Source organism: Solanum lycopersicum, chromosome 4 (genome assembly GCF_036512215.1).
Source record: "Solanum lycopersicum chromosome 4, SLM_r2.1".
Classification (NCBI taxonomy): domain Eukaryota; kingdom Viridiplantae; phylum Streptophyta; class Magnoliopsida; order Solanales; family Solanaceae; genus Solanum; species Solanum lycopersicum.
The window spans coordinates 2,649,542-2,898,334 of record NC_090803.1 but is presented as its reverse complement, the minus strand read 5'-3'; the positions used below and the strand labels follow the sequence as shown (position 1 = coordinate 2,898,334).

Here is a 248,793-nt window from a genome sequence, read left to right as displayed (position 1 = left end):
AAAACTTGGCTTTTTATAGGGTTTTGGTTTGAGGGGCCTAAATATAATATTTTGGGCGGCAAAAGGCATAACTTAGTTTCACGTGGAACTTTTATTCTCAAATACGAATCATGTATCAGATGTTTCGATTTCGAATCATAAAAATAAAGTATTTTTTGTAGTAGAGAATGTATCACTCCCGAAAAAGAACATCATAACACGTCTAAAAACAAACATTGAACATGTATCATCGACTGAAAGAAATTTATTGATAAACAAATAAATTAATATGTAGATAAATTCTTTCGAGCTATTGTGGGGAGTATATCTTCTGTACAAAAAGTGAAAGAATACTCTAAAGTGATATATTTCGACCCCAAAGATAACTTCTGATATCGAAATCAGTACGTACTTATATATATAAAAAGATACATGAAAAAAAAATAGAGAAAAGAACATGAAATGAAAAGTTCATTCGAATATTATATCATTACCACTCTGCATTGATTCATTGTATCTACATTATATAATGTCTGATTCATATTCTAACCTTACTTTAAAATTTCGATCACAATAATAACTCTTAATAATAAAAAAAACATATTCCAATTTCTAAATATACAAATAAATATGTAGTTAAGAAGGAATTAACCTACTTGATTCTTGTGAGGAACATCTTGTCATGTTCTTTTAGGAATATATTCCAATAGAATAATAAGCAATTAAAAAAATATCATTTATGAGTAGAGCTAAAAGAGAACTTTATGGACTTTTTTTTGTATAATAATTTTAATAATTAGTAGTTAAATAATCTACTAATAGAGTAATATTTAATTAAGATTAGAGACAAAATAATACATATAGTCAAATGTCAAAATTGAGGCCTTAATTATATTATTTTGGGCGGCAAAAGGCATGAAGTTATACATGATTTCATTTAGGTCCCCTATTTTTTTCATATAGGAATAATAAGGATTTTAAAATAATAATAATAATAATAAAAATTATTATTTCAATTAATATATTCAACACTTTAATAGTTCTTTTATTCCATATCATTGAGTTAGGTGCCTATTGTTTATGAGGAATTTGGTATATTTCTTTATTAATTGTCCGCTCTCACGAGAAAAAGTTTAAATATGTCGTCAAACTTTGAGAAAAGATTTATATATATCATCCATTAAAAATTAGCTCATCTGTGTCATTTTCGTTTGAGAAAAGATTCCTCCGTGCCATTATTTATTGAGAAAGAGGACAAATACACCCCCGAACTACCGTAAATAGTATGCAAATACCCTGTCATAATTTTTGGACATTGGTGCTGGTACCGTCAAAAAATTAGAGCATATATAACCTTTACACCAACGGATATACACGTGTCATAATTTTATCCACCGATCGAATATTTTTTAAATATCGCATGGACATATAAGACTGTGTCACGTGTCCTTATTTAGTAGTGAAAGACATATATGGTCTAGTTTTTTTACGATAGGGGCACCAATGTCCCTAAAGTATGATGAAGGACATCTGCATACCATTTACGATAGCTCAGGGGTATATTTGTCATTTTCCCCTTATTTATTAACTAAAAAAGGCACTCTATGATTTTTACTTTTATTTTTAAATAAAGAAAATGATTTTCCTAATAAAAGTCGAAAAACAAGTTCTACAAGTAGTATTTCACATTGATTGTGTCTTCCGCACCTTTCAATACATTTTATCTTCACACCCATCCTCGTAGCCCCTATCTCCACCACCCTATTACCATCCTAAATTTCCATAGTATTTATCTAGATTATATATAAAATAATATTTTTTGTTTACATACTAAACACAAAAACATAAGCTCAAAAATCCACTTATTTTTTTCTGAAAAACTTTTCCTTCGTACCAAACGCACCCTTAATTAAATATCTCATATCCGTACCTTAGGAATGAAAATACTCATCGTACTAAAAAGAAAACTCTTTCTTATCCAACGCAAATCCAAATTAGTCAAGATTCTAGAACGAATACTGGACACCGAGTAAGAAAGTAAAAATAAAAATATGTATATGGCTTACATTTGGATGAACTCTAGATATAGACTTGCAGAATGAAACCTTCCTATTAGTAACATTGACAGTGAAAATTCATGTAACTGCTGAACTTGTTTCGGACTAAGGTGTAGTTGTTATTTTATCGACTCTAAATTTTAGATCCACCACGCGCCAACTTATTTCTCTTTAGAAAATAAAAAGAAATGAAAACAAAAAAGGCAAAAAAAGACCAAGTTAACAACCTACAACTCCAATAACTTTTTTGATTAATACATCAGAATATGCAGATTTGCTATACCTGATCATTAAACTTTTACAAATTGTACTCTTAACATTACAGTGGTTTAAAAAAAATATGAATGTCAAAGTATTGGTAAGCCTGTGCACTGATTCTTGATTCTTTCAGGAACTTCACGCAATGTCAACAAGGGAATCCGGAGAAAGGGAAAGGGGGAGAGACGAATTAAGTTTCAACGCGTTAGAGGAGAGATGGTAAGCATTTATAGAACATCATGCTTTAAAAAATGAAGATGGAAGCTTGTAGAGCTACCAGTTAAAAGCACCTGTCCCATTTCACTCACTCTTAGTAAGCAGGATAAATAACTCCTCATCTTTGATTGCACCCATCTCCATAGCCCTGTCCAGGGCGCTGAGTCCACCATAATCCTTGATTGATGCACGAGCACCTCTGAACACATACAAAGAAGAGAACATAAGAGACTCGGAAAATATAAGAGTATGATGTTTCGTATACAAAGCATAACATGAATTCCTTTGAAGTTGGAAGCCGCGAGTATTTTCAGTAACAAAAGAGAGCTAGTAGAGAATGTAAAATCAGAAACTTGGATGAAAACTAAGCAATGGATGTTATTTCACAGCTACTGACTGATGCCCACAAGAAATCTTGAAGCAGTCCTGCCACGAGAGAGTTCACCAATAGCAGCTGAATCATGTTTCGCCAACCAACCAATTGTAGTTAGTTGTGAAGAGAAAGAAGTTACTATTGGATGAGATCATAGGCTGACTGTTGAGGAATTGTTCCAGAGGCTACTATCGGATGTATCAAGGGATGAAAAATCCTGGTTGTGATGTAAAGTAACTATTGGGATGATATCACCAATTGAAAGAGCTAAAGGGACTTGTAAATATTAACAATCTATCTTTGATATCTTTGCCTACAAATTAACATATGCATGTAGGACTCCAATTTGGTTTGCTGAAGTGGAGTGCTCAGACCTTGAAGCCTCAAGTACACGGTACACGGTAAACTGGAAAATCTGATACCATGAAGTAATCCTTCTCTTCGGCATAAACTGAGCTTTATCACTGAAAGACAAGGGTAGATGGCAATCTAACAACCAGAATTTTGCCTAACCTAACCTTCAGAAATAATGGTATCCATCCTTATACCAAAGCAAAGCAATATTCATTATTTATGGCCAGAAAGTTATATACATATAATTATAACCTAAAACTTCCATGCTTATTAGCAGTAAGTATCCTATCACCTGCATCTGTTGTTTTATCACTCACACGTATCCTAGAAAAGAACTAAAGATCTAAATGCAGAGATAATGTAAGCAAATTAAATACTGGGAGAACCTTTTTTTTCATGACCCTGGTGATACTTGCAACCGTCCATCAGCAACAGGTACTAGGTAACTCTATCCATCAAGGCTAGGACAGATGGGAAGAAATCACATAGTGTTTTTTTTTGTCTCTGTTGGGATTTAAATTTGAGAACTCATGGTTCTCAACCATTTCATTGACTTCTAGGCCACATTCTTGGGTGCTTAAATACTGAGATAACTAATATGTTGATGAGCGGTCAGATCATTAAATTGCCTACAAATCATGCTGCATAAAATTGATTCTGAATTAAATATATCACCTTCTAAGCAAAAATTTAGCCAAGTGGTGTCTTCCATTGCCGATGCAATGTTGTAGAGGAGTCCTTCCATGAAAATCACGCCTATTTATATCAGAACCAAATTGCAGAAGAAGTTCAAGCATCACCGGAGTTTCCCCATTGCAGGCTAGATGTAACAAAGAACAGCCTTGAAGGCAAAGCTTGATTCCCTGACAGGCTGCTGGGTTTTGATGTTTCTTTTGGGAATCCTGAAGGCCTAGTTTTGAATCATTTTCATGAATTTCATGGTACATTGTGGCACCCTCGACCTCATCATAGATAGTGTTGATTATATTCACATCTGACACTACAATAATTTGGTACACGTCCTTCACCTTATTACTCCTAACTGCTTCCCAAATGAGGGTGGCACGATTGCTGTAAGGTGCAAAAGCTTCTTTATTCACAACCTGCTTTTCAACATACTGGATAACATGAAGGAAGTTAATATCGCATATATCGCACGAGCTTTACATGTATTCTCAATTCATAGAAACTTCCTCACAGCAACTTAAACCCAAACTTCTTTAAATAGTTCTTTCACATTAAGTGGGAAGACACACTGTTTCTCCATTGGACCTCCACTATTAATGAAACAACAGACAAATGATCATGAGATTCTCTTTGTAGAATTCCATTGAAAAACAAGAAGACCGAGTTGATGGATGAACAAGCTTAGCACAACGGATAAAATGTATAACATGGAGAAGGAAAGCCCTTAAAACATGCAAGAAAGTATACCTTTGCCAAAATATACTTCTCCTTTTCATGAAAGGCATCTTTGGGGCTTGGCTTGGAAGCAGATTGAATAGCATCAACATTTGTTAATCTGAATAAATTAATCATTCAACATGAGCTAACACCAACATAGATTATAAAAATGTTTGAGCTAAATGCATGTTATATCATCATGGCACATGGGAACATTATCTATCCAACAATGTGCACTGAATAGGTAGTCCGACCCAGATAGAATGTCAATTGTAATGGAAAAATAGATTGTATATTGACTAGTTCAATTGAAGAATGAATAGTAGTGTGGACATAATCCCCGGAACTGTATAGTTGGAATTTTGTGATCTTTGATATTTCTCAACATTTCGTCTTTTCTTGGCTGGGGGAGGACCTTTCACATTAAATTTGAACCCAAATATCAATAAACACACAGAATCTATAGAAATTCCAACCCATGCAAGATGACTTTCTTGTATATATTATCAACGAAGGGTACATACTCGTCATTTGGAAGTTGAAGCAGCTCCTCCCACACCGAATTACAATAAGAATTACCCAATGTGCGGAATAGATCCAAGATGGTAGGCTCCCAAACCCTGACATCTAACGTTATGGACCTTACCTGCAAATGATAAGTATCTCAAACATCAATCAACTCAACAGGCCCATAGATCGTTCATTTTGTTACTTTCTGGGGTCAGCAACTGAAAACAAGTTATACTTCAAAATACATTTCAGAAAAGATCCAATAGCTACTAACCTTGTAGTACATTGTCATGAAAGTAGTGCAAATACTCATATTCTCAAATATAAATGCATGTGGACCAGTACAAAGTTGAACAAACACCGTGAACTAAATGGAATTACTGTTTTTTTTTTTTTGAATAAGGCAGATGTTTTGAAGACAAGGGGAACAAAGAAATTTCAACATGGATAAAGATGTACCTTTGAAATATGAACACCTAGGTTCCGATGAATGCCCGAGCACTCTATACAAATTAGGATTCCAAGATTTAGAGAAGCCCAATCAGGTTCTGAAGCACCACATTCAGCACACTTGTCATTTCCAGGAACTTCTCTGAGAATCTTAGAAACAGAATCAGGCTGATTGACTCTTACGGAAGCTAGGGCTTTTTCATCATTAACAGCCCCTTGAACATTCAAAGAAGCAGCATAGGTGTTTTTGCTACCATCAATGTCATTTTTACTAGCATCAAACTGCAAAGACAAGATGATGCTCAAGATGACTTAGAAAATCATTTTCTACAGAAAACTAGATTTCAAGTTTCAACCTTCTGTAGATGAGAATTCAGAAGGGACGCAATCACTCCGGTGATTTTATTCATCCAGTCAACTCGTTCAGCTTCACTTTCAGCCTGCCAGTGGAAAATAAACGGAAATCATTACATATGGTGGATCAGCCCTTGCTAAAGTGTCATCGAATCTGGTAACACATTAGTCCAACTGCAAAAGAGTTTGTTCTTTCTGCTGAAGAAAATAAGAAGCCAATTGTGACTATTGTTCAGCACATTGATTGCTAACAAAATGTCAAAGCACAAAACTAGATAAACACACAGTTGCCAGAAACTTTTATTTGCAAGATGAAGTCTAAAATAAAACATACAGTGCATAAGCTTAGAAATGACAAACTGTAACAGCTTGAGCAAAAGAGAAGTAGCCAAATAAAACAATTACAATATATCAAGTCAACACTTCTTGATACTAGCTTATTACGTCATTTCTTCCTTGCATTAATCAGATATGGATCCAATGCATCAAAGTAATAGTATACCAAGAAATTCAAACTTCTATTGTAGACAGGAAAAGAAAATCACACTAAAACAGTTCAAAACATTAGGTAACTCTTAAATCTTTCTTCTTTGAGATGTTCTTCCCTTCTAGAGTTGATATATCAATTTAAGCATTGAATACAGAGATCAACTATTCTATAATTTACCTGCAACGTATAGGATTTTAATGGCGAAATAATTCTGAAGCAAAGCCTCAGGTCTGTGTCCTCTGCATCCAGTTTTATTGTAGAAGTATGAAGATCAACAGTACGACAGCCTAAATTCTCCTCTCCAGCAGATGACGACCTGTACTTTGTCCGAAATCTGCCAAATACACTACTATGGTTATCAACACCAGAAGGGTGAGATGATGGGGAGCCCTGGCAATAAGATAAAAAATAAATGGCGTAAGCAAATGAGTGTTCTGGAAACACTTTCATCCCTAAAATACTGTAAGTAAAATCCATCAGAGTTGAGAAAACCATACTTTTTACACTAAATAGAAGTGCTTTCCAAAGTGCTCGGAAGTACCATAAAGTACTTCTAGTTTGTAGAACTTTGTGTCAATTTCCTTTCAAAAGTTCAAGTTTAGAGCTGTACAGTAGTACGTTACAGTTTTGAATAGAGAGGTTACTACTGAACAAAAGAATCAGGTGCCAGATTTTTCAAATACCATTTTTCCAAAAGAAAACTTTCCCCTGCTATGATGCTATGTCGGTGAAATCGAACAATAGTCTCTTGAGTGAGCTGGCAAAGGATGCCTTTCGAAGGGAGAAATGAGCACAATGTTCACCTATTATAGATGGTCATGTGGCATGCCAATGAAACCCATCTATATCAGCAAATATAGACATACTTCATTTGTTCTTTATAATCAAAGTAAATTCATGTTGACTTGCCAGTTGTTCACAAACATTAGCTTTTGAAATACATAATATAGTTGGCAACAGTCAGAAGTTCATGTAGAAGTAAACCTACTCATGAAGATGTCTGAGAAAGTCGAAGAGTCAGCAACTTCATATGCCTGCCCTTCAGATTTTTCTCCCATATCACTCCAAATTTTCCACCAAATGATTATACTTTACAAATCTACTTTATTATACTAATCATTACACTTGAGATGATTTAATCAAACTTAACTTTCATGTAAATAGACAAGAAATTAAATTTAAACAAACAGGGATTGATTCACACTTGGTGTCTGCGGAAAACTTTGAAAAAAGAAGTCTGAAGCAAAATAGAGGCATGACAATGACTAATACAGGAAGGTGAAAATAATTAACAATACCATCTGTGCACCCTTGATCCTGTAATAGTACAAATTGCCAAGACTGTCAAGTACAAAGAACCGCCTCTTCCAATCTGCCCTCAAACTAGAAGACCTTTTCAAAAGATATCCCTGCTTAATTGTTTGGACCTGAAAGAATGTTCAAAAAACATCCATACTTTAACATCTAGCATCTGGAAAAAATTTTTCTAGGAAATGAGGAGATATTTCAGGTGTTCCTATATTTAAACAAGTGCTATATCTATTGTTTTTTTTGAAACTGTAACATTGTATTTCACATAGTACTTAGGTAGTACTGAAAAACCATATTTACAAAAGCAGAAAGTAAGAACAATCTATCCAAAAAACTGAACCAAATCTAAATGGATCCTAAAACATCTATGATTGACTCAGTTTCATTGGAGTAGACATTTGTACACCAAAAGCAGACAAATATATCTATTGTAGAGATCTCAACCCCAAAGACAGACAGATAGCAGACAGAAAAATCATTGTTATATTACTTTTTTTTTAACATGGTAACTTTGTTATATTACTTACCGCTCCTTCTGCACTGGACTGCATAATTGCTTCTATATTTTTGTCTGAATTCATACCAACACCATTTGAGGCTATAGAACTAGTTGAAGTACCAAGGTTACTAGATCCCCGCAAATGATTCAGCTCAGCTTGTGTCCTAAACTCTTGGATTCTTTTGGCAAGTTTATCTTGTTCTATGCTGGCCTGTTCTTTCGACTGCTGGGCATATGTCAAAACCTGATTTATGGAGACAACATTAGCACCAAAAATATTCAAAAAGAAGAAAGATATCAAACAAAAACTCAAATTTCTAATCAATGTCATTAATCAAGCAGCTGCAAAAATCAACCATTTAGTATTATTGAATTGTTGTTGTGCCTACATTATTACATTGAGACCAAATTTATAGACCCTAGAATACAATCCTTTACCAAGCAGGGTACTATTTAGTATTCCTATTTTAATAGGATTGTATAAACATATTCCTATTCTAATAGGATTGTATAAACATACTCCTATTCTAATAGGATTGTATAAACCTATTCCTATTTTAATAGGATTGTATAAATCTATCCATATTCTAACAGTGACTAAGGCTGGCAACGGACCGGCTACGGGCCACCGGACTGGTATTTCCCGGTCCAGTGGTCCCAAACTCGGTCCATTGTCAGCCTTTCAGAGCTCTTTTTCCTTTGCTCAACATTACAGTATTCCATTTCACCAGGTAATTACCCTTGCCTTCTTTGCCCCCTTGCCACAGGATGTTTCTTGTAAGTCTGTCCAGCTTTTTGACAACTTTTGAAGGAATTGACAAAAAAAGACATAACATAAGTAGAGGGGGAGGGGGATCCAAGACAGTATTAATCAGAATCACTCTATCCCCGAGTGAGATATCGTGCTTTCCACCTAGCCAACTTCTTTTCTGCTTTCTCCGGGATCCCATCCCATATCTCCAGTGTTTTCTGTTTGCTCCCTGAGCGCATACCCAAGTATGTGGTTGGTGATCCATCAATTTTGCACCCCAAGATATTTGCCAGTCTTAGAATCTGATGTACATCTTTGACAGGAATCAGTCTGTTTTTCTCCCCAGTTGACCTTTAGGCCTGATACTGCTTCAAAAAGAATCAAGATCAATCTGATATAGTTCATTTGTTTTGCCTCTGGTTCACACATGATAAAGTATCATCTGCATATAATAGGTACTAATATCTTTTCCACCCCATCCCCTAGTTTTGTCTCCTATATGAAAGCCTCTGATCCATCTATGTTGTGTAGCTATTCTCATCATACTATCAAAACCTTCCATTGCTAGAAGGTTCCCTTGTCTCAGTCCTCTTTCTGAAGGAAAATAACCAACTGGTTCTCCATTTAATAGGACTGAGAATCTCACTATTTTGATGCACAATTCTATCCATTTCAACTTACTGCCAAAGTTCATTTGTTTCAAAATGTTTAGTAAGAAGGACCAGTTAAGATTTCTGGATGTCCAACTTGCATAGTAGATCTGCAGTGCCATCTTCAATAGATACATTCACTGGCTATCAAAGCAGCATCCATTATTTGACTCTTGCTTATGAAGGCCATCTGATTATTATCAACCAATTTGCTCACCACCTTCTTAAGCCTTCCTGCCAGTAGCTTAGCAATGATCCTGTACACACCTCCTGTAAGACTGATTGGCCTATAATCCTTCAGCTCTGAGGCTCCAACCTTTTTAGGGATTAGAGGTATATAGTTGCATTGGTACTCTTTCCAAAGTTCTGATTTGAGTGGAAATGTCTCCCTTCAGAACCTCCAAAAAGTCTGAAGGAAGATCATTGGAAAGCCATCTGGACCAGGTGGCTTCTCCATAGCACACATTCTAATACTTTCCTATATTTCATCCTCTTCAAAAGGTCTTTGTAGCCAGGTCTGTTGTTCCTCAGAAATCACAGTAACATCCAGTATATTAAGATCAGGCCTCCATTGTTCAGACTCTTTGTATAAGTTCCTGTAAAAATTCTGAGATGCCTCTTTGATCAAGACAGGATACTTCACCGTGACTCTTTCCACATGAAGTTGTTCCATAGAGTTGAACCTCCTGTGTGAAGTTGCAATTCTATGGAAGAACTTTGTGTTTTTGACTTTTGTCACCATGTTTCAACCATGGTATCCTGGACCTTTCTTTCCAAGCTATCTCCTCATTCTTGGCTACCTCATCAAATTTATCTTTTGAAGAACTTCAGCATCAGTGAGAACTCTGTGTTCCTATGTGCTTTCCCAGATTGCTATATGGTTCAAAATGCCTTCGTTTCTCTGTTTCTGGTTACCTTTGTTATCCCTGCTCCACTCTTTCAGTTTAGCCTTTAGCTAGTATGAAGTCTGCTCTTCCTTCAACACTGAAAGAATTCCACCACTTTACTCTGTCTTTGAACCCTCCACTTCCAGCCACCACGATTCAAATTTGAAGTCGGATTTCTTCCATTCCTGATCCCCACATGTCAAAGCAATAGGATTGTGATCTGAAGTTTAACTTTATAGCACATCTTCTTGATCTGAGAGCCCCCCCCCCCCCCCCCCCCCACACAACCCAAGCAATGTAGGAACCTATCAATCCCTCCTACAAGTATCTGATTCCCCAAATAAAGGAGGATCAATCAGCTCCAATTGCACCACTAAGTCTCATACAGTTTGGTCTTTCTGAGGGAAATCTGATGACATTAAAGTCATCTACACTATCCATGGCCCAGCATACCTGCTTTTAATGGCTAACAATTTCTCCCACAGTGTCTTCCTGATTCTTTATTACAATCTGCATAGACTGCATAATGTGCCACCTGAAATCCTCATTTACCCCTGTGAACTTCCAAGTAATACTTTGATCACCAACCTCCACCATTTCTCCTGTCCACACGCTTTCATCCCAGAGGACTACAATTCCCCCACTGCTCCTATTGCCTCTTTAAGAAATTCTCCCATCCATCTGTTATCCCATATACTCTGTAGCCTGTATTACTCCATCAATTGGCCATTCTAGTTTTTTTTTTTGAAATTAAGTGGCCCTTCTAGTTTTGTTTCAACTAGAATACACATATTGACATCCCAAGATATAGTAATTTCCTGACAATGCTCCTCTAACCACCCCCATGTATCCCCCTCACATTCCATGATATTAATTTCACTTTCATTGATACGTTAAGGCTAGTTAAGGCTAGAATTAATTTCATGATAATGAGGCAGAGTATACTAATAGTAAGCAAGCACAAAACCAAGAACCGCTAAGAGCTATGAGTGAGCTACTTTATGCAAACATCAATCTCCTTAAATGTAATTCACACACATTCCAACCAGGAACCAGAGGAACAATGAAGAATCCTCAAGAAACAAGTAAATAGTAAACAAGAATAAATCGCAGCATGAGAGGACCAGTAGTCGGTCTGTCATAATCCATATTCCATACAAAGAGTGTGTTTGTTCATGAAGCCATTGGAGAGTATGAAGATACTTTTGTGGAATTGTCTAAGTGATTGATTCATCTCAACGGAGCTCTATTTATACATATACAAGAAGCATCTTTGCATTAACCAACTAACTACTTTCTAACAACTAATCATGCCAGCTGGACTAATTAAACTACACTTTAATCCATTCAACTCAGTTAACTAACTAATCAGCATAGCCTAACTGTATTTTCAACTAGCTGATTTTGTACAAATCTATCTTCAACTAAATTTCAATACTGTCAAACCCAAAATGAATCAATGGCAGCATGATGGTACTACCTCGTTCCAGTAAGTAGCTAGTCAATCACGATATAAGGAAAAAATAACTCATATGATGGGTACCTGATGGATGAACGGCTCCATCTGGCTCAATAAGTCATGACCCTACATTCAACAAGTATTAAAATTTGTTAGTTTAATGACAGAAACATAACTGCATCAAAAAGAAGATAAAGAACATCATACCAGCTTGAAGTATCTCAGATGTGCATCCATAATAGCACTAAAGGATTCTAAGAACTCGTACTTCTTTTTGGCATCAACATTTGTGATAGCATTTACCTGAAATCCTTGAGGCGACAAGGCTATAAATTAGAATCTTGAGGCAAGAATGCTTGCTGTGTAGAAAAGATTCTTGTATCCATTATACATACAAGATTGAAACGGCTTCTCTCAAAAGTGGACTTTGAGTTATGAAGCTCCTGTCACAGAAAAAGCTGTAAAACTCCAATTCCCAGTTTTGACTCCTAATTACTTCAAATGTTTTCCTTGACAGATAAGCACTAATATAAAACAGAGGGATACAGAAGGCTGGACATACTTCATAAAAACCTGAATAGGACATTGTTAGCATCAAAACAGAACGAGATATAAGTGAAACCTTCAACATTAATTCATCACAATTTGTTCCCTGGACTTGGGAGCAACGTCTATTTATGTAAAAGCTCTGAGATATGCTTCGGGAAAAAGCCTCTACCAATAAGGTGGCCTCGGCGAGCTTCACCCGAAGATGTATCAACATTCTTTCTTTTGTGAAGGTCATTTTACAACAACCAGAAAACACACACACGCAAAAGAAGAGGGGAAGATGTGTTTACCAAAAGCATGAGGCTGAGTTTCTTCTTCTTTTTTTTTTTAAGTAGAGCATGAGCTTGAGTTATTTATACTTTCGCTAATATAATATCCTACCTATAAAATAATTGGTAGCAATATGGATGATGCTCTTCACGTATAGCATGCCAGAATGAGTTTCTCATCCTGTCCCTACACAATCTCGATAAAATAAAAAAATGGTACTACTATGGAAGATGTGGTTGGACAAAGGTATTTATCTGTGATATGTTCATGAGGATGAATTCTCTTACAAGTTCCTCCCAAAGCAACACCTTTCACCTCATTTTTTTTCCTCAAGGAAAACAAGCATGTAAATGATTCCTCAGAGGGATCCTATAAGAAAAGACCTAAAGCAGACCAAAATTTTGAGATTCTTTAGGACATAATTTTATTTGAACACATAACAATCAGGATACCAATCACTTTTGGTTGGTAATTTTTGCAACATTTATCAGTTTGTGTTAGGTTACACCTCATCAAGTTAGGCAGATAGAGAGATACACATAAGAGGATGAACAATCCACAAAGATAACCTTTTTCAGAGAAAGGGCTTACTTCTTCAAGTTCAGTAACAACTTCATCCCGTGCATTCTTCTTCAGAGAAGAAAACCTTTCACGTGCCTGGCAGTTTAGCAACTCAGGAGTGAAATTAATAACAAAAAGAACTGGAAGTGTTATCTTCCAAATGAACAGAATTTTGCACATAAAGTCTGCTTAGCATTTAAAAAAGCAGCTTTAAACTTGTTTCTATTGAAACATCTCCATTACCTGGTCATAAGTGGATGCAGCTTTATCAAACCTGCGACGGGATTCCTGCAAAATTAGCGACGAGTCATCAGACACATGACATTAAAGTACCAACCCTTGTATGTCAAAATCCACTAAAAGGCACCCATTTGACAGAATTACAGCCAAGTTAGGCTGGCACCAAGTACAGTGGATTGGTGTTCTGTAGCCATGTTTTGTTGTAGGTTCTCTACAATTTGGTATTCAACTTGTATATTGGGGTATTCCATTGTTTATAAAATTGCTTACCTTATCAAAAAAAATTAAACAGCTACCTAATTCTATTAACGCAAACATAGAGAGAGCTTAATCTAGATTTCCACAACAATATTGAAATAATGCCAAATTTGATCACCTTTACATCCCGCAAATCATCAGACAAAAACTGGCACACACGATCCACCAGCACATGTTCTACCTGCAAAAGGAATAACTTGCCTTACTTTTTCAAAGAACTATATCAGAATAAACATTGATATAAAATGGAGCGACATAATCAGACAAGCTTAGCACATCCAACTACAGAAGGTACCGAACAATTTCGTTTTGCGATCCCAGCGAAAGCTCCTAATGGCTTGTTCAAAAATTGCAAGGCCAAGTTTTCTACTTAGGTGTCTCCACTTCGACGGCATTTAAGTGAAACAAAATTAATGAACATCTCAGAAGTATCTATTTGGTTAGTTAACAAGTTTGTGATTATACAAGAACTTAATCGTGTATAAGATTGGTGTAACTAAAACAACAGAAGATTGGTGTTTGATGATAATGATTGTGGTTCCACTTAGCGCAAAGTTGCTATGCCCATGTAGCTCAAGAGAACGATTTACAGAACTATGGTATTCCACCATATGCATGCTGGTACAGTTTTCCACTACCTTTGTTGTCTTTTGCTCACTCCCCTTCTGATCCAGCGGCTTAGTAAGTTTGCAGTGTGTTCTAGCATTGTCCAATTCTCCCTAGTCACAGAAATGAAGAGTGCCCAAATTTGGGATGTTACCTTTCAGTGAAGGAATATGTGAGTGTTAGTTTCAGTTGCCTCCATGCTTAGATGCATCTAGATGCTATTTGGATTTCCTCTTCTTAAGTGCTTCATGAGTTAGACATGCTTTTCTCACTACAAACCATGAAAAATATTTCACCTTTGTTGGTGCCACGCTTTTCCATGTAGCTTTCCAGGGGCCTTTTTATTTGAACTGGTAACTGTAGCTTTCCAGGGGCCTTTGTAACTTCTTTTTTCACCATGTCTTTTTTGAGGAACAACTTCTTTTTCACCATGTTCTATGATAATGGCCAGTTATTCCCCCAGTCCCTAACAATTCCTCATGAATCTAATATTCCAGCTATTAGTAGATTTGCACTGAGCTATGGTTGCTTCAGGATATGAGACAAAGTTGTATAGACCTGGTAATTCCTCAAGGGTATACGACTCTACGTCTCAGCCATGCATCCTACCAGAATCTTATCTACTATGACCCACCTTGAATTGTTTTCAGTATGTAACTCATCCCAGCGATGACTTATCTACATTCATGATCTCACTCCATGAGTTGTTGACACAGGTTTCGTGCACCGAAAATAACTATAATGGAGGTATTGAAGTAAAAAAAACAGAACAGTGTGCCATACACAGCAATATGCTTTTATAGAAGAGTACAGATTTTCTTACAAAAGGCTCACTATAGTGATTTAGAATACATCCACTTACTTGGGAACGGATAAGTTCCTTGTATGTAGCAAGCTCACGCAATGCAGAGATAAACTTCATTATGATTGGACCTGACATATGGATGCATTTAAGAGTGATACATAATCTTATTGTTTGATAGAAGTAATTATAAGCTTCACAATCTAAGCACGGAGACAACATTAGCATATTACATTGGGCAACCATACTTTGGAAATATCAATGGAGTAAATAACAGCCATATCAACTCCATCAAGTGACACCAGAACTACAGCTTGAAATTTCACATCAGCATGCATATTTTGCAAATAGAACTACAACTTCATCGATTTATGATATTTTTTAACAAGGCTTCATGGAATTATTTTATTGATCAAGTTGAAGTTTTCATTGATAATAACAAGGTCAACATGACCATATACAAGAGGTATACCAGAAAAGGAGAAACCTACAAAATATGGTCCTCACCAAAAGCCACACCATCCTCTATACAAACAGGAACTACATGGGTGCACCAAAGGAAAATAAGGGATTGGAGTCTACTCCTCAATTAAGCAAAGTTCTCTCCACCCCTTCAAAAGATCTACTATTTTGCTCTTTCCAAATGACCCACATTAAAGCGAAACTTAGTAAGACAAACAAGCAATGGGGGATTTATTAGAATGAACTATCACTGCATAGTGGGTTCGGGCTAGACCACATATTTTCTTCGTTAACACTTGATGTACTTTGATGTTATGTAGCCCCATGAATTAGCCCAAGAAGTTTAGAATTGGCTTATAAATTATTTCTTAAGCGTAGTCGCTCTTAATTTGACAAGTTATATGTATGCACATGTAACATGTGTATGGAATATACCAATTGAAGATTTGGAATTGTGATATATTAAGGAATTACTATAATGACATGTCACAATGGTTTAAGTTTGGACTTTAGGCAACAAACTATATGGACTTTGATGACGAATTGAGCAAACAAAAGAAGTTTAATGTGATGAATGACTGGGGTCTTGAATAGCCTATTAAGAAGACTTGGTTTGGTGTCTAGAATGCAGCATTGGTGCACTTTCCTGATGACAATATGCATTTGGTGATATTTTATATGAAGTACATTTATAAATCCAGGCCCCGAAGAAGGTGGTACAGGCGACAGCTTATTGGGTCTTTAAAATGTGGTATATAGTGAATTTTAAGAAATAACCAAACTGATCCTACACTCTGAAGTGGGTTGCCAGATTTGGAGATTTAAAGTGAGGAATGAGTATAATAAAGTGAAGCAAAACCCATGTAGTAATGTCAATGAATGATGAGAAAGGATTCCACAAAAGCAATTGATTTGGCTCTTTACACTATATGAAAGAAGAGAACCTAGAGATTTTCTTACTAATGTAGAATCCTGAATCACCAATAGTTCACTATTAGCTCTTTCGTACCTATGTGTTCTCTTTGACTACTATATTAGATATGGAGATCAATATCTAAGATTTTAAATGAAGCATTTTTGTTTAGATGATGATATTACGACAGAAAATGGATTTATTTGAAGGATTTGAACTTAGAAATACATGGATTGAGCCCTAAAACCTCAAATTAGTAACTTGAGCATTTGATCCACTTCAAGGACTTCGATGGAGAACTAATAATATATTTGGATTTAGAAAGTTATGGTAATCTGAAAATATATCTGGTCCATCAATTTGATCGCACAATGGATGACTTTGACTTTTGTCCAAGACTCAATTTGGAGAGATGAATCAAATGGATATATTTTATGTTGATAGGAGGCATTTAACGGAGTTCAGCACGATAATGAGTTGGGAAGCTGTGTGGTTAGCTTGTAATTAAGGTAAGAGAAGACCTTAACCCCTGATTGCTCATTTCCCTTAACTAACATGTCAAATAGTTTGACCTTGCATAATATGATTGGAAAAGATGTTTTTACCACTCCATGACATACCAACAAGCAGTCTACAGAAATACAAGTCATGCAAACCTCATCCAATCATCTATATGACTTGGCACGTCTTGAACACTTCCATCCCATACCACACCCATAAAGAGGGAAAACAAAAAATAAACCAGTGAGAGGGAAAAAGAGAAACAAATATGTGCTTCTCAAAGACATCTTATGGAGATTTTTAACAACGTGAAAGGTTTTACAATGTTGCCTTCTCAAAAACATCCATATAAGAGCACTAGCTGACAACTATCAGGCTGCTTTTCAACGTTACCTTCTCAACAACATCCATATAAGAGCACTAGCTGACAACTTTCAGGCTTTAACTATCTAGCCTGACCTCAATATTGACTCAGCATCTCCCTAGAAGACCGAGATGTTATCCATTAAGCAATTAAGAAAGCTGTGAATTCCTTTAGGGAACATACCACCTTAGAGAAGAATAACATTTATATGAGAATTCCAAACTTAATGCCACTTTTGGGGTGTCTAAGTTTTGTTTGATAGAAATACAATTGTTACCTTCCTCAAAAAGAAAAAATTAAAAAAAATCCAAACTTAGTGTGATCTTCGAGGTGATCATTTATATGAGAATTCCAAAATCAAGCATTAACATTGAAGAGAATAAAAGAAAAACACCTTCAACAAAATAAACAGCAGGCATGATGCACCTATTGACAATTGCAAATAAAATTAGCAAAAATGAGAACCTTGTAATAGTTTGAATGAGTAAAGCCAACTAACCTCCAAGGGACACACTGAGAGGGTCGTCCAGACCACCACCAAATGCCTCTAATGATTCGGCAAACATGATGTCTCCATTCTGTGTTTCTCCAAGAACTTCCCTGAAATAACTAAGCATCAAGAATAGCATCTACCTAAACAAATAAATGCAGATGAAGAAACCAGAACTTTCAAACAAAACAAGAGAATGATATATTCTGCAGAACGACAAAATTGCCAACGCATAGAAAGGGGAAGAACGTATCACGTGTCAGTGAGAGAGAAAGATGAATGATCATTGACTACAAACTTACAGCTTTTAGAGAATGAAAGACAAATTCTTTAGTATTAAAACAAAATGGACCTATAGAGAACAGAATGTACCCAAGGGTGTGGCCTCGTAGTCAATGAAGTGAGTTAAGATCCATGAGGTCAGCTTCAAACCCCAACAAAGACCAAACAAAAAAAAATACTAGGTGTTTCTTCCCGACCGTTCTTGGTGGGAGGTGGCAGGGCTATCTTGAATTAGTCAAGGTGCACGCAAATTGGTCCGACATTACAGTTATAAAAAAAAAGAGCAAAATTCATATAGCAAACTACATTAATTTTGATTGAAATGTAGTTAAATGCACTAAAGATTCCACCTTTTTAAGTCATTAGAGGTAATTACAGTAAAGATAAGCTATTACACCAAATAAAATGATAAAATTGAGTACTCACATATACTTCTTACATCCTTTATACAGCTTTTGACATCGATCTCTAAGGTCATCTGTAGTCTGTTCAAGACCCCTCACCTACAAAGCAACAAATTTTAATTTCAAAAACAAAAATTGATACAAAATTCCTCAAACATCAAAACCCAGAAAGCAATTTTTCAAAAAGATTCAAAAAAACATAAAAATGAAAAGGGGATCAAAAGAAAAGTTACTTGTTTCTGAAACATAGGAGAATCCTCCAGCTTAATAAACGCAGCCATTGACATAATTTCTCTTTCGTTTTTTTCCTCAATTTTTTTTCTCTCTATGATTCTTACTATACTTTCCCAAATGAAGAAGAAGAAAAAAACTTTGAATCAGATCTTCATAGTGGCAAATAGGTAGAGCCACTCTGTATATTCTTCATTCTTGAGGGTAAATTCTGTATATATGAGCTGTTGGAGGGACCATGTTTTATTACACAATTGTTGAGTCGTAACTATTTTATTTGGTTCGAAACTCATTTTCCAAACGATAGGTGGTTATAATATTTTATTACGATCTATCGTTATTATGTTAGTATAAAAAGTTTTAGATGAGTTTTAAATTTCACGTGATGATAGGATAGCTCAGGGAGTGATTTCAGATTTAAAACAGGTCACATAAATACTTGTGCGTCTCTCGTAGGCAAATACATTATTTATCAAATTTCTATTTGAATATTTAGTAATCGAATAAAAATATTATTCTAAAACTATTAATATATTATAATTTAATAATTAGTGATTATATAACAACATTATTTTAAAAATATTAATATATTATAATTTAATGAAGGAGTAAGATATAATTAGTGTGAAATATTAATTGTGACTAGGGGACTAGAAGTTGTTATTGGTCAATTTAATTCGATTTTCTGTACTATTAATTTGATATATAAATACATTTTATTGATAATTACACAGGAAGGAAATTGAAAAATATATGATATTTGTTTCCCCTACTTTTGGAATCTTTTAAGAAACTTTTTTTTAAAAAAAAATTATTATACTAATTTCAATTTAAATTTAAAATTATTTAAAATTACGATTCTAATATAAAGTATTAAAGTATAGCTGAAGTTATTTCTTTTATTATAATATAAAAAATAAATTTAGATAATTATGTGAGAAAAATTTCACTCTTAAAAAATAGAAAATAAAAAGATACTCATAAGTTATTTTATGTCTCACATATTGATCCATCGTTATCGCCAAAAAAATTTCCAAAAAAAGACTAATTCATTTCGAATATTTAAAAATATATTCAGATTTTTTTTTAGATTTAAATTTAAATTAAAGTAAAATCTGGATTTAATGTGAATACTGCCACATGTTCTGTTGCTCAATTTTTCCACACATTGTAGTATCCTTGACTATTAAATACTGAGTAATAAATACCACTAAACTCAAAAGCAATTAAAAATAATTAACCTTGTATCGTCTCGTGGTTAATAGAATAGTTGAAAATTATGTCTTAAATTTTAGTAGATAAAAGAAAATTATTTTTTTTTTGTTTTATTTTATATGAGTTACTTTGACTCGATATAGTATTTAAGAAAGAACTGAAAACTTTTGAAACTTGTAATCTAAAATAAGTGATAAATATAGAAATATATTATACTTTTTTTGATTGAAAAATAAAAATAAGTCATATTAACTGGGACATAAAGAATAATTATTTCTTTCGATTTGACCAAGTCATGTTTCTTTCTCGTGTTGTCACTCAACTAATGATTATTTATCTAAAAAAATAACATTTCTCATTAATTCAAATTTTCTTCAATAATGAAACTAATGATAAATACTCTACTAGTTAAGTGACAATCTGATAGACATATTTATTTGGTGTCGAGAGATAACATGTATTTCGTAGAATTAATCCAAGTATTAAATAGATAAATTATCTGTACATATGTGAAGGGAGTAAATACTCGAAATTAATCAATTAACAGATAATAGGTTCCCGTAAAATTAATAGAAGCATTATATATTTACACGTGTTACTCCTTAATCGTTCAGTGGAGCTATAGTTCTTTTTTTTTAATCTTTCATCTGTTGTTCAGGGTGAATCACTCCCGTCAGTGTACCACAACCCATGTTGGTACTGGAGCTATAGTTATATGAACACAAATCGGTATATTTAATTTAATTACTAGTCTAATCTCAGTGATTAATAAAGAACTTACATAAGACAGCACCAGGCATGACTTAACACTAAGCCAACGTTCAGACCTTGTTTTTCCAAGTTAAAATAAGTCTGAGGAAAATTAATCGGTTAAGAACTATCGTGTTTTTAAAATAAGGGTGCGAAAATAAAGATGTTGAGATGGATATGTGAACAAAAGAAGAGGGATTACATGAGGAATTAAGACATACGTGACAAGGGTAGGAGTGACCTCGATGTGAAGAGGTCATAGTGAGGAGGTGCGAGAGGTTGGTGATGGTAGGTTCGAGGAGTGGTAAATGTAGGTTAAAAAAGAATTAGGAAGAAGTGATTAGACAAAATATGATGCATATTCAACTCAACCGGGACATAATCCTAAAAACGAGGATCTAAAGATCGTGAATTAGGGTAGAAGGGTAATAGTTAATCGAGCATGTCTCGTTGTCTTGCGGGGTGGGCTTAGGATAGTTTGACGCCTCATATTTCTCCCTTAGTATCAGCAGTATTAGCAATATGAATAAGATTTGCATACACTATATCCTCTACGAACCTCTCCTTGTTGGACTACATTGAATATGTATAGTAATCAAAAGATACATGGAATTGAAGCTCTTGACACTCCAACTGAGAAATTTTCGGGACCAGTGTTTTGAAACTCGACAAATAATTAATTCATTGCTTTGTCCTTTTCTACTTAAATATCATATGGCTTGCTTACTTCTAAAGCAAATCAGATATAAGACTTTTTATTCCGTTATCCAAAATACAATGCCCCAAGTCAAGAAAGTGGCAATCATATTTCTGTCTAGGGCAAGGTTTGAACGATTGTTGTACTCCTAATCCACACATCACGTGATACACTCTTACCACTAGACCAAAGACTAAGAATCTTGGATGTAAAACATGAAGTTGGATACAAACAAGAAACTATGTTAACAAAGTGTTGGAACCTCAATTACAATTACATCTCTCACAAAACATGATGACAACTTTTGAATCATGAATGTATCATAAACTAGTGAATGTCAATCCAAGTGGTATAAAAGCAAATTTCCTACATACAAACAGCTAAACCTAGAAAAAGCAAGAAAAGTAGAAAGTCCTTGAGACTTTACAAGAACTGAATCAACAAATCCCTGAGAACTCAGATACATCGACGAATGCTTAACTTACGAAGTAACTTCTGCCTTTCAAAAGAATCAGGACACGTTATTTGGGGCTTCCACAAGTATAGTACAAACTCATATGCTCAAATGTTCATCTCTTGGCAAGCTTTGTACAGTATCTGACCATCTTCCTGGTGAATGGTCACTGCTATTGGAGGACCCTTGAGCTTCTGCTCTAGCATCCCGGATCATCCTCAAAACATCCTTCATTGTGGGTCGATTCTCGGGTACAAGTGAAACACAAGCCATAGCTACGTTTAAGAGAGCACCGAGTTTCTCCTCCGAGGCTTCATTACTAGAAACAGGTTCATCACCTGATTCAGTTTCTTCTTCTCGGACAGATCTCACCCACCTTGGTATGTCTGATCCGTGCTCTTGAACAAGATCTTGAAATGGCGTCTTTCCCGTGAGGAGCTCCAATAGGAGGACGCCAAAGCTATAGACATCGGCCTGATGGGTAAGTGGCCTTCGAATGTCACGACACTCAGGAGCTCTATAGAAGAGGGAAGAAGCACCTGATTCCTCAGGAGAATCTAGATTCCTAAATGGCATGAGGCCATAATCTGTAAGACACGACTCAAAATCGGCCCCCAAGAGTACATTTGATGATTTCAAGTTTCCATGAGTCAGACCAGGGTTCTGATGGATATGAAGCAATCCAGTTGCCACATCCTCTGCAATTTTGAGACAGGAAGTCCAGTGAAGAGGCTTTGAACCACTATTAGCCCTTGTCCCTGAAAAAGTTGGCAAACCGTAACAATATAACTTAGTTATCATCTGGAATATTATTTGAATAACAAAACATATTGGCTGTTCAGATACATGAAAATAAGAGAGTCCCAGCTAACTTTGAATATGTTGTCTTCAAATATTCGATTGGCACCCCCACGTATTAAATATCAGATGTGGTCTTACAATGACTAGTAACAAGATAAAACCGCATGAAAGGTAACACACTATTTAAGGCGGTACTTGCATACCGAGTATACAATTGCTAGATGCATAAAGCACCTTCCATCCGAACTGCTTTGAATTGTTTTTCCTCGAACCGAAGGTCTATTGAAACTACCTCTTTACCTCCAAGGTAGGGGTAACGTCTGCATATACTCTACCCCTGCCCAAACCCCACTTTTTGTGATTACACTGGCTATGTTGTTGCAATAGAGCCTTCCACGTTGTGTTCATTTCAGAAAAAAAGACTTAGGTGTGCCTTTAGCTCTGCCATAGGTGATTTAGTGCCTGAAATGGTCTAATGGCCTAACAAAGCAACTCACTTTCAATGCCTTTCACTGCATCATCACAACTTCACTTAGAAGAAAAGATTAGCATGCAGACTACCTTATTCTTGATTATTACCCAACTTGCTATACCACACGTAGGGATCTTGGTGTTCAACATGTCGATTGACAATAGTTTATATGATATTTAACTTTTTTTTCTTGTCAGTGGTGTATTGTATTCTAGTTTCCCTAAATAGAAGAAAAGTAACTATCATATTGAACACACTGGAATACAACGTAGGTGCAACTTCAGTTTACTAGGAAAATCAACTTTAGAACATCTCAAACAATATCACAAGATATAATGTGGAGAGAATTGAGCAGATGTTAAAAGCTAAATAGTGCAGGCAATTATGAAACTTTATAAACAGTGATGGAACTTCTAATCGCTAGTGACTAGTGTCAGAATCTGCATACACACCACCCTCCACAGACCCTACTTGTGGGACTACACTGGATACGTTATTCTTCTTCTTCTTGGATCAGAAGGAAAATGTTGATTTTTTCAGGTATCTTTGGAAGCTCACTGGTCAATTTAACAATTAACACGTTACCGTAAAAGTCCTGAAATCAGCAGAAGGCAAAGAAGCTCTTACATAAGCAAATTTGAACAATATGCAGGGTCATTTTATTTGTATTGTTCAGAACTGATCCACCTTATAGTAAAGTTATCACTGAAAACTATGGTTTTGTCTTTCTAATTTCAAAGTGTATGCCTTATCTCCATATATGGTGGACAGCTGTTTTTGCTTTATGCAATACAAGGCCAAAATATGCAAGTGTAGCGGTGACATCATTGTTTTGATTCCTAATTTGAGTTTCCTCCTCCCAGAGGGCCATCTTTTTCACAATCCAACAACAACAAAGTGAAATTCCACAAGTGGGATCTAGAGAGGGTAGAGTATACGCGACCTTACCTCGTTGAGATAGAAAGGTTGTTTCCGATGGACCCTAGGCTCTTATGCAGCTAAACCAAGTAGTTATGAAATGGAAAATGACATTGAAGAAAATATGGCAAATAATAAGGAAAGCACAAAGCATTCATAAAAGGAACAATAACAACAACAAAATAGTGCAATAACCAAAACACAATAAACATTTTTTTTCACAATCCATTTGAAATATCATCCTTTGTAAGATTCCAAAAGGCCAATATATAACTATACTCCCCTTTGTTCTTTATCCTCTTTTGGTATAAATAAAATGACATCCATAGTCGTAGAGAACAAGATGAGAAGAGTTCTCTTACTTGATTATTGATTAATTATTAACTTAATTATTAAACAAAACAATATTTTTCTATAATCTTCACATCAGTATACCAAAGCAAGTTTGGAACTTCTTTTACATACTTGTCCTACTTGGCCAGCTAACTCAATTCTTTGTTGGCTCCTACAAGCTTCCTTTGTTGGCCCTCTCTTCCCCACCATCACCAAACAGAACCCACAGGAGAGACCAGAAAGTGATACACTACCAAACCAATTATATGGAAATTATTCAAAAATAACAATAAAAACAAAAAAACAAAATAAGGGGGGGGACAGAATACTGAAGAAGATAAAGAAACATATTAAAAAGCATAAACAATTCAAGGAAAATGTGCAAAGTACACAAATATAAACACAAAAAAATAGGAAAATAAAGTGACACTAAAGTCCTCCAATGCTCCCCCACAAAACAGCCGAGCATAAAGAGGAAACAAATTTGAATTCAAAATAAGAAAATGACTCATCAAAGGAGCCGAATCTTCGAGAGATTGATTTATAAACTAGTTATCTCATGAAAAAGAATTTGTCCCCACTTGGTATTTGCACAAAACTAAACTAGTTTAACCCCAAGAGAGGATAAACTATTCAATCATTAATTTAGTAAAAAAAAAAACAGATGTAATGCATCTATTGAATCGATGCATATACTAGACGTAAATAAGTTACCTCCCCTTATCTTATTACATATACCACTCAGGTGCTAGTTCATCCCGCCAAATCTACCCCTTTTTAACTACCTTTCACTATTCATGAGCTCAACTACACCTGTTTTTTCCTCCTTTCACTACTCAAGAGAGTTCAGTACGTAAAAACGGATAAAAGCAAAATATACTATAAATAAATAAATGAATGATGGAATACGTACCATGAACGAGGGAGAAGAGGCTGCCATTAGGGAAATAATCATAAACAAGCAAACGTTCTTCCTTAGCTTGAAAATATGCTCGGAGTGGGACCAAGTTAGGATGTCTTAGCCTACCAATAATCTCCACATGCCTCCGGAATTCCTCTAACCTCGGGAACCTCGAATCCCTCAACCGCTTCACCGTCACAATGTAGCCAGATTCCATCACAGCTTTATACGTACTTCCTATTATACCCCTCCCTAATGTCTCGGCTGATGCTTTCAACAAATCCTCTAAGGTGTAATTCATTTGTTGATCACCTGGTCCACAAAACACCAATGTCCCTAGTCCTCCACTTCCTTGATCCCATGAAAATGCCCCATCTTTTCCACCATTATTACCATCCCTGCCGCCGCCACCACCGCCATTGCCACCGCGACTAGTCCCCTCTTCTTCCCCTCCCTCACCTCCACCGGCTTCAACTCCTTTACTCTTTCCATCTTGATTATTTCTTCTTCGTTTTCGAACACATGCTATAAAAATTGCCATCAAAACGCAGAGGATCAAAATTCCGGCGACCACCGGGACAATGATGATGATAAGTTTTTTGCTTTTTTTATGATGAGATACATTTTCAGGAATGATGGGATACGATGGACTAGTTGAAGGACAGTTATTATTTAATTGTACCCCACACAATTTGACATTTCCGGTGAAAGATGATTCATTGAACCGAGATAACGCCAGAGTATTTGGGATTTCACCGGAAAGTTGATTGTTTGACACATTAAAGAACCTCAAACTGAGCTGATTCAACGGTGGGATTTTTCCAGTGAAGTGATTGTCTTCTAGATAAAGAACATACAGCCGGGATAAATTTGTTAACGACGGAGGAATATCACCAGACAGTTTGTTTCCAGCGAGAACCACAACTTTGATACGGTGGAGGAGGGTAATGGTAGCCGGAAACTCACCAGAAAAGTTGTTGTTGTTGAGGAAAAGGGATTTCAGATTGGAAAGTCCGGCAAGGCTTGGGATTTGGCCAGAAATGAAGTTTGCTTTGAAGCTTAAAACTCGTAATTGATCTAGTTGATTGAGAGCATCTTGGTCCAATAAACCACTCAAATTGAGATTTTCAACAACAAGCTTAGTAACTCTACCTTTCATGCATTCTTTAACACCTTGCCATTGGCAAAAATCAGTTCCTTTTTTCCAATCAAGAAAATTTGAGGGGTCTATTGTGGATTTCAATGCTAAAAGTGCTTCAGCATCATCTGATCTTACAAGAGGGAAAACTATGGAAAATATTGAGAAAATGAAAAACAAGAATTTGTGACTAGAACAGTACCTTAAGAACAAAACTGGGTTCTTGATTTCCATTGAAATTGACATTTCCATGGTGAGATGAATGAGCATTTAAGTTGTTCAACTCTAGAGGAAAAAGGGGTTCTTGATTTTCATTGAACTTGACAATTTTGAGCACTAAAATGCTCAATACAGAGCTAGAAATGGAGTCTTGACACTAAAATACTCAACTTACAAGATAAAAATGGAGTCTTGACACTAAAGGGATCTACTGCAGAGCTAAAAATGGAGTCTCAACACTAAAGGGATCTAACGCGGAGCTAAAAATGGAGTCTTGAGACTAAAGGGGTCTTAGCAAAAATGGATTCTTGATTTAGTTGGGTGTCACCATGGATGGATGGGGAAGAACAAGCAAATCCAAAGTGCAGAGCTAAAAATGGAGTTTTGAGACTAAAGGGGTCTGCAAAAATGGATTCTTGATTTGGTTGGTTGTCACCATTGATGAATGGGAAACTAGAAAGTTCAAAATACAGAGCTAAAAATGGAGTCTTGACACAAAAGGGATCTACAAGAGAGCAAAAAATGGATTCTTGATTTGGTTGGGTGTCATTAAACTACAAAGTTCAAAATGCAGAATTAAAAATGTAGTCTTTACACTAAAGGGATCTACTAAAAAAACTAGAAAAAATGGATTTTTGATTTGGTTGGGGTGTCACCATTGATGAATGGAAACAAGAAAGTTCATTAAAAATGGAGTTTTTTTTATTACTCTTTGGATTTTCATATGACAAAAGTAGAGTCTTTACTTATTTGATGATTAAATCTTGAAATGTAAAAGATCCAAAAGACATTTTCCTTTCTGTCTATAAAGGTTTTAACAAGATCACTATCAACACAAGAATCTTCAGATCTACCAATTAGTGTCATTATCATCAATTGACAAAACAAAAACTTTGACCACAAAAAGCTATAAAATCAACAACAACTCCAAAACAAACTCAATTTATTGAACTTCCTCATCACCATCACTACCCTTTTTTTCACTCTTCACTACTACTTTCACTTTTCATAAAACCCCAAAACCCAAAAATTACAAACAAAAAAAAAATACCATATAATAAAATAAAGAATTTCAAAAGTTGGGGTTTTGGTTTCTTGAATTTTTTTTTCCCCCTAAACATCACATGACAGACCTCAGAGATTGCAGAGACACCCAAAAATGCTTCTAAAAAACAATGATTTGTGTGTCTAATAAAATACACATTTTTTTTTCTTTTGCTGAATTTTAAAAAGAAAAACACATTGGATAACTAAAAACATTTACTTGGTGACATTGGATCTAATACCCACCACCAACCAAAACAATTCTAAAAACAAAAAACAAAATTTTTAGTTTATTTTTTCTATTTTTTTCTTGAAATTTGGTCTGCAAAACCATGTTATGTTAACTTTGTCATCAGTCTTTTATAAAGAGGAGAAAAAATGTCTTTTTTTTTTGTTTTTTTTTGTGAGATAAAAATGGGGTCTCTCTCAAGAAATAGGTGAAAAAATTGAAGTCTATGGAAGATTGTAATTAATGCATTCATGTTTGTGATAAATACATGGGACAATTTATTTTTTCACAAAAAAGTTTCTATTTTTTTTATTTTTTGACATTCACCTTACTAGTAACGTTTATTAGGATAGTGATAAAGTCAGAATAATCGTTTTTAGTTTATCGAGGATACAATTCTATACGGAGGTTTTATACTATAGAAGAATATTAGTGAATAATTGAGTATGGTGTGGTTTTCTTTAGTATTACACGTTGTTTTTCTTGATTGTGATTATTGTATTATTTATTGTTGTATTGTTACTTTATAAGTGTATTTTTTGAGATGTTTTATTTAAGTCGAAGGATTATTGAAAATATTCGTTTTGTTTTTACGAGGTAGACTTCATTTGTGGGATTATAATAGATATGCTATTGTTGTTGTTGATATAAATGACTTAACAAATATAAATATTTTAATTTTAATCGTGCGGTCGAATGTGTATTTTCTGTCAAAGTTTTAAAGTTTTAATTATGTTTATAAGAATTTAAGTTTATAAGTTTTGAATCATAATTTTATTATAAAATTAGTGTTAAATTGTTATATTATTAACTGCTTTGGTGATGTTACTCGATGATCTTTGAGAAATAACTTCTTTATTTCTATGAAGTAAGAATGAGATTATATATAATTTATCTTCGCTAGATTTTGCTTATGAGATCACATAATAAATATGTTAAATAAGTATGTTTTTTAATTATACTATAAATATAAGGTATGAGACAAACTAACTGATTTTTTACCAAATTTGAATTTTCTATTATTATATCTCTTACTAAACTTGATTGTTACTAAATATTTAGTATTTATGCACCATAAACTCACATTAATTAGATGAATAAAGTTAAAAAGATATTGAAGACCATAATTACTAGTATTAGATTTATATGGCAAAGTATTTTAAGATAGAAATGATACAAATACTTAAAACATAAAAAGATCAAGAGATGTCATTAAAAAATAAATAATGTAACAAAAAATTTAATATGATAAGAAGATACTAATGATAGCAAATATTTGCTGTAAAATTAATTTTTTTTTTCACTAATTCACATCCACATTGGATAAATTTGTTAACGAACATGTATTAATTGTATCAAAAATATAAATTATGAAACTAATTTATATTCATATCGAATTAGTTCGTTAACGAAAACAAACTACTTATATCAAATATGAATTATGAAATTAATTGACTTAAAAAGAAAATAAATGAAAAAAACATTTTAATATGACCTAACAATTTCATTTAATGCATGGTAATAATTATTCACTCCATTTATTTTTATTTCTTTTAAGAGACAAACAAATGTTCCAAACACTATGACCATGCAAAACCAGCTGTCATATACAACTAGTTATTATTTTAATTTTAATTTTATATTTATAAGTTATTATAAAAATAAGTTAACATGTTTATACATTGAGAAAAATAAACAAGTCTTAATTAATTTCCGATCACTTAAATTTAAAGATAATATTTTAATAATTAAACACATACTAAGTTAATAGTCGTACTGGATATAACATCAGAAAGTATTTTATTTTTACTATAAAATATTTTGAAGTAAATAAAATTTAATTAAATTCTAATATAAATATCAAATCTTGAACGAAAAAAATAGTAACTGACATAGCATTAATGAAATATGTTTGTTTGGTGTGAAAAAATAAAATGAACAAATTAGAAGAGTCATAGTAACAATTTTCATTAAATGTAAAAATGTCAAGTAGCATGGTGTATATAAACAGTATATAATAACTCAATTCCATAAATATACTTTTTATGACAAAACAAATGCTCCAACATTATGACCATGCAAAACCAGCTATGTCATTTAATAAATTATTAATAAATATCTTCTTAATTATCGATCTGGTGGTGAAGTGAAAAATATTTTTTTATTCTTAATTCGAGATTTCGAGTTCGAGCACTACTGGATATGTAATGAGCTTTGTTGGAGAGCACTTTATCTTTTAATGTGAAACTTTTCAATGCGAATCAGACTCTAATATAGCCATCAGATATCGAACGAGAAATAATAAGTAAAAAAGTACTCTTTATGTGAGGGCCCCTAACTAATTGTTAATACACACTAGGTGAAAGTCTCATTTAAAAATAAAAAGTTTATAACAAAAAAAAAATTATACTCAAATTTCGAGTAAAAAAAACTGATTTAATTAAGATGAAAGGTTTTGCTATTTGCTCCACCACAATTTTTATTGATCGTATGAAATTATTTGACTTAACATTTAAAAAATGCCTTTCTTTTTTCGTTGAAAAATAAAATGACCTAACAATTTTCATTTTAATGTATACTAACGTAAAAAAGCATGGTATAATAATTCAATCACATTTACTTCGTATGACATTAAAAAGCTCCAAACATTTTACAATTTATGACCATACAAAACCAGCTATGTCATTTAATAAATTAATACATACTATTTTTATTTCAACTTTTATAACAAGGTAGAGTGAGTGATAAATTTATGTGGTCCAATATTTTTGCAGTATTTTTTTTCATTTCATGAATTCATTCTAGTTATATATATGATGCAAAAATAAAATAATTTAAAGCTGTAAAAGGCATCAACTATGAAACTGTTGTGGCATTAATTGAATTGAATTGGAAACTTTTCTTCAAACTTCAGAGTAACTAATTTGGAGATTTAATTGGGGAAAATGCACAAGTACCCTCTCAACTTGTGTCCGAAATTCCAGAGACACACTTATACTATACTAAGGTCCTATTACCCCCCTCTGACTTATTTTATAAGTAATTTTCTACCCCTTTTAGCTTACGTGACACTAGTTTGGAAAAAAAGTCAACTATCGTTGGGCCCACAAGAAAGTGCCACGTAGGCTAAAAAGAGGTAAAAAATTATTAATAAAATAAGTTCGGGGGTGCAATAGGACCTTAGTATAGTATAAATGTGTCTCTGGAATTTCGGGCATAGGTTGAGGGGGTACTTGGGCATTATCCCATTTGATCGATTTAGTAGTTATGAATTATGAAGTACTGGTGACATGATGTGTGATAGGAATGATTTTGAATATTTTCGCGCTTAATCAGAGGTCGATTATAATTTGAGTTTCTAAGAATGAAAAAAATATTGTTGAAAACTTATTCAGAGAAATGAACCCTGCAGTACACGATTTTAGATTTAGTTTAATTCTAATATAAATATCGAACATCAGAATGCCTTTTTAAAAAAAAAAAAAAAGTACTAAGGACGTAATATGTACTACTACTAACTACCAAATAATAATTTATAAATTTAGGTTTTATTAGAAGACACGAAAAGGAAAAGGAAATGAAGTTAATTGATAGGGATAATTTAACAAACCTTCCATGAGAATTTGCCTAGATTTTGTTGGCAACTTTATGTAGTTTCAAGGATTTTTCACCAAGTGGTGTGTTATTTAGTTGAAATTATCATCAAACGTTTAACGAAATACATTTTAATCATCAGTTGTCTGCTTTTATTATTTTAGATAGAAAAAGTGATGAACAATTGATAGTTGAGGTGTAGTTCGATTAACATTTGGTGATAATTAAAATTCAAAAAACCGACATATTTTACCCCAACTCACTCTCACTTTGTGAAATTACACTGGATATATTGGACCTTCCGCGTTCTCTTCATTCCAAAAAAAAAAATTGATCTTTTGATCCCACTATAAAATAAAGGTAGGGTTTTCACTTTCACAACCCAGCTCATTGAAGTTCAGTTTATAGCTACACATACTATTGACACATTCACATGTTTCAAAAAGTTATAACACCCAAAATAGTATAATGATATGTTTAAGATCATGTCCCAAAAGTTCACATTTAAATATTAGATTTTGTGTCAAGTCAAACTATGACGATCAAAATTCTGTTTACAGCCTGGGTGAATCAATGAGAAATTCTTCTGATAACAGACAAATCCAGAAGTCAACTCTTCAACAAAGCTTTACATGTATGATCGATGTATATGGATTGAACTGGGGTTAAAACCTTCCTCCATGCAGTTCCCGGAACCTCCACCACGATAAATTCTGGTATTACAGAAGTCGGAGTTGAAGTAAGCATCGCCTTTGGGAGCTCATCGTGGAAGCTTTATGATTACCAGTAAATGATAAGCTTCTATAACGGAAGCTCATTATAGAAGCTTATCTAGTTTAGCTTCCAAATTCTGCATTGAGACCATCTTGACAAGGTCTTGTCTATCCTCAGGTGTATATTCTTTTTTCAGAAGGGATAGCACTTGAATGTGTGCTTCCAATATATTAGTCCTGCACAAATATGAAAACGGATTTAGAGTTTCAGAATCGTTTAAATGATAAAAGAAGTACAAAGTACAGAACTTGTAACAATACAAAGCATGACCTTAACACACAGAAATTAAATGTGTGGTGTTTGTATATTTCCTTAATAATTACGTCATTCTTGTAGGAAGCTATTGTCACAAGTTACAGTTTTTGGCACGCCACCTATGCATAGGCTGTAGCTTATTGTGACCATAAATACATCATGTAAAGGAAACCGGGACAAAAAGTTCAACAAGTTGTCCCTCATAATGAATAAGATTATGCTGGGAATGGACAAAAAAAAGTAGAACTATTGTTTCCTCATGTCTGAACAGAATGAATTGATCCATCTAATTTCGTTAACTTAAACCCACAAAAGGACACATATAGACACAAAGTATTGTTAGAATTTAATGTACTTACTGTCCTACGTGGATAAGGATGGTAATGTCTATAAATGGGGCCTGATTGTATTAATGTGGTTTACATAATTCAATAGTATTTTCCCATGGCTTGACTTATGGTATCAAAGCAATGATGAGACGCATCCAGGAAAGAGAACTAAGTCAGACAGGTCACCTTGTTTTAATTTCCAGCTACTGTTAGGGCTGAATTTGTCATCAAAAAGCCAACACTGCTCCGAGGTTCAGAAAACTAAAGCAAACACACACCCAGCAAGTCCCTCCGGCATCTGACCCTTCATAGACACCCATGTGCCGGCAACAACAAGGTCTACGGTGGTGCATCTGCTCCACACACTAGCGCACTTCTCCAACGTGTTTTGAGTCATTCTTTTTCTACAGTCTTACCACAGTTATTCAGGTGTTTGGCATGACTTGTAGTGAAGCTGATCACTCTCAATCAGTGTATTTATTTGGTGGTTTATGTTAACATATTGCTATTGCAGTATTACTGGCAACGATCAGGATGATATCACTAGTCTGAAGCAACATCTCTTTCAGCACTTTCAAACTAAGGATTTAGGAAGATGGAAGTATATTCTAAGTATTGAGGCCGCTCTTGTCTAGATCAAGTATAGTTATATCACAACAGAAGTATGCTTTAGATAAATTCTGAGTAAAATTATGTGTTGGAAAAGTAAGAACCTAAGTGTGGTTACTCGATCTAGTTTGGATGGATGACACAATTCCTCAGAGAATTACAATTTAAAGAATCAATAAGATGGAACCTGTGTGATAGTCAAACTGCCTTTAGTGTTGTGCCAAATCCGATTTTCCATTGGAGAACTAAACACATTTAGATTGAACGTCACTTCATCAGAGAAAAAAAATACTCTCAGGCTAAGTTGCACAGACTCTTCACATTCGGTGTCATACCCATGTCGACACGACATGGGTGTGGGATCTGTACCGGATAGGATCAACCTATTTTGGATACTTTCACCAAAATAGATAGAGAAATTTGAAATAGATACAATAATTTCTGAAATCGAAACAAAAGATAGGGTGAAATAATAATTTAGGTTTTTTTTTTATCACTAAAAAATATTTGGATTAAAAAGTTTGCAACCACAAGGTGCTTTAGAGATATTTTCAGGTCAATATCATTGTTGAAAGTGAAATGAACTCAAGAAGTCTATAATGGTTAGTAGATGATTAGTAAGTCATGTTACACCTAAAAAATAGTAAGGAGATGCATTTGTACTAAATAATATTTACATATTCTAACTTGCTCTCAAAAGTTAGTGTATTGCTCTTCCAAATAGTCCACCATAATTTAGACATATTTTCATAACTCTACTTAAAGATATTTGAATTATTTTTAGCATAATCATAAAATTTAAATCATGTAAGGAACCGATCTCTAGATCCACACCCATAACAGACACCCACAACCGAGTCCGAACAACTTAGCTGTTGGGAGATATTGTTACAAATTTTGTGACATCAAATAATTAGCTTGCACGTACTTTCGCCTAGTCCCTCATTAATCCTCGTATTAGTTAAATTTGTAAGAAGCTCAGTATATATTGTCTTACTGTAAAAGGATTGTAATCTATGGGCTCATTGTAATAATGTGGTTTACACAATTCAATAATATGTTCCTATGCCTTTACTTCTCACAAGTATAAAGATTTAAAATGTAAACAAATTAAACAGGTTTTACTACGATATAACTGCACAGAAGATCTTACTTAATGGGTTTGAAAAGTATTGCACGTGTCGATGAGTTCTGCAGATAGAGCCTCATTTTTACCAATACCCTAGGCAAATCTTCATCTATTGCTGTGTTGACCTGTGCCAAATATGAATCAGCATGTAGGTCAAAAGAGAGGGAAAAACAGATTGAATAACAAATGATCAGCAGGCATGATGTTTGTCGACCAGTAAATTGATTGGTTTGATTATTTTGGTTCATTCAGCAATTTGTGTAAAACAAAATCAGTCTTGCACAAAGGTTTTTTCTTTATTTCAACAAAAGATAAGCTTATCTATCTGTTTACCTTCTGAAGAAGCTCGGCAATCTTTTCTGGTGAAGCAAAAGCATGATCCTTGAGTGGCTTTGCAATCCCAGACTCCAGTTTTTGATTTTGACTACTAGATAATGCAACTTTAACAGCCGTAACCTATAAGACATTCAATACCTAACAGTTAAAACCTTCAAAAAGAAGATTCATAAGGAAATGAACAAATCTACAAGGTCATAAAAACATTAGATTTCAACTCTAACACTTAAGCTCACGATGCATTCAGACCTTGATACAAGTCCTATTACTGCTTCCCATGTCCATCAGTAATACGTCTCAGGTCAAATACCAATGTTAATGACTCAATAGAGACAGTGCGGGTCAAAGCACTTATGGTTTTTGTAAAAAAGAGGGTCACATATTGAAAATCAGCAAAAAGGCTATGATAGTAGCCATATTTCCAGATTCTCAAAAAAGCAACAGTATGTCCTATTTCATTTTTCAAGGATTTTATGATGTCTACTAAGGAATCAGCATCATTTAATTACATAATTGATGGTATTTGTAGCTAGTTACCTGAATTATAGATAACAGGTGGTATTGTAGCTAGTTACCTAAATTATAGATTTCATGTTGGTGTGTCTTTGTGTTATACATGATATAGTGATGACTATGTAAAATTTCAAAGGGGTTAGCTCAAAGGTTGAGGGGCTTGTGTCTTACATTATAAGTTTGAGCCCTAACCCAAGTGAACTAAGTCCAGTATTTAAGTGGGAAAGGGTAGAGCGCGGTTCCATCATCCTTGAATTTTAAAGGTTGTGTTGGATGTAGCAGGCACAAGGAGAAGTAGAAGTAGCCTGAAAAAGCATAGGATAGGAGTGATTAGAGAGGACATAGCGCAGCTCTAGATTACTGAGGACATGGCCATAGATAGGAGGGTGTGGAGGTCGTGTATTAGGGCAGAAGGTTGGTAGGTAGTGGAGTGTTGCCTTGCTTTCGAGAGTTCAGGCTAGTGGTGTTTGTCGTGGTACTAGCCCTATTCTTGTTAGTTCTAGTTTTTGATATCTATCTTCATCTGTTTATTATGTTGCGGCTACTGCACTACTCAGTGGCTGTTCATATTTTTTTCTGTAGGCTTTGCACTGCTTCTCCTATTAGTTGTTATGTTTTTGTCAGAGTCTTCTTCTTCTTTAATCCTAAAATTGCTACACTTGAGTCGAGGGTCTATCGGAAACAGCCTCTCTACCTCGACTACGTACACTCTACCCTCCCAGACCCCACTTGTGGGATTCATTGGGTATGCTGTTGTTGTTTCAGTTTGTCCAATATTTTGCAGCTCTTGAGTTTTTAACCATCTCGTTGGAGTACCAAATTTCTATAAAATAAAGGAGACAGGTAAAGAGCTACTTCCCAAAAATTCTCCTTAGACCCCTCCCACAGACCATAACCACCTCCTCGAAATCCCCACTGCATCCCATCCCATTTCCAGTATATCTAAACTGAGATGCTAACATAAACTCACTATTCTTATCCTCCACAATCTCTAATTTCCTGTCATTCCTCCAACATTCTACCTACCCCCTTAACACCGCACACTTCTCACAATACTATCTGACACCTCCATTTCAGTTTCTAAAGGGGGGGTAGATTTACCCCCATTTTCTTATGCCTATCTTGATGATGACCCTTTTGTTCAGGTCATCATCCCTCTCATATTTCAATTATTTATCCTAATATCCATAGATCACATCTTTTTAGTTCCTCCTATCTTCATTTCCTACCCCTCCTTTTCCTTTTCCCTCTCCCTATTCTTCCTTCCATACACCACAATGTTTCCTTCCACTCTGTCAACACCTAATTCCTCTTGAAAATGTTGAAAGATTGCTCCTACAAATAAAGAAAACAACAAAAGATGAAAATGGAAAACAGAACTAACCTTTGTCACAAAAGAAAGCAATGGTTCCACAACTAACTTAGTCACTGACATAATGAACTCCTCACAAGTAGTTTTCAGGCTTTTCTCCAATTCCTGCATTCAAAGAAGCTTTTTACAAATTGAACTTCAAAAATCTTGTATTCATCATTCATACCCTGCCCAACTTTTTCCAATGATGAGGGTTGAAAAAGTCGCATCTTTCAATGTTAATGTCGATACCCTTGTTTCAAAGAAGGAAGAGGGCAAGCCGAATGTAAAATAAGAAAGGAAGGATAACAAATCGTCAAGCATAACTGGACAAAGAGGCGAACGTAAGCCTGTTTTACCACTCTTCTACGCATACCTAACTTTGAAACTACAACAATATACCTAGTGTAGTCCCACAAAGTGAGGTGTGAGGAGGGTAGACTATATGCAAACCTTAATTCTACCTCAGATGTGAGGTAGAGAGGCAGTTTCCAATAAACCCTCAACACAAGACAAAAACAGTTTAGAGAAAACGTAATGGAAACATACGAGAGACAATATACGGTAACAAAAACAACTGAAAGAAGCAGAACAGTACTTCCATAAAATAATATTATAATCAAACTACACGAAACAATAGATAGTAAAAGAAAATAACGAACAAGAAACTAAAAGAGTAGTACTACAACTACTGATAAGGGCAACAAGACAACACACTCCTACCTACCAGTATGGATGTACTCCGTCATACTAACTTTCTACCCCAATCCGTGTCCTCGATACCTTCCTATCTAAGGTCATGTCTTCGGTAAGATGCAACTGCACCATATCATGTCTGATCGCTTTTCACAATACTTGTTCGGTCTACCCACTATCTCTCACGAATCGATTCATACCCAACCTCTCGCACCTTCACAATGGGGTATCCACACATCTCCTCATCACATGTCCTAACCATCTCAACCTTGCTTCCGACATCTTGTCTTCCAACAAAGTCACTCTCACCTTGTCTTGAATATCCTCATTTTTAATCTCATCTAACCTAGTATACCTGCACATCCATTGCGACATCCTCATCTCCGACACTTTGATCTTCTGAATGTGAGAATTCTTGACTGGCCACTACTCTACCCCATAGATGATACAACATAGTTGGTCTAACTCTAACCACCACTCTATAGATTTTGCCTTTAACTTTAGGTGGCACTTTTTTTTCACAAAAGACTTCAGATGTGAGCCTCTATTTCGTCCATCCAACACCAATATGGTGAGTGACATCCTCGCTGATCTCTCAAATCCCCAAGATAATAGACCCAAGATACTTGAAACTACCTCTCTTTTGGATGACATGTCAATTAAGCATCACTTCTCCGTCGGAATCATGTGTCACATCACTGAACTTGGACTCCAAGTGTTCAGTCTTGGCTTACTTAACCATAATTCTTTAGACTCTGGACGTATCCAAACCTCCAACTTAATAACTATGATGACAAAAGAAAAGGAAGGGGCATCCGAATTATTAGCCCATAGAACTATGGTGAAGAAAATAAAACTCTGTACAGAACAATTGGGATAGAATACCAGTTCAAAGCCAATTTTAAGATCTTTGTATGATCTTGAGAATGCATAAATTGCAATGGATGCATCCAGGAATTTCACAAATAATGTTAATGGAATTCTGATTTGGCATAAGTTGAGATAATTTATTTGATTTATCAAAAAAAAAAGATTATAGAGCTAATGAATAACTAAGAAAATTGACAGGAAAAGAACAATAAAAACAAAGTTATAATATATAAATGTGCTCTTTACTTGGCCTTAGTTGATATCTATGTCGTCTTTGAGTGTGCACAAGTAAGCACTTAAAGTTGTATACAGTTGAATAAGTAGACACACACGTCTTACGAATGAAGTCAAAAAAATTTAAACCGGGATTGCATGTTAAACACTATAAATGATGTCTTAGGGATCCTTTGTGGTTCGGGTTACTCTAAAGGTATGATGAATCAAGTATAGGTACATGTCTCGGGTGGTTGTTAAGTCAGGATGTTGACGGAGAGTTTTGCTTATGCATTAGTTTGCACGGTTTTGTCATCTGATAAAGGGGATTTCAATCAAGGTGGTTTAGTAGGGGTTTTGCAGGTGCTTTACTAAATTGGTCAAGGGATAGGGTGTTGGCATGAGAGCTTGAGGGAGAGTAGTAGAACGGTTAACAGAGTTAGTAGTGGACTAGGATTCAGGAATGGAAATAGTAGAGGAATTCTGGTGTTGGTCGAATGAGTGGTTTGGAAAGTCTATCTAATAGAAGTGTTAGGTAATGATCTGATATGAGGGGGGAAAGGGCTTAGATGGTAGATTTGGCAGCGGAAGGAGGTGCGTGACTTGGGATAGAGCGTATGAGTTCCAGGGTAGCATTGCTTGGTAGCAAAGGTGATGATTGAAGGGTCGGGGTCCTAATTATATCTCCAAGTTTCATGGTTCTTTGATTATTTGCATGATATTATGTGGGATTCAGATTGACTGATGATGCCTACTAGTATGTGTTGTATGAACTGATACTACTCTTGCTATGTCACTTGGCATAGTCTGGTTGCAGGTTTCAGTGAAGTTTCATCGGAGAAGACGATAATGATCTCTGACAGCTTCCACTTTTCTTTCCTTATGGTGGGAGTTGTTTCTTATTTCTTTCATAATTTGTACTCTTTAGAAGCCCTTGTAAATGTTTAGACTAGTTCCTTGGGTGGGCTCAATTTAATTCTGGACAAAGATACTTGTTTTTTAACTAAGTTTGAGCACTGCCATATTTAAATAAGGTGTTTAGCCTATAATTGTTCACTTCCCGCATTTCATGTTTCAGTTTTGGGGTAAGGGTTCTCCTATCTAGGTGTTAGAGTAAGTGCCTGCACGGCCCTGTGGGTTGAGTCGTGACAACGAGGAAGCACAAATTTTCTAAGCATGTGGCCAATAACAATCTAGCAATTTAAAAAGGACTTAAATCAAGGGTTCTCAGACATCATTAATCATTATCAGCATGAATCAGTCAGGTAATGCTAAACAAAGATCAACACAGCTCTTAGTGTACAATGTATTGCCACTCACTGTTCAGAGCTTGAAAAAACATGCTTCCTAGATGTCTTTTTTTTTTCTTTTTAATTTGGATGGTGATGAACTATGGTATTCGACATTAGTATGCTATTCAATGCCCTCCAGTTGTTTACCAATCTATGGTATCACTAAGCAAAGAACTGTGGAACAGATTGCAGAACAAAAAAGTGAAATGAACAATTCTTTATACTGAAATTCACCTATGTGAAATAACCTTTTGAGCAAAACTGCTCCCAAGTATGGATAAACCAGGAGTGTGATGCAGGTTAATGGTCCGTAAGAGAGTTATCATATTATGACGACTGTTAATAATAACAAGTTTGAATTCAGGTGTAGAGTGATTAATTAAGTGATAATTGTTTTTGACATTACAATTAAGTGATTATCGTTCATACAGAAGAGTCAACCAAAATGCATGTAGATTTAATCTTTTTTTAATTAGACGAGAACGTTTAATAAAAATAACGACAATCCTTTGATAAAAATAGCTACTCAAGTAAAAACTACTGTAAAATAAGTGGATCAGGTACCTTCTTGGCGTCAATTTGACTTTCCAAAACTCGTGGAGATAAAGTTCTAGCTAATGAAGTTGATCTCGACCAGTCAAAGATTGATGCCTGACCCCTTAGAATCCGCCTCAGATGCTCCTGAAAATTTATAAAAGTAACTCTTACAATCTAACAGTCAATCAAACATTGTATAGCTAAGAAATTGGACACATGTAGCATGAGATTTGAAGGCTTAAACTGATGGTCCATTCCACTACAGAATAGGAGCTGCTCAATGGCTCTGAGATGTGATTAGATAATCATTTGATTATAACCGAGAATCCTCGAGGATCAGTTACGCACAGTTTCAAAGCTCAGATTTGAAGGCTTAAACTGATGGTCCGTTTCACTATAAAATGATAGAATTATTCTTTTTGAGAAGGTAAATCATTTTGTTAACAAACGGGGGTAGTAGCCCGTATACAAGCCGTATATCAAAAGAAGAGAGCCTAGATCAAAATATGGTTCTCAACATAAGAGATTCAATCCTCTATGCAAATAGGGACCTCGAAAGTACACCAAAAGAGAAACTAGAGACAAAACGCTACTCTGCAATTATACGAGTCTTGCTCCACTCCTTTGCATGCCCTCCTATTTCTCCCTTTCCAAATGACCCACATGATTGCTAAACGGGCAACACTGTATGCCCTAAAGTTTCTCTTCCCCCTCTTATGAGTCCAGCTTTGTAAAGCATCCTTCATTGTGCCCGACATCTAACTTTGTCATGCCTCCTTCACTATGCCTGACATCACCCATTGCATCCTAAACAAGTTGACGGCCACCCTCCATGACCGATTAGACACATTGTTTTTCTCATGCACACTTACCCATAACGCACCAACTAACAAAGGTGATCCTCCTCAAATTTGCCGCTTTTAAGACCGCACCCCTTCCCACCAACCATACAAAGAAACACACCTTCCTCGAAGCTCTAGGAATCTAAATAGAGTCGTGGGGTAAGTATCTTCCCCTCTCACTAGTAAGTCTTATAACAAGAGCTAACAAAGAATAACCCATCTCCATTCTTTCACTAGTAAACTCTGCCTTTATAACAAACCAAAAATATATCCAAAAAGAGCTTCTTCTCCAAGTGTGATAATGAAATTATTAAAGAAATATACATCTGCAGCAGAAAAGTGGTGGACAACGAAAAAATGAATACCAGCATAAATGGCAGATACTCAATACTCACCAGCAAATGTGAAAAATCAAGTTCCTTATGCGTGACTGAAAATTCTATGTCGAATGGGGCAATCTGGAAGGCATCTTAAGTTAGAATCCAGCAGCTATGACAATAACTAGGAATTTCATAAGCAGGTAAGAGAAACCTGCCTGCTCCCTCAGGATGAGTAGATGCTTTATTAGGAAAAGTTGTGCATCCATTGATGACGATCTTTTGCCAATAAGTTTGCTAGCTTTCTGAAGGAATTAGAAGTTCAGCAATAACAAACAGCATATTGAACAAAAAAATATGAATAATACAAGATTACAAATTTTAACAGCATAATCAGCAGAACAGAATACATGAACTCCAATAAAGAAGAAAACTTACTTGAATGGATAACGAGCAAAACTCTACAGCTTCCTGAGAAAAAAAAAAAAAAGAAAATAAGGATCCAGTAACATCTGGCTACAATTAAAAGGGACACTAATAGAAACCAACTGCTTACCTGAGCCAATCCAGTAAAAACAGCTGTTTCTAGAGAACAGTACAGTTTTGATAGACATGATATGGTTTTCTCCAGTGGAGGATACCAAGTTCCGGAAACATCTTGATTTAGTTCAGTCTGTACCAAATTTAAAATAAGGAATCAGAGAATATGGTGCAAAGTAGCAAAAGAAAAAAAACTGATACATAGAATATGGTGCAAAAATGCAGAAATCATGTTTGACAGCAAAGAGGCAGGAAAAGTATCAGCAAAAAAACAAATTCAAGTTAAATAAATCAGCAATAGTTAACTTATCTTCTTCTAAAACAATTTTATCGATATACACCAAGTCTTAGTGAAAGTTGCTAAAGCAGCACATTTGACCTATTGAAAATAAAATAACCAATTAAAAGCTCTATAGTCTATACTACCACAAATCCTAGAACTCTTTCTTAAAAGAAAAAAGAATTTTAATATACAAATTCCACCAGACCTCTAAATTTCCAATTTTTACACCTTCAACTTTAATATAGCTTGCTTTGTAGTTCGAACTGTACAATAAATGTCATCCAACTAGAATCACAGGTCAAGAAGAGTCAGTTCACACCATTAAGCAAGATATTGATTAACAGAACCTTCATAAGAGAATGCAAACTTCTCCATTAAAAAAGTACAAAGATCCAAAAAAAAGATAAAGATAAAAGCCATCCTAGATCTTACTTCCTCTAAAGATATATGTAGAATTCAACTGAATACACGTCACAGGACAAGGAGTTTGGCACTTACAGATGGTGAATCCAGTTCTGCTGAAACAGATTGCTCCAACTTTTTAGGGTAATCCAGATCCTCCTCTGAAGGAAGGTAATTTGCAATCTGAAAACAAAGCAGGGAAAGAATGCAGACCAAATTATTTGTAGACCACTGGTTACATCTGAGGAAGTTCAAGCATACAGAAACCAAACATACATGTGCACTTTACTCCAGTCACCCCAACTTATATGGTCTAATTTCCTTTTCTTATCAATCCCAACTTATCATATTCCCTAATAGACGACATTTTTCATCTCCATACAAATCCATTGGAACTCCTACCAACAACTAGTAAGCCTCACTCGGAACTAGTTGGGACCAGCTATACGAATCATCCTGACCATGTTTCCCATTTAAACACATCTCAAGTGAAGTTATACAACATTGAAGCTCATACCACTTTGCATTATTAATCCAAACAAATGATGCACAAAGAAGAAAGGGAAGTATGGCAGGAAGGAGAAAAGATTAGCTCGGGAACCGAATGAACATTGAACAAATATCAAATCAACAATGCCAAAAATAAGGTGAACACGAAAGCATTTCCTCATAATGATGGATAGGCCTATATTTTTCCATGAACTTGTAAATAAGTAGACAGAGTTGTAACTTGGAAGGCCTTTGGCTGGAATTTTCTCTCTTTCGGGGCTTTGGGTTTGCAAAAAAGAGAAAAACTATAATGAACAACCTTTTATGATTTCTATTTTTCCTTAGTATGTCCAACACTAAGTGAAACCAGGTAATCAGAAAGGGATGAAGTACATACTAGGTTTAAATTCCAAAAGGTTACTCCACATCACATAAATTGGTATAATTCACTCAAGAGCCTCTTGGATATGTCCAATTGTCAGAAGTCTGCCGCAAAGCATATTCCTTCCACTGTGCAAGGGTCAACTTTCGAGTACATTGTCATGATAAGCCAATCATAGGAAAGAATTGAAACGATAAGTGTTTCAAAATCCAATGAAAAATCCTTCATTTTCACTAATGGGCTATTCTGTTTGGAAGGTACTACATATCACAGCAATGGAAGATAGTACAGCTACGAGAACAATAAAGAGAAAAAGTTTAAGATATTGAACAACAGTATATAGTATATACCATGAGATGCTACCTGCTTATGTTTGGTATAAATGAACATTCCATTTTTAACCAAAATCTATGCAACAGAAAAGAAGTCCTAATTTATCCTGTAACTAATTTTGGCACTATTCATCTATCCATGAGAATGCTAATTAACTGGTAAAGTCAAAGAAAGCGGAAAGGAAAATTAACGAGATTAAAGTGAGTGGCACAATAATATGCGCAAAGTTTCGCATAATATTATCTCATGTCTGAGTAACAGATAAGCCGCCAAACAGCATTTAATTGAAATGCCCGAGCAATACTTGGGATGTTACCTCATCACGGATATAGGTGCGAGCACGAAAAGTTAATCGCTCATGTACATCTGCTAGAATTCTGTCCAGCGTTGGACGTAGCCCAGCCAATGATTCCCCCCGTCTGCTCAATTGTTCTCCTAGAACTTCAACTTTAAGGATATCAACCAGTTCACAAAGAACATCCAGATTTGTTTCGTGAATAAGTTTAGGACGCAATGTATCATAGAGGAAAGTACACCTGCAGTTGGTAGGGAGGTAATTGTAACCTTAATGATCAAGTTACTTATCATCAAAAAAACAAAGTTCAAGTTCCAGCAGCTTCAGGGGCACATAGATAATACTTCCTCCGTCCCATTTTATGCAACACACTTTCCTTTTTAGTCTATCCAAAAAAGAATGACACCTCTTCCTTTTTGATAACTATTCAACTTTAAACTTACATTTCTATGCTTAATGATATGTTTTATAGTCACATAAATGTCTATGACCTGTTAGACCACAAGTTTCAAAAGTCTTTCTTTCTTTTTTAAACTCTGTCACCTAAAATGGACGGAAGGAGTATAACATGTCAACGCTTCATTAAACTGCTGTAACTGGACCAAATGAGAGATGGGTCAGGTGCATGTGGATTTAGATGCTATGCACAGAATATTCATATCATGTTATGCAGAGATAAATGATAACAAGGAAATGTAATTGTGCTGGGACATAAGTTCAAAATATGACTTCTCATGGACAACATAAATAATCTTATTTACAAACAAAGGATGCAAGTAAAAATATAGCTTGAGAATGCAGGAGGCAGAGAATATCTGAATGCATATCTCCAATAAAAAGAATGGAGCAAAGAGAAGAGTACTATCAAGTGAACTGGATAACATGTTCCCCTACCTTTTTATATATAAAAGGTACACGTTCCACTACTGATTAAACTTACCGACATCGAAAATCTGCCATTAGATTAACTATCAGTAACCATAGCTCACTCTATTGATGCTTTTAGAAACTGAACTCACTTCATTGATATTATCTGATCACATTAACTTGACAAGAAAAACTATAAAAATGATGAAGCTTATACTCCAGGTCAAATTTTGATGGGTAAAAGCGTAAGGCTTTCTGTCTCTCTGCTCAACAATCAGGAAGGACATACATGTAAGTTAAAACACCCAGAGAAGGAAAAAAGAAAACTTATGAACAAAACGAAAGATACAGGTGCAATGGACATCTAGTTTTATGTATCAACAATGGGGAAATGAGTGGAAACCCCAGATAGTGAGAGGAGTCAGCAAAGAGATAATTCACAAAGAAGCACATAACATGTAGTAATTGACAACAATTAGGTTTCCTTAGGCCTCATTTGTCTGCACTTAATGATGGTCTTAATCCTAACCATTCACATCTCAGTCATTAAGTCCGATTATTTTTAGATCTGAATTATTCAAATCTTAAATGCATTTGTTTTTTTCATGTTACAACCACTTAACGAGTCTGAATAGATCTAAATTACTAAAATCAAGTCTTAGTATCATTAAGATATCTTTTTAGAAAATTCTACAAATATGGTAGTTCAACAATTTCATCCATTCACGTTCCCGGCTTACCGCCCAAAATTATCAACTACCGCCATCCTTACCCACAACCACCACCACTGCCAATACTGCCACTTCTTATTATTTTTTTAATACGTCTCTAGTGGTCTACTTCTACTACGAGTGGAAGATTTAGCTTGGCCCCTACATTGTACATCAAAAATATTGTACAAAAAAAGAGGGGGACATGAACCTTACCTCTTTATAACAAATCAGGTATGTTAAAACAGCTTTCAAGGATCCATGAAATGTATTTAGATGCTAGATCACCAACTATCATCACCGCCACTAGCCACATTTACAATTATCAGCACCAACCACCATTACCACAACAAACACTAATCACTACCGACAATCACCACTATATATAGTCAAACCACCGTAATCATTCAACACCACCAATAGTTATCACTATTATCCACTGCAAACTATTAGCTGCCACTACCACCACCCACCACTACTACCACCGACCATCAACACTAGCTACTACTCACAACTACCACCGAGAACCATCACCGCCACCACCATTTAGAACTTAATATTCAGATGTGTATTCAAATTCAAACATCTTAATCTTCATGAAAGCAAATAAGACCAGACTTCTGATTCTACTTTTCCGGGCATAGAAGACTGCTTTCCCACCTGACCGAGAAATCCCAAGGGCCAACTGGCACACGATTTGAAACTTAATGGATAATGAGCCAACTCCTTACCCTTCACTTAAATAATTTTTCTTCCGCCTTTTTCAAAAAGTAACGGTTTACCCACCTTTGATGTTAAAGCTTATACTTTTGTTTTGGAGAATAAGTTAAGGTGTATACTCGAAGGACCTTGTTTGCCTTGAAGTAGCTATAAGTTTCACATGTAACCTCCACATTTGTGACTCGAAGTCCAAAATTTAAGGTCAAAAAAGTAGTTGAAGCTTCGCAGGAGCAAATTTTGACCAGACCAACTTGATATATAAATATAGCACATATTCATAACTGATGGTCGGAGCAAGGTGCAAATCCAGACCAGAGCGGCTTTTTCAAAGGAATAGATAGGCATAGATCCCACAGGATGGCTTCAAATTCCAAACCAGGAACTAATCTTGTGCTAGCCCTAAAATCTAAATTGACAATCACTAAGCTATTGGGCCGCCTCATAGTCCACACAGATTTTTATTAGCACTCGAATAATGTCTGAAAACGATTGCACCAACTTACCACTGATAGCAACTCTTGCACGGCACAAGCTACCAAAATGACAGTCTTACAGGCACCAAAAAAAATTGCAATTTTGGCTCCTTATTTACAAGGTGCATGAAAAACAATACAGATAATCCAAACCTCCACACCCCCACCCCTACCCACCCTAGCGAACCAAGACAAGGAAAAGGGAAAAGAAGAAAATTAGAAAAGAAAAAACGGGAAAGGAAATATGCAAGAAGCAAAATGGTTCAAATGCAGAAACAACCCCACAAGAGAAGTAAGGCAACTCACAGAGGATCTACAAGAGGAGTCAAACTCGAAATGTCCTCTGAAGATGATGGGAAGAAGTGATTGAAAAGTTGATGCTCTAGCTGACACACCTGCATTTACGGTGTCAAAGGTAAATTATGGAGAGATATATATCACAATTTTACACTAATATGCCTTTAGCAAGACTTTTTTAGAAGCAACCTCCTATATATATTTGGCAATAGTGATTCATAGAAAAACATATAGATATGATTCCTTCCTCAAAGAAACCAAGGCTGCCATAACTTTAGCTCATTTATCCTAGACCCAGTTAAGAGGAAATATTCATCTACACTAAGATGAGCTAACTATTAAAAGAAAACGTAAGACGTGACTCACTTTCTTACAACTAGTTACTTTGATTTTTTTGAGGATGAGATAATTGCTCTAAATTCATCCTATTAAATAAAAAGAAAAATGAATGTGGATTGTTCATATGACTATCAAGACTGGGAGGTCAACGTTGAATTGTGTCTTTTCATCTTCTTCTTCTGATACCCCCATCAACACTAAAAAAAACCACCACCATCACCATAGAAAGAACAGTCATCAAAGATTTGTAAGGCAAGATGTAACAATCATACTGCTCTCTAGTACAAAATATTGTAAAAAGTACTGAAGCCATTTAAATGTACCTGCATTAAATATGCACATCCAGATCTAGTTAAAGACGACAGTGCTTCTTTCCTGGAAAATTCAGAGATCCGCTGTTGCACTATACCTCTTATCTGAATTAAATGAAACAGAAGGAGTACTAATTAAAATGGCAAACAAGGAGAAGAAAAAATATAACCAAGAAAAAAGCCGTAATATATATATATATATAGATAGATAGATAGATAGATAGATAGAGAGAGAGAGAGAGAGAGAGAACTAAATGGAGCAGCTTATACTCACCAAGGAAAGGCGCTGTTCACAATAGAGTTTGTGGCATTCTTCAAGAAGTTGAATATACTCTTTTCTAGGTGTTCTACTTTCAATTTCCTCCAAGATAGGCTTAAGCTGCAGGTAACTAAGATCATTAAGTTCATGGATTACACGTTAAAGCTAGTCCTATTTTTATTTTATTTTTTGAGATTAGAAATACTCATTCTGATACAACGAAGTAATAGAGTTTCTATAAACTAAAACGCAAGGAGATGTTCCAATATTACCTCATTTGCTGCAGCCTTGAAGCGTACATATATTATAGATGACTCTATACCCTCGGCAAAAGATGTTTTGCTACCACCACTGCTTCGTATTGCAGCCTGGACCTGATGAAATAGGTACATTTATCTCAGAAGATACAACCATTCATCTGCAAGTCAAAGATTGTGGTGCATATAGCAGTGAAGCATAAAGCAGATTTACCTGAGAAGAAGTACTTCTAAGAACGGAAAGAACATGAGAGCGAATCATTCCCAGAGCTCGAGACTGGTTACAGGAGGACATAGAAAAAACAGATAGAGAGAAAGAACGGGCAACGGGATTAGAATTCTTACGTCCAAGAATGTCATTAAACCATGCCAACTGTATAAAGAAATGTGATTTCATATATGATAGTGTATTACATAATGTTGATGTCAGTTCTTAAGTACCTGAAGTTGTCGAAACTTGACCAAATAAATGCTGCACTCTGCATATTGTGGGTTACTCTCAACATATCTTCAGTAACGCAGAGGAGAAACACAATGGTTATTTGTGCTCTTATGCAAAGATTTACAAGCTTAATTCAACAGGACTTAAATCTTGATAAAAGAACAAATCCCTACAAGAAACCTGTGACTCTAGACATGTCCACATTGTAAACTTTACAAATAACCAAAGAGAAGTATGGATTTTACATCATTGCAGTGGTTCTAATATTCATAAGATTTCATTGCAGTAATATGAAATGAAATGTCACTTACGATATGCATTCATCAAGTCTTTTAAGCAATGGTAGAAAATTTGTACTACCAACACTCATGCTAGGAGAATAAAAAGTGGTTGCAACCTGCAAACAGGAGTGCAAGACAACCATGAGGGACTAAATAAAAAAAACAGAAAACTGGGTATTTTGACATTTAGAGAAGTTCAATAAGAAGAGTAGGACTTGAATGGAAATTTAGCACAAGATAAATCAAGTTGATGCAATGCCCCAATTAATTGTAATTAAACAAAAAGGCATTTGAAGATTTTAGGCTGATGGGCATAACTAAACCAAGAATATCAACAGTGGAGAGTGAAAAACATATTCCTCTATAGGGAATTTAAAACAGGAACTCTCATTTTCAATCTCACAATTAAAAGAGTTTTCCTTTAGAAACCAACAAGCACATAAATAGGACAAATAAGAGTTGACTAAAAGACGAGATTAAAAATTACCTTAAATAAATAACTTGCTAAGCAAGACACGTCAAAATAATCCAAAAGCACTAGATTAGAGAAGACGAGAAAGAATAGCTTTGGACGACTCATTTGTAACACGAGGAAGAAAACGATCTAAATCAAAGCTTAATTTACAAAGAATAAAGCTCTGCCCTCCGTTGTGTGGGTGTGGAAAAAATCTAATTAAGAAACATATATCTCTTGAGGCATAAAGCTCTCACTTCTTAAAGCTGTTTTCCATAGTTCAAAGTTCAAACTCTCAGTTAGGTATATTTCCTCACCAATGTATCAAAGCATAATATATATAGATAGCATTAACTCTCTGCACCCAAAATATAGTTGATGCAGGCCATTCGTATCCCCCTAATCCTAAACCTAACCCTAATCAGAAAAATGATACCCAAATTAAGGGTAGGAAAATGAGGATATGACAGAAAAAGCTAATGTTGGAGACTGTTGAACCATACGCAATTCAGCATAGGCATAGATAGACTACTGTGGAAACTAGTGCAAAAGGAATTGAATAAAAATGGAATATTATCAACATAAATGGTAGTCGGACGTTACATTCTCCAATTCATCAAAGTAATTGAGCTTTTTGTGAAGTGATTCTGCAAACTCAATTAATTTCTGCTTCTCCAAAAGCTGCAAATAAACAAGAAATACACAAGAAGATTATTCAAATGCTGCTCCCTGTTGTTAATTATTACCTCTTTATATGTTCATTAATATAAGAGACTGAAAGGGAACTTCCTAGTTTCAAATACCACCCACTGGACATCATAAATATGCAATATCGACATGAATTGTACCTAGATAATGCTTTAAGCCAAACAGCCACTTCAGATAGAAGAAAAAATAAGTAAACGCAAAATGAAGAAATGCATTTACTTGGTACTAGGTGGCAATTAAAGATATTTGGCAACTATCCATCCATATTGTAGATTGGCAATGATGACTTTCAACATCATAAAGCAAGGCAAACTATGTCCATCAAAAAATTGAACTCCATTAGCTACAAGCGTATCCTCTTATCATACAATTAATGTTAATCTGCTCCTTTGTTCCTCTAAATTTTATACAGAATGAAAGAGAAAAGCACAATCTATAGCTAAAGTTACCCCACATGCTAAGAGAAATGGGTTGACACACCAGTCTATCACACGCATCATGAAGGGTTCTAGTCTTTGTTGCCACTGTTTGGTGCTGCAACTGCAGCTCATTGAATAAGTCAAGTGTTTCATCCACCTGCAATGGAGCCAGTTTTAAGGGTAAGGGCATGTCACTCGAAAGTAAGCATAGATAGATGAACAGCAACAACAAAAAGGCTTAAGAGAAGAGTATATGAGCATTGTTTTTCCTCTCAGAATACCTGGTGAAGTATACTATCGCAGGTCTGAATCTGCTCTGTTAAGGTGTTGACATAATGCTGATATTTTTCTTCAGTCTACGCACAGAAAGAAAGCATATGTAATATTTTTTTATCAGCAAGTGTAAAAGAGGAAGCATGTGAGTCGTAACTTTTGGAAGAAACAGAAAACATATAAACAAGCTAAGACCAACCTCTGATTTCATGGCTGCTTCAAGATCTGCAAACCACTTGTAGAACTGCATCAACAAAACAGCACAAAGGGGAAGAGGAAACGCATATCAAGTTCAAGCAGCATTACAGAAAAGGAAGCATATTCAGTATTCAAGCGTATACAAGAATGCAACACAAATATTGCCATGGAAACGAATTTGGAAAACTAAAGCTTCTTATTAAGTGGATTGCTTCTGCTGGACAGTGACATGTACTAATCGAGCAATTCCGATGGTGATTAACTCCAACTACACTGCCCAATAGCCTGACAGTTATGACTGTAACTTTTAACATTTTGGAGTAAAGAGAATCATGCAAATTGCCAAGATCCGTGAAGAAATTTGACTTTACTGAACAGGAAAAGGCGTCGGAAATGGAAAGAGACACATGGAAAACCATACCTTCATTGTGTGACTAGCTAGGGGGCTTTACTATGAAGAGAAGAAGATGAAGGCACGGGATATAGCTCCATTAGCCCTTGTGGTTCTTTGGAAGGAGAGAGTAGGTCTTTTGAAAGGGGTGGATAATGATTCCGTAAGGTTGAGAAATCATCTCCTATAGTTAAATTTTGTGCACCCACAAGGTTCTTGTGTGTATAAATTGTTGAATGATGTCTTTGACAGAGAACTTTTGTTTGGTGACAAGGTATATATTTCATAATGATTGGACAATCTCTTTACCTAGAATAAAACGAAAGGAGAAAAGAAAATAACTTCTAGGGCCATCTCTATCATTTCACATGCATGCAAATTAAGAATCTAAAACAAACTCCATGGAATGGAAGGCCTACTATAGTTCAAATATGGAGGGAGTTCTAGAACAAATTGCTTTGAATGTCTTTCTGATATATAGACACAAATACTGTTCTACTCAAGCAGGTAGGGTCCAGGCCATAAACAGCCACTATGGTCATCATCCCTGAACACATTCCATGCAATTTTGCTATTCCTACCCCAGAAGACATTGACTATCATTTCTCACTAAATGTGAGTTCTAGTCATTCTTTGCCCAGCATAAGGCGTTTCCTCTTTAGTTAATGACAATCATCAGAACCAAAATGAGAGGCATATTATCTAGTAAGCCAAAACAATGGATGGGGCTTCTTAACAAGCAATTATCAGGCCTTCTGTTCAACTCATCAATTTAGCAGTTACCTTATCATAAAAAATATTCATTGGTTTAGCAGTTATGTGTGGCTGATGAGTCACTGAGTACAAGACACTACAACTTTATAGTCTTACACAAATATATCTCTATATTTTAGCATTGGTTGCAAGATGTTATTAGTTTTGATTCCTTGCCAACATTTAGCTGACCATGTAACCTTTTTGATAAGGGAATAAATCATCCATGATCCCTTATTTGAAATATGGAATATTAAGATCTGCAACCTGGAAATGTAAAAAATAAAGGATGTGCCAACTAAACATTGTTTTTTTTTTTCAGGTAATATTTTTTCATTCATAATCATGGGCAAATTGGCCATATACCAGGGCTATTCCAAACAGTAAAGCATCTACAACAAGATATAATTGTCTACAAACTCCACCCAATCATTTATACAAGGTACTCTCTGCGTGCACCAAAAGGAAGTAAGGGAACAGAGACTGCCCCTCAAATGGGAGAAACTCGACTCCACTCGCAAAAGTAACTCACCTGATTTGTATTCACAAGGACTGCTTCAATGGCCCCTGAATCCTCCATAGAATTGAGTTTTGTTGAGACAGAGAAACTGTTATCGTGTCCAGAAACTTGATCCTGGAAATTGAAATAAAAACAAGTAATTTGAGTTTGAGATAGATGTATTCTGAAACCAACCAAGAAGGAATAATTCACCAAATTGGACGGAAAAGGTCTCTCAGCAACTGCATGGGAAAGTGCTTGAATGGCTGCTTGTTGTTGCTCTGTTAACGGAGCATTCTGTAAGAAGAAAACTAGCTCAAGTCGTTGAAGATATAAACATCAAGATAGCCACTAATGCGGATTTAGTTAATCTAAAGGAATAACTTTCAATAGACCTGAAATAGACACATGTACATACATACAAACAATTCTTTCTATCAATACAAACAATATACTTTGACATGTTGAGGGCCAACAAACGCAAAAAATAAAAGATCAAATCCATGATGGAGGTGAGTACTGATAAGGTGATTTTCCAATAGTAATTGCAAGAACAAGCTAAAACTAAAAGTGTCAGTAGATAAGAAAACAGCTAGTTAGCCAACGAGGAAAAAGAGAAGCAATGTCACATTACAATGAGAATAAAACATGAAAAGATAGTTTAATTGAGAATATGCTACACAATTACAAGCTGCTAAATCCTTTCATCGAAACGAGGCAACAAACAAACAAACACAGGCTTGAAATTAAATGAGAGAACTTCATCACATCACACAAAGAAACAATTTTGACACCCTTTTCTTTCTCTTTTTTTTTATTTTTTTGGTCAGTGAAAATTTCATGAAACTCAGTACCAATACATTTGCTGGAAAGGATTCTCTTAATCTGCAACGAATCCAACAAGTCCAGCAATACATCAAACCAAATATTGTGATTTTCTTTTTCAAACAGCACTTCACTATATTCATTAATTTACGCAGCGATGAGTGCAATGCAGTCATCAAACATAACTTTTGTTATGCATTCAGACAGATCTAGTAAATCTGGAGAAAATGTGATCACTGTAAAAAATGGGAAAAAGGAAAACAGAGGATGAACCTGTTCCCAAGTAGAAGCAAAATTGTAGCCTTTGGAAATAGCTGCCGACTTTGGAACGCCGGGCCTTGTTGCCGTCGCCGTCGCCGTCGCCGTCGCCATGGGTTTATAATACTGTCTTCTTCCACTACCACAACTGTTTCTGGTTTTGGGAAACCAAAATGAGGAGAAAAATAAAAAAATATAAAAAAGAAAATAATGACATGTAATATTTTAATTTTTTTTTCATTACTTTTTGCGATAGAAAAAAGGATCAAAAATACCTCTTAACTTTAGTTTATTATTTAATTTTATCTTCGCTATTAAAAAAAGTTAAATTTATCCCTCTCAGTTAGGGCCCGTTTGGATGGGCTTAATAAAAGCAGCTTTAAAAAAATACTTTTGAAAGTGCTGAAACTTATTTTTAAAATAAGCAGTTATGCGTTTGGATAAAAGTGCTGAAGTTGCTATGTCAAACGTGAAAGGGTAAAAATGGAAGAAAGAGATATTAGGGTTATGTAGTTTTTTGGAGATTGTATAAAAATATTAAGGGCAAAAAGATAATAATGTGGTCAACTTAAAACAGCTTATAAGCTAAAAAAAAAAACACCTCTACCCCAACTTTTAACTTTTGGCTTAAAATAAGTTTTTTTTAACTTAAAATAAGTTATTTTGAGTATTGCCAAACAGTTAAATAAGTCAAAAACCAGCTTTTAAGCTGAGCCAAACAGGCTCTTAAAATTACCCCTCGGATAATTGGAGTCAAATTTGGGGATTACGTTAAATGAAGGGTAATTATGGTGAAATTAGTAACGGGAGGGGTAAATTTAACTTTATTTTAACGAGTAGGGCTAAATTTAACTTTATTTTAACGGCAAGGGCAAAGTTAAACAATAAACCAAAGTTGAAGGGTATTTTTTACCCTTTTTCCAAAAAAAATATTGATGGACTTTTTTTTTTAAAAAAAAAAGGATCTGATATACTCCTCAACAAGTGACTCACATATAACTTTTTCCTCTAACAGAAATAAAAAAAATAATATAACTTTTTATTATTTTTTTCTAAAAAATATAATTTCATATGAGTAAATTTAATTCTCTTTAAACATATTTTTTTGACTTTTTTTTTGTTTCAATGACTAATTTAGAATTATTATTTTGATAATCAAATTTATTTATGTTTCACTAATATTGTTGTAAAACTTATTGTAGATGGACCAAATTTTTTCTTCGAATACAGAAATCAAATAACAATATAGACAAAAAAAAGCAGTTTAAATTTTTTTTCTTTAAACTAAGGAATTAAAGAAAAAAATAAATTAAGAATAAGAAACTCAAATAATTATAATAAAAGAAGTCAAAAAAATAATTTATGTATGAAAAAAATTAAAATATACCTTGAACTTTGATAGAAGAATCATATATACTCCTAAATAATATTTTTAAAAATTAAAAGTAATAAATATAAACTTAAAACTATTTTTTTTAACTTCCGTTAAATGAAGGATATATGTGAGCCATTTTGTAACGGCAGAGATATATGTGAGCCGTTTGTATAACGGTAAGGGCATATATGATCCACTTTCGTAACGAAGGGTATATTAGCTCCAAATGACAAAGTTAAGGGGGTATATCAGACCGTTTTTCCAAAAAAAATTATATATATACTGACTTTAGAAATTTCGTCAATACTCAGTACCAATAAATTGAAAATAGGGAAAGGAATCTGTAATATTAGAAAATTATGTTAAAAAATACAAATCACAATAATAAACAACTATAAAACCATATTATATATTATTCCATCTCTTTATTTTTATATATCATCCTTACTACTAATATAAATAATTAATCCATCATACTTCTTATGTCATTTCATAAAATCAATACATAAATTACAATATTCATTCTATTTTTATCTTTGTGAGTTATTAGCTTTGATAAACTAAGTAAATAACTCATATTTATTGATCAAATTAATTACTCAAAATAAATTAATTCATATTCATTAAATAAAAAGTTAACGTCAAAAAATCAAATAGAAGTAGAATGATAAACTTACTTAATTTCTTATTGCGGCATGAAATAAAAAATAATGACATATAAATTGAAACGAGAGTATATATTTATGTTTTTCTTATATACAAAGGCACAATTGAAACACAAATAATTTATTTGAATATAAGTACTAAAGATTTACAATGAAAAAATATATATATATTTATCAGTACGAGGATAATATGATTTTTTTTTCTTTTATATAATTCAAATTCAAAATCGTTGAATGCAATGAAATAATAAATGCAAAATTAAATATATTTTTTTTCATGTTTTTTGATAAATAATATTATATTATATACTAACTTTAAATATGTGCCATTTAAAGATGCACCAGAAAATAATTTTCAATTGCACATAAAAGTGTTGAACTCTTAAAATTTTTATAGACCTTAAAAAAAAAAAAAAGAAGTTGCTATTTCAAATCACGTTTCATATTTCAAAGATTTATCAACAAATATATATATATATATGTGTGAGAGAGAGAGATATATATTTATTTGAGCATTTCAAAATTGCAATCATAAAGATAGTTAATAAAAACTTATAAAAATTGTTTCTTTAAATCATAAATAGTTAATAAAAACTTATAAAAATAGTTTCTTTAAATCATAAACTCTTATTATTTTTATGTATTATAATTAATTTTCAATTATATTTTGTATTTGTGATCTAGTAATTAGCAAAGTAGTTGAAAACTCTAGTGTCTCAAGTTCAATACAAAAAAAATAAAACGAACAAAATTACTTGATATCTATTGGCTGTTGTGATGGAAACGAGAGGTGACATATATCCCATGAAATTAGTCGAGCTTGAGATATTGCGATGAAAACTAAAGTATTTGACCCCTGTGATGTGAATTGAAAGATTATCTTGTAAAATTAATCAAAATATACGAAAACACATCTCACGATCATAAAATTATTAATTTAACCCTACTGTTACCTATCTAAGTATCATTATAATTAGTCCCCCCCACCCCCACCCCACCTAAAAAAAGCCCTATGCACTAATGGAGTTATTATACCTAAGTAAAAGAGAAGAAGGCAAAAGTAGCCATCTTCACGTCTCCTTAATTAATTATACAAAAACCTTTTGGACTTACAGAAGAGAAAGAAGAAGAAAACAATCTACAATTGCACACGAAACTTAACCGTAATTCCCCCTTTCATTCTCCACGCAACCCCCAATTCTTCCACCTTATCACGGCGGTGACCGGTGACCGGTGACCGGAGGCAGTTCTTCATCAGAAGTATCTCGTCGTTTATTGCCTCATCCTTTTTGGGGTTGATTTCATCGTTTATGTGGGGCTGACGGAAAGTTATAGTTTTTATATTCAATTCAATCGTAAGGAGAAAAAACCTAGAAAAAATTGAGGTTTTTAGTGTAAGCCCATATTTTATTTAGCTTTGGTGGGGAGGTTTATGTGGTTATTGTGCGTTTTTGGATATTGGTGGAGGTAGGGAAAGGTGGTCCGGACACTAAAATTATCAAAGGGAACACAAAAAGATCACCTTTTTTCCAACTGGGTTTATTTTGAATTGTTGAAAATCTGAGCAAGCTGGTCTGAGCATCACCATCGAAAGAAAATTCAGTTTCCTCAACTGGGTTTCTTGGAATTGCTTAGAATTGTTTCAACAAATTGTTTATTTTATTGGTATATTGAGAATATCAGCTGGGCATTGGTGGAAACAGTGAATTATTAAGTTCAGGTAAATTGTATTGTTCTCTTGTAATATCTATCTTGTGTTGTGAATTGTTTCGGTTCGGATTCAGGACAATGCATGCTTAGTGTGGATGTAATTTTCAATTCTAGGGTAAATTGTCTTACTTTGAATATGTATATGTGACCTCTTAATAATGGGTCAGGGGTATTTTGTAGAGTGTCATGAAGAATATGAAGATAATCCGGAATGGTAATTAGAAAGTTATATCTTTTGGAATATTTTGTTAACCAGTAAGATATCAATAAACGACCATCTTCATTCCAATTTAGTTGGAATTGGTTGTATGAATCATTCAATTTTCTTTAGAGACTGATTGACTGCTGTAACGATTAGCTGCATTGTCTGTTTTTGGGAAAACCTTGCTCACATACATGATCATGTTAAGTACACAATAGAAGTAACCAAAGAGAAAGCAGGACAATTGATGCTCCATATCACACTCCATTTAAAACCGGCATCAACCAGTGCATATCAGTGTGTAAATGTTGATAAATTTGTACTTCCCCCTCACAGATTTCTTTTCCCCCTAAAGTTTGCAATGATCAATCTTTCCTGGTAGAGTTTTATTTCCATGAACATTTAAGAGAGAACTTTTAGTGTTGCCTTCGTCTTCCTTAACCTCGTCATCCTCGTTTTTTCTACAGATCACCTTCCGTGCTACTAAGATCTTCCAACTTGCCCTTTCAACTACTCCCCTTGTAGCTTCTCCTCCTCTAACAATGTCCCTGCTAGCTCGTTTTTCACTTGAATCAGATAAGCTTATTTTTCTGATAGGTGGTTCCAATTCATGGAAGTCGTCATGTATCTTTGTGATATTTGTTTCTACTCTTTTGATACTTCCTAACTCAACTCCTCAACTCCTCCTTTAGTGTCTTCAATTTGTTTGGCCGTTTTTTTTTATTGCTTTTTTTATAATTGGATAATTGTCCCACTATGGTTTCTTCATCCTTAAGGTCCTCATGTTGTGGTTATTTACTCAAATTAAAACGTGTTGGACTGCTATCATATTTCTCTGCAATTGAGCATTATCGGTTCATGATCAGATACCTGCCCCACCATGGTTTTGGCTAATACATCAGCTCACTTCCAATTCAGCATATGAGGCCCCTTTATTACCATCTATTTGGTCATTTGGATTCCATACCCTGCATGAATTTTTTTGTTTCATGGACAAAATACTTCAATTAGTTTCCCTACCTTGCATTACCCCCTCCCCCCTCCCCCCGTTCCCAATGATTGTGCAAGCATTCATGCTTCTTTTACTCCCACCTCCTCATGTTCCTAGTTCCCAGTATTTGGGTCTGTCTGCACTCTGCAGTTTTAGTTCTTTCTCGTTGATTCACTCCTCTAAAGATTCAATGCCCCCTCCTCAAACCCCAAACGCCAATCAACACGCCAACCCCCATTGATGTTTTCCCTTGAAAGTATCAGGAGGAAGGTAACCTTAATGACTTATTCCTCTTTTATTGAGAGGAGACATGCAACTCAATATGTAAAAACCCGAGATCCATGAACCAGCTCCAATCTGCTGAAAACTTTTGAAAATGTGTCAAAATTACTAAAATGTGCTTAGGTACTTGTGCGTGTAAAAGGTCCATCAGCTTAGAACTGGAAGTTTGACTTGCAAGTGTATTTCCTTAACTAAGTTCTTGCAAAATATTGAATCTGCCGTTCTCATGAGTTATGACCTTTGTTTTCATGCTCTGTTGGGTTAATGCTTTGAGTTTCTCTGGTAACTGAGTCATGCAGAACTAGGATAGACATAGTGCTCAAGGCTTAAGTAGAAATTTTGCTTCCCTTTGGTTTTTCAATATTTGGTACTTGGCTGGAGCTCTGTGGGACTCTCACATAATATAATGTTGGTATTTCCAATCAGAGGTGGTAAGTGATATGAAGAAAAAAGAAAACTTTAGATAAAACAATTATTGATGGTTTGTTATGCATCGGAGATCAATTTTACCACTTACAAACAACAATATACCCAGACACGTAGTATAATCCCACAAGGTAGGGGTAGGGGTAGGGGTATACTTATTTATACTTTGAAGACAACCTGAAGAATGACTTGGTGTTTTCTCTTTTTTCTTTTCAGTGCTATATTTTAATTACTTGGTCCATGGGGAGTTGTCAGGGGGTGTTTGCATATCGTCAGCGTACATGAATGATGTTCAGTGGACAAAAAGGCGCTAATGGCCTTAACATATTCAAATGGAGAAGGCACGGCGAATCATCACTGAGAACAGGATTGCTTGATGATGTGCATCCTGAAATCGAACTGTCGGACTATCGCAGAGCACCAAGTCCAGGTAGTGAAAGCCCATCTGGACTTCTTAATGGTGAGAGTGTTAGTGTCGAACCAATTTCTGATCTGGACTTGTTCTTCGAGAGGCTCTACAACTATTATTGCGAGAAAGGATTGTGGTGCATTATTATAAAGTGGATATTTGAGCTTCTGAGCCTAGCTTTCACCATATTCTTCTCTGGATTTTTTCTTTTATATGTTGATTGGAATGGGCTCCGCAACGCCAAATGTGGAATGGATGCTGTGGAATCTGGAATTAAGCCTTGTGATCTGGCCAATGAAGCTCTTCATCTGCACCCATTGAAACCTCTTACGCTCTTTAAAGGCACTGTGTTGGGTTACCTGGGGATATTTTCTGTCTACTGGATATTTTGCTTCTTAAGGTTTTTCGCACAGCTAAGAGAAACCCTGGCAATCCGTCAGTTCTACTGCAGAAGGTGTGCTGAATATCTTTAAAGATTTTCTGAAACTCAACTTTTCTGGAATATCAGTCATTTCTTTTTCTTGCTTAGTTATGATTAGTGGAAACCCAAGATGTTGACTGATTGTTGTCTTTTCTGTGTTGCTTGTTATTAGCTCATCGCCAATATCTCCTTTGTCATTCCTCTACCTAATCACAATGGTGTCACATTTCTGTGCAGTCTACATGTGACAGACAAGGAGATACAGACCATTCCATGGGCATCCATTCTTGAAAGGGTCGTTCAGTTACAAGAATTGCAACAACTTTGTGTAGTTAAGAATCTTTCTATTCATGATGTGGTTATGCGATTAATGCGGAAGGAAAATTATTTGATAGGAATGCTTAACAAAGGGCTCCTTTCTTTTCCTATTTCTCACTGGGTACCTGGTGCTGGTCCAACTATCAGTTGTGGCCCCAATGATGTGCGTAGTCGTCTAATACTGCCAAAGACCCTTGAATGGACCTTAAATTGGTGCATACTGCAGAGCATGTTTGACAGGTAAATGAATACCCTATGTTGAAGTGAAATGTCTATGCGGTGCTTAGTAATTTAAGTAATGGAAGTTCTTATTCCTATATATCTTTGCTAATTTGTTCTCCACTTTACTAATGATCTGGTGTTTTGTTTCTGCAGAAACTTTTGTATACGCAGGGACTTCATTTCTGATCCTAAAACATTAAAGAAAAGGCTTATGATTGTTGGAGTTCTAATGCTTCTCTTATCTCCATTTCTTGTTATATTCATGCTGGTGTATCTCTTCTTGAGGCATGCCGAACAGTTCTACAACCATCCAAGTACGGCATCGTCTCGAAGATGGTCAAATCTTTCCAAGTGGATGTTTAGGGAATTCAACGAGGTATCATTTCTCTGGTATGAACTTGATAGGTTGAAAAACATGGAAGTTGTTATTTATGGATCTCTTTGGTCCCTAATTATTTTGGGAGGGGGAGGGAAAAGTTGTTTAGTGTACCACGTTCTTCTCTCATGCTTTCAGGTACTTGTGTGGGTACTAAATGGTAATGTCACTATGACTCATCAAGCTTGTAGCCTTTCAGCCGTACATTGCCTCTATATTTTCCATAGTCCGTCTATTGCATGATACACGTTTTATAACATATTCATGTAACAGATTTTTCAGCTAAATGAAATGGGTTGAGCTGAATGACTCTGACAGATTCATACAGCCAACCCTTCTAGTTTGGGTTTGAGGCGCAATTTTGACTGGTTTTGTGTGTATATATCGTGAGCTAACATTCTAGTGAGAATGTGAGTTTATGGTTTTTTCAATCTCTTTTTTCTCCACAAATCAGTAGGTACTTCCTATTTTCATTCTCAAGTGTTCGGCTTTTGCTTCTATACTTATGTGCATCTTCTTTATATTCAGGTTGACCATTTGTTTAAGCATCGCATCAACAGCAGTGCCGTACATGCTTCTGATTATCTAAAGCAGTTTCCATCGCCTATTTTATCTATCGTCGCAAAGTTCATTTCTTTTGTTTCCGGTGGATTTGCTGCTGTTCTTATTATCATTGCATTTCTAGAAGAATCTCTGCTGGAAGGCCATGTAAAATACTTAAACTTCCACAACCAGCAAATGCTTATTTGCAAAGCTGTTCTTTTTTCTTTTATAGCAATCTGGTACTGCATCTTATATTTTGCTTCAAATCTTGCAGATATTTGGTCGCAACTTATTCTGGTATGCTGCTGTATTTGGAACTATAACAGCTATAAGCCGGGCTGCAATAACAGATGAGCTTCTTGTCCTTGACCCACAGGGAGCAATGTCACTTGTTGTCCAACATACACACTTTATGCCAAAGAGATGGCGAGGGAAAGAAAATACTGAGGCCATACGAACAGAGTTTGAAACTTTATTCCAGGTGCTTTTTTGCCGTGTGGTTTCTTATAAGCAAATAAATGTGAAAACAGACACTTCGTTGAAGTAACTGAAGTCTTGGTTTATGGATTTCCTATTTTCATTTAGAGCATATTATTAGTTTTTCCAGGAAAGTCATTTATAATTTATATAAAATTAAACTAATAAAATACCACAGTTGATTCGTTAAACAATTAATTGTAGAGCTAAATGTAATATTTTGCTTCAATAGAGTGTAATCATATAGAATGAATTCAGACAAGGCAGACCATCATCAATTCATTCATGAGCTCTTTTGTGTGAATTCAAAGTTACCTATTTCAGAAAAAAACAAGGCAGACCATTGTCATGATTTTTTCTTCATTCCACTTTTTTGGCAGTTTATCCTTCTTATTTCTTTTTATGTTTCTTTGATTGAGGGTGGGTTACTTTTTATTTATTAGATTCGAAGTTTGACTCTGCTGCATAGCCTTCTATATTTTAACTTCCTTCTTAATTTTTTTGTAATTTATCACAAAGTTTTGTTCGTAATGTAGCTCCAGCTGTAGGCTTTTTCAATACCTTTACTGTATTCTTCTCCGGAATTTTATTTTTTTATTTTTTAGAGAAGAATTTCCTAGATATATAGCCAGGTTATGCAAGAGCTTTACTGTTGACGGATATATTGTGTAGTATTTCATTACCTTATGCGCACCCAAAGGGTAGCGGCTGCGGGTTTCCCTTGTCATCAAAAAAGATTGTGTGGTATTTCATTTTACCATGAGATTGTTATGGACTTCTTCTTATGCAAGAGAGAAAGGTTCAAGTATCTTGGGTCCATAATTCAAGGAGACAGGTCGATCAACGATGATGTCGCACATCGTAGTGGAGAGGGATGGGTGGAGTAGAGACTTGCCTCTGGGTACTGTGCGATAAAAATGTGTCATCAAGGCTTACAGTAAGTTCTACATAGTGGTTGTTAGACCAACACTAATTGTATTAGGTAGAGTTCCAACTAGTCAAGAATGCCCACGGTCAGAAGATGAAGGTAGCGGAGATGAGGATGCTCACATGGATGTGTGGGTATATTAGGAGAGATATGCTTAAGAACAAAGATATATGGGACAAGGTGGGAGTGACCTCCGTGGCTGACCAAATGAGGAAAGTGAGGCTGAGATTATTCATACATGTGAAGAGGAAGATTGAGGATGCGTCAGTGAGGAGGCGTGTGAGGTTGGTTGAAGGCTTGTAGCATGAGTTAGGATAGGTAGAGGTAGGCCAAAAGAATTGGGGGACGTGATTAGCCTGGACATGACACAATTTCAATTGACTAAGGACTTGACCTTAGATAGAAAGGTCAAGGATTAAGGTAGAAGGTTAGTAGGTAGTTGAATTCTGTTTTACTTCTAGTAGTATGTTTTAGGTATCACGTAGTTCCTTTTTTCTCCAAAGTGTATTAATGTATGTTCTGCACTTGTTTTTCACATTGCTATTTTGCTGTCTCCTTTCTTACTTACTTTTCCTACGTTGGTTACATTTCTTTTGAGCTGAGGGTTTGTCGGAAACAACCTCTCTACCCCGCAGAGGTTGAGGTGAGGTCTGCACACATCTTACTCTCCCTAGACCCCAATTGTTGTTGCTGTTGCTTTATGCAAGTGTCTCACTGTCAATGGCTAAATGGGGTAGTACTTCATTTTACGGTAAGATTGTTATTGACTTCTTATTAACTCATCCTGCAGTATACTGGAATGATGTTACTTGAGGAGATGACCTCAATTTTTCTTACACCATATCTGCTGCTATTTGTTGTCCCAAAGGTGATCTTTATTTTTAAGGATAATTTCCTCATCTACCTAGCTTGAGTTAATGGTCGCTGACATTTGGATGTTTTTTGTAACAGAAGGTAGATGATATTTTGCGCTTCATTGCGGACTTCACTGTTCACGTTGAGGGTGTTGGTCATGTGTGCAGGTTAGTAATTATATCAGCTTTGCTTGGATCTTCACATGTTGGTAGCTCCTATCGACAGAGCTCCCACATTTCAATCTTCAAGCACTGATTTATGTCTCTCTGGGCAGCTTCAGCGTGTTTGATTTTCAGAATCATGGCAATCGCAAATATGGATCACCATTTAATTCTTCCCGCTTGCAAAGAAGTTCTCAAGGGAAAATGGAGAAATCATTCCTAAGGTTGGTCTTATAATTACTTGAGGCTGTTTTGAATTATTGTTGATTTAAGAGCTTTCAAATAACAGTACATGTCAAATGGTTTCAGCTTTCAAACTAGCTATCCTTCCTGGCAACCTGATGATCATGGAAAACAGTTCATATCAACACTTAAAACGTTTAGAGAGCAAAAGCTGCAGTTGCATGAAATAGGACCTGCATATCGACCTTCAGAGCTACAGCACTGGAATCCCGACTTTAGAGGCTTAAGCAATCGAAACAATTTGTTCTCCAGGGAAATGCCTCTCAACAACTTGGGAGCTGGATTTGGCTCAATGTGGTTAATAGATGGTGGACAGAGGAATTATCCTTACATTCTTGATTGGTATTATACCTCGCATCCTCACAATACGAGTAGTGATTCAAGAGGCATTGAATCCAGGCCTCTTCATACTGATAACAACGAACACCTTAAAGATCCTTGGATGCCACCTCATTTTGTGCAAAGCAAGGATATAGTTGAAGACAACTGGGGTCACTTATTTGAGGACCGAGCACAAAGTCATCTCGAAGCCACCACATCAGCTCCTGTTTTGAGAGAGAGCATCCTACATCAGGATGATTCAAGTAGCATGGCACAATCTATGAGGAGCCAGTGGTGGACTAGAAGTCGACCACAAGTCACAAATCCTCAGACGAGCTTCCTTGAACCTCCGAATTTCAACAGCAATCCTCATGATTATTATGAGAATTTCTCTGACAGAAGTCGACCACAAGTCACAAATCCTCAGACAAGCTTCCTTGAACCTCCGAATTTCAACAGCAATCCTCATGATTATTATGATAATTTCTCTGACAGAAGTCTAGATGAGCAAGAGCAAGAGCACGAGCACAAGCACGTTGACCTGAGGAATTCTAATAGGCTGGCCAATACCTTCTTCATGGACGATTCGGTTGGAGACTTCAACCTTCCTTTTGATGATATTTACAGAAGGCCCTCAGGAAACCCCACAAGAAAATTAGATCCTTCAGATCTTGTTTGATTTCAATCTCTTAACAACACTAGGAAATGTTATGAATTCTGGGTCTCAAAGTTGTTTTCTTTCAAGAAAATTGTTCATATTTTACATTCTTTATTGTGCATAGTTGATTGTGAGGTTAGATTTCTGGGAAAAGGCTCAGTTTTTTTTCTAGAAATTGATTGGATTTTGAATGTCATCATTGATCCTTTTAAAAATGTAAGCACCACTAGAGCTGCTGCTAACAATGGAAGACATTCTATGTACATAATGCAATTTAGCTAGTATTTCCTTTTATTTGATCCTTTGGCATTTGGTTATTACTACTAGCTTTGGATACGTGTGTTACACGTGTATATCGTGAGAAATAATACAAGTGTATGAATAATATGTTTGAGTTATTTTTCTTTCTTTCGATGTAATCAAATGTATACGATATGAACTTTTATGTCTGTATTTATAGTGTTGTATAGAGACGGGCAAAAGGTAGAGCCATAAGACATGTCATTAAAGTACAACATAAATGATAAAGAGTAGTAGGGAATAATATTTACATATAAAATGATATATAATGTCAAAAATTTATTAATTATTATTAGCAAAATTTCATATATTGATATACCATGATAAGAAAAATATACAATACAAAGTATAATATACGGGATAAACTTGTCTATGTGCAATTTCTTGCAAATCAAACAAGAGATAGATCACATTAAACAATCACCCTAGATCAGACGTAGAAGATCCCTCACTTCCTTTTAAAATATCATATTCGCTACATCAACTGAGCCGACTGAGAAAGTATATGATCATATTCGACTTTTAATTTCGTTTATGAGAAAATTCTGTTATATCAACACAATCGCCTTTACGGATGTAATATATAAATGTTAGGACTCTAAATAATAAAACTTTTTAAATGTAAAAAAAAATATTTTTTTTTTATTTCTTTCAATTTTCAAATGGGCCTTTTGACACAAATATGGCCCAAACTAAAAAATGACTGGTCAACCACCTTTACAAGCCGTGTAAGAAAGTTGAAGTCAAAAAGCCTCAAGTACTGCGTCGGCTCCGACCCATGTGTTACTTATTTGCATTTTTATTTTATTTGAAAAAAATATTTTATTTTTATGTTAAAAAGAGATTATTTTTTATAGATTCTTAAATTAAATATATTAATTTTATTTTTTTATTTTGACTATTTCACATAAAGTTAAATAAAAGAGAACAATTGAATAATATACTCTATTTGATAACTCGAATTAATAATTTTATAATTAAAAATGAAGGAGAGTGTTAACTATTTGAGTATCGTCATCTTACTCTGATTACTAAGAGAATTTTGAAAAATAAAAAGTAGTTTATAATTTTGAACTTTTATATTAATAAAATTTCGTTAAAAGAGTTTGAGTAAATATCGTCACAATCTATTAAATTTGCCCCAATATATTCATTCCGATTCAAAGTGTTTGACTTGATAGTGTTTTTAGGGGAAAAAATGGAAGTAAGTGATGACATAATAATGATAATGGTACATCTTCGATTTTATTTAGTCGTCCACTTTGGAAATGACACACATATTAAGATAATAATAATTAGTACAATAAAATTACAATTTTACCCTTATTAATTATGATTTCAAAAAGGATAAATTAAAATTTAATTTTTTTAAAAAAAATTAAATGAGAATATAATACAAAAAGTTTATTATTTTTTTTAATTTGTCAAAATTAATAACTAAATAAAAATAGCTAAAAATAAATAAATAAATAAGTAAGTAGACACAAGTGGTTCAAGTGCCAAATTAATTGTGTGCCTATGGTCAACAGACCAATTTCCCAAGCAAATAAAACAACAAACACGTTACTAAAAAAGAATTCTTTATATCGCAAGTAATTATTAAATTATTATAAAGTTATTATAAAATATTTATAAAGTTTTAAATATAAGTTAAAAATTAATAAAATTTACGATAAATTTTGAATCAAATATACAACTGTTGATGTTATAAAAGACTTTATTTTTAGTGTGAGTTATATAAACTCTTTAATCTCTTCTTCTTCTCTCAATTTTGCTCGTCTCACTTCTTTCTCTCTCAAATTTTGCTGAGTTCTATACAAATGTATACGTATAATATATAATTATTTTATCAATATATATATAAAATTTATCTCTCTGCCCGTTTGTCTCTTTCCTCCCTCTCCCAATCTCGCTTGCCTCTCTCCTCTCTCTCTCGCTTGTTTTTATATAAATACATATGTATAAATATAATTTTCTAACCAATATACATATGAAATTCATCTCTGTGCCCTCTCTCGCTCGCCTCTCTCCCTCTTCCATTTTCGCTTGCATCTCTCTTTCTCTCAATCTTGCTTGTATTTTACACAAATACATATATATAATATACAATTATCTAATGAATATACATATGAAATTCATCTCTTTGTCCTCTCTCGCTCGCCTCTCTTCTCCCTCTCCCAATCTCGCTTGGGTCTCTCCTCTCTCACCCTGTTTCGCCTGTCATATATACAAATACATATGTATGATATATAATTATTTAACCAATATACATATACAATTCATCTCTCTCCCACTTTTTGCCTCTTCTCTCTTGTCTCTATAACATGTAATTACGAATTGTGATTTTCTCTTTCCAAAATTGCTGCAAAATTTTTGCGGCCTTTAAACTTTCTCTGTGATTCTCTGTAATCATATAAGGATCAAATTCTTGATTCCATGTTTCTACCTTCCTTTTAGCCTTTTTCACTTTCTCTCTCTATCTTTGTTTCTCTCTCTAACACACACACACAGAGATAGTCTTGTCTACATGCATCCATCTGTGCTGAAAAAACTGGGAATTTCATAGCTTGTAATGTTGTTTTCGGTTCTCTTTGAAAAAGATAAAGCTTTGAGCGAATTGGGTTTTGGGTTTGGATTCATGTTTATTGGTAGTTCATTGTATACTTCAAGTTCAACAACTGTTAATTATAGCTCAAAAGGCATCTGGGTTTTTGATATTAATGGTTTTTGAATCAGTTTCTGCTATTACCCCTGATTTCCGTAAAGTATTTTGGGTATACCCATCTCCTTGTCCATGTAAAAGTAATGGCAGTTCGTCGGTGACGAGGAGGAGGAGTAGGGGGAAATTGGGTTTGGATTCGAGTGTTAGGTATAGGATTCGTGCGAAATGGGTAATTCGAGCTTGTGTGAATGGTGGAGACCACCATAGTTTTGACATGCAGATTAGGGATAGTGCTAGAAGAGGAGCTAGAAATATTGTAATTAAGAGATTTGCTGATGAATTGGATGCTTATGGAAGAGTCTCTGAGGAATTAGAAGCTTCTAGATGTTCTAGTAACAATTTTGCTAGTTTTCAAGAAGACCCTATTGTAGATAAGCTAAGGACTCAATTGGGGGTGATGCATCCATTACCTTCTCCTCCAATAAATCGAAATATTTTCGGTCTTTTTGCATTGTTTTTCTTTGTTGGTGTTGTTTTTGATAAGGTTTGGGCATCTAGAAAGAGTAATGCTAAGCCAAACAATGGAGGAAACTCCGGGATATGGTCACAGGTCCCACCAAACCTTTCTTCATTGTTGGAGAAGGATTTGCAAAGGAAAGAGTCAGTGGAGTGGGTAAACATGGTGTTAGGGAAGTTGTGGAAGGTCTATAGACCTGGGATTGAGAATTGGATCATTGGTTTGCTTCAGCCTGTCATTGATAATCTCAAAAAGCCTGATTATGTGCAGAGAGTTGAGATAAAGCAATTCTCACTGGGGGATGAGCCTCTTTCTGTTAGGAGTGTGGAGCGGAAAACTTCTCGTCGAGTCAATGATTTGCAGTGAGTAACACTTCTTGCCATTATCCCACACTACCCCTCTTAAGTGAAAAAAGAAAATTTTTGAAGTTCAAAATAGAAAAGCTCTTGTTTTTTATGTTCTTGGTTGAAATTGTTTGAGTTGGTATATTCTCCTTAGCCCATATTTCTTAATTGAACTGAGGTCCAGAATCAAAAAGGAAATATACAATCACATTTTAGAGAAGAACTCTTTGTGCAAATTTCTTGGTAAAGCAGTCGAGCTCATATTTTCTCCTTAGCTCATTATTTCAGTTGTTGTCTAGAATAGAAGGAAAATATACGTTCAACATTTGATTTGGAGTAAAGTATTTTCTCTTGATATAGAGATAGTGTTTTTGCCTTGTGGGGAACAATTAGACTAGTTCCTTGAGACTGATCAAGACAGTAAAACAGATTAAGCTAGTTCATTGATTTGAGGCACTTAAGCTGAGGGTCTGTTGAAAATAATCTCACTACATCTAGAGGTAGTGGCCTGGTCTCAGTACACTCTATCCTCCCCGGACCTCAGCATGTTGTTGTTGTTGTTATGTGAAAGTTCATTGTTTCATGGAATGTATCAACTGATTTGTGCATTGTTTGATTCTTTCTAGATATCAGATAGGTCTTCGATACACTGGTGGTGCTCGCATGCTGTTAATGCTGTCACTAAAGTTTGGAGTCATCCCCATTTCTGTGCCAGTCGGTGTTCGGAACTTTGACATTGATGGTGAACTTTGGGTCAAATTACGTTTAATACAAACAGAGCCTTGGATTGGAGCTGTTTCTTGGGCTTTTGTCTCCCTTCCCAAGATAAAACTTGACTTGTCACCGTTCCGTTTGTTCAACCTAATGGGTATGTGAATTTCGACTTGGGACTTTTACCTACGAGATGAATCATGTGTCAGAATCTTGCATGCTATAAGTTTTATATAGGCAAAATACCAAATACATGAGAAGTAAATTATAGTCATATTAGTATGTTACTTGAAGCCCAATATTTCTTAATGAGTCTCTTAGTCCCCTCAAATATTCATATGCTAGTAGAAAATACAGAGAATTTCTTGTGCTTTTTTGTTGTGATTTTTCTGAATTTTATTTGAAAGATAATGGACTAAGATGAGCGTAAAAGAACAGCGAATTCATATAACTTGCTTGGGATTGAGTCGTAATAGTTGTTGAGTGCCCAGCTGATTCACACACTAAACACTGTTTTAAAGTTGCTTTCTTTTGATAAGAGACTGTTTCGAAGCTGATTTATTCATGATTTATATATCTGTTTACACCCAACTGTTGTGTTCAATTTGTTTCTTCTGGAAGAAAATAGCTTTTGATTCCGTTGAGTGCTCAATTCTTAGAAAAGAGTAGGAGCCCATTTGGATTGGCTTATAAAAAGTAACTTTCAAGTCAAAAATAAAAAGTCAAACTTAAATAACTTTTAAGTCGATATTACTAATCCAATGCAGAAAGTAAAAGAAAACTGCATTAATACTATGTATCTTTGGTGTAAAGAAGAGGGTATAGATGAGGTAGAACAGCCAGTAGACTTCTCAGATTATCTGTAATTATGATTACTTGCACTGTAATTTTTTTGATGGTTGTCAGCATACTGAGGAATACAACTTTACCTTTCTAAAAAAAAATAAAAATTTTAAGTCGAAAATAAAAAGTAGGGGGAAGCCTACTTTTGGTTTTTAACTTATTTTAAGTCATTTCTAACTTATTTTCATTTATTTTTAACCTTGCCAAAAACTTCCGAACTTATTTTAAGTTATTTTTATATTTGTACATTTCCTTAAGTCAGAAACTGATTTAAAAGTAGATTTGCCCAACTTTTAAGCCAATGCAAACACCCTGTTAATCATGGGTCGTCAAATTTTGATCACTGGAACATATTCTGTAAGACAGTGGAATGACTCCATAGAGTTTATTCTTTTCAAGAATGAACTTCATGGAGTTTATTCTTATCGGGTACTTCAATGTAATTTTAGGAACCTAATTCAAGTCGTTAGCAACTATTTGGCGTACTGTGAAGACTACGAAACATATTTGCTTTCTTCTTTATCTTGTTTTCTTTGCTGCTCTGTGTAATCCTCTTTGTGGTATCAGCTTCCAAGACTAGCATTCTTCTGCCATTAAACCTAATTTTAGGATTAGTTAATACCCCGCTTTTTCTAGTTGAGTTGCTGTGTAGTGAGATCTTTCCAGTGCATAGTTATCAATTATTTATTACTACTGATGCTGAGTTGTCATCATTTCAATGACTGCTGTTTGTTTTCTATTTACACTTTTTAAAATGGGATAGTGATACCTAAAGTTAAACGAATAAACTAGATGAGTAATATTATTGATGTGCCCATTATGAGGATCTTGACATGTTTCTTTTCTTTTTCTTGCATGTATTGGGGAAACACCAGCAATTCCTGTTCTATCAATGTAAGTACTATTTTATCCATTATCTGCTGTTCTTATTACCTATGTGCTTTCCACTTCTGTTTGTTATCCCCCATCGTTGGTATATCCAATTTCTTGTGCTGTTTAATTAGCATCTCATTGAAGAGTCCCTTTTCTTGTTTTTTCCTTTGGGTGATGGGTGGGTTGGGGGGTGAAGTGTGACTGATCACTGAATAATGCTTTACCAGGCCACTTACACTCCTAGCTTATGCAGTCAAATATCCTTTTTCTGTTTTAAAGCCCCTTTTGCTTTTCAGTAGATATGGTCATGGTATTGTCATCAATCATGAATGATTTTTCTTGAGAATCTTCCTTATTCACCTTATTCTGGATTTCTGAAGTTGCTTCTAGTTAGGCACCTCGTGTTATGTATTCCGAGGATGTTCACTCTCTCTCTATCTCTGCCCATTTTCTTCCCTAATTTTGGGAAATCTCTTGTCTTGTGTCAAGTCTCTTATTTTCAGCTCAAGTTAGTTTCATTTACATGCTCTACAATAATGGCTGCATTTGGTGTTTTAGCACATATCATCTTTAAAGTTAATTCCAGGCCTAGATCTTTCTAGCATCATATTAATTCTGAATTTCTTGCCTGATGCGTTTTCGATTTGCAGTACTCTATGGAACTATTTCATTTTTCCACTGCAGTGGTGGGTTTGAGTTCTTATATCTTCTACGGATATTTCAGGTTTTTGAAGAAGCTTCTTACTGAGGATTTACCTCGTCTCTTTGTCCGTCCAAAAAAAATTGTGTTGGATTTTCAGAAAGGGAAAACAGTCGGGCCTATTCCAAGTGATCGTAAGTCTGGTCAGAGCGAACAACCTAAGGCTGGGGAAATGCAAGAAGGAAATAAGGACTATGCTGGAGAACTATCAGTGACTCTTGTTGATGCAAGGAATCTCTCTTATATCATCTATGGTATGAATATGTTCATCTTTCATCAGTGGCATCAATCTTTTTCTTAGGTCTGATATTTTGCTTTTTAGTAACACTAGAAACTTGGCATCAATCTTTTTCTTAGGTCCGATATTTGCCTTTTAGTAACACTAGAGACTTGTCATGCACTATGAACTATTAAATGAGTTCGTCTCTTCATATTATTTAAAAGTTAAAACTATTCTGTAGCATATTCTAGTTTGTGAAAGAAAAAGGTCAGAGGTATTTATTTACTTGAAAATCAGTTGAAGCTTCAAAAGAATGTGTTTTCCATTGCATGAGCAACTACTTTTAAGTGAATATAAAATCCACATATATTGGTCCAGTAATCACTGTGAACCAGTTAAAATATAATAATTACTGGATGAAATCACTGGGGCAGCCCGGTGCACAAAGCGTCCTCCATTAATATATTCAGTGAAGGGACGCACCCTAAGATTACCGAATCAAAATCACAGATATAGGAAAACCGTACCAAATGAAATCACATTATAAAGGAGGAAATGCGAAGACTTTCGACTATGCTTTCTAACAAATACAACGACGACAACAACCTACCCAGTGTAAAACCAGAAGTGGGGTCTGGGGAGAGTAATATGTACACACACCTCCCCCTGCGTTTGTAGGGTAGAGAGGTTGTTTCAGATGGACACTCGGCTCAAAAGCGAAGTTATTCGGAGAAGGGGTGCCAGAAAAAATTACAGCAAAATATCAAGGTACAAAGTAAAATGAAGCAACAGAATAAAGAAAACACATTGAAGAATAAGAGATTACACGAATTACTAAATACACATTAAAGATGTTTAGATCAGGTTATCACATCAAACTGTAATTGGGAAAAGAAAACTTTTTGGCACAAGGATCTTGTTTTTTCTTTTTAGTTTGTGTGTGTCGTAAATGTCATAGTTAATAAAAGCTAAAAGGGAAGAAATAAGTTGCCTATGAAAAAAAATGTAAAGCAAAAACGAGGATGGGTCCAAAAGTTTCTGCTGCTACACCTCCAGTTCATGTATACATTATACGGTATGTTTAGTTCGCATGATTCTCCTGTTAAGCTGCAAGTTCAATTTTTAGATGGAAGTTTTTCGCCTTCATTACTCAGTTTTATGAATGATAGATACTAGTGCTTTTCTGTACATGTAATGTCCTCTTATGTTTCCCATGTCTGTCTTTTTTAAATTTCCCTGTCCTCTATTGTTCAGGAAAAACTGATCCATATGTTAATCTAAGACTTGGAGATCAAGTAATACGCAGCAAAAGAAACAGTCAAACTACTGTTATTGGACCTCCTGGAGAGCCTATATGGAATCAGGTGATTTAAATATAAATCTGTTGGCCTGATATGCCGGTATGATTTATTTGTGACGGCTTGCTATATCTCTTACTGTAACTTATACATCGTTCGTAATGTTTCTTTGCCCTTTGGCAGGATTTTCACATGTTTGTCACAAACCCCAGGGGACAGAAGCTATATATAGAAGCAAAGGATTCCCTTGGTTTTACAGATTTGACTATTGGCTCAGGGGAGGTAAATCCTCCTGTACATGCAAATATTATCTATTGTCATTGTTTTTTAGAGGCGATCTGTCTTATTTGTTGGTTTTATAATGTGTCTTTACACAAAAAGGGAAATGCAAATGAACAAAGGCCTTGTTCAGTGCACAAAATACTCCCAACTAGTGCAAATGTGGTAGAGACTGGTATACTGTAACCAGTGGCATAAGTATCATTTTTCGTTAGCGATGTCACCTTTTAATATTAGAAACAATAAATAAACATTGTAACACCATATTAAAAAAAAAAGGAAAAAAATATAAATAAAACCCAATTCACGTATAGTACTACACCTTTTTCTAAGAATAAAATAAAATAAATATTACGTATTCCTTTTTCTCAATGAGTTTTCTTTTTTTGAGATGTATTAAGAAAAAACCTCATTAAAAATAATAGTACTAAATATTTTTCTATCTAAAGCACCAAATGATCACTAAACAATGTTATTCATTGATTTCATAAATCAATGAAAAAAAACAGAAAAAATGAGGCTAAGTGTGAACGCCCAACCTAAGTTGTGGAATTCCAGCACTAAACCAATTGAACTAAGCTCAACTTTTGTTTAAGAAGTGTCACCTTAGTTATATATCCTTTCTATCTGCTTTTTCCTTTTCACTTTTCACTATATTTTTTATTTTTTTACGACAAAAGCAGTGTAAGTGACACATCTTGGGCCTTCCTCTAATCTGCCCCTGACTGTATGGTATCCGATCACCTGCATTTCTGCAGTGAGGCTGTTTCCATGCCTTGAACCAGCGACCTACAGGTCACAAAGAGCAACTCTACCGTCGAGGCATGGCTCAGCCTCTAATGATGCAAATGAATTTAGTATTGTATTTTGGAAACATGAAATAGGATGCTTTTGTCGTTTTAATTTTTTTTTCTATGTGACATTATTTATTAATGATCATCAAGGTGATATTTGCATAGCTTGTATAATGGGATTTGTATAAAAAGGTATCCTGCTAATGACTACTACATCTAGGTTGATCTGGTATCTCTCGAAGATACTGTACCGACAGACAAAATTGTGATCCTCCGAGGTTGGGGACTACTGGGACCAAGGCCTGTAGGAGAGATTTTACTGCGACTGACTTATAAAGCTTACGTCGAAGATGAGGAGGACGAAAGAATTGAAGCAAGATCCAAGTATTTGGATGCTTCAGATGATGAATCATCTGACTTCGATGATCGAGATACTGCTGTGTATGAGCAGCGTGGAGAGAGTGTGTCAAGTGGAACAGATAAAGAATCATTTATGGATTTATTAGCAGCATTAATTGTCAGCGAGGAATTCCAAGGGATCGTGGCATCTGAAACAGGCAATACTAAATCTGTAGATGATTTTCAAACTAGAGAGCCAACCTCAAGACAACGTACTCCTGCTAAATCTGTTCAACAAACTTCTGATATTGTTCCTGAAAACTTAGGAGGTAAAGTACATTGAATTGATCTATAATAGTTCATATCCCAGTTTGTTTTTCCCAGGAAATGCATAGAGTTCCTCCCATTTCTTGCATGTCTAATTAACATATTTTGTTTGCAGAATCACCCCTGTTTTGGCTAGCGATTGTTACAAGTATCTCAGTTCTAATTGCTCTCAACGTCAGTGGTTCTAGCATTTTCAATCCATGAATAAGGAAACAAAATAAGATTGATAGCTCCTGGTAAATAGTACAATATAGAGTTCCTGCTGGAGTTTTTCTGTCAAACTACATATAGTTGTCACCACTCTGAGATTGACCGAATGGAAACCTTATTACAGTCCTTACCTTCTGCTGGTCTTCCATTCGAGGTGCGTTGTTCCTCTGGTTCTATACCTTAGCTCACTTTTCCACATGCATTTGTCATTGAAACTCATTTTTCTACTTCTTGCTGTCTACCTTCGTCAGTCTTTTGGCTAAGATCAACTTAAGTTTAAACCTTAAGTGCATGGCTGTAATTCTTCAAATATGCAGACATTCTTTGTTCTTTTTTGGATTTTCCTCTCTTCATAAGCATTGTTTTTATGACCCAATATCAAGGAGAAGAAAATAAATGTTTAAACTTAAGGAAGGAAACGTTAACACATGAGTGACCCTTTATCCCCAAATTAGATATGAGGGAGAAGGGAGCTAGTCCACATTATATTCTGATCAACTCTACCTAGACTAGAAAATGTAGCCTAATATACCGAGTAAAGAAACCAACGAATCAAATGTCAATTTCATCTTGAAACACAAAAACAAAGTAAAACAGGACCTTTTTGTTTCTTTTTGAGGTTTTCCTGCTGTATTATCTTCTGAGTACGTTTCATATTCTATTGGTAATGGTGATAGCAGAAAACAACAGTAGTATTAATGGCAATTATAAGCCGACTATTTGATCTAATTTCCGAGTGAAAGCTAGCAACATATTTCCAGTTTCCTTGTATAAATTAGCAGATTTCCATTGTTTGTTTAGTGTTTCAATTGCCAACTCCTTGAAGAATATGATATGACCTGACAATTGGTGGATAACAGAGTCTGGTCTGAATGATGATATCAACATATCAGATCCGCGGAGGTTTTCTCTAGGGAAATAAGGATTTTAACATAAAGGAATTAGTGGTTATTTCATTTTAGCATCGCGCACTTCATATTTGTCATCTTAAAGTGGTGATTCTGTAATTCCTTGAGCACTGTACTAAAATTTGCTTTTCTCTTGTTTGTTGGCAGGCTGGGCAACTGCTTCCTCCATTATCTGTAAACTATTGTACACTCTTTAACATTTTAACCAGATCAACAACTCAAACCCTGCCCCCCTCCCCTACCCCCAGAACCCCAATAGCAAATGATAGGAATCCCCAGACACAAAAAAGAGAAGAGAACAACAAAAACTATGTTACAATGATATATATATATTGGGGGCAGATTTTGGCCATCCTTGTTCTCTTGATATTTGTTACATCCCGTGGATTCTAAGTCCTTCTCTCTGTGTGTGTATGTGAGCACGCGTGTATGTTTGATATTCAATCGCGAGGGTGTACTAAGCCGTTGAAACTAGTGAAATAAACCTTTCTTTTTCTTCATTGTTGAAGTGGCAAGTGAGAGGGCACTGGTATTACTAAAAGACTATAGATTATTTCTACATCCCCTTGTTACATTATATACTTGTGAAAGTTCTGGAACCTAAGTTCATATTTTCGTATCATGATATGATACAAGTTATGCTGCATAATTCCTATAGAATTTTATGCTGATCATGGTTAAATTTCAGTAGAGAACCACAAGTAATGTACACTACATAACTTAACACCTGATAACTTATTTTTCATGAAACTTGAAGGCAACAATTATCTTAACTTATGCCTGAATGAAATTAGATCATAAATATGGAATAATACATGCTATAAAACTTTGCTTTGTAATCAAATTTTATAGGAGCTTAGGAGGAAAAGGGAAACAGAGAGAAATAACTACTCATATGGTGAAATGTGAATTTGGTACAATTTATCAAGAACAATATCTCCATCTCTTTGTACACGTATTTTTCCTGAATTTTATTCGTAGAAATACATAGGATTGTACATTTGAGTTTGATACGAAGGAAAATATGTTCTAAAAAATAAGTGAATTTTTTATATATTTACTTGTGTTTGATAAATAAATAAAAAATTATCATTCCAAAAACACTTATATAATCTAGGCAAAACAGAAGGGATTGAGGGTGGTGAAGTGGGGTTTTGGGGTGCATGTGAATGGAAAAAGGAAACACTATAACATTTATTTCATCATAATATTTATTTTAAAGTAATAACTGGCTTTTAGAATATAATATATAATGTACTTCTGACTGAAAACTACTTTCCACATAATTCTATATCTTAGAAACACTACCATAACATGTTACTTCCTCATGTCCATAGTCCTACCTTGACACTATTTTTCTTTTTAGTTGGTAAAAAAAGAATGTCATCTTTTCTGTAGTTTGAAACAATTTTACTACAAAATTAATGTTTTGTTATTAGTGAAATAATTTAATGTCCATACCAATGGTCAAGTAGTGTTTTAGACTACACAGTTTGAAAGTTTTTTCTTTCTATTTTAAACTTCGTGTCAAGTTAAATAACGTCAGATAAATTGAAACGGAAAGAATAACATCTACGCTTCATTTATTTTTAATGTACACTAAGACGTTTGGATCTCAATGATTAAGATATTGCCTCTACAACTGAACACTGATGTTCTCTTTAGATCTTAATAGCAACTGATTACAACTATTTATTTTTCCACATTGCGTAATTTATTTAATTCGTACATACAATAAATCTACAATTCAATTTAAAAAGTAATTGAATATTAGCAAATGTAAATATGATAAAATAAAATTATTAGCATTTGATTAAAACATAATAAAACTACTCTAGTAATTACGAGATCATTTATAGTTGTAGTGATTAACATTGACGATAGTAATAGTCGTGATGATGGAGATAGTTGGTCTCATCGTGATTAACGTAATGGTAAGAGTTGATAGTGATGGTTATGATTGTGCTGATAAAATTGATTAATATTGGTAGTTGACAATATCAATAATGGTGGGCGAAGAATGTGTTGTAGTTGACGATACATTTGAGATAGAGGTAGTGATAGCGATTACGTTTTTAGTGGATATATAAATAATAATAAGTAGTGTCAATATTGCACAATCACATAGGGGTAGAGTATTTTGAATATCTCATTTTTTGCTTGTTTAAGAGGAACATGAGTAGGAACTTCACAAGACACTCATTTCTAGTGGCTGTACACATGTAGTAGACATTTTCTGTTTGCAAAACAGAAGCAATATATATTAGCTACTTGTAACTCTTATCATCTTTAATATGTATATCATATTATATATTATAAATATAAGAGAAACATCCACAGAACCAAAATCCAGTTTGAGAACTCATGGAGTAGAAGGGAGCAAAATAATTTTTACTTTTTAACAAAAAGGCTAGTTCTACCTCCCTCCCCACTGCAAGCTAGCTCAAGTTAAATAAGGAAAGCTATATTACATCTGCCATCAAATGATGAACTTCCTATGGCAGAATGAAATCAAAGAATCACCTATGCGCCACGTTCAGGCGGAGCTCGTTGGCATTCTATACTACCACGGAATGGTTGTCAAGAGCAGCTAGGTTCTATAACCATCATTATAGATGCAATCCAGAGCTGTGCCACTGAAGGAATCATTAGAGTGATGATAAACCAGACCTGATCAATTTCTTGTCCCATGGGAGAGGCATATTTTTATGGATTGAATAAGCACTGTTTGCATGAAGCAGATTTTGTGTGTTCAATGATTCCGCGCTTCCATAGTCCTACCTCCAATAACACTTTAGCACCATGCCTTTGAAGTATGTACAATATCTTCAACCAGAACCGCCTGCAACTTCTGCTGTACGCTGCCTCATCATCTCCATGACAGCAGCTCTCCGCCGAGAATCAGCCTGCTGCTGCATCCTCCGCAAATGTTCTTTCAAATCTCTGTATAAAGGGTAAAAAGATAGCAAACTTTACATCGAGAGTTGAAATTCAAAAGTAAGAACAGCAAATGCAATAGGTGCAGAACATGAATCACTACAAGTCCGGAGTGGTGGCATCGTTGCAAGAGATGTAGAAATAAGGATAGATTCCTCAAGAATCGATTTAGGTAAGACCTCAGAGATAACTTGTCCCAAGTAAGTTTCTCATCTGAGATATCATAAAAATGACATTTTTCATTAATGTATAAAGTTGCAAGCCTCTTCTTAAACTGAACATGTCTGGGAATGGAATAACAAAGGGGATTCAACTTGTGGAATTCATAGATGGTCTGGGAATGGAATAACCAAGGGGATTCAACTTGTGGAATCCATAGATCACCCCAAGAGAATACATAATTGAGTGTCAACCTTCTCCTATTGTGGTTGGGCATTTATCTACCTCACTGGTCTTCTTGGTTAAGTAATCTTGAATACCTTGACCCTTGCACTACAACTCATCCGAGGAAGCCCAAGTTAAATAGTTTGAACATGCCATTAAGAAATCTGAAGTAATCATAACACTTCAATTTCCAAATCCCATATTTTTGGAACTAGAAGTATCGAATCTAAGAGACATGATTGGATTGAAGAGAGTACTAAGCAAATAATACAAAGTATTATTGGGAAGGTTGTTGCCCGAAACTGCACAGAAAAGGGGCAGGTCTGTAAATCTGGTTGTCCGAACTGCTTGAGAAAAGATGGGTTTAGGTCGAAATCACCAAGCTCACCCCAAGAATCAGAAGCTAAAGTTGGCGGAGAATTCATGACGTGCTCAGTACGTGGATCAGACGCGCCGCTGGAAACTGTTGTTGCCAGGGCCAGAGAGCATGAGGTGTCAGGTGTTGGAGAAGCTAACTAGGCTTTGCCGTCGGAGCTTCAAAGCATCGCAGTAGTAGTAGTATTTTTCGCAAGTTAGTAAATGGCATTAATGCGGACAACCACTTGGGTCACCATAAAATTTTGGTGACTGATTTTCTTTCTAGGAAGAGGCTGGTATTTTTGCACAACTATATTCTCTCACCAAGGCTCTGCTACCATGTGAGAAGTAAAGGCACGAGACATTATTAAGATGTGTATCTATATTACAGTTATTCATAATAATCCTTTTCCATGTGAAACTATACATCAATATTCTAACAAATCACAGATATCTAAGGAAGCATTAGCCAACAAACCTGCATCGGGGAACATGACATTCAGATACCTTGCATGCACGAGCATGCAATTGAAGGAGATACCACATCTTCTTACAGAGAACACAACCTCCAGAAACTCGTATTTTACACTGTATACCATGGCGGAAAAGCCCCTTAACTTTGCGACAGTTCACATATGGACAATGAGGAAAGCGACACTGAGAAGCATGCACCAGGAGCTCAAGCATCTTCTTTAGCTGTAGAGTTGAGGGGAGAAATCATGTCAGATCTCACATCTAGTTTATTTTTTCAAGAAAATGAAAGGAAATATAATCGAGTAAAAAGAATTTACATTTATATGTAAACAGAACCATCTATACCACTGATGATAACTGCAAGGTATCATTAGCATACAGAACAACATCTAATACTTTTCTATTTCATATGAATTTAAAAATGTTCAATCAAGAAACTTTCAAGGAGATTTTGGAAAAATCTCTGGAAAAAGTAGGCTTTTGCAAAAGATAACATCCTTGGATAGCTCTAATCTTCCAAAAAAAAAAAGGTTATTCAAGAGACAGACCTGTTTTGACAATTTGCGAACTCGCAAATTTACGTCACAAGCAAGACCTTGTATTCGTGCTATTCAGGATTTTAAAGGAAATGAATGAAACAATTATCATTACTCAAAGAAAAGGTCAATGAATAGAAGTTGTCAAATATAACTTAGAAGGGATTGAATTCCTTATATGATTATTGGGAATTCACAACGTAGGAGCCAGCTTTTGGGTTTAATAAGACCCAAGATCCATTTCTTATCATATCGAATAAAATTATACTTACTTATCAAAAGAGCTACTTGGAGAATTGAACAATTAGTCTCTTTTGGCCTATTTTGTGGAAATAGAATAATATTACATAATATCAAGATATACATAAGAATACAAGATCACTTTTATTTTTACATTATTACAACTCTTAATGAAAGAAGTTCAATCCCTTTTGATCACATAATTAAAATAATTTGACAGGTTATGCTCATCATTCATCAAGCAACATCACTACAATGTTCTTACTTTTGATACTATCTTGGTGTGTCATCTATGAAAGGAATATTTATTCGTCCAGTAAAAATCTTTTCTGGAGAATGGTCATAGGAATTTTTCTTAGAAAAAAAAGGTGTAGCATTAGAAGCTGCAGTGGACTAGGACTAACATATCGTGATTCAAATAGGATGAAAAAACTCCCAAAGAACACAGTGAGGTAGGTGCAAGGGATCTACAACTGACCCAATAGTTGTAATAGAGGACTTCAAAGACTAAACGTAGGAAGCAGGCACAAAACCACAAATTACATTAAGGGCCAAGGAGAATGCACCTGTGAAACTCGTAGTTGCCTAGCTTCTTTATTCTGTGCATCACGGTCAGCCAAGGACGGATGCTTAGTCAACTTATGAGGATGATCAATTCCACCATCTTTCTGGTAACAAGCGTTGCAAACATCATAATCTGCGCAAACTTCACATCGCCAACCTTGACCAGCTTCTATATCAAGGTAACAAATGTTGCAAGTTGTCACGAATGCTGGTGCTGTGGGATTATGAAGGTGGTAAAGGACCATCATCGAGGAATGTTTAGCGCGCCTAAGGGTATCATATTGGTAATGATTTCCCTGACAAAGGCTCAAAAATGCCTGTCTTGTATCAAAAAACTCACTCTCGAGAATTTCATCTTCATCCTTGGTGTCATGAAGTACCTCCTTGATTTTACACTGGAAAATTTCATTGAAATCTCTTAATCATGGAAACACAATACAAGTTCCAAGTTTGGGGGTGGGGTGGGGGGTGGGTGGGGGAGAGAAATAGTTACTTGATAAAGTGTGTGCTTGTCCTTTTGATTAATAGGATGTCTTTCTCTATCTTCAAGTTTTTGCTCAATTTCATAACACCTGAAACAGTAACAATAAAGACCAAATGTTACAAGGAAAAACACTAGGGAATAAGAAACTCACTCAAATGGTATCTCTTACGAATATTTTCATACACCAAAAAGAGTATAACAAAAAACAAAGCAACTGCATCCTTTCTGTTCTTTCTTTGGGATCCTAAAAATTCCCCAGGTTAATTTATTAATCAATGTGCCATCTCTCTAATAGCTATATGAAAAAAAACACAATATAAAGACTCGGAAACCATATGAACTAAACCTACCACGGACATGGTGCAGCAAAATACTAAGCTTCTTCGAATAACATACTTTTTATGGGACAAATCGGTATATTGGGTCTTTATAGATGGTCTGTTGGAAAAGATTTTATTCTATATTCTCTATCTTCTCATTATCAAAATTTTCCACTTCAATCAGTAAATATTTTAATTATACACTATCTTTCACCAAAAGGGGAAAAGAAAGGTTGTTGAGAGAGGGGCAACGGATAGTGTATCAACACCACAACAGAATATTGGTCCGTGAAGTTCTGCTAGCTAGACAGCAGTCCACCCTCACCCCAACGCTATCAAGGGGGGTTCTTTGTTTCTCTGCCAAGAAAGGGATTGTTGAGAAGGGGATCTATTCAATTCCTTCAACGGATCTGCTAAAATATATTTTCTGTGTCATTCAGTTTGAATCCCTAAATGGGCAATCAGTTCAATACAATACAATCGGTTGGCTTCTAGATTGCAAAAGACAACATGCTCAAAAAGAGGCAAATGACACTACAACCACCAAATAAAAACACATATTCTAACTCATATGTCCTGGTGAAACACACCAATGTTGAGAAAGTGGAGGTGTTTCATTTAACGAGGACTTGTACTGCAAAGAGTAGGAGTCCAAGCCTCATTAACGAGAAGACATATAAGCAATGCGAATGCCTAAAGAGGAATGACCAAATGACAGGCAAAGCTAGTTGCTTCAAAAAATTTAATTCCTGTCTTTGTTTATACTTCCTTTCCTGCTTTGAACGTTGTACTGTGTCTTTTCTAGCCTCGTATACCTTTCTTCATGTGAACACTCTGGTTGCATTTGAGATCTCATAAAAGAAATGAATTCATAAACAAACAGTTGGAGTTGCTGGTACTAGCTCTCATATATATCCCTTTTAAGGACTTGGCATTAAACTAAGACTTATATTTTTATTTTTTTTGGGAGAATGATAACTTTATAACTAAGACTTATATTCATTCTTCATGAGTGGAGGAAAAACAAAAACTGTTCATTTTCAACAGATGAGAGTTTTTACCGATCCACATAAAATGTTGCAACAAAGCATGATTTTATATCAACCAGAAAATTTTTACAACTCTAAGCATATATAGAGATGAGATCCATACTTGTCACAAAGCTGAAAATTCTCGCATTGCTTGCACTCCCAACGATTTCCAGAAACCATTAGACCGCAACAATGGGTACATGCATGCTGTAAATGAACCATAATAAAATCCTCCTTCATTGGAGAAATCGTTTCACCGAGCTGTGACAAGTTTAAAAAGAAAATGTACAGAGTTAAAAGTGTAGATTAATGGAGACAGGCAGTAGGATCATCAGCTTCTGTAAAGAGGAATGGAAAATAAAACAAAACAGAAAAAGAACATTACACACTAAGATAACAAACGAGTGCAACAATTTTTTTTCAAATAATAGTGTCCAATGCCAACTTTTGCCCACACTCGACTATTCTATCGAGTGTCAGCTACCTCACACCAGTACAGGTTTGAGTAACTCTAGGCATAGATGCAGATAGGAAGAAATCATCTAGCTTTTTGTCACTGCTAGGGTTTGAATCCTGGTCTCCCATGGTTTATAGTCACTGCATTAATGGCTAAACCTTTGAGTGAAAATAAGGAGTGCAAAGTTCAGTCAGAGCACAATACTAAATCAAAGTTAAATTTCTCGGAAGTTGCAAGCCTAACTCCCATATTAACAGCAAATCAATCAACCAACTAGCCAATATATAGGAACTAGAAGGACAATGAGTAGACAGAGATGTTTAGCAATCAAAATTACTTTTTGCATTAGAAGCAGATCCTTAGATGTATTCCCAGAAAGATCAAATTGACCAGATGCTTTCAGAGCTCTTTTTGTTATGGTCTTCCTTGTAGTTCCTTTTTTAGGCTGCTTTCTCCCATCCTCTTCCTGCTGAAGTTGATAAATCATATCCTCTGCAGCACCAGGCCAATAATCACCATCAAAATAAGGCAGACGAGCTGCAGTTACTTTAGCTTTACATTCGCCCGTGGATGTGAAGAAATGGTTGTATAAATTAGTGAGCTCGACAACTATATTTTGCTCCTTAGCTTTTCTCAACATTGATAAATACCTGGAATATGTAAACAGTAGTGTAATTAATCACAAATATGAGAAAATACACCTACATACAGCAGTAGGTAATCTATATAAAAACATTATTAAGCTCACCACTCTCTTAGTTTGTCAGATTTTGGGGTCTTCTGAATTTCGGGATGGCAATATAATATATAATCTTCACCCTTAAGTGGAGGACAAGCCCATATATAACAACTTGTGAAACCACGCTTTTTGCAATATTCTAGATATCCAATCTGTGTGGAAACATATATATATACATACATATATGTTATATTAATATACAAACCAATAGAAAATATCTAGAATCAGCAATTGGAAGATGGGAAAAGAGATTACCAAAATTTCATGGTACACAAATGTGCGGAGAGCCTCCCCAGTTACAGTTTTTATCTCTGGCCTGAAATATTTAACAGAATCTAGATACGAGAGATAAACCCGGCGATGATTTGGCTGTGCGCATTCAGATCCAAATTCTTGAACATACATGCCAAAGAGGCACACCTCCACACCTTCAATTCTCTGAAATAACAATAACACCTGAAGAAAGCAACTTTTCAGTCCATATTCGATAACTCAAATAATTATTGCCAAATTGCAAGTGGAACATAAAAGACAAGACTACTATCTGAAGATAATGCCACGATATAAACATACTGAGACATAAGAATGTCTGGACATTACCGTTTGGCATCTCATTAATCAGTAAATAGTCGTATTTCAGAAACAAGCTTCGAAATTTGGCCTCCTATGCTCAAATAATGATCCATACTTTCTAGGATATCGAAAGTCCCCCCAAAGAACACCTTCTTCATGATGGAAACGGAGCAAATTAAAAAAATTGAAGGCTATTCAAGATCAGGAGGGAATTTTGAGACGATATTTCAGGTCATGGCCGATGAAACAAATTAATATGTACGACCATGTAGCCATCACTTTTGCCTGTGAAACATCTTTCTCTAATGGCACACCAGCCCTGTTCTCTATATATAGAATGGAAAAGGGTCAAACATACCCATGAACTATTGAAAATAGACCACTTTTACCCTTTGTTAAGTTTTGGGGTCAATTTAACCCCTGCAGTCTATTTTGGGCACCAGATCTGCCCTAATGTCTAACAGCCAAAACATCCCTCTCTTTTAGAGGTCATTGGATCGCCACAAAAGGGTTTTGTGGCGAAAAGTCATCATAAAATTTAGTTTTTTTTTCTGAAATCATTTCGCTAGCGTTTTGCCATAGATTTCCAAATTTTTTTGGCAAAGGAATGTTTACAGTGTCTTCTTGCTACAGAGATCTCAAAGGAGAAGTCAATCTAGAAAAACCTTGGCCTTGGAAGCAAATCTGGAATTATAATGCTCCTTTCAAGGTAACCTGTTCACTTGAGTTGTGAGCAAAGAAGCTTATGCTTATCTTACTAATGACAATCTACAAAAAAGACCTCTAGCTCAATGCAGTAAATGCCTCCTATATGGATTGCACTGCAAACTTACCACCCAACTGTGACAGATCTTTTCAGAATATTACTGATCAGCATTGGGTCATGCCTAGTTCAACAAGTGAGTTGCTGAGATTATGGAACAGAAATGGACAAAGGAAGAACAAGCATAGGCATAGAATCAAGGGCCTAGCATCATTTGGTGAACTATTTTATTTGGACAGAGGAACAGTGGATTTATGTGTATTTTATTCTGCTGATTCTATCGTTAACATGAAGTTTAAATATGTATTTATTTGTTTCGCTCATGGTGTAGATTGGAACATGTGAACAATGTTGAATCAGTTATGCAGGTGAAACAATCCCTAAAGACTAGGAAATTAAATAAAAACAGGCATGGTTTGCTGTTTTTTCTTCTGTAAATAGTGTACCGGCTGCTACAGCACATCCAATGTTGCTTATTTTCTTTAAAATCATCTTACCTTTTCAAAATAAAAGTTATCGAGATACTCCTGCAACTAATTCTCAGTATCATAGTGCCAGATAAAGATATGTGACATTCATTCAAATCATTAAACCTGAATTGACATTCATGAACCTGATTCAGTTCTACTTGAAGTACCTTTGATTTATACGGGAACTCCAGCGGATAGTTCTCTTCCTGAAATATCTCAAGAAACCGTGGTTTCACTTCTAACTTTTTGTCCACTGATGACACAATTCTTACAACAAGTCCTTCTGCTCCAGGAACCTGCGAACGAATATAAGTAGGAGCAAAATTAGGAAGGCACAAGTGAACTTGTTAACACCACTGCCAAAAACTAAATGCAGAAATAGAAGTTAGAAAAGCTAAAGATGATACTTTATCCCAATGAGAAAGAAGAAAGAAGCATTGATAGAGAAAGGCTGACAACAGTTGACTTATTCACTAATAATAGCTCAAACTCCATGATGAGCTACAGAGAGATGCAAATTCACTTACAAAATCTCCGACACTTGTAGCTGCAGATCAGCACCCTAGAACTTTAATTTCTAGTTCTCCCTCTAGAAGACTGGCCCTAATCAACTGGACTATAACAACAATACAGGTTAAAGTAACAAAAGCATCATCCACAGAAAGAACCAGACCTTGATTGTGGAAGTTTGGGCCTGTTAATTTTTATACAACACAACTACCCTCCATGGTTGAAATTGAGAGGTTTTAACTGTGTGTTATGTGATAAGGCTGCTTTCCAAAGTGAAAGGTAAGTTCTATCAAACAGTTATAAGCATAGTAATGTTATACGGATTGAATGTTAAATTGTTAAATTCAACACATCCACAAAAACTGTATTCCAAATACTAAGATGGATGTATGACCATACAAGATTATAAAAAGACTAAAAGTGATCACATTCGTTAGAAAGCGTAGGAAGTACTTATTAACACCTAGGATGAAATGAGACGGTCACTTGAGATAATTTGGCAAAGGCATCAACCTTCAAATGCACCAATCAGTAAGTCAGAAACTGTGGTGGGTGAAGGTGTATAGGAGGACAACTGACAAGCTAGACCTTAAGTCACATGGAAAAGTGGTCTCAAAGGGCCTCCAATTCCTTGGGAACCACGCAAACTTTGTTAAGGATAGAGCATAATGGAACAAAAAGATCTATATAAATGATATCAATTAGCTGGGTATGTGTTTTAACCATGTAAGTATGTGTACTTTCGATCCTATGCTTTCTAGGAGTCATTTTTTTTTATAAAGTGATAAATTATACTGGGGTTTTCCCCCAATTTCTAATAAAATTATTTACCTAATCAAAAAATAAAGTGAACTGGAGGTTAATTTAAATGGACAAACATGGCGGTCGGAATTCACATAATCAACCCCAACTTGTTTGGAACTGAGTGCAGTAGTAGTTGATGTTGTTGTTTATTTATCAGAGGAATTAAGTCTCAATGCATTAATCATTTTATACTGCAAAACGTTAACAAGTCAAGCCAATTGACTTACCTCATCATAACCTTTTCCTTCACGCTTTGCTCTTTTTTCCCGTTCCTCCCTCAAACTATTAGCTAATCGTTTCTCAATGTGATCGCTGAGAGTTGTTTGAGGCAGATCTTTTGCTACAAGAACAGCGCTTTGTGGTAAGGGTTTGCGTTCACCTCTTTCAACTTCTGCTATGTAGCAATTGGGACAGGTATACTCAGCTTGCCCACCATCATTCCTTCTACCATTAAATAAAGCACAAATCTGATGTTGCCAAGCTTCACATTTATCACATTGCACCCACTGCACAAAGCAGTAACCACTTATGTAACGGGGACCAATAAAAATTAAAACTAAAAGAAAAGAAACATGTTATTGACAAAAAGCATCGACCATACAAGTTTCCAAACCCCCATTTCCACAGTAAACTACTGAGGAAAAACTGTGTTGTGCACAGGTCCAATATTTGTTCACAAACTTACTTTTTTATTTTTTTTATTTTATTTGAAACTGGAAATATTGTATTCCTCAGCATTAAGGGCTATGCTGGCCACCTCCAAAAGAGTTAGTTACATAGAAAAAAAAAAGGAAGGGCTACTTACAAAGCTCCTATGAAATACACTAGTTGAATTTCTTCTTCTATGTTCATTTCTTTACACCAAAAACCCAAAATGATAATTACTTTGCACTTAATCTTCTCTATAGTGCATTCTTTCCCTACAAAAATTCTCTGATTTCTCTCCTTCCAAATGCTCCACCAGATACAAGCAGGTACTGTTCTCCACTTACTTTTTTAAGTGGCTTTAGTTAAATGCTTTTAAATTTTCTATCTAAAATAAGCTATATATATGTTACATGTATAAATCTGTGGTAGTAAATCATCATATTTAGTGTAAAATGAATACCGATGAAAATTACTGATATTGGTAAATTTTAAGAGGTGTTGATTAAATAATTTGAAATTTTTGCTCTAAAATAAAATTATATTAATATATATATGTGTGTGTGTGTGTGTGTGCGCGCGCGTGTGTGCGTGTGTGGTAGTAAATCATCTCATTCTTTTTTCTCGAAAACCTAAAGTGAAGGAAGCCATTGGGATGTCCTTAATTCAAGTATTTTCCTTCATCGACCGTCAATTTTTAACTCGAAGTAGTTACAAAATTTAATTAAATATCAATAACATTCAAAATAATAAAACAATAACTACAGGACATGAATTTAAAACTAAAGGGTGTAGCTAAAGTAGGTCCCGCAATTTTGGAAAAGTTGTACATATTTAAAATTAACTAAAAAAAAGGTGTTCTTTTTGCTTCTTCCAAAAATATCCTTGTTGAGTAGGCATTCAACGGACTGATGTCTTCTTCAGCCTCAACTCTCTCTTATATAAAAAGAAAATAAGATACTATATTTGTCAAATAAAATGCAAAGAGTTTAGAAAGATACCCATTCTTCAGTCTCCTCATCATTCCTCTTTTTCTCCATCCTCGCCTTTGGAACGCTGGTTCCATCAACAACGATGGTGTCTCCACGGGCCTCATTATAACATGGAATGCAAAAGTAGTGTCGTGTATCACCGGCTCCAATGGTATAATACATCGCATTACGTTTAATACGAGCACCACATGGAGTACAATATATGGGTGGGGGTTCAAAATTTAGCTTCTCAACTGCACATAACTGACAAGAATTTTCACTCATAGAATGCTCCATTGCTTGATTTTTTTCTGCTTTTGCTTTGCTCTGTCAAGCAGAACAGAACAAAAAGGAACAAGTTTACTCATACAGATTAGAAATAGAACCAAACATCAAAATGAAGACCATATATAGCAACAAATCAGCCGCTTGTCCAACTACATGCACTGAAGATCAACAGAAAAAGAAATGAGCGGTAAACAGTTTTATTGAGTCTACACGGCATGGTAGAAGGATTACATGAAAGAAGTTAAAATAGTACATTTCCTATAAATAGCATAGCACTTCATTATCATCAGCAACTCTTAGTTAAGCCTTATAGTACTTGACATTTGACAACTACTAAGGCCTGACAGATCTTATTAGCCACTTACTGACTTAAAAGATAAGTAGACACATAACTACCCGAATTACCCATTGTTCTTCTTCCAATTTCAGCTAGAGAAAAACAAACTATTATTTTAAAATATGCATATTTATAACAGCGGTGTTATGGGGGAGCTTGCCTGGCACCTGCTCCTCGACTAACCTACCGGGCACCTGCTATCTCCAACCAGTACAGGTACCACATAACTTTGTCAGGCTGAGAGAGAAATAAAGAAAGGACTTTTTTGCTTCTGCTAGGATTTGAACCCTGGTCTTCCATGGTCTATTCCAGATTCATGACCACTAGGCAACACCCTTGAGTGCTTTCAACAAATTATGAATGATCTGACCAACAGTTAGGACAGCAACGGCACGCTCTTGACATTGGAAGAATCATTTCAAATCAAAGAAATATAAATCTCACTTCACAGTATGCCTCATACCTTTAAAATACTTGGTCAAGTTGTAGATATGCTAAAAGAACAAAGAATTTCTGAAAACATGTTCTCTATTTAATCCTTTAAGCAACTCAGACCACTTCTTCATAGTGAAGGTTACCGACCATCCGTATTTTTAACTAACTGGTTATCAAGTTCTTATCTAGTAAAAGAAAAGAAAGTAAATCACGCTTTTAAATGACATTCTTGAACAAACAAACTACACAATTCCAAATGTAGCGTGACCAAAATATATTTGACTGACCTGGCCTATCCATTGTCTCAGACCTTTAATGTGTTCCCGGACCTGCTCTGGGGTAAAAAGTTCCATCATCGACACCCCTTTTATTTTAGGCTTCCCAGATTTGGATCCGCTTGTACTTTCAGAGGGCACTGACGTATTTTCCTGTTTAGGCAGATCTATGTCCTTCTCAGTATTAACATTTTCCTCCTTCACAAGACAACCTGGAGTACTTGATGCAAGAGAATCACTAGCAGGCCTTTGGGTGTATTTATCATCCAAATTATTCTTTGCTATATCAGTACTACCAGGACCAACTTGCACAGCATTTGCAAAAGCTTCCATCTTTACTTCAGTGACTTCAGACTTCATTACCACAGCATCATTCTGTTCAACAAACTGAGTATCTTGCAAAACATTAGACTCACAGGCCGAAACTGGCACAAAATTTTCAATTTCCAAGATATGAGGTTGAGAAGATGGCTCTATCTTCATGCGTTTAAGAGAAGGCTGCAAATCTTCTGGAGTTTTAACTGCCATTGGACTCAGGTTGCCAGCCAACTTAGAAGCAGTTTCAACAGCATCATAGGTTCTACAAATACCGTTGAGGGAATTTGTCATATCAGAAATATAGCCAGGACGACCAAACACTTTATGTTGTGTCTGCATAAATTTCTTGACTGGAATGCAAACGGGACAGTTTACATTCTTGCACTGCCTATAATGATTAATTAAAACCTTTGTTTCAGGGCACCGAAGATACCGGCAATCAAATTTACTGCATCTTTCCATATGCCTCAATAGTTTTTGTGCATGTATGCAATTGGTTTCAGGGCATTTTCCTTCAGGTGCAGAACATCGACGCGCATGAATCAAAAACAACAGCCACCTCTGCTGATTAACATACTGCCTTTCACGAGGAACATTACCAGATCTGCGCATGGCACTGCTCGAATTATTGGTTTCAACTATTCTATTAGCAACAGATTGACTGGCCAAAGATCCCCCAGTAGATAAATTATTGGGCTGAGCTTCCTCTTGCGTGGAAGTTCTCTGACGCAATTCTTCTTGAGCATTCGGTTCAAAGAAGCTACCTGGTATCTGAGACCCATCTTGAGATTTCGGATACCGTTCACCCTGCAATACTGCACCTGCATACACGCTGTTAGACGGATGGCTTAAACCAAGAATCAGCAATAAGCTGGTTTGGATGTAACATTGTTGCATTGGATCTGAAAATGAGAAAGTAATGAACAGATGGGTGCTGGCTAAATTAGAGAAGCAATTAATTACCTTTAGATTGCTCTCCAACAGTTTTCTGTTGAAACTGATTTTGCAGGGCTTCATCATGATTTTCAGGCTCCAATTTTACTTGAGTATCAGGATTAGATGGCAGCTGACCTCCAACAGCACTGCTACTTAACACAAGTTGTTGCTGCTGACTTTGTAGCTTCTGTTGGGATAAATGTTGTGCAAACTTATGTTGATGCTGAAATTGTTGAGGCTGATGAGAAGATAAATGGGCATCGCCTAGATAATACTGGGACTGTAAGTTCATCTTCTCCAATTGAACTACAGGTTGAACCTTTGCATTTGGCATCTGCTGAGAGGCAGCCAAGTTCGACGTATTGCTCATCAAAGGTGAGTTAGTTTTTGACATGGACTGCAAGGCTACAGCACTCAAGCTCTGACTACTGATGACTGTGCCTGCAGAAGACACAGGAGTATACAAGTTTCAGACACTTAAGTTTCAGTTTACTAATACCATATTTATTTACCTGTTATCAGAACAATGAAATACTTCTACAATTATCAAAATATGGGAAGTTGCATATTGCAGGATAGCTTAAAGGTATGTGTTGGGATGAGGAGTCACCTTGCATTTCTGGTCGCTGATGTTCATCAAAATGTTGAGGTAGCGACTTTGGGGAGTCTACATGCATGGTAGCGGATGTATAACCCTCAGAGGTTCCAGGACCATTCAAATGCTGCAAACTGTTCCCAGTCATTCCAAGCCCCTCATTCAGAGGCGCAGTTGACTGTCCATAGGACCTATTCTGCAATTCTGACCTGATTCCACCACCCATATGGCTGCCAAGTGTATGCAGTATACAGCTATTTTGACCAGAAACATTTTGCTTTTGTTGTGGTGTCTGTGACACGGTTACGGAATCAACCCCAGAAAAGGCAGCACCACCATTAGATGATTCCAAATTGATGTGAGATTGAGCACTGGTATTATTATTGGACTTATCACTATTACTAAACCCAGGAGTGGGAATCATTTGGCTTGTTATTCTTTGTCCACCCATGGATGGTACCAGGTTGTTCCCACCAGAATTGATTGAGAAATTGGATGTAGACTGCTGATATCCATTTGCCAAGGGGCCTGAAAGGATGAGTTCTGTTAAACCAGAGTGAAGTAAATATCTTATTATTTGGAAAGAAAGAATGCCTAAAAGTAATATCATCAGCATAAATAAAGGAAACACCATGCATACTGCCAGAGGGGAAATTGGTTGTCCGCACGAAGTTTCCAGAGTTAACTGCAGAGGATGTAAGAGTACTTCCGGCAGTCACAGAACTGTCGACAGATGATGTCCCAACAAGGGATGCATTCAAACTTCGGGGCATGCCTGGAGTTGGTATCATTGTACCAATGGAGGCAGATGAATTTATGTGGGAGAATTGTTGGCTATGATTATTCCGAGGAAGGCGTTTAATCACAGAAAGTAATCGGTTCTCCAGAGTCGATAGATCCATATACTCCTCCTAAAGGCATGAAAAGGATGAAGCATCATTCACAAAATGAATATAAATGACTTCTCATGATAGCACAATTTTTTTACGTCGTACTAAATAATAAACAAAAATGGAACAGCAGTAAACCTTCGTCGAAGCACTCTTAAACAAGCTTTCCTCCAGGCGTTTAACTAGATCCACAATCCTCTGATGTTGCGCCTCCTGGATTTGCTGCTGCTGCTGGTGCCGCCGAATGAGATACTCATAACTGGACAACAGAAAAGTTGTAAGGTTTGCATCAGTTATCATCAGTTAACTCGGCAGCAATGCGGAAGAATCATTTCCATGAAAAAGAGATATAACAAATAATTGGGAAGTTTGGAAGAAGAATCATGAACAATGCAAAAACAAGAGTATCTTTTTGGACCACTTGAACAGAGAGTACATTATAGAAAACCTGAAAATAATGAACCAATAAGCTTATCAAACAACGTAATTGAAGTTGTCAAAAGCACCCAAGAATCTCTATACGTTCACACACCATATCCCTGTGGATTTATAAAGCGTTCATTCTCATGTGCGGGACAATTTTAAGTTCATAAAATACCATGCCGGCCAATTATTACTTGCTAGAAATACATTTTCAGATGGTTTGCAAAAGAAATAGAGGGATCAAAGGTATGTGTTCCGCATTACCAGAAGATTTCATCCACCAGGTTGGCTTACCCCACAATAAGTAAGGTCAATATTGATTTACTTCTTAAGCTCTTAAGGGGTTATAACCTCCCAAAATCAATCAGTGTTTGGTAATAAAAGAGCAGATTACAAACCCCACCACAAGATTTTGCAATAGCTAAACACCTCAAACTACTCTCTTTCATCATATTCTATTGTTGTGTCTAAATATCAAATACGTACTCTAGTACTTTGAAGTTGAAGTCCTTTAAAATTCCTAACTAAAAATACTTTTATAAGCTTTCCCAATCAAAACAGAACAATAGCTTGTTGAAGCAGCTTTCAAGAGAGTCGGTACTTTACATGAGCTAGAGAATGGCAAGGGACCCAGCAAACGAAATTTTAACAGTCTGTTTTGCCTCCCTAAAAATCAATATTAGCAGAAGACCTGGATTTTCATATAATTGTACTGGAGTAACTTAAAGAACAAAATATGTGTGTCCAACCTCCGATTTTCACATATGACCTCCACCAACAATTCTTTCAGCATTGAAGTAGACTTAGTTATCAAAGAAAAAATGTGTTAAAATAATGCAAACAAGTTGGTCATTAGTAGCTCTTCACCTCAGCCTGAGTCTACACCATCCAACTCCACATCCCTCCCTAATAGGATTAAGGAAGAAATAAATTGGCTTAAGAAAATCCTAATGGACACCTAGATATATAAGATATATTTCTTTTTATTTAGAAGAAAAAATGATGTTTTCCTTTGTTGATCAAGTCCAAAAAAAATTACACCAGTTCAAAAAAAAATATCTTCCTTCGTTGATTTTAAGATCAAAAGAAAAAATACAAGAAATACAATATCTTACATCCTTCGTGAAATAGTTCTGCGAACTTTCACAAGCTCAAACTCCATATTGGGTATAGTACGATGAACACTTGGACTTTGCATCTGCATAGGAGAAGGATTTCCATTCTGCTGGGGTAGCCCAGGCAAAGAAGTACCACTTTGATTTGGAACCTGCGCTGAAATCTGCCCCGACATTTGTTGAAAATTCATTTTTTTCTTGTATCTTTCTGGATAAGGTATACTTCATAAGTGGACTATCAGTAACCATTCAAATGATTGAGAATCCCACACATCATTAGCTTTTCAAACAAATTCGAGAATGTTGTAAAACCTACAGTTGAAATTACACCAAAGATTTAAAAGGGAGTCTGTTTAATTTATCACATTATCCTTCTAAAAAAAATTTATCACATTATCTAAATGATTCCAGGAGAAATTGCAATCTGAAAGAGGAAATTCGCAAAAACAGTAGCTACAACATAATGCAACTGATAAGCAAAAAAATAGTAACAAAAACCAATTCTCGTTTATCTGAACAACAGGGTAAGGACAGGAACAACAATACATTCCCAGAGACCAGGACGTCAACTAACTTCATCAATAAACAAACAGACACTACACATAATTCAAAAGAGCGACAACATTGCATAAATTGAACAAGAACAAAAAAAATACCAATTAATACTACACTTGACTCCGAATAAAAGACAGTGAGTGATCATGTTGCCCATTCGGGAGCTGGAAAAGAGATATACAGGAGATGTAACCAAATTAAATTTAGATCACTGTGTATGACATGGATATAAAATAAAATATATTATTATGCCAAAACACAGTCCAAGGAACTGATTGAACAACGATTACATTAACCATAATTGATGATCATTTACATTCACCAAATCCAACAAGTAAGATGGTATAATCACTTAATCGGCCAGGTGTATACTCAAGCAAGAGGCCCCTAAGGAAATCTCTAAAGCTGAACTTCAGTAAAGCCCAAACATTGGTGCAGAAGCTTGATCAAGCCCCAATCTCACCTCAAGTTTCAAGCTGGACACAACTGTTCAACTAATTTAAACAACTCAGCAAATGTGAGATTCCAAAGTACAGTCCTTCCAAAAACCAGGTAAACTACGAATATTGTGGCAAGTCAACAGCTAGAGTAGAAATAGTCAATGATCAATCATGATCATGACCTTACAACAATAATATACCAAAGAAAAACAGGGAAATTCTTGAGCCAGAGGAGAAAAAGGTACAAGCAAAAACAAGCTCAGCTAATTAAAACTAGGATAACCAAAAATAATTACCAGACTTAATACATGAACTTATAATAACAACAACAACAACGTACTCACTGTAATCACCCAAGTGATCCAAGTGGGTCTGAGCAGAGTAGTGTTGCAGGCAAACCTTACCCCTAAATAAACTAAACAACACAACAAAAACATAGCTTTCTTAATCAATGAGGACATACAAATCCCTAATTAATTTTTTTAAAAAAATCAATTTTGAACATAGGAAGAAAAAGAAACTGAACAAAGCTTCATCCAAACACCTATATAAAACATTCCAATACATTTTAAATTCCAAAAAATCCTGCAAAAATTACTGGAATTCCCCTAATTTCAGTAACGATAGAAATTGCAGAAGTTGTGAAAAATCAACGAAAATTCAAGTAGATTTTTGGGGGACGAAGATAGGGTTAACCGTCGAACCTTCGAGATCAAGTGGGTGGATGATAGAGCTACGCCGGCGGTGGCGGCGACGGTGATTATTACGGCGACGGTGAGAGACAGCGAGACGATATACAGAACAAAGAGGGACTTTACGGGGATGGCGAAAAGTTGAGGTTTGGAAGACTATTGGGGGTAGATTGTAATTTTATTTGTATGTCTCATTGGTTGAATTTTTAGTATTAATAATTATTTTTGGGATATATATGTTTAAGAAAAATTACCAAAAAAAATCATATTTTATAGGATACTATTTGAATATGAAAATTAAAATAAATTATAAAAAAATGTACATTTAGTTATAACTTATTTTAACAAAATCTATTATTTCAAGTATATATTTGATGACCTAAGTTATAATTTAGTATGTCACTATAAAATTACTATTTTTGTATCTGTCGAGTCATATGTTCGATTTTGATACCTGAAAGAAAAATTATCTTGCCTCTATTCGGGAGCAAGTATTCTAAAGATACCGCTATAAAACAATTCATAGGAAGTAGAGCTAGAAAACGACATTCAAATACCACGAGACTTTGTCGAGTCACGTGATCGACTTCTTTATAGGAAATGACGCCCAAATAATACGTACACTCACATCGTCACTTAACTAAAAATCAACCTCTTATAGATCAAAGACATGTGTCTAAAGCAAAACCCTCCTTGTTCGAGCATTTCCCTAATGATTTGAAAGTAGTATTCAAGTTGTTCATTTCATATTATCAACCTCTAATAGCTAGCATATTCCTAACATGAGTTCTATATTGTGTCAAATTCATGTCCTCACTCGAGGTCTATTATATGTTTATCTTACACTTGGCTTCGAGTGTCTATTGTTCGTGTTAATCTTTGTAACATGTCTGCCTATGACAGTAAAGTGTACATATACGTTATTCTTATCTCACTAAGATAAAGAGGTTATTGAAAGACCTTTGTTGAAAGACCATGGTTCAAGTAGCACGTAACAAAACAGGACAGAGGGACTAAGTCATAGCACTTAATATGGAAAGCATAACAAAACATAACATCAAGAGCAAAATAATGATTTAGAATTCAGACCAATCTCTTGAGTGTTAACATTAAAGATAAAGGCAATTTTCAGCATTTAATGAAGGGGAAAAAACCCTCATGAACAATTTACAATAAGGATATAGTAATAGTTAGGAACTTCTATGGAACTCTACGTAAAAACTATGTAGACTTGATATGAGCAGTTCGAGCAGCAGCTCTCTGCAATGCCTTCAACTTATTAGCCTCCATCCGAGCTCTTTGTTCTTCCGAGATGTTAATAACCCCAGAACTTTTTGCGACATTATCTGGAGCCTGATTTACTGTATCTTTCTCTGCAGAAGATGCATCAGCAGCAACAATATTGTGATTGGATGGTTGAGATGGCTCCTGGGAAATACACAAAATGATATGGTTAAAACGTAAAATATCTGCTGCAGTAGTCAAGAAAAGGATGCCAGCAAGTAATAATAGGTTGTAACTGATGTTTGTGTCAAATCTTACCAGTGTGGCATACGCAACTAAAAGTTACACAAGGATAGTAGTCACTAGCCAAATAGGTGAGATCCATTCATCAAGCAAGTTCTCTGTATATGAGAGTATGATTGGAAGTTCTTTGATAGTTTTCGGTTTCTTAAATAATTAATTCAAACACAATAAGTGTATCAAAAATGTTTCTGAAATAGCAATCATCCTAACAAACTTCTCCGAGAAATACGTCCAAGAAGTTATCTCCTCAAGCTTCAACAAGTTAAAAACTTCAAATTCGAGGAGCACTCCCTTGGATACACCCTGAAGAGCAAGTGATTTCCTGGTTTCTGTGAATCAAGCTTGATATTTTCCTTAAGCTAGCTAGAGGAATAACCATAATCTACTCTCTGGTGTTCAGATAGCTTGAGATGGGTATACACAAGAAATCATTACAATGAATTGATTGAATCCCCTATTGTTGCACTACCCCCTTTGACGACCTATATGACAATTCCTCTGATGGCACATGGAGAGGCTAACTAGGGCGGGTAAATTGTTCTAAGGGCTGGGTTGATTTTGGTCTCAGCATATGCAACTTGCATTCCAGGTCTATTCAGGAAGCACACATTGTACCAACTGCATATAATTTCATAACAAGGGAACAAGGAAAATAAATAGACAAGGAAAGGGTTAGTTTATCAGAGCAGGGGTGATTCAATATAAAGGGCTGCTGCATCTAATTTTGGGTGTTACGATGGAAATTTTATCCCATAGAGTTCCAAGGGCATTGATATAGTCCTGGAAGAAAAATCTGACCTCATTAAGTTGGCATAACTTTCAAAGCATAAGTGTACGCTCTCCAATGTGTAGTTCAAATTGTGTTAACTTGGAGTAGATGTAGCACAAGCACATCAAATGCACATTGTCAACTGTTTCATTCTCTCAAAATATTTCAAGAACATTATGTTTTTATTTCCTTTTGGGGGGGATGACAGATAATAAATTGGTGATCCAAACACAAGGTGACAACTTTGCAAGTAGTTGTGACCTAAGCAATGCAGTTAACAAAATGTAAGAAAGCATAATAGTAGTTGTGACCTAAGCAATGCAGTTAACAAAATGTAAGAAAGCATAATAGTACCATTGCATGCTTTGTAGTAGGGAACAATGAACAGTAATTAGATGTAAAAATTGGGGTTAAATATGCCAGAAAAAGTAAACACTTCAATTTTATTTTTGAAAGTAAGACAAACACTGACATAAATATGTTGGAAGTTCCATTATGGTTACCTCAATTGCCTTCTCCCACATATCATTAAGCATGATTTCTTGATCATCTTTAGGATTTGCATTTTGCATTGAATCTTCTGGATAATCAGTTGGTTCTGAGTCCTTGAATTCTGCATACAAATACAGCAGAGAAGCAATTTCTGATTTCAAATCCAAGCATTCATAAGTAGAAGAGCAAATTTTGTTTACGGATGACACATCATGATTTCTCCTTTGCTATTCACAGAATCAATAAAAAGTGCACTTGAAAGTCAACATCATGATGGCAAATGACTACCAGCATATAGGCATGTCACATTCTGTAGAAAAAATATTACTTAGTTTTGAAGACAAAAATACGTATCTTCTCGAACTCTACATGATCAATGACAGTACTTGTTCATCAAAATAGTTCTTCAATGATTAAAACTATGTTGCTCAAACCCTCCAAAAATCTTGTTGCACCTGGGTCGGTTCCTTCAAAAATGCAATACTTTTGGAGGATCCGACACGCATCCATGACGTTTTTGAAGAGTACGAGCAACATAGGTTTTAAGAGAAGGGGCTAATATATGTGCTCATTAGACGTTGAATTTTAAAAACAAGAATCCCAAGCTGGTTTTAAAACTGTATAACCTAAATAACAATTTGTTAGTGATATTTAACAAGACAGCTCTTGATTATTAAGTTCAACTTTTAGCCTAAATGTTTCAATCCCAAATAGTATGCAATCTTACATAATTAACTTATCATAGACACATTTCATGAAAGACAACTGACAGTACAAGTCTGTAGGATTTTTAATAGGCCTTTACCCCAAGAAAACAATAAAGAAGAGGAATCATGTAGTGTAATAGATGAGGATTAATACATAGAACTACTACAATTGAAACTTAAGAGAGTTAAAGTAAAATGAAGCATTCTGCAATAAAAGAATTAGAATTCACATTTGATATATGTTAATTTAATGTCTTAAAATTACCAGACAGCTACATTTCTTTTTTCTGATTTAAGCGGGTAGCCATTTAGACAATATTTAGAATTTGGATGAAGTTGACAAAGAGTATTCGGAAGTTGAAGTTGGAAAAGAATACTTTGAAGTTGAGGTTGTGTTTGGACATAACTTGACTTGGATAATGTTTGTATAAGTTGAAAGTTTGTGAATAGAAACCATTATTTCACTTGAAATACTCCTTAAACCATTATTATAGTTAAAGTAATCTAAACTACTGAAATTGTCGTACTTTCTAACTTTATATATGCATTGTGATACAAAAGCAAAGAGTGATGGAAAAAATTCAATGGAAGTTCAGCATTTTATCAGTAATTTGTTAGTCGTTGGTAGTCATATATTGCTTCTTTTCAAACGAAAAGTAATTTGAGATTAGAAATAAGAATACTTAAAGAATAGGAACTGATGGAGATGTACCCTGTTGATTTATTTCTTGTTCTTGTTCTTGTCCTTGTGGCTCATACAGCTTTGCAGGATCCACCCCATCAGCAACCCTGTCTCGGAGTCCTCTCATGCATAACTGTTTTCAAAGAAAAAGAAACCCTAGTAAGCTTGATAAGTAAAATATTAAACCTTTCATATTTGTTTTATGTGTTCAGCAAAGGTCACACAATTCACAATATTGCAATCATCATATATTGGGGAAGATGACTTGTTGCAGGAAATGGACAGAGATATATCTGGTTAAAAGTTAGCTATGAAATCTGTGTTGATTGAATATAAAGCTCATGTAACAGGCTTTCCACAACAGAATGCCTAGGTTCAGTTCTTATGCCAATCAAATTGTGAAGAAATTCTAAAGGATGATTTTGCACTTAACACTCATAAACATATGTGAAGTTGTGACCCCTATTTATCCTGCTTTTATCTTGCATAGTGTCTAAAGGGTTATAATGTTCTATTTTTCTTACAGGCTGTAGGATGCAGCTGAATGATCTGCTAAGCAAGATATACCCCAAAATGGCATGACTGTGTCTCAAGGAGGCCTTGCTAGGATAACATGAGACCAGAACATCGGAGGACTTTTAAGTGATGAAGTGATTTTTTCAGGGATTGAAGGATGGTATTGCACATTATCAAATTATTACTTCAAAAATGCTGTTGATATATCACTTGTCATGGTCTTATACCAAAACAGATAGTATATGGCACAAGAAGCCACTAATGCAAAGGAGATGAACACCACATAAAGTGCCATGATAACAAACTTACCACTATTAAGCATGTAAAGAGAGTTGACAAGCAGGAAAAAATGAGTCTTACCAGACGGCCTTGTGGATCAAATGTACTATAATGAGATCTTTTGTAGATTATACCAAAGAGATTCAAGTTAAGAAATTGAAGTTTGTATATGCAAAAAACTACAACAGAATAGCAGTTATTTTTAGGGTTGTCCACCTAAAACAGTAATTACCTCTTATTCTTACATGACAGAGAAGATGCAGATGATTAAGTAAGATATTGTCAAATTTACTAAATACAGATACATTCTACTTCTCAAGACATCATGAAAGTATAGCAAAATAGATCTAGCATCTCGTTGACTTAGGGTTAAAGATCATCGTCGGTATTTTATTTTTAAGACTGGCTATTTCATTTAGACATGTTTAAAGGGTCTCCATTCTCCAACAGCCTTCTCCCTGTATTCCACTTAATCATGCTGGAATTTAGCTCTAGTGATAGCCTCTCTCCACTACCCAGAGAAAAAAGAAGTTTGCGGATGCATTGGCAACACTGGCCTCCATGCGAAATAATATATTTTTAAATTGAAAGATAGCACACATTTCATGACAAGTATATCTAACACAATTGGAATATCAAAGCTGGGGAAGTGAAACCAGTTACCTTGACTCTCTTTGAGCCACCAAGCTTTTCCACCTTATGTATGAACTGATCAAATGAGTAATAAGGAAGCAAACCCGCATGCCATTCAGCATATAAGCCAAGTAGGTGACCCAAATCAGCAACCTGCACCCCGGTAAGCTTGCATTATAAACAAATCACTCTGATGCTGGAGTACCACTAGTATAAGTACCTAATAAGCTTCCAAAATTGTTCATTTTAAAGCAAGAGTACAACTAAAAGAACTGTGTACCCTTAACCAAAATGATGGACTGAAGCATTATAACAAACACCATCTTCATGCAAACAATCAAACCTGCCATCTTAAAAGAGGCACAAGATGAATGATTGTGTACTTGTCTTTCCAACTTACAAGTAATACTGAGAAAATAAATTTACTTACTGCCACGAAATGTTTCAAGGAAAATAGAATTAATACTATATTGGTTGTCCCTTGGTTAATGAGAGGAAAAAAAGTGGCTTACTACAATGACATTGTCAAAAACATCACTAGTAGAATTAGAGGTTGGCACTCTATAAACTTTTATCACGTGATAGTAGAGCAATCTTTATCAGATATGTCCTCTTAGCTCTACCTTTTCATCTTCTCAGTGTTGTTGACCCTCCAAAATTGACTTTGGAATTTATTGAAAAAACTTTAGCTGGGTTCTTTTGGTCTGGCCAAGAAACTGGTAGCAAGCACCATTGGATTGAAGACATTTGCATTGCTATTAAATTTGAACAGTGGTGGAAGCTCAGAAACTCTAAATCTCTTTGAAGTGATTTCATGAAAACAAAAAACTGGAATAATCAACATCCTCTTGATGTCCAATGGATGAAAGGTAACTCTCTATAATGGAAATATCTTTGTGGGGTCAAACACAATATTGAGAAATTTATTTATTGGAAACAAGGGAAAGGGTATGTGTCCTTCTGGTTTGATAATTGGTCTAGCTTGGACCCTCTTACATCATCTGCTCCCTAATGATAGTGAACAAAGTCAAATAAAGCTCAATTCGGTGTTTAAGAATGGAGTTTGGCACTGGGATGCTCTGCAATATCAACTGTCCACAGAATATAAGAATAGGATCAGCAGCTTGAGTATCAATCTGAACAGCAACAAGGATGATCTTGCTATCTGGACTGGAATCTCTACCAGGATATCTAGCACCAGTTCAGCCTGCTAAGATAACTTGGAATGTTTTTGCATGACCTATGGCAATTGGACACAGACACAACTCTCTTAAAATTCTATTGCTCATGACCTATGGGAATTGGACACAGACACAACTCTCTTAAAATTTTATTGCTCAACTGGTGGAACTTGAAGACTAAAAATCCCATTGCAGCCTTTATAACTAAAGCTTATAATTTGTTGGGAACTACGGAGAGCAACGTGCAACAACAAATTTGAGGTGAAAGGCATTCAATTTACAGAACCAAAACTAACACTGTTTGTACAATGTTGCAGGTTACACAAAAGAAATTTGGTAAAGCAAGGATAGGTGAAAACTGGAATAGCCTATGTTAGGTGTTTGATGCAGATATCCACGAAAGAACTACTATCATGGTCAAATGGCTCATCCTCCTGAGATATCTATAAAGCTTAAAAGTGATGGAAGTTGCATTATGGAAGATGTGGCAGTGGAGGAATAATCAGAGACAGCCAAGGCACCATTATTTTTGCTTACTCAATGAACTTGGGTCAAGGAACTAGTGACATGGCTGCAGCGCAAGCTTTACTCTGTGAATTCAAATGATTGTGTTAACAGAGGCTACAACAGAGGATGGGCGAAAACAGACTCTCTAATACTCACCAAATGCATCAAGAGATAATGGCACTCTGATAAAAGACTTGCAGAAGTTAGTTGAAGAACATGGATTCACTATCAGTCATAAAAAAAGGAATATCATCTACTTGCAGTTTGACTACACAAATGCAAAATAAATACAACAAAAAGGAACAAAATCAAAGGAAGAGCATATACATACAGCAAACAAAATTTGTACTTCATTAAATCAAAAGATCTAGTCTCAGAGACAGCGGATGCAGTAACTTATTTAAAAGTACAAAGTACCTCATGACCGCGACCACGATATTTGAAACCACGAGGAAAATGACGGAGAACGTATCCAAGTCCTTTATCAGAGAGAAGGATCTCCGGTGTTAGCTTAGGCATTGACCTCGGGACTTTCTTAGGCTTAGAAGCAGAAGATCCGGCAACGTCACTGGCACCCCCACCGGCAACAGAACTGTCGCCGGCGTCGGATACGGTCTTTGAAGCATACTTCGTCGTATTAGGATTAGATTTGTCTGAACTGCTTGGATTGGACGGACAATCTCTTGACCAGTGACCTGGACGACCGCACTTGTAGCAACCTGTAGGCGCTGAACTGCCGTTACCGCCACCGCCGGATTTCTCCATTTTCTGGGTTTTTGCTCCCTCTCGTCGAGATTTAGAAGGTTTTTCTGTTGTTTGGCGGGAAATAATGGAGGGAAACTTTGAGATAAAGTTTTATTTTATTTTTCTGTAAAAAAAAATATATAATATGAATTAACTATTTTTAGATTAATAAAAAAAATATCAAGATTATATGAGTAAGAAGTAATTGAGAAAAATACTAAATTTATTTGTTTATTGACTAAAAAAAACTAAATTAGTAATAAATATATATTCTTTTAATTGTGTTTTGCAAATGAAAACTAAACTTATATCTAAAATATGAATTTATTTTTAAAAAAAAAACATGTTAAGACTAATATAATAGAAAATTACGCAGTTTAGCAAACTTATACCAGTTAATTAGTCGTCATAGCATTAATTTATTGTAATTACCACTCGGAACTAACATTAACCATTAATTACGTGAACTAATTTCGAGTTTGTATAATTAGTCACGTTTGTATAATTCGCAACTAACAAATTTTCGTTTGATTTGTATTTGTATATGACGATGATTTCCTTTGATTTTTCAATTTTATCACCTTATACATTCAAAATATTTTTAGTATAACTTTTTAAAATTTGTATAAACGAATAGTTTTTTGAATGTTGTGTATTATAATTTATATAATGTAATTTGTAAAATATTATTGTATAATTGTTCAAAGTTCATTTGTTTATGTTTCTATCAATTCATTATTTCCAATTTTAATATATTTGTATAAATCATGTTTCGTATTATTCAATTATACAAACACATACATATATATACCAATTACACATATACAATTATCTAATCACTATACATGTACAATTCATTTATCTCCCATTCTTTGCCCTCTCTCGCTCGCGTCTCTGCTTCCTCTCCCAATCTCGCCATTCTCCTCCCTATAACTTGTAGCTACGAATTGTAATTAGCAAACTATAACTATGGTGCGTAATTAAGCTATTTTTAGACGACTATATGTGAAAGTTTCTTATAAAAAAAATATCAAAATTAAGCGCAAATTATATGATACACTATCTCTATAGGATATACATTCTCTGTATCATAAAGCTTTTTATACCCCTCTCGAAGAACATATCAACATACTTATGAGGTCATCTCAAGAATTTTTAAAAAAATGACAACTTTTTCACCATCAGTGATACGAAATTAATGTTCATTTCTTATCATGATATCAGAGTCAGACTCATTAAACTGTTGGTTTATTAGGAGTCTAAAATAATCAAATATATATAACACCATAATGCCACAACCAAAACAAAACTGGAAAAACACATCCTGTCATATGATATTTAAATGTAAGACAACTCCAGCTTTAATTTATAAAATAGAATAGAGCTAAACTTTTAATGAGAAAAAACAATGATAATGTTCCCAGGAAGTCTTGTTACCTTAACAAAACAATAAAAATCCAAATACTATTTTGGTGCAGGTAGACAACAATGGACCAATCATCTCACCTTAACTAGAAAATGTAAGTTCCAAAAACTACGATGTCTAGTAACAATCACTGGCAGAGCTGTTCTACTGCAGTAACAATCTGGGGAGGTTGGACAACGGTCCAGTTCTCTAACGTCCCAGCATATGGCGTTGGCACATCCTGTGAGGACAGACATATGATTGGGGCATCGAGATAGTCATGGAAGTTCTCGGTTATAGCAGCTGTCAAGCTGGCACCAATACCTCCTGTACGCATACATTCCTCGACAATGAGGACGCGATGAGTCTTCTTCACTGAATTCCCGATGGTGTGAAGGTCAAACGGTTTCAGTGACCTGATATCAATGACCTCGGGATCATAACCCTTGTTCACGAGTGTCTTAGCAGCTTGCATGACATGATACCTCATCCTGGAATAAGTTAGAATGGTAACATGCTCACCAGGGCGTACCATCTCTGCTTCTTCAAGATTCAACACATACTCTTCGTCTGGAATTCTCTCCTTGAGGTTGTAGAGCAAAACATGCTCAAAAAGAATCACAGGGTTATCACTTCTGATAGCAGCCTTCATCAAGCCCTTGGCGTTGTAGGGGGTTGAACAGGCAACCATTTGGATTCCAGGAATTGACTGGAAATATGACTCAAGGCGTTGAGAGTGCTCCGCTCCAAGCTGTCGACCAACTCCACCAGGACCTCGGATGACGACTGGTATCTTAAACTGGCCACCAGATGTGTAGTGGAGCATACCGCAGTTGTTAGATATTTGATTAAAGGCTAGAAGAAGAAATCCCATGTTCATTCCCTCAATAACTGGACGCAAACCGGTCATTGCAGCTCCAATGCCCATACCAGTGAAAGAGTTCTCAGCAATGGGAGTGTCAAGAACCCTGAGATCACCATATTTTGGGGCAAGGCCTTTAGTCACCTTGTACGAACCTCCATAATGACCGACATCTTCACCCATTACACAAACAGCGGGATCCCTGTCCATTTCTTCTTCAAGACCTTCACGGAGGGCCTCAAAGAGCAATAGTTCATGCCTAAATATGCACATTCAAACACCTAAGTGATGCGATCCAGTAACAAGAAATCCAGATAAATTAACAATCAGGTAAACAAGCAATTGGGCAGTAATTGATATGGTTCCCACAACAATAGACAATTTTAAAAAAGAGAGAGAGAGAGAGAGAGAGAAGAGAAAACAGTGCATATCCAACCAAACAACAGAGACCTATTCAATAATATATGTTTAATGATTAGGCAAGCACCATTACAGAATAAATTTAGAACCACGGACATAATCTATCCCCAATAATTAGGAATAACCCATCAAGGAAGCACCAGCTAACCCAAATATATCCATAGATACTGTTGGTTATGAGTCTTATGACCACCATCAAACTTCACGAGCTCTTCAGTCCTTAAGTAACAGAAACACCTCGAATCCCACAGCATGAATCTTATGCATTAGGAAGAGAATGAATAAGAGCCTCTTTACTAGCTTTTGGTAGCCCTAATATTTCATGTAATTAGAACCTTAGAACCCAAGAAAGCAGAAAACAAAATCAAAGTCTCAGAGAGCTTGAAGTAGGAAAGGAAGCCAAATTTCCTATAAAGGATGTAACCTTACTCTTGAACAACTCCTATATAGAAAGCTTGACAAGAGTACAAGGACATCAAAAGAACGACAAGATGACAATCTTCACAGGGATCTCTGATGTTAAAGTATAAGATTGCTTAAACAGCTATAGTGAAAATTTAGATCATGACTTTCTCAGAGGAGCAAGTGCAAGGAAAAGAATCGACAACAATAAGTGCATCCACTTCGGATAACATCTCCTCTGTTATACACTTGAGGGATATTAACTAACATTATAGATTTACAAATACAAACCTTTGCTGCAACTCGGTGTTTTCCATAAAACTGAATTTTAGTTCTCACCCCAACTATCACATGTTTGTGTTATATTAACAGCCAAGATTCAAAGGTAAATCTCTGATTTCTTTGTAAGGTTTAAAATTAAACTAGGGTTGACAAACATTATTAGTAAGGGCCCCAGTGAATCAATATAAAGTTGAAGAGAATTTGTCTATCAATAACAAAGATAAGAGCTCTGTTGTTTCTCTTTGGGATCGTATTATGGTACTCCTCTCTTCTTTTTGTTTGTGAGTCACATGACAAGTTCCAATCAGAAAGCAGTAAAATGGAGTGCAGGGTAGGCTGCATTCTGAGAATTCAATACAGTTATGTGTGCCTCTTTGGCAGATCTTTGGCGTATATGAAATTAAATAATGACACAATCTAAGATTTCATCAGTTCCTTACAAGCTAGAAATACAAATTGATCTTTGTAATTGTTGTATAGTTTCAGGAACATCTTAGGTTTATTTTTTCTTTTCGATATTCAATCTCTTAGAGATGGAAATAACTTCAACAAAATACTTCAAAAAATTTCACGGCAAATAAAAACCTTGTAAATTTGGAGCAAATAGTAGATGAAAAAACGGAAGTACCACAAGAAAAAAAGAGAGATAGACACGACTAATACCCTTATAACTCTTTTCTTAAAAGTCCATGGGAGACTTTCTTGGCTGAAAAAGAAGATTCACTTAAAAGTATGCTTTTCCTATCTGTGTATGCCTGCTTTTTGTTGGAAACAGAGGTTGAGCTTTTATTCATCATGTAGCCCTTCCTTTATTTTTTAAATTACCCCCCCCCCCGCACCGTACTAATCCAAATACAAAAAATCATATCATTCCCACCATCATTCTCCTTACTTTGTCTCCACTATCACAATGCAGAACAAAGAGGAAAATTAGACATGTTCATTGCAGGATGAACTAACATCATCTGAAGCAAAACAGCAAAACAGAGGTTGAGCTTTTATTCATCATGTAGCCCTTCCTTTATTTTTTAAATTACCCCCCTCCCCCCCCCCCCCGCACCGTACTAATCCAAATACAAAAAATCATATCATTCCCACCATCACTCCTTACTTTGTCTCCGCTATCACAATGCAGAACAAAGAGGAAAATTAGACATGTTCATTGCAGGATGAACTAACATCATCTGAAGCAAAACAGCAAATGCTATTATTTTTTCTATTCCCTTCAAGAACACCGTCAAGATTATCAGCTTCCACTAAATCTTTTCAAGCCAAGAGAACTACACCTTGGACATGAAGTTTCACAAAACAAGTGATGATTAGAGACCTAGAAGACAAACATTACGAGAGACAAATGAAGTGGCAACTACAAGAAAGCAATTTGAACTGTAGAGATATGTATGCATTGTATGTGTGTACAACTCAGAAGAGAAGTAAATATACCCTGGCTTTGATGAAGTAGAAGCTGCAGCAGTATCTTCTTTAGTCTGTAAAAGAATTAAAGAGACATTTTGCAATAAGTTTGCACATGTTTGGAGTGATCATCATAAATGATTAAAGTGTGTGGTTCATGGTATATAAAATATTCAGCCACAAAACACCAAATCTCAAAGTCTAAAACAATAACATTTACTCAATTTGTTTTTGCTATGTACTTCACTTTTTTGAAAAGTCCGTTTAAAAAAGAATGGATCTTTCCTACTTTTTAGCAACTCTTTAATTTAACTTTCCGTAAGACCAAAAAGATTAAAAGACATTTTGATAGATTCTACATATCTTTAATTTAAGGACACAATATTCAAAAGTATTTTTAGTTTTTAATACTACGTGCAGGTTAAAACCAGACAAACAAATTGAAATCGATGATGTACCAGTTTCTGCACATTTCTGCCAGTATATGATTATATGCATACATAAATACACAATCTTAAATAGGGAGTAAAAGAATACTAACAGCAACAGCATTAGTAATTAATTGTTCAGCTCTTCCTCCACGTCCATTCAAACCATAGCTCAAACCCCCATCAGATCTAACCACAAAAGTCCTTCCTTTCCTCTCTGCACCAACTACACAAACAACATGCATCAAAATCAAACCATAAAATTCCATCAAATGATTGAAATTATGACTAAATGAAATACACAAAAATCTTTACCACAGATCAAAAACAACCCAAAAGACACAAAGATCAGATAAACCAAGAATAAAAAAATAACACAAATTTAAGCAATTCTAACAGAACCCCATTTCAAATACTAGCTAAAGATTCAAACTTTACAACAAACCTGACAAAGATCTGCGAGAATTGGAGAAAAATGTCTTCTTGGTGTCCAAAGAACTGGCTGAGGTTAGTGCAGTAGCAGCACCAATTCCTTGTATAATAGCAGCCATCTAGAAAACCCCACGAAGAAAAATGGATTCTTGATTCAAATAAATGAAGAGAAAATGCAGTATAATAATGAGGGAGATGAAGAATCAAATATATATGCACACAAAATAGGTGAAAAGTTGGTTTGTTATAATAAAGAAAAAACGAATTCGGGCGGAGAGAACAAAGTGCAGATGGTGTTTGACAAGAACTAAGTGAACACCCCCACCCCACCCCACCCCCAAAAATATTTAAGGCCCAAAAAAAATCTATTTAGTATAGTATATAATAGGGCAACTTTCACATATAGCAAACAAAAAATTCATATTTGTATGATATAACAAACTTTGCATAATTGCGCTCCATAGCAAACATAAAACTGTATAATTTGCTATACATATATAATTGTATAATTCGCTGGCCTAAATTGTATATTTCGCTGCAATTGTATAATTTGTTTTGCATACAGTTGAATCGAATTAAAATGTATCTATATTGCATAATTATAAGTGTATAGCAAGAAGATATATGTTTTTCTCGCTTTATACAAAAACAGAAGCACAATGTATACACTTTTGTTGTATAAAGCTAAAGAAAATTGTATTTCACTGCAATTGTATAATTCGTTGGTCTTTTCCTATGCAATATTTGAAGTAAAATGTTTGTAAATTGTATAATTAAGTGTATAACACGAAGATATACATTTTTGCATATGTATATATAATTTTCTCTCGCTTTATACAAAACAAAAACATAATTATGCACTTCTGTGTATAAAGCGAGAGAGGCGAGCGAGATTTTTGGGAGAGAGACGCTGGCAAATTTTAGCTAATGTTTGCTATGGAGCACAGTTAAATCAAACCCTAGCTATTCCATTTAATTTAGGTTATTAGTTTGTTATTATATACAATTTTCCCTATATAATATATATTAATTAAAAAAAATCAAATCTTTTAACATTTTTTTTGACAGAAAATTGGTAGAGAGAGGAGTGAGTAAGTTGATATGAAATTAAATCATATATTTGTATTCTCATAATTTGTATTTATTTTTTCTATATGTAAAATTAAATTGTGTTTCTCACTAGTATATTTTCTAATTTCAATTCAAAAAATTTAAATAGTAAGTTATTTTTATGTCATATTTGATTGATTCATATTTTAGAAGGTGAATCTTTTTGTATTTGGTTCTTTTTAATCAAAAAATTTCTAAGGTAAATATTGCAATATTTAAAACTTATATGTGATCACTCCTTTACAATTTGGACTTAAAATTCTATTATTATTTTTTTACATTAGAGAGTTTAATATTTTGATTTTAGACGTAGTGTGTGTTTTCTTTTTTCTTTTTAGCTTGATCTTTGCTTGTATTTCTTTACTGTCTGTTTGTGTAAAGTGAGAATGTACTCGACATATTTGTTAAAATCATAATTCATTCGGTCCAATGAGAGTTAGGGGTAATGTGATATCTCCAAAATATACGATTTTGTTTTTCTTGTATGATTCATTGTCTATTTAATTTTATAATTGATGTATTCATTTTATTTTATATGTTGTCCTTGAATGTTTATGATGATTGGGCTAGAATTGCCTTTTATGTGATACCTCAAAATTAGGTCTAAAAAAAATTACTAAAATACCTGAAGCAGTCAATCATACGACAGGCTTCACAGACCATGATATGGACCTCGATCCATCGACCTGCCTGCGGTGATGAGTTGAGATCACTCGTGCCCTATCACCAGACTACGAGATCCTTTAAGGCTGTGGTCTTGATGACTGGCCGTGGGGGTGCCCGTGTAGAATAGGCAGTAGCCCCCTTCTTAGGCAACCTTAGACCCTCTCACCTAAGTCAGGACCACAAGGGCCTTCACGGTCTGTGGTCCTGATGACGGGTCATGGTGGCGTATGTGAAGACCATCTAGTAGACCAGGTCTCAAGACTTCATCCCAAGTGAGGATTATGTGGACCTTCACGATCTGTGGTCCCTCACATGGACCGTGGTAGGGCTCGTGAAGAAGAATCCTAGAACTAGTAGCCATTGACCACAAACCACGACCCACTTCACTGTCTGTGGTCCCTTTCATGGTCCATGAAAGTGATTATGGTCGGTCCTGCCTGCAGTTTAAGTCTTGGGTCTTTTGGTCTTTTTCTTTTCATTAAACCCATAAATTACGTCGTTTTAACCTTAAATTATATGGTTTTGATTAGTTTTATCCTAGAAACATAACCAGAACTTAACTAAGTCAGATCTTTCATATAAAACTTGGAAAATCAGAGCTTGAAAGAAATAAAAGGTCGAGCAACCCTAACTCAAGAATGCAACAAGTTTTCATCAGTTTCAGCCTCGAAATTGAAAGACTTCTTCGTGGAATTCGTCATCAGGCATGTGGGATTTCACTAGTGGGTTCCTTTCGCCCATTAGGTCCCTAATATTCAGTAGATTCGAGATTCCCAACTATTATCTAGACCTAGGGTTTTTAGAACCTCAGTAGATTTTCATGAATTAGTTATTTAAATGTTCCAAATCAGATTATCATGTTATTACTTGGTTTCTTGCGTGAATTTCAGATCCTTAGCTATGTTGTTCTTTAGTTCTTGAATCAAGACATACTTGCTAGGGCAGGTATTTCAGTCATTTAGATATACATTCCTCAATTTTTGAATATATCGTTATCAGTATAATAATGTTGCATTCTCAGTTGCATGTCAGTTTTGATCTATCATGTATATTATAAAATTTCAGTCTTAATCTGTTAAACATTTAATCTATTTGGAGTAGCATAATATCAATCTGGACTAGGGTCAGTCACCCATATAGTCCAGAACTACGAGCCACGTAAGTTGTAAGTCCCCTTTACATGCATCAGTTTAGTGATCACGCCAACATGCCTTTGTACCTTTGGTCGGGTATATGGGGCATATACATCGGATTTCATATTAAGCTCACGTGATTTTATTGTCGGTTATTAGTAGGCTCTATTACATTGCCACATTTTTGGTATAATCAGTATATGACCTCAGTATGTTATCATTTGGTCATTGCATTTAGTTAGCATTAACATTCAATATTTATATCATGTTCAGATTATACTTCTGCTTTAATGCTTGTTCAATTACATGTTTATTTCAGCTCTACTCTATCTTGCTTGCTCAGAACCTTTCAAGTAGTGAAGCATACTTTACAGTATATCTTCTCGTGATGTAGGTTCAGGTTCTCATCAGTCAAATCACGCTTAGATTGATTTCTGATCTCCAGTTCAGCAGCATCAGTAGTGAGTCCTTCGAGGGCAATAGTCACAATACATTTAAGTTTTTAGTGGTCTTTTAGTTTCAGTTTTTGCTAGACTTAACTTGGCATGTCTTGACACTTCTAGTCAGTTTAGAAGCTTATTTCAGACATAGTATAGTTCCAGTTTAGTATTTGAGTTCAGTTTGATTTATTCAGCTTAGTATATGGGTATTCCCCGTCATTCAGATTGACTTCAAGTTTTAAGCTTTCGCACCAATTTATTATTTCTAGTATGCTTATGATTATGTTAGCAGAGTTAGCTTGAAGTTACTTGTGATCTTAGGTGTTGTGTCCGCGTCTCAAAATAGCTCGGAGTGTGGCATTTTTTATTTGGCTCTCGACAATACGTTAATTTAAAGCCATCATCCACAATCGAAATGGACGGTTTAACCAGAGTTATCCTTATACTTATGATGTGTTGTTGTTGTGCACGGTAGAAAGATTGGGCTAGAGTTATTCCCTATAGTTTCAAATTTTTTTGTCGTGTATTGTAGTAGTATATTGGTTTGCATATCATCATTTTATCTTCTTTTTAAGTGACTTACATCTTTTCTACATTTTATATATTATTTCTCCTTGACATATCGTATATTTGTTTACATTAGATACATGTATTGCTTTTCACTAGCCTTAGGTACAAACTGGAGAACAAATCTAGACTTTACTTAATTTTTATAATTAAACTTGTTTTCTGCACATATAGAGCAGATTCACTTAGTTGACAAGTGATTCGTCTAACATTACGTATAATTAAAGTGATTCATGTTTTAGATCCGTGAAAGCCACATGCTTATCTATTTTCTCTATTTCTCCAAGTTTGGGGTGGGGTGGGGGTGGGTGGGGGTGGAGGGGGTGCACACCCGACATCAATTTATATGTAATAATTTTTTGTTTATATACTCCTTAAGTAATTATATGTTTTGACTATTAATTAAGTGTATAATTAAAAAATAAAAATTGATATTTTTTGAATAATTAAAAAATTAAATATAACAAAAATATAGTTAAGAGAACATTTTGATCTACTCCTATTATTAAAAGACTATTTATAACTTTTTTCCTAAAAGAATTAGGGGTGGGCATTTGGTAATTCGGTTCGGTTTCGATTTTTTTTTCAATTTTTTTCGGTTTTTGATTCTTGTACAATGTGTACCGAACATCGAACCGAAATAATTCGGTTCAGTTCGATTTTTATTATTTTGGTTCAGTTTTTATTATTTCGGTTTGGTTTTGTTATTTCAGTTTTTTTAATGGGCCTGCTTAGTTGGGCTTTTAAGAATTTACAAATTTTTTTTAATTTTTCAGCTTAACGGGCTAAAAATAGTTACATCAAAAAGTGTTTTTCGCTTTTTAATTTTTTATTTTAAATTATAATATTTATTATTTAACATTAATAATTAATATAATATAAATATATATTATAATATAATATATTTCGGTAAATCGAAATACCGAATAACACAAAATTACATACTGAAAACCACCAAAATATCAAAAAATACAAAAACATATACCGAATACCGAATCAAAATATCAAAAAATTCGATTCGATATGGTATTTCGATTTTCCGATGTTTATGCGCAGCCTAAAAAGAATCAAGTAAAATAATTTAAAAGAAATTAAATTTTAAATCATAGAAATGTTCAATAATAAATGGGGATAAAAAGTATAATATTTACACATTAATTCATAATAAGGAGGGGTTAACATCGTTGTGCCTTATTCATAAGTTTCGCCCGCCGTCGCCGTCACCGCCGCGCCGTCACCGCCGTCTCCATCACTGTATCGTCGAGCCGTTTTGCTGCAACACTTAGTATCAGGTAATTTCTCTCTCTTCTGTGCCTCCTTTTGCCTTGTTGCATCTGCTGCCGAAAATCATTCCTTATGTATATATCAAGCAATCAATTCTAAGTAGTCATAGCATGTAAATGAACTGGGTTGAGCAGTTTCAGGTTCAATTTCCGGCATAGACAGAATATTTCTTCTATCTGTTTTAGCATTTGTGCATAACCTGTTACCATTTGCTGGTGGGAGGGAGGTTACTCGGGCGATAGATATTTCGTGGAATTAGTCGAGGTTGCACATAACCTGGACTGGATGCCACAATTATCAAAGTAATAATAATCTAAGAAGTAAATAGTAATACATCTTAACCAGGTCCAAGGAGACAGACTAGGTTAAAGAGTTGAATGATTCAAACACTTGAGGGGTTATTTGATTGGTGGGAGGTGACAGATATCCTGTGGAATTAGTTGAGGTGAGTGCAAATTGGCTCCGCACAACGATAATCAGGACAAAAAGTCCAAGAAGTAATAATAATACATCTTTACAAGGTCCCAAGGAGATGAACTAGAGGTTGAAGAGTTGAAGTATTCAGACACTTAAGGGGTCATTTGGTTTGTGAACAGTTTGTGTGATTACAATGTGGGGATTAAAATGATTAAATAATAACAAGATTATTTAGCGGGTTTACTTTTAGCGGTAGATCTTTGGTTCATTGGACTGAAAAATATGATTTATTTTGAAACTTAACTGAAAATGTGATTTACCGGGTATAATTTGAATCATGTTTTTGGTTTTACGAACTTTGTTTTCAATTTTAGTCTTGGGTTCTTGAATAACTTTGGAAAAAGAGTTTTGGAGGAGGACATACGTCACTTTCTTGTTTTATCTCCAGGATTATTAATCATGGTATTGTTGTCTATATTGATTGTGGCAAAAGAATAACACTTGTTTAAATAATCATGGGATTACTTATAATGGAATAAGATGTCCTACATTTATCCAAAATTGTAATCTCTTATCCTTGTAACAAAGTACCAAACACCTATGTTAATTTTTCCAATTGCCTACTACGTATTGGTTGTGCAATTGAGTTGTAAAAGATGTCAAGTGGATGTGCGAGCAAGTTGGCCCAGCTAATACTTGTATTTAGAAGAAAAGAAAATGATCTAATGGGACCATGGTAGACTGGTGGCTACAGATGAAATGGACCTGAATGGAATGGAATTTATAAATCCAACTATTTCGGAATCTAGGTGTAGGTGATTGATGTTATTCAATAATCCAACTTAACCAAATGACTTTTGACCCCAATTCCGATACAGTTGCTAAAGCCATCTACAAAAACTTTATCTGTCTTTCTATCTCTATTGCTCTCTTAATCACACATAAAGTTGTTTTGGAAATTGTCAGGTATGGGAGCTGACGAGGTTACAGTGGAGCAGACTCCTTCTGGAACAACGTCTGAATCTATTGAAGCCTTGCTTGAGGTACCTCAAGTTAGCATATGTGTTTGTTTTATGTTGACCATGATATAACCGTAGTCTTGATTTACAGAATGAGTGAAAATAACTTAATCACTGCAGTAGATATAGAAGTCGGCCTAACTTTGAACTTCTATGAATATTAATTTTAAGTAAATAAAATTTTACATTCAATTTGCACCCAAGTGGCATAGGCTTTTTGCTTGACTTAATGCTCTTGATCTCTCAATCATTTGTTCTCTATTAACAGGCTGCCAGATATGATGATTTGGATGATGTCATGAGCTTAGCATCTTCTGGTGTTTCTCTTGATTCAAAGGATTCCGAGGGACGAACAGGTTTAAGTTTTTGAAATGACTTATTTTATGATTTGGTAGCTACCCTATCTGAGAATATCATACCTCTATACTTCTCATATACCTTAGTTGATCATTTGATGGCTAGTCAAGCAGAGAATATCAATAATCTCAATTAAAAACTTGAGCAGTTAGAGAGAACATTTTGAATTGCCTATATATATTATGTCTCAACAAGCTCTCATGTGTTGGCGTGGTTCCTTCTCATGGGCCAAACACATGAAAAGAGAAATTAAATTTTTTGATTTTTGGGTGTTGGTGAGATTTTAACTCATGATCTTTGCCTGCTCTCATATTGTGTTGAAGCGGGAGATCATCTTATTTAAAAGCTTTAGCGGGATTGTTTAGAGACTGATAGGTTTGGCAGAACATGATGAGTTACTTTACGAATAAGGTAGGAAAATTAGAGAAGGTAATTTTCCCCAGTAGACCTGGAATCTATCACGGTATTGGAAATCAACTTGGCAATTTCTTCATTTTTTGTTTTTGTTGGAAGAAAGTTGTTCTACAATTTGGAAAAACTTTTGGGTTGACATTTGAGCAACAACAACATACCCAGTGGGTTGACATTTGAGCACAAGTCAATATTTCGTGAAGGTGTAATTTTTTACTACGGAAGTTCAACTTCTAAGTTTTATGCTTTGTAGAATTGCCAAACAATTTCTAAAAAATATAGGTTACCTTTATAACTGGAGGCAACACATAGTACATGTTTTCAGGTGACGTAGTCCGGCTTTCGGCAATGTTATCTTTATATAAACAAAAGGTGCAATCGGGTTTCTTCATTCAGGAATTGGTTTTAAGTATATTAGAGCCCTTATATTCAAGATTGAACAGTGTCTGGACTACATTTTACCAAGGTTGTTTTATCATGATATTATAGTCAGACCATCCGATTCTTGGTTATTTGATGTTGGACGCCCTTGTAATATTGTGCACGCACCAGAGGTGCAGTCCTCATTTTTTCAAGATAGTAGTATCTTCAATAATCAATAGCACTATGTTACAACAACAAAACAAAACTGAGAAGTCACATCCTATTTATGGTCATCTAATGGAAAAAGTTAAGCAAGACAGAGAATTGCAAACTAACATTATCCAAGTGGGACTTCCCTCAAATTATTTCATCAATATAGAACACCAAACCAAGATTAAGAGTTGTGATTTTCTTGTTTCATGAAGATAAGAAATGGAAAGGGGTTTGGGTATGGGTTATGAGCTTTAAGAGTTACTTTTATCCTATATAAGCTAAATCAATCTTTTTTATTTTGAGAATTAATTCACTTTTTAATCTTATAAAGCCAAAACACTCTCTTTTTGATCATCTGGTCATACACGTGGAGAATCATCTTAAAACATACATTTGGAAGTAGCAAAAACTTCATATTTCTTTTTTATATTGGTAGAACTGTACTGAAAGTGAGAAACCATGAAATTAGTTGTTCAACTCTCAAAATTTCACTGAATACGACACCTCATGATTTAGTCTTCATTGATGCGCCTTTAGTATATTTTAAACTTATTTTTTACAATTGAGAAATCCCTGAGGGCCAATGGCACATGGTTAGAAATTTGGTGGCTGATGGGTCTGCTCCTCAACTCTTCTCCACTTAATTACCGGGGTTTTGTATGCTACATGGTTCAGACCCATGACATGCCTAACCGACACAACACATGCTACACTCTTACCACTATACCGAAGCCTCTGGTGTGGGGTGGGGGATTAAAGTTATTTCTGAAGTCAAATATTTAGTAGTGTTATATAATTCTTAAATTACATGTATATAAAATGTGAATTTCAGAAGGTTATTACACAAAAACTTCCAGTAATTTCACAAATTTAATGGACATCTTTCCATTTTGTTTTTCCCCCAAAGTTATGGACTTCCTCATAAGGATAACCTGTTTCCCTCTGCAATCAATGGCAACATAGTCACGATGGTGCAGCAGCTGGAGTGCCTACTTGCGAGATCAAGTTTTTTCGATTGTAGTAAACCAGAAAGACCAATGACCAGCTGGTTTAGCAAGTTCTGAGTTCTGACCACAGGTTGATCCCGTCGTTCAAAATTTGAATTTTGAGACCCCACCCTTTTGATTGTCTACATTCTGATGCCAAGTCTGATATAGGCAAGCCAACTGTTATAAACTGAGTACCTTTTATGTTGATTGAGTTTAGTTAATTCGGAATAACAGTGGTATTCAGACAAGCTTGTGTATATCTCGGTTATCCCACGGGGTACCTGCTACCTTCCACCAGCACCAAAACGTTCTGCCTACGAAGGCTTAGGCATATGTGAAGAAATCACGTAGTATTTTTTTATTTTTGCGGTTATCCTTAGTTTTCTTCCACTTCATTACGCGTTAGGCCACATCTTAGATTTTGGTATATTTGAATATCTACCGTAGCTGAGGTTCTAATTCTTTAACTACATACAAATTAAGAAATATTTTATTAGTAGTATGAAGAATTTTATGTGGTCAGTTGATTATCTGCCATACCTTGAAGTCCTAAGTTTTGAATTATATATTCTGCCCGAACTAGTAAATTTCTAATATGAGATGTAGTCCTTATAAAAAAGAATAGGCTCCTAATATGACATGATGAAGTAACTACTTGCTTTGACTATTTAATTTTTGCAGCACTTCATATGGCTTCAGCAAATGGGCATTGTGGCATTGTAGAGTATCTTATTCGTAATGGAGCGGTGAGTGGACTGCCCCAGTTATTTGCATTATTACATATCTGAACATATCTACTGGTTTACATACTTTTGATATGATCTAACAGTCTCTTTAATGAATAATCGTTATTATCCGTCTTGCTGAAGTAAACGGTGTTGTACACTTGAGTGCATTTCATCATTGGGCAAAAGATTTTATTTTTTTTTTGTAAAATTTGAGTCGGACATTTGAGGACTACCTGACTATCAATATATGTTCTAAGTGGTGGATCTTTGACTTCTCTATCCTTTCATATGTTTAGCTACACATTGAGTGGTGAAACATGATTAATCTAGTTCTTGGTAACAGGATGTTAATGCTTCCAATGTGGAGAAAAATACACCTCTTCATTGGGCTTGTCTAAATGGACATATCGAGGTAAATTTTGCATTACTCTTGGATTTTAAGTCCCTAGCATCCCTTAATTTATATGATGGCTTTTCAGGTAGTGAAGACCTTAATCCTTGCTGGTGCAACTGTCTCAGCCTTAAATAGGTAATGTATTTTTAACTTGTATAGATTTGCAGATCATCTATATAATAATAATAATAACCAAAAAAAGGCAAGTCGGTGTATTGAAGCTCCTGCTTTGCATGGGGTTATGGTAAAGGGCTGGACGGCAGGGGTCTATTGTAAGGCTGTGTACAATAGACCCTTGTGGTCTGCCTTTCATCGGATCTTGCACATCGCGGGAGCTTTAGTGCATCAATTTTTTTTAAAAAAATTATTATTTATTAGATTTGCAGATCAAGTATATTTTTGCTTCTTCTGCTTGTGCTTCTTCACTGAATTTTGTTTTGCTGTTTTAGCCATGAGAGGACTCCAATCGACGAGGTCGTGTGTAGGGGTAAAATGAACGTCATCGATGCGATCAACGAGGCGGTAGCACAACTTGAACTCACTGGCACAACGGTATCATAAGAAGTCGAAATTTTACTTGTACATTTTTCATGTGAGGATGCAAAAATCTTGCTGGTGGTCATTGTGTACAATGTTTTCTAGCCTCTCTTTCAAGTATTATGTAAGGTTTGAACTTCTAGTGCTCTCTCATATCATATATTTGGTGACTAAGTTGACAATGGCAAATGATGCATACTCCATTATGTTAGTGTCAATTTCCTTGACCAATTTATCAAGTCAGTTCTACAAGGACAGCTTTTCTTTAATCAGTTTCGAAAGTTGAGAGATTCCGAGATGTTTGGATTTTCCATGGACATGCTGAAGAAAAATGCTTAACAGTTTCATTTTGGTCAAGAGGAACGATAAATCTCTTTATGATAAACATATTCATTTTGCAAGTTTGTTATTACTGGTAATTCCTGCAAAGGAAAGGACTAATGACGTATACAATACTTGAATTCTCGATGTAGATGCTACATATGTTCTCATCCTCATTTGGTCATCTATGGTGTCATTTGGACAATACTAGTGATTTCAGTGGGGAATAGAATATGATGATAGAGAAAGAGTAATCTTTTTACTTTCTTTTCTAATTTTTCTGTGTTGTGAGAAAACAACCTGATCAGTTCTAGCCCCTCTGTGAAACAGAATCCAAAGGACCTATAAAAAACTTGAATGTACTCATATTTATCATCGAAAATATGATAAATTAGTCTATTTTTCCCCATCTGTCCTAGCCATAGTGGATAGAGTTACTTGATACTTGCACTTGAGAAAGGTAGCAAGGTATAATGTGTGTGCAAGCTAATCCGTATACCATGGTTACCCGAAAAAAACAAACAGAAATATGACTTATCAACAAACCATTTTGGAAGCAAAAGCAGTAGGATATATGGAAGGCCATTCAAAAAAAAAAAAAATAACTATCCAGTATATGGATGCAGGATTTACAGTATTCTTGTTTCTCAGATACTTGTGGGTTGACTTTAAAAGTTACTTTACATATCAAGAAATTACATAGAATTGTACAAAAACAACAAAATACCTAGTGTAATCCCACAAAATGGGGTCTGAGAAGGGTAGAGTATACGTAGACCTTACCCCTACCTTGGAGGTGGAGAGGTTGTTTCAGATAAACCCTCGACAAGAGTTCTACTTGCTATTATCCTCCTTGATGGTGACAATGGTATATATTGTCCAAAGCTTGATGAGATTGCAATTCTTTTCATTCTTTTCAACAAGTAATTGTACAGTTGGTGAAAAGAGTGAATATCTCTGTTAGTTCTTGTGCCAACACAATGAAGTTTTCTCACTGTCAAATCACTTTGGTATCTACAAAGTGAAAAAAAAAATGAACTCATGTTGCACCAAAGCTTTCTTGCAGCCATTTTGCTTGAATTTGCAGTCCTGCATCTCTCAAAGAATTCAAAGCTGACTTTTGAAGTCTTCCATCCAACTTAGTCCCTTCTCTCTTCATATTCTGAAGAAGACTAATCAACTCATCAACTCTATTCATCTTTGAGAAAACACCAACCATAATCCCAGCCATTGCCCTATCGAGTCTTCCACCGTTTAGTGTAAATTCTTGATAGTATATCAAACACTTGTCAAACTCCCTTGCTTTGCTATATGCACTTATAATGCTTGTGTAACTTACTCTATCTGGAAAAATCTTCCTTCTCTTCATTTCCTTCCATATTTTTTCGACTTGTCTCAAGTTTAGAACTTTTCCATGAATGTCTAAAAGAGCATTGTACACCCAGACATTTGGTTGACAGCCTCTTTCTTTCATTATCGCGACAAGTTTCATTGCATCTTTTGGCCTTCCTGTTTTGCCATACATTGCAATCATGCTGGAATAAGCAACAACACATTTGTCAAAACCCTTTTGTTCCATTTCAGAAAATACCATTTCTGCATTAGAATACAATCCAAGCCTACAATACAAGTTTAGTACTGAGGCATATGTCACTTGACCTGGTTCACAGCCCTGTGAAGTAAGGTCTTCATACACTTGAACAGCAGACCTTAGACCTCTTTTTCTTGAAAATCCATTCACAATTGCACAGAATATGCAGTCAGAGACTCGAATTTTCACCCGAGTCATCGTTGCAACAACATCAAGTGTCTTCTCCATACACCCCTCTTCAATATACATCAGCACCAGTTTCAAGAACAGTGCTGGATCCCTCAGCATTTTCTTCCCTTCAGCTTCTTCTAAAAGCTCCTCAGCCATTTTCACATCACGAATGCTCGCGAATCCACATATAACTATGGAGTAAAATGAATGATCCTCTTGAATCCCCTTCTTAGTCATGTCTCTAAAGTACTCCAAAGCCTCATAAGCGCGACCAGATTTCCCTAACGACTCACAAAGACACTTGTAAACTTGAACATACTGAGGTGTTGTTGACTCCACTCTCTTGCTCTCAAATTCTTCGAAAAACGACACAACTTTATCAGAATTCCCCATTTTAGAATGTGCTTCCATGATACTGCAATAACATCCAGGGTCTAATACAAGCCTTGCAGATTTCATTTTCTCATACAACACAACAGTACTGCTATACATATGCAACTTGTTATAACCTCTCATAGCAGAATCAAAAGCCAAAACAGAGATTTCTTGATCAACTACTATAAACAATTCAAGAAAACTATTTACAATCTTGAACTTTCTTGATTTCATACAACTACTTATCAATCTACAACATGTAGAACTATCAGGCAACACTTTCAAAGTTCTCAAGTCTTTAGACAATGAAAAAACTGAACCCCATTTGCTTGAATTCACTAAATACCTGATTAGAAGCTTCAGTGTTGATTTCTCAGGTCTAAAATCCTTTTCCCCCTTTGCTTTCTCATAGTAATCATATCCAATTTCTTGAGTTTGAGTATCTTTAAGTAAACTGCAAATTACACCATTCAAATCTTTAGAATCTGGCAGACTAGTAGTACCATTTGTTGTACTACTAAAATCTTGAATTTGTTCCAAGTCTAATAATTCTATAACTTGAGAACTCTTGGAAGGTGTTTTTTGGCTTTTTTTTTCATCTAAAACAGGAGAAGAACAACTACTAGAGGACTTTGCAACTAGAGTTGTTGTTGAGTTCAAGAAAATGTTTGAAAGAAAAGGCAAAGTTTTACAAGAATAGCAAAATTTTGGTTTCAAGATTCTGTTTTTACAGTTAATACAAGGAGGAAATGACCAATCTGAAGAAGTGGCAATAGCCATTGATAAAGAAGAAAAATGAGAAATGAGTTGAAGTTTTTGTGTATTTTGCATTATTATTACAAATTATGTATGTAGTTTAAGATGTGGGGGAAATTGTAAAAACATTATCAGTTCAAGATTCTGCCATGCATGTGGCTTGTATTGACCACTTATCGTTTGACAGGTGTGTGGTAATGGACTTTAGACTTATCAATGTGGATTTCAGCCACATAGTTTTATTTTGTCTTGAGAAAAATTGAAAATCAAGTAAAGTGGAGGAGCACTTGAGATGATCAAAGTATAGTCAAATTAAATTTTATATAAAAGAAAAAATAACAATATCATTTGTTGAGAGTTCTTTTTTTTTAAAAAAAAACTTTATATATAGTAGATTTTATTGTTTGAAAGAATATAAATATAATATCATACACAAAAAATTAAAAAAAGAGTTCACCATCATAATACAATTTTGTTATAAAAAAAAAAAACTCTTTAAAAGAAGTGCTACATATATACATGTCATTTGAGTTTTAACAAATGAAAAAAGGTCAAAGTTGAACTATTCGAAATAGCTTGAATATACCTTTGAATTATATTTCGGCTCAAATATACCCTTCCCCTCAAATTGTAGGGTCAAAAATACTCTTCTCATTAACAAGATTCTGTTAAACGCCACTTGGATTCCATGTGGATACCACATGGCATGTCACATAAGCCAATAGAGTTCCACTCATGCCACGTAGAAAATAAACTTATCCTTAATTTTCTCCAATTTTCTCTATTTCCCTTAGAATTTAAAAATGATTTCACCGGAGAATATAGAATCCCTTTCCCTTAGAACTTATGTATTTTGTTAAATCGTTCTAAGGAAATGGAAATGAGAAAAAAGGGTTCTATATTCTTCATTGAAATCGTTTCTAAATTCTATGTTCTAAGGATATTGTTCGCTCTGGGACTAGGCCGTCACGATTTTAAAGCGCGTAACTAGTTGGTGAGACATGCTTACGTAAATACTCAACATCTCTCATGTGTATTGCCGATGTGAGACTTCTAATCTTAAGGTGAGGCGTCACACGAAGATGAGACAAACAAATATGTGAGATGTTGTCTATGATGGATCCTAGGAGATGTAGAGATAAGTATCGGTGAGAGATGATTAGGCACGAAATGACACATATGCAACTTATCGAGGAAAAAAATCTTACATATAAGTATACGAAAATTGAAAATGATAGTAAAAAGTTAATAGGTAATTAATCATTGTCTAATTTTTCTTATTAGTATTATTGTCATTATTCTCCTATTATCTTATTTTTCAATCTAATTATTATCTTATGTTTTATTTGCCTCAGTTATCGCTTATTATACTATTCGTTGTTACTATTAACTTATCATACTATTCGTTGTTACTATTATTTCGATATGATTTTTTTTACTATTATAATTTTTTTCATTATATTTATATATTTCACTTCAGTTAAAAATCATATATAAATATAAAAGAAAATATTAAGCCCGCCTAGGTGGCACCATCACAAATTAGAATTCCCTTTTAAATTTATTTATTTCCAAAACTAGTCTTCCCCTTTAAAGAAAAATTGTGACTTTCATGAAGAGTTGCAATTTTAATGAAGATATGTGACTTTTATGAAATGTTGTGACTTTTATGAAAAGTTGTGAATTTTATGAATAGTTACGGCTGCTATGAAGAGTTGCAACTTTTATGAAGAGTTGCAACTTTTATATCAAAAGTTGTAACTTTTCTGAAAAGTTGTGACTTTTATGAAGAGTTGCGACTTTTATGAAAATTGTGACTTTTACGAGAGGTTGTGACCTTTCCAAATGGTTGCAATTTTTCCAAAAAGTTGTGACCTTTCCGATAAGGCACAATAAATATTTATTGACACTACCCTCTCTTATTTATAAATAGAGGGATTTGATGCCACTATAATTTGAAGATTTTTTCCATTGGATAGTTGAATTCAATTACATTGATTAAGCTTCTTATGAAGTTTGTTTCAGTCCTAGAAGTTTTCATCCTCCTATTTCATGGAGCTTAATCTTTACTATCAGTCGTAGTGATTCATGTAAGTCTTACAACTCTTTTTGCTATTGTGGTGACATTTTTCTTTTAACTTTGTTAAAAGTTACATAGAAGATGATTGAAAATTGATCTTTTCTTTTGTCCCTTTCTATAGGTTTCTTCGTATAAAAAAAGAAAATTGATTACGATTGCAATGTAATATTACTTCTCTTGCACCTTTAATTCCACAACTCATAACGTTGTTGAAATGGTTGAATTTATTACATTTGGTTTTTTAGTAAACAAAACTTTTATTTCTGCCACTATTGTAGTTTTTATTTTTTGCTATAGAGGAATCAATTTGAAATACATTAATTAAACTTGTAATGAACCTTTTTCATTCCTCATTTTCCATGAAACTTAATCAATTACTGTAGGTCATATTACCGAATAATCATATGTAAGTTTAATAAAATGTTCAATCCCGTGCGAAGCATGGGTAATTTACCTAGTTTATAATATTAGTATATAACTTTACCAAAGATAGAACCCCACCCCCCACCCCCCGCACCCCGCTAATACTCAATACATTGACCTGCCGGCTTTGGTTCGGATACTGACAAGGAAAACGTCGGAATTTAGGTTCGGAAACTGCTTCGAAGACCAGATTCAGCCTCGGCTTTTTGTGGAGGTTAGTACAACCGTAATTCGAAATTAATGTTCAAATTCACCTCCGGCACCGGCACCGGGACGGCGGTGGAGGTAGCTGGCTCAGTTACTCATTATTTATCCGTTCAATTTCACGCAAATTCTGTTACTGAATGCTTTGATTTCGTTAGGGGGAGCTATAATAGTTGCTTGTAGAGTGGTGAGTTTGATAGGGAAGATGGGAACTAGGGTTCCGGTTCAGCACTACGATATGAGGTCGGCGGCGGATTCTTATATAGAGACTTCGTTGCATGATCTCAATGCGGAGGGTATTGGTGGTGGAGGTGCTGGTGGTGATGATGTTGATCGTGGAGGAGGTGATGTTACTGAGGATAGCATGGATAATGGCGAAGAGTCAACAGCTGTTGTGAGTGAACCCTTTTGATTTTCAATTTCCAGAAAATAATTTACACATAAGACATTGCTGTATCTAGGCACATCAACTCGCCTTCATTGTGTCGGTTAGTTGAACACTTCAACTTACAAAATGATCATTTACACACTTCCAAAATTTATTTGCCAGCTCAGTAAAGGGTGTCCACGAGATATCGTGGGGATGATGAGTTGTAGTGTTTAGTTGCTAGTTGAGATCAAATTGAGCTATCTAGATGCGCACTCTCAAAGTTGAAATGCTTAGTTGCTAGATTGCGGCCAAGTTTGATTGTTGTGTTCGTTTATAATGCCAAAAATTTATCATTTGTCATGTTAGTGTTTGGTATCCATGAGACATAATGAGGACAAGTTGGAGTGTTTAGTTACTAGTTGAGATCAAGTTGAGGTGTCTACATGTGCATTCTCAAGCTTGAAGTGCTTACTTGCCAGCTGAGATTAAGTTTGAGCGTCTATTTATGCATTATGCCAAATTCTCTACAACTAATACAGTCTTCCAGCTTGCTATTCTTCTATTTGGTGAGGCTCAGCGTATCTTGTTATACCAATTATACCTTTCTGGTTTATTAATTTGACAAACAACAATAACAACTATGACCCAACCCTAAGCTAGTTAGCATTGACGGTGTGAATCCTCACTTTGCACATGTCTGTTAGAACCATTATTATCTGATATTCAGTAATTTACTGCTGTCCATTTTCCACTGGCTTACAGATATATAGCAAGATTAATGGCACCTAGTGATGATTGGATCTGAAATAAGCATGCCTGACATGATTTAACCTTAATCCCAACTAATTGTTACACATGCATGGATCTTTTTCTTCCATTGTTCCCAGTTTTCCTTAAGTCGGCATGGATTCTTGATATTTTAGGTCTTTCGAGGTAAGTTCATTCCATGTGATTTTATGGCCGTCCTTTTGTTTTTAATGGCATTGACGTTCTGTTTTGTTGTGCCAAACTGGGGAACTTGTTTAGGGAGTAAGCAAAGCTTCTCTGCTAGTTAGACAACTTTTTTTCTGATGTTAGAAACTGGCGTTTTGACTGTGAAGCCTACACCAGTGAGTGTAATGTGCTCAAATTATTCATGAACTCTGAATGAATTGGTACTTTTTCAGGATTGCCTTCATGAGACCTTCAGAAACTCATTACCACTTCATGGTATAGTGGTGGAGGAAGATCGTACTAGCATTGAAAATAGTGGATCTTCAACGGGTTCCTACAATATTGTTACTATTGATGGTAACTGGAAATTTCATTTTATACTTGATCTTAAATGTATTAAAGCAACTAGATGACCTTTATTTTTAGATTTGTTAATGCTATTTTTCATGGACCAGATATTTCGCCAATTGAAACGGCAAGGACAAGATTTTTAGACATTATTGTTGATCATTTCATAAGGCCACATGTAGTTGATGTAGTAGATTCAGAGGCAGACTTTGCTGCTCAATCTTCACAAGATAAAATGAGCAAGCGGAAGTCGAGAGAAATCCATTATGAAGGTGATGCTACATATGTTTTGCCCTTGATGTACGTGGCTAACATGTATGAAACATTGGTTAATGAAGTGAATGTAAGGCTCTCTTCTTTGAATGGAATGCGTGAAAAAACCATCGGTGTGGCCCTTGAAGCAGCTGGTGGTTTATACAGAAAGCTTGCGAAAAAGTTTCCTAGGAAAGGTATGACATATAAGGCTCCAAAATTTCATTTCGACTCTTGCAAGTCATTCGTGGTCTTCTTTCATTTAATCTATCTTGCTGTAATGTATATGATTTTTCATTGGGATCGGGAAGAGGAAGACTAATTTTATTGTTGTATGTGTCAGCTTCAAATTTTATGCTAGTGTATGCTTACGTTGTTGCTTTTCTAAATCTTGCTTCCCTTCATCCATGTGAAGATGGAGAGGATAGAAAGGTTAAAAAAAAGATGAATAGGAGAGGAAATCAGAAGTAGATTCTTTTTATCTATGTAGAAACTTGAAGCTGTGAAGAATCTTGGATCACCGGAAGCATCTAGTTTAGCCCATCAACTTTTAGTTTATGCATTTACTCATTGTTTTCCCCTTTTTTTAGCTGCATATATATCATTATTCCCTGACAAGGATGAAATAAAGAAAATGTTGTTTCCTGTAATTGTCTTCTCCTTTTTATTTTTATTTTTTGAAATTAGTAATGTTGTATTCCTCAACATCAAGGATATGCTGAACTGCATGATTCCTGTTATTGGCCTTCCATTTTCACGGTTAGCTTCTTACTTTGCTGATATTAATATACAGGACCTTGCATATTTAAAAGGCGGGAGTTGGCTACTTCTTTTGAAACAAGGGCAAGGTTTCCTGAATTAGTGATACAAGAGGAGAAGCGTGTCCGGTTTGTCGTGGTTAATGGTTTGGCCATTGTGGAAAAACCAACTAGCTTATGTATTGATGATGCAGAATGGTATGTCAAACTCTCCATCTTAAATATTGAGGTTTGATTTATTTTTATTTACCTAGAATTCTGTCCCTCTCTATATCTCGGTCTCAGTTAAGCATCATATATCACTGTGGGAGAGCAATTTTTATTGGTTGAAGTGCGGATATTGGAGCAGCTTCTTTTGCTAGTACTTCTGTTGGCATGAGATAATGGATGCATTTTTCTACATTCCACATTGACTTGCTGTGTGTTTGAAAACCACCGTGTAGCCTAGTAATTACAAAGACCTGTTTGTTTGTCATTTAGGTAATTGTGGCAAAATTCCTAGCATCATGTCTGGTTGCACAAGTGTAATTACATAGTAAGATATTTTTGAAATTTTCATTGACAGTTTATTATCAAAAAATTAATGATTTTTTTCTCAGATGAACAGGTAAACAAATTTTATTTTAATGTGTGAGAAATGTGCATCTAAGTATATTAGATGCTACTCCCTTAGTTCCAGTTTATATGATTCTTGTTTTTAGTATGTCCCAAGAAGAATGACATCTTTGTCTTTTTGAAAATTATTTGATCTTAGTATCCCCATTTTACCCCTAATGAATTGACTTATTGGGACCCTCACCACCACTCATTTAGACTGAAAAGACATCTGGAGCTTTCACCACCACTCACTGAATAGTATACTTCTGGTACTTCGCAGTGTTGTCAAAGGTGCGCGTTAAGCCCTGAAACGAGGCTGAAAACGCGTTCTTTGTTTTGTGTCGCTTAATGTGCGCTTCAGTGTCGTCATCAAGGCTCTAGGACATATTTTTCCTTGTGAATGAACATTTCTTAAAGAGGCGCTAAATCATTGATATTTCACTTTATTGTAAAAATAGTCAATTTCTTTGTCTATATACTTGTTATTCATGCTTGTATTATTCCATTTTGTGCCTTTTCTCAATAAAGCCCACACTTTATTTGCGGTTTGTGCTTAAATCCCTCATGAACCTTGGAGCTTTTTAGCGCTTTCGCTTTTGATAACACTGGACTTCTTAGATATATGTTGCTTCACTTAGATGTCATAAGTCTTCTTTAATTCTTTGAACTCTATGCCCAATAAAACACTGTCACATAAAATGAGACGGATGAAGTATATTTTTTAGTAAGTAGTTAAAGAGCACATATTTCTTTGAACATTGTATTATATAATTATGGATTGGTAGGTATTAAAAAGGCATATTGTCCTATACATTTTAAATATAACAACTCATAAATAAATGTAATACCACGAGTCCACAACTAAGAAAAACAAAGCAAAGTAGAGAGAAAAGGAAGGAGCAAAATATGAGAAATTGCAAAGTTACCTAGAAGCACCATAAGCAGCGAATATGGAACATTGGAAAATGAAAAGAAAAGAAATAGAAGAAAAAGAGTTTAAAGGAATAGTATTATTGAAAAATAAAAGTAAAATAAACTTTGAATAATTACCTTGTAAATATACCATACAATAACCAACAATCTCTCTTCTCCCCCAAGTATTGGAGAGTGTAATTGTTTCTCCCTCAATTACACCCAATCCTATGCTAACACTCCAAAAAATTTTGTAACACACCCAATTACACCTGTTTGTGGTCAAATGATATCCAGTCAGGCCTGTGGCTGGATTTATCTCTACCGAGTAGCGACTGGCCGGGGCCGTTAACATGATCATAGGGAACTCCGATTCTAAGGTTGCTTTCTGAACAGGTACTTAATTGTGGACCTTGAAGACAATAAGGGAATAAGATATAATCTAGAAGTTAATCATCTTTAATCAGACTTTGTTATCTTCCTTTTTGTCAGTTAAGGACACTTTTATCCTTGCACTGTGTATTCTTCATTGTCTTAAAACAAAATTACAGCTTCTTGTAAAACAAAGAAAAATGGTTCCAGTCAGTATCTTAATTCATAAAATATCAGCATTTCTTATTGATCCATACTCCTGTTTATTTAGGTTCAGAAGAATGACTGGCCGAAATGAAGTCACTGTATCCCCCAGAGACTACAAATTCTATGCTCCAAGACACAAGTATAGACGTGCGTCAAACTCAATTTCCAACATCACTGGTTTTTCAGTAAGTTTTAATGATGTTTTAGTCGTCATATGTAATTATGCATCTTTTTTCCAATTCATTTGTTTGGAAAATTGATTAGTATTTTTTTCTGCTCATGTCTATCAGGCATTCACCAGCACGGACAACGCGTCTTCATTAGCTGCAGGTCAAAGCTACCGCTCTGTTAGTGAAGTAAGTATTTTCTCTTTTTCAACGTCTTAATTGTTCTTTGTTCATCTGATAAACTAGAACAAGCATACAACAGTTTACTATATATATCAGAGAATAGTTAAGGAGAAACAGCAAAAGGACCTTGCTGGAAATAGCAACCAGAAATTTATAGCCATCTAAGATGCATCACATTATCTGTGCGCATTCCATTAATACTTTTGGAAATTTATGAATCAATCTGTTCAATCAGTTATTGGACAAGGAGATTTACTTAGACATTCTGCGATAAGTATTAGTAGTGAGTTACTTTCGGCAATTTATGAAAAACCTTAACGGCTTTCTGTATTGCTTATTTTGTTCTCTAAATTGCCATAAGCTTCTGATAAAAATAAGCAAATAACTCACCAAGAAACTTTGTACTGTTTCTAAGCATCCTTCACCTGGATAGTTTAACATCCTTTTCCTAGAAACTACATAGAATTAGCAGTAGTAGTTTTCTGCGCTGAAACATGTTTAGTCATCTTAGACCTAACAGGTTGAAGGACTACCAATCTTGTCCGTCTAGGTTCAAATGGACTAGACTCAATAGGAAAGCCAACTTCCTGTTAAGGTTTATAGAGGACTTGAGAAGTTAACCCCGGTGGATAAATTGGCTACAAATTTTTCTCGTCGGAACTTGGGAATGCTTTTGCAGTAGTTATGGCTTATGAGGTACTTGATACTAAAACAGATTTTAGTGCATACTAAAGTGTTTTTTTTGCCTGTTGGGCTTAATGCTGCACGAGATGTTTCTTCGGATGTTTTGATCTATCTTTACGACAATGCAGATGTTTATACAGCTGTATTTGTTGACTCATAATCATTTTGTTCAACTATGTTTCTGCGACAGGATAGTCAGCAGACTACCTCCAAGCAGCAAATGCAACCTCTGGTCCATCAGGCTCAATTTCATCCCCTTCAGCAGAGTCACCACCAGCACCATATCAACCAAAGTCAACATATAGCTCATTTCTCTCACAATCAACAATGTGGCCCTCAGTCTCACTTGCCCGAAGTTGTTCATGCTCAGCAGTCGCTAACCAATTCTCCACACATGGCTTGCTTACAACAATTAGGCCATGTAGGAGGACGCATGCATATAATGGTGAGAGATCTTTTTATGTTTACATTTTCCAAGATTATTTTTTCTAAAGATACTGACTTCACAGGACATTGATAATGTAGCCTACAAGTCCTGCGAAGTTCTGCGATGAATGTGGTACTCCCTACTTGAGAGAAACCTCCAAGTTCTGCTCAGAATGTGGTACAAAAAGGTTAGGAATATGATGTATAAAACTCATCAAGTCTCCCAATGTGAACTGTACATTACTTTGTAAATACGTAATCCATCTGTCCCAATTTAAGTGTCTTACTTTCCCTTTTGATCTATATTTTAAGGCAAAAGTTTTCTTATTTACACAAAGCCCCCACTCTTCGTCCTCCCTGTCGTCAAACAATGTGGAGAGAGATGTTCTCTAGATGAAACTTTGAAATTAGTATTTGCATGGATAGTGGTTACTTGTAATGCATTCTTTTTGGGTTTTCCCATCCCACCGGTGTTCTAAGCCTGCATTGGAGCGCGCACTGCAGGACCATTCAGGGGTCTTGTTATGCATTCTTATTCCTTTTAAGATGAGACATAGATATAAATTTTTCATTTTTTTAATTAAACAAATTAACCTTGGTTTGTGATTTTGAAGCACTTAAAAGATTACTCCAAATTAGTCAAACATAGCAATTATGGTTGTGCATACAGTTGCACCATAATTCTCTTGAATATAACATTTTGTTGAAAAAATGAGGCATCTCAAAAGGGAATGTTCTTTGTGAATTGTACAACAATAATATATCTACTGTAGTTTTACTTAGTCGGAGTATATCAAGAATAGAGTATACACAAAGATAAGGTAAAATAATTATTTTCGAAAAATATTCGATTCAGGATATAAAACAGAAAAAAAAAGTCGGATAGTAAAAATTACAAACAAAATAATATACTAAAAGTCAACATATAACAACTATTTCTAATAGTATCTGATTGGTTAGAGAAATAAAATGCTCATTTGATGGATCTTTAATGTGGTTTATATTTTTATTTCTCAAAATAGACAAATTGAGCAAAATTAAATGAGTCTTGTTACAAAATTCTAACCAATTGCACTAGTGTTTCCCTTTTTAGGCTCTGATTCAAAGGTAAAAGAATCTCGTTCATTTTTATCTGTCACATTTTGCTTCGATATATCATTAAAAAATAATTAATAATATAACTATTCCCTATTAAAATTATGTATTAGAAAATAATTTTGGAAAATAAGTATTTAATGTCAAGGGTTAAACAAAAGAAAAAAATTTATTCTTTTTTGATATATCAAAAGTGATGAATAAAAAAAAAATTATTTATAAAATAAGTGACGAGTAAAAACGAACAAATCAGTAACTTTGAAAGGTGAATATGATTAAGAGGAAATAAAAAGTTGACTATTTTTTACAGTCCTAAAATGAAAATGATTTAAAAAGGGGATATAAATTTCTATTACTCTTTTTTGACAAAAATAATGGTGCTATAACATTTGAACAGCCAAATAATTTTTTCTTTAATTATATAAATTTTTATATACTTTTTAGTACTTTGAATAGAACGAATGTATAGTGGTGATGTATTGCAATTATCAAATTTCTTTCTTCAATTTTTATCGAAGTGTAATCAAAGATTAAAAAATTTACTTTGATTGACATGAACAAATTTTAAAGCGATCTTTGAATTTTAAACATACATTGAACAATAAATATAATTATATTATCATCTTTAACAATATTAAAAGAATATTAATAATTATACTTTAACATCATTTTAAAAGAAAATATTACAAGTTCTCTATTGATAACATATTATAAAATAATAATAATTTTAAAAAAAAGACAATTATTGTTCTTCAATAAAACATATAAATTCTAAATGCAATATAAGTCAATTGACGTGAATCGTCATGATCATCACAATTTTTTTGTTTTTAACGCCTCCTAATTTCCAGGAATTAGTCACTTCAATAGCCTTCGATGGTTATACGGATATCTAAAGGACGAACGAGATGGATGTTTGTTGTCCCAACCATTCTTTTAGTCCCAAGTCCGCTAAGAAAAGGACTGACTTAGAACAAAGTTTTCGTGTTGTTGATTCCTAGGTGTAGCGCTTCTTCCCCTATGCTGCCTATTAGCGCTAGTAGAGTAGGATTGACCCGTAATACAGAAAGTCATATTGCACATAGATGTCATGTATTACCATATGTAGTTCGCTTAAACTACTTATAAATTATCTACTTGATCGTAAATATCACTGGAAAATCGCAAACATACACATTTTGATGTATTCATAAAAATTCAAGAAACCAACAACGATTGTGATTGAGTGGTAAGTAATCATTCATCCTTGATCCGAGTTTGAGTTTCCCTTAGTACATAGTTATCCTTGTTAGGAATCGCGTTACCCTTCTCTAAATGTCTAACTTTCTGGCACGAATCAATAATAAAATTCATTTAAATTTCCTAAAATTCTCATTTTACAAAAATAGGATTATTATTTTTTCAATAAAATAAATGCTCAAAACACCCCAAAATAATACAAAATAAAATAAAAAGCCCCTCTTCACCAAAAGCCTCATCTCTTTCTCCTTCTCTCTCTCTCCAAGCACCTTGTTTTCTCAATAGCTTCCACCCCACCCCCACCCCCACCCCCACCCCACCCCACCCCCTAGGGTACTTCTCTCTACAAAAGCTAACCTGAATCAATTATAGCTCAAATTTGCTCATAATTGTATCATTCTTGTATATGCTTGAAAACCCTAGATCCACTCTCAAAAGTTTCTTCTAGGATCTGTTTGTTAGGGTTAACAACAATCATGGTGGGTCCTACACCGCCGCAGAAGCTGCAAATTCAGCCGCCACCTTCTTCTACGCCGGCGGTGGCGCCTTCAGCTGAAGAAGAAGCTCTCAAGAGAAACACTGATTGTGTCTACTTTCTAGCTTCTCCTCTTACATGCAAGAAGGTTCAACTCTATTTCATTTTCTTTTTTGGGTTTAATTTGATTTGTAAATGATTATCAATTCGTTGAGATTATGATTGTAGTGCTCCTTATAGTGTGAGATTTAGAGATTAATTGGGATTAAGATTTGATTTTTATTAGTTTGTGTAGAGGTTTGTATGTTAATTAGCAAGATTTAGAGGATTTCTTGGTTTTTGGGATCCAATATTTAATCTTTTAAGAGATGGGCAGTGGAATTGATATAAAAGGTTTGGTATAGCTGATCTTAACTAGTTTGGGATTGAGATGTAGTTGTACTTTTGTAGTTGTTGATTTGATTTGAAAAGATTGTTGTATGGATGAATTAGTTGAAGATCTGTGTTTAAATGGGTGGCCATTTTTTGCTTTCTAATCCAAGGTGATTTCTTTGTGTTTTTTGGAACTTGATCTACTTATGTTTTTAGCTATGGGTGAACACTAGTGATATGGAAGCTGGGGTTTTTCATTTGGTGATTGGATAGCGTCTGTCCGATGCTTGATTCTGAATTTCTTGTTCCTTTTTTGTTGCTTGTGTTATCAGATTAAAGGAAGTATCTTTTTTTTTGTCGGATTGTAAATGAATTACTCGCGATTGTCTATGTGAGAAGCCATTGCCCTATCTAGAAGTTTTAACTTATCTAGAAGTCTTCAAGTTACAGCATGTTGTTGTTTGTTGCCCCTGTGTTTTTGTCGTTCTTGGGAACGGTTAGGTTCTTGCTATTTTTTGTTTTGATACATCCACTCTTGTAGCTTGTTGATTTGTTTTTTTGATTTGAAATGTGTATCAAGATTTTATTTTTTTGACTTATATGATGATTTTGTGATACATACTGGACTGAGAGTAATCTCGGAGCAAGTATAAAGTCAGTTACTAGGATGTGGAGAATAAGTGTGCAGCTGAATGACTGTCCGTGTATAATTATTAGCAATTACATTAGTCGTTTTTGCATCTGAATTGTCGTTTGCTTTGGTCGGATCATGTGAGACAGTAATATGGCAGTAACTGAATTTATTTGTCTTTTGTAAGCAAAGAGGAAATGACAAATGTTACAAAACCAGTTGGCATCATGCTTTTACGTTATCAATTTCTCTGTGTGTGAATGAATACAAACGTGATTGGCTTCGTCGTAATAGGGATAATGTTCTAGATGATTCAATCCTCGTCTTTGTTCTATAGTATTTACCGACGCTCTAGTTATTTTTATTTTGTCCACAGGGAAGCGAGTGTGAGTACCGTCATAGTGACGTTGCTCGGCTTAATCCTCGAGACTGCTATTACTGGTTGAACGGAAGCTGCTTAAACCCAAAATGCGCATTCCGGCATCCTGTGAGTCATTCTTCACTAACATACTACACAATCTTATCATCTATGTGCTATAGTACCAAGGGTTCCTTGTCGTGATGTGAACTTACTTATTTTCTTTTACTAGCGAACCAGGAGTGCTCTGTGTCTGTAAACTAATTATTGACATGATAGTTAATAATCTTCTACTTTTGCAGCCTCTTGATGGACTTTTGGGAGCTCAAGTTACAACTCCTAAAGGATCTTCTGCACCACCAGTGGCATCTGTTGCACCTACGCCGAATGTTCCATATGGTTCTAGCAAGCAAGGTGTACCATGTATTTTCTTCCAGCAAGGGTTTTGTTTAAAAGGTGATAGGTGTCCATTCTTCCATGCACCATTGTTTGGGTCTAACAAAGCTCCTCCACATCCTGTATCTACTGCATCTGCATCTACTGAGAAAACCAATTTTAAGGCATTTGGTGGGCTTGAAAAGTGTGTGCAAGAGAAAACATTTTTTCAAACAAATATTTGGAAGTCTGGTGAATTATCTGTACAAGCACAACCAGTTGAGAAACTGAAAACTCCTTTGCCCAAGAATAATGCTGTCTTTAATGGGAATGTGCTGCCATCCACTCCTGTCATTGATGTTGCGCATAACAGGCACAAACCAAAAAGTGTGCCGCCTCCAAATGGGAATCCTGTCGGTAGATCCAACAGAGTGCAACAGTCTGCTAGGTTTGATGATCACAGTAACTTTCAGAACAAAGATGATGAGATTTCAAGGGAGCTTTCACCTGGTTTTGATGTTCTTGTGGATGATGAGCTCAGAGGTACTGATTTTTATCATGGTGAAGGTCGATATGGCAGAAATGGGGGAAGGAATGAATATGATATTGTTCGCTCTGCTGATTATACTTCAGTTGCAGATGTGGACCAAGATATGTACCATGATGGCTATGGGCACGACTCTCACGACAGGCTTCCGGGTCGATCTGGTAGGGTGCAGCATAGAACTTCTTCTGAGAGAGTACAAGGGGAATCCGCCCATCTTGAAAGGAGACGCTATGGTAGAGCTCACAGCCCTGAAGATGTTCGAGAGTCTGATCTGAGGCATCGTTTATCAAAGCATAACAGAGTTAATGGTTTGAGGTCAGTCATTAGTCAGGACTATGCAAGTGAAAAGCATGTTGAGGATCGAGGCTACCGAAGTTCCAGGAGGGATCGACCCTATGTACCTTCACATGATAGTTCCCTTGCTAGTCGTCTTCGAGGAAGAATAAAGCTACCAAGTAGATCACCCTCTCCAACTAATGGGACAGACATGCGGCTGGATAGGGCTAGGGACCGTGGCAGGTTATCTTCAGAAAGGCCACAGCTTTTCTCTCAACAGGGAAGGCTTCGCGATAGAATTAAGGGAAGAGTGCAAGAGGATCTCAATGATTCTGGAAGAAATAACAGTGGTCCACGTATAAGAAGAGATGTAAGCGAGAATGATTCAAATTTTTCTGGTCCAAGAAGTCTTGCTGAACTTAAAGGTCGGAAAACTGCTGAGACCAATGAACAAAATATTGACGAGCAACAGGCCCTAGGGAAGCGTAAGTTCCAAAAGCGTGATGACTATCAGCAAACAGGAGGAGATAATATATCATTTGATGGACCAATGCCTCTGCAAGAGATCTTGAAGAGAAAAAGAAACAGTAAAACAGGCATGACATCTGATAAGAGTGAAGATCATCAACATGAAAGAAACGACCACGCTCTGCCAGTGGTGACGTCCTCCATCTCCAGGAACAATACTGACTTTGAGCAAAAGGAAGAGTCTGATCCTCCATCTGGTGTATTAGCTGATCATAAATCTCCTGCTCACCATGTTGCAAATGAACTTGAAGCTGAAGAAGGGATGATTATGGAAGAAGCAGACGATCAAGACCCTGAAGCTGAAGGTCATGATCAAAGAGATGGAGACTATGATTATGAGCAGGTTGATGGTGAAGATTACAATTTAGACGAAGGTGAGAATATTGACGCTGGTGAAGAATACCTGGATGAGGATGATGATGAAGATGAATTTGCTAAGAAGATGGGTGTTGTTTTCTCATAAATGATGGGATACATCACTCGCTCTAGGCTATTTTAGGTTGGCTCGGAATGAGCAAATTCAACTGCTCTACTGATTTTTATCCTTTAGAAGTAGAGAAAACACTCTTTTTCTTCGTTGTATTTATACTCGGAGACTGGCTGGAAAATTTTCCACCGGTTTGTGGCATTTGGCAGATCTATAGTTTTGCCAAAGATGGTGTTGACTGTAACATTAGAGGGTTAATAAGAAACACGTTTGCTAGTGTATTTTTTCTATAGATTTACAACTTCTTCTCCATATATACCTGAGTTGGAAGTTTAAAAGTTTTGTAATTTTCAGAGTTTCTTACTTTTCATGCATGATGAGAGTGCTTTTAGGTTAAAAAGGGAAGTACTAGACTCATACTATGGGATCTAGGTTTCAGACCCCTTCAGACTATGAGAATGTGTGACCCTTCAGACTATGAGAATGTGTGACGTTGGATTGGAGTTTGATGAAGCAATTGGTCGGACTTTGAAAATGTTAGACAACTAGATTGAAGTTTGATGAAACATTGTTCGGATCTTGAGAATGTGTGACCTAGGTTCCAAACCCCTTCAGACCATGAAAATGTGTGACGTTGGATTGGAGTTTGATGAAGCAATTGGTCGGACTTTGAAAATGTTAGACAACTAGATTGAAGTTTGATGAAACATTGTTCGGATCTTGAGAATGTGTGACCTAGGTTCCAGGCCCCTTCAGACTATGAAAATGTGTGACGTTGGGTTGGAGTTTGATGAAGCAATTGGTCGGACTTTGAAAATGTTAGACAACTAGATTGAAGTTTGATGAAACATTGTTCGGATCATGAGAATGTGTGACCTAGGTTCCAGACCCCTTCAGACTATGAAAATGTGTGACGTTGGACTGGAGTTTGATGAAGCAATTGGTCGGACTTTGAAAATGTGTGACAACTAGATTGAAGTTTGATGAAACATTGTTCGGATCTTGAGAATGTGTGTGTGACGTTAGATTGAAGTTTGATGAAGCAATTGATCGAGATTTGAAAATGTGTGATGCTGGATTATAGTTTGATGAAACAATTGATTGGAATTTGAGAATGTGTGATGTTGCATTGTAGTTTGATGAACCAATTGATCGGTCTATGAGAACGTGTGACGCTAAATTGTAGTTTGATGAAACAATTGGTCGGATCATATGAGTGACGCTGGATTGGAGATTGATGAAGCAATTGGTTCCTCCTGAATAATGAAATAATTTGTATATATTTTTAAATTTCACTTATAAAACATCACTACTTAACTATAATGCTCGGAATATAACTTGTCTCCATATGTTTTGATCACATCACTATTCAATTTGATAAAGACACTGCAAATTAATAAATATTTTTTTTGGATATAACTATAGTATATGTCAATCTAAAAAACATAAAATAGCATTAATTATTAATCACAATTCACAATTAAAGGACAAAAACATATCAACTCTAACTAACCATTGATTAAACAATAAAACTTTTAAGGAAAAGACAAGTGTCAACTTGATTTTGATACAAACATCAATTATACATAAGCTTTAACTTTCTAGATTCATCAATATTAAATCAATAGAATTATGTTATATCACCCAAATTCAATTCTTCATATATAAATATATAATTAATATATCTCCTTAAAGGTCTACATCTTTATTTGTAAAGGAGAATTTATTGGTATTCGTATAAAATTATTTTAACCTGAATTATTATGAACAATTATCCGTATAGAAAAAACACATTATATTCATGCAATTTAATCCCAATAAATGTTTTTCCGAATAAATCTTACGTCACATAAAATTAAATTAGTGAATTTTGAAAATATAATCAGCTATCAAATAAATTTTTATTTTTAAAATAAACAAAAAATTAAAAACACATCTCTCAATAAAAGGTCGTGAATTCACGCTTTAGATATGAAAACAATCTTTATAAAAAATATTATTTTATCCGATATAAATCATAAATAATTAAATTTTAATATATGAATATCGAACATCGAGAAATCGAATAAAAAGCGCATCTCCTATCCATTATTCACCCCACGTGTAATCTGTCGGATAACAACTGTGCATATTCATTACTTTTAGCAAATTTGCTGTATAAATTAATTAATAAAAAAACTTGTACATTTCGGACGAAAATACCCTCATTAATCTATTTTAAGCATTGTACAACATTTTTCTTCATAATAGTCAAAAAGAATAAATCCTAGAACGTTCAGGGAACGCCGCTGTGTTTCTCTCCTTTCTCGCCGGCCGTTTTAGGCTCAATAATTTTCTGATCAAACAAAAAATTCTCTAAAATTTCATTTATTTCGTATTTTTTGGTGTGTCTAATTTCGGATCTCCGGCGATGGGTCGGGTTGAAACAGCGGTGGACCCGTCGTCGACGGCTGCGGTGGCGGCGTACCGTTTACATGAGGCAATAAGCTGGTGGGATGAAGTGAATGAATCTCCTATTTGGCAAGACCGTATTTTCTATGTCCTTGCGATCTTATACGGCGTCGTTTCTGCTGTTGCTCTTGTAATTTATCCCTTTTTTGATTTAACTGTGATGAATTTTGAATGAATAGTTGATAATTTATGTAGCTGAGCTGTATTGGTTGCTTGTTTACTGGAATTGGATGTTGATATTTGGTAAACTTTTGCTTATGCTATATGTGTTTAGAGATATATGAAAATTTTGGGTATTTGTTGATTGTTAGCTTTTTCTCTATTTGGGTGTAATACAATTTGGGTTTTTCCCTAATTTGTGTTAACTGAGGTGGGGTCTTTTGGAAACAGCCTCTTTAAAACCGACTTATGGGACTTAACTGAGTATATTGTTGTTGTTGAATTTCGGGATTTTTAATCTGTTGAATGAATAGTTTAACTGAGGGTTCTGTGAGTTTTATTGGAAGTGAGCAATGTTAGGTAGGGTTATGTTATGTAGGATGTATTTAGCAAGAAAGAATGAAACTTGAGATGGATATGCTTTTGCTTTTGGTCTGTAAATCTTCTTGTTGCACCTTCTTGGTGTTTTTATCAATAATTTCCATTTCTCAAAAAAGACTCATACTTGAGATTGCAAAGTTTGCGTGCATCATGTGTGGGTAGTGGGGGGTTAAAGTTGTTGGTAGAACCTTAAAGAGAATTACATGCTTTATTTACATGGCAATTGAATCATTTGGCAAGATCATAAAGAGCATGCTGCGAGTAGGAAGGAATTGACAATTGGTAACCTAAATAAATATAGAATACATGTAATCCCATAGAAGGATTCTTTTTATGAATTGTTGATTTAAATATTCATTTTAAATCAGTCATATTTTGCTTAGACCAATAAATGACCGAGGTTATCGTGGACAATCATCCAAAGGATTTAAAAAGCCCGTGTTTTTCTGAAAAGAATCTAAACACATCAAATAGCAATCTTTGTACTTTCATGTTGGGGGTCAGGTTCGAGATAGGATCATACTAATCATTTAATTACACTTCAAATTGGTTAGCTACATGAATATTCTGTATCCTTTGGAGGATTTATCAGTCTAATGTTATCCTCACCCTTTATTTGGACTTGGAACTGGCTATGCTTTGCAAAGCTCTCATGGGCAGAGGTAGGAAGGTAACTTAAGGTGAACTGGGTAATTCGCAAGTTGATATTGATGTTCATTGATGTTTTTAGTTTACCATGACAGATATCTGCATATATTATACATCTGTTGTAATAGAAATCGGTGTAGAGTTGCTCTTCCTAGTTGCCTGTAAATTGGCCTCATGTATGCTAAAAAAAGGGCCTACACTATGCATTTATTCACTTTTAGTTTGAAATTGGAAACAGATATAGGTTTGTTTTATCGTTTATCTGTGTCCTTGGTTGATTTTGGATAATAATCTGAATTTACTTGTCTATAATTCTTCTTCCTTATAAAATAGCCATTTTGATATGTGTTCTAAAGCAGATATAGTCTGTGATATCAATTCTTTAGTGTATTTATGTTTCTGCAGAGTTGTTTTTAACTTTGTCAATTTGCAGGTGCAATTAATCCGGATTCAGATGAGAGTTCCCGAGTATGGATGGACCACTCAGAAAGTCTTCCATTTCCTCAATTTCTTGGTGAATGGGGGTTGGTATCTTCTTTTGTGATTATTTTTGTTGGAAAACATCCGCATGGAAATATTATGTGGTGTTTTTCAAATTGTAGTCTGGTATTACTAGGGGAAAAATGAAAAATTTCCTTTACAATTCACTTTGCTTCGACCTGTTAGGTTTATATTGTATTGAAGTTGTGTCTTTGTCCTTTGGTAGTTCGCTCTCTGGTTTTTGTATTTCGTCGGGATGTTCAGAAGTTGAACCCTGAGGTCAGCCGCTGACATTGGTTATATGTCTTTTTGCCATTTTTATCTTGGTCTCGTTCATCTTGTAACCGTACATTTAATGCTTTGGTAGATTATCCAACACATCTTGCTTGATATGCCAAGTCTTGCATTCTTCACAACTTTTGCGCTTCTAGTATTGTTCTGGGCTGAGATATACTATCAGGTTTGTGTGTGCTCACAACTGAATGTCTTGCAGTTTGTGTCAATTCTCAAGCTTGATATATCTGTTTTTCCGGTTGCAGGCACGTGCTGTATCTACTGATGCTCTTAGGCCTAGTTTCTTCACAATCAATGGAGTTGTTTATGCTATTCAGGTAAATACTTAGACCTTGTGCTACACTTTCTTCTGAAAAACTTGGTGCTTTCGAGTTAAATTAACTCTTTATATATTGAAATGGTGTAAACCAAAAATTATTTTGCCAGATTGAATTTGACAAGACTAGTCTTACAAACAATAATTGTCGTTTCATGTTCTCAATATTTCTCAAGTTCAACAGAGGCCTTTTTTTTTGACTTTTTGGTTGCATTTATTTGTTTTATGTTAAAAAAATGTTACTTTACTTTGCGATATTTATTTCTCAACTTCACATCGGCTTAATTTAAAATCCCAAAGTGGAAATGAGAGGACCGAATGACTACTGAAAACTACTATGTTTTGATAGATTCTCTCCATCTAGAACACGTGTGATTCACCATCTTCTTCTTTTTCTGGATGCCCCTACAGAGAAGTATACCAAAAAGTAGGAAACCTGTACCAGAAAAGCTGCTTTTCTACTAACAACACCCACTCTTCTATGCTTGTAGGAATCTCATTCAAAAACTATAGGGATATGAGACTCATATCTATACCATCAAAAACTCTCCTATTTATTCCTTTCCATATGGTCCACATAAGTGCAATTTGTTAAATTAATTTATTGGCTGCTCACAGGTGGTCAAATTAGTGTGAACCGGGGTGAAGGAGTTGGTGGAATTCGATGAATGCCTTCGGCAAAATCATTTTGTAGCTATTATATTAATCATAAATCATTATAATAGGTTCTGAATCTTATTAGTTATATGACCAGCATTCAGCTTGGCTTGAACTACTATCCACCCAATACAAGCTCAACAAGTCTATTCATGTTGCTCTTGGATAGGTCACACATGTCCGACCCTTAACCCGCCCATCAACCCCAAGTGTACCTGTCCAAAGTAAAAAGAATGAAGCACTAGTGCTAGTAACAATACTTCAAGTTCACCAGTATGATATAGGAACTTACTTCACATTTAGAAATGCATGAAAAGAGTATCATTAAATTTGATTCACAATGACTGTCTGTCTGTGGTTTCTTTCGTGAATGTTTCTCACCAAAGTTCTAATACTATGTGAGAACTAAAGGCACGGAAGTTATGATTAAGATGCGTGTCTACATTATTATACTGAGCCCTTTGTTTTGATTTTATTTTGATAGTATATAATAACCCTTTTCTTATGTAGGACACTATAATTTAGTATTCTAACAATAATGATACTGATATTATTTAAAAAATACTAGGTTTTTACTTGGATATAAATCTATGGTTAGTTGAAGTACTCCTGGAAAAACAATAGGTTCAAAATCAACGCACTAGCAAGAGAACATATTCCTAACTAGAAGATATCAACTATATAAATCTGTCTTTCATTTTGTCCTGAATTGTAGGTCTTTATAACTTCCTTCTATGTAATTTTAGGTGTACCTCCCCTTGCCTTCATTCACCATAGTTTCACACCCATGGATCGGTGTATTTGTAGGTCAATGCAGAACATGAGCAGATCATCTCAAGCAACCTTTCTCATTTTTATCTTCGATTATGTGCACCTTTGGGTGAATGTGCGTGTTTTTAAATCTTATAGGACCGCACTTCCATTCTAGTATTCGTATCTCTACAACACTCATCTTTTGATATGTGGGGCTTTAGCGGTCCAACATTTACTACCATATAATGTAGCCGGTCTAACCGTAGATAAAACAGTATATGAGAAAATGATAATTCTTTTCATGGTTATATATGCTTTGTGGATGTTCGTTCTTGATTTATTCTCTTTCTTATTGAATTGTTCAGATTATTTTATGGCTGATAATATGGTGGAAGCCTGTTCCAGTACTCGTCATCTTATCGAAGGCATTCTTTGCAGGTCTGTGTCTTATGGTTAACTTATTTTAGATATATTCTCTATTGCATGGATATGTTGCAACTGCACTGACACATTTTCTTTTGTACTTGCATTTTTTTGCAGGTGTATCTCTATTTGCAGCCTTGGGGTTTCTTCTTTATGGAGGAAGGTAAGATCTAATTTCTCTTACCAGGGATTGAGTCTGACCTCTAAAGGTGTTTGTTGGTGTAACCACACATCTTAGAAGCACAAGAACAAGCAACATTCATATGCCGTATATTTGTTTCTGTCCTTTGTTCTATACAGAGCCTTAAAACCTCTTTTACGAAAGCCTTAACCACTTTCATTTTCGTAAATGTCTGTTAGTTATGCAGTGTAATTGTTGTGTACTTTGCCCAAAATTTTCTTTTGGAAGCAATGATCTATATACCCAGATGCAAATCCATATATTTTAACCTTTCTGTCCTTTCTGAGATTAATTTAGCTGAGTCTCTGGGATCACCCTTTTCTGAACTTACGTATTTCCTATAATAAGCTGCATCCAAGGTAGTAGATATTGTTCAACCTCTGGTTTTCATCTATAGCAGTCCAAATTGCTATGCTTTACACCCTGTTTGTTGCCTTCCTGTTGTTGCCCAACATTTGACTATTTTCATGGTCACCATACTTGTATTCGACACATTGTGATTGATAACTTTGTTGAAGCACAGGACTGTGAGCTCCTTTTTCTTAACTTGCTCATTTCTCAGCCAAAAATCATAACATCTTAGCTGCAATTTTGGGCTCTCAGCGACAAAAATAAGCACTTGTAGTGATTTGCCCCTATGAATACATGAGACTCACTGCATGATAGAACTTCAATGTACTGGTATACAAGGATATAGTGACATTTTAGCTGCTATAATCGTCTAAAATTTTTACTTCGCTTATTCATCTACGAGATTTGTGCTAACAAAATCTCCTGCATTGTAATTTTGAGATGTGTTGTGTGTAACCTAATTTGGTCCTGATTAATATTGATATGAGTTCACTCTTTGCATGCTATGGGAAGTAGGTTCTACATGTTTGTTTAGTTTGTCCCTTCGCCTTCGGTTCATACACACTTCAATATAGTATGTGGATAAGTCATGTGCTCTTGCAGGCTTTTCCTTATGTTACGGCGTTTCCCTGTAGAATCAAGGGGGAGACAGAAGAAACTTCAGGAAGTATGTCACTCACTATGTAACTTTCATTATTAAATTGCTGTTCTTCTTGTTTTTATGTCATTTAACTCTACCTGAATATTTTGGGATCTGCAGGTTGGTTATGTGACAACAATATGTTTTTCATGCTTCCTGATTAGATGCATTATGGTAAGACCACATTTCTTGTTAATAAACTATTCTCAACTGAATTAGGACCATACCACAAAAAGCCTAAGGAGTCCATCCACATTGTGATGTGTGATTGACCTCTGTGGGGTTCTTCCTATATGGTATTTTTATATTGCAAGTATTGTTGTAAATTAGTCTTAGTTTATACTTCTAGGATTTCAACTGAAGTTTTAATAAGGTAATGAAACTTTGTTCTATCCATCTTACTCTTATTTCTCTTATTGTTTGCATCGCAGATGTGTTTCAATGCATTTGATAAAGCTGCGGATCTTGATGTTTTATATCATCCAATGTTAAATTTTGTATACTATCTGGTATGTTCTAACAACACTGAACCTTTAGTGTTAACTTGCTTTGTCTCGCGCATTATTCTTTATGTTCCAGTGAAGAGGATCAACATTTGCAGTTAGTAAGTGTAAGGGACAACCTCCAAATCATAGTTTAATTGGATAAACGATTTGATTTGCCAGCTTGTCGCATGCTACACCCTGTTTTCATATGTCAAAACTTCTTCCCCAGGTCCTTTTTACCTAAGTAATTCCTTTGTCAGGAGCTGAGAGGTTCTTGTTTAGTCGATGGTATTTTGGTTTGCGAATCTCCAATTAAAAGCATTGTGGTCATATTGTTTCTGCTCGTGTCTTCATCAATGTTGTGTTTTTTGCTTTCGTTGAACCAAGGGTCTATCAGAAACGACCTCTCTGCCTGCCAAGGTTGGGGTAAGGTCTATCTGTACTCTATCCTTCCGAAACCCCACTTGAGACTATATTGGGCATGTTGTTTTTATCGCATCTTGGTGAAACAATGGATGTAGGAGGGTTGAGAGTGTGTATTGAATTCAAAGTCATATTTATATAACTCGTGTCCTACCTTAGGTGCATTTTGATGGGCATTTGACTCGATGAGTGTTCGAAATTTGGACTTACATTTTTAAGTGCTTAAAAAGAAGTTTATATGTTTTGAGGATGACCAGACTCTGTCAACTCTTTGCAGTTGGTAGAGATTCTACCTTCTTCACTTGTCCTTTTCATTTTGAGGAAGTTGCCTCCAAAGCGAGGGATCACGCAGTACCACCCTATTCGCTGATACAACAGCGTGCATCGGATGATGAAATCAAGCGCTGGGATCAGGTTATCAGATGAGTTGGCTTTTACGATACTCGTCCTACCCATATAGTGAGATACTGTACATGGAGCATGGTTCATCAGGACTCTGGAAAAATAGTTTGTTCTCTGCAGATATTAGTTGTGTCTGTAATTTGTTTGTAGTCTTGATACAAGAGTTGTGGAAGAAGTTGTGTTATTTCTAGTGTAATTATCTTCATATTTGTATGTTTGAGATTTCAATTGATTATTCTTTTCCCCCATATGTTTTTTGTCTATCGGAAACAATCTCTCTTACTTCTGAGATAGGGTTAATTTCTAGGTACAATCTATCCTCTCCAGGCTCCACTTTGTAGGACTACGTTGGGTATATTGTTGTTGTATTATTTTCCCGTGTTTCAGGGTGTACTCGTTAGGAACACTCATAGGTTTTTCTTGGTTATACAATCAGACAATCGATTTGTCTATCTTGGATCGGATTCTACGCGATTCGGTATATTATTTGGTGCATTTATTAAAAATAGACATTTCATTGTATTTATCGGATTTATAAAATCGAATGAGTAATATATTTACCTTCTACCCGTAGTATTATATAATTATATAAAATAGTAATCGTTGAATTTAGAGTTTAAAATAGGAAAAATTACATGAATAAATATATTTTTAAAAATAATTATTGATTTTAGCGATATTTTTTGTTTATTATCATTTATAGCAATACTGTGATAAATTTGTAGTATGCATTAAAAGTGAATTATGTATGTAATATATTTGAATTATAATTGTTTTTGAAATATATTATGTTTGTTTGGTAAAAAATTATCACATAATATTAAAAATATATTCAAATGTGTGATAAATGTTTATCCCTCATTAGAAATTGTATTATATTTGAATAATAAATTTATCTTTGTAAAAGTAGTCAAGTGGGAAAAAAAAAATGTTATTGCTATAAATGATAAATATTTTTTTTATTATAGTATATTTATGTTTAAAATAATAAGATTAGATTAATACAGTAGAATATATTATACCTTTAGTCTTAAGAGGCTTGAGATGCTGCAGAAAAGGAATTGAGTAACTCCTATTCAGTTTATATTACACAATTTTTTTTAATCGATTCAAAAAAAATGATACATTTCGTTGTTTTGATAATATTTATTGGCATTATCGATATTTTAGTTATGTTGGGTCTCACTTATTTGATAAAAGGTCTATGAACGTATAAGGTTATTTTTGAAACATTGCATATCTTTTCGTATTTCTTAATTTTTTTGTCAATTAAATTATGTCATATAAATTGGGAGGGAACAAAGTTATTTAAACCAGATCAGTGGTGACCATCACAAGAATACTGGTACTTTTTTGAGATTTTCTCAATGCATAGTATGATTTAGCATATGACAAAACGATCAGAGAAAACAGTGATCGCTTAAAATGAAACGTTGAACTTACTTCTTAGTACCAAACCAAACTTTCTAGAGTTGATTTGTTTGTTCCGACTTCCAAGGGGATGAAAGTATGAAAAAGGACACGAGAGAATATATATTCAAATGTGAGAGTTTGTGTGTGTATAAATATATCGTAAACAATCTCTCTGCCTTGTCAAGATCCCCCCTCGATTTTGATCGTTTCTACATCTGGTTTTTTTTTTTGAATAATTTGACCTTGTTCTGTTACAGGTGGGGCGGATTGGTATTCAGCTGCTTCATACAGTTGGGGCTGGTCATCGTTTATGCGATGTTGTGAATTGAATGATCGCTTTCTTATTGAAGACTGTTGCATTCTTGAAGCTGAGGTTTCTGTTGTTGCTGTCGTTAATTGTTTAACTTAAAAATCTTTGTATCTAGACTTCAATACGCCCCTGTGAGACTATATTGGGTATGTTGATTGGCTTTAAAGCATCTTGGTGGAACAAGAGTTGTGTTATTATCTTTCATATTTGTATGTTTCAGATTTCAATTGATTATTCTTTCCCCCCATCTCTTTTTTCCTTGAGTCGGAAGGTCTTTTGAAAACAATCTCTCTACCTCTGAGGTAGCGGTGGTGTCTTATGTACACTCTACCCTCCCCAACCCGCACTTTGTAGGACTACGTTGGGTACATTGGTTTTGACTGGGAAACAGGGGTTTCACAAGAAGAAAAGCCAGTTTGTGTGCAATCGCGCAGGACAGGCTAGACGGGGTCAGTGATATTTCTCACAAGGCAGACGGGCATGCAGCACTTATGCACGAGCTAGAGATGATCGCGCAGTGCATGAGACAGTCACAGTCCCAAAAGTAGGGATTGTGACAGTAGAACTTTTGGATTGTGACTGCGCGATCACCTCAAAGTATTAAGTGCTGTGGCTGAACTCATAGTATAGGTTGCACAGCTTAAATAAGTTAACAAATCAATAATTAATGGGCACCAGTAAAAATGATCAAAGTTTAAAGATCTCAATTCAGTGTGGTCAAAGGAAACAGAAAGACGTTTCAAGCGAACTTAAAGAACATAGTTAAAGTGCTAATACAAAGATTTTTAAGTTAAACAATTAACGACACCAACGACAGAAACCTCAGCTTCCAGAACGCAACAGTCTTCAATAAGAAAGCGATCATTCAATTCACAACATCGCATAAACGATGACCAGCCCCAACTGTATGAAGCAGCTGAATACCAATTCGCCCCACCTGTAACAGAACAATGTTGAATTATTCAAAAAACAAATCAACTATTTTGTATGATCATCATTTTTTTCATGCTATAGAGTTGTGATAGATGAAAACGTTTTCTTTCGTATCAAACATTCAGTTCAACGCAGGAAATTTAAGGAACAAGAGTAAGTACCACTCCTCTTGTGATGTTCACCACCATTCTGGTTTTTGAGAGAAATGCTAAATTTTGCCTTGACTCTTTTTTGGCGATTGAATCCTTTAGCATCAACTGATTCAAGATAGACGGAGATGTTCTTACCATTTTCTCGGTTGTCACCTGTAGGATATAACAAAAGTTTCCTGCATATTCCAAACACATCAAGTACTCGTAAAGTTACAGTGTTTAAAGTAAGTTCAAGAGAAAAGAAATAACAACATATACCATTTATAACCATCACGAATAAACTGTTCAGAATAGTATACTTTTCTCTTCAATTTTGAAAACTCAGTAATCTTCCATTCGTGCTTATAAGGCTCGGTGCCATTCAATAAGGACATACATTCACCTATTCCCTGCTTCTTCACGACATATATGTCAACTCCAACGACACATTTGTCATCAACAACGTAACCATTAGTGGGATCTTTTAATGTTTCATGAGAGATACATTTCGAAAAGCCCCATACAGTCTTGATATTGTGAAAACGTCTCTCCATTCCTGCATCAAATAAGAATTTAGTAGTCCTAGACACAAAAATGAAGAGGCAAATAATATCAATAGAGTGAAAGAAAAAGAGTACATATATATATATATATATATACCTTTCATTACATTATAATTGTCATGAATTTGATCGAATATCACGAAGCTAAACGAGACATTCACCTCCCAAACAGCACTTTTCTCAATAATACCCAAGTATACAGATATATGACCTGCTCCATCTCCGTCTCCATCAGGATAAATCATCATTTTCCTATCACATGTTCGTGAAATCAATTTTAACTTTCTTTTCATACTCGTAGAGATACAGAGGTTGTTAGCCTTGCCTCAAATAACGGAGAAAGGCATACCTAACGTAACATATCATATTTAGCAGAATAATGCGATAAACAAAGCAGAGGTTATAGAAATAATCTAAGAACAAAGAACTAAGAGAACAAAACGAATACTATCTGTCTATAGTCATGTCCTCAGTGAAGCTGTGTCATATCATAGGTCCTGTCTAATCACCTCTCTTTAGTACTTCTTCGACCTAACTCTACCCCGTCTTTTAAAAGCAAAAATAAAGACAACGAAATGAAATTTAAAGTCTAGTAAATAATAATGAGATAAGTATTATACCAATTGAAGCCACCGGATTCGAACACATTTGATTCATACTTTGAAGTACCATTTTGTGAGAGCAATGAAAATGATTCAATCTTCCACAAGTAACGTGTTGGTAATGAATTTGTAATATTTTCCATGTTTACTTCTAAAGAAAAAAAAAACGAGATTTAGCGACGGATAAATTTTGTAGCTAAATAACACAATATATAGCAAAATATGTGATACATACCTACCATATTCTTTGTTGCTGATTAACTTTTATCGTATCAATAAACGGTTGATAATTACTTCAACCTTATGGCTATATATATATAAAAAAAAATGAAATAATTCATTACTATTATATGAAATAATAACCAAATGGACTCCTCCTTTTCTTAGCTTTCCTAGTCAATTAAGAGGTCTTCAATTGTTTTTATCTCAATATTTATCTATTCATACGATTATATAAGTATATTTAGCGATAATAAATATGCGTTAGAGTTTTATCATGATTTTTTTTAATCTTACGTGAGTTTTATTTTACTATAAGTATTTTAACTTTTCGTGAAAGGAAAAGTTATAGACCCTCTTGTTATACTAGAGGAACATAATAACATCTACAATTGAGTGATTCGTTTAGAGAGTTTTGTTTATGGATATATTTTCTCACAATATTTTTTAATTTTTTTTAAACAGTTAACATTTGTATATGATGTCACTACAACAAAAACAAATTTTAGCGGCAATAAATAAACATATTAGTGAAGAGTGTTTAAGTATTTACATAATGTTCTAACTGTCTAATAAAAAGGATTAGGCAATATTCTCATATCTAATCATATCGTATTTAAATACTTCTGTAACTACACTATCTACCCCACTATGCAAGTTGTTTAAGTATTTACCCCTACCTCATAGACAGTTCAAAAACAAGAACACTGAGATAGAACAACACATAGAAAATAATGGAGAAAGCATTACAAAGCATAATAATTACTCCCCGCATTTCAAAACGAATGACCTGGTTTGACTTGACACAGAGTTTAAAAGTATAAAAAGAATTTTGCATCTTGTGATCCTAAATTTAAGGTTAGGTTAAATATACAAAATTGTCCTTCGATCCTGTGACCTTAAATAAGAATATAAAGAAGAATTTTGCATCTTCTGGTCCTAAATTAAAGTTAGGTTAAATGTACAAAATTATCCTTTGATACTGTGACCTTAAACATGCCACATGAAAAACCGAAATTAAAATGTTACCCCAAAAAAAATAATTCTTTTTTAAACAGACTAAAAGGAAAGTATATAATTTCATACTAAACAGTAAAATTCCATACTAATCTCATTTAGCTATAAATTAGTGACAAATTACTAGAAAATTCAATTAGCAACGGATTCACTAGGGATTTTTCTTATCATAAGATTATGTACTCATTGAAATTATGTCATGTCATGTCTAATCAGGCATAATTCTACACCGTCATTAAAAGCAACTAGCAAAAACATACACACATAAAAAAATGAAACTGAAAGTTTAGTCAATTTTTTTTTTTTTTGAAGTTAATGATGAGATAAATACCAATTGAAGCCACCAGATTTGAACTCATTTGATTTGAACTCATTTGATTCAATCTTCAACAAGTAACGTGTTGGTAATGAATTTGTAATATTTTCCATGCTTACTTCTGAAATGGAAATTTAAAAAAAGTTAACATTTGAATATTATGTATACACAACTTTAAAAAATAACAGAATTTAGCGACAGATAAATTTTGTAGTTAATTACTATACCTCCCATGCCTCTAATCAATCACTCACAAATGAACTGTTTAATACTTGGATTATAATTACTTATGGCTATACATATATAAATCAAATGGACTCTTCATTTCTAAGCATTTAAAGGTGATTAATTAAGTGGTATTCATTTTGCTTTTATTCCCAAGGGTTAGAGGTCTCTTCACTTGCACCTTTAATTAATTTTTCCATCATCTCAAGACTCATAAACATAGATAAGATTGTATATATTGTGTATATTTTGAATATTTAAATCATAATAAAAGGTAGAGATAACTGATAAGATATGTGTATATACTATTTTTTTCATTTTATTTGACTATATTGTGTATGTTATTATTGTAATTAAGTGGAAATTATTTTCCATTTTGGCTTTAATGCATGGCCAATCCTTTAAATATATCAAAATGTTTTATTTAGACATTGAACTAAATAATCATATTCTAATCAAACATCAACTATTAATAATGTGTTTCTAATTAAACACTTTGTTAAAAAAAAATATTAAGTAATATTAATGTGTTTTTTATTTAACCATATAAAATATGACATCTCTTTTAATTATTACAATCTCAAATATAATATTAAAAAAAGAAGAAGATGTGTTTGTGACTTATTGATGCGGATTGAAGTGCATTTTATTATAGTTTGGGATTAATACAAGTAAGAAAGGGACCCTTTTGGCTACGACAATGGATATAGACTATAGATCGAATGGACCACTTAAAATAGATCAAATTAAAGGCAGTAAACATTTCGTAATCATTCATTCTCTTTACATGAAAATAGTAGTAGAAAATATCGTAGGTAAAGACTTCCATGTATTGCATTCATTCATCGGGTAAAATTTAGAATAGTAGGAAGAGGCTAAAAGAAACATTTTGAGGCCCACTAGCCATTCAACACGGCTAATGAGTTTAGATCGAACCAAGATCAGGTCTAACTGAATCAGGCCTGACCAGCAGATTGAGTAAAATCTCATCCCAAATATTCATAGTGTTTTTTATTAATTGTAATCATAATAAAGGAACGTCTCACAACAAAGCTTTGTATATTTCTACCCAATATCAGAATTAAGGTAGTCACCTAAACTTTGGTTGATTCAGGTTCTGGTTTGAACATTTGTAGCACGCTAACAAGATTGGAAGTGGATAGTTCGAATATTTTTTTTTATATAAATTCATTAAATATGTTATATAAATTTATCATATTTGGCTAGACAAAAGATTTAGAAAACTTTTTCGCTATATATTATAATAAATTATTTAACAAAAAAATATCTATTACAATGAATCATACATATACATTGTACTTTATGTATAATGAATTTATGTTTTTATATATAAATTCATTAAATATGATACATAATTTAGTAAGTTACAATGATTTTGATGTATTCAATGTACTTATGTAATAAATTTAATTTTTTACGTCAATTTAATAAAGGGATAATTGTATAGAATAACAAACTTATAATGTAAACTAAATACAGTAGCTATCGTTTGATTTATTTGTATTTCTTAGCAAACTGTTTGTCGGTATCACTCGCCTCTCTCGCTTTATATAATAGAATTGTATAAATTGTGTCTCTGTTTGTATAAAACGAGAGGAAATTGTATATACACATGCAAATACATATATCTTCTTCCTATACACTTATTACAAAATATTTCTTTGTCCAAATCTCTTTGGTCTTTCTCTCTTTCTCGTTTTATACAAATTCAGATTGTATATAATTTCTCTCTTTCTCGTTTTATACAAATTCAGATTGTATATAATTTCTCTCTTTCTCATTTTATATAATTCGATTCAACTGTATATTCCCTGTCCAAGTCTCTTTTGTCTTTCTCTCTTATATTCAAATTGTATATAATTTCTCTATTTCTCATTTTATACAATTCAATTCAATTGTATACAAATTTGAAGAGAAACCAACGAATTATACAATTGCTTCTTTGTATATATGTATAGAGAAATAAGCATAGCTTTCAATTTTATATGTATAGCGAATTATACATATATATGTTTGCTATGGAGCGCAATTGTACAAATTTTATTATAGTATACAAATTTGAATTTTGTGTTTGTTATATGTGAAAGTTGCCGAACAATAAATAAGATACATAAATTAGTAAGATATAATGATTTAATATAACGATTTGATATTATCAAATTAGCTTTTATTGAATCTCAGAACACTCTTTAAATTAATAACTACTACTTTATCAAATAAATAATATGTCTATAAAATAATATTTTTCTGCTTCAAATATTCATCTCCGTATATAACTACTATAATAATAGAAAATCATTATCAAAGAGAAAGTATATAGAGAAGTGTTGGGCACTATATAATAATAGAACATTATTAGCGATGAGATATTATTTTACTATTATAATACGATACATTATGAAAATATCGATATCCACCGTCGAAACAAAATGTTAGATATCTCCCAAATGAAGGATAATAAATAGAAATAAATCTTCATATACATTTCCGCCTAAAATTAAGTCCACTCTCTACTCTCACATATACAAAAGCACAAAATTTCTACAAAAATTTCATTTTCTAATGGCGGAATCCAAATTGGAATTGAAATCTCCACCAAACCCTAACTCCTTAATTGTATCAGCACAGCCTTCATCTCCACCGGAATCACCGCCGGTGACTAGCGGTGGTGGATTTGTTCCAGCGGCATGGTTCCGGCAACGGCCGAAGCTAAGAGTGACGACGGAGTTTGACAGCGATAGCTCTGTATTCTTCCACAGAATTTCATGCAAAGTGCTGGATAGTTTGGCGAAGTTGAAGTTTTCATTTCAGAATAATGGGAAGGGTGAGATATCGGATCCTCAATTGGCGTTAACTTCGAAGTATTTGTCACTTCATTATGATATTGAAGAGAAGAATGCTCTGGTCAATGCTTCGTTTGATGTGGCTCCTGGTTTGCAGTTTAAGGCTGTTCATGAAGTGAAGGTGTGAAATTTATACTGTTTTATGTAACACTTTTTTTTTTGTGGGTACTGACTGAGTATTGGTGTTTGTGTTTTGATTATGGAGTTTTGAATTCTATGCTGCTTGACCTTTATTTGGTTTCTAATTTTATGTGAAAATAGAATACAACAACATACTCCGTATAATCCAACAAGTGGTGTTTGGGAGGGTAGTGTGTACACGGACCTCACCTTACCACAATCTAAGTTATGATTTCTATAGCTGAACATTGTTAAGAAATGCTATCACCGACCCTGCGTGAATGAGGGATGTTTAGTGCATTGGGCTTCCCTTTTGCGTTATAAATCCTAATCAAAGAGTACATTGCTTGGCTCACCATATTTAAATATATTGATGCTTCTTAATTGGCTTCTGGTTTGCATTTCAATACTGCATTTTTTGTGAAGGTGTGAACTTTACTTCTTTGTGTAACATTTGTTCTGCTACTGTAGGGGTGTTTATATTTGGATATGGTGATTTTTTATTCAGTACAGGTTGATCGCTAATTCTATGCTGTCTCTGTTCCAATTTCCAAATGAATGATGGTGTTCCGGTATCGGCAGATTTATGTGTGTGTATATATATCCACATGTGGTGTTTCATTCTTCCATATATATAACCTCCATTTATGTAGATATCATCTATACTCAAAGTTTATACTACCTAGTTCTATGTTAATTTAGATATCCCTTCCCAATATTTTGAGTAAGATACAATAAAACGGCTCTATTTCAGGTTAATACAATATCCATTGTTCAATATTTTTTACATTTTAAGATACATAGTTGAAAGTTATCTATGATGTAATGTAAGTCATAATTTATGATGATTATATTTAGGAAATGTTTAAAAAAAAGTGAAGTAAAAGAAAGCACGACACGTTAAACAGTATTAGTGTCATATAAATGGGTCCCCAAGGGTTAGCTCACTTGACAGGTTGAGGGACTTGTGTCTTAGGTCACAAGCTCAAGCCTATGCGTTCAAGCCTTGTGTCAAGCGAACTAAGTCGAGTATATAGTCGAGAAGGGTAGAGGGGACGCCCCATCATCCCGAGTTTAGAATGCTACAGTTGGCCCTAAAGGTTGGTACCAGATTTATTTCTCGTTTATTAAAAAAAAAAGGATAAATGGAGTACATATGTTTTGGCTTATCGATTTGTGTTTGAGTGTGAGGGAGGAGACTAGTCCAAAATCCCCCACTTGCACTGTCTCGGGCTATTCCCATTTCCCATCTGGTGCAAGTTTTAAACAGTATAGAAACTCTGTATCTTGATTATCTTATTTTCATGTGCAATGCCACATAGAAAATTTAGGAAGATGTGGATGAAACGAACTAGGGTGGAAGGTGAGTGGGCAGGAGTGCATCTATACGAGTAAGTAGGAGTGTATTGGCTTGTTGCCCTTACTATCTGTTGTTTTGTGTAGTTTGATTTTAGGATTATTGGTATAGGACTCTTCTGCTACTGTTTGTTGTTTTTGTTATTTTCTATTGTCTCTTGTACTTCCATTACATCTTTTTCTAAAATTGTTTTGTCTTGAGCCGAGAGTCTATTGGTATCAGCCTCTCTACCTCATCTCTGAGGTAGGGGTAAGGTCTGTGTGCACTCTAGCCTCTCAGATCCCACTATGTGAGATTACACTGGGTATGTTGTTGTTGTTATAACCTGAACTCCTAATCCAGTCAAACACCATCATACAAAATGGGGTGGAGGAAGTCGACAATACAGAGTCTGGATAACTTGGCATTTATAAAGATGCACATGCTTTCTTTCCCTATCTTTTATGTGCCATCCTGTTGTGACCTAACTTGTGCTGAAGTTATTGGCAAGTTTATTCCCAATCGATGTTACAGGATCATTATTAAACTCTAGTTTTCTAGAAATACATGTGACACTTTGACTCGCTTATGTGTTGCTTCAGTCTCCGGATTACTATCTAGTATGTGATATGATTGTTTCTGTTTTCATGCTTTATGAGCACAATACCACTTATCGCTCACACTTTTTTTGGTCATACTAGTCGCAACAAGGAGAACTGGCAATGGTAGCTGATCTGGCAGGTCCAGCTTACAAGTTTGAGTTGTCTTCTGCTGTTCCGGCAATTGGCAAGGTATGACTTTATCTCTATGTACAGTATTCGATTCGGATTCGAGGTTATCTTTGAGAAAAATTACTGTTGAAGATATTATCAACATTCTGTAGGTTGATTATATTGACTATGGTTCCTGGTTTAACTTTGAGAAGATTACAGGGAATGTAATACTGAGGTTACAGTACTTGCGGCTTCTAAGCTTGGGTCTAAACATATGGATTGGCACTTCATTACTGATAGATATAGCATTGTATACTGTTGCGCAGCTGTGCTACACAATAAAATCTTACCTTTCTGTTGGGACAGTGATGAGAAAGCTTAGATTTTCAGAATGTTATTAGTATCTTATGTTTGACGAAGACTGGCATCTGAGTTTTGGCTCTATCTGTGCTTTATTTAACATTTTTGTCTCATTCATTCGATAAAAATCCTGCTGCAGCCAAGAGCAACCATCAGATTTCCTCTAGGTGAAGTTTCACTAGAAGAGAAAGAGGAGGAGGAGGAGGAGCAAGCAAAGAGAATACTATCAGTGAATGGAATCCTTAAAGGCCAGATCCTGAATGGAGTTTGTACTGCAAAATACAAGGATGAAGCTTTGGATCTGAGATACTGCTTTAAGGTAGTTTCTTTTTCACTACTTGTTCATTTTGTTTTTGCCCAACTTTAATTGGATTGCAGATGTCCAGTCCTTTATGCTTTTCTTGAGTTCTTTCTTGGCTGTTAAGCAGTTGGTCACTGTTTTATATCATTTGGTATTTAGTTGTACACCAGATGAAATGCTCTCTCTCTCTCTCTCTTAGATACAGACAAGGTGGTCTATTACTCTTGAAAGGAGAGCACATGAAGCATATTTCTTAGGCTGAACATGTGAAGTGACACAAATTTAGTGAACCAACATGTGACAATACTAAATTTGCATTATGTTTTAGTGTTTTATGAAGGATTTTTTTCATATTTCACTTTAATGTAACTGCCCCTTTTAATATTTAGTAACTTAAAAGAAAAAGAAACTAAAAAACAGAAATAGATAATAGGTGAAAAGAGAATTATAACATATATCCAGAGTGACAAAATCATCTTTTGGATTCTCATAGCTGTTTATCTGTTTTTCCCCTCTCTTTATCGACAACCTGTGGTAGAAGTTGATGGTGTCTGAAATAACAATACTTGTTGCTGAAACTTATGCTGTAAATCATATTAAATGTTTTTTTTAGTTATGCATTTTTCTGAGACTTTTTCCTTTTCATTCTCTTTGAATAGGTTATAGGTCTGCATATTCATTTTGATTCGATTGAACCCCTCAGTTCTTCTGTCTCCGTTTATCTAAAATGCACACCAAAAATGATTATCTTAAAGTCCTGCAGCATCTGATTCCATATTTATATGGTTTGGAAGTTTCTCTCTACATTTGAATCTCTATTTGGAGTTGACCATTCCTATGTTTCAGGATGAGCAAATGACATTTATTCCTAGCATTTCCTTGCCTTCAAATGCAATGTCATTTGCCTTCAAGCGTCGATTCGGTCCTTCAGACAAGTTGAGGTGATGTCTCCACTCTATATCTTCATTTGACCTTAATGTTTGTTTGGTATATAATATATTATGATTTTCCTATGCATATGCATATCATATCTAACATTAGTACCTTTTGTTTACTTACAAACAAAATGTACTATATATCAGATGTCACTGTTTGATTAGAAACTGATATAGTGAGATTATGCTTCTGGAGTTTGGATAATGAACCTTTATTTTCCTGAATATACCATAAGGGTGGGAACTGCTTTTATACCACCTGATTCATGCAACGTCGTATAGACATAATAATACATTTTTTCTTTATATGGAAATATAGCTCCAAGTTTTGAAGTTCCTCGCATGATTACGACTGCAGATTGTTGAATATATCAGTTCCTTTATGAAATTCATGGATATACTACATTTACAATCGATTTCCATAGTCTTGTATTCATGAACTTGATTATTTTAACTGCCAATCTATTGATATATTTTTTTGGGGGTCAGCTACTGGTATAATTTGGACACAAACTACTGGAGCACCGTCTATAAACACAATATTGGAAAAGACTACAAGTTTAAAGCTGGTTATGATTCGGAAGTGCGACTTGGGTGGGCATCTCTTTGGGTAAGTTCTTTTGGCAACCCTTTCACAAATGGGAACAAACTGAGATTTAATTGCTATGCTGCTTTAATTTGCCTTAGTAGTTATCCAGTTTCAAAAAAAAAAATCAGTTCCAAAATTTGTCTTAGTAGTCTTCAAGTTCATTGACAGCGCTTTAAAAAAGTACATTGATAGCTTTGACATGTTCCTTTCATTACTTCAACTTAGTTTTTTCTTTAACAATTGAAGTTTTACTTGCCATTTTTAGTATGTTTTTGTTCTTAATGTCTAGAAGGCGACTAGCCTGAACACTGATAATAATTAAAGGTAGAAACAATAAAAAAGGAAGGTCTCTTTCTCTCGATGCAAACAAAGTGGGTGCTGCCACTCAATTAACGGTATTACGGCTTAGGTTATAATTATGCTAATTTTAACTGCCACGATATTCTTAACAACTTAGTAATTTTTCATTATACGCATGGCTTAGAAAGAGTATGAAAAAATGGATTTTTCCATATGGATGGCTGGAGGATACTTTCCAGCAGAGTAAATGTGAGAACTACATGAAGATGCTGATATTCAACATTTTTGCTTCATTTGTTTGTTAATGATATGGAGATCACACTCTCATATGTTAAAAGGTTTTCTACTTTTTGTCTCATGTGATTATTTTTGGTTTCATCTTGTTGTGCGACCTGATAACCCATTCGCTCTATTGTCTTTTTCACTTATTCTGGCTGCTGCACAGTTGTCACGATACTGAATAATTTAGCTTATGATCAAGATCCTGATATGGTTTCATCCATTTGACATATTGATCCTGATGACATGAAATAAAGAAAAAGAGACATCATTCAAATTTCAATCATACGCACTCCTTATAGAGTGAGCAATTAGGGCAATGCCCAATTTCGTATTCTTTCAAATTTGTTATGCATGCAATAATTAGATAAATAAGCATCTGTATACTATAAGGGGTTGTTTGGTTGGAGACATGTTATCCTATGATAATTGGGTTAGCTATCCCGGGATAACATGTCTCCAACCAAACAACCCCTTATAGTATACAGATGCTTATTTATCTAATTATTGCATGCATAACAAATTTGAAAGAATACGAAATTGGGCATTGCCCTAATTGCTCACTCTATAAGGAGTGCGTATGATTGAAATTTGAATGATGTATCATTTTCTTTGAAATTGTAGTCTATAGCATGGATTTTCATATCATGTTCTTCTGTTTGTTTAGGTTGGCGAGGAGAGCGGAAAAGCAAAGACAGCTCCCATGAAGATGAAAGTACAATTTATGCTTCAAGTGCCTCAAGATGACATCACATCTTCAACTTTGATGTTCCGCGCAAAGAAGAGGTGGGATATATGAACTATGATGTCATAAGACCCCTCCCCCACTCTCTTACCCTGCTGTATCGAGATAGTTGTTTACAGTGGAAAATGGATTGTTTCATTCCTAAAAATATTATCCGTCGCCTATTCTGAATCTTTCTACCATATTCATTTATGTTGTTACTTTCATATATGTTAGTTAAAGCTTAACAATAACTTTTAAATCTGTCTATGCTTGCACTCAATAAACCCTGTTCTTTCAGTTGAGTGAGATTTTGGTAAATTTTCTACTATGTGTTTCATTCTTTCTTTTAACTTGTTCTGATAGAAAAGGCACATAAGTTTCTCTTTTGTCTTTAAAGTATTTTCCAAGTCTGTATCATGTGATGGATGGAGTATGAAATCATGGGGTAGGTTATGAAGGTGAAAATGGGAGATTTTATTTATAAAGTAATGGATATTCACACTTACTATCCTGGTAATATTTCTGTCTTCTGTTATAGTTTCACAAGTTCACAACACTGTCCTCTTAAAAGGAACAAGAAAATAACATATTAGTAACTTAGACTTGGATGGATGAAATATTTTGGTCAATTATCATAGTTATACGGTATTTAGTTAGCCATTTCTTGTGTGATACTGAGGTTTTGGATCACAATCTCTACAAGGTTATATTATAAATGGGGATGGGATAGACAAGTTATTCTAGTCTCCTGCAGTGCTCGATCCAGATATAGTTAGTGCTCCAATGTGGGCAGGAGAAAAAAAAATGACAGCTCATCATTGTGTTTGGTTTAAGGTATTAAAATGTAAACTAATTGATTACGATAAGTTTTCTGCAGTACCTCAACGTGACATGAGTACGAAAAGGATTCAAGAATCAGTGTTGTTTCTACTAGGGCTATTGGGGAAGCAGCCTAAACAAGAAATAGCATGATATGGTAAAGATATAAAATTGACAAGACTAAAAGCCACCAAGAACTAATCATAATTTTATGTACATGTTTAGCAAAATGTACAAACTTCATACCATCTTATACAATTTCAAAGCCAAGATACTATATTTGAAAGTAAAATAACAGCAAAGAAAGTAACTTTTTTTTTGTTCTCCTTTTCTTAAATGAGTAGATAACGCTGAAAGTACCCGCGCAGTAGGAACATGCCCTCTTACATCGACAACCTTACTGAGTAGTAACTATGACTAAAACCCATTGATCACTCCCAAGTGAATGAAATAATTGAATTGGCAAGACCGGATTCCTCAAAGGTCATGTTGTTATCGAACTCCAAAAACTTTGATACACCTGGAATTGCTTGGGTGAATTTGAATGGCCTCGACTCAGCTTCCTCAAACTGAGTAGAACAGAAGGACCATAGCAGCTGAAAAGATAAAAGACATCATAAGACGACTGCATTCCAAGGGACTTCAAATAATCATATACTAGTAACGGTTAAAACATTGTGTCAAAAGAACCAAGGAAATCACTACATCTCTAAATGAGTATCGTTCCCTTTATCAGATGCAGACATCATGCAGTTCAGTTTTCTTGTATTATATGGATAAATACTAAATCTAACTAAGACGCCGTATGGCTCAGGAGATTCAACTTTTGTAAATACAAAAATCATATGCTGAACTCTTTAAAAAGAATTTGTAGCTATAAGCACAAAGCTGACATGTTAGCCTACGAGACTGGAATCTAGTAAACAGGAAAACTAACTCTAGTATAACTCTCGTAAACAGGAAAATTAAACTCTAGTAAACAGGAAAATTAACTCTAGTAAACAGGAAAATTAAACTAAAGTATAACCTTAATTGAGTCGGTTCGTAAGAAATTCCTTTGAAGCCTGCGTCCATCAGGAAAGCGAATTGCAACTCTGCAGAGAAGGTTCCTGTCACCCTTGGGTTCTTCAGGTAGAGGAGGATAAGAAGGCTTCTTTATCAAGTTCTCCTCTTTTACAACATCACTGGTGGCTTCATTAGTCTCTTTAGAGGCAACTGAACCAGAATCTTCTATACCTACCATAGAGGCTGCCAATGCTCGTTGTAGTTCTTCATCCTCTTCTCCAATTTCATCTACACAAAACAAAGTGTTATAAATGAGATTCAATCTTGGATTGAGAGTGGACTAATTATATTTTTCAATTCATTTCTAATTTTTATTGGGTGGAGGTGGCAGTATTCAACTTGAGATATGTCCAATGTGGTTAATGGTCAAGGAGGTGGCAGTTATCAACTCCTTTGTCTACATGAAGGTAAGCTACATACATACACTTAACATTCATGTATTAGGCTGACATGGACTGCAGATGCAACTCTCATTGCATGATAAGGTTTAAATCAAGATGAAAGACATAGAGACTTCGAGAACTGCGGTGATCTCTTTACATGAGTTTCGAGCCCATATTATGAACTTGTAGGTATTTTGTTGTTGAGTTTCACCTCACTGAAAAGTTTCACTCTGCCTTTGCAATATATAATTCTTCTCAAAAACTGAAACCTGTTACTTTGCACAGAATTAGAAAAACTGTGAACTTACTCTGAGGCTGTGACTGAGGTTGAGGTTGAGGTTGAGGTTGAGGTTGGGGATGACGAGGTGCCTGAGGAGTTTCTCTGGGTCGTTTATGAGATAGATTAACATGATATTCTGAGGGGCTAGCATCCATGAAGGATATGAGGTCCTGCATCAGAAAATAATAATATCAGTTCCCCTCAGTTGTATTAGATTGCTATAGACACACAAAGTTACCCAACTCCTACAATTTATGTAGGCAAGTAGAAGGTAAATGAACAACACCAGACCTCTAGCAAAGTTTCAGGCTGAACCATTCCACGCCAAGAACGCATCTTCTGACCTGTTATAGGATCAATTACCATTACGACAGGCATAGAATCTAACTTGTAGTACGTGCAAACTTTGCTGCCCTCCTCAGTATCATCATACACCTGCATGCAAAGAAGCAAATTGAACATTGGGTGAAACAGAAAGACAATTTTCAAACTTTTAACTACTCCGACTCTAACCCAAAAAAAAAAGGGAAAACACAGAAGTAACCGAAGCTACTACTACTTTAAGAACCATGCAGCCAATGTGATGACAAGAATAATGTAGCCCTTTGAGACTTCCAGTAAAATGACAGTAATTTAGTATCCCTATCAGCAAAATCACCCCAAATAGAACAAAGGAGACTGCCTGCTTTATCCTTTGTGTCTTTTCCATCAGCTCTTGCAAGTATGAACCCAAGATTGTTACACAGATCTACAAGCCAGATATTCAGCATGCATATATGAATTGAAACTTTGCTCTCTCAATGGAACAGTTTATGGGTCCATTTAAGTCTGGTAGTTAAAAGTTACTCACACTAATAACTGTTTCAAGTTCTCTCAAGTACTTTTAACTCTTACATCTTACCATGTAGGCTAGTCCATTACGGTTTCACTTGGAAGCTAGACTAACATCAAACTTATATACCCATTGGTGGTCTTATCTCTAGCTGCTAGCTATGGCATCAAAGTTGTCAAAAATGTATTTGGGATTGTGTCCACAATCTATTCCAAACATTTACCCAGGCACCTTCAGAAGTGTAAGGACTGCATGCCATGTGCTCCTTTGAGAGAGAGTGGAACCATAATTTTTCCTACTTCCTCTGTCCAAGCTCAAGGCTAAAGAAGCTCATGTATTTCTAATTCACAGAGGACAGTAATCCAGCAAAATCTGACATTTTAGTCAGGCACATTAACATTACGTATGCACATAGGGTGTGTTAGGTTGGTCAAAATTTTCCATGGAAAACATTTTCCTTCGTAATGAACACACCCATAGTCTCTCGTTCTTTTGCTTTCTTCCAAAACCAAAAGATTCTATTGATGTCATCTAACATGACAACATACAGAGCCAAATATCTAACAGACTTGACTTCAGCACAAGAAGTTCTAACAGCTCTAGTGACCTTTGGAGATATATCTAGCAAATCTACTAAGTTACACATAAAAGATGAGGCACACTGGTAAAACAGCATGCAATCTGACTACCAAACTATTTTCTCCATTTCAATTTGTTTGTCTTTCTTTTTTCATCCGTTTCAAAAAGAATGTCTCTTTCCATTTTTGGCAACACACATCGCACTTAAGCCACAAGATTAATGGACATTTTGGTACATTCAACATATCTTTAGGTTTAGACACAAGATTAAGAAGTCTTCTTTACTTTCTTTAACTCTGTGCCAAGTTAAAACCAGATAAACAAATTGAAACAGAGGGAGTATTTTAAAAGAAAGAAATAAAGAAAGGAAGGAAGAGTGCCAACCTGCCAGAAGATGAAGTTACTTTTGATAGTCTGGGCAACAGCCTCATTAGCCCAAGTGTCTCGGTTAAGCTTCAAAAGCAGATTACACAAACCAAAAGTGAGTCACAGACATAACTAGGAAAAGATCATATTGGCTCAGCTACTATGTTCCCAATATCTCTGTCTAGAGGAGGAGGTGTCAAGAGATATACCATATGTGAGCTGAATTCTCGCGTGGACTGCATATTCACCAAGAGCCATCTGTTTTGAGCTCTAGCAGCATCTTTTGCCTGTAATTACATATAATTCAGCGTAAATATCCAACAAAGGAACTCGGCGAAATAGTAATTTACTCACTTAACAAAAACATCAAATGAAGCACAACCCAAAAAGTTAAAACAAGAGACAGCAACCACTGACGCAAGATTTTGTTTCTTTTCCACAGTTTAGAACAACCAGCTTGATAGGCATAAGACACGTGGATTAAAAATCAATTCAATGCAGTAAAACAAATACAGCCCTCCAGAACATTGTGCTATTCAACGTAGTTTTTCCTTTTTAGAAAGAACAAATGATCTCAGTTCATAGATCCTAACAGTATCCTACTTTCTCAAATTTTGGCGCTTCAAAATTTCCCCTTTCATACAGATAGTAGGCTGCTGTTCTTGGGGAAGTCAATTGTTTTTGTAAAACTCTCTACTTCCCCGACAGTATCCTACTTTCTCGAATTTTGGCGCTTCAAAATATCCCCTTTCATTCAGGTAATAGGCTGATTTATATAGAAAGTCACTTGTTTTAGTAAGACTTCCTACTTCAGTATATTTATTGCACATGGTGGTGCTTTAAGTTATTAATGCAAACACGTCTCTTCTTTTCTTTTGACTTTTTGATAAGTATATTACTCTTCTTCTTTTTTTTGAGAATTTATACTCTTCTTCTTTTATATAAATGCAAACACTTTTAAACCAACCAAAGAAAAGAACAAAAGAGAGGGATGCATAGACCATGTAATGTTATATTTTCAAGTTTTGTACTTAATAATATAATATACACACAACAAATTTGTTCTTTTTGTATACATTTATTAATCAAAAAGTGATACACAGGTGCAAAGCTCGTAAACTTAACAAGTTACTAGTAAAAGAACATGATAACTAGGATAATATGAAATGTAATGAAGCAATGCTAGAAGCATAATAATAAGAAAATTTGACATCTAACATCTCTGAAAAGCCAAAACCAACAACATTGCAGTTTACTTTGTTACCCCTCTACTTGATAAAGGGAACACAAGTAACCAACATTATCACAAATTGTAAAGAGAATAACTTCTATTACTAGTTAGTTTTGAATTTTGAAATGCCACAACATTATAAGATTCTTGTGTAACATATAAATCTTCCACAAGACTACTCAATAGTTGACAGAACCCACTGGTCATAAATCTCAAATGTATAAATCCAGAAAACTCCTCGCAAGAGCAACAATAGCAAGGAAAATCACCACAGAAACAAATGAAATATTTACTAATGCGGGAATGACAAATTTTCCATTGATAAGGTCCACTTACCTTCTCAAAAGACCCATGGTACATCAAGGCAAAAGGAGGACGATACAAAGAAGCAAGATTGTCTTGAGCAGCATCTGCTGTAGAAGTAGAACGTTTCTCTGCCTCCCAGACTCCCGGATGCTTCATTTCCTCCTCAAAGTTGCGGAAGGGAACTACTAGACGAGGTTCACGTGATGAACCTCCCATTCCTGAAGAACTAAAGCACACGAAGAAATCAATTAAACGAAAAAAAGGGTACAAATGGAAGGGGAGAAACATCCTTCAGAAAGAAAATCAGAAAATGAAACAGCAAAATAGTACAGAACAGCAATGCATACAAACACTAGTATTCTTTGTCCAAACAGTCAATAAGCAATTTCCAATATCTAAATGCATGTACTGCACAGACTCTCACTCCAGTCCAGATACTGCAAAAGATGACAAAAAAGAGCCATACCATTTATGAAAGAGGTATGATAGTCGAATTGTTTGCACTGAAAGAATAATTAGTTCAGTTCCATGGTATAACTTGATTGCATCATAACCATAATAATGAGAAGAGAGACATGAAGAGGAAGAAGAGACCAAGAGAAGGTTGAATTTATGAGCAGCATCAATTATTCTGAGTTCTAGATATCTAAAATAACGAGGGAACACACTTTTTCCTAGATTAGTTTAGTGTATGCGCATGCACGTATAGTTGGCATATTCATTTAAATGAGAAGTTTGACACAAATTTACACACACACACACACACATATAGATATCAAGAAAATAATTGCAATCACAAAACAAATAAATAAAAACGATACTATCATCAAGATTGTGAGTACAATTTTGTGTTCTCCTAAACTTTACCTTTCTCAAAAAAAAAAAATTGTGTTCTCCTAATTTTTCTTTTCTAAAAGCCATTAGTAGCATATTCTCAAACTTTGGATGATTTGTCATGCAATTGTGTCATCCAGTTAGCCAAGCTATTGATATACCCTTAGAATACGATTGCACTCAAATTATGAGCATATTGTTGGGATCGAAATAAGAGGGCTTCGTGCGGAAGCCAACATAGAAACCTTGAAATTTATAACAAAGAGAAATTATAAAAATCTCATCATATATCAAAGTGGTTTGGTCATGACTGATATAAAGAAAGTAAAAAACTATTGGGAGAATGATCTCCTCCTAAACAAGACTTCATTAGAGGACTACATTGAGGATGTTATGATGTTGTAGAGAGGAAGAATCCTTAATTCATAGATGTCCAAAACATTTTCCTCCAAGAAAGGGGTTACCTAAACCTAAGTATGGGAAAAAATATTTTTCTTTTGCAAGTAAAAATGAATTATGGTGTCAATTTTTTATGGTAGTGTCATCTCTAGCTAATTTACATAAATAATGTGGTTACAAGCCTAAAATAATTAATATAATCTTAATCATAGACATCTTATAATTTAGATTTCTTTGTATATATTAATAATAACTTGAGAAAAAATAGTAAATGACAATTTATTCTATTTTAAAATCTTATTATGAAGGGCAAATATTTCAATCAACATTTTAAAGGACCTTCATACTTTTAAAGTAATATAGATAAATATTAATATGAGAGACCCTTTGATGTCTCACATAAGAGACCAGAATTTTTACAACTATTATTAGAAGTTTAAAACGTCAGATTTAAATTGGATTTAAGAAAAATCACAACTTGACCAAACACCGCTTCTCTCCTTTCCATAGGAATCCGAAAAGGTAAACCCCTTCCCTAACCAAAGGTCAAGAAGGTAATACACTTTGTGTACATTCCCCAAAAACTACCTGGATGTGTTTACAGCTTCCTAAAACCTCCCGTTCTTCATTTTTTCTAGCACGTGGAATTTAAAGCGATAGTATCTATGACCATAAATGACCATGCTAACATCCAGTAAAACAGGAGAATGAGAAAAAAAAAAAAGGCTTTCACATATAGACAATGAGAGTAGTTTAGAAGCATGAGAAGTTGAATAGCATACCCATAAAGTACCGCATTGTCATAAAGAACTTCCCTTTTTACAGGTAAAGGTGGACGTACATCATCTCCATCGCCTTGTAACAAATTGGTGTCTGCTGAGTCGTTTCCAACTCCACTGGATCATAAGCAAGAAAAAAATTGCAAAAATACAAATAGTAAACAAAAAGGACAAAAGAATAACTAAAATAGAAAAATCACAGGGTAATCTATTTTTAAAAATACCTCAAGCTTGGATCACCAAGAAGTGCATCATTCCCCAATTGTGGAGAGTTAAAAGATGCTGCTGCCCCACCCTCATTTCCTATGTAGAAAAGCTGAATTGCTTCCTCAAGCTTCCAGCTTGTTGCCTGCACGCACACAAAATTTGCAATCACCGCCATTTAGAAACTAGTCTCTACAAATTACCAAAAATGAAGAAAAATTGTCAATTCAGATTGCACCATAACTCAATATTCTGCATAGGCCCCATATAAAAACAAGATGCTACAAGAGCCAAAATCAAGGAAAGGTCAATGCCATCAGTACCTACTTGGCATTTAATTATCTGCTTCTTTTACACCCATTGACTCGTGTTACAACCAATACACCAATTAAATATCCTCACACCTAACAACTAAAAAGATCACAAAATAAGTTGTAGGCAAAGCTAGACAAAATTAACTTCTATGTGATGTGGAATCAGAAGGTCCAACAAAAGGGAAGAGCTCAATTGACAACAGCTCAAAAAAGTATGAAATCCAACGTACAACTGTCACCCACCTCCTTTCCTAAATGCTGAACATGTACCAAACAAAAAGAAACCCCTAAATTCATAAAACCTCCACAATTTTCACACCATCTTATTTTTAATTTTTTAAAAAACTGATAACATACACCATTTCATATTTTAGGAACAAGATAAAGATAGAAAGTAAAATTAGGCATACATGATAACATACTAGGCCCCAAAGGTGCTAATTTTTCTTTCAAAATGGTTACGTCCAGAAGGTTGCGTGCACCTCAACTACATATTCATCCTTGACTAGTGCCGCAGATGTGCTAAATTTATCCAACTATTGCCATTATAAATGGTAGGATCATTGAATTATCGTTCCAAATTCCAAATCTGTATGCACTCAAACCGTTAACACAGTTCTTTCTATGAGCCTAAAGCCATAATCTAATTCAAAATAAAAAACATATTATAAACTTGCAGGTCAAGAACGAAATGGTAGAGCTACAATGGCATCACACCGAAGCCATTAACAGCCAAAATTCTCCTTTACAAAGCTTAAATCTTCATTTTACAAAACAAAAAATCTTATTTATAAAGCACGGATCTTTAAACAACAAAAAAAAAACAGAGAACAAAAACTATAGCTCAAATTGATTAATTCTATATCTCAACATGATAATGCTGAAAACACACAACTTTAACTCTCCTAAAACAATTAGAACCCAACATCTACTCGAATATAGTTAAATAAAGTTCAAATCGCACAATTAGTCCACAGCCATAGCCGGAGAGTTCAATACCGGATCTGCTATAATCAGTAACCAAATAAAGCAAAACACATGCATTTATATTATGCAAGTCTAGAAAGAGAATTTTTGAAACCTGGAGGAACTGCCGGGCAGTATCGGCGGTTTGACCAACGGCGATTTCGAGGAAAGAAGAAACTAACATCTGCTGGTCCGACGCCGACATTACGCCGTCCATGGCTTCTCTCTGTTCAATTTTCCGGCGGCAACTACTTAGACAGAGAAAACGGAAACCCTACCCTTTTGTAGATTTCTTCTGTAACACACCGATCTGTTCGTTTCCTTCTCCGGCTCAGAAAATGGAATTTCTATTATAAAAATAATTTATATTACATAGTTTTTCATATATATATATATATATATATTTTAAATTTTAAATTTTAAATTTTAAAGAAAAAAAAAATCACTAACACTATTGTAAAAATTGTAGAGAAAAAAATAAAAATGGTCTCTTATTTTTTTGGTTATGAATATTTTTGAGTAATAGGCTATTAGCTTATAAAATTAAATAAATTGTGTTAAATTAGATTCTCAAAAATTTAATAACTTCGCATAAATTTTATATTTTATATCGCGAAATTTATTAAATATAAGAAAAAATAAAAATCTATTAATAAAACAATATTTTATTTTATATGAAGTTGATTTAATACATACATATTAAATGAACTATTTGAGATACTTAAAAGAATTAGAATTACTTAATACATATTTAATAAATATTTAAAATTTACCCTCAAATATAAATTTATTCCAAAAAATTATTTTCATAACATAATTTTATTGATAACTAAGAACGTACTATTTTTATATGACGTGTCACGCTTATAAGTTACAATATATTATATCTTACCCGTTTTACTATATGTTAAAGAAATAATTTTGTTTTTCTCTACTCTTCTTGTTTTTTAGGTTGTTTGTAAAGTGGCATAAAAAATGAATATATTAGCCATAAAATTTGTCAAAAAAAAAAAAAACATAACTTATTTAATATGTCAAAAATATTAAACGGTTTATTCATAATCAAATATCAATTTTGACGGATTTTATAACGGATTTTATAATTGATAATATTTAACAACAACTTAATTCGATACTAATTAATTTAAATATTTAAAAGCCTCGAGATGATTTACGATTTATTTTTTTATTTGAATGAATCTTACACGTTCAAGAACTTCTTTTGGGGAGGGACAAAGTTCAAGAATATTTATCATGCATTAGTTGGATAATGTTTATTAATCATTAATCACTTGATAAATTAATGTTTATTTTTCATAATTCTCTATGTATAATTAGATAATTACAAATAAATTTCTTAATAATATTTATTAATTAAAAACCTGATAAAATGACAAATAATACATGTGATTATACATGATATACTAGTATTATATACCTACCATCTTTCCATTCTCATTTTGTCAGTTGATTAAATATCATTAAATTATTCTGGAGATTTAATTAACTAATATACGCTAATTAAATTATTTAGATTATATTTTTAAAAAGAGCAACTTTCATATATAACAAACATAAAATTTATATTTTTATGTTATAGTAAAGTTTGCATAAATACGTTCCATAGCAAACATATATATGTATAATTCGTTATACATATACAATTGAAGCGGATTGTACGAGAAAGAGAGATATTATATACAGTGAATTTGTATAAAACAAGAAAGGAAGAAAGGCAAAAGAAACTTGGGCAGGGAAATATTTGTATTGTATAATCATATGTGTACAGGACGATTATATACAGTTTGAATTTGTATAAAATGAGAAAGAGAGAAAGACAAAAGAGATTTGCGTGGGGAATATACAACTGAATCAAATTGTATAAAACGAGAAAAAGAGAAATGATATACAATTTGAATTTGTATAAAATGAGAAAGAGAGAAATACAAGAGAAACTGGGCAGAGGAACATTTTTATTGTATAATTATAAGTGTATAGGACGAACAGATATGTATTTGTATGTGTATATACAATTTTCTCTCGCTTTATACAAACAGAAACACAATTTATACATTTTGTTTATATTTGTATAAGCGAAAAAGGCGAGGGTGGCGAGCGAGATTAGGGAGACTAGCGAGCGAGATCTGGGAGAGGGGAGAGAAGTGAACGAAAATATATGTATTTATACGATTTTCTCTCCCTTTGTACAAACACAAATGCATTTTATACATTTATGTTTGTATAAAAAGCGAGAGAGGCAAGCGATGTTCCACCAAGGAGAATGGCGAAAATAGTTATAGTTTACTAACATTTACTTTAAATTAATAATTTATATACAATTTTTCCATTTAAATTCACGCTATATTGCTAATGTAATTGATTTAACTTCTTAAGTCCAACAAATGTAGATGAGTTTAGTTAATAATTTGATTTTGTTGGATTGAATCACTTAATTGGGCTACAAGGTCGTCATCTTATTATAGAGGCCTCATTTAATATCACAATGTCATATATCATATAGTTTAAATTAACAAGAAAAAAAGTAATAAGTAGTAAAATGAAGTGGCATGTTTGATCAAATAAAAAATAAAAACATGTGTCATGTATGTAAATGGCATGTTTTAATGTATATAAATAACATATTTCGACCAATCAAATGTTATCATGCCATTTTATTTTAACGTTGATAAGAGTTTATCTCATCATAATTCATAATCATTCGATCCTACAACTAAAAATAAATATCTTAAATAGTTCAAAAAAGACACAAAATTCTTAAGATGTTGAGAAAAATTGTGGATCGTAAACTACAATTTTCTCTACAAGTTAAGCATTTCTCTACAAGCTTCATATACAGAAAGGCAAATTAAACATACAAGATATTCAATATCAAATTTAATGAAGGCATATCAAATACCAAAATATTCGAGATCAAACTTACTTATTCATGAAATCTTTACTCTTGCCGTTCCTTACGAATATTTAAATTCATATTTAAGATCAAACCCGTCTAATTCAATATCATTTTTAAAAAAAGAATTAAATTATCATAGGGACCATAACACTTATCACATTGAAATAATAATTAAAAAAACAACGATAATCACAATAATTTTCCGTTTTGATTGTTTTTTCTTGGTGCAAATTAATTTTTTTTTTTTGGCTATAATAAGTACACTAGAAATTAAGAAAAGAACAAACATATTATATATTTACATTTAGATTTAAGAGTTTTTTCATCAAACTATATATTGTTTGTGTCTTGACCTATTTTTCTAAACATTACTTCAAATAAAAAAACTAAAAATAAAGGACTAAAGAAATAGAGTCAAGACTATAGAACTTATAACTACAAAAAGGGAAAAAAAGTCTTAATAATTTAAAGGAAAATTAAAAACAACAAAGTTTTTTCATCCTTGAAATTCTCCTCCTTCCAAACATAGATACATACCCTGCAAAATATAATCATAAAATAATCAATAAGGGTGCCCTATTAATTATGTGCTTTTTAAAATTTTTTTACGATACTCAAGTTTCAATTATTGAAAATAGAGGAGATATATCTTTCGTAACATAAAAATATACTAAACCGTAACCAAGTGGATCAAATATACTAACAAATTCCTCATCAAAAATGTATTTGTTGAGTTAGATATTCAGGTTGAAAAATAATAATCTCAATACACATATATACCATTAATATAACAATATAGAGAATTTTAATCTAAGATAAAAAAAAAATAAAAAAAGGAAGAGTCAATTTTGTGAACAATGACTTTTCAAAAGTGCTTCTTAAGGTTTCATCAAAAAAAAATTAAACTTTTGGAAAAACAACTTCAACTGTATAAGTTCAGTCAAACAATTCACTTTTTAAAAAATAAACACTTCTGAGTTTTCAAATGTTTGGTCAAATAGACTATTAGAAGCCTTGGCATAATCTGCTTTTAATCTCGATAAAGCTATTCCGAATCAATTGTGCAATTAATGAGTTACATTTAAACTTATACCTGGGTTTTTTTGTGCTCTCCTTTTCTTGATTTAACTTTCACATTTTTTTTTTCTTGAACAAGCTAGTCATTGGTAGCACTTCCAAAACTCTGTTGAATTTGGTTTCTCTCTGGATCCAACAATGAGCTCATCATATTGTTCAATCCATTATTTTGTTGTTGTTGTTCTCTTTGGGTACTAAATCTCCCATTCATACTTCTTACTATCTCCCCAACTCCAAGAAAGTCTCTAGTCAATTGCTTCTTTTGAGGTGGACCTTGATTTTGCTCAAAGTTCAACTTTGTTGTTGTATTGTACCCTTCATGTGATCCACCTCCATAAGCATTGATGATACCACTATCTACTAGATCATGCAACAGTCAGTGGCTGAGCCAAAAATAATAATAGATAAAAGGCAAACATGACATTTCTTTCGTTTTATATTTATATGTGACGATAATTAATGAAGGGGCATCAAGTAAGTCTAAAAAATAAAGATCGTAAGATAAATAAATAATTATCCGCACCTTGTGTTTATTATAATATAAAACCATCTTAACATACTATATATATATATAGTGCTAAGTACTACAATGAGTTGAGAATGCATATACTAATTAGCCATGGTGATGTTGGCTAGAAGTTTATGCTCAAACACATATCATGCAACTATTTATCATTTGTTACAAATTAGAGGGTGAAGGTAATTTTTTTTTTTTTAACAAAATATGTCATATACATTTTTTTTAATTGTAAAATCATGTCACTTATACTAAGGGTAGAACAAGGTTCAAAATGAACTTTTCTCTACACAAATAAAGAAATGCATTATTCTTCTCTTGGACAATACTAAAAAGGATTTTATCATATAAAACGAGACAGAGAGTAAATAATAAAAGAGTTTAGGATATTGATTGCATAGCTCTGTGAATGTGTAAATCAGAGTCTATTGTGGTGTATTAGCACAGACTTCTAGGTCCTTACTCTAGTGCATCAGATACTATGAATTCTCTACCATCCATTGCAACAAAGCCGTTTTTATGAACTAGAGGAGAGATGGAAGGGGGTTGAATGAAATCGATTCTATTTAAAATATCAAAGTCTAAGAGCTTAACTAAACCATACCTGTAATGTCACTACCAAAGTTGAAAGCTTGATGATCAGATTTTGTGCCACTAGATGATGAACCACTAGTATTACTTCCAAAGGCTTTGAACAATGAGGCAGTTGCACTAATATTACTTGTACTAGAAGATCCCATTTGTGCTGCCTTTTGTAGTAATGCTGTGGCTGACATTATTGGTCCAGATGAAAAAGTTGTATTACTACTCTCAAGTACTTGTACCCCATAAAGTGATGGAATTGAACAACTTATATTACTATTGTTATCATGACGATGATGATGATGATGATGATCACCCAAAATTCCACTATTGGTAGACAAATTGTTTTGAAAAAAGTTGAGGTTAAACATAGTAGTACTACTACTACTATTGTTGTTGTTATGATCAAGATTAGGAAGTTGCATTAGGCCATGGACCATTAATGGTTTGATATTGTTGTTGTTGGCATTGTAATGATCTTGATTTGTATCTTGAAGGAAAAAGGGATTGTTAGTAGTAGTAGTAGTAGTAGTACTTGATCCAATGAGGTTGTTGTCATGATGATGATGATCAAATTGAACACCACTAGTAGTAGTTGTAGTAGTAGTAGTAGTCTTTGTGATGTTGTTGTTATTGCCCAATTTGGAGAAGGTGCCTAAGTTTATGTTGCTACTACTTCCATATAAATATTGGTTGTTGTTCATGCCAAGGGTGTTCATCAAGGAGTTTGGTGAAAGGATATTTCTTGCATTTTCTTGAACCAAGGCATCACAAAAGGCTCTATGTGTGATGAAGCTGTCGCGCCTGTGTAAACACGACAAAAAAGAATATATACGAGGGTAAACAGTTATATATACTGACAATATAAGAAATATGTATATATATGATAGCAAGAAAGAAGGAAAGTGCAAGGCGTTAATATGTATAAATTAAATTCCTAATAGTAGTACACAAACTCAAGCTAAAAAAAAGAAAAAGGAGAATTTTAGTTGTTCGGTTAGTTGGTTACTCTTGAAGATTTTGTGGGTGGGGTTCGATTCCCACCGTGTAATCCTCTTTCTCCGCAGGTGAATTTCGTACAGATATTATGGTAAACGTGAACCTATGGTCTATATATCTACTAAGCTTGTACACATTTCGTAAAATTGAGCTAATATTATCAACTGACACTCATACTTCAGAAGGATTGAATGATGCACATGATAGAACGCTAAGTTATTTACCCCAAAAAATGTAACGATCTATTCCCACTAAAATACATTTTTTTTTTGTAATGAGCTCATATTTTAAAAATTCTAGTTCCGCTTCCGACTTTCCCCTCCAATTCCCCATTCCTCACCCCAATCTATGATTTTAAAAAGGGTAAAAAGAAATAAGAAAAAATAATAGAGACAAAGTAGTTGAAAATTTCAATGACCAATAAATAATTAAGAATCAAATTAAGACCCTCATGTTCAAATCCAAATAATGATTAATTACACAAAAATGAGATTAATAACTTGAAAAATAAGATAAGTTAAAATATAGTACTAAGTTACATCCAATCCAAAATTGTCTTACACTACAATGACAATGACAATAGTATATATTTAGGAGTAAAATTAACAAATTATAGACTGTTGTAACAAAAATTATACAAGAATATTGTCTTTAGCTAGTCTAAGTAAAAACTTTTGACATACTATATAATTATTCTAAAATTAAATTTACCTAAACTAGACAAAAAAAATTGACTTGAAAATGACTCAAATGGTCCCATTATTTAAGAGAAAACTTGGATATTAAAAAAGTTAAAATGCATTTACAATTTTCAATAAATTCAAAATTAGTTTTTTTCGGCCATGTCATTGTCAAATAAATGTTAGAAAAATAAAACAAAATATACAATAAATTTCTTTATATAAGAAAGATACTAATATATGATTTGTAATTATAAAAATAAAATAAGTTACATATTATAACAAGTAAGGATAAGTTGATATAAATTTTTTTTTATTATTAATGAAAATAAAATCTGGTCAAAATTGACAGAAACATAATCAAGAATTGTCAAAGAATAATTTGCCAAAATTGGAATAATATGAATAACAATGTGAAGTTTTCCACAATAAATTAACAAATAAATAAATTAATGGTCAAAATCAAAGTGAAACGCCTGGGATATTATTTCCAATAAATGAAACTACCAGTTTTTTTTTAAAAAATTATATCTATAAATATATTAATTTAAAACACAAAATAACTCAACATAACTAAAATCATACCCTCATTAATTTTGAATATTACATTCAAAACTCAAAATTAACCAAACCACATATTCGAAAGCGATTATCGTCAACACAAGAAAACATAATTTTACACAAAATTAGTCGATACATATTTTGAATTCGTCTCTCGATTAATATATAATAATAAAATAATTAAAAATATTATCATAATATAACAACAAATTAAGAAAAGAACAAAATGTGACAAGAATTACCACTATTTATGCATGGACATAGCAACACGTGAATAACTTGAAAAGGTAAATGTAACGGAAAAAAGGACGATACTCCCTAGGAGAGAGTATATCCCGGTAACGTTCGTTTGATTAGTGGGATAAGAAATTATAATTTTGAAATATAAATATTAATAATTTCAAAAAAAAAATTAGAAAAAATGAAGTGCTTATAAATAGTCAAACATAAATATTTTTAAATGATTTTTTTCTTTATATTAATATGAGAAAAATTATAATACAATTATAGTAAGATATATTTTTCATATAGTTTTTCAGATACCAACTATCTTTGCTCAAATCGACTTTCTTAAAGTTTTTCTTTTTAAATAAAAACAAACTTATAATAAAAATAATAAACATTTAATCTAATCAATCAAACATTATAATAAAAGTATATTCATATTTAATCTTAATATACCACCATATATATTTTTTAATAATTTTGAAATAACTTATTTATAAAATAATCAGAGTCGATAGAAAACATATATATATATATATATAAAAACTTTTTTTTTTTTTGAAAAAACTTATATATATAATACCCGTGGTAAAGAAAAAAGACAAAATAAAATACGACTAATGTATTTATAATTTCACGTGTACACATTGTTTATGTCAGTGAAAGATCCAAAGACAAAAACAAAAAACTACCAGAGAGAAAAAAAAAACAAAAAGAAAGAAGATAAGAAAAAATGATTATTATTATTAATTTATTTTATTTTATTTATAAAAAAAAAAAAGAGAGAGAGAATCTTGTAACTGCAAGAAAAAATGGAAAAAACTTTTTTCCTTTCATTTCTCCCTTTTTCATCACCTGGGAAAAAAACAAATAAAAAAAAAAAGATGCCAATCTTAATTCAAAAGTTTCATCATCACTAAAAACAAGAATATCATGAATAAAATAAGATAATAAAAATAAAAAAAAATCGAATTCAAATAATAAATAGTTGGTTCGAAAGGATGATCAGTCACACTACCAAACTAATTAAGACACGACCTAAAATTCAATTATAAAAAAAACAATATTGAGCACTTCATGAATAATGCTCCTTCTTACGTTTTTTATATGACGTAGTTTGACTGATTACAACATTTAAGGAAAAAACGTTTCTAAATTCTAATCTATGTGCCTAAAAATTGATAACACTTCAAAAATTTAGACATTAAAAAAATAAATAGACGTGACAATGTAATAAAAATTAATAGCTAATTCAATTTATTAATAAATCAACATTAAATCATAAAAAAATCTTATAAGCTACGATCTATTTAGTGACGAAATCCATAATAAATAGTCAAGTTCACTAGGATTTTTTTTTAAAAAAAATAGCAACAAACAAATAAAACAACTTCTATGACTATATAGTCACGTAATCCTTGTCATAGCTACGAGCAATTTAGCGACAGATTATCAATTTTTTTTATTACTATAGTCATGTAATCATGTTATAGTAGCGAGTAATTTAGTGACAGATTAACGACAGATAAAATTCCGTACCTCGAGAAAAGAGTGCCACAATCACATCTATACTCTCTAGTGCCACAAGTTTTTGTATGTGCTTTCCAATCAGACTGAACAGCATATTTCTTTGAACATTTTTCACATTTGAATTTTTTTTCACCATGTTTTCTAAAATAATGTTTTTTAATCCCAGTAAGATCACCAAGTGCTCTACTTGGTTCATGATGAACACATGTTGGTTCTGGACAAAGATAAACCTTTCTCTTTGCAACTTCTTTTGTATTTTTTTGCTTTAATTTCCATGGCAAATTGTGTCCTCTTCTATGGAGTTGTAAGTTTTGTTCTCTTTGAAAACCTTTGTTGCATACCTCACATAAGAATCTATTTGTTGCCATTAGAGTATTTGGGGATAACGCTATCACTTCTGCGTCTGGACCTATTCATTTCATCACAATAAAACAAAACAAAACAAAAAACGAATCATTAGTAACAAAGTTATATGATTTATATATTAAACAGACGATATTTTAAAATGAATGAACTATGAAAGGTTCAGTTAAACGAATAGATTTTGTTTGACTATACCCTCATATATATATATGTTAAAGAAAGTTCATTACTTTCTGCTCTCGCGACTTGCACTTCTGATTGGTTTCACTTTTAACATTAATGAATGAATTCAAATTTTTAGTCGGTTTCTTTTTCGTTTTTCCTGATTTTTTATAGTCCATTACTGGGAAGGATGATTTTTCTTAGCACAAAAACTTGAAGAACCTAAAAAAATTAGGGTTTTCCTCAAAATTCTTTAAGGTTAAACTTGAACTTGAGTTTTCAAGTTTTATTTTATATATAAGAGAGATTAATATAATAAATTAAAGAAAAAATAAAAATTAGTGTTCTCTCTTGTTCTTATGTTTTTTTTTAAAAAAAAAAATAGTTGAAAATTCCCTTTTTCATAAAATTAGTGTAATTAATTAATTAATTAGATACTTGCTTGGTGTGCCTGGTTGATTTCTTCTCTTCTTTGATGGTGCTTGAGCTTGAAGGAGATTTTCTTGTTGATTTTGACTTAATTCTTCTTCTCTCATACCAAAAAACATAGATGATGTTGATGAACCTCCAGCCATCTATAAAATAAAAACAAAAAATAAAAATTAACCAAAAAAAATTAGAAAAAAAAGAATTAAATTCAATAAAGCTTCACTAACAAACCTTTTGTTTGTTTGAATTAATTTTTCTCTTGATTTTGATCTACTTTTTTGGTGTTCTAAATCCTTGAGCTGTTTGTTGAGAAATTAAAGAAAGGAAATTAACTCAATTAATAACAAAAATGAAGGAAAATAAATTAACTAAAATAAGAAGTTTACAAACCTTATCAAGAACTTAAAATAATTAAGTGAGTGAGACTTTGAGTAAGAGGAGAATATTCATCCCATGATATATATGAACTATTTTTTTTTTGTGTGTGTTTTTCTCTCTCTTTTTCTCCTTTTAACTCTTTGCTATAAAATGAATTTTTTTATCAAGAAAAGATGTTATTTGAGGTTCCTCTATATGTGCTTTAGGTGTCATGCATAGACAAACACATATCCATAATACCCTCCACCCCCACCCCCACCCCCACCCCTACCCTTTTTCTTTTAATCTCTATTATTTTTCTCTTTTATTCCGACGCTATTACAAATAAAAGTTTTTTTCATCGTAAATTCGCAAGTTATGTAATGAACATAATTTTGTTATTGATTTTTCAGCGAATCAATTTACTAAGAAAACATGATGGCAAGCAGATTTTCGTTGATATAGAGTGTAACTTTTGATATTTTTCATATGAAAACATCACTAATTTTTTCTTTTTTTACGTAACTATCACATAATACTTTATAAAACTTTTTTTAGAGATTACAAATTTAAACTGTGAAAATATATTTTTTCGTAAAAATACAAAATAAAGTTAAATATAGATTGTTTTAATCTGGTCCTTTTTCAAACTAAGTGCCTAACAAAAGCTTAATTAGTACATCAAATTGATCTATTCATTTTTCTCAATTATATATACTTTCATATGTACTAATTAAAATGCAAAAATGATGGGAAGATAAGAGGATAACAAAAGGATTGGATATAATTAGTTTTGGAGTTCCTCTTAAATTTGTCCCTAAGTAATTTATAACTTACCTAATTTTATAATAATCCATTGTTATATTATTGCTAAATGATATTAGTAATGAATTTTGTTGTTTAATTAGTACTCTACACAAAAAATTTAGATAATAGTTTCTATTCTTCACTCATGTTTGATCATTAATTTTGAAGTTAAAATTAAAAATTTGAATTTTTAAAGTTATATTTGTACATGTTTTTTATGTGAATTAAAAAAAGTTTTATGAGTGGTTTAGAATTTAAATTATTTCTTTTGAAGATAAATTTTCAAAACCGATATTATTTAACATAATGTACATAATCCCCCATCTAATCATAATCACTCATTTCGTCCACTATTGTTTATCAAGATAAGATCATACATAATTTTAAAGAAAAATTTAATATAAAGTGCAATTTGATTTCTTTTATAAAAATGATATCTATGTTTGAAAACGGTAAAAACAACTTAACTACTCTTATAACTTTAAAATGACCGGTACTTTTTGAAACCAGTAATTATGCAATTATACAAGGCAAAATTGAAAAAAAAATTTAACTAATTTCTTAATTGTTTAAATTGACAATTAATTTTGAACAACTATTTTTAATATATCTAACAAACAACAGTGAACAGATGGAGTAATTAGTATGCATTTTTAGATCCATTTAGTAACTAATAACAAAAAAGTTATCATAATCTAAAATTAGTGACGGATCCAGAATTTCTATTAAGGGGATTCAGAAAAAAAACAGTACTTAAGATTTGAAGTTTGAACACCTCAATCACAAAGCTAGCCTCTAATCTTATATTCAAGAGATTCAAAATAAATATATAAACAAAAAACTCTTTAAAATACCTTAAATATACTACATAAGTGAATTCGAGTAAACCCTCTCAACAGACTCTAAATTTGTCCATATCTAAAATCATACGTAAATATCGAGTGCGAATAAATTTTTCGAAAATAATTAGCCTAGGATGATGTGATGATAGTAGTGTAACATTTGGGTCCACCGACCAGCAAACGTTGCCTCCCTTGTATCTTCTTCTCACTCTCAAACAAATTGCCCCTTCGTCACCTTCTTCTTGGCTGTCAAACTTTATATATATATATATATATATATATATATATATATATATATGTTTTAAGTCGATGGTATTTTTTAAATTTTGGAGTTGTTTGGAGCGATAAATATGGTATAATAATTTTAAGAATAAAATATAAGATTATTTTTTTCTACCTGATTGGTTAGTGGTATTAGTCGATCCTGGGATAAGCAATCCCCTATATATATATATGGTAAAATAATTTATCTCGATATAATTAATTTTAAAATAACTTATTCACAAGACTAATTCATATTCACATCGAAAAAGACTTATTTAATAAAAAACCAAGCGCTGTAAAAAAAATCGCTTGTCAAGTAAAATTTATGAACTAATAAGGCATTTATTGCAATAATTATCAAAATTTGTGTGACATTAGCTAAACAAAGGCATAACAATGATAAATCAAACTGTTTCAACATTAATAATGAATAATTAACGTCTGCTCGAATTTTAAGTCATCATAAACAAAATATATAAATTTAACTTTTATTTTGGCCTTTGAATGTGGCTTTACTAATGTTTTTTCATTAATAGTTTGTGATTCCATGTCATTAAACATTTGCGAATAAGAAAACATCTATTATTTTTTTGTAACAGACTAAAACGAAAAATATATTAATACGTTTATATATATAAGATCGATTTTAGTATGATTTATTAGGCCCTTAGTAACGCGGAGTTTTGCATCAAGTATATGTATTTTATATATTATAACTTAGATAGTAGTCAAAATAAATATTCCAAATGTATATAAAATTATTGAAATTTTTGTCTAGTTTTAATTTGCCATTTTGTGTTATTGCGTTTAGTAGGTATGTTCTTGTGGAGCCTGTTTGCTAAAGATCAAGCACACTGTCAGTTTTCGTTATTTTTTTATTTTTCGAGAGTTAAATTTTATTCTATTTTATATTATTATTTTTATTGTTCTCCATAAACTTGTAGGAAAATATATTATTGGTTCATCTTATTTTATTTTATTTTTTTAAAAATAAAGCTTTTGAATTAGGGAGTATGTGGAATTTTTGATTTAACCAATAAATTAATGAATGAGAAAATGTCATCGATTTACTTGTATGGATTGGATTATCAATTTACACTCTATTTGGATTATTGTTATTCATTATATTGTATTGTATCGTTATTATATTTATAATATTTATTTTATTGTTACTTAATAGGTATTGTATCGTATTGTTAAATTTTGTTATTGCGTAACAATGAAAATATCCATTTTATCGAATAATCGATTCAGTGTATTTCCATTGTTAGTTAAATTTTTTTCCAATTATATCGTTACATTATATTTCAAAATACTATTTTACTCTTTACCTTATATTATTTAATTATAGTCAAGCCTCCTACCCTAGAATAATAAGAATATTTTAGTAAATTTATAAATTATAATATAGTACGATACAATCATATCAAACAATCAAAAATGTTATATTAAACAATAACAATAATTAAGTCTAGCCAAACATCGTATCTACCATACAATATAGTATAATATTATACAATACAATATAATACATTATAAAATAATGAGCAACAATTATCCAAACAGCGTGTTAACTAGTAGTTCAAAACGTTTTTTGTATTAGTGACTTGTTTTTTCAATTTAAAATTTAACCAATAATCCGATTTGTTAACTTTAGTGCCTTTTTACTCATTTTCTTCGCACTAGAGTCATACATATTTTGATATCATAATGATTCGATTATCGATTTAATAAAATCAAATTGAACCAACTGAATAAATAGCTCTAGTTTGAATTTGTAGATTATAATTAAGATAATATTTTACTCCATCGTATCACATTTTTTAATTTGGTGATGAACAACATATAATTACTTAGTATTTTACTTTTGTTTTTTGGCGGTGGCTCTTGTTGGGAAGGTATGATGACGACTGTCAAGAATTATAATATAGGTGTGAAAATGATGAGTTATTTAGTTGAGACAAGAGAGTATGTAGCGTTCGATACGATGAAAAATATTTTTTGTAAAAATATTTTAAGAAAATTAAGATGCTTTTTATTTTTATGTGTCTATAAATGTATAAGTGAAAATAAATTATTTATATCATAGAATTAAGTTATCCAACGTTGATAAGATACAGAAGCATTCTGTTGAGTCGACACTGATTTTTGAATTTTTAAGACACAATTTTTGAATTTTATTGATAACAACGTTGTACTTTTAAGACACGATTTTAAATTTCACTTGCATGGTTTTAAAATCTAAGGCATGTTCTTTGAATTTTACTCGTTAAATCTTAATCTTTAACACATTGTTTTTTCGACTAATTTATGTCAAGTATAGCCATTTTCGAATTCCAACTTGATATAATAATTTTGGAGAAGCTACATGATTAGATATATTATACTATTACTACTATTACTACTACTACTACTACTATTATTATTATTATTATTATTATTATCTATACTTTCAAAATATTACGTATCTTATCACTAATTAAGAATTCTCTGTCATATATTGACGAAGAAAAAACTAGATACATACACTTTTGTTATCAGATACATTAAAATAAGGAGAGAGGCAAGCGGATCGAGAGTGAGGTGAACAAGATTCATTATGTATATATATAAGATACAAGCGAATCACACTAGGTACATGTATATGCATGTATCTGGTGTGATTCACATATAAACAAAATGCCAAATACATAGGAGGGTGGCGAGCGAGAAGGGAGGGAGGCTGAGGAGATTTTTTCATGTATCCCAGATAAATGAAAATCCATTTGGTTACAATATATCTTGAACAAATTATACCTAGTTTTGACAATATACATCACGAGATACATGTACCTGGATATATCCAAAGGTATATGAAAGAGCCAAAATTAGTAAGATTCGTAATATTAGAAACTAGAGTGAATCTAAGTAATTAGCAGTAATGAGTTCTACGTAAGTTTCCCAAAAAGAATTGTAAAAGCTATTAGTACAACACAATTTTTATTGGGCCTAAATATTAGCCCAATCACTACAATCCCAAACATCCAAAGCCCAAATAACCCCAAAATAGCCCAAAAGCCCAACAATACCTCACAAACCACAAGAGCGAATCTCTACAGAGCAAACAATCGAAAAGAGGGGAAAATTCGCAGAGAAAAATCCCAAAATCGAACAAACGAAAGTCAATTTGGCAATGGAGGTTCCAGGTTCATCGAAGAAGATGATTGCAACACAAGAAGAAATGGTGGAGAACAAAGTGCCATTAGCATATAGGGATCAGTGCGCACACCTTTTGATCCCTTTGAACAAGTGTCGGCAATCGGAATTTTATCTTCCATGGAAGTGCGAGGATGAGCGCCATACATATGAGAAGTGTGCGTATGAGCTTGTTATGGAACGGATGCTTCAGATGCAGAAGATCCGTGAAGAGGAAGCACGAATGAAGCAAAAGGGACATCAATCCATTCCTCTCATTCCTAAGACTGCTAATGCCTAGTTTTTTTTCCCATCATCTAGGTCAGTTACCGCTACTTGATTTCTTTGTTGTTATAGTGATTGTTTGAATTGATCTCCTTATACATAGTTTCAGTTTTGCTCCAAAATTGCTGTGAGTTTTATTTTTGATGATGGTTTTTGACTGAATGTATAGGTTAAGATGTTAACTTGATGAAGGAATTAAATAGTTGTTTGTGAAGTTTGTTTAAATATTGCAAAAACTTGTGTTGTTTGTGGAATTGTGTCAAACATTTTGATAACTTAGACAGTGTTATACAAATTGGAACGGAGAACTTAGCTTTTATTTATTTGTTTCGCATTTTACTGACTTAGATTTCTCGGAAGGATACATGTAGGATTTAGAGAACCAGAAGACCTAAAGAATTTAACTAGTTTTTTACTAAAAGACGAATAATGTTGTATTGAAATGAGAAATTATAGTAATTGTTAAGTAGAAGGAGAATTCAAGTTCCAATACCGAAAGTGTTGTTAGTATTGGAATGCAACCATCGCTAAAGTTGCAATGGATCCTAGGAAACTAGGCTCATATCTAGAGAAAAGTATGAGTTTTGTGGACCGATATCTTGTACTTTTTGTTTGTTTGTGGAAGGTGGCATGTACTCAGCAGGTTAATTGACAAGCAGTAAAGTAGCGTAGAAACCACCATTATAATAGACACGTGAAAATATTGGATTAGTAGTTAAGTAGTTTGAAAGTTGTATATAGGAATTCCCTCTAAAAGAGTAGTATATAGTAATTATTATTTGAAGAATCGTGTTGACATTTTGGTAGTTCCAAAATTTGGTGAGTGTTATATAACTTGGGAAGGAGAAGTTGGTTTTATTTATTTTGTTTTGCCTATCTCTAATTTAAGAGATATCTTGGAGATTAGTATATCCATTTAAGCAGAAATGTGAGTTCAATGACCTTCAATATATACAGAATTCCCGGTTTGGCAATAAAAGACATATTATTTAGTATTGAATAGAGTAGAGTAGGTACTAAAGATTTATATTGGGGCTCCAATATGTATTAGGTCAGATGTATTTTTCTTGGAACGAAACAGGCTGTTGGATTAAGTGTAGTGGACATGGATTAGTCATATAGCCCACCTACACTGCTCTGGGATTGTGAGCATACTAGGAGTGATAAGATTCGAAATATGATATCCGCGGAAAAGTAGGAGTAGCCTTGATTGAGGACAAGATGCCAGAAGGTTGGATGAGATGGTTCGGGTATCTGAAGAGAAAATGCACGGATGTCCTTGTGCAGAGGCGTGAGAGGTTGGATGGTTTCAGGAGAGGTAAAGGTAGGCTGAGGAAGTGTTGAGGAGAGGTGATAAGGCAATACATGACACAGCTTCGGCTGACCTTGGACTTGACCTTAGATAAGAGGTTATGGAAGACACAATCACATAATAAAGGTTGAAGGTTAGTTGGTTAGTTGAGTGTTTTCTCACTATCCATCCATACTTGTAGTCATAGTCACAATCACATAAATAGATTTTAGGGGCATTTGGCACAACAAAACTCAGTATCCAGCATATGATTGGCCTTGCATTGAATAAAAGTTAAGGAGATCATAATGGATTGTTTCTTTGGAAAATAATGTGGTGCATGATTGAGATTATGGTGGCACATCTTTAGATTCTTCACATATCCATGCTTTTCACCTCAACTGTTCTTTTAGGAATTTAAGGATTTTCTCTGAAAGCTGTTGGTGTTCAGTATGCTCTAGCACATGTCCACGATGTGTCTATTGGAAACTGACTTCGTGTCTGATTGAGATTATAGTAATAAATCTTGAGATTCTTCACCATTGTTACATATATTTTCAACTTTTCCTTTTAGGAAATTGAATGTTTCTCTTACAGTTGGTGTCTATAGTTTCAAGGATGTTAGTTCTTTCTTTTTATCATAGTGAGGATATCCAGGTTTACTTGTGTTAGCTATGATTCATTACCATTGACTCTTTTCAGCAAGTGCAGACCTGAGACTAAATTTTAGAATCTGTCTGATATTTGATCTTACTTTTGTAACTTAGCAAAGAATTGAATCATTATTCTAAAAGTTTTTATAGCTATTAGGTTTGTCTGATTAGTGAGTAATAGTGTTTTTTTCCTAATCGTGCTTCATCTAATTGAGATATGAGGTGACTTTATGATCTGATGATTAAAATATTCCTTGGGTTTTATGGGTGATTCAGCTTATAGATGCGCAATGAGATCATTGATTTGTAAAAAAAAAGGAATCCTCTTTATTATGGAACTTATTTAGTACAATTTTATTTGGTTGTTTGGCTCATTCTCTTCTGGAAGGTCCAGCATCCTCACAATTATTCAGCAGTCAAGGTCCTAATTTGAAATTCTTGAAATTTTCATTATCTAGCTTGTGCAGTTAACATGCAGATTTATTATTAAATATTGGGTCGACCAAGATTCTCTATGACGTAGACATGTAGTAACAATATCCTTTTAACTTAAGACATTTATAACATCCTGAAACAGCTTGCTATCTTTTAAGCACATGCAGTGCAAATGGCATCACAGCTTCGTATATTTGTGCAGCATCTGATGCAAGTGACTTTGACTAGAGAATATATAAGTCTTGCTTCATTACCGTGTAGTACCTTATGTTGCAATTGACACAGGCAGTTGTGTATGCAGCAACAACTTTATTGTTGCAAGCCTTTTGGGCAGACTGGAGACTTTTTTGAGACCCTTTTAACTATAATTTTCATAAAATGTAAAATTTTTGTCTAGCCCTTACATAACAGGAAATAATTAATATTTATCTCCTTGAAGAGGTCACTGCAAATGATTCTCTATTGTTCCATGAGGTGGAATGGAGGTATTTTCGAAAAACAATGAAAAGGTCATATAACTCTTAGAAGTATAGAAAAGTTTTAAGTTTATAAAATTCTTTTTCTTTCTATGTTCAAGCTTGTGGGATTGTACTGGGTACATTGTTGTGTTCTGCCAAGCTTGCAGCAACCTTATCATTTTCAGGTATTCCAAAGGACGCTAGTAGGAATTCCTAGAATTTCTTTCCCGTCTATCCTTCTCTTTTTGTCTTTGCCGTGCTCATCTCTAATTTGCTTCTGCCTTCTGCCGTACAACTTTGTGATCTAGAATTACTGTATCACTTAAAACACAGCCCACATGTATGGAGCCCAGAGATTCTTTTTTGGGTGTGGTAAGCTCCCTCTGCAAATTCCCCTACCGAGGAGAACAAAGTAGCCCTTTCTTTTTTTGTTTGAACAGGTAAATAATGCGTGTCAAAATAAGAATTTTAGATGGTTCCAGGGTAATTATATTAAACATAAAGAAGGGGTTCCAGCTGTACATGCTCCTATTCTTATAAAGAGTATGAAATCTAGCATATGCTATGTTCATCTTCAACATCCCGTAAGCTGCACCAAAAAGCCAAAAGCCATATGCATCTATAACTTAATCTTCTGTAAGTATTTGATTTCCTTAGTGAAGGCATCTCGCGTTCTTTCTTTTCCATATTCCAGATCTTCCTTACTGAGTTCCTCATTCACCTAACAGCCGACCTACTCAATAGCTCCTTCCCTGTATATGACTTAACAGAAGGAATTCTGAATATGTTATGAAATAAAGACCAGGTTTTACTTGCCACTGAATCCTGCAAATAGGTTGCTGCCTATCCCCCACTTAACCATTGAATGCTAAGCACCTGTTGCATATTGCCAATCCTCTAGTCCGAAGGTTGCACGAGTACAGCTTACATCGTGTGTAACTAACAGCGTAAAACAACTAACATTAGGGGCATTAGATTTCCACAACTGTTTCTATGGCCCTTTCCCCCTTTACTCTAGTGCTCTCAAGACTTAAAATCTTTGGTATTTTACTTGACACTTAGCCAGAAAGGAACAAGATTTTAGTTAGAGCAAAATTATGACTTCTTTCTTCTCTTCTCTTTTTGTTTTCCTTCTTTTATCTCTTTCCTTTTTGGATAAGATGAAAGAGAAGATTCTGTCCATACTAAGAACCAAGGGGTTACCAACTCTGCTAAAGAAATCAAATCAAAGGCGCATAGACTAGTAATTCTGGGAGTCTGCAAAATTACAAAAAAAGGTCCAGGTAATCTTGAGTAAGCCTTGGAAGACCATAAGAATGAAGATTGTGTGTCATTCCTGGTGCATGGTCATTCAACTTTCTTTTACTTCTCGTACACTCGGAATGTTTACTCTTTGGAAGTTGGTCAACCTCCTGAGCTACTTTCTCTTTTTCGATTTGTTGGTGGTGAGTTAACTGGTCCTACTCCATCTTGTACCCTTTGTTAGAGACTTATTTAAGTGTATCTCGTATATATTTGCAGTATAATTTTCTTCTCTTACAGCCACTTGTGTTATTTCTTACTTACTATGAAGTTGGTTTATCTTTCATGGTTGATCGTCGTGGTTGACAAACCACTTCACTTTGTGTTTTCCATCTGAATTCAACTATGGTTACTGTTTTGACAGGGAGATGAAAAAATTGCCAATGTCTCCAGAAACCAAGAGAATTATCAAATACTAGTTGGTGGATTTGTATTTGAAGTTGATTTCTGTTGAGTGATAAAGATGGTGTGGACTATTTGTAACCTCTACCTGAATGCAAATAATGTTTTCTCATCAACAGTTTTTATGCTATTCTAAAACCAGTTTGATGATTTTTGCTTAATTGTTTTGTTCCATTTCTTTTCCATAAGATATTACTGTTCAACAACAAAAATTAGTCCTCTTTTAAGTAACTCAAAACTTTCAACCAGGTGCACCATTTAGTCTTCTTGTAGTATATGATTGCCCAGCAGATAATATCTAGTTTTACAAAGAGAACATAGGTTCACGTGTCCCAAGTTTTGCTTAGAAATGTGCACCGAGTTACAAGTGTTCATAATATCATTTGGTAAAACCTAACCTGCACCGGGTGGTTACACTAGATCCATATGGTATATACTACTGGGTTGACAATATTGCAATCGCGGAACTACAACCTCAATGAAGGGTGTTTCAATTGGATTCTCTTTGTTGGAAAGTCGTATTGTTGTTCAAATTGTTACACTCTCGTTTCTTGTCTTGGCTTACTTGGTAAAACAATCTTTCGTGTTAGGTGTTCACTTTTTTTTGTTTGGGCGCGAGTTGGCCCGATACACAAAATTGAGATTCTGTTGCATGTAAATCTTTCTATTTGATATAGTCTCGATTATTTAAAACGGGTTCCTATTTAGAAACTTGATTTATGGAAGAATCCTTTTCATATTGGTTCCAACTATTAAAAACAAATCAAAGAATTTCAAATCACCTAATTAATTTCTCATTTATTTTTCAATATTGGGAATTGATGAAATATCACTCATTTTCACATTTGTTTCAACTTGAGGAACAAATCAAAGATCTTGTGTACTCGATTTTCTTTGATCTCTCACTATGTAACAACCCTTGTTTTGATTTTGGTCCTTGTAATATATGACTCCATTTTAAATGTGTTGCATTCGGTTATATTGGCCTATCAATCATTGGTTGACCTTCCCTTGAATCAGTCACGGAGCTCTCAACTGAGTTGTTTAGGTTCTGGAATTCATACAGGAAATATGTTATATTTGAACAAAATTTAAAAGTATATTTAGAGGCGGAATTAATCAGACTTTACACCTTATGAGTTCTGAATTTTAGAATTGTAATTTTAGTATTGTACATGTTTAATCGATTTCTTATTACAAATACAACGTTTGAGTAAAATTTATTGAGTTTGGTCAAATCCATATTCGAACATCTAGCTCTTGTCTTTGATCAAAACATCCTCAAATATAAAGTAGCAATACATGCCAAAACATAACAAACACATGAATAATTAAATGACATAATGTTTAATGCTTTTAAAATTATGTGAATTTCACAAGCAATAAAAAGATACATTTCAACTAATTACAGGTTAAATATGTTAGTTAAATATCACAAAGATTAAATTTAAAATTTATCTATAACACTGAGTGACCAAAAATGTTATTATCTCCATGATCTGAGCTCGAGGCAAAAAGGATATAATTACGTTTGAGTTCATTCATGTTCAATAAATTTCAAACAATTAATTATTGGTGAAAGTTTTATTTACAATTTTATATGTATTTATGTCATATGATCTAGAAATTTTCGTCGTAAGGTAGCTGGAATTTTTTATTATTCAATAATATATGAAAGCGTTAAATTAAAGTGTTTTTTTTTTCCATTCTCACTTTTATTCACACTTTAAATTAAAAGGCTAGAAAAATATAGAAAATGCTTATAATCTTCCAATAGTTGGTCTGACTAGTATTATAAAGGAAAATAAATTTTAAAATAAAATATAACATTATCTTATTTCATGCTTTATTAATATTTTGTTTCTACGTGAATAATTTTTCGTCATTATCTGCATCATGATTAGTTATGAATAATCAACAACTTTTGAAAAAAATAATAATAGAAGAATAGATCTTGGTATTTATTTATTTTTTAAAAAAGCTAAAACTAAAATTAAAAATATTAATTCATCGGGTTATGAATGCTAAATCTGTAAAATTAAGTTTTAGGCCTAACTCACACCCTAAAAGCTAGCTCAAAGGGATTTGGATTGCCCAAGCCTTATAAAGAGTCCAATCATTTCATTAATCACTGATGTGGGACTTTTGTCATTCTTTAACACCCCACCTCACGCCCAGTGCTTAGCATCTGGTGCGTGGGCAATTTTAATTTTGGGGACCCCAACATCGGGTGAGACGTGCCTTTCTCTGAGACCATGTAAAATTAGGTCTTAGGCCTAACTCACACCCCAAAAGCTAGCTCAAAGGGAGCCTTAAAAAGAGTCCACCCATCTCATTAAACTCTTAAAGTCTGAAAAAAATTCTTTAATGAATTTTACACATGTAAAATCTAATTAGTTGGAATACTCAAATAAATATCGAACATCAAATAATAAAAAAATATAAAAAAAAAGTGTTTTCAAAAGTTAAAATAGTCGGGATAAAATTTATCAATTTTTAATAAAACATCTCACAATTCGAGTTATGATCATAACATTTCTTCATGTATTCAAAAGCCTTTTCATTTAATAATTTTGCACGATGTGAGATTTATGAAAATTTTAATTTCAATGTCAATATTGAACAGATAATATTTTTTATTTCTAAAAATGTAAAAGAATTTTAGGGGAAAAGAGTATACGTAATGCTTACCTTATATGTGAAGGCAATAGAATAATTTAACAAGTCAAACAATGTATATTTCAATTTTTCAAATCACATGGATGTGACTAAAAAAGTTCTTTCCATCAAATATAAATTTTTTAATTTTGTGTTTACTAAAAATTTCAATCCCATCTTACCTAATTTTGTAACCTGGAGGACAAAAAGTCCAGGGACATGGACCCCATTCTATTCAATCATTGATCATTCGAGGCTCGTTTAGTTGGAAATAAGTTATTTCGAAATCAATTATTTCGTTAGTTATTTTACTATATATATTATTTGATTTATTTCATTGTTATGAAATAAATAGTGAGATAAATACTTAAATGATTATCTAATATTTTTAATGTAATACAGAATAAAATAATTATGCATTAAAATTATTATACCATGTATTTCATATTAAACGATTCCTTAAGGGTATGTTTGGTATGAAAAACAATATTCCTTCTTATTTGATTTTTGGAAAATAAGTGAATCGTCTTTTTATTTTTGAAAAACATTTTATATATAATTTCGATAAATATTGTTTACGAAGGTTGAGGTAAGGATAAGAGTGTGTAGCGGTAGTCCTTTAGGTAAATAACTCAGCATCCAATTATATTTAGTTTTATAGAAAGACTACAGATTCACGTGTCTTGGTTTTAACCTCTATATTTACTCTCGGCAAGTAGATGTCTCGAATGAAGAAGATACAATTAATATTAAATTTATTTTTTTTTCTTAGGAAGTTATTTTTTATTTTAATAAAAAATAATTTCTTAAAGAAAATATTAATTTTAAAAATGAGTAACAAATTTTTTTAAAAAAATTTCCTCCAATACACCCTTAATCATGACATTTTTTCTACTTTTTGGTTCTTACAATATGGTTTGAGTATTCTAGTCTTAAATCAACTAATCTCATTCAACTAGCTTAATTAGAATTTACACTTTAAAATATCCAAGTGCCTTTCTTATTTAGTGCTTACTATGGTATGAGAATATCTTTTATATTTAGAAAATAACATATAAACGTTTATTTAATTCGATCTGAATTAATATTTATACTTTTTATTATTATTATGAATGTGCTTAATCAGACACTTTCACTTGTGTAAATTTGAATAAAGATACACATATATTTTGTGTGACTTTCTACATAAGTAGTTTGGTACAAACTAAGTTATACGGATATTAAATTATACATAAACAATACTATGTTTGATTGCAATTATGTTTTTACTATACGTATAAAATTCAACATACCTAATAAAATATTTAGTTTTTGCATTTAAGAAACTCGCATAAATAATATATACATTTATTTTTTTGGACAACTTTTATATGGTCCAAAATGAACTAACTGCTCTTTTTTTTCTTCAAAATTATCCTTCTCTTTAATGAGTTTTCAGCTATCTCCAATTTTAATATAAAAGTTTGGTAAATTATCCTTTGATTAAAGTTATTAAATAATTTTCTTAATAAATATATCAAATACTCAATCACAAATTTATAATTGTGTCATACCACTACAATAAGTAAAGAATTTTATAGTAATAAAAATATAATCATCACTATATTATATCTAACAATAATAATAATATATATATATATATACTCTCCGTCCTATTTTATATGATACTTTTAGATTTTTAAACAAATTTCTTTGTAATCGTAAATTTCTCATAGATTTTTTAAACATTTTGAATTATCAATTTTGTGACCTATAATGCTTTTTTATGCGGTAATTCCATTTCAAAAAAAGATTAAAAATTTCATTCGCCAATTTCCAGTCAACCTTAAACTATTAAACTCATGAAAAACGACAAAATCCACATAAAAATTAATACAGAAAAAGATTATAATTCCATTTTCTTAAAAAGCTAATATGTAACTTTAACCAGCTACGAAACGACGCTAACAAAATTACTCCTGCATGCAACTAAGTGTAACAAAGTAAACTTGCTAGGTAGGTGTGTGTGTGTGTAGGATATATCTTGTCAAACTGTAGAAAGCATGCATTCAAGAATCAAGATGGATATTCATTTAGATCTTCTGATAAAAAAAAATAGGTAGACCTGTTAATTCTATTCTCTTTAACTCATTTCATTCCTTTTGCTCTAATCTACATAGTACATTATACTATACTATACCCTTCATCATGGTCTTTCCTATAACCCTATGTATACCCTACCTACTTACACTTCAAATTAACCCTAGTTGACATTAAAATATTTTCAATTTATTTCGAATTATCGAAAACATTCTTTGTATAGATCTTCAAGAAATAGCGTTACATCAACAACGGTTGCAGTAGAGTGAAGTAACTTTCATTCTTAAACAGAGATATTAGGTTCGAACTAATTGGAATCCCTCTAGTACGTAGTCATCTTTGTTAGGGTATATTTTACATCTTAATGGGCGATTTCTCGGTAGGAATTCAAATTTAGTCAGATTCTAATGTAAGTACTAGATATGGAGTGAAAAATTAAAAAAAATAAAAAAGAAAAAGAAAAGATAATAATAGGATTTGCATATATATTTCTCTCATCTTTTTAAAACAACATTCAAAAAACTACACCGAATATATATTTCTTCATGAATTTATTGAAATATGATTAAACTTATTCTTCGTACTATATGTTGACACAATACAAAGTTACGTTTCAATATTTTCTCAATTTTTTTTTAAAAAAGAGAGGAATAAGCGAACGAAATGATTAGTGATTAAAGTAGTTGATTCAGTATCATGAGATCTCATTTCAAATTTTCAACCGATCAAAACAACTGATAATTTCTTCTGAAAATTTATATGGCCAAAATTACTTGATACCTATTACTAGAGACGGAGACGAACTAATTTGAAAATATTACAATTTTCAATAAATGAATATTTAATTAAATAAAGTATAGTAGGATATCCACTATTATCATCCCTATAAAATATTTGATAAAAATATGAGAATATATAGAGTCAATATTGACAATTGCCTAGAATATAGTGTGGTGACTCCTATATATGGGGCTATGGCTATGCTATAAAAATAAATTGATGATCTGTTGGCTACTCCAATTGCAATCAATTATCCTACCATACATAGAGTATCCAATGGTCAATTAAAAATGTGAATCTTAAATATAGGTGTTTACAATTTAGTATACACAAAAAAAATAAAATAAATTATTGTAATATATTTTTAAGTAAAGGTTAAGATTAGATGGATCGAGTCAAATTTAGACTAATCATAATGAGTTAGAAATAATAATTGAGTCACGATACAATTCAATCTAATATTTGCTTGGTTCAATATGAATTGAGTCAAAATAAGTTCATTAATAAATTGCATTATGAATTAACGCTCAATTCAAATTCAATTTTTATCAAGCTTAATTGTATTACTTATTTTTATAAAACTATTGTAGTACATAACAATTTATTATGATTATATATAACATATTGAAAATTGAAAAAAAAAATGATTTTTTATTAAATATTTATAAGTATACATCAACCTAATTTTTAGTCGATTGGAACGGATTGAACTAAAGAATAAACTAGTCAATATATGTTCAAACTTAAATATATTAAGTAAATTCAACAAATTGAATTTGATTTTACCATCTACGTACTCTGTATATACAAGTCAATATTAATCAAGTCTTAAAGCGATACTGAATATTCAATATAAAAAAAATAATAATATAATATTCACTTAATATAATCTCATAAATTAAATTTAAGGAGAACATACTTTAGCCTGATTTAATACTATTTTAAAGTAGATAAATTATTTTTAATAGATTGTTAACTCACAGGAAAATAATTTCAAGCAATGTTAAAAATTAATGATTTTTTTTTTCTTTTAAAAAAACATGTGAAATAAATATACATAAAGAGAAAAAGTGTTGTGTCATGTGACTGCCAATATCAATTGTCCTATGTACCTTATGGAGTATATTTTCCTTTATGTTTCATCTTATATAGCAATTTTTTCCCAAAGTCTTATCTCAAAAGAATGTTATTTTTTATAATTAAAAATAATTTAATTTTAATTCTTTTAGAAAAATATAGAGATCACTGTGTTAAATTAAATAGAGAATTAGAAAAGTATTGATGAATGTACCACTTATTAGTTTCTTTTTTTTAATTAATAACAATTTTAAAAACGCGTTTTTAGTTGACTAAATGATTTTAAATATATCTTTAATTTTGCAAGATGAGTGATATTGTTTGTAATATTTTTTCTCGATTTCTTATTAATATTCACATGCTCATATAAGAGTATGAGACTACTTATTATGTTATGTAATAGATGATCGAGAGTTGTATTTAAGTTTAGTTATAACTTGACAAGCTAAATTTCAATATTACCCCAACCTCGCAACATGAGTAAAATATTTCGAAAGATTTCTCTTAAGTTAAATTGTGTTCACGTAAATTGAGACGGACAGAGAAAAGTAGTAAGACTTTGGTAAAAAAAAATAAATTTGGAGTTATTGTGAAAGTCTTTCTGACTCTCTCTTCTTTATGACTTCTTCCAATTTTGCATCATTCCATTCTCTGCAATAAGCCAGGAATATCCATCATTCCTTCTCTGCCCCCTCCCTACCCCCACCCCACCCCCTACCCCCACCCCCACCCCCAACCCCCCTCTGTATTTTTTTATCTTTTGTTAATCCCTATAATTCACTTTCCAGTCATTTCAAAAAAAAATATATTTTACAGTAGTTTAATATTTTTGGCTTCTTCTTTCAAAATTTGGAAGAAGAATTTAATGCACAAATGGCTTTTTGTATTTGTTGTATTTTATACAAAGGGTATATCAAAGCAATGTATGATTACTGTCCCTTTTAGGGTAACACAACACTTTATATAGATTGAAATGACAATTCTATCCTTGATCAAGGGTATATCTAACTTTATTTAGAAATATAAGTGATATATTCGAAGGAGGTATCGTGATATATGTTATCTACAAATGATGTTATATATTTATCAACAAGAAGCATGTTGGAGGATCAAAGATAATGAGAGTGCAAGTTTAATGTTGTTTACATATGAAGTGTATATATGAGAGATATACAAGTCATAGACGAAAAATAAAATTTTAAATAACTGAAATCTATAATTTAAAAAAAAAAAAAGAGAAAATTGATCATGATATCGCACATCCTATCGGATCAAAGGGGGTACTATGTGATAACAATGTATCACTATGACTTAATGATAATGCTTAAATGTATGCATGTGCATATTAAGACAAATATGATTAAAGCAAGTTATGTAGAATTTGTGAAAGACTAGAAGAAGAAAATGAGGATGAGAAGGTTTAGACATGTAAAGACGTTTAACTGCGCAAATACATCAATAAAGAGGTGTTAGAGGTTAATTATAACATGTTTGAGGACAGTTAGAATTAAGTAGGACTAAAAAGATTAAGTGGAGGCAATAAAATATAGTATAACACATTTTATTTCAACGAAAATATAACTCTAGATAAGAAGTTATAAACATAATAAACATAGAAGGATAATATATAGTTGAATATTATCGTATTTTTATGCAGGAGAGGCAGGGGTTAGTCTCTTCTTTTCATCTTCTAGATTTCATTTTTTTTCAACTATACGTTACGTGCTATTCACCTTGCTATCGCTGTTTTCCTTGTGATCATACTTTAATTATAATTCTTTTGAGCTGAGGATTTAGTTATTATTCCATCCCGTAAAGATAAAAATAAAAACGTGTATATTCTACCTTTTTAAAACTAAATATGATATTATAATAGCTGGAGAGTGATTTTTGTGAAAATATAGAGAACTCTCCAACGAAGTTGAGGGAAAATTTGTTTAAAATGTTCTTCAAATGATCAAAATTAGATATTTGATTATCTTAATCGAAATTTCCTAGAAAGATGAAATAAAACTTGATAAAAATCTAGTAGCATTATTAGTAATATAAGCTCGTAGGAAAAAAAAACAACCAAAAAGTGCAATAAATAATATACAGAGTATTCTAAATATATTCTAGTTTTTTTTATCGTCAATCAAAAAGCATAACAAATGATAAATATTCAACAATTTCAAATAATATAGCGATACATTTGTATTTTTTTTATGTTTATAGCAAATAATATGCAATATTTAAAAAAATTAATATAAATGGGAAAATTGTATAAATTAGCAAATTAATAACCTAAATTAAATGGAATAGCTAGGGTTTGATTTAATTGTGCTCCATAGCAAACATTATCTAAAAATTTGCCAGCGTCTCTCTCCCAGGAATCTCGCTCGCCACTCTCCATTCTCGCTCGCCTCTCTCGCTTTATACACATAAGTGTATAATTCTGTTTCTGTTTTGTATAAAGCGAGAGAAAATTGTATATACACATGCAAAAATGTATATCTTCGTGTTATACACTTAATTATACAATTTACAAACATTTTACTTCAAAAATTGCAGAGAAAAAGGCCAACTAATTATACAATTGCAGTGAAATACAATTTTCTCTAGCTTTATACAACAGAAGTGTATATATTGTGTTTCTGTTTTTGTATAAAGCGAGAAAAACATATATCTTCTTGCTATACACTTATAATTATGCAATATACATACATTTTAATTCGATTCAACTATATGCAAAACAAATTATATAATTGCAGCGAAATAGGCCAGCGAATTATACAATTTAGGCCAGCGAATTATACACTTATATATGTATAGCGAATTATACAGTTTTTATGTTTGCTATGGAGCGCAATTATGTAAAGTTTGCTATATTATACAAATATGAATTTTTTATTTGCTATATGTGAAAGTTGCCCAATTTATATTAGTTGGAAAAATTTCAACATTGGCAGTTAAAGTGCAAGAAAATAAGTTTTTATTTTTTATTTTATGGGTAGTTTGATTTTTCAAATAATTGGCACCGGCTAACAAATTCGTCTTTTGACTAATTTACCATCTTGTCCTTAATCTCTCTTCGTCTTTCTACCGTTGATTCCAATACAAGAAATCTATTGAACGGTCAGGATTTTATTGATTAGTTTCTAATTTGTCCTTTGATGACTTTTTCTTTGTTTGGACTCTTTCTTTTATCTTTTGCCTTTCTTTTAGGTAAAGTTGACTTTTGTCTGTCTTGAGTCTTGACTTTTTGAAAAAAAAAGAGAAAAAGAGCTATTTTTTCTTGACTCTAATATTTCATCGTCGTAATTTTTGTGATATTATTTAATTTGATATTGGAAAAAAATAGATAGTTTTACATTAAAAACATAAAAATTAGATTTCAATTGTTTTTAATTATTAAAATGTGATCATTCCTTTTTTTTTTTTTTTATAAACTGAAAAAAATCGTACGACATAAATTTAAACAGAAAGAATATTTCTCCTTATAATAGCGTAAGACTATATTTATTATTTTTCTTGGAAGGGAGGGCTTATGTTTTTGATTCTCCCCGCCTTGAATCTAAGGGAGTTGAGGAATTTTATGCAGTGTTTAATATTTGTTTTGCGATCAAATTCATATCTAAAAAGAGGTGAAGACGGAATTGGGGGGTTTGGGTTGGGGGGGAATTGACGTAGCGTTTGATATGAGTAAATACTCCATATTAAAGACAACTTTATAGATCTCTGACTAAAAATAGATGAATACTTCGTAGAAATATTTGTTCCTCTTTGAGATTGTTTTACCATTGATTTTGATTAAATAATTCTTAATTTTGTTAATATAATTAAGATTAAGGAAATTGAAGTGGGAAATAGACAATAATAACTATATATCAGTAGATGGATAGTCTAAATCGTCTATATTCATTTTATTATGTAAAATACAATTCTATTTACACTATGGTTTATAATAAATGTTAATTATTTGATTATCTTAATGTTATGAACTGCATTTATGATTGATAGTCGTTAATTAATTTTTTTATTTTTTAAAAGACAGATTATTGACCAAACACATTAATTTATACTAATATTTCTATTTATTTAATCGAATAAGCAACATGTGTATTCAGTTGAGTAAAACGTGGTATCTTGTACATGTAATGTCGGTCTACCTGACTAATTATAATGTGAAATAAGAATTGTTATTTTTTTTATAAATAGAGAAAATATCAAGGAATGCTTCAATATTTAAAAAAAAAAATTAAAAAAAATATAACAAAATACAAAATCCTTACATAAATGAACAAAAAAAAAAAAAACTTAAAAGACACACAAAATTATCCATTTAAAAAGACAGTAATAAAATTGAATAAATAGACGTATTTATTCTATCTGACTATCTTACCTTATATCTTATATAGCTCTCAACATATATAACATTTAGAATCAGACGTAAAATACTAAAAATCAAATTACTGAATCAAATATCTTTAATAATTTGTATTTAATATAATATTCCTAAGTAAAACTAGAGAATTTTAATATTCATATTTGAGTTTAGTATGAGACACTACTACTAATTGATATTTATAACCAAATATCGCATTATATATTTAATGAAAGGCATATATCGTATGTTCATCTGAGTAATATTCTCTCTGACCCTATTTAGTTTTTCATTTATTAAAAAAATAATTATTAGCATATTGAATTTATCATTTTACCTCTATTAATTATAAAGTTGATAATTTATTTTTTTTACATTTTTGAAATAGTTAGTCATTTAATTGAGAGTATAATAGGTAAAAAAAGAATGTTTTTTCTTGATTTGTGGAAATGAACAAGTAATTAAAAATAACTATAAAAGAAAAAATGGATAAGTAATTAGAGACGGAGGAAGTACAAGTTTAACGACTAAAATATTCTCCCCTTACATTAAAAATAATTCAAGTAATCAGCTATAACTTCAATATGATATTTACTAAATACCATACTATATTGAATAACTAAACTATTGAATTTAAAATTTGAAAACTTAAGATCGAGTATCTATTATGTCACATAAAATAAGACGCTAAATTATTGTATTAAAAATTTGAAAACTTAAAATCGAATAATAAGTATTTATTATGTCACGTAAAATGAGACGGACGGAGGAGAGTAATATGTATGGTGGGCATATGTGATGATGAGAAAGCAAAGAGAGTCAAAGTATCAGCGGATCAGTTGCTTCTACTATTTGTATATTTGTAATCATTTCTCTTTATCAGAGTGAAAACAAAATACATATATAGACATATTACAATTTTTTTTTTATATATTTTTTTTTGCTTTGCAGACAGAGTGAAAATATTTGGAATTTCATTTTCTCGTGATCTTTCTTTTTCTCTTTCTACAGGTAAAAGTAATAATTATATTTATTTTTTTGGTTGCTTTAAACCTAGACATTTCCAACGGGATTGCCAAAATACCTACTCTTTTCTAACTTCAAATATCACCTTCTTGTTCATCCTCTATATAGGGAAAAAAAGATTCTTCTTATTTTCTTCATTCATAAAGGAGTTTTAAAGACACCCTTTTGGATTTTGAAGTGATTTTTGTGGAAAAAAAGGAATCTTGGAGATACCTTTTTGGATTTTTGAGGTAAAAATGGAGTCTTGAAGATACCCTTATGGGTTTTGAAGTGGTTTTTGTGGGAAAAAAGGAGTCTTGGTGATATACCCTTTTGGATTTTGAAGTGTTTTTTGTGGGAAAAATGGAGTCTTGATCATACCCTTTTGGATTTTGAAGTGATTTTTGTGGAAAAAAAGGAATCTTGAAGATACCCTTTTGATATTTTGAAGTGGTTTTTGAGGTAAAAATAGAGTCTTGATCATACCCTTTTTGATTTTAAAGTGTTTTAATGTGGAAAAAAGGGAATCTTGAAGATACCCTTTTTGATATTTGAAGTGATTTTTGAGGTTAAAAAAGGAGTCTTGATCATACCCTTTTGGATTTTGAAGTGATTTTTGAGGTAAAAATTGAGTCTTGATCATACCCCTTTGAATTTTTGTGATAAAAAAGGAGTCTTGGAGACACCCTTTTTGATATTTGAGCTAAAAACAAAAAAAAAATGGGAAATTGTGGAAGAAATGGAGGTGTTAGGCAATATATAAGATCAAAAGTTCCTCGTTTGAGATGGACACCTGATCTTCATCATTGTTTTGTTCATGCTATTGAAAAACTTGGTGGCCAAGATAGTAAGTTTTTAAACTCACTAATCTTTTTTTTTTTATCGAACTAGACTTAGTGATAAGTTCTGCGACTTAGTGATAAGTTCTGCGTATATTCTTCTTTCCTAACGTTATTGTACTTGTTTTTGACTTTTTGTTTTGGTGCTTACATATGTATAGAGGCTACTCCTAAGCTTGTTCTTCAAATGATGGATGTGAGAGGACTTACTATTTCTCATGTCAAAAGCCATCTTCAGGTTAAACATCCCTTTTTTCCCCTCTTATTTTACAAAGTTTAAGACTTCATTATATAAGTAACACTTGTTTACATGAAAATAGATGTATAGAAGCATGAAGAGTGATGTCAACAAGCAAGGTATGTATATATATATTAATGTTCTTTGTTATACTATACTAGTACACTAGTATATTAAATGTTCTTTCATTATAGGTTATTGACCATATCTTTTTTGTTTCCTCTATTAGACTTTCTTGATCTTTTTCTTTTTTCACATTTGTGTATATCTAACATGTAAACATGTTTGTAGAAATAATCTACAATATCTCACTTTCATTTATTGCATATCCTTTCTTTCTTTCCCAATGAATGCATGTTTCTTTTCACTATCAACACAACACAACATACTCAATATAATTCCACCACTAACGTTTTAGCACATTGAAATGTATATAGACTTGTGTGAATAAAGAGATTGTTTCTGATAGATTCGTTATAGTTTCAATAGTGATATTGTTGTGATTGTTGAGAGATTTTCGTAACGAGTTTCTCATGTGTTTGACATATAGGAGAGAGAATGACTATTCAACCAAGTAAAGAAGTGTGTTTAGGGGATCTTGATTGTCATTATCAACAACAAGAACAAGAAGATGAAGGGTGTGTTGAACAACAAAAGCTTTTGGTTTACCAATATCCATTATCTTTTAGCAGCAACCCCAATATGAAGAGAACAGATTCTACACCATACTTTAACAGTGTTCAACCAACAAAAAGGTGATTTTGTACTCTTTTGTTGGTCTCAGTTTCCCATGTCTTATAATAATAATAAAGTGTTTGTGCTAAGAAACAAAAAGGATTTTGCATTTATGCACTTTGATATGGCATTATTATCTTTCCTTGTTAACTTTTTTCAGAGTCTTATATTGATAATCTAAAAGAAATTCTACACCATCATATCAATAAATATAATAATAACAATATATTCTATCAGATTTTAAAGATTCTTTTATGTTGATTCATATGGAAAGGTGAAATAAAATAATCTCATGGAATAATATAACGACTAATATTTCTCAAACCCTTCATAAATATGATTGCACCTGTATTAGTCTTTTCAAAAATATCGTCACACACCCATGTCAATTCTTCAAAATACAAATTAGTAACTTTTAAAGGATTTGATTCATCGACAATAATTCTAAGAGTCTAAACAACATAGAAATAAATTACACATTTTTATTCCGACTCTTCAAAAGTATTTCGTTCTCTTATGACATAATATAAAAAACTATAAGACTATACACATTTAATTATATTTTTGAAGACTCCGAGCAACACAAAAGTTACATTATTAGTAACTATTAAAATAACAATTTGTTTGATGAATAATTTTTTTTATACAGAGCTAGAATAGAGAGGTGCAGCATACGTGAAGCAGTGAGCAATGAGTACAACAGTAGAAATGATTATAATACTGAGAAAAATGAAACAACACAACCATTGTGCAATAGTACTACTCATATCTTTAATCCTCTCACAACAAGCAATGAACTTCAAGAATCTCTATTTTTCAAGGTACATATCCCAATATACTTTTTTTTTTTTTGGTTTGTTCAAATTTAACTGCTAGTTATAATTCTTGGTAGTAGTACTAGTAGAAATAGTAGGGGTTGTTTCCTTTTTTGCAGCTTTTTTTTAACTATATAACATAAGGTTGAGTGTACTATTTGTGTAACCAGAGGCGTAGTCAGAATTTTATTTTAGTATATAAGTTCTGAATTCCTATACTTGATAAAAAAGACTTTTTGAGTCGAAGCTAGCAAATTACTAGGTTTTTCTCGCTTGAGATTCAAATTACGTGAACTTTGATTAATATTTTAACGTATAACATCCTATTGCATGAAAGAATTTGCTATGTGTATAATTCTTTTTTCTATAGTTTCTTTCGTGTTAAATCTATGTGAAATCGTTTGACGCATGGAATCTTTAAATTTTTTAAAATGAAATTTATATATTTGTAAATTACGTAAAGAATACTATTAAGTCATAATAATTGACAATTCAAAATGTTAGAAGGATCTATGAAAAATTTACCGTTAGAGATAAACTCATTTGAATGTCGAAATGTGAAAAATGTCACATAAAATAAGAAGGAGGGGAGTAATATAATATGCAGTATAGGAATGTATCATACTATTTTGAACTGACAATGTGCAACGTAAATTTAGACAGAAAGAGTATTGAGTTAATCTAATCTAATTTATTTTTTCTAAAAGTGTCACGTAAATTGTGATGGATATCCTAAATAATAATATTTTATTTAGGTCTTCTTTGAAGTTCCAACTATATTCATACATCATACTTTTTTTTTTCTTCTTTTTGTCTAACTTTGCCAGTAAATTCTTTGCTTAAATCTTCAACATGGTGTCTACAACTGGCAAAGCCTATTAAGTCTTCATTCTATAGGGTATTAGGTACACTAGTAAGTAGTTGACAGATAAAGTTAATGTTGCTTTCTCTTCTCTTGTTTTTTTCCTACTTTCTAATTTATTTATTTATTTTGAAAAAATTATTTTATTTTTTTTTTCGAAAAGAAGAAAAAAAAAACAAGCTTGATACACTAATTGATGAGAGTTGTTTCCATGACATATAGGAGAACAAATTTTGGAAAACTAATACTAAGTTTCAACATAATAATAAGTACAAAAAAGTGGAATTAGCAACAAACTTCATCACTAAATTGCTCGTGTATATTGACCTATTGTTGTATATTTTAAGTGATCTGATTGTTTAAATATGTCTACGTCGATATATAGAATTTCAAACATATATATATATTATATTTCTTGGATGGGTTGTTGGGTATGTATTTATTGTGCATTTGTCATGTTTTGACATGATGTTAGGGAAATGGAATTTCCATGTTTTGCAAATTATATTTCAATATTAATTAGTCTTCCTATACTTACCTAAGTTTTTTGTATTTTCTTCATACAATAACCTCAGCATTTTGACAAAAAAATTCTGGTTGTTAACATATAGTACATTTAGAAAACCATGCAAATGTGGAAAGGAAATTGAAGAATATTTCAAAAATCACTTTGATATCTTATATTATAACCAAAAAATCCAAGTGGTATTTAATACAATATAGTATGGTACAAATATGAAAGCAGCAGTGCATTTAATTTAGTGGACCATATGTTATTTAATAAGTAATGAGTAGTCATTTTTGGTACATTTTTTTTTCACTAGTTTCTTATATTAAGATATTTTAATATTTTCATATTACATGAAATATAAAAAGACATTATGGCTTTGAACTTGTTCAAAAAAAAATTAACCATCTACATAGTTTTAACATGTTAAATTATACTGATAGTACGTGTATACATAGTTTTAACATGTTAAATTATACTGATAGTACGTGTATCAATCTTTTTTTTCTTAGGTATTGAAGACACAAGATTCAAATAGAGATTCTTTGAAGAGATTCAAATTTGAGGATTCGATGAAGATAGATAATGTTCGAGAAGATGATGATGAACGTGGATTATCGTTGTCTCTCTCATTGCATCGTCCTACGACTCAGAGAAGCAACGCATCGTCGATAATAAGTGAGATTAGTGAAACAATTTCTTCATACTCAGGAGGCTTAAACTTGAATATTTGGCAATCTTCATCTGAAAAACAAAATGTTAATCTTAATCTATCTATTGCATTATGAAACTTTTTTACTACAAGAATATTAAATTCTCCCCCTTAGGTGAAATTTTGAAATTTTATCAAGTCATATAGTAAGGGGTGAATTTTTACTTTTTTTACTGTAGTGTTTCTCTCTATCTTTTTTTTTTTTTTGTTGTTATTATTATTTTGTCTTTTTGTTCATGTTGATATTAGAGAAACACTCCAGTAACTTAAGTGTATTGTAACTTCTATGTAATTTTTTTTGTCTTTTTGAGTAATCTAGGGTTTCATATTTGTCTTACTATTATTTTGTCTTGTTTTTAAATTTAAAGTAGTGTTGTATTGCACTTTTGTCTTTTTTATGACCATAAATTTAATGTACAATTTTTGTCAAACATGGACTGGAAAATATAATTTTTTTTTACATATTTGTTTAATTGAGATAAAAAGTAAGATTTAAAGGCGATAACGTTAACATGTTCAACTTAATTTTATCGGTAAAGTTTGAAAATGGTAGTATGTAAGTATAGTTTTTTCTTTTGTAGGGTAGAGAGGTTAAGAAAATAAGAAGAGAATAGGAAAAATAATCTTGTTCTATATTATCGTTTAGAATCGTTACAAATATAATTCATAAATTTTAAATCTTGAATTGACTTCTATCTATAATAGTTACAAATATAATTCATAAACTTTAAATTTTGAATCGGCGTCTGATATTAAATGAGTAGCTTGGTCATTTATGTTTAGCTTTTCTAAATCTTGAATCCACGTCTATTATGCATATATCAAATGAGTAAATTGAGATCATTTATGTTTTATCTTTTCTGAAATTCAACTTATTATATATTTTCTCTGTTTTATCCCGACAAAAAATAATGACCAGTATAATTATTTTCTGCGAAATATATAATTCGACAAATTTATAAGTAACAACATCAACTTATAAACCAACTTACTTAGAAATATTAATAACCATATAGTGGAATTTCCCAACAATAAATTATCGATACTATCCTCTCGAAAAGTTATGAATATATATATTTTCGATCAACTAATTTGTAAATATGCTCAATATATATAATATATATACTATCAAAGTATATATTGTATATAAGTATGAAAGTATATGTATATTTGTATAACCATACATATCTTGTAAATCAATTTGCTCAAGTGTTTAATTAAGGCCATAATTATCAAATTAAATTAAGAATAGAATGTAATAGGGCCCATGATTTTTGACTCTTGATCAAAGTTAGACACCAAATTAGGTAAGACAGTGATTGAATTTAGCAACATACATGAATTATAATTAATTATACATACTCTTTAATTTGGAAAAGTACTTGAAATTTTGTCAAACCTTGACATGCAATATTCCTAAGAAATATGGTAAGCATTACGTACACCCTAACTTTTTTAATCATATGGTATGCTATGAATATAATATACTAGTGGCGGTGGGTTATTCTGGTGTTAAAAAAACGTAGAATATATTGACGATTCAAAAGTTACCCATTTTATAGGTTGTCTTTTTTGCTTCGGTTTTTGTATTATTTGTTGTTGCTATTGTATTTTCGTCTTTATTATCTTCAATATGGATTCTTTGGTATCACTATATTTCCTTTTTAAATATTTGATTTTGTATGTTTTACTTGAGTCGACAGTCTATCAAAAAGAATCGTTCACCTTTCACACTATAAGAATAAGATTGTGTACATATCACACTTTACAAATCCACTTACGTGATACACCGAATATTATATTATTGTTGTTAGGAAGTTGGATGATTTAAGTATGTCCTTTTGCCAAAAAACTCTTACTTATAAAAATTAAAAGCATATGCCTTAAGCCCCCAATTTTGGGATATATATATATATATATATATATATATATATATATATATATATATATATATATATATATATATATAATTCTTTTTAATCCACTCAAATAGAAAAGTTCAAGAAAACATTATTTTGTCCTATTACATTTCTTTGCTAACATTTACATTATTTATTTATTTTAAAACTCCTATTGCATTTTTCCCCAAATCTTTCCTAAATTAAAAGTAATACTCTATCAAATATCCGAATCATTAGTCGAACTGTGTTGAACAAAGTGGATCACAATTTTTTTTTACTTAACTTTTCAATCAAAGTAAGCTATATCAAATTATCAACGTCATGAATCGAATTTTATGATTCTAACTCTTATTTTTGCTTAAAGTTTGTCAACTTAGTACTTATAGAATTATGTTAACACTTAATATAATGATTGCTTCAGCAAAGGGATATGTTTCAGTAATGAATTTATAAAATCTTATCTAAAATTAAAAAAAATCATGTATAAAAAAGTTAAAGTAATAATTTGAATCTAAATAATTAGAAAAATAATTTTTAAATAATAGGTATGAAATTTTTTAAATCTCAATTAAATTTCGCTTTAGATCCCCGATCACATTGAGTCGCCCATATTTCTAATTTATATTTGTATAACAAAACTCAGAGGTGATATAAAGAAATATACTTTAACGTGGAAATGTCATGATTAATAAGTGAAGACTTTTAGTAAATTTGAAAATTGTGAATATTATTCATGTTTCGTGGAGTTATAATAACCGTCAAATATCTTGTAAATATTTATATAGATATGTTGGTTATACATTTTAAATAATTATCTTCGAATATTTATTTAATTAGGAAGTTTGATTTTTAAATATTTTTAATCACACAATTTTTTTTAAAAAAAATTCACATATCCTAATACAATTTCAAATTTAAAAAATCACAAAATTACAAGTTCATTTCTCACGTTTAAAGTTTCTAACTTCTAAATATTTGATTAAACAAGAGCGTAAATTACTTGAGATTTTTCGAGACACAAACTATCACCCAAGCTCCTCTGAGCGAAGATTTCCACGACAATTCGATAGATAAGAAAATAAATATAAGATAAAGTCATGTTTCACAAAGTCAGACTTCATAACGGATTATCAAGCAAAGGGAACACAATATCATTATATACATAAACAACAATTTTAATAATTTATAATATTATAATTTTTCGATGAAAAAAATTATGAATGAATTCATTACGTCCCTAGCTCTATAATTTATTTATTAAATTTTATTAATATGTGCATGAAATGAGCCAATAATGAAGGAGCTAACAACTTTGACAAAACTAGATTTGCAACATTATGATAAAACACTCGTGCATAAAATAGGTCAATTATGGATATTTGATGTGACATTTAATTTCTTATATTATGCTAATTTGAAGAAATAATCATAAATTATTACCTTGCTTTGAAAACCTTTAAATTTTTTTCTTTATTAGGTTCCCATATAAAAAAGTACAAATATAAAATATTCATTCAGTTCAATTTCTGTATATTCTAATAATAAATAAATGATTTTATACATTTAGATAGTAGCTCATCTAAAAGATCAGTATAAGTAACCATACTTTGTATGATTATAATATGAAACACATTGAAATTATTAAAAAAAAAAAAACTAAAACACTTTTATTGTATTTCAGAATATACGGGTGTTTTTAATTTGAATATATTTTTCAGAAAAATATATTTAAATTTCTCATGTTTGATTGATCCATCGTTGAAAAATATTTTCCTCTGATTTTTTTTTTGCTTACTTATCAAACACTAGAACATACATAAGAAACGTATTACTCCCTTTGTCCCAATTTATGTGGCCTTTTTTGAATTTCGAGATTCAAACAAGTCTAACTTTGATCGTAAATTTTTTATATCTCTTTTAAGTATTTTGAATTGTCAATTATTGTGTCTTATATTACTTTTTACGTAGTTTAACAAATATATAAATTTCATTTAAAAAAAATAAAAGATTTCACACGCAAACTTTCGGTTAAACTTAAATTGTTTGACTCTTAAAAAACGTAAAGCGTCACATAAATTAAAACAGATGGAGTATTTTATTTTTTTTAAAAAAAAACAAATATTTTCCATGAAAACCTAGCACACCCTTAGATGCAAATTCCCCTTTTTATAATTTATAAAATCTATATATTTGCATGAGAGATTATGACAAACAACCCTCCTAGCTACTATAAATTGATCTTTGACAAAATAAAAGTTGTGTTTTCTCATTTGGTCAAATTATAATTGACCAAATTAGTAGCCTTGTTTGAATAATTAAACAAAAAAGGGATAGAATGTTACCTAGAGAATTGGAAAAAGCTCTAATTTAAGCCTTTTAGGTAGGAATATTATTCAACATAAATAATTGTAACATAAATAATTGTAACAAGGTCAAATATCACAGCTATATAATCACATGCATGATTATTAATTATTTGCTAATTATTTTTCAAAGGACTTAGAGTCTAGTTGAGAATCCTATGGTCTATTTTTGTCAAATATAGCATTCTATGCAATTCACACAATGGAAGGTTAACAAGTTGGCAACATTGACTTTGATATGAAAAATTTGCATTATTACTGTTTAGCGATAAAAGTTATTCGTAGTCTATGCCCTTAATTCGTCCCATTCTTGACCCTGACGGATTATATTATTTAGTCATGAAAAAAATTTATCCGCATCGAATATTTTACTTAACTAAATTATGAGTTCTTACTGAAGTATTTGAGTATTGTATAGATAGGAACTATAAAGTAAGAAAGGCAACTAGTAACCTAAAAGACTAGGTTTTTAGTTATGTGCGTTTAAGTCCATTCGAGAATATTCGATTAATTAAAAATATGTATATCATGTATATTGACTATATATGAGATAAATTTTATGCCATAGAATCATTTCTAAGAGTTTGAATACATTAGACTTTTTGGTTAAGGGTCGAGGAAAATTAAATTATCTCTTTTCCAACCCATGAATTTTGGTTAAGGATTAAGAAAAAATCGAACAATCTAATTCCAATTCATGTCGATCGATAATCTTAGTGCTTTGAACTATGACACCCTCAAATTAATCTTGTATTTTCATCCAAGTGACAATATTTTTTTTCCTCCACATCAACTCTCTATCACTCACACCTCACAAAATTTTTTTTGCATACACTCTAATCCGCTAACAATGATGGTGATTATAAGGTAGGTAACTGAACACTCACACAGTAAGTAAGATGAAAGTTTAGATAACCAACTAACTGAGCTGCTAAGATTTGCCCGTGAAAATTCACTTTGGGATAACGTTATGTTTAGATAACCAAAGAACTGAGCTATGCCCGTGAAAATTCACTTTGGGAGAACGTTAATTATTATTGTCGGATAATTATAAAGTATTAAACTTCTTAATAAGAAAAAAAAAAGAATTTCAATTTTTATTTTAGCAGCCCATTTTTATGATTTGGACAAGTGACAAAGCCCATCATTATTGGGTCGATTCCAGGCCCAAAATTCAAAATAGTCATTTCCTTGGATTGAAGGGAAATGAAGGAAAAATAAAGAGTAAGAGCCTGTTTGGCTCAGCTTAAAAGCTGGTCAAATTGACTTAAAATCTGGTTTTTGACTTATTTAGCTGTTTGACAATACTCAAAATAACTTATTTTAAGTTTAAAAAAACTTATTTTAAGCCAAAAGTTAAAAGCTGGGATAGGGGTGCTTTATCTTTTGCTGTTTTAAGTTGACCATATTTTTATCTTTTTGCCCTTAATATTTTTATACAATCTCCAAATTACCCACATAACCCTAACATTTCTTTCTTTCATTTTTCCATTTTCACGTTTGGCACAGCAACTTCAGCCCTTTTTTTTCCTAACGCATAACTGCTTATTTTAAAAATAAGTTTCAGCACTTTTAAAAGTACTTTTTTAAAGCTGCTTTTATTAAGCCCATCCAAATGGGCCCTAAATAGGTTACAATCCTTCTGAAACGTCGTCATTTTACGAGTTTCACACCTAAACTAATACTTGTTTATGTTATTCCCTTGAACTATAATTCCTTTTAGAGCATAATCCCCGATTGAAGATGTAGCAAAATGTTTGAGACACGTGAAAGATATATATATATAAAAAAAAGTCATAAAATTGGATCCACGTGTCACAATACAATTTACGTGTACTACCACTTAGACCGTTTTGCAAGTGTTTTTAGATTTCAATATCACGTAACATGTTATATTTCTCTAAATAGTATTTTAATATGAGTTCGTGATAAGTGATAGTCGAGGAAGGTCCTGTGATCAACAACCAATAATTTAGGTACGAAGTTAGGGTCATCAGTTTACTCAACAACTATTATTCCAAAATTATTTTTTTTGTTTGAATTTTCACATATAACTTTTTCGATATTTAATATTTCCCAGTTAATTTCATTTTTTGCTAGTTATTAAATTTAAAAAGTTAAAATAAAAAGTCAAAATGAGCTTAACAGCTTGTGTAAATAAATAGACAAAACTTTGACTCAAATAACAACACACTCAACTAATTATCCAAAACCATCAAATTTCAGAAATTGAAAAGATCAATTTCCGAGTACATGTTGATTTCTTACTTATTTTTGCGATAACATCAAAATCAAACGACGAAAACCAAAAAAAAAATCACACCTCTGTTATTTTTTTATTTAGAAAAAAAACACTCAAATAAAATATTAATTAATTCGTGAAATAATATCAATTAATTTAGCAATGTTTAGTGCAGAAGCAACGGCGGCGGAACCCACGACAGTGACCGCCGCTAAAGCCTTCAGTCTTACAGACATTAGCACAATTGTTCTTCCTCACGCACGGCCCCTTGTACCTGTGACTTTGAGACTCACAAGTTCTTGCCTCTGTCAGTTCTGTAAAAATTACGATAAACGTAAATTTGTTATAATAAGTTAAATTATAATAATAATAGTATTTATTTTGTTAGTAGTATATATAAGGGGTGTGTTTGGTATGAAAGATGTTTTCCTGAAAAATAGGTAGATTTTGGACTTATTTTCTTATGTTTGGTTGGTGAGTAGAAAATATTTTACGGAAATGATTGTTAGTGTTTGATATGTGTATGAAAAATGTTTTTGAGAGACATCTTTTATTTTTATTAGAGTAAGAAATAATTTATGAAATTGAAAATATTTTTTAAAAACAATTTTTTTTGGGATGGTGGTGGTGGGGTCGGGGGAGGGGATAGGAGTGAAAAAATAGAAATTTGAAGTTTATAGTATTTTTAAAAAACAAAATTAATTTTTTTTTGGAGGTTGGGGGTAGGTGGGGGCTTGCGGGGGGAGGGGGGAGGGAGGAGGGAGGTAGGAATTTAAAAATAAAAATTTAATGTTGAAAATATTTTTTAAAAATAAAATTATTTTTTTGGGGAGGGGGAGCTGGCTGATGGTGGGTGGGTGAGGGTCAGCGATTGGGTAAAAAAATAAAATTTTAAAATTGAAAATATTTTTTTAAAATTGTTGTTTTTCCTAAAAAAAAATGTAATTTAAATGGAGGAGAGTTTTGTAAATATTTCCTTAATTTTTGTAGGCAAGTCATTTTCCTTAATTTTGAGAAAAATACGTTGATTTGGATAACATTTTTCAGAATATATATATATATATATATATATAATAAAATAAAAAACTAGCTAATTGTAACATAAGTAAAATCAAATGTTTAAGTCAAAAGAAAAATACCAGCAGCAAAAACCAGCATTAGCACAAGAAAAAAAGTTGCCAATAATTTCTTAAAGCCAGCCATATTTTTTAAATTTTTGTGTGAAAAATAATTAAGATGACTATTATTTGTGGAAATTAATTAAGAGTGATGAAATTATCAATATAAACAAGTCTATATATAGTAGTAGTCTTATGCATGGGCAGTGGGCTAAATGGTATTATTTAAACTTTGGGTGGTGGGTTGGCTTTACTTTGAATGATCTAGAATAAAGTAAAATTGTACACAAATATATATTATTATTGTACTATTTAAAGTAATTTATTTATAAATTTTCGATAATTATGTTCATGTCAGTTTGTATTCATATTCACACTAATTTATGTGATATTGTATTATCCTTTATTCAGTGGTAGAGTCAAAATTTTAATGAGAGGGTTTAAAATTTGAGAACTAAACATACGAACCAGTGAAAAGAAATTCGACATCTATTATACATACCTAAAAAGAATAAATTTAATCATGTATAAATAATAATATTTTTTTGACGAGAAGGTTCGGATCATTATACACTGCCTCCACCCCTACTTTTACTAACACATGTATAAGATAACTATGTTAGATTATGATATACCGTCATAGCGTCATTATGTGTAAGAGATTGTTATATTATAAATACTTTCTCTTAATTTCGAGATTAGAAATTTCATATTTTAAAAAGGATCACATATAAATATCGTTTAAAACTATGAGAGTGTATATAACTTAAGCTCATTTGTAAAATGATTAAAAGAAAAGGTGATAGGTAATAAAAAAATTGTGTGCTATCACAAGTTTTTCCTTAAATTAACCAATAATATAAAATATATTTATTACCAACATATATATACTTTAAATTAATCTTTATAAAGGTTGAAGAAGAATATGTACACCAACTACACTGAAATATGACAACTCAATATGCACTAATCTTTGATCTTATAGCTTTTTCAAATTAAAAATCTTTTGGGATTGAATATATTTTCCCATGTTAGCAAAATCTTCCTTTATTCCCACAAAAAATAATAAAATAATTAAAAGAAAGATATAAAGAGCTACAAAAGGAAAAAACATAAACGTGTGAATATTCACTTTAAAGGCCTAAAAAAGTTGTGTGATCGGATCTAATTATAAAAGGTAAAATAATTAATCTAACCGTTAATTTTTTTCGTGGAACATTTTCATTTTATTTAAAAATTAATGTACGTTCATAAAAATATCAAATTTACTGTGATGTCGTATATAAATACATTCAAGTATAGATTCTTGCAAAAAAATAAAAAATGATCATATATATATACACACATATATTAGTAAGAAAATATATTAGTATTTATATTTATATCGAAGTTAAACCCAAGTGTGTGCGCGTATGGAATTCATTTATCAAGATATACAAATATTCATAATTGTATTAGTTAATTTGATATAATTAGGGTTGTGCAAAAATCGAAACGATTAATAAATCGAATAAAAAAAATGATATTAGGTTATTATTATTGGGTATTGGGGTTTTTTAATGGATTTATTAAAAAATTTATAAGGTTATCGATGACGATAATAATTTATAACTTCAACCTTCCTAAATATTAGATATTAATAAGTTAATGTATAACTAGACATTATAACTAGATAAAATTATTAGTACTCTACCCACTTCACACTAGATTCACAACTATAGCTAATTTATGTTAGTTTTAGTTTGTAATTATAGGTTGTACCTTTTGCAAGTTTGTAAAGGTCTTAATTTGATTAGCATAAGAAATTCCATTTTATGTTTTGGCAGTCATGACATGTAATTATAGCTTTTGAACTATATTTTGTCTTATTGATGCAATTTCTCATTATCTTTCTTGTTTCACTATATCAAAACATTTAAAAAGGAAGAAGTCATATAATATTTTACGGACACTTAAATGAAAACCGAACCGATAACGATAAAAAACCGATAAAAAATATCTTATTAGGTCAGCATATTTAAAAATAAAAAGCCGATAAATCAAATCGATAATACTTAAAATCGAACCCAACCGACCCATGCACACCCCTAAATACAATGATTTAGATAATTAGAAATATTAAAAGTAATTAGTATAGTTCATTAGTCACCAAAACAATTATTATTGTTTTGTTAGAAATATTTATTGTGTTAGTTGTAGCATTATATTCCAATTCATTTCTATTAATAGAAACGTAATACAATTGTAAATAATGAGATTTTACTTAGAATGACTATATTCCATTGTAGTTAGTCAAACATATAAAGATCCATAAAATGACCTGCTTGTCGAAATTCTGATAGTAGTTGACTAAGGGGTATTTTGAGGACAACGTCAATGACAAAGATATCAAAATTAATTATCGAACCTATAGCAATGTCATTCTTTTTTCGCTCCTATCTGCTTTTAGAGCCTGTTTGGCTCAGCTTAAAAGCTGGTCAAACTGACTTAAAAGCTGATTTTTGACTTATTTAGCTGTTTGGCAATACTCAAAATAACTTATTTTAAGTTAAAAAAACTTATTTTAAGCCAAAAGTTAATAGCTGGGGTAGAGGTGCTTTTTTATTTTTAGCTTATAAGCTGTTTTAAGTTGACTACATTTTTATCTTTTTGCCCTTAATATTTTTATACAATCTCCAAATTACCCACATAACTCTAACATCTCTTTCTTCCATTTTTCCCTTTTCACGTTTGGCATAACAACTTCAGCACTTTTATCCAAACACATAACTGCTTATTTTAAAAATAAATTTCAGCACTTTCAAAAGTACTTTTTTAAAGCTACTTTTATTAAGCCCATCCAAATGGGCCCTTAGTCGGCTCAAATCACATAAATTTTCCCTCCGCTTTCAAAGTTTTTTCTCCACATGTTCCAGGCATCTTTGTGTTAAAACTTCTGCATATATATGAAAATTCTTGTTTTCCCTCTTTTACTCTATTGTCTTCTTGACATACTGATATTAGAAAGACACGTTTTTCAAAATCAAATTGTTGAAAACGGTAAATTGTTGACCGATTGATTAATAAGCCCTACTATATTTCATACATTTTATATAACTTTTATACATTTTGAATAACATTTAGAATATTATTTTATTTTTATTAACTTATTAAATTTTGGGATGTATTTATATGTTTTTTTCAGGCCAGGAGTTATAGGCCTAAACATCGATACATGATTAAGTGTGAAGAATTCTATGATAGATTGAATTATCTACAACTTTTGAGAGATAAAACAAAATATTTTACCCAAATCACATTAATTTGTTGAACATTTTTTTCTTGTTGGAGAAACTACATAATTAGATATACTGCACTATCATATATGCTATTATTATTTATATTTTCAAAATATTATGTATCTTACTACTGATTAAGAGTTTTTTTATCATATATTGAGGAAGATACACTTAGATACATGTAATTTTTCACCAGATGCACTGTAATAGGGTGAGAAGTGAGCAAGATTTGTTATGTATAGCAGATACACGCAAATCACAGTAGATTCACACTAGGTACAAGTATTAGTATGTATATGGTGTGATTCGCATGTATGTGGGTGATGCCAAATGCATAGGAGAGTGGCTAGCGAGATGGGAGAGAGGCAAGGGATGCCAACAAGATTTGTTATCTATTAGTCGTAAAATTCACTCAAATAGTATCTAGAATAAATAGACTAATTTTGACTTCATGTATCCCAAGAGACATGCATCTGGACGTATCTTTGCTTATCTGGACACACCATAATATGATAATTAGATTTGTATTATTACAAACTAGAGTGTATCTAAGTAGAGGTAGACATTTGATATTTGGATTTGATTTCAGATTTTTTTGGTTTTTTTGATTCTTGGTTCTTTTACAATGTGTACCGAACCAAAATAGTTTGGTTTTATTATTTTGCTTCGGTTTTGTTATTTTGGTTTTTTGTTGTGTTTTTAAAATTTGTAGTTTATTTTATTTATACCTGATGGTGGTCCCCGAAAATGGGGAGAGGTCGGTGGTCGGTGCATGGCTGTGTGGAAACTGAAAAGGTTGGCTGATGGCATATCGAATAGCGGTTGATGCGTGTTATTGCCTGCTGATCGATGGTCGCGCGGTCGCTGTTGTTCTGCCTGCTGGTCGACTGGCGGCTGTTGTCTGGTCGACGCTAGTCGTCGAAACTCGAAAGTGAAGGGTTGTTGCTACTGTAAACCAAAATACCGAATAACACAACATTACCGATCGAAAATCGAATCGAAATACCAAAAAATACAAAATTTATATCTAATATCGAATCAAAACCAAAATAATTAGGTTCGGTTTGATTTTTTGATTTTTCGGTGTTTATGTCCAGCCCTATATCTAAGTAATTAACTCCTTAACTAGTAAGATTTAGCTAAATTTTCTTTCGTTTTTTATTATGTGCCTAAGAGTTAGGTCTTAACAACTAAGGGAGGACCCACATTTAAGCCAGGGGGTTCACCTGAACCCCCTCTGTGAAAAATTGCATGGTATATATAAAGTAAATTTTCTAGTACTTTTTGTATTTTCTTGAATTTATTAATTTTTTTAAAAAAGCTTATTTTAAATAATTAATATATCATAAAAATATTAATAGTGCCACAATACCTATCTTCCTTTTTTTAAAAATAAACAAATAGAAAAAATTATTTATTAATTTTTTTAATAATATGTGATATAAATAAAATCTGACCAAAAACAAAACTTCTTAAAGAAAAAGTTCCATAACCAATTTTATTTAAAAGATTAACTTATTAAAAACAAATTTAAAAAAGAAGATGATGTTCGTAAAAATAGGGAAAATTTAAGTAGGAATAGAGAAAATGTGTATACTGTATTTCTAGATAAAATAATATATTGTTATGAGTAAGAAATAATAATTTTTTTTATAAAACTTTAATCATCTATATCAATTTTTGTATTAATTAATTAAATATTAGTCGTTAATTTTTTCTTTTGTCATGAATCTAAAATTTAGATAAAAATTTGAGGAAATGGAGAGGAATTAGATCCAAAAATAAATAAATAATAAAAAATTATAATATTTTTTTTTAAAAAAAAAATTGGGTGCTTGAAGAAGTATATTGTTTTGGTTTGGATAAATAATGATAAATAATCTAATTGAGGTGCGCTCTTTATATTATACAATAGGAGAATGACAAATAATAAATATTTTTAAAAAAATAAAGAATAAAAAGAGAATTGTTAGTTTCAAGGGCATAAATGAGCCAAAAAGGTGAATGGAAGGGTATTTTTAGACCAAAAGATGAATAGATTTTTTCCTATAGTTCAAAGGTATTTTTGACCCTTTTCTCAAATAAAACATGCTAAAAGTGTGATATTAAATAGAGAAGAATTCAAGGATCGTATTCCTTGAAAAAAAGTTGACTTATTTATATGTTTATACTTTTATTTTTCGAACCCCTAAATGAAAATTCTGGGTCCGACACTATTAACAATAACATGTTTTTTTTTTACTTCATTATAAAAGTTGTATTTTTATTTTATTCGTATAATATTCAGAAAAAAGCTAAAAATACCTCCAATTTATTGAAACGACTCAAAACTATTCTCCTTTCACCTTTTGATCTAGAATACCGTTCGTCTTGTTTTTGATTTAAGAATATCCCGCTTTTCATCTTTTGATGTAAAAATACCCTCTACTTAAATTTAATTAATTTAAATTCTTTTACTAATTAATTAGTTTAATTCTTTTATTGGTTCTAAAAGACAAATTTTATTTTATTCAAATACTTAACATGAGCTCACTCTGAAATATTCAAAACATTTAAGTTTAACTATTTTTTAAAATAAAATAAAATTATTTATATTGTCAATCTTTTTTTAGTAATAAAAAGGGGGAAATTAGCTACTTGTACATCTAATTATACTTGTCATTCCTTGAAATCTTCAAAAAAATTCTTTGCAAAAACTTCCTTCCCCACCAAAAATAATAAAATAAACAAAAGAAAGACATAAAGAGCTAAAGAAATTAAAAGAAAAATAAACGTGTGAATGAATATTCACTTTAAAGGCCAAACTTTTTTCTGATTTCTTGTAAAGCTGTGTGATTAGATCTGCATTACAAAGAGAAAAATAATTAATTTTCTTGAAAAAGTAGTTTAAAAATAAAATTTAAAAATTAAAGTTATGTTTGGATATAAATAGAATTTGAAAATATGTAATCTGAAGGTCGAAAATGTAAAAATAGATAATGAATAACCTATGACTATTCTATAGTGTGATTATTTACTCTCTTTTTCTTATTTTTCGTCGTTCAATACTTAGAGCCCCATTCATAGATAAATTTCCTATCAATAATTTTTCATATTCAGAATTCAAATTCGAAAATTAATAATTTTTCATATTCAAAATTCAAACTCGAAAATTAAAAAATGGTTGTAACTCAAAAATGTGTGTATAACAAAACGATTGAAGACTGTTGAATGTTTTCGGTGTAGAACATTCTGGAAACTTCCCATACTATGTCAGATCAGAATTCTTCATAATTTGGGCTTATGAAATTGGGCTTTTCATTTAAAACATATTAAATGTATCACTCATCTATGGTATTTGTTTAGAGTCATTACTTTAATCAGATATTATAAGCAAAGAAAATGCACACTTTCAACACAAAATTTGCTGCAATCTATTGTTTTAATTCAGTAAACTCTCTCAGGCTGACAACAGTAAATAGTAATGTCTCAAGATAAAAGGGCTAAAAACCAGATAATGCAAAAATATTAAGCAAAACGATAATGTCTCAAAAAGGTCAAGCAGATCAACGGTAACGGCGGAGAGATAGAGTCTGGTTCCTTTTCCAGGTTGCCCTTCTTGACGGGCGAGCTTTGTGGTGGAGATGTCCTCTTCCGCGGAGTCCTCTGTATTTCTTACCAGCTGAAGTGAGACCACGTAGTTCTCTGTGCTTGTGCACTGGGTTGCAGATCCAGTTGATCCTTGGATCGTTGCGAATAGCAGCATGGGCTTGGTCAACCAATATTACCTCAAAGTACTTGTAGGTAGAATCCTGCATTTTGATAGGGAACCATTTTCTAAGTTGTGTTTGCATATTCAGAAAAGAAATGCAACCGCTATATTAGGGCTGTCGGCAAGGTGGTTCATTATCAGAAAAAGAAACACATTTCTTTGTCGAAATAAAGAAGGCAATTGACTTTGCACTGAGAAGATGAAAAGCGCACAAGTAGAAGAAACAGGAAAGAAGTTAAAAAGACATACCTCATTAATCCAGTAAGAATTGAGGACTCTAAGACCACCCAATTTCCTACCAGCACGCTCCTCAGCAACAGATCGCTTGCTGCGCTGGAATTTGAGTTGGGTAACTCCCTGGTTGGTGGGTTTACCATACACAATACCCTTGGACACTGGCCTCTTCCTTCCACCACGTTTCACACGAACACGGTAGACCACATAGCCCTAGAAAGATAATGGTCTAAATCACAACTCTGAAGTACATATTATGGAAAACAAATAAATGTGGAATTAACATTACAAAAGAACGACTTCTGCATAATACTGTTCCTTTAAAGGGTATAAGAAACACTGTTGTGGACATGGGTTTCTATTTATGGATTCTACAAACTACACATAAAGGTAGAATAATAACACAATTGCCTAGCTTCACAAGCATCTCAGTGACCACAAACGAATGACTCAAACATAACCAAGAAATAAAATAGTATCTCACAGGGAGACAAAAAAGTAAACGTGTAATGGATAAACCCTATTGAGAAGAACATAAATCTCAAACACGAAACATCCAAACTCACTTTTTTTATGGACAAAAGTTGCAAAAGGGAAATATATCTGTGGTTAAGTAATATGATGGACGCGGCAGAAACGTACCTGCTTGGCCTTGTAACCCAATCGGCGTGCCTTGTCAGGACGGGTAGGCCTGGTGACACGGACAATAGATGGGAGCTGACGGTACTCCCAGCACCTCACCCTTTGCAAGAACCTCATAACATCTGACTGTTTCTTTCTCCATAGCTCCGACACATAAGTGTAAGCACCTACATTTCCACCAAAATCAAACATTAACAGCTGCTATTCTAGCAATACCAATATCCAAAACAACGTTGTCTTATTTAAACTTTCTACCTATCCAGCTTCTCGAGTAAAACATAAGACCAATCAAATATACAAAACTGACAGCTTTTTGCAATAAAAAGGAGTAAAGGACAATCTTTGAGGGAAATGCAGCATATTCAGTAAAATTGAATATGCAGTGATTTAAATTCTGCTTGTATTAGAAGGGTTACTACTTAGACAATTTTCTCTGAGATAACAGTGTGTTATATACTTGTAGCTCTAATAATTTTAGAGCTGACTAATTATCAACTTGGTCTCAGCAAAGAAGTGCTTAAAAATTAAATTACATTGGTTTGTAATGTGAGTTAAACTAGATGCTTTATTTGTAATCGTCTCGTCGCTCATTCATAATACGGGTCACTTTAAAAGGCAGGGATGCTACTATCTACTGGTACTTATGCCCAAAGTATTCAACTGTATGTCTTGAGCAAACCTTAAGCTCAACGTCTAAATTGTAACTGAGAGATATTTTTCAACAACTCCGATATCACACAGACAAACCAGATTTTGGACGTATCCACTATTTCTTCTTAATCCACTGTTCATGGCAGATGGATAAAGATTTAGGGTATAGCATTGATCATGTGTAAAAAAAACTAAAGTAGCAATTGTTATTATACCTTAAGGACCTCGCGATTCAACTTAAATCTAGTCGCTAAGAAACAAATCTCGATGTGAAAGACGCAAATAAATATACAGTGATTCATACGATAGATCTGCCTTTGTTCAGTTCAACAAATTATACTGTTAATTCGGTGGTTCAACAGATATTTCAAAGTACGAACAGAGAGAAAAACTACAGAAAACGTAAAAAATGAACAAACATACCCATTGTTGCTCTTCTCCTTCAGTGCTGCTTGACAATGGAGATTAGGGTTTAGTGATGGAGAAGCAATATAAAAGGATATTATTGGGCTTAGTTTTTTCGGCCCATGGGCCTTTGGTTATTAATTGGCCCAAATCCAATTTCATTTAAAACGTAATTATTTAAAAAATAGCCAATTGCACTGAGTAACCAATATTTGGATAAAACTATGCCTAAACTAAACACATTGAATTTCATAATGAGATTTTTGATCGTGACATTGTGTGTATTTCTTTTGCATATCAATGTGTGTGTATATATATATATATATATATATATATTAGGTTTAACTTTTGTTAAGGATATCCAACTTTATATGTGAAATATAATTTTCCGATGAAGGGTGTCTAGTTAATTGTATTATTTGTTGAAATTTCCGAAATTAATACCAAAACCATGACAATATGGATCCAATACATTGAAAGGCAATATGCCCAGATTAGAGAGTGTTTGAATTGGTTTAAAAGTTTATCAAACTTATTTTTAAGTCAGTTTTGACTTTCGAAAATATTTGTCAAATGAGAAAGGACAAACTTAACATAAATGTGGTTAGAATTTAGTTCTTTTTTCACATTATAGTCATGTCCATGTGACTTGTTTACAACTTTACATAACTTTTAGTATATGATAAATTGTTAATAATATCAAAAATTAATAATTTAAAGGATTGATATTATAATTCAAATCTATCATATGTATATACTCATTTAGATAAATAGGCTTATATTGATTTATTTTTTTGATTTACGTCATATTGAGCTTTAAAAATACGTATAAACATATTAACTGAATTAGCTTATATTGTCTTATAAAGCTCTTTCACTTTCTTTCCTTTGTTATAATATGGGATGAATCCTCGATTCAGCTCTACTTAAATTTGCACAAGAGTCATCTTCAATGATGAAAACATAATAATCTATATATAATTAACTATATAAATAATTAATGAAGAATATAATAGGTAAAAAAAATATCTTTTTTTTAATTTGTCAAAATAGATAAATAATTAAAAATAAAAAATATTTTTATTTAACTAAATATAAAAATTATCTTTGTCAAAAAACGTTTTATGGAAATGGGATTATAAATTTACTCTCTCTCTTCAGTCATTCAGTCTACAATAAACTACCCCATTTTTATTTTTGTCTGAGGATTTTTATTGGATTGAGTGGGCCATGGATCGACAAACCGGACGGCCTGACTTGACGGCGGCGGCGGCGGCGCAGTCAGATGCAGCTGTTACAGTGGCGGTGCATGACGGCGAAACCATTAATAATGATCAAAAGGTTCAATGGTTCATCTCATTCCACGCTCTCTGTATACTTATCTCTTTGTTTTGTGGTTTTTTTCCCCTTAAAAATGGAACTTTGTGCTCTGTTTTGTAGTATTTTGATTTCTCTCTGTGTTTAACTTCCGTCGTATGTTTACATTCATTTAGTCGGAGTGCCTACAAACTACTGCTCTCTAGTTTTAGTTTATGTGATACAGTTGGAATTTCGTGATTCAAAAGCTTTAAATTTTGATTATGAATCCAGACATAGAAGGCTTTTGAGTTTTTTTTTGAAATGATATACACTTTTCTCTGTTTTGATTTTATTTTTTTTGAACTTGACACGGAGTTTAAGAAATTTAATAAAGATTTTAGAATTGCATGGACTTTTTTTTTTATGACCGTAGTGTGTTGGTCAGCTTTACGCGCACCTCAATTAATTTCATGCGATACCTGTCACGTCGAGCAAAAGGTATCAAATAACTCTGTCCATCGAGGCTCGAAGAGAATGTTAGAATCGCCTAGTGCTTTTTGTCTGTACTGAGTTTGAATTGAATGGTGTTTAAACTAAAGATACGTGGAATGTATCAAACTGTTTTCAATGTTTTGGGTTTTAAATACGTCATGAAAAGTTGAAACTGAAGTGTTGCAAAAAAGAGTAAAAAAAATAGAGTTTTTTTTTTTTTCAAAGTATGACAACAAATTGAAATAGAGGTAGTATTTGGAAAACTACGTCGAAATTAGTATAAATCTATGTTGCTCGTACTCTTCCAAGATATCAACCGGTGTGTGTCGGATCCTAAAGATAGTGTATTTTTGAAGGATCCGACACGAATGCGGCATTGTTTTTGGGGAGTCCACCAACATAATATAAATCACGATAACTAATATAAAATGTTTAAAAGACATATGAATAAAGTTTGGTCGAAGAAAAACGTGGTTGACTCTACTGTTCCACGTATATTGTGATTTGAGGTGAAATTGTTGATGAAGATGGTATTTTCTTAATCCCATTCCTTCATTATATATAGTGTATCTTTCAATTGAGGTGAAGTTGTGGATCATGAAGTAGTTGTTGATGATGATGGTTGACTCTACGAAATACTTTTGCGTTCAAAGTTAAGTTGTCTCTACTAAGATGTTCTTTGACATTTGTTTTTACTCGGAAACTATATTTGTTTAGGACCATAGCCGATGGGAGACGTTGGTACTTGCATACAAGACCTTAGGAGTTGTTTTTGGGGGTCTTGTCACATCTCCACTCTATGTATATCCATCAATGCCATTAAAGTCTCCAACTGAGGATGATTATTTGGGGATATACAGCATAATGTTTTGGACTCTCAGTCTAATTGGTGTTGTCAAATATGCTACCATAGCTCTCCAAGCTGATGATCAGGGTGAAGGTATTGCTGATCACTCTCTCTTTGTACTTTTGCTACTTACGACAACATTTTCCCATTGAAAAATGGGAATTGTTTCATATGGAAAAAAAAAGGAAACTTCTCGCTATTTCAGTGAGAATCTGTTTCCCACCAAACATTTTCCCAGTGGAGCTGGTTCAGTGGGGAATGAGTGGAAAAATCATATGTTATAGCACAAATTTCCCACTTATTTGCAGGTGGAAAAAACCTTTATTTCTAGTAGTGAGGTGACTCGAGTTTTAAGAAACTGTCTGTTTGTATTCATACTAAAAGATTTATCTTTTGGAGAATGTTGAAGGTGTTAATGAAGGATGTTTATATATAATGTTGAGTCAATTCTTAATTTTCTTTATATTTTGGTTGAAATTCCTTTTGAAAGACACTTCAGAGTTTCTTCATTTCTCTTTTGATGTGATCATTATCGAAATTTCAGTTCTAGAACATGGTCTTTTGTAGGTGGAACCTTTGCTCTTTATTCATTACTTTGTAGAAATATAAATATTGGTATTCTTTCTTCCAAGAGTGCCAGTTTGAATTCAAGCCACTCCTATGTTAACCAATCGAAAAAGCCAAGTAGGTTGGGTAAATTTTGTGAGAGGAGTTTGATTGCCAGAAGGGTACTGCTTTTCATCGCAATGTTGGGTATGTGCATGCTTATTGGCGATGGCATACTTACACCTGCCATCTCAGGTATGTTAGCTTGGGTTGGGCCTTTTAGTTTACTTTTAGCAACCTTTTGAGTGCTTGTCAGTTTTCCCTCTTTCATTTTCAGTTTCATTAATTGTCCCTTCTGTCTGTCAGTGTTATCTGCAATGGGTGGCTTACGAGCACGATTCTCCTCGGTCAGTAAATGTAAGTATGACAGCATACAGTAAGGTACATATTGCTCATTGCTTTCTTAGTCGAGCTCGTTGCATGGGGCTTGCCTAGTGCGGCTTACCGCTCCTGTGTGGTTTGCAGGCTATTACCCCGAAGCAGGTTTACCCTATGCCCACCCTAAGGGTAGCAGCTGTGGTTTCCCTTGTCATAAATAAAAAATTGTCTTTGAACGGAGAGGCCTTTATGATTTTGAGGGTAATTGGGAAGTGGTCGAAGAACAATTTTGATTCTTGTAATTTCTCAGGTTTTAAGGTATTGTGCTTGTTAAAAGACTATCTTTCACAGATTCATATATTGATGTTACATGAGTCCGATTCTGGAAGCTAATTGAAATAACTTGAATCCTTGTTCTAGTAATTATTTGAAGTAATTAAGTAATGATTGAACACTTTAAGGTCAATAAGTCATATTAACGAAAAGGAGCAGTGCAGTTTCTGAAAGTTAAAGTCTTCTTTTATGACAGGTTGCAAGTCCTTTTTAAACACTAGATGACGCGAAACATGTTAATTGTCCCATTTATGTAAACACATCTCTCCCTCTCGATATTCACAATTTCTCTGCTTGCCACTTGCAGCGCTGGTCGAAGGTCTCTCAGCAATCATTCTCATTGTTCTATTCCTCCTGCAGAAATTTGGTACTTCACGAGTGAGCTTCCTCTTGTCTCCTATCATGGGTGCATGGACTCTTACCACTCCTCTCGTTGGGATATACAGTATCATAAAGCATTATCCGAGCATATTTAAGGCGATATCACCCCATTACATTGCCCTCTTCTTCTTAAGAAATGGAAAACAAGGATGGATATATCTTGGTGGTACTGTCCTATGCATTACAGGTTAGCCTCGTTGTTGGTGTGGTCTGCAAAAGTTGTTCATTGTGATTAAGATCTAAATCCATTTCCTCATGTTTGGAGTTCTTTTACATTCTTTCCTATTACTTTGCAATTAATATTGGGGAAAATTTGGACCAATTATCATGTGTGCAATGTCTACCGATGGCGGGAAAAGCTTAAACCTGGTATCTTGTTTCATATCCAGAGAAACTCGAAAGGTGATGAATGGAGGTGGAAAATATTATAAAGAATATGGAATGCCCCTCTGGTCAATACTTTTATCCAAAAATGATAACAATTGTTCTGGTTTGAGCGAAAAAACATGGAGGCTGTTCTAGATTATTTAGCTCGGGGAGTTCCAACGTCGACCATGGTGTATTTCTCGCTAAGTTGTCAGATTCCTCACCCTTCTATTTTTGTGTAGTGGGGGGTTTGAGGATTAGAGAAAAAGACGGGATGAAAGAGGATAAGGGGTGGACAGTACCTTTCACCGAAACATATTAGGCCGCTAGAGTTATTTTCTGGCCAAGATCTGTTTCACTTCCACCCAATATCTGCTTAACAGTACAATCCTTTCATATTTTTAGGTTCTGAAGCAATGTTTGCTGATCTTGGTCATTTCAACAGGAGTTCAATTCGGGTAAAAATACTTGCTATGTCTTGGAATTTCTCTTAGTCTCTTCTTCTTGCTTGTTTTATATGATTTACGGGATCTTGTTTTCTGGCAGATAGCATTTCTCTATACTATATATCCATCATTGGTGCTGACATATGCGGGACAGACAGCATATCTGATTAGAAATCCCGATGACCACTTTGATGGATTTTACAAGTTTATACCCTCTGCTGTGTACTGGCCAATTTTTGTTATAGCCACATTAGCTGCTATAGTAGCAAGTCAGTCGCTGATTTCAGCCACCTTTTCGGTTATCAAGCAATCAGTTGTGTTGGATTATTTTCCTCGGGTGAAGGTAGTTCACACATCCTCCAGCAAAGAAGGCGAGGTTTACTCACCAGAAGTTAACTACATCCTCATGATTCTCTGTGTTGCAGTCATACTAGTCTTCGGAGATGGACAAGACATCGGAAATGCCTTCGGTAAGATGCCCTAAACCCTTTGCATTTTATCTTCCATATTTAGGGACTATCTTAACTGAATTGATCCCTTTATGAAAGTTATCTTTCACTTGACTCCTCTTCCTAGGATGGTGGTTGTTAACATCGACTACTAGCATTTTCTTTACCTAATTTACTACTACTTGGTGATGACTTGCTTACTTTAAGGGGTAACTAGTGTAATGAATTGAGCTAAACAAATTGTGGATTGGAATTTTCTCATTCTGTTTGCTCGTTGTTTTCAGATTTTGTCTCGTCTTGTTTAGCATTATCCAATAAGATATTTCACTAGTGATAACGCACATATATGTGGTGCAAATCAAGTTCAACAAAATTGTCTTGTCTTGTTTAGCATAGTTAAAATAAAATTACATATATGTATGATCTTGTATGTATATATTAAGGTATAACTTGCATTTTTTCTTGCAACGGTTCAACTCTTTCGTATTGTCAGCATAGTAAATATTGCATTAACTAATTAAAATGGATTCTCTAACAGGTGTTGTTGTTAGCATAGTTATGCTTATAACGACCATATTGTTGACATTGGTTATGATCATTATTTGGAGAACTCCACCAGCTCTGGTCGGGCTCTACTTCGTTGTATTTTTTGTGATGGAAAGTGTATATGTTAGTGCAATCTTCACAAAAATTCCCGAAGGTGGTTGGATTCCTTTTGCCATTTCTCTCATTCTTGCTTTCATTATGTTTGGTTGGTTCTACGGTAGGCAGAGAAAACTTGAGTATGAATTGACACACAAGATAGACTCAGAGAGACTAAGGACACTGCTAATCGATCCAGGTCTTCAGAGAGTTCCTGGACTCTGCTTCTTCTACACAAATATCCAAGATGGTTTAACCCCAATTTTAGGTCATTACATAAAGAACATGAGATCTCTTCACAAAGTTACTGTATTTACAACTCTTCGTTACTTGCTGGTTCCTAAAGTAGCACCTGGTGAAAGAATCGTTGTTAGTAAACTAGGTCTCAGAGGGGTTTATAGATGTGTGATTCGTTATGGTTATGCAGATAAGCTTAGTCTTGAAGGAGATGATTTAGTTAATCAAGTCATCCAAAGTTTACGATCTCATGTGCTCCACTGCTCCAATTCATTGGAGGTTGACACTGAAGTTTCCGAGTTGGATGAGGCAAAGCTTGCTGGAGTAGTACATATTCGTGGAAAGACGAGGTTTTATATTGGTAAGGACTGTGGATGGTTTGATAGAACAATGCTTGCTTTCTATGAAGTTTTGCATAGCAATTGCAGATCTGCATTGCCTGCTATGGGTGTACCATTACCTCAACGTATCGAGGTTGGAATGCTCTACGCGGCGTAAAATCTGACATGTTGTTACTGGTTTGGCTACAAGGCATTGAAAAAGTTTCAAGAAGATTGATCTCACAACAATAACAGGTAAGATCAATCAATATTGATCTAATATAAGTATAATGAAAAATAGAAGTTTTGTATATGATTTAGTGCTTAGTAACTTTATGAAGCCACTGTGAAAACACTATGTATGTTGTTGATGTGAAAGTGCTTAATCAAATATTTGAAGGTTAAGTATAAGATATATATATATACAATTTATCTTTTTTAGATCTTAATCGTGGAATTGAACAGAGTTGTTATTGTTCTTGTATAGTATTTCCATAAACAAAAAAAAAAAAAAAAAGATAAGGTGGACGATCATACTATATATGTATAGTCAGACCTCTCTATAATTGTCACGTATAAGAATATTTCATTGTAATGGTCAAATTTCTATTTAAATTGATATTTTATGTTATATTATGTTAAATGTTTTCTATAATATTATTTTACTATATCAATAAAAATGTTATTAAAAAGGTTCGACAGTAATTCTAGATTGTTGGAAGAAAGTTATAATGAAAATAAATACAAAACTATACAAAACTTGACAATAATAGATAAGAGCGTGAGCATTGACGGAGCCAGAAAATTTCTTAAAGGGTGTTCAGAAATAGCAACTTGTAGTGTTAAGGGTGTTCAAAATAGGTTATTTAGTTATTTCGTATATCATTTTACTTGTATATATGTTAATTTTTTCCGACGAAGCATTGGACATCCTACGTCACTGAGCGTGAGCTAGTGATCAATGAAGTAGTTGATGGCAAACCATCAATTTTCAAAGCGATTTCTACTCATTAATTTGTCCCGATGAACGAAGCTACCTGATACATATTGCTAGAAAAAAAAAACATATTCATATACTCAACAAAGAAATGGAGGTCCTGTAGTGGGCATTTTGGTAATTTAAGAGGCAAAAAATAATGGCTAATGGAAAAGTTAGTTTCAATGACTAATTTAGCATACTTAATTAAAATATTAAAGGTGAAATACACTTGATTAAATAACACACAGACGAAAATCACAATATAACAATAATTCAAAGACTAAAATTGCGATATAGTTACTCAAAAATTAATGTAACCAATAACAAATGACGTCCATCGATACCACGATCACAGTATTGAGTATTTATTTGATCCAAATTAAAACCAAATCGATAAAACATATTCTTAAGTTGGACTAATTAATAACTATAAAGTACATTTTCGAACCGAGCTCTGATTAAAATTAATTAGATCTCTGCATCTAATTGCAACACAAAATCATGAGGTCCAAAAAGAGAAGCCATGGTGAAACCTTTGTGTTGTGGAAGTTCACTTATTTTTTCCAAGTCTCGTTGGGAAAGCGACCAATCAAATATTTGAAGATTTTCTTTCATTCTCTCCTTGTTGAGACTTTTTACAACAAGACTCACCCCTTGCTCATAAATCCACCTCAATGCTATCTAAATAAATAAATAAAAACAGATTTAGAATTTAAATATTTGTTATAAACTATTTAACTTTATGAACTATAGAGTAGAAGAATATTTACACTATATTCCATGTCACATAAAAGCTAAATAATTTGAATTTGCGTCGTGCAAGGTTTTATTAAATGGAAAATCTCTCCAACAATTTTTATTTTTTTTCATATTCAAGAACTTGAAATGTTTGATTCAGAGTGAAGAGATCCTATTTATCCTATCACAATCTTTATTGATCGAAAGATGATTTAACCACTTCAAGTTTTATCATACAAAAAAGATTATTTACACCTGTTGTATACTATTTATTCCACCAGAACTCTTAACGTTACAAAATTGTTACAAAAATACTCCAATGCTGATCCATCACCCCTAAACTCATTTGATCTTTTTTTTTCACAACTTAAAAGTCACCAAGAGGAGGAACGTCGCGTACATTTTTCTTTATTTGATTCATATCTGAATGAATATCTTTGTCTAGTTGAACGACAACCATATTTTTTAGTAAAGAAACTCGAGTACATAGTAAACTCCATACTATAAGAGCAATTCCCTAGAATTGAAAGGGGGAATATTGAACGTAAACACTCAACTGGTTATATCGAGAAGGTTAGTGTCCTCGTTAGAAGAAATAAAGATAGAAAAAACCGTATCATATCATCCGCGACTAAAGGATGAAAATTACAATTAAAATATAATTCACAAGAAGATGAATACACAAGAAAAGTACCTGAGCAATGGTTTTCCCTTTGGATTTAGCAATTTGAGTTAGAACATCACATTCCATTACTCTATTGTGACCCCAAGTTGTATTATATGCACCCAATGGAGAAAAAGCAATTATGTGAATCCCCTTTGCATTGCAAAATTCCCTTAGTTCCTTTTGTTGCCAAATTGGATTCATCTCCACCTCAACAAAACAAAAATTAGTCATCTATCAGACAAAAGCAGATTCAGAATTTTAAGTCAGCTAATTCAAACAATCTCTCAAGTCAATTTATCTTATCTATTCTCTCGAATTATAAATTTTGAGAAAATTGACTTACTTGATTGACAGCAGGAGGAATTTTAGCGATCGAAAGAAGTTCCTCGAGTTTTTTGCAAGAGAAATTGCTAACACCAATTCCCTTTGTGAGTCCAAGATTTTTGCATTCTTCCATACCTTCCCACACACCCTTAATATCCAATGGATGAATTATTTCTTTTGGAATTGGCAATTTTTGAATTGTTTCACTTACACTCAAAGGGTGGTGAATTAGATACATATCCACATATTCCAATTGCAATGCTCTGAATAAAAAAAAAAAAAGAGATTAAGCGCAAATTAATTTTGTGAACTTAAATATATCGACTAGATAGATTTTGAAATATATATGAACGTTTTATTTGCAACAAACTTTAGATAATTCATAACGTTTTTAATCGAAAATAGAAAAGTTGAGTAATGGTTATTTTGAAATGTACTAATTATGTCTTAAACAAATTAATTACTATAATATGTTTCAATTTTTTATACATCATCTACAGAGAAAAATTCACTTTTACACCCCCTATGAGATATTATTGGTATCTAAGTGTATCGAAAAATAGATTAGAATTATAAGCGTGTATTATTCAATTTCAGATACATCCTCTATATTTTAAAATCGAACACTTGTACATCCTCTATAGAGCCCATGAGATATATCCATAACTAAATGTATAAAAATAAATTAAAATTACAAGTACAAATTTTTCTTAATATAAAAGGTTCAAAGAGAGGATATATTCGAAATTGAAATATATTAATGAAGAATTTAGTGTCACTGAAAAAAAATAATTGCTTTTGACCATGAAAATAGTAATTTTGTCAGATAAATTGAGACGATATAATGTATAAAGCTTACCTAAGACTGAGTTTACAAGCACCAACAATTTGGTCACGTTGAGCAAAAGTGCACCATAACTTTGTTGTAATAAAAAGTTCATCCCTTGATTTAATGAGGCCAAGATGTAGGGCCTCAACAATGGCTTCTCCTAGAGGTTTTTCCGATTGATAAATAAACGCGGTATCAAAATGACGATAACCAGATTTAATGGCCTCTAATAGGGCGGATTTCATCGTCTCCGATGGGTCCGCCCCCGGCCGAGATGAAAGAAAAGTACTTCCCATGCCAATTGCTGGCATGGGCTTGTTACAATTGTTCAATGTCACTTGTTGCATTTTTAATTTTTATTGGTGAAATGTTTTGATCATATGATATAAACCTAAAATTGAAGACAGAAAAGAACTCTTATTTATAGATAGAATCACGATTGTCTCGATAAGATTTGAGGTCTAAAGTTAAATTTGGATTCCAAAAAAAGTAAAAAGTTTAATTAAATAATATGGAGAAGATATGAAATTTAAGTTTTATATATTAATAATATAAAAAAGATATTTATAGAAGAAGCAAATTCCTTAATAAGTAATAAATTAGATGTAAATAACTTTGATATGCATTTATTGGTAATTTGACTAAGTAATAATATGATACTATTATAGTTTGTAAGTTTTTGTACAAATTTTGGAGTGATCTTTATTTTATTTTTTTCTAAAATTAGTCTTTAATTTTTGCTTATGTTTTTTATTTAATGAAGATTTGTGGGTCAAAATATCTTTTAACTATATAATTACTTAATTTGGTAAAGCAAAAGTTTAGGTCCAATATATATTGTGTAGTATACTATTCCATCTGTCTCTATTTAGTTGACTATTTTAGAAGTGACACACATATTAAAATATCAATTATTTTCATAGGTTAGATACAATTTTATCCTTAATTTAAAAGATTATGCAACTCCCCAAATATAATAAATGTATTTTCTGATTCCAAAAAGCATACATTACAACTTAGTACTACTAGAAATTTTCTAGAATTCAATAAGGCATATTAAGAAAAAAAATTATTGTCCTTTCTTGATTTGTTAAAATGGACAAATAAATAAGAACAAATATAAAAAGAAATAGCATAAGTTTATAATTTTTTTGCCTTGTCCTACAAAAGCTTAGAACTAAAAATCATATTTTGTGGATTCTAAATAATAATGATAGTCATGAAACTTATATAAATCCCACTAGTTTAGCAGTTAATTATTTAGATATATTCTAATTTGCAATATTACATGTTTTATCAGATTTTGGTGTGTTCAGATACATTCAGATATGTCCAAATACATGTATCTCAAGACACATAAGGTTAAAGTTGTTCTAGATATCCCCCCTCCCCTCCCCCTTTCAAAAAAAAAAATCGCTCATCTCTCTCTATTTTAGTGTATCTGATAGCAAAAATATATGTATCTAAGTATATTTTTTTTCAATATACAATTAAAAAACTCTTAATTATGATAATATTTTTAATATTTTAAAAATATAAATAATAATATATAATAATGAAGTATAGTTTAAATTTGAATGAGCCCCATATATTATGAATTTAGCCGGCCCAACCCTAAATAGTGAGTTTATAATTTTAAAGTTTTTGTCTCTTGTGTTCTTTAATAAATTAAATTAGGAGATTCACCATATTTGGAACAATTCACATCAATTGGATACATGATCAAAATGATTTTAGAATAAGTAATAATGATTTATTCTTTTGTGCAGTTAAAAGTAAAAATTACGGTGAAAACATTAAATATGTTCTTATTGTTGAGGGTTTATACTGAGTTGTTATTGTTCTTGTATAACATTTTCACAAGAGATAAAGCGAAAAATCATACCAAAATTTTCATGTTACATTATGTTTGATGTTTTCTATGAAATTATTTTGTTATAACATTAAGAATGTATTATAAAGAGGTTGCATTGTAATTCTAGACTAAGGGAATAAAATTATAATGAAAATAAACTGAAGACCAAATAAAATTTGACAATCACAATAAGGACGTGATCAAGTGATCAATGAAGTAGTTGATTGAATCCATCAAACAGTCAAAATGTAATTTTTAATTTTTTTCTCATTAATTTATTTTTATTTTGATGAACAAAGATACCTAATATATATTACTAATGAAAGATGACATATATCCTGTAAAATTCACCCAAACAACATTTTTTTTAAAAAAAAAAATCTAATCAAGAAAAAATATTTTACCAGAAAAGTTGAATGATTAGAGTGTTTTTTTCCCCATTTTCTAGGGGAAAAAATCATTTTCATACTCAATAAAGATACGGAGGTGTGAAGTGGGTCATTTGGTAATTTAAAACACAATAATTTATGGCAAATGGAAAAGTCAGTTTCATGGAATAATTCAACACACTTGACAGTTGACTGAATAAAACAGAGATGAATATCCCAACATGATAATAATTTAGGGACTAAAATTGCTATATATATATATATATATATATATGTAATTACTCAAAAGTTAATGTAATCAATCACAAATATCTCACTCGCCACTCTCCTCCAATTTTTCGCTCGTTTCCTCACTTTTTATACAAACAGAAGTGTATAAAAATTGTTTCTAATTGTATAAAGCAGAGAAAATTGTATAAATACATATATTTTTGTTCCCCTCTCTCCCTTCTTTCAGATCTCGCTCGTCACCCTCACCTTTCTCACTTATACAAACAAAAGCGAAATGTATAAATTGTGTTTCTGTTTATATAAAGCGTGAGAAAATTGTATATACACATGCAAGTACATATACTTTCGTCCTATACACTCATAATTATACAATAAAAATACTCACCATGACAAAGGGAATTATGTAATATTTAAAAATAGAAGGGAAAATTAGAGAATATAAAACTTATAATTGTGTATTTAAGTTATTTTTCCTAAATAATTTAGAGTAAAAAAAGTTAAAATAACTTTACGTCCTTTGAGGTAAAAGTGGATAAGCTCAAAAAATCCACTAAGTTTGGATCATTCAAAATGGGCCTGTTGAAACCAGACCCAAAATGAGGGTTAAAGTGGGCTTGTTAATTTTGGACCCTTATATCGTGAGCACTCTCTCAATAGAAACGATAACAAAATACTTTGACATAGACGTAAAACATACCATCTAAGTATATTTTAGGTGTTAATTTTTCATACTTATTAACATATATACTCTATATATCCTTCATACAGTTTATATACATATACAATTCGAAAAACACAAATAGAATGTTTAGTTTGATTTCTCGAGTGAGAAATATTACAAATTATAAGAGCTAGAAAGGAACACAAGAAACAAAGTGCACATGAATAGATATGTGCACCTAACAAGGACTGTGATGGAGTCGTAATCGATAAGTACTCTTTCATTTTTAATGAGAAATTTCGAGTTCGATCAAAATAAAAAATATTGAATATATAACTCTCGTAAGTATTTGTGTAGTGAAGAGTCAAACGGGGTGTGTATTTTGGGGCAGAGGCGGAGCTAGAATTTTCAATAAGGAGATTCATAATCTGTACAAATAGATAGCTGAAGGGGGTTTGACCATCTATTATATACTACATATAAACTTATTTTAACCATGTAGATATATTATATATTTTCCGCCGAAGAGAATTCGAATGAACTCCCTTTAATGCAATGTAGCTCCGACCCTGCTTTGGGGCCATGACCAAATCATTTGCATTTTTTTTTTTTGGTTGTGAAAAGAAAAAAAAAATAGAGTCAAAGTGGAATGTGACATATCAACTGTATAAAAGGCATGCTATAAAAAAAAAAAATTGGTCTTCATCTCTAATTAATATTCTTTTGCTTTGCATAAAAAGCCCCACCCATTATCACCATAATAATGCTTCCCTAATCCCTAAATTAAGAGAAGTATGAGATAAATAATATTATTTTTTTTTTGAAAAATTAAACAACAACAATCATTTAGTAATTTCAATTATTAAAAAAGTTGCAATTAACCAATAAAATCATGGTTATTGGAATAGTGATAAGGATGATCAAGTTTTGACCATGACAAAGTTTGAATTATAATGTCTAATTGCAATTTGTTTATTTAGAAAGAAGCTACTTTCATTATTAATTATCATACAATAGAAATATTTGATTACATAAAAATTAATCTTTTGAGGATTGGTTGCTTAGCTCCCATTGCTTATAATAAAGTGTGGGTTTTGGCCCTAATGATACTCACACAAAAAAGGTGACTATTTGTCACATTTCGAGTTCGAATACGCAATCACATCAGTACGTAATTGAATTTGAACTGATTATATATGTGGTAATTCAACAATTTCGAATATTATCACATCTGTAATTGAATCTGAAGTTCTGAACTCGTCATAAATATGATAATTCGATGCACATGACATATAAATATAATGATTCATGATTCGTGTAAATATCTAATGTTCAGAAAGTTGTGCGATGGGGGTCTGACCCTCATGACAACAAACAAAAGAGGGTGATTCATATTCCTTCTGTTCGATTCTGAGTATGATCACATCGAGTCTGAAGTTCTGAACTCGTCATAAATATGACAATTCGATGCACATGACATATAAATATAAGGTAATTCATGATTCGTGTAAACATCTAATATTCAGATGGGGTCTGACCCTCATGACAACAAACAAGAGGAGGGAGACTATTATATTCCTTACATTCGAGTCTAAATGTAATCACATTATGTAGTATAGTTGAATATGAAATAGTCATAATATGACAACTTGATACATATATCATATAATCATTCATAATTCGTGCAAACATATACGTTAAATAAACCACAAAATTCATAAAAGATATATAACAATACATATATGCATACCTTTTTTACTCATAATTTAATTGGATTTCAACTAATTACAAAAGTTTAAGAAGTTACAAGAAGTAGAATTATCAAATAGACAATGATACTATTAAATTCTTTAAAGTAAGGATATATGTGGGATCCGTTAAATCAATAATAATTGCAAGCGTGATAAAGATTCTTTTTAAGTCAAAACAACTTTAATCTTTTTAATATTTTTATTTTTTACTATAAGATATATTTTTCCATTTATCTTTTATAAAAAAGAAGAAGATAATATCATAATATCCCAATGAGTTAACTAACCTTGCCTTTACATTGACCATTAATAAAAGTTGGTAGTTTTTTTATTTTATTTAAATATGTGAGGTTTTATCACTTTTATATAGTTAAAATAAAAAATAAAAAAGAAGTATTTTTATCCTTTTAACTATTCACAAGCCATGCGCATTAGATATTAAAAATATTAATCTTTCAATCATTAAAAAGAAGCACTAAATCATACTAAGAGCCTGTTTGGCTCAGCTTAAAAGCTGATCAAACTGACTTAAAAGCTGGTTTTTGACTTATTTAGCTATTTGGCAATACTCAAAACAGCTTATTTTAAGTTAAAAAAAAAACTTATTTTAAGCCAAAAGTTAAAAGCTGGGGTAGGGGTGTTTTTTTTTCCCAGCTTATAAGCTGTTTTAAGTTGACCACATTTTTACCTTTTTGCCCTTAATATTTTTATACAATCTTCAAATTACCCACATAACCCTAACATCTCTTTCTTCTATTTTTCCCTTTTCACGTGTGGATGATAGACAATTATTATTACTAATGAATGAAAATAAAATAAATCTTAAATCTTTCAAGTGATCTATTCAAATTATATATTATTAAAATGTAAAATAAGTTGCACATATAACTTAAATAAAAATTTATATTTCTCTTATAAATAATTTGTGATAATAAAGAAATATGTGAATGATAGACAATTATTATTACCTATGGATAAAACTAAAATAAAATCTTAAATCGTTCTTTAATCTATTCAAATTATATATCTTTAAAATCTATAATAAGTTTATATTCCTCTTATAAATAATTTGTGATGAGAAAGAAATATGTGAATGATAGCAAAATATAGTTATTTATGGCTGTAAAATATAAATTAATTAACTTTTATTATGTTAACAGCTTTTAAGGGTATTTCAGACATTTTGATTTAAAAAGCTGTTTATCAGCACTTATTTACCAAACAAATCAACAACTTTTTTTTTAACTTCAGCACTTTTATCCAAACGCATAACTGCTTATTTTAAAAATAAGTTTCAACACTTTCAAAAGTACTTTTTTAAAGTTGTTTTTATTAAGCCCATCCAAACGGGCCCTAAGGTTCATTTCTAATTTTACTTTTTTGGTTACCATTCATATTTTATTTGAAAATATTAGGCTTTTAATTATTCAATTAAAAGTTAAACGAAAGTGAGTTATATTACTAGCAAATATTTTTGAATATCAATCGAAATTATTATTACTACTAGAAACTTTTTTTTTCCGACGTAAATTAATGAAAAATTTGTGTTATAAAATATAATTTTTCGATTCATCTCCCGTTGAACCAATTCACCGGGAAAAAAAATATGGTGAAAAATCGAGTGAAAAACTTTCTAGTTTTTGATATGAAAATATTATTATTTTACTTTTCTTACCGATTCAAACAAAATATCTCTAAAAAATAATTGTGAAATCATATTTTCTTTTAGGTCCAAATTGTTGAGATTTTAAGTTGTGAATGAAAATGGAGGTAAAATACATTTTAAATTGCACCTTCCCATTTTAATTTGATATACTTAAAAACAAAATCTTCAAAATTAATTTTTCTTATCATTTTTATATTGTTCGAACTCACGTTAAAGTTCTATATTGCTATTACAGAACACTTTTTGTATTTTATTTTGAAAGAAATTAATTTAAAATATCTTAATAATAACGAAGAAATTAAACTCCTTAAATTAAAAGTCAATATATAAACTCTTTTACGTCAAGAATATCGACTGTGCAATTTTTGGCTAGATTTATGAAGATTTTGTGTGGAAAAACCCACTCATAAATCCAATCATTTTATTTTATTGTAAGGTCCACTAAATACAATTTTTGTAATAATAAATATCATATAATGATTAAATGGATAGGATGTGGTAACACTTCTCAAACGGTCAAAATATAATCTAACTTTATATATATGATTCACACCATAAATTATATATTAAAGTATATTGAATGATATATATATATATATATATATATATATATATATATATATATATATATATATATATATATATATGTTAGATAATAGGACCTTCAAGAAAGTAATTAGACTTTAGGGTAAGTTAAGATAAATAATATTTGATAATATTTTCACTTCTATTAATAATTTTCTAAAAAGTTTAATGATATCATTAGTTGAAAATTTTACAAGATAACTCAAGATGGCAAATGTAACCATCTTCATAATTCTTTATGAATCGACTTACATGAAATTTATCTTTATTTTTTATTAGAAAAAAATCAAAAATTAATTTGTCTATTTGCTATTCATGTGACCATTGGTCTAAAATGAATATTTCTTAGTGGTTTTAAAAACATCGTTTTTGCAAGTGATCATAACATAAGTCTAATGAGATAATAATTTGATCTTTTTTTTTAAAAAAAAAATGATAATTTAATATGAGTCCGGAGCATAAAGGATATAAAATATTAACAAAAATTCTAAAACGGTATATAAAATTTTATATTAATCAAAACGGCAAAATTGTTGGAACAATAGCGATTTCCTCCGCCGCAAAAATGAAAATCGCTGCCTAGATTTTCTTGATTTTTTTTTTTACAATCACATTTTTAACTGCAGCGATTTTACTTTTTCCGGCAGAAGAAATCGTTGTTGTTCCAGCGATTTTACTATTTTGGTTAATATAAAATTTTATATACCGTTTCAGAATTTTTATTAATATTTTATATTCTTTAGGCTCCGAACTTAATTTAACATGTGAAGTTTACTTATATTGAATTAAACGATACTGATATCATTGTGCAATTTTCAAGCTTTTTACATTATCACAAATTTATCGTTTTTTCTTGTCCTCTTTTGCCTTTTATAATTAGTTATCTTCAAAGCAAAAGATTATTGTTTTTTTTTTTGTATTTGTATACTCCTCTCTAATTAAATATTATAGTGATACAACCCTAAGTATGATTAATTAAGGAGTTCACATTATTGTGATATCAAAAACCTAAAGATCCTATTGTTGAGTACGTTCTAATTTTTTTTCAATCAACTTATTGTTGAGTTTCTACTAGGGTGGAAAAATCAAAACCAATTCGCTCAGCTCGTTCAATTTATTTAAGTTTGGGTTGATTATTGACCCGTCAATTCATTAGCTTAACCCATTAAAAATTGTGTTCATATCATGCAATTCGAATTGACTCACGAGAAATGCAGTGAAAATATTTCAATTTTTTTTCCAATTTAATATGCTATATATAAGCTATAGTCATTATAAAGAAAAAAATAGTTTTATTAGGTACTAAAATAGTTTTAAAAACAAATAAAACAATTAAATTTAATAAAAATTATATTAGATTGGATCTTGATCCATTTTGTAACCCATTATCTGATCCATTTTGATCAAAAAAATTGAATTTATATTGAGTCTTGACCTGATTATTGTCTTAACCCATTATGACTTGCTCCATTCTAAATGAGTAAATGCTATGGAGATATAATTAAGGGATTTGAATATTTGCCTTTATAGTTTTCCTAGAGAAAAAAATCTATAAAATATTTTATAATAATATATAATCAGTGACATAAAGAAAACATTTTTACAACCATCTATAAGACACATGATTTAATCTAAACTTTTCATTTTGACAGTATTACTCATATAATTAAGACTCTTAATGTGATTCAAACTTCAGTTTCTATGTTATCTTTTGTGATTTATATAAAATACTTGTATTTCTTTCTAACTTTTTTGCTCTTGATGATTCAAGAACCATTTTAGTGACTAGGGGTCGACTGAAATTCAATTCTTATGGAGTTTTGTGCCTATATTTTTCATAATATTGCTTAAAATATCACTATATTTTTAACAATATCATTTTTAAATAGTTATATCGAAGGGAAGAATTTATTATTTGAATTTTAACTGTCGATTCACCCCTAAATTTATCTAAAAAATGTAAAATATAAGTTTCAAATATCATAAAGAACAAAATTTCATCATCAAATTATTAGAATAACACAAATCTAACAATTCGTTTTGCTTTCAAGCTTTTCTAACAACACCCTCTCGATTTAAGTTTACTTTCCATATTCAAAATTCAAGATCTATTTCTTTAAAACATTATACTTCAATACCTTTAAAGGGATAAAAATATCATTATACAATAACTAAGAGAAAATAGAAAAGGAAGCGAAATAGTTTTATATGAAGTTAGTCAAGTTACATATATATCGAATTTCAATTAAATTTTTTGAATAAATATATTAAATGAAATGACCAAATAGGGTGTTTCATCAATTTTAAAAGTAATTTGCTTCCTCATGTGGTATAGGATTACTTTTTAAAATTGAACTAAACTCAAATTTCATTTCTTATCATTAAAAATATCACATATTCATCTTTAAATAACATATTTAATAAAAATCAATTGACAAAAAACAACTTATTGACACATATAAGGCATCAAATTCATGAACTAGCTAGCTAGCAACACAAATATATTAAACATAGACCAAAATAATTTATTTTTTTCATAGGCAATGAGTGTAAACACAGACTATACATCACAAGATCCTTTTGATCATTAACACAAACCATTTTAAAATGTCATCAAATTCTGTGCTTGCTCTCAAATATATAGATTCATTGGATGTTAACAAATAGTAGTAATAATTAAGACCTGTGATTTTTTATTTTACAAAAAATAAAAATGCCAGAAAAGATCAATGGTCCAAGGATCCCAAGCATGCTGATCTTGCAATAAAATTTTATATTATATGATATATATTGAAAAATATAATGAGTAAATTAGTGTTTGTGGGGCTCATAACCAGCTAGTAAAAAGTTAACTTTATTAGAGAACCAACAAGGTTTTGAATCTTGGATAAAAAGGTATTTATTTATTTTTTTTTAAAAAATATTATTTCATTTATTTTTTTAAAAAAAAGGAGTTGATAAAATTTTTTATCATTTCAATTATGAACAAATTCTGATTTTAATTTCTGTGATATTAGATTAAGCATATTTTATTTTAATTGATTAAAATATGCATTTTTCATCCTTTGGTTATGACATTTATTGATCATTCTACCATGTAATAATACATGTATTATGTATATAGTCATCTATTACAAAGATATTCTATAATCGACATTTCACTATAACAATAAATTTATCATATTATCATATAATATATTTTTTACAGTATCAAAAATATTATTTTAGATAAATAATGTTATTATAGCGATGTTTGATTACAATTTTTTTATAAAAAATTCAATTATAATACACTTCCATAAGGATCAAAAACTACAAAATTTAGTTAATTATATTCATTTCTATATTTTAATAAATCACTAGCAAGATAATAAAAAGTAGGGGGAAAAGGTGGCAAAAATAAATTGAGAACATCATAGCCACCTATGCCATTAACCATAAGAGCTCATTGATGTTGTTCCTTTGTGGCCCCTATCCTATATATTTTTTTTTATAAAAAGAATAAAAAATATATTTTTTAATTGAAAAAATAGTTTTTAGTTATTGGTTATATATCAAGCTTTTGCACTATGTTAATGATTCTAATCTAGACACTATATCTTTAGTAAAGCAAAGTAAAATTAACAAATCCCAATTTGGATCATCATTAGATTCTTTTAATTTTAGTAATTATTCTATTTTCTCTACATATTTTAACATCAATTAATCTGCTAGAACTTAGCTGTTGTGTTATTAACAACCCCCAAATATGAATTAATTTATACTTTTATTATTTCATTAATTTAGTTGTAAGTTGTGTCATATCACACATATGAAATTTGTCAATTAAAGAAATCCATACTTTATATGTTTGTCTTTAGAATAGTTTTACTTTTAGGATCAAAGTGTTTTTTTTTTATCGTATGCGACTTTATTTTTAAAGTTTAAATTTAAAATTGATAGTTAAGAATATATTTAGATGTTGATTTGAGTTCAATCAAACTTTTTTACGGTATGAAGTCGAGTCTTAGCCAAAGTATAATGAGCTCGAACTGAATCAAGCCAGATTTTAATTGAAAACAAGTCAAACTGAATCCAGCTAAATAGAAACATATCGAGCTATGAGTCAACTCGATTACTTATCCAAATCTAATTAAGAATATCGAAATACTTTCTTTAACATATCAAAATACAATAATTTTACACGTATTTTCAAGACTCAAACTCGATATTTTATTTTATTTTAGTATATAGTATGTGAAACCAAGGACATTATAAGATCCTGTAGAAAATGTGATCAAAAGGAACATTCTCACGCTTACTGACAAGATATGACACATTTCACGTTGGATCTAACACACTTCATTAAATTTTTTTTAATTATAAAATTAATTTAAATTTTGACCAATTTATAAAATTATATATTTTGTCGGACAATTTTTTGTTAAAAAAAAATTCTCTAAAAACCAAGTTCATTAAAAAAATAAATTTAATAAGTGACATTTTATATTTATTTCGAGTCAGATCGTCATCTTTAATTCGAACTTTATATTATCTTTGTTGATTACATATAAATGTAATTCAATTTTTGTTTTTTTTAAAAAAAAAGAAATTTACTTCCCACTATTAATAATTTATTTTTAAATAATTTATTTTTTATGAAAAATATTCTTAGTTGTATTAAAACACATTTTGTGTAAAAAAATATATATATTTTTTTCCCCTCTTTTAAAGC

At 33.0% G+C, this 248,793-nt stretch overlaps 23 protein-coding genes across 44 annotated transcripts; 10 read left to right on the top strand and 13 right to left on the bottom strand.

Moving 5' to 3' along the window:
* Positions 1–2,255: 2,255 nt before the first annotated feature.
* Positions 2,256–19,183, bottom strand: LOC101251466 (ADP-ribosylation factor GTPase-activating protein AGD2-like). Of its 3 annotated transcripts, none has more exons than XM_010321060.4 (19): positions 18,938–19,183; positions 18,727–18,803; positions 18,028–18,128; positions 15,349–15,419; positions 13,999–14,061; positions 13,626–13,670; positions 13,413–13,478; positions 12,398–12,445; positions 12,210–12,305; positions 12,087–12,128; positions 8,284–8,499; positions 7,744–7,872; positions 6,623–6,835; positions 5,958–6,041; positions 5,611–5,883; positions 5,166–5,287; positions 4,672–4,759; positions 3,913–4,355; positions 2,256–2,709 (listed from the first exon to the last, which is right to left on the bottom strand). In XM_010321060.4, exons 1-19 carry the CDS (start codon positions 18,989–18,991, stop codon positions 2,595–2,597), a joined length of 2,346 nt encoding a protein of 781 aa, XP_010319362.2. In that variant the 5' UTR covers positions 18,992–19,183; the 3' UTR covers positions 2,256–2,594. The 3 variants fall into 3 exon arrangements, with proteins under 3 accessions (XP_010319362.2, XP_010319363.2, XP_069153042.1); XM_010321061.4 differs by having other exon boundaries at positions 18,028–18,123; positions 18,938–19,146; XM_069296941.1 differs by lacking the exon at positions 15,349–15,419 and having other exon boundaries at positions 18,938–19,093.
* A 2,635-nt stretch (positions 19,184–21,818) lies between these two features.
* Positions 21,819–28,342, bottom strand: LOC101253993 (inactive leucine-rich repeat receptor-like serine/threonine-protein kinase At1g60630). The gene is made up of 2 exons (XM_004237132.5): positions 25,489–28,342; positions 21,819–22,809 (listed from the first exon to the last, which is right to left on the bottom strand). The coding sequence occupies exons 1-2, from the start codon at positions 26,882–26,884 to the stop codon at positions 22,151–22,153; spliced, it is 2,055 nt and encodes a 684-aa protein (XP_004237180.3). The 5' UTR covers positions 26,885–28,342; the 3' UTR covers positions 21,819–22,150.
* Positions 28,343–32,134: 3,792 nt separating this feature from the next.
* Positions 32,135–54,426, bottom strand: LOC101251770 (conserved oligomeric Golgi complex subunit 3). Of its 4 annotated transcripts, XR_002027500.3 has the most exons (26): positions 54,237–54,426; positions 53,352–53,435; positions 53,172–53,273; positions 51,497–51,541; positions 51,306–51,380; positions 51,086–51,181; positions 50,501–50,578; positions 49,474–49,559; positions 49,162–49,228; positions 48,935–48,997; positions 48,736–48,837; positions 48,479–48,583; positions 48,217–48,309; positions 47,564–47,652; positions 44,509–44,728; positions 43,085–43,171; positions 42,320–42,436; positions 42,202–42,234; positions 41,982–42,068; positions 41,842–41,904; positions 40,632–40,748; positions 37,030–37,122; positions 35,130–35,252; positions 34,821–34,921; positions 33,245–33,462; positions 32,135–32,650 (listed from the first exon to the last, which is right to left on the bottom strand). XR_002027500.3 is itself a non-coding variant. In XM_069296940.1 (25 exons), exons 1-25 carry the CDS (start codon positions 54,333–54,335, stop codon positions 32,518–32,520), a joined length of 2,358 nt encoding a protein of 785 aa, XP_069153041.1. In that variant the 5' UTR covers positions 54,336–54,426; the 3' UTR covers positions 32,135–32,517. The 4 variants fall into 4 exon arrangements, 2 of the variants coding, with proteins under 2 accessions (XP_069153041.1, XP_010319364.2); XR_002027499.3 differs by having other exon boundaries at positions 53,172–53,435; positions 54,237–54,402; XM_069296940.1 differs by lacking the exon at positions 33,245–33,462.
* A 2,726-nt stretch (positions 54,427–57,152) lies between these two features.
* Positions 57,153–66,098, top strand: LOC101254295 (autophagy-related protein 9). Its single transcript, XM_004237133.5, has 10 exons — positions 57,153–57,981; positions 60,089–60,735; positions 60,940–61,260; positions 61,396–61,618; positions 62,147–62,326; positions 62,436–62,642; positions 64,357–64,434; positions 64,518–64,588; positions 64,696–64,806; positions 64,892–66,098. Exons 2-10 carry the CDS (start codon positions 60,158–60,160, stop codon positions 65,823–65,825), a joined length of 2,703 nt encoding a protein of 900 aa, XP_004237181.1. The 5' UTR covers positions 57,153–57,981; positions 60,089–60,157; the 3' UTR covers positions 65,826–66,098.
* Positions 66,099–68,226: 2,128 nt separating this feature from the next.
* On the top strand, positions 68,227–77,496 carry LOC101252075 (tricalbin-3). Its single transcript, XM_004236840.5, has 9 exons — positions 68,227–69,645; positions 70,254–70,495; positions 72,057–72,075; positions 72,779–73,008; positions 74,229–74,338; positions 74,456–74,554; positions 75,566–76,013; positions 76,127–76,375; positions 77,277–77,496. The coding sequence occupies exons 1-8, from the start codon at positions 68,825–68,827 to the stop codon at positions 76,213–76,215; spliced, it is 2,058 nt and encodes a 685-aa protein (XP_004236888.1). The 5' UTR covers positions 68,227–68,824; the 3' UTR covers positions 76,216–76,375; positions 77,277–77,496.
* A 1,919-nt stretch (positions 77,497–79,415) lies between these two features.
* Positions 79,416–97,887, bottom strand: LOC101252382 (histone acetyltransferase HAC1-like). 4 transcript variants are annotated; one of them, XM_010321063.4, is made up of 18 exons: positions 97,700–97,887; positions 96,001–96,312; positions 94,601–94,721; positions 94,204–94,483; positions 93,588–94,100; positions 93,005–93,418; positions 91,736–92,862; positions 90,419–90,715; positions 89,000–89,278; positions 87,626–87,754; positions 85,908–86,108; positions 85,662–85,804; positions 85,251–85,563; positions 84,578–84,717; positions 83,115–83,193; positions 82,624–83,016; positions 81,286–81,503; positions 79,416–80,072 (listed from the first exon to the last, which is right to left on the bottom strand). In XM_010321063.4, exons 2-18 carry the CDS (start codon positions 96,189–96,191, stop codon positions 79,958–79,960), a joined length of 4,953 nt encoding a protein of 1,650 aa, XP_010319365.2. In that variant the 5' UTR covers positions 96,192–96,312; positions 97,700–97,887; the 3' UTR covers positions 79,416–79,957. The 4 variants fall into 4 exon arrangements, with proteins under 4 accessions (XP_010319365.2, XP_010319366.2, XP_010319367.2 ...); XM_010321064.4 differs by having other exon boundaries at positions 91,736–92,856; XM_010321065.4 differs by having other exon boundaries at positions 94,213–94,483.
* Positions 97,888–98,744: 857 nt separating this feature from the next.
* On the bottom strand, positions 98,745–105,812 carry LOC101252679 (chromosome segregation in meiosis protein 3). Its single transcript, XM_004236841.5, has 5 exons — positions 105,398–105,812; positions 103,323–103,445; positions 101,895–101,997; positions 100,487–100,596; positions 98,745–99,115 (listed from the first exon to the last, which is right to left on the bottom strand). The coding sequence occupies exons 1-5, from the start codon at positions 105,743–105,745 to the stop codon at positions 98,909–98,911; spliced, it is 891 nt and encodes a 296-aa protein (XP_004236889.1). The 5' UTR covers positions 105,746–105,812; the 3' UTR covers positions 98,745–98,908.
* A 1,272-nt stretch (positions 105,813–107,084) lies between these two features.
* Positions 107,085–111,724, bottom strand: LOC101252977 (pyruvate dehydrogenase E1 component subunit beta-3, chloroplastic-like). Of its 2 annotated transcripts, none has more exons than XM_004236842.5 (4): positions 111,382–111,724; positions 111,050–111,162; positions 110,539–110,582; positions 107,085–108,250 (listed from the first exon to the last, which is right to left on the bottom strand). In XM_004236842.5, exons 1-4 carry the CDS (start codon positions 111,485–111,487, stop codon positions 107,278–107,280), a joined length of 1,236 nt encoding a protein of 411 aa, XP_004236890.1. In that variant the 5' UTR covers positions 111,488–111,724; the 3' UTR covers positions 107,085–107,277. The 2 variants fall into 2 exon arrangements, with proteins under 2 accessions (XP_004236890.1, XP_010319368.1); XM_010321066.4 differs by having other exon boundaries at positions 111,050–111,153; positions 111,382–111,707.
* A 4,687-nt stretch (positions 111,725–116,411) lies between these two features.
* On the top strand, positions 116,412–122,265 carry LOC101253275 (uncharacterized). The gene is made up of 7 exons (XM_004236843.5): positions 116,412–116,576; positions 117,952–118,028; positions 118,273–118,360; positions 121,019–121,083; positions 121,409–121,477; positions 121,545–121,594; positions 121,909–122,265. The coding sequence occupies exons 2-7, from the start codon at positions 117,954–117,956 to the stop codon at positions 122,018–122,020; spliced, it is 459 nt and encodes a 152-aa protein (XP_004236891.1). The 5' UTR covers positions 116,412–116,576; positions 117,952–117,953; the 3' UTR covers positions 122,021–122,265.
* Positions 122,266–123,356: 1,091 nt separating this feature from the next.
* On the bottom strand, positions 123,357–125,234 carry LOC101254893 (pentatricopeptide repeat-containing protein At5g13770, chloroplastic). The gene has a single exon (XM_004237134.5). The coding sequence runs from the start codon at positions 125,232–125,234 to the stop codon at positions 123,357–123,359; it is 1,878 nt and encodes a 625-aa protein (XP_004237182.3).
* Positions 125,235–127,792: 2,558 nt separating this feature from the next.
* On the top strand, positions 127,793–134,463 carry LOC101253580 (uncharacterized protein At2g02148). Of its 7 annotated transcripts, none has more exons than XM_004236844.5 (9): positions 127,793–127,927; positions 128,076–128,311; positions 129,454–129,577; positions 129,676–130,017; positions 130,614–130,776; positions 132,731–132,851; positions 132,957–133,022; positions 133,891–134,145; positions 134,226–134,463. In XM_004236844.5, exons 2-9 carry the CDS (start codon positions 128,123–128,125, stop codon positions 134,325–134,327), a joined length of 1,362 nt encoding a protein of 453 aa, XP_004236892.1. In that variant the 5' UTR covers positions 127,793–127,927; positions 128,076–128,122; the 3' UTR covers positions 134,328–134,463. The 7 variants fall into 7 exon arrangements, with proteins under 7 accessions (XP_004236892.1, XP_010319370.1, XP_025886356.1 ...); XM_010321068.4 differs by having other exon boundaries at positions 127,794–127,927; positions 133,896–134,145; XM_026030571.2 differs by having other exon boundaries at positions 127,794–127,927; positions 133,896–134,145; positions 134,210–134,463.
* Positions 134,464–136,660: 2,197 nt separating this feature from the next.
* LOC101253884 (zinc finger CCCH domain-containing protein 17) lies at positions 136,661–140,763 on the top strand. The gene is made up of 3 exons (XM_004236845.5): positions 136,661–137,083; positions 138,315–138,425; positions 138,599–140,763. Exons 1-3 carry the CDS (start codon positions 136,937–136,939, stop codon positions 140,483–140,485), a joined length of 2,145 nt encoding a protein of 714 aa, XP_004236893.1. The 5' UTR covers positions 136,661–136,936; the 3' UTR covers positions 140,486–140,763.
* Positions 140,764–142,701: 1,938 nt separating this feature from the next.
* On the top strand, positions 142,702–149,738 carry TH1 (tobamovirus multiplication 1 homolog). Its single transcript, NM_001247167.2, is given in 11 exon segments — positions 142,702–143,030; positions 144,522–144,612; positions 144,795–144,847; positions 144,936–145,028; positions 145,108–145,179; positions 146,954–147,026; positions 147,129–147,174; positions 148,147–148,210; positions 148,304–148,357; positions 148,615–148,692; positions 149,369–149,738. Coding segments are annotated over 11 exon segments (888 nt in total). The 5' UTR covers positions 142,702–142,859; the 3' UTR covers positions 149,462–149,738.
* A 2,160-nt stretch (positions 149,739–151,898) lies between these two features.
* LOC101255192 (uncharacterized) lies at positions 151,899–153,746 on the bottom strand. Its single transcript, XM_026030449.2, has 6 exons — positions 153,681–153,746; positions 153,464–153,596; positions 152,941–153,095; positions 152,560–152,836; positions 152,311–152,477; positions 151,899–152,153 (listed from the first exon to the last, which is right to left on the bottom strand). Exons 1-6 carry the CDS (start codon positions 153,685–153,687, stop codon positions 152,002–152,004), a joined length of 891 nt encoding a protein of 296 aa, XP_025886234.2. The 5' UTR covers positions 153,688–153,746; the 3' UTR covers positions 151,899–152,001.
* Positions 153,747–157,589: 3,843 nt separating this feature from the next.
* Positions 157,590–164,064, top strand: LOC101254189 (outer envelope pore protein 37, chloroplastic). The gene is made up of 6 exons (XM_004236846.4): positions 157,590–158,207; positions 160,244–160,333; positions 160,755–160,934; positions 161,763–161,857; positions 162,341–162,461; positions 163,687–164,064. Exons 1-6 carry the CDS (start codon positions 157,806–157,808, stop codon positions 163,816–163,818), a joined length of 1,020 nt encoding a protein of 339 aa, XP_004236894.1. The 5' UTR covers positions 157,590–157,805; the 3' UTR covers positions 163,819–164,064.
* A 672-nt stretch (positions 164,065–164,736) lies between these two features.
* On the bottom strand, positions 164,737–173,572 carry LOC101254474 (plant UBX domain-containing protein 7). Its single transcript, XM_004236847.5, has 10 exons — positions 173,219–173,572; positions 171,844–171,968; positions 171,623–171,736; positions 169,638–169,833; positions 168,280–168,357; positions 168,089–168,157; positions 166,585–166,728; positions 166,322–166,463; positions 165,593–165,858; positions 164,737–165,161 (listed from the first exon to the last, which is right to left on the bottom strand). Exons 1-10 carry the CDS (start codon positions 173,318–173,320, stop codon positions 164,997–164,999), a joined length of 1,401 nt encoding a protein of 466 aa, XP_004236895.1. The 5' UTR covers positions 173,321–173,572; the 3' UTR covers positions 164,737–164,996.
* Positions 173,573–176,287: 2,715 nt separating this feature from the next.
* LOC101254782 (protein indeterminate-domain 5, chloroplastic) lies at positions 176,288–183,724 on the bottom strand. 4 transcript variants are annotated; one of them, XM_004236848.5, is made up of 7 exons: positions 183,533–183,724; positions 183,374–183,441; positions 183,156–183,288; positions 182,198–182,597; positions 178,216–178,997; positions 177,111–177,451; positions 176,288–176,555 (listed from the first exon to the last, which is right to left on the bottom strand). In XM_004236848.5, exons 3-6 carry the CDS (start codon positions 183,286–183,288, stop codon positions 177,174–177,176), a joined length of 1,593 nt encoding a protein of 530 aa, XP_004236896.1. In that variant the 5' UTR covers positions 183,374–183,441; positions 183,533–183,724; the 3' UTR covers positions 176,288–176,555; positions 177,111–177,173. The 4 variants fall into 4 exon arrangements, with proteins under 4 accessions (XP_004236896.1, XP_019068805.1, XP_019068806.1 ...); XM_019213260.3 differs by having other exon boundaries at positions 177,111–177,454; positions 183,533–183,717; XM_019213261.3 differs by having other exon boundaries at positions 177,111–177,454; positions 183,152–183,288; positions 183,533–183,687.
* Positions 183,725–188,526: 4,802 nt separating this feature from the next.
* On the top strand, positions 188,527–193,571 carry LOC101255084 (putative NADH dehydrogenase [ubiquinone] 1 beta subcomplex subunit 7). The gene is made up of 2 exons (NM_001329427.1): positions 188,527–188,907; positions 193,375–193,571. The coding sequence occupies exon 1, from the start codon at positions 188,585–188,587 to the stop codon at positions 188,885–188,887; it is 303 nt and encodes a 100-aa protein (NP_001316356.1). The 5' UTR covers positions 188,527–188,584; the 3' UTR covers positions 188,888–188,907; positions 193,375–193,571.
* Positions 193,572–205,278: 11,707 nt separating this feature from the next.
* Positions 205,279–210,426, top strand: LOC101255580 (Myb family transcription factor). Its single transcript, XM_004236851.5, has 6 exons — positions 205,279–206,221; positions 206,375–206,451; positions 206,534–206,570; positions 207,002–207,206; positions 207,836–208,007; positions 209,884–210,426. Exons 1-6 carry the CDS (start codon positions 206,095–206,097, stop codon positions 210,157–210,159), a joined length of 894 nt encoding a protein of 297 aa, XP_004236899.3. The 5' UTR covers positions 205,279–206,094; the 3' UTR covers positions 210,160–210,426.
* Positions 210,427–216,519: 6,093 nt separating this feature from the next.
* Positions 216,520–217,855, bottom strand: LOC101255877 (defensin Ec-AMP-D2-like). Its single transcript, XM_010321070.4, has 2 exons — positions 217,729–217,855; positions 216,520–216,903 (listed from the first exon to the last, which is right to left on the bottom strand). Exons 1-2 carry the CDS (start codon positions 217,790–217,792, stop codon positions 216,746–216,748), a joined length of 222 nt encoding a protein of 73 aa, XP_010319372.2. The 5' UTR covers positions 217,793–217,855; the 3' UTR covers positions 216,520–216,745.
* A 6,519-nt stretch (positions 217,856–224,374) lies between these two features.
* On the bottom strand, positions 224,375–226,808 carry LOC101256173 (large ribosomal subunit protein eL15). Its single transcript, XM_004236853.5, has 4 exons — positions 226,687–226,808; positions 225,613–225,779; positions 224,986–225,183; positions 224,375–224,776 (listed from the first exon to the last, which is right to left on the bottom strand). Exons 1-4 carry the CDS (start codon positions 226,688–226,690, stop codon positions 224,531–224,533), a joined length of 615 nt encoding a protein of 204 aa, XP_004236901.2. The 5' UTR covers positions 226,691–226,808; the 3' UTR covers positions 224,375–224,530.
* A 984-nt stretch (positions 226,809–227,792) lies between these two features.
* On the top strand, positions 227,793–233,853 carry LOC101256474 (potassium transporter 20). Of its 4 annotated transcripts, none has more exons than XM_026030569.2 (9): positions 227,836–228,009; positions 229,177–229,399; positions 229,874–230,107; positions 230,219–230,269; positions 230,378–230,548; positions 230,924–231,131; positions 231,716–231,768; positions 231,857–232,226; positions 232,744–233,853. In XM_026030569.2, the coding sequence occupies exons 3-9, from the start codon at positions 230,081–230,083 to the stop codon at positions 233,580–233,582; spliced, it is 1,719 nt and encodes a 572-aa protein (XP_025886354.2). In that variant the 5' UTR covers positions 227,836–228,009; positions 229,177–229,399; positions 229,874–230,080; the 3' UTR covers positions 233,583–233,853. The 4 variants fall into 4 exon arrangements, with proteins under 4 accessions (XP_004236902.2, XP_025886352.2, XP_025886354.2 ...); XM_026030568.2 differs by having other exon boundaries at positions 230,219–230,293; XM_004236854.5 differs by lacking the exon at positions 230,378–230,548 and having other exon boundaries at positions 227,793–228,009; positions 230,871–231,131.
* An 887-nt stretch (positions 233,854–234,740) lies between these two features.
* LOC101256763 (D-galacturonate reductase-like) lies at positions 234,741–237,303 on the bottom strand. The gene is made up of 4 exons (XM_026030440.2): positions 236,972–237,303; positions 236,132–236,375; positions 235,816–235,995; positions 234,741–235,064 (listed from the first exon to the last, which is right to left on the bottom strand). The coding sequence occupies exons 1-4, from the start codon at positions 237,286–237,288 to the stop codon at positions 234,852–234,854; spliced, it is 954 nt and encodes a 317-aa protein (XP_025886225.1). The 5' UTR covers positions 237,289–237,303; the 3' UTR covers positions 234,741–234,851.
* Between the last annotated feature and the right edge of the window lie 11,490 nt (positions 237,304–248,793).

Excerpts from the sequence above, each read along its gene's own strand:
- LOC101255084 (NM_001329427.1), top strand. The coding sequence starts at position 188,585 with ATGGAGGTTCCAGGTTCATCGAAGAAGATGATTGCAACACAAGAAGAA.
- LOC101254782 (XM_019213260.3), bottom strand. The coding sequence starts at position 183,288 with ATGGCTGGAGGTTCATCAACATCATCTATGTTTTTTGGTATGAGAGAA. Across the intron at positions 182,598-183,155 it reads AAATCAACCAGGCACACCAA|GTCCAGACGCAGAAGTGATA; the intron begins GCAAGTATCTAA and ends TGAAATGAATAG. Across the intron at positions 178,998-182,197 it reads TGTGGCACTCTTTTCTCGAG|GCGCGACAGCTTCATCACAC; the intron begins GTACGGAATTTT and ends GTGTTTACACAG.
- LOC101252679 (XM_004236841.5), bottom strand. The coding sequence starts at position 105,745 with ATGGAGAAATCCGGCGGTGGCGGTAACGGCAGTTCAGCGCCTACAGGT. Across the intron at positions 103,446-105,397 it reads ATCGTGGTCGCGGTCATGAG|GTTGCTGATTTGGGTCACCT; the intron begins GTACTTTGTACT and ends ACCGGGGTGCAG. Across the intron at positions 101,998-103,322 it reads GTGGCTCAAAGAGAGTCAAG|TTATGCATGAGAGGACTCCG; the intron begins GTAACTGGTTTC and ends CTTTGAAAACAG.
- LOC101255580 (XM_004236851.5), top strand. The coding sequence starts at position 206,095 with ATGGGAAATTGTGGAAGAAATGGAGGTGTTAGGCAATATATAAGATCA. Across the intron at positions 206,222-206,374 it reads AAAACTTGGTGGCCAAGATA|AGGCTACTCCTAAGCTTGTT; the intron begins GTAAGTTTTTAA and ends ACATATGTATAG. Across the intron at positions 206,571-207,001 it reads GAGTGATGTCAACAAGCAAG|GAGAGAGAATGACTATTCAA; the intron begins GTATGTATATAT and ends TTTGACATATAG.
- LOC101254295 (XM_004237133.5), top strand. The coding sequence starts at position 60,158 with ATGATGTTCAGTGGACAAAAAGGCGCTAATGGCCTTAACATATTCAAA. Across the intron at positions 62,327-62,435 it reads AATCTCTGCTGGAAGGCCAT|ATATTTGGTCGCAACTTATT; the intron begins GTAAAATACTTA and ends CAAATCTTGCAG. Across the intron at positions 62,643-64,356 it reads AGTTTGAAACTTTATTCCAG|TATACTGGAATGATGTTACT; the intron begins GTGCTTTTTTGC and ends CTCATCCTGCAG.
- LOC101251466 (XM_010321060.4), bottom strand. The coding sequence starts at position 18,991 with ATGTCAATGGCTGCGTTTATTAAGCTGGAGGATTCTCCTATGTTTCAG. Across the intron at positions 12,306-12,397 it reads AGAGAAGCCGTTTCAATCTT|GTAAATGCTATCACAAATGT; the intron begins GTATGTATAATG and ends CAAGGATTTCAG. Across the intron at positions 4,760-5,165 it reads CTTCAACTTCCAAATGACGA|ATTAACAAATGTTGATGCTA; the intron begins GTATGTACCCTT and ends TAATTTATTCAG.
- LOC101256763 (XM_026030440.2), bottom strand. The coding sequence starts at position 237,288 with ATGCAACAAGTGACATTGAACAATTGTAACAAGCCCATGCCAGCAATT. Across the intron at positions 236,376-236,971 it reads GCTTGTAAACTCAGTCTTAG|AGCATTGCAATTGGAATATG; the intron begins GTAAGCTTTATA and ends TTTTTTATTCAG. Across the intron at positions 235,065-235,815 it reads AAGGGAAAACCATTGCTCAG|ATAGCATTGAGGTGGATTTA; the intron begins GTACTTTTCTTG and ends TTATTTATTTAG.
- LOC101252382 (XM_010321063.4), bottom strand. The coding sequence starts at position 96,191 with ATGAATTTTCAACAAATGTCGGGGCAGATTTCAGCGCAGGTTCCAAAT. Across the intron at positions 87,755-88,999 it reads AAGGAAAAGGTTATGATGAG|GTTCCTGGAGCAGAAGGACT; the intron begins GTAAGTCAATTG and ends ATTCGTTCGCAG. Across the intron at positions 83,017-83,114 it reads ACAAGCACACACTTTATCAA|TGTAAAATCAAGGAGGTACT; the intron begins GTAACTATTTCT and ends GAAATTTTCCAG.
- LOC101253580 (XM_004236844.5), top strand. The coding sequence starts at position 128,123 with ATGGGAACTAGGGTTCCGGTTCAGCACTACGATATGAGGTCGGCGGCG. Across the intron at positions 128,312-129,453 it reads GCGAAGAGTCAACAGCTGTT|GATTGCCTTCATGAGACCTT; the intron begins GTGAGTGAACCC and ends GTACTTTTTCAG. Across the intron at positions 130,777-132,730 it reads TGTATTGATGATGCAGAATG|GTTCAGAAGAATGACTGGCC; the intron begins GTATGTCAAACT and ends CTGTTTATTTAG.
- LOC101253993 (XM_004237132.5), bottom strand. The coding sequence starts at position 26,884 with ATGCTCATTCATCTCACCATGGAAATGTCAATTTCAATGGAAATCAAG. Across the intron at positions 22,810-25,488 it reads CCTCTTCTCCCTCGTTCATG|GGACAAGGGCTAATAGTGGT; the intron begins GTACGTATTCCA and ends CAACTTTTTCAG.
- LOC101255877 (XM_010321070.4), bottom strand. The coding sequence starts at position 217,792 with ATGGCTGGCTTTAAGAAATTATTGGCAACTTTTTTTCTTGTGCTAATG. Across the intron at positions 216,904-217,728 it reads AATGCTGGTTTTTGCTGCTG|AACTGACAGAGGCAAGAACT; the intron begins GTATTTTTCTTT and ends TAATTTTTACAG.
- LOC101253884 (XM_004236845.5), top strand. The coding sequence starts at position 136,937 with ATGGTGGGTCCTACACCGCCGCAGAAGCTGCAAATTCAGCCGCCACCT. Across the intron at positions 137,084-138,314 it reads CTCCTCTTACATGCAAGAAG|GGAAGCGAGTGTGAGTACCG; the intron begins GTTCAACTCTAT and ends TTTTGTCCACAG. Across the intron at positions 138,426-138,598 it reads AATGCGCATTCCGGCATCCT|CCTCTTGATGGACTTTTGGG; the intron begins GTGAGTCATTCT and ends CTACTTTTGCAG.
- LOC101251770 (XM_010321062.4), bottom strand. The coding sequence starts at position 54,335 with ATGGCGACGGCGACGGCGACGGCGACGGCAACAAGGCCCGGCGTTCCA. Across the intron at positions 48,310-48,478 it reads GTGAACAGCGCCTTTCCTTG|ATAAGAGGTATAGTGCAACA; the intron begins GTGAGTATAAGC and ends CATTTAATTCAG. Across the intron at positions 35,253-37,029 it reads TGCTTTCTTTTGTGACAAAG|GTTACGGCTGTTAAAGTTGC; the intron begins GTTAGTTCTGTT and ends AATGTCTTATAG.
- LOC101256173 (XM_004236853.5), bottom strand. Across the intron at positions 225,184-225,612 it reads TGGGTTACAAGGCCAAGCAG|GGCTATGTGGTCTACCGTGT; the intron begins GTACGTTTCTGC and ends TTATCTTTCTAG. Across the intron at positions 224,777-224,985 it reads ATTCTTACTGGATTAATGAG|GATTCTACCTACAAGTACTT; the intron begins GTATGTCTTTTT and ends ATCAAAATGCAG.
- LOC101254189 (XM_004236846.4), top strand. The coding sequence starts at position 157,806 with ATGGCGGAATCCAAATTGGAATTGAAATCTCCACCAAACCCTAACTCC. Across the intron at positions 160,334-160,754 it reads CTGTTCCGGCAATTGGCAAG|CCAAGAGCAACCATCAGATT; the intron begins GTATGACTTTAT and ends ATCCTGCTGCAG. Across the intron at positions 161,858-162,340 it reads GGTCCTTCAGACAAGTTGAG|CTACTGGTATAATTTGGACA; the intron begins GTGATGTCTCCA and ends TTTGGGGGTCAG.
- LOC101252977 (XM_004236842.5), bottom strand. The coding sequence starts at position 111,487 with ATGGCTGCTATTATACAAGGAATTGGTGCTGCTACTGCACTAACCTCA. Across the intron at positions 110,583-111,049 it reads TAATTACTAATGCTGTTGCT|ACTAAAGAAGATACTGCTGC; the intron begins GTTAGTATTCTT and ends ATTCTTTTACAG. Across the intron at positions 108,251-110,538 it reads TCTACTTCATCAAAGCCAGG|GCATGAACTATTGCTCTTTG; the intron begins GTATATTTACTT and ends GTGCATATTTAG.
- LOC101253275 (XM_004236843.5), top strand. The coding sequence starts at position 117,954 with ATGGGAGCTGACGAGGTTACAGTGGAGCAGACTCCTTCTGGAACAACG. Across the intron at positions 118,029-118,272 it reads CTATTGAAGCCTTGCTTGAG|GCTGCCAGATATGATGATTT; the intron begins GTACCTCAAGTT and ends CTCTATTAACAG. Across the intron at positions 121,478-121,544 it reads GTCTAAATGGACATATCGAG|GTAGTGAAGACCTTAATCCT; the intron begins GTAAATTTTGCA and ends ATGGCTTTTCAG.
- LOC101256474 (XM_004236854.5), top strand. The coding sequence starts at position 227,899 with ATGGATCGACAAACCGGACGGCCTGACTTGACGGCGGCGGCGGCGGCG. Across the intron at positions 230,108-230,218 it reads ACTTACACCTGCCATCTCAG|TGTTATCTGCAATGGGTGGC; the intron begins GTATGTTAGCTT and ends TCTGTCTGTCAG. Across the intron at positions 232,227-232,743 it reads AGACATCGGAAATGCCTTCG|GTGTTGTTGTTAGCATAGTT; the intron begins GTAAGATGCCCT and ends ATTCTCTAACAG.
- LOC101252075 (XM_004236840.5), top strand. The coding sequence starts at position 68,825 with ATGGTTTTTGAATCAGTTTCTGCTATTACCCCTGATTTCCGTAAAGTA. Across the intron at positions 69,646-70,253 it reads CGTCGAGTCAATGATTTGCA|ATATCAGATAGGTCTTCGAT; the intron begins GTGAGTAACACT and ends GATTCTTTCTAG. Across the intron at positions 76,014-76,126 it reads TGTTCCTGAAAACTTAGGAG|AATCACCCCTGTTTTGGCTA; the intron begins GTAAAGTACATT and ends TTTTGTTTGCAG.
- LOC101254893 (XM_004237134.5), bottom strand. The coding sequence starts at position 125,234 with ATGGCTATTGCCACTTCTTCAGATTGGTCATTTCCTCCTTGTATTAAC.
- LOC101255192 (XM_026030449.2), bottom strand. Across the intron at positions 153,096-153,463 it reads GAATCCGGTGGCTTCAATTG|GAAAATGATGATTTATCCTG; the intron begins GTATAATACTTA and ends AACATGTGATAG. Across the intron at positions 152,154-152,310 it reads TGAACATCACAAGAGGAGTG|GTGGGGCGAATTGGTATTCA; the intron begins GTACTTACTCTT and ends GTTCTGTTACAG.
- LOC101254474 (XM_004236847.5), bottom strand. The coding sequence starts at position 173,320 with ATGGACGGCGTAATGTCGGCGTCGGACCAGCAGATGTTAGTTTCTTCT. Across the intron at positions 169,834-171,622 it reads GACAATGCGGTACTTTATGG|TTCTTCAGGAATGGGAGGTT; the intron begins GTATGCTATTCA and ends CGTGTGCTTTAG. Across the intron at positions 165,162-165,592 it reads TACGAACCGACTCAATTAAG|CTGCTATGGTCCTTCTGTTC; the intron begins GTTATACTTTAG and ends TTATCTTTTCAG.